Here is a 251193-nt window from a genome sequence, read left to right as displayed (position 1 = left end):
ATTAGAATGATTCAAGTGAAAATCATAGACTAAATTGATCCCGTTAGAGTATTTTAAATTACCATTCAACTGGATAAGATTGCACCAATTCATGGTTTAATCTCAATTTTACCTGACATTCGGTAACGCAAACATAACTTCACTAATTTTATTTGTAAAATATTATCAGTATCTTATTTTTTGAGTTCCACCCTGATCGAACTGAGAAAAGCCCTTCTCAGGCTGTTGACCAGGGTAAGCGATCCAATCCGAAAATTAAAGCACTGGGTAGGAGCATCTTTAATGTCACACGTAGGGTTGAATTTAAATCGGATCTGTTTGAATCGAGTTTAAACTATTGAACCCATTCGAGTTCAAGTTCAAACGAGCCTAAAATGAGCTAGTCCTAATCGAGCTCGGTCAAGTTCAAGCTTGAGTTTGAGTTACTTGTAAGATTTTTTAATTAAAAATTTTGATACAAAATAACGTTATTTTGACTAATATGTATTAAAACAATGTTGTTTTAATAATAAAAAATGAGTCGAATCGAGTTTAAACTTAGCTTTTACGAGTTCGACGAACTCGAATTTGAACTCAAGCTCAGTTATATGTAAATTAAATTGAGTTCAAATTTGATTCGATTTGAATCCAACCTTAGTCACACGTAAAATAAATAACGCATAAAAATATAATATATTTAAAATCTAAGAAGGCCAAACGACTATTTCCCACCCAAGGTTTAGCGTTTTCTCAAAAGTCCCCCCTTTAACTATGGAAACACCAAACATCCACCCATGACCGGTTAGATTTAACCAAAACCTAACGGTGGTAGGGGTAAAATCGTCATTTTTGCTATAATATTAAAAATAAATTAAAATAGAATCTAATTTTACCCCCCTAAACTTTAAAAACTAAAATTTTTCCCCGCCTAAGTTTTAAAAAATCACAGTTTCACCCTAGGGTTTGGTTTTGAAATCTCCGGCGACCTCTCCGGCTCCGTTGCCGACGGCCGCTCCCTCCTGAAGACGAAGAACTTCGTCTTCCCGACGAAGTTTTTCGTCTCCTACGGCGTCTCCGGGCTTCGATCGGACCTCCAAATGGGAGGAAAGAGGTCGTCGGAAGGAGAGGTTGCTTCGGGAGGGAGCGGCCGTCGGCAACGGAGCCGGAGAGGTCGTCGGAGATTTCAAAACCAAACCCTAGGGTGAAACTGCCATTTTTTAAAACTTAGGCCGGGGGAAAATTTCAGTTTTTAAAATTTAGGGGGGCAAAAAGAGATAAAATTTTTAGGCGTTAGGGTTTGGTTAAATCTAACCGGTCATGAGTGGGTATTTGGTGTTTCCATAGTTAAAGGGGGGACTTTTGAGAAAACATCAAACCTTGGGTGGGACATAGTCGTTTGGCCATCTAAGAATCATTTCTCTATTTGTTCTTGTTCGGCTCCATGGCATCACGTGACAAGAAACCTACGACGCCATCTAGTAGCCGTACCGGCGGCATACGAACTCTCTCCGATCTGAACCGGAGGACAGGACCTGATTCAGATTCGGACTTCGATGGTCCTCAAGAATTCTACACTGGTGGTGAAAAGAAGTCCGCTTCCTCAGCCTCTATCTTGTTTTTTGTGTATTTAATGCATATTTGGCTCATATTGACCGTGTTTTAGCCTTCTTTTTTTTTAATCAATATTACTTGTTGTTTATGATATCATATGTAGTATGTTCGGTTGATAATGTTATTGGGAAAAAGAATGATTTTCAGTGTTAAAAATTTTATTGCTTTGAATTAAGCTTTTAAGAACTTCAACATCTGAGTTCGAAAATTTTATGGAAAAAAAAATTAAAAGGAAAAACTTAGCTATGTGACTTGCATAAGTTTATGTTACGAGAAGTATTAGAGCCAACCATATGGTAGCTCTAGCTTTGCTTTTGAAGAAACCATGTTATTAAGTTCAATTCATCATGTGCTTGGAGGACATTAAGTCTGGAAATTCGACGTTATTAGTTGAATAGTTAATAGGTTTTATATTTTCTCAATGGAATTGTCAAGATTCAAACCTCATACTTAACCATGACCTGGTATTAAGTTGGAAGAATTGCTGATTTTTGTTGAGCTGTGGAAGTAAACAATTTGATGTAGTTATTGAGTTTTGTCTAAATTCTAGTGGATGAGAAGGGTTAAGAGTTTGTTTTATAATAATTATGGGTTGTACTTTTCTCCTGGAGTTTTACAAAGGCTTTATTGAGAGAGTTAAAAGTGGAGTTATCCAATTTATGGTTTGTGATTGTGGGCAGATTATACAATAATTGTTTAGGGGTGATTTGATTACATTTCAAATGTTGAAATGATTCAACCATAAACCGGCAGTGCTTCACAACCTGGCACTTGTGTTTTTTCTGTGCAATGGCTGTCTTATCTGACAATTTGCTCATAATTTCATGATATATTAATATGCTACAATGCATGTCGCCAACATGAATTATGGAGCACTGAACACACTTTCCTCTGGATATTCTGTTGAGGCACTATGTTTCAGGATAAAAGAAATTGCTCCAACTGGATGATTCTGGATATCTTTAATTGACCTATTTTCCCCATTAGACTGAATGTATAGATGAAAATCTTTAGCAAATGACAAACATGTATTTCCCTTAATTTTGTGATTGTGACATGCTTTAAGTTAATAATTGGCAAATTTAATACATCTCTATTCTCCATAATTTTCCCCTACAGGTATGCATACAACTGCATGTTGACTGATTTCTTGTACAGCCATTTGTAAGGGCATTGTCTTATAGAATATTCTATTTTCTGTTGCAGCTGACATATTTCCAACTTTTTCCGTGATATGTTGATTAAATTTATACCAAGTTTGATCTGCTATTTTGTTGATCATTTTGTTTATTTGGTTTGGAAGTATAACCATTTGATTCGTGTACTGTAATTTTTAATGGGTGGCTAACATTTGTGATTGTAACTTTTGCAGTGGTATGCTTGTTCAAGATCCTTCAAAGGGTAATCTGAATGATGTTGATGCTATTTTCAATCAAGCTAGAGAACTGGGAGCTGTTGAAGGACCTCTTGAACATCTTCATCCATCTTCATCTCAGGGGAAAGTGTACCATCTGCACCTAAGCAGCCTGAGCCTCTCATTCACAACATTGTTTTCTGGACCAATGGTTTTACTGTAAATGATGGCCCTTTGAGGAGGTTGAATGATCCTGAAAATGCATCTTTCTTAGAGGTAACGGCAATTAAGTTGATTGCTATATAGCAGAAGAGGGGAGGATAGTAATATCGTTTTGTGTGGTGGTTTATTGTTACTATGAAAATATTTATGAGAAGTATTAATTGTTCAATTTTTATTCTTATCTTCCCCATTCTGCACTTGTGTAGATTCTTCTGCTACTCTATAGATTTGTCACTTTGTGTACATTTTCTACTTTCTTTCTCCCCATTGAGTGGATTTGTATCCTTGGCGAATGATATTGGTTCATGAGGTTTTGTGTTTCTTTGTAGAGCATCAGAAAGTCTGAGTGTCCAAAAGAGCTAGAACCCGTGGATAGAAGGTCTTCAGTTCATGTCAATCTGATAAAGAAGGATGAGAAGTGCCCTGTAAGTGTCTAACTTCCATTGCTTTTAACTGAAATTACACATGCTGGGGATGGAAATATGTGGTTTTTGGGTAACATGGTGTCCCGGCCATGATATTCTGTTGAATGGTTATTTCTTCTCCAAAAGTATATCATGTTATATTTCATCTTTTTGAAATGGAAGTTTTTTAATTTCTGGATTTATATTTGAGTCTCTGAATTCGCCATCATTCGATACATTTGTTTTCTGTCAGGAACGGGAGAAGCATCATGTTCCATTTCAGGGCGTGGGAAGAACTTTAGGTAGTACCAGTACTCCAACAGCACCAGAACCAACTGTTGGTTCCACTCCTGACACTGCTCAAGCCCATTCTGCAGGTCTGGTTGTGGATGACAACCTACCATCAACATCAATTCAGATCAGGTTGGGTGATGGAACCCGCATGGTAGCACAATTCAATCTCCACCATACAATCAATGACATTCATGCTCACATTGATGCATCTAGACCTGCAAATGCAAGAAATTATCAGCTGCAGATGACGGGATTCCCCCCTAAAGTACTTACGGACCGTTCTCAGACAATAAAGCAGGCTGGCCTTGCCAATTCTGTGGTTATCCAGAAATTTTAATCAAGCTCCGTGCTCTCCGGTCACTTGTATACATGCACACTGGGATTTGGATATGGTCTTAACCTATTGAAAAAAAACATAACAAAATAATTTATAACATGTTTATAATTTTAATTTATTTATGTAATTAGAAAAATCAATGTGTATTATAGGCAAAAATATTTCCCATTTTTATTATTCAAGAAACTGACTATATAAAAATCATAGCTGAATAATGAAGATTATATACAAAAGGAAAAGAATCTAGCTTAAAATGATATATAGGGTTGGATTGGACTTGTTGACTAATTCAGGTTGAAATTCAATCTCAAATAAAACTAGTTCAATTTGAGTAAATGATTGAGTTTGTTTTAGTAAAATGAGCTAAGTTTGAACCGTTCTGAAAATTTGAGTTATATTTGGCTTGGATTTTAACTTATTTGTTTAGATTCAAATCAATCTTGAATTAACTATTGTTTGAGTTTGACCTAGATCAAATCCAGCACTAATCATGTATAAAAGCATGGTACAACATTCTTTATTGTGGGTGAATTGGAGTTAAAAAGCTAGAGTTAATTTGTGTTATAATAATATGAACTCCATGACTCCATCTAATAGTGATCGACTTATTCTGAAACTCTACTACTGGAAGGATCATGATTTAAATTGGTCATCCTAGTTAAATTGGTCTCTTGATTCGGTTGGTTTTTTAGTGGATGCTTCTTACTTTGTTGCTCTCGTGGTGATTGATCTGTCTGTCGCCTTCCTCTTCTTGCTTGAAGATTTCAAACGCTTGGCTGCAATATTCTGTTGGCTTTTCTGGATGCTTTTTACTTTTGTTGCTGATATGGTGATTGATCTTTCCTTCCCCTTTATCCTAGTGCTTCAAGATTTCATTCTGTTTCTTGTATTCAATATATATTGAGGCTTAGACTATAAATGGTTACAATGTTCATGATACTGACTCATATATTTCATATATCCACCCTAACTTTGTAGGAAACAAAATTGGTTTTTAGGGTTTGGTGGCTATAACCGGAACTTGTACGGATAGATTCCTCCTTAAACCTATTTGCTCGATTCTCAAATTGGAATAGACTTGTTTCAGAAAAATATATGGTTTCAGTTCAAGTATTTTGATCACTCTTATATATTAGTGCTACCATTGAAGGTGCCATGGATAGCACTAAAATAAAGCAGCATGTCGGCCAAATGAAACTAAAATATATATTAGTGCTACAATTTAATTCGCGGGATCGATTGTAATTTGCAATTGCAATTGGTGGGTTTATGAAGGGACCCTCAACCTCAATAATATTGCTAGTGTGCTTGGCAAGCGTCACATGAAAAGGCTTACAATAAATCAATTACAATCCAAGTCATGAAACTAGATAGATAGATAGATAGATAGGTAGATAGATGGGTGGAATTTCATACCCAATTTCGGACTATTTGAAGTACATTTTTATAAAGAAAGATCTTGTCAAGGGAGCATAGCCACTTTTGAAATGCTAGCTAGCTAGCTAGCTATAGCTATTTCCTTTTCTTTATTTAATTTGTAGCAACTTGGTGAATCAAATTTGTGAAACATCAATTATGTGACAGCCACTTGGAGCTAGTGTTTGCCAAATGCCAGCTAATTATTTCCACGGTGGTGACTCGATTGGGAAGCATGGACAGATTTTATTTGAGTTGCTTTATACTCAAATCTAAATTTAATTCCAACGAATTAAATTTAGATCAAAACGTTAATTTTTCTTTAATGATATTTGTATCAATTTAAATAAATTGTTTTAGCTTAATTTAAACCAAATTTATATATTAATCAGGATTTTTAATTATTCAAAGTTCCATCAACATCTCGTTGAGTATTCATTATAAGCCAAACTAGAAGTTGACTCCATGATTTGATCATAATCATCTTTGCATGCGTGGACCTCTACTAATCAATGATACTTTAAACTATATTATTTTTACTGTTTAATCTAATTTAAACTTTAATGCTTTTAACAGCATGGTTTGCCTCCTTGACTTTATCATTGAAAACAAACAAGAAGGGATGTAATCAATTACCTTATTAGGATCATAAAGCCAATCTTAGTTAGTACTAATTATATTAAGCACATTTAGTACATGCATTACCCCAACAAGCATGCCAATTATATATTGAAGCTTTAAGAACTAAGTGTTATGTGAAAGAATCAAATAAAGATAGATAATATTTTTAGTGATATAAATGTGATCAATGTTTTAATTAAGATTGGATTTGATTTGAGTTATTCAAATTTGTATTTGAGTTTATATTGAATGAGGTGAGTTCATTCAAAGTCAATAATTGATCTTATTTTTATAAATGAATCAATCCAAATATTTATATTTGAATTAATTGGATCAAATTCAAATATTAGTATGCTAATTTTAAACCGATTTTAAATTGATTTATTTAATTTCAAATGGATCTCAAATGAAACTTTATTCATACTTGATATGAATCAAATCAAAAGTCATATACAAAGATATAGTTAGCTATGAATGATCTTTGTTGAAAGTGGGATGACATATTATATATATTCTTGTTCCACTCATAATCTTTAAGGGTAGCAAAAATGGATGAGGGAGAGCGCCCACTTTGAAACAAATTAGGTAAGATGATGGGTGGGGTTAGGGCAAGTTTAAATTAAAAAAAAGAGTTAATTTAAGATTAATCAAAATCTAAATATTTCAATTTAAACAGATGATAAATTTTTTAGATAATATAGGAGAAGAAAATGACTCATCAAAGATTTATAAAAAAAATCATTATAAAAGTTAAAAAAATTGTTGAATTAGATGAATTTGTAATCGACCTTTTAATGAATCTCTCAAATGGAGGTGTAGTTATTACAACTTAAATTTTTAGTCTTTCTGATTGAATACCATACCGAGTTCTAGCGGATCCACACTAAAGACTGATTTCAAGTCTTGAATTTATTGCGTGAGACCCATGACACAAAAGCGTGCGTGTATGTATGTGTAGCAGTTGCGGGCTGCAGCTAGCAATTGCAAGCTGTTCTTCTGCTCTTTACCCTCTTCTTTCTTTATGTCTGATCTATCATGCAACTGTTGATGGAAGTGACGTAAAGTGAATCAGAAAAAACAAAAAAAAGGTTAGCTTGAATTGGCCTAGCGAGTCTTCCTAATTTCCCTCCCCACTCGCCACAGCTGCCACTGCCGCTGCCGCTGCCACTGCTACTGACGTTTCTCGATTTACTTTTTTTGCTTCCTTTTCTTTTTATTCTTACGCGATATGTTTTGACGGATTCGCGTACCTGTATTTCATTATACGCCTCCCTCTCTTTCTTTGAAACCCTAACCCTAATGCTAGTGCTACAAGCAACACACTGGCCCCCCAGTTTCTAATCAAACTGTCATCACTCCTCAAAAGATTAAAATATTATTAACCCTACGTTAAACCCTTTTCTTCATTTAATTCTTGTTAATGGTTGTCAAATCCTAAATCTCCTTCTGGACCATAAAAGAATCCGGTTTGAATGTCCTTTGAGTTCGTATTGAATGTGAAGTGATTGACATATGAATTTAATTTGAGGCCCCCCAAAAAATAAATAATATCAGTCATCTGAACAAGAATAAGAAAATGAGTATTTTGACGAAAAATCATTTACGAATCTTAAATTCTGAGTTAAAGTGTCAAATTAAAGTTTCAGGTTAATTTATCTGAATAAATATAAATTTAAATTTAAGTCAAATTTAATTTGAGTCATTTGGGTTTCGACTATATCATATGTGCATGTAATGCTTGTGGAAAATATGTGAACCTAATTGAGTTGTGCCAATTACCCTTTTACTAAAGTTTGGGATTTGTGAAATGAAAGGCTAAAATAGGAAATTAGATTGGCAAACAGTAAACAAATTAATTTGCAAGGTAGATGGAGAGACAAATTGATAGAGTTAAATTTGAAGGTTGAATCATGAATCAAAAGAACGTACTCAAGCTGAGAAACCATAGAAACTAACAATTTATTGGGAAATTGGTGTATAGTTAGCTTGCAGCAAAGGGCATAAAACCATGCACAAGTCAAATCATAATAGAACTAGAAAATTTGAGAATATTGAAATCAGAATGCCGTGGCTTTCTATTGCAGTTAAAAATTCTCACACACACACACACACACACACACACACATATATATATATATATATATATATATATATGATGTGGGATTGTTGTTGATGAAATCAGGCAGGAAGCAAATAAAAAAATACAATCACATATGTGGTATTATACTAGGTATAACACTTTCTAGACCTTTAAATGATAAATAATTCTTTGAATACTGGGCGTTTGATTTGGATAATGTTTTATTACCAAAATAAAAATATTACCTTGAAGATAGATTACTTAGAAGATTACTGAGTATAAATGATTACTATGTTTGATAAAATTTGATAGATATAAATAATTATTGTGTTTGGTTCTAGTAAATTATTTTACTTAAATGTCCTTAAATATAATTATTTTTAAATATTTTTTATATTATTTGTCATATTAATTAAAAATAAATTTATTTTTATCTCAAAAAATTAATAAATAATAATATAATTATAATAAACTAAAAATTACCTCAGTAATCTTTAAATACCTAAGGTAAAAGTGATAATCAGATTACTATCTATATTATCTGTCACATCAGTATTGGTAATAGAATATTACTGTAATATTTTATTATTGACAAACCAAATAAGGGAATAAAAGATAGATTATCAAGATAATCTTAAAAAACTCTAACCAAACACCCCGAGGATAAAACAATTAAATATACAAGAACAAGTGAATAGTAAATCTATAGTAGTATAAATACTGTGAGAAGGAACCGGGTCATGGCCATGGTGATTTTTCGATCCATGAAGCTTTCGACTGATATTGTAAGTGTCAAATTTTGCAGACTTCTTTCTGTTTCTTTAAATCAATCAAAGTCGGGTCCCGCAGGCGTGACAATAGAGAAGTAGGGTGGAATAAATTGAACAATGAAAATTATGCTCTATATATGACATATTTGTTGTTAGAGGATTGGGTATGCAGAGGGACAAAGGAAAAGAGAGAATTTGTTCAGCTAAAGTGGAGCTGTTTTCACTCGTTCTTCACAGAAGAATAAAAGCTTTATCACGAGAAAATAGAAATAAAAAAGATCTGTGTCATTACAGAGTAGAGGTAGAAGAAGAGAGAGAGAGAGAAGAGAGAGTGGCTGTGTGTGAAGAGAAGAGACATTCGGACTGTCCCACTTGCTTTACCAGCTTTTTAATTTTAGCTGAATCTGAAACCCCACTTCTACTTTGGTAAATAATTACTGATTAGATGCTACTATGACTGAGTCTGAGACTAATAATGAGAAAGAGAGAAGAGAGACCGAAGGAAGAACAAAATTCATTCTGTATAAGTGTCTTAGGAAAAGATCTCTGTCAGTGCCATAATAAAAAGTTACTAGATCACCAAATATAATCCAACTACGAAATCTTCACGGCGAGTTTCATTTTCGCAATCTCAGTCTTTCTCCAGCCTATTGCACATGTTCCTACTGTGTCTGTATGCATTTAAAATGCCTCCATTTTACCACAAGGCAAAAGGGTTTTGGCCATTCTATCATATGTATCATATATTGTTAACGCAAAAGAAGTTTACTTCGCTTTTATCTTATTGAAAAGATTAAAATTTTTATTAGGTTTTAAAATTTTTTTTGTTGAAAAGAATAAATTACACTCTTTCCTACCAAATTAATAGCTATAAATAGTATTCAATTTTCATTATTTTTATTAAAAATACTAAAAAATTACTTTAATATTAAAATAAAATAAAATAAACAATCTAACTATATTTGTTTAATAATTAAAAAATATAAAAAATTTGTACTCTTGTATAAGAATACCTATAAGTTTGGTTTATTCAAATTAAAGAAAAATTCGAAAATTCCTTCTCATTAAAAAAAAAGTTTATTGCTTTGATAGTTCAACACCTCCAAACATTGTTTTCACTGTTTACAACGCCTTCATTTTATCACAAGCCAAAAGGGTTTTTGCCATGTTATCGTGTTAGGTACCGTATATCGTTAACACAAAAAGAAATTTATTTTCGTATGGTGTATAAGCAACTGGTAGGGGGCAAGCATGGCGTTTTGTGGCCATGGAAATGAAAGCGGACAAAATAAGTGCGAATATTAAAATGAGTGGACAGATTGCAATCAACGCCAATAGAGTAAAAAGGAGTTTACACATTTGAGAGAGAGAGAGAGAGAGAGAGAGAGAGAGAGAGGAGGAGGAGGAGAAGGAGGAGGAGAGAGGTTTCGTGACAAAAAAAACTTTCCTTCTTCCACCTATCTATCTATCACACCAGTAAGAGTTTTTGGCTCTTCCTCGATTTGATCGTTCATTTCATTTCTCTCTCCTTCGGTAGTTTTGTTCTCTACAAAATTATGCTCCGAAAAATCTTTTTTTAATTTCTCTTCTTTTGCCAGTAATGGCAGTGCATCAGTTCCAGTGCAAGAAATAAAGAGGCAGAGAGTTTTCATTGGGAAGGTAAAGCTTTGCCTCTCAAAGATAAGATTTTTCTCTTTATCTCTCTGTGTCTACCCCGCGTGCGCTCTCTGCTGTATTAACTCTGTCGTTCTCTAAAGAAAGAGAGAGAAGTAGAAGAAGAAGTTGGAGTTAATGTGGTTAATCACCAGAAAGATGAACACCCATTTTCCAAAGGAAACCTGAGCAGGCTTTGACAGAGAAGCCAGGAAAGTAAAACTCACAAAGCTTCATAAATATAACACACAGACTACTACTTCTACTACTATCACTATTTAGGATTTCTGTAAAAAGGCTGATTGTTGTAGCATAAATCTCGGGAGAGACTGGAGATAGAACAATCTTGCGAGCAAAAAAGAAAAAAAGATTGCGTAGGAGAGAGAGAGACAGAGAGAAGGATATGGTTAATGTTATTGGTATATAGCAAAGCCAAAGCCAACTAAAAAAGATAAGATAGTGTGAGTGATACAGAGAGAGAGAGAGAGATAATGGAGGAGGGTGGTTCTAATAGCACTTCTTGTATGATGGCTTTGGGAGACAACAGTAATGGACTATGTCCTATGATGATGATGATGATGCCTCTCATGAATTCTTCTCATCAACAGCATCATCATCATCACCATCACCATCAACCTGATGCAGACTCAAATACCCTATTTCTTCCCTTGCCTTGTACCAACAATCAAACTCAAAACCGCAATACCAGTAGTGGCTCTTCACTGATTCTTGACAATAACAACAGAAACACAGGCTGTTATTTCATGGACACCAACGATGGCACCTCATCTTCGTCTTCTTCCTCAGTCAAGGCTAAGATCATGGCTCATCCTCACTACCACCGTCTTTTGGCTGCCTATGCCAACTGCCAGAAGGTTCAAGGAGAATCGAAACACCCACCACCTCAAAACTTGTTTCTCTTGCACACACATTCACATCAACGACAGATATTTCATGTTTGCTTCAGTTTATAATATAAAAATACGAAGGTCTTCATTCCAGTAGCCCATCGAATTCGTAGTCATATGCTTTGTTGTTACTTTTCTTTATAAGTATCTAAGTTTCGAGACAAAGAGGTCAAAACCTTTTTGTGTATTATGATGGAGACATGAGTCTTAGTCTTTTTTTTAACTTTTTCTTTATCGCGAAGATTATTAATTTCTGATGGTGGAACAAAACATGTAGGTGGGAGCTCCACCTGAAGTGGTGGCAAGACTAGAAGAAGCTTGCGCTTCTGCAGCATCGATTGGCCCCGGTACTGGCACGGCCTCTCTTGGTGAAGATCCAGCACTCGATCAGTTCATGGAGGCCTACTGCGAGATGCTTACAAAGTATGAACAAGAGCTCTCTAAACCTTTCAAAGAAGCCATGCAATTCCTCCAAAGGGTCGAGTGTCAATTCAAAGCCCTAACTGTTTCTTCTTCTTCTTCAAATTCTGGTAAAAACACCATCTCTCTCATTTCTCTTCCATTGTTAGGTATTCCAACAGTCTTAGGTTTGCCTAATTAATTTATCTTTTTTTTTTTCTTATAAAGACAATTATTCATGCATGTGTGTTTCCAAGATCATTTATGTTAGTTCCCAAAGTGCAGTTACCTAGTTTTGCTCTCATTTTAACTCTTCATGTGCTGTGAATCCTTCTTCTTTTGCTTTGTTATAATTTTTTGCTATGTATTTTTACTGGTATGCAACTGTTTTAGATGCCAGGGCACCCATACAGGCGATTGCATTAATTCTTCACTACCAATATGGAGAGTGGAACATATTCCTTCTCTGATTCTTCTCGGTGTTTGTGTGTTTCAAGGGTTAACTTATTATTTTCTTGTGATTCTTTCTTCAGTATTCTTAGATATTGACAAATTTATTGTACACTTTTCAGAATAGAAGAAAAATAGCTTGTCACTAGTACTACTACTATCCCTAGCTAGCTATTTAATGTTAATTCAGGACTGGAAGATGGATTTCAATATTCATTATTAATTTTATTCTCTTCAAAATAGTGTATCTTCAATTCGGAGATACTGAAGAAAAACGTTTCTCAAGGCCAGTAAATGTATGAAAAGGTTTCAGGAGTGGTAAGAAACAAGTCTGGACAACATTCACATATGATTATACTTATAACTTGATTAAAGGATTTTAGGTCTCTAATTAAAGTGCTGTTTCAGGATATTGCTGAACTTGAGTGTTTAAGTTATGGAGCGTGAGCACCAAAAATATATGCAAGTGTGGAGACACATGGATCAATTCTAGAGGAATAGAACTAAGTTGAAATATATTTTAAGATTTGGAAGCAAGAACATCATCTTTTGATCAAGTCATAAGCATATACTTGCTCTTGGTAATGGCGTTACTCTGAGCAGCGGGAAAAATACTAAAACATAGCTCTTTTGATGCTAATATATATAACAATAAAACTATGTACAGTAGCAATTAGTACTAATTTATGTGTTAAACGATTGCCCAACTAAATGGTAATAAGTCATCGACAACACGAATTTATATTTATTGTTAGTGCACATGGTCTTGCTCTATATATAGTTAACCAACACTTGAAATTTCATGCATTATAGCACATTTTTATTAACTTGCATGATGTTAGGGCTTATTAAAAATATTTTTATCTTATTTTAATACAAAATTTGTCAGTAGTTGTGACTAGCCATGTGTATAAATAGTCTCCTGATTCTCACTAACTTCTTAATTCACATCTAAATACAGTTGTTTTAGGTTATAAGGAGTGTGTTAATGGGAACATGTGAAAGTGACTTATAAGTGAAACATTATTATATTTTCCATTGGCATTAAAAAATCAAAGTTTATTATGCTGATGCATTTTTCTATATTATATTAATAAAAACGTTGTGCAGAACAATACCCCATTGTTGCTGCTATACATGTGTCCATCTACAATTTTCAGGAGTTGGGTACCTCCTTCTGGCTATTTCTTGAGAACTTGTCTGCATAAATTTTTTAACTGATCGTGTTCCAACCCTTAAGTTGTCAAAAGAAAGCTTTTATCTTTCTAGCTAGATATCCACAGATTATCTTAGAATGTGTTGCAGTTGTTGAGGCAGCATGTCGCTGTCAAACTAATTATAAGTATATTCGAAGAGGATATATTTGTGTTGAATTAAAATTCTGCCATGTGATGATGCATTTGCTGTTTGTCTCATATATGATTCAATTTTCGTTATCATTCATCTTCCATTCGAGTTGATACTAAATAATTTCTTCTACTACAAAGTGCATGGGATGATTAGAAAATTTTTTTATGTGACAGGAAATCCATTCTAGACGTTGGGCAGTTATGTTATTCATTAGAAAGAAAGATACAGAAGATTAATCAACATTCTTAGAATGTTTTTCTATAATAGAATCAATGTCACTACTTCATCATCGATTGTAAAACTGAGTATGTATGTAGTAAGATCTATTCAAAACAGCCCCATCATATGAACAATATGGTTATGTTTATTGCTTACGGCTTCAATCAGGTCAATTCTTTTTATTAAGCTCTTATATATTTGGGAAGGATCAAGAATTGGATATGCAAATTCCCAACAAATAATGTTCAAATATTTTATATTTAGGTTCTGGAGGATATAGCTGAACCACATTCTCCTTTTGCTGCAATGATAGAGATCAGGATACTTCTTAATATTATTTAGGTTGTGGTGGATTCAAGAAATCTTTTCTTGCATAGGGCTAGGTTGTGATGTAGTGTCATGAGTCTAATTATACATTAGAAGTATACAAGATATTCACTTTTAGTTAACGTTTTCATATCCGAACCGGCCTTAACCTTGTGAAGGGGCCAATCCAAGCCTATTGTTGTTTGCTTGGTGGTCGGACCAGGACATCAACATTGTTGTTATAATTCAAGATCGAAACACAGTGTTCTATTAAATAAAAACTAGAACAATGTATAGCCAAACAAAATTGTGGCTTGGTATGATTCATATACAGTCCAATGTTTAATATCAGTTTAAAAATTAACTCAGACTAGACTGACCATCGGGTTTGGGCAAACTGATTCAACTGGTCAGTCTGGTCTTGGTTTTAAGACACAACTTTTAGTATTTGCAGGAGTATTTCACAATCTTGTGTGAGACTACTGCTGAAAACCATCTGTAGTGATAAATTCTTTTTTTCGTTAGTTTTCATGATAATGTGTGTTTAGTATTCAGATATGTTAGATTTTATATTGTTTCATTTGCATGAGCTGATTTTCTGCTGTTTCATGCTGCTATCAGCTCGAACTGAGGCTTTTGATAGGAATGGTTCATCTGAGGAAGAGTTTGATGTGAATAATGATCACTTCATAGATCCCCAAGCTGAAGACCAAGAATTGAAAGGCCAGCTTCTGCGCAGGTACAGTGGATACTTAGGTAGCCTCAAGCAGGAGTTCATGAAGAAGAGGAAAAAAGGGAAGCTGCCTAAAGAAGCCAGACAACAATTGCTTGATTGGTGGAGCAGACATTACAAATGGCCTTACCCATCGGTATCTATATCTGCCTTGCCTCTTGTTCATCGTGAAAGGCCTTTTTTTACCCCCTTTAAAAGTGCTGAATAGAAGCTAGTGTTAGACTTAAAAATGAAACTAAGGGAGCTCCAGGTTGAATAATTTAAAAAGATTAATGAAGAAATAATGAAATATAGGGAGATCAATATAAACTTTTAAGAGTTATATCGATATTTTACATATGCTATGTGCCTTGCCGCATGCCCTCGGTCAGGAACAATGACTATCCAAGGTGGAGAAATGGCTTTTCCATAATTTTATGTGATAACAAACTGAGCTTTCTACTGTTTCTATCCAGCTACCCCTGAACTCAGCTTGTAATGCAGTGTTTCTTTGAACTTATTTAAACTCCTATAATCATTTTGTATGTACGGTGATTGACCATGTAACAGGAATCTCAGAAGCTGGCCCTTGCAGAGTCAACCGGCCTGGATCAGAAGCAAATAAACAACTGGTTTATTAATCAACGGAAACGACATTGGAAGCCTTCGGAAGATATGCAGTTTGTGGTAATGGATGCTCCTCACTCTCACTATTACATGGATAATGTTATGGGCAACCAGTTTCCGATGGATCTCTCTCCTGCACTGCTTTGAATAAGCTGATAATTTGGAGCTCATCTTATTAATTATATTGTGTTAAAGTAATATTTTAAATATATATAAGCCCAATACTATATATGTATGTTGGCAAACAGCGATGTAATCTTATCATGTGCATGCAGCTGCATGCATGCATTTGGATGCTATTCCATATAAATTGACTGCTAAATTAAATTAGTTTGCTAGCTTGTTCATGATCTTCTCTCCTTTGGGTAATGTAGAGAGCTTAAAACTGGTGTTGAGTTTGATTAATGGTTCAAGGTTTTGCCTCAAATTATCTAAAATTATCCTGTGATAACTTAGTATCAACAATGTGTATTTTTTTTATTATTGAAGTCTCTTTATATATGCTTGAAGCAGATAGTTTTGTTTTGTGATTAGGGTTAGATTCGAATTGAATCCGATGATTTCAAACTTAGTTCAAATCAAGTTCTAAGTATGGGTTAGAGACTTTGCTTGAATAGTGGATGATGATGTATTGATCATTTCCAAAATTTAAATCAAATTATATGATTCACCTATAATATTGTATTAATTTTGATATATTTTAGGATATAAATGGTAAATATTAGATACTAATTATTATATTACTAAATCTAATAATGTATTCAACCATTTGGGGTAATATTTGATTTGGATTGTGTTTGAATAAAGTCTAGAGAATGTCATATTGATAAATTGGGAGTTGAACTTGGTTTGAAATATATTTTTTTTAGGTTCGGTTTGAACTAGTTAAAATTGAATATATAGATCAATCGGAATGTGATTTATTTTATAAAAATAAGTTCAAATCTTTAATTAAAATTTAATTGATTCAAATTTGAGTCTAAAGTAGTTAGGATTGAATTCAACCTTATATTCATTTTTATTCGTAAATAGCTTAATATTAATGAGAATGACCTAATAAAACATTAAAGTAGCCTTTCCGTCTCCAATCATTGTATGGGTTATATTTCAAAAGCTACGGGGAATTGGGTTATTTTTAAATACTAAGAGGGTTTTACTTTTGGGTTAATTTTTAAAAGAGGGGTTTTGGCTCTGGGACCTTGATTGACTTCATTCGCGTATCCTCATTGTCTGCTTGCATCACTGAATCACCTCTCCGGCGGAGATACAAGACAATCAACGCCCAGATTTCGATCACGGCATCAACAACTCTGCCCAACTCCCTTTTTTTCTTTCTTGATTACGTAAGAAACTAATTGAGTGTTCATCGTTACATATCAAATAAAAGCTTGGCAATTTCCATGGCGCTGTCTGTTTCTAGAAGGCTTTTACGTCGTTTTGGCTCTTTTTCTGCGTTTAATCGCTGCAATTTTTCGAGAGTCGCCAATCATTTCTCTCCCACTCCCTGTGGTATATTATTTTTGTTTGTTTATTTATTACTTATCCGGGTTCTGAAATCGTTTCATTTTTGAATTCGTAAATCTTTTTACTTCTACGTTCTTTTCTTACAGATTCTTATGGTGTTTCATCTGGGTGTAAATCATTTACTTCAAAGGTAGCCCTTTTTCAGCTAAAGTTTTTATTTTGGGTCTGTTTATTGAGGTTATTGAAGTTGTTGCTTGTTGTGTAGAGTCTTATTGTGTTGATTCTTATATTTCTCAATGTTTCTCATGGTGTTTTATCTGAGGATAACTCAGTTACTTCAAAGGTAGCCCTTTTTCAGTCAAAGTTTTTATTTTGAGTCTGTTTATTGAGGTTAATGAAGTTGTTGCTTGTTGTAGGGTCTCATTGTGTTCATGCTTGTATTTCTCATGTTTTCTTTATTCTCTGTTTTTTGTTTTTTTTTGGTTTTTTGGTGATTATATTATGAACAAACTCATTATTGTTGTTCTTGAATGTAGGGTGGGTCATTTTTACTTGCTTGCCGAAAGCTCTCAACAACTATTTTGACTCCTGACTCGAGTGATGGTGGTTTTCCCTCCGATTTGCTGTCCAAGAAGACTGTGCTAACACCGGATCGTACCATAGGTATGTCTGCAGTTGGAATGTAGTTGTATGATTTATGTAAATGCGGTAGCCAAAAGCTTGTAAATTTGTGGTCTCTTATTAGCTGTGAATATGAAATGTGACAATAACAAAATTAATTCAATCACTTATATCATTGTGTTATGTATTTTATTTATTTATAAGGAAAAGTGGTAGCATAAGGTCCCATGCATTCAGATTGCATGATTACAATAAGATGCAAGATGTGATTCTAGAGCCCTTTAGGCCAGTCAATTCATCAAATTATCATCAAACTATCATCAAACATTAAATTGTGAGCTGGTTAAGGTTGGCAAAACTTAGTAAGAAGTGAGGACATAAAAATGAAGTCCATTAGCATAGGGAAAGGAGGATCGCTGATGTGGCAAGAATGTTCCAGTTGAAAAGGTATTTATTTATGAATATGATTAGAATACATTTTACACTGACATTCTTCCTTACATAGTGCATAAGACCTTGGAGGAAAATTTTTAAAAAGTTTGTTACATGTATTAATTCTAAGAACACACTTTTTTACCATTTTTCCCTTTTAACTGGGCCACTAGTGCCACACTAGCAGTCCTCCTTCTCCTATGCTATTGGACTTGATGCTTATTCCCTAATTTAGCAATTTCAGTTCTTACTAATTTTTATCCAATCTTACCTTGTTCATAATAGGCCTAGCCTTTTCTTTTTTAAAATCAAAATCAGCTCATACACAAGTTTTTGTGCATTGAAATTGTATGATTACCGTGTCGTGGAAGTTCTATTTCTAGAGACCCTCAGGCCACCCAGTTGAACAAGCCATCATCAACCATTAAAGATTTCTTAATGAATTTTGTTGCATGCACTGAGGTTTATTGAGAAATAGAAAAGTAACTTGGCAGGTGCAGTCTCAAAGTTCTTTAAACATTTTCTTTTTATCATTGACGATACTTCATGAAGTGCATAGCCTAGTGGTTTGGATCTCTATAATTACAACCCTGATTGCATTGGATTGTACAATTCCGAATGAATGAAAATTTGGACTGTTTTCTTTCTCTTGTGATCTCATTTTTTTTTTTTACACTTATTTTATTAGGATGATAAAGTGTGAGCTTGCACTTGGAATGGTAACGAGCACTACCACCAATTCTTTATTCACTATTTCTGTCCAGATTAGATTTGATGGTTATGTTGAGATGCTTGTTCTTGAAAAATCTAATCGTTATGTCTTGAATAATTGAAGTCCTCTGTTTGTTTGGTGGATTCACCTACTGACAATGTTATGCCTTTTTCAGTAACAAATGACTATAGCTATGTTCTTTTGCCAAATTCCAATGAAATTTAATATTTTTTGTATTAGGCTTGCTTGACATGAAGGACATTTTTTTTATTTTATATTTATTGACTTAAAGAGCTATGTTGTGATTCTTTATCTTTTATCTTTCACTCTATCCTTTATGGTGTCATAATCTTTGAATGTGTGAAATAAGCAAATTGTTACTTACCGAAAAAAAAGAAAGGAAGTAAACAAATTGCTGTTCAATGCGTTTAGCGTGCATGTTATGCATGAGTGTTTAATTAATGGAATTTATCATAATGCAGGACTTTGTCAGGATCTGGTAATACCAGTGACAAGCTTCCTTAATGAAGACAAGGGCTTCATGGTCTTGGCTGGTGATGTTTTTGATGTGCCTATCAGGAAGGACATCATTCATCGTGTTGTACGGTGGCAGCTAGCAAAAAGACAACAGGTAGTGCTTAATCGATGTTGAGGTACCCAAAGCATTTAATTAGTGAGTGCTATTTATGGAAAAAAAATCTATGCATCTGGTGATAAGTAAATATAATTTTCTAAGCAATATTGTCAGCTATTTGATATTTTTGCAATTTAATACTCGAAGAATTTTGCATCTTTCTCTTTTCTCCTACATTTTTTCATAACTTTTCTCAGTACAGTATAGTTATTCATCTTCTCAAATTAGTGGAATAGCAAGGGTAAGGGTGTCAGAAATATATACATGCATACTATATAGTCAAATTCAAGTTTAAGTTGTCAGGGATTAATGTAGAATAAATGGACAGCATGATGTACTGATTGGCTGTTTAACAGGGAACACATTCAACAAAAACTATTAGTGAGGTCAGCGGAACTGGGAGAAAGCCTTGGCGGCAAAAGGGTACTGGTCGAGCTAGGCATGGAACATTGCGTGGTCCCCAGGTAATGCATTTTCATGCTTGAGTTTCTTGACTTCAAATTTTCAGTGCTACCGTATTAGTGAGATGTATACCTTTGGACCTTAAGAAATATATGGATGGGTAACAGTTCAGGGGTGGTGCTACCATGCATGGCCCTAAGCCACGAAGCCATGCTTTTAAATTGAACAAAAAGGTGCGGCGTCTAGGATTGAAGATTGCTCTTTCTGCTCGAGCAGCAGAAGGGAAGGCAAGTCTCTGTGTCTTTCAATCGCACACATGGACACACACATCAATGCACAAACACTTTGATAGATTCTGTTTCTAGCTTATTCAAATTTCTATGATTTGGAATGTTTTCTGGAGTATGGTGCTGAAATTAACCACCTCAACTGTTTTAACCGTGTTTTTGCCCATTGATCTTTGTACGGAGGAGTCCTTAGGCTGAGTAAGAGCAAAAATAGCTGGCATTGCAATAGACCCAGAAAATTCAATAATTGTTATATAGACTTGAGTACTCAAACTATGATTATGCCCTATACCGTCCTCTGTATTTTATCATCCCTATTCTTTGGTGTGTGTGTCTCACTGACTGTGTTTTGCTTGTGGTGTTCTGTCATTACTTATTTTTCGGCCATAACTTCTGCTGTTCTCTGCATTTTTTTTACTTTTGCTTGTATTGCTTTTGGTTCTTATTGATTTATGAAACCTAACTAGGAGATGTTGCACTAGTGAACAGCTTATGGTTTTTGACAATTTAGAGGTTCCAACACATAAAACCAAGAATATTGTGAATTATTACAAGCAAATGGAAAATACAAAGAAAGTTTTGCTGGTTGATGGTGGCCCAATCAATGAAAAGCTGAAGTTGGCTACCCAAAATTTACATTATATCAACGTACTTCCATCAATTGTAAGTTACACAATCTGATCCTTATGCTTTGTTTATACATATGCATACATACGGACAATATATATAATTGGTCTGGAAGTGGAGAATTGATATGCTCATACAGGTGGTTTGGCGGCTTATTGGCCCCATATACATGACAAATATCTTGAGGGCCCTCTTTTGTGATATGATAAAATATGGCTCTTTTTCCGTTTCATTGAACTTTTTAAAGTATTCTCTGATTCCCATTGAAAATTATAGTAAAATCAACTTGATTTGCCCCAAAATTAAAACTAATTTGTTTATAAGAATTCACATCATAATATTTTCAATAAACATTTGAAGGCGAAATACGTCCCAAATATGTTTTCTTTATTGATTTTGCATCCAAAGTTTTCCCTGTCACAAAAAGACTTCTTGAATCCGAAATATTTCTTATGCTCTGAAATGTGGTAAATGTGTCCATGGCCTTGCTTGAAAACTTAATGTTCTTGAATATCCCCTAGTTGGTTTCCACTTCAAATCTGAAGCATGTTTCATATCAATGCTTTTGCAGGGATTGAATGTTTACAGCATCCTGCTGCATGACACATTGGTGATGTCCCGTGATGCTGTGAACAGGATTGTCGAGCGGATGCACACTCCCATTAATCGATGAGTCCGAACAGGAATCAGGGAGTGAATGTCTACAGGATTCTGCTGCCTGACACATTGGTAATGCCCTGTGATGCTGTGAACAAGATTGTTGAGCGGATGCACACTCCCATTAATTTTCAAACAGGAACAGAATAATTTGTATCTGGCATTTCGGTTAAAATATCCAGATGCCTCACAAGATAACCGTTTTACTGTGTCAATTTTCTTGTGTTTTTGAGGCTTCACCATAAATTTTGTAGTTAAATTCAGTTTGAATCCCAAACATGAAATGCCATATCATAGACAAGACCAAATCATCATTTTCCTTCATCCGTGTTCTTCAGCATAAAGGATTTGTTGTGGCTTTTAGGATTTTCCTCTTTACTCCCAAGTAACTGAAACATGAGATGTGGCTTGTCTCAGAACTGGTGGCTAATCTTCCTGGTTATCAATTATCTGAAAACTCAGCTTTGGTTGGACTTTGGGAATAACTTCACAATGTTAGTATTCATGACCACTCAATTCTGTCGCTGCAGCTCATATTCCTGGGTTGTTCTTGGCACACCCTGCTGTAAATGGCTCAAAAGCAGATGTGAAATGAAGATATTTTCAATTTCATTTATAAACTGGAGTTTTATCTTCATTCATACACACTTCGGGTGGATTAGAGCTTGTTCGGTTTCAAATTCATGTTTAGTTTGAACAAATTAAATTCAGATTGAACCTTTAGTTTGATAGTTTGGCTTAAGTTTGAAGTCTCTAACTTTGTTGCATTGGAGTTCTATATTGGGTTTTCTTCTTCTTCTTATCCTGTTTCTTTTTCAAGGTGACTTGATCTTGAATTTGAATTGAGTTTGAGTAACACATGAAGGGATAGTTAACAAATAGGGATAATAACATTTGAAATTATAGAATATCTTTCTTGTTTTTTAATTTTTTTCCGAAGAGATCAAATTTTAAATATATTGGGATTAAATAAACATAATTATAATTGTTTTTGCTTTGTTTTAGAATCAAGCTGATTAGTTCCAAACACTCCTAAGACAGATTCATCTATGTTTTTAGTTGTTGTTACTACAACCCACGTTGCAAAACATGATTGGATGAAGGAAGCGATAACCACCCAAACAAATTATAAGCCAAACTGCTTGAAGTATAAATATGATTTCAACGCAATTAACTGTAAGTATAATTAATTAATTTATTAACTTGACATATAAATCGAAGCTGTAAAACTTCTTTCCAGTGTTACACTAACAGTCGTCTCTCTCTGGGTGGTGCTTCTATCAATGAGGGCCTAGGGTTTCTCTTTACGCCCAAATTCAAGGGCTTAAACGATTATTGAAGCGCATTTCAACCATTCGAGGGACTGAAACGTTTCCCATCTTTAAAATCTAAAACAGAAAAGGCCCATCTTTTTGTTTTAGTTAAGCCATGGCCAAAACTAGACCAGGGATCACAACCAAGACCAAACCTGGAAAAAGAGACCTTGAGTCTTACACTGTTAGAGGCACCAACAAGATTGTTAGAGGTATGTGTCGTTCAATTATGCCTGTCTGTATCTGGTTTTTTTTTTTTTTTTGTATGTATTCATTTGAAAATGTTGGTTTGATGTTCAAAATAAAATTTGAGGTAATTTTACTCCTGGGTATTTGTAATGATTATGGAATGAATGTGCGGTATTTATACATTTGGGTATTCTGTCATATGTTAATTTGCTTATATATGGATAGTTATGGAAAGAGTGAGCAATATATATTCCGTTGAATTGTGTGAGCACTCTGTACATCATATGTTTTTGTTAAGAAACGCGGTTGAGGATTTGGTTTTTGGTGGATTTTGCAGTTGGGGACTGTGTGCTGATGCGACCGTCAGACACTGGTAAGCCTCCTTATGTGGCAAGAATAGAGAAGATTGAATCTGATGCTCGAAACAATGTCAAGGTTCATGTTCGGTGGTACTATCGCCCTGAGGAATCACTTGGAGGAAGGAGACAATTCCATGGAGCAAAGGAGCTCTTTTTGTCAGACCACTATGATGTGCAGAGTGCTCACACAATTGAAGGGAAGTGTGTTGTTCACTCTTTCAAGAACTATACTAAGCTTGAGAATGTTGGTGTGGAAGATTACTACTGTAGATTCGAGTATAAGGCTGCTACAGGAGGTTTTACTCCAGACAGAGTTGCTGTGTGAGTTTGTTGTTTTAATGTTATTTGTGACTTGTAATTTTGCATTTTTTATTGCCATTGAGAGGTTTTTTTTTTTTTTTTTTCTAATTTTAAACTGAAGGTATTGCAAATGCGAGATGCCGTATAACCCAGATGATCTCATGGTACAATGCGAGGGGTGCAAGGACTGGTAAAATTGTTCTGTGCACTTTTTCGTTCTTTCTTTGCTTTCTTTTTTAATTTACATTTTGGTATCAGTTATTTGGTGTTTCAGTTTTGATGGTTCATAAACAATATTAGAATTGAAGTATTATATGATAAATGAATGTGGATGAATATTTATATGATCTATTATAGTAAAATAGGTTAGGAATTACAGCACTGATTCTGTCTCAATCATCTGGATATTGAGTGGTAATACTGATATGGGAGAGGGGGAGGGGAGGGTGCCATGATAAGCTCTGGAAAAGGAATGTTAAGGACACCCTCTTTCTCACTCTCTCCTTTCATTTGACATGTGTTCAACATACAAAGGAAGTAACAAGTTGGTAATGTACTCTTGCTTTGTCTTCTTTATGTGTTAAAAAGAGTGCAAGAATAAGACTGAAAAAGTGATTTTAGCATTTCTCAACTATGGAATTTGTTGTGTTCCAACCAGCTGGTTAAAAAGCATCAAATTTCTTAATCTACTGTGGTAAAAATTTCTGCTAATCTACTTGTATTGTTAATGACTCATAAACTGCTTTTGTGCCATTTTCATTGTAGGTATCATCCTGCTTGTGTGGGCATGACTATTGAAGAAGCAAAAAAGCTTGAGCACTTTGTTTGTTCTGAATGTTCATCTGATGATGAGGTAAAAAGATCCCAGAATGGGTTTGCTTCATCACCAACTGCTGATGTCAAGGTGAGACTAGATACCAGTTTCACATAATTAGATCTCATATTTTTCCTCCAATTTTTCCCCATCTGGGGTGCTTTCTTGGACTATATGTTGGCATTTTACTAGAAAGCTAACTCTTCAGATAAGAGACTTTTTTAACAGTAAAGGGAAAATTATAAAGTTCTTGTCCATTTTCTTGTGGAAGTGCTCACTTAATAGTTAATGGCATTTGAAAGAGAGGTAAAAGATCTTAAAGATGTGCAATCTGAATATATTACTTTTGTATAATTTAGGCTTCTTCTTCGTTATGTACTGATATGCTTCCTCTGATGTGTCTTTATGCTGTGAAGCGTTTAATCTTAATGTCTAATAAGTTACATTTACTTGTTTGAGTGCTATGTTCGTAGTTTCTTATGCATCTGATTAGTTGCATTCAACCTGTAAGTTTACTTTCATCTTTGCCCTTTTATCATCAACAACAAAGTTCTTTTCAGCATTACTGAATAACATTATGCAATAGTTTGCTTTATCTTGAATCAGCTACAGTAAATATTACCTGCACACAACCCTGACATTTTTTTTTGGTTTGGTTTTGTGCTTGTAATTTCATGTTTCGTGATATTTGATTTAGATATCTGTCTTCAAGGTATATTTTAGATTGACCGAGTAATATAGACCATCTTGTAGTTGTTACTTTTGATCCCGACCCTATTGTTGTATGTTTACAAGACACCTGAGCTGACGGTTGATAATGATGACAATAAATTGATCTTAACATTTGCAAATTTTTGCTTTATAAAATATTCTGTTTTACTTTTACGCTTTTTTGTGATCACAAGATCCACTTAGGTCTCAATGAGTTGGTAATCAGTTCAACTATACAGTGGCCTTTATGATTTGCTGTTAGATTTGATCTAAATTAGTCCTTTGGACATGAATGAACCATGATATTTGAGCTTTTACTTTGCTCAATAACGACTGTTTGAGCGTTCTAGTTTGTAAACCATTCGGGTTAGTATAAGGCATCAAAGTGTAAAGTTTATAAGTCATTCAAGGCGTTATAATGCTTCTTGTCTACCTAAGGGAGAGCCTGCTGCTATGGCACTCATCTTGGCGGGGAACAATGTTTTTTAATGTTTTATAGCTCTGGGCCTTGACCTGGTCTAGAGCTTGTTCTGGATCTTTCTTGGTCCAACCAGTTGGACTGGCAGTCAGATCACCAATACTGTTTAAAAAATATATATATATATATATATATATCTTTACAACATATCACCAATGAAACTTGTGGTCTAATGGTGCTGCACCGTGCTTCCCAAATGTTGGGACTCGGCTGCATGATATTGAACTACAATAAACCAGTGGTTGAACTGCAAACTTGCACGGTTAACCAGTTTGAACGCTTCAAAATGGTTCAATGGCTTCTTGAAGCATAATATATTTGCATAACAATTAAGGTCTATAAACTCTTATTTATTTATTTATTGAACAGGTGGAGCCCAAGCGGCGGAAGAGATGAGTACAATCTCGTGGCATTGGTATGCATGAAGGTTGCTCGTCTTGCCGTTGTTAACTTGTAGAATGTCCATCGTGTGAGCTGTATAGTCCAGAAAGCTATGTTGTGCTCTGGTCAGACTGGAGCCCGTTAGTAATGATGTTCTTTTCTCGAGCTGTCCTGGAAATCAATCTCAAATGTAGTTTTTTCACAATTAAACATTTAAACCCAGGAATTTGAGCAACTGTATTTCTTTGTGAACCGCCTGCTATCTCATCCAAATTATCTGGTTTATTGGTTATCATTCTTAATTAAGCTAAAGAAGAGGTTGGAAATTTGATTTGTGCTGGAATCACCCCCAGGCCAGTTGAATTTTGACTTTGATAAAACAAACTAGGACTGTTTTATTAAAGAATGGATTTGAACTAAGCTGATTTTGCCTGGATATATATTTAGCTTGAATGAACCTAACTTGAGTTAAAACTCTAACTTGATTTGAGTTCCGGGGGCTTTCGATAATTCTTTATTAGGGCTATTATTCTCTGATAATTTTTTTCTTTTTAATTATTTCAGTGATTTTTTATTTTTATTTGGATTCATTGACCACTATTGAAACCCATTTGACTTGGAACTTGAGCTTATTTTGATTGGGAATTTGAATATGATAATTGAAATTCATACTTTTCAATGTGGGATTTATAACATATCATAATACTAACATATCACTATTTTCTATAGACTTGACGTATACATAAATTGGTTGTGCGGTAGTTCCTTGCCAACTTTATACAATCATTGCAATGCTGACATCATTATTTACATCATATGATTACAACTAAGAAACATAATGATATATACAATACTAAATAATATGAATCTTAAGAGAATTATACCTCATATATCAAAATTACATTGTAAGAATACCATTATCAGTAAGGCCGGTTTCAATATTATAGGTCAAAGAAATAAAACATGAGAAGAATCCGAGGATCAGCGTTGTCTAGTGGTGACAAAAGAAGTTCTTAGAGAGAAAGAAGGCTCTGCATCTTCTCTATATTTGTGAAAAAATTGGCTCTCATTCATGAGAGAGAGCATATGAATGAAAAGGTAAAATTAACGAACAAATGTTACATGTTCCAATTGGCATGTGTTAAGTTGTAGGGCACATACATTCTTTGCACCGAGGATATCTATAAACACTCCTTGCCTTGGGCCTTGTCTGGACGTGTTTAGTTTGTCTAACTGCCTTCCTAATTCTCTGTTCAAAGACTTTCCATTCTATAGTGGAATTCTTCATGAAGATGGCTGCAAGTCTTCGCTTGTTTGGCCGAATAGTTGGCATCTTCCCTCCACCATAGTATATGCGATAACCAGAGACCAATGATGACAACTGACTCCCTGAATCTGTCATGGCAAAGGCATCGGCAGCTGTGCAGCCAATGAAATCCAGTGCTGCTAGCTACATAAGAAGTAAACTCATGTTATATCCAGATTTTCTATTTGGTCAAACTCCATTGAGAGCATGGAGACAAGTTACACAGAACTGAAATTTATTTAAGTTCCCACTATGTTACCTGAGATGAAAAGTTCTTGAATGGTTCAAGTTCAGCCGCTGAAAGCAAGTTTTCTTTAGTAACTAAGTAAGGATACAAGGTGTTCAAAGCAGTCAATCTTTGTGCCCCTCCATATATCTGGGCCCCAGCGACATATATGTGCGTCTTACGGTTGAAACCGAGAGCAGCAAGCATAAGTACTGATTCTTCAGGTGTCAATGGACATAGCCCTTCAGATCTGAGCTCTGCAGGAGAAGGTAGCCTGAAACAAATTAAACAGTTTCTTTAGAAAACAAATTACAGAATTCAAAACATCAATAGCTTTTGTTTGATTATTACAAGGAATAAAACAATATGCCCTCCCTCCATTCTCTTAACCTTTCACCTTTCACCTTTCAACAAAGGGTTAGGGGCACATAAACAATGTTTTCTTATGAATGCGAGCAATTATGTTACAGATAACAATGAAGCTACATATAAAGAAGCTCAGCCATATAGATACAGATGCAAAATGGCAATGGAGCAAAGACATATATACATACTTTGCAGTTTTCTTAAGAAGTGTCAGTGCAGGAAAATGAATTTCACGAAATACTTCCAACTCTCGTCTCTCTTGTTCACCTCCACCAAATTCACAGAGAGAATGAGCTACCATGTCAATTTCAAATCTCAGGTGTAAGGCTAAGTATTTAGAGGCTTTTGCAGACTGAACCCTCTTTTCCTTTATGACTGAATCTTTATGTGGACCAACAAGATAATTATCCAATGGCCCAGGTTTAGCAGCATACTTACGCAACCTTTGAAGGAGCAAAGCACCTGTCTGTTGTATTTTTGGAGCAAACTGTAGTGCATGAAAGTTGCATCTACATCGAAGTCTCTATATAAGTCCCAAATCAGGAAGAGCAAAGTAAGGAAGAAGGCATAACAGTACAAAAATACAAGTAATGATCAAACCAATAAATAATGCTTAAAAATTTAATTTTCCTAGCAATGGACCAGAGAAACAAAGGCTAGAATTTACCTGCAACTGGAAAGGTATTGGGTCAAATGCCAAACGATTCCCAAACCCAAGTAAATGGACAACTCTATTTCGAAGTATAATAGGGAGAATGTTTTTCAGATAAAAACTTGGCTTGGACTCTTTTGGGATGTCTATATCTGTCACCTGGAACAACATTTGAACAATGTTATAAACAAAGACATCACTAATGCTACCACTACATTAATAAGTGCAAAAAATTGAGATAAGGAACTCACAACACTACCAATTGCCTCCAAATCCAATGACAGTAGCTCATTTGGAAGTTCCTTCACTATCCGAATATCAGGGCTTAGGTAGTTAATAAAGTATTCCTCCTGATAGATATCGCTGAATTGACTATCAAATTATACAACTTACTACTGTTAATTTCTATCTAGAGAAATAATTTTGGATTTTCAAATGCAAATCAATCAAAAATGCCATTTGGATAAATGCAATTCAAAATATACACACGCACATGCTGTTCAACCAAACTCGTGCTCATTATTGTACATGATTAATATGAAACTACAAAAAGCCAGCTTATATGCAGGTCCCAAAATGCCAATTCAGACATTAAAGAAGAAACTTCAGGGAAAAGGGGTAGGGGGAGCTTACATGCTTCTTTTACATTATCTTCTGACATCTCATATCATGCCTCATAAACGAAGGCACACTTTCGAAATGTTTAAAGTGTGATCAATGGATTAAACTTCAATTCATTACTAAATATATATTACAAGAAACCTAATTATAAATTAAAGGCACACTTATCAATTTGAAGAAAACAGTATCAGTATGGAAGAAAGAAACAAACAATCAGGAGAAAATTGGTGAATAAAAAGAAAAAAAGGTAAGAACACGTCACCTCACATCTCTCCAGACACTACTGTACATAAATCTCGGAACAACAAGTGTTGTGTTAAGCAATCGTGCTAGGACAACGGCATTGCAAACCTGTTTACCAACAAGACACAATTTTAGGCAATATAATCTGGTAAGAAGAAAAATGTATTATCACTCAGATAACTAAAGCTTATGTATAAAATCAACAAAAATAACTATTGAAGAACAAATAATAATGAAATGAAAAAAGATGGAATTTGTATCATGGGCATTACTTACAGCTACTCTCTGCTGATTCATCCCACCGTTTGCAGTGACCACAAGGTATCCATTATGTCCCCCTATTAATAACACAAAGTGCAATGTCAATACTGGATTGATTTACTAATTTACCTCTAAGATCCTTGTTCTGACAATGCAACTAATATCTTAACATAGCCATACTTATCAATGCAACATGCACATACAGAAAAACTCACCATTAGTTTCCCAATTACGCTGATCAGCACAAGGTCTCCAAGCAGAAGCAGGAATCACTGGCTCTTTCCACAAATCCTTTGGCTCACGTCTATTCTGCCCCTATATGGCATAGCATACACGGCATCACCAAATGAGGGAAACTAAGCGGTCTGTGTAAAAATATAAGGGCTAGTTTGATTTTTAACTTGAAAATATTTTTCAATTACTATGATTCAATTCATTTGATGACAATATTTATTATATCCCATTGAGACAATAGTTTTTAGGATTAGGATTGTGTTCAAGAACCATTTTTTAAAATATTTCAGCTCATCTCAATCAAAGGCGACTCATAAATTCGAAAACAGAAGACTATATCCAATATTTATAATCCCAAAATTCAATTACCTCAGCCAAGGCATGAGCTGCCAGAGCCAGCATCCTTCCATAAACACCAAACTGCGACCTCTTGCCTTTACCAAACTTCTTCAGTTCGTTCTATAATAATCACAAAACATAATCTTCAATAGGCATCAAACAATCAAACTTCTAAGAGAAACTAGCTTTTTTCTTAAAAATTACTAATTTAGGCCATTAAAAATTACCTTAACTGAAATAGATGAATTGACCAGAGACAACTTTTGTTGTTGCCCATGATCTTGTAAACTCGAAAGCATAACCCAATTAACAAGGAGGAAGAACCCAACCAAACCAATCACACCGAAAAAACTTTTCACTCTCTTTCTTTGATACCAAGCTCTCCCACATCCCTTCCTCTTCACTTTCTTCAATTTCAACCCCAAAAGATGGTCATTGCTGTTAGCAAAACGGCTTGAGTGAAGCCTGGGCGAGCCCTTGCGGCTACGTGAGTCATGTTCTTTGTCAGATTCAAGAAGAAGAAGCTGATTTGAAGACATTTGGGTGAGTTTTGCCTTGCTGGGAATGTTATTGTAATAAAAAAGAAAGGAAAAAACTGTTAATTTTTGCAAGGACAAAGAAGCGAAAAAAGTGGGGGATTTGAAAAAGCTAAACTAAAAATTCCGGCAAAGAATTGGGGCGGATGTTTTGAGTCAAATTTGCTTGATGTTAGGCTGTTCGAATAACAATGACGGTTTATGGTTTGACTCTGATTTGCCTCTACTGCTTCGCCTATCAATAAGGAACTTTTTCACCAATTTTTTTTTTTAATCCGAAGAAAGAATGGTATGTATCATAGGTGCTAGAAAATGTTTGGTATCATAATTTAGGTATAAACATTGACACGATATAACATATATTAACAAAACAAAATCGTACTTTATATATATATATATATATATATATATATATTCATAAGTTTAATTTATAATTTATAACCAAGGTTTACTGATAATATAAATAATATTATCAACTAAATAAATAATTTTATTGATAAAATAAATAATATTATTAAAAAGAGATTTGAGCTAAATACATGTAGAATTATCATATTAAAACTCTAATTTAAATAGAATTAAACATTACGTCAAACTATATTACTTCAGTTTAGATTTAATTAAAAAATAATTATAATTTTTAAAATAAAATTATATATTAATTATTAACAAATACAACAAATTACGTAATATTTATTTATTTATTTATTTTTCAAATAAAAAGAGAGGAAAGAGAAGAATGCACATGGAACTAGTTGATTGATAGGACTAGGCCGTTGTTTGGTTGGCTCACATTTTCCATTGTTAAGCACTTCAACATAATTCCATAAATTTTATTATCTTTTCTTTTTGACTTTTATGAGTAATTGATAAATATATAAAATTGTTATACTTTTTTGAACTGAAATAGAAGTTGGTTGTTCCTGTCTATCTTGTGATCTCGTCGAATTCAAACTTAAGCTTAGTATAAATCTAATAGAATGGTTCTCAAATCAATTTTTGCAACTCTCCACAATTAAATAAATATATGGAACACAAGTCCTCACAATAATGATCTTCAAGACTTGAATCAGAGGCAGAATTTATTATGAAGCAGCAAAAACATCTTGAATATGCATCAAGATATCAGAAGAAAATACAAAATACACTGCAGAATTTCCGCTAAAAATATTATTACACACTTTAATTTTCATTAGGGAATAAAATTTATAAAGATGATGAATGTACTGGGAATAATTACATATCTTTTTTTCTCTCCAGTTATGTGTTCTTCGGTGTCTCCACAGCTCGGCATGGTTGTATGTAAAATTGGAAGCAGCCACTTTCAGGTTCAACGCTGTTGGTATGCTTAGAATGACATGTCGATAGCTTCGTGCTTTGGGGTCTTGTAGGCAAATCCTGATTCGTCACTGGATCGCCTATTTACAACACTGGCCCTTTGCACTAGACGCACCAATGCTTGCACAACTTCGGACATCGGAGGCCTAAACTCAGGTTCCGGCTGTGTAGAAGGAAAAAGATGTTAATGAATAATTGTCGACAGAGGAAAAGTAAAATATAGAACTAGACAAACACCAGGGTTTAGAGACAGAAGATCAGAGTCAAACATACTGCAGGTAATACTGCAACTGGAAAGTTACATATAACATGGAAAATAAGAAATTTACCTGAACACAGAGAGCAATGATGTCAGCAAAGCGTGACAGAGACTTCGCTGGATACATGCCGTTCAAGGCAGGATCAACCATTTTTGCCAATGCATCTATATCATGTAGTTGGGGAGTCGCCCACCTCACGAGCGATTGCTCCAATCTTGGCCTTGAACTGAAGAACAGGCAATAAAACAAATGAGAGAATCACGTATACCATTCAAGTTCAGGAACAAATTTTTGACAATAATGTAAAACAAGGTTTACCTGTCGAGGGGCTTCCGACCAGTCAACAGCTCCAACATAACTACCCCAAAGCTGTACACATCACTTTTTACTGTGTATATCCCTGACAAGGCAAATTCAGGGGCACTATATCCGAATGCACCGATCATCTGAGTGGAAACCTGTCGCTCAGTGTTTGGTGTAAGCACAGCTAAACCACAATCTGACAAGTAGGGATTCAGTTCTTCATCGAGTAGAATGTTTGCAGACTTAAAGTTTCTATGTACAACAGAAGGCAAGCACACTTCATGCAAATACCTGACAGACAGAGCAATGTTTAGAAAAGGACACACTTCAACCACCTGAGCCTGCCCCTACAAGAAGAGAGGGGGAGTAGAGAGAAACTTAAAATGTCAAAAACGTCACATACTCTAAAGCCCGAGCAGTTCCTAGTGCTACCCTAACACGTGCATTCCAAGTCAGGTTCTTGCTGCTATCATCAACTAAGTGCAGCATGTCATGCAGACTACCATTTCCTACATACTCATAAACTAGAAGACGCTGACCATACTCTGCACAATATCCAGCTAGTGTAACAATGTTAAGATGCCTCAAGCATAACATATTAGAAACGGCATCAAGAAAATAATCTTCCTCCTGTAATGAGAGTGCCGCATTGTCAATCTTCTTAACAGCCATTATCTAGTTCAAGCCAAACACAAAAAGACTATCATTAAGAGAAAAATTAAGAGTTCTTTGCAACAATGAAGGCTGTATAGATATCAATATAAATAGGATAAGGAAGAGAGGAGAATATAGGACAGCATTAGATTCTTACTGCAGAATTGTTGCAGTAGATAATTCTGCCGAGCCAATATATGCTTATTATATTATTGTACCCTAGTCTAATTGTCATAGACCCCAGTGGAACCACTATATTGTTATTTGTTAAATAATTACAGCACCATCCGGTTACCTTTCCAGTGGGAAACTCTGCTTTGTAAACACGACCAAGGGAACCTTCACCAATAAGAAAGTCTTGACTGAAACTATTTGTAGCTGTTTGGAGAGAAGCGATGGTATATGCAGTAGCAGTGATAGATGACTTCATTTTCTTTAAGGAGCCATTTTTTGACACACTCTCAACCACCAATTTTTCTGCAGGTGGGGGTGTCAGATAAGTAACAGCAGCTGCACTTTTCACTATTGGTTCTTGCATCTCGGCATTTACTGCAAAAAAAAAAAAAAACCAAAGTGGATTGCAACACCAAAACAATTAGGATCATGACAATGAGCTTTGAGATCCAAATTGTTAATGACTGTAGACTTCCAAGCAGGCTGACTAAAGCAGAATTTATTCTTATTGGACAAAAACATTTATGTTTAGGTAGTGTTTGAAATGAAACTACGTGAAATCTATAGAAATGATTTAGATCATAAAAGAATAAACTTATCAGTTATCACTGTATCTTGGTCTTAAGAGATTCACTCTTGAAACTAGAATAGAGATGCGAGAGAATAAAAGAAAATAGAAAAATGAAAACCTACCATTCGTAATGCTGATAGGGAGATTTCCTGCAGAAGTCATTGTACCACTTGCCTTTCTTCTATTCTTTTGAGCAATGTAACAAAGAGTAAGTATTACTAGGGCACCCAGAACCACAGCACCCAGAAGTATGCCTATAATAGATCCAATTGACAATCCTTCATCTGAAACAGATGACTGGCTATCTGGTGGTGCACGTGAGCTTGATCTAGAACGAGTATCATTATTACGAGATCTACCAGGTGGTGGTGAAGTGTATGGAGGCAGCAGTGGAGCAGGACCATTGTCAAAAGAATTGCCATCATATCTATTTTATAATAGTAGCAAAGTCGAGCATATGAAGAAGTCATTAAAAATTGATGGAAAGAATCATCATATAAGAGGCAATCAACAAAAGCTTACATAAAATTTTGGATAGAAATAAGCTCTCGAGGAATCGAACCATTGAAATGATTGTTTGCAACATTTCTGTTGGAAATTTATATGAGATTGGTACAGATGAGAAGATAATATAACAGCAAACTCCAAAACAGAAACAGAAACTTACAGAGTAGTCAAATGCAAACCCGAGAGAACATCAAGTGTACCAGTCAATTGATTGTTCTGCATATAGCTGCAAAAAATTAAGATATCATGTGCACTCTGATAGAACTTCATGAATATTGGCAATTTTTTTCCCTAGGAACTATCAATTTACTCACAGTTCAGAAATATTGGACAACGAACCAAGCGAATTGGGAAGATCTCCAGAAAAGTTGTTGAAAGAGATGTCTCTGCATTAAATGGAATAGTCATTCAATGAACAATACTATTAGAAACAACCAGCAGTTGCAATTTCTCAAAAGTTATAGATGCTCTCCAGTAGGCACTGAGCTGAAGAGGGCCAAAGGCTTAATTTTAAGAATCAAATTTACATAATTCATACACAAACACCATATTGAACAAAAGTAAAATTTCCATAATATAACAGATCATAAATTAAAGTTCTCAGCAAAATAATTATATGGCCCTGAACATTACAGAAATCAAAGCCAATATAACAGCAGCAACAAAGCTGCATTCAAGTAAGATGTCTTACAAGGTTGAGAGGGCAGCAAGACTACCAAAAAAATCTCCCATTGACTGCGTGAGTGAATTTTGACTTACATTCCTAAACAACAAACCACACTCGCTCAGGCAATAAGACATATTCCAAACTGCAAAAGAATTGCATGATAGATTAATCAAATTTCATAGCTTCCAAGACAACCTACTTACAGATAAGTGAGCTTAACCATGGCAGAAATAGAATAAGGAAGATTCCCAGTAAAGTTATTGCTAGCAAGATTTCTGCATCATAAAATGAACAAGAATCAGCACACCAAGCAAGTAATTTAAAACATGAAAACGATAGAACCTTACAAGCTTGTAAGATTTGGTGGTAACTGATATGGGATTGTATCTTGAATGTTGTTGCCACTCAAATCGCTAGCCACAGAAAAAAAAAAAAAAAAGGAAACATAATCAAATAGACAAAAACTATAGATAACTTCATTAAACCCAATAAACGAAACAAAGCAAGGATTTTTCTCACAGTTTCCTTAATGACATAAGGTCTGAAAGCAAGTATCCCAATGTTCCACTGAGTCCTAACCTAGAAATATCACTGTTACAAAACAACAGATTAACCCATAATCAAAATCATACATAACAGTGCTGTTGATAAAGAAAAAATAAAATAAAAGCTACAATTATTGTATCAATTCATACATGGAAACAACAGCTGATCCCTCACAAGATACTCCTTTCCATGCCTCTGCACATGGATCACCTCCATTACCTTTCCAATTAGTAAGCTGTGATGGATTGTTTAGTGAAGTGTACATAGCCTGAAGAGCTTGAACTGCAACCAAGAGATAGCCCAAATTGAGATTTTATTTTTTCAATACCAAAACAGCTTTACAACCAAAAGATTCAAGCTTTTTCAAAGCCCTCTTTTCTGCATATTCTCAACAGCCTCAAACTTTAAACCAAACCGATAAATCCCACACGCCAAAAAAAAAAAAAAACCAAGCTAAAAAACGAAAGTAACTTGATCTTAGCTATTAAACAACAATTACCATCATTAGCATCAGTTGAGCAATGAACGAGAGACAGAGCAGACAAAATGAACACAAACTGAGATACAACAAAAGAAACAGAACAAACAGGTCTTGTTTGCGCAGCCATTGTTTTCGTGGGCGGCTGTTGTCTTCTCTTTCCAGGTCGTTGTGATAAAGGTGACGATCAGAGGTGAGGTTAAGGTGATGTTGAGTGCATGGTACAGCAACGTGGAGACGCAGCCAAGAAAGAAGAAGAGAAGGAGAAGGTGAAAGTGAAAGTGAGGCTGGTGGCAGTTGTTAAGATTAAGAATGTTGAGAGAGCCAACACCATTAAAGAAAGAAAGAAAGAAAGAGAGAGAGGGATTCGAAGCTTGATTGATTGAGACGGCAGTAATGAAGCGAGTGTGAGTTGAGTGTCGGCGAAAAAAATGAAAAATGAAAAATAAAAATTTTATGGAAAATATTAATATTAATTTTAAGTGCAAACAGTGGAAAATTCAAGTAAGGTTTGAAGAGGGCAAGTAACGAATGAATACTTTTCAGGTAGTTCCTTCTCTCTGTTCTTCTTCTCTGTTCTTTTCTATCAAGTACGCCCGTTCTTAATTTTGCATTCCAACACTTTGTTGCTGCTGGTGCATTCTTAGTCAAGCAGAATCGGGCTGGAATTTATGTTTAGTACAAATAAGTTAATCTTAAATTAAAGTTTTTATTTGAATTAAATTCGTAGACTTGCCAATGTGACCAAACTAAAGCTCTTGATCTCAGATGACCATATTTTTGTATAAGGTGAATGTTCTTTTCCTCTCTATTATCAATGTTTACTATTTATGTTAGGTCGATTTCAAATTCATGTTTGACTCTAATGAATGAATCTCAAATTAAAGATCTAATTTAGCTCAAGTTGGAGAGCTCATTTATGTCATTCTACCAAAACTTTCCTTTTTAAGGTGATTTCTTTTTTTATTAACGTTATTGTTTACCATTCTGAAAAAAATATTTTGGATTTGAGAGTCTGAGTGAAATTATGATGCTGGTAGTTAGACCATGAAAGAAAGGACCAAAATCAAGCCTGAGATTGGCAGACAAACTGGGACTAACTTTAGAAGATTTTAGTGAAATGACATAAATGTCCTCTCATGAAAATGACGGATCTCCCACTTTTAACAATTTTTTGACTTTGGATTTTGAAGCATGATAAATTGCTTTGTTAAATTTCTTTCAGGACAACATCTACTCATTCTTAAATTATTTAAAGAATACTATTATGCAGACTGAATTTATATATATAAATAGATAGATATTTATGTGTATTATTATATAATTGAGTATTTATTTATTTTAAAAATCATATAATAATATATATTAAATATATATTTATTTATATATTTAAAATAATTATATAATTTTGTTGTTATTTAAATTATGATTGTGTCGTAAGTTCCATAGATTTAAAAAAAACCTCCATAACATTTGAGAATTATTAAGGTTATCAAATGGTACAATACTTCAATAATGCAATTAAGTTTTAATACACAATCTTTAATAGGATTAGATTCAATCTAAATTGAATCTGTCCAAGACCACCCCTCATTATACCGTCTGAATAAGCCAACTTGCTATGGATCCACCACTCTATAAAGATAATATAACTCAGAAACTGGTAGTATAGAAGACAAGGTTTCAAGTTTCCGCAGGATGGCTCTTATTAGTGAAGAAGGGCGGTGGGTAGGTGGGTGAGGGGCATAACCAGAAAATCAGTAGGCAAAGAATGGGACACTACGATCAGCCATAACCACTGGAATGGAGTTGCAGGTCTCACATCTCGTTTAATTATTGATCACCAACTCTGGGTCCCATGATGCATGGCTGTGTAGTAATCACCGTTAATTATTCACATTTCTCAACTGATGAATCTGATCATATCTTCTTCTTCTTCGTAAGTTAGTCCCATAGCCCCAGCCTCTGACAGCCAACTAGATTCGCTCGCACTCATAATTTTTTAAACATTTTCTCTGGCTTCAATATGTGATGTGACTAAGATTTCAACAAATTTTCTTAACTGTCACTTGTATATATATATATATATATATATTTATATTATTTTGGGTAATCTAAACATTAATATTTAAGTCTATTGATTTGATTATACGTGATAGATTTCTTTGAAATGGATTATTCGGTAGTTTGAAAGACTAACAACTTTTTTAAAGATGAATTATCTAACCAAATTCGAATAATTTTTAGTTTGAATTTAACACAAGATCAAAAGAGTACCAACAATATCTCCACTAAATCAATATTAGTACAAGGAAAGTACAGAGCTCTATTGTTTATGTAACTATATATATATACACACGAATAGGCTAGAACACCGCCTATAGAAGTTCAATTTTAGTGCTTATCAGCTTATGCAATTGCATAGCAACAGAACCCCAACAGCCTCGTCTGCATTGCAAAGCCGACGTGCATGCATGCAGATTCTGATCACTTCTCAGCTTCTACAGGACTGGTTTCCAAGACATAATCTCTCATGAGTCTTGTGTTTGATTCATTCACCATCTGCAGAAATGCCAGGGATTATACAACTATACAGTTTAGAAGAACGAGAGAAACATCCAACGGTGAACGGAAGAAAGGAAAATCATTTACCTTAATGGCCAACCGCTTCAAATTATCCCATTCAAAATCGTTTTTACAGTATGCTGATCGGACCTGTAATGCAGATCCGGATAAGATGAAATCAATGACCCTGTAACAGGTTATTCTGGAAAGAAGAATGAAGAAGATAATAAATAATTTTCTGACCTCCAGGATGCGAAGAGCTGTAAGCCAACGCCGTATGATAGTCCACGTAAATTTAACCATGTCAGTCGTATGATAAGTAATTTATCCAGTGATAAAAAGAACAACATTTAACTGCTAATTCAATTCAGATGGGTTTTCTCTAATTACAGTGAACGTAAGGACGACAGTTTGAAACTTTTAACAGTTTTTGACTGATAAGTTCAGGATGGTGTTTTAAAACCAGTCCAGACTGTTCAGTTGAATTGGTTCGACCAATCTACTGACATCAGCATCATTTTTTAACTTAATAAAACTCTTCTCTGAGGATGAAAGACATACTGGTGTCTCTTGGGCTATCACGCAGAACCTTGGTTTCCGTATTGTGATTGGACACAGGCACCCTTAAATTGTAAACATTTATGTTTAACATTATCCAATAAATTCATTTCAAAGTTTTAATTAGATCATATTCATGTTGGATTGATCGGCCAACGGACTAAATTATTGATTGAGTCAAAGCCCACTATGTAAGATTGGATTTGTTCCCAATTTAGAATTAGGTTAAGCTCGAATTAAAGTTTTGATATTTAATTATGATGTATTGTCCCTATAAACTAATTAACAAAATAAACAATATCGTAAAAAAAATGAATAATATTGTAAAAAAATTAAACAAATCAATATTAAATTGAACTATTGAGTTAAAACTCTAATTTAAAATTGATTCGTTCAAATTGAATTATAAATTTAATCTAAGTCAATTCGGATAAGATCCATCCTAACAATCAGGTTTGAAAACATTGGTTTGCATGGCTCAATCGACAAGGGATGAAAGTTCAAACTAATACTGTATGTTAGGACAATTATTTCAGGTTCAAACAAGAATAGAAATTTATGAAAGAACATAACATACCTAAACCCTTGTGCTGTGAAGATTCGCGCATCAATTCGGAGATGAATTTGTCACCATCATTCAGAGAGTGGCTACCCAGAAACTCCGTTATTTCTTCATATGCCTCACGGTTATAGCTCTGTTCTGGGAAATTATAACTGTTAAATATTATCCACAATTACAGCATTATACCCACCACAACTACATGCATAATTTCAGAATTACACAGTTTTTGTTTTAATTTATAGTAATTCAAAATCACGCGGTAACTCATTATTTTGATACCCAATTGAATAGGTCATATAGTTTTATCGAAGAGATATATAACTCAACATAGCAAGTGTGAAAGAAAGATGGTAAGAACAGATAAGGAGGAAACCTCAAGCTGGGCAGTGACAATCTTAACTGCAATATAATTGAAAAAATTGTTGAGGTTTTTGGCCGCCTTAGCTTCTGGCGATGCTCCTGCAAAACCTGCGTTGCATGCAACGATCTCACTGTCAACAAAACACTGATACAAACGTCTGCAACAGCACAGACTGAGAGGAAATTATAATACCCACCTGGAACATACATTTTTTGGCAAAGCAAGCGAGTGGAATGAGAAATCCTCTGGTTAAAATCGGATGGAGAAGAAGGGAAAGCTTTGTTTCTGTTGAGTTTTGGGGGGAAAAGGAGAGGTTTGAGAGAGGGAGAACAGAGCAGGTTTCCATTAATAATGGAACTGAGAAATTATGGAATTGAAAAGAATTTTTGTGGGGGTCTTTGCTTGTGAATTTGAGTGATTATCCAAACCCAGAAAGCCTTTTAATTTGCATACCAAAATATCGCAAACTTTAACATCTAAAATATCTTGTGTCCACTTGGAAAGTGTAAAGAGTGCATATCTCTTCATGGGTTCCACCACATTGTACCATGATATACAACCCATTAAGCTTCCTAAAATTCAGGAGTGATGCCATCAGCCTCGAAATTTGCAATCCTTTATCATTAAGGTGCGGCCTAGATTTACTGCGAATATAAAAGTGAAGGGGCGTCTTTATCGCGCGTATTATATATTTAAAATAAATATATATAATAATAATAATAATATTTTTTTTTGGATAAATCTTACTTTTGAGTGAGTTCACAAAAAAACAAGAGACAGTCCCCTTAAGCCAATAAGGAGTTGATAAAAAGCAATTTTAAGATTTTTTATTTTAGAATAACAATCAATTTATTGTATCAAAAATAATGAAAAAATATTAAAATAATATAGCTAAGGAGCTTGATTTTAGATAGATTAGGAATGCTTTTTCCTGAGCAGGATTATGTGCTTTGTAAACTTTGTTGATTAAATCCAGAAGTTAAAGCAATATTAAGCTATTTATCTTCATTTCATTTCTAACCACCAAAAAAAAAAAATTGTGCAGCGAACTCTGCTTCTTTGAGACTATCCTGTTGCCTTTGGCCTCCAAGTCTCTGTTGTCCACCAAGAAGACCCAAAAGGCAGCTGGATGTCTTGCTAAAATCACCCCCTGGAGTAAAATTTTGCAGCCCCTTTTATGTTGCTTCTCCTGTCTCTGCAGTTTATAAATCTGACTCTGCAGTTTCTGCCTCTGCTCAAATTGGTCTCTGCAGGCAGCTTCCTGCTTGCTGCCCTATGTTGTTCATTCATCTTTTTGGAAGCATAATGCGCGACTCCTTAAAACAGTATATAAAAGATAGACTTCACAGTTTTTTTATTGTTTCCAGCAACTGTACCATAGTTTTCATTACTTATATGGTTTGGGCCTCAAGGGCAACCCCTTCTGTAATTGTTGTTGTTTGCTCCCTTCTTTTATCTTGAGGCCTATCATTGCAAATATTTTGATAGTAACTTAAGAGAAGTGCTCGTTGGTTGTAGGTGCTTCTGGCCTTTGTTTGCCTTGCTATCCTGCATTCAAGGATGAGTTTAACTTGTTTCTCAGCATTGCAGACTATGTCTTGTATAGTTTTCATTACTTGTATAGTTTAGTATCAGAGATTGAAAACTAAACTCTGAGGCGGGGGAAAATGTCATTTTTAAAATTTCATCTAAGAAAAAACTTTTAGTTTTTAAGGTTTAAGAAGGAAAATAAGATTTAATTTTAACTCATTTTTAATATTACAAATAAAATAATGATTTTATTTTTGAAACTAACAAATTTAACCGAGTAAATATTTAAAATTTTTATAGTTAAAAGGTAGATATCTGAAAAATTAGAATACTTTAGGTGGGAATAAACCCTTTGGCCCTACTAAAAGAATTTAACCTTGAAGGTCTTCTCAGGGAGTCAAGGGGAGGAGTAGCCCTGTAGAAAGTAATGGTTCAATTTCTTTTAAATAAAAATATCTAGTAGTATTAAACTTTTTTTTTTTCCTCAAATAAATATTATTCTAATATTTTTTGAATGACCAAATTTTTAGTATTTTTCAAATAATATATGGAACAAACATATTTAGTATTGTTTGTTTTGTTAGTGTTTGTTTTGTTTTATTTCAAAAATAAAAGAATTAATTTAATTCATCGTATATAGAAGATAATGAAAGTTTAATATCATATAAAATTTCTAATTTTAATGTGGATGACCTGCCTTTCACAAGACTAAAAAGAAAACCTAATCTTAGTACAGAAAAATTAAATCCAAATGTATCTGTAGGCATTATCAATCTAGATAGATTTATATTATCATCAAAAAATTTTTATAAAGTAAGAGGAATAGAGTAATATCCGATCTGATTTATTTAAATTAGAATTCTATTTTAGTTTAAACAAGTGAAAATAAGCAAATAATATGAAACTATTTTAAATTTAAATTGATGTTCTGCTTAGTCTTATTCAAACTCAATTTGGATCAAATTGTGTTAAAAAGAGATGAAACAAATAAGCAAAGATCACTGCCTAATCACATAAATTTGTCTTTTTTTTTTTTTTTTTCTAATATTACCAAATTTTGTTTGGCCTTTTTTAACTAGTTGTATTGTTCGTTGTCAGTGATTTTCATCATCAACGAATAATATTTTATAATGAAAATCCAATAACCAATCATAACCGTCGATCTACCTATCAAAAAGCTGGCCAATTCCCCTTAAAATATTCATCATTCCATATGATTTGGTCTACTTGCTCGGAGCATCTTAATTGTTCCTTTGTTGTATCCAAAGGAGGAATATTCAACTCTTGTCTGTTACCATCAAATTCTAGCTCTGGAGACACTGATAGGTTTGTCTTTTTCTTTTTTTCTTGGCCGGGATTTGTCTGTATTTATTAAAGAAGTAAATCTGAAGACATAATAATTAGGCGTAAATTATTTTGGCAATATAAATACATTATTTTATTAAAATAATATAGTCAGGGAGCTCTATATTAGATAAATTAGGGATGTTTTTTCTCTTGAGCAGGATTATTTGCTTTGTCACTCCTGTTGATTAAACCTACAAAGCTACAGCAATATTAAGCTATTTATCTTCATTTAATTTCTAAAACATCTGAAAGTTTAGGCAAACAACACATGAAGGACAATTGTAGGCTTCAAACTAGACCGGCTTCTGGTTTAGGTTTGAACGCCAATCGAGTTGACCATTTAAATATTCATTGCCTTCGTCATGAATATTATTCATTGTGAATGTGGGTTAGTTCGGAATTAGGCACAAAATAATTTGCGAATCATTCAAAACATAACATGATGACAATAGAAATACCTATTTTAAATTTTAATTTATTTAAATTAATATATAATATTATTAAAAATTTATTAATAAAATAAATAATTTTATTGTATAGTTGAATAATATTATTAATAATATAAATAATAATATAAGGTGAACAAATGAATTGATTTTAAATTAGATTATCGAATTGAAACTCTATTTCAAAATTAATTCATTCGAATTAAATTATAAATTTAATCTAAAATACATTGCTAAATTACAAACACCAAAATCATTTATCACATTCACATCATCTCTCTAACAAGATCCCAAAACTTCACATAACTCTCCCAAAAAATGACAATTTTCTCAAACACAACTAGAATTCCACCACTAGTTTTCTTGACCTTCCATCTTCTTCTTCTTCTTCTTAATCATCTTCTCCAAGTTGAAGCCAAGTGCAAAGCGGGTTGTCATCTTGCTTTAGCTTCATACTACGTATGGGAAGGCTCAAACCTGACGTATATCAGCACTATTTTTGGGAAACAAATCTCCGAAATTCTTCAGTACAATCCTCAGGTTCCAAACCAAGATAGCATTCTTTCTGGTACGAGAATCAACGTGCCCTTTTCATGCGATTGCTTAAACGGTGACTTCTTGGGCCACACTTTCACTTACCAAACTGTGTTTGGTGATACTTATGATAGAGTTGTCAGTTTTTCTTTTGCCAATCTCACCACTGAGGATTGGATGCAAAGGGTCAACACTTTTGAGCCAACTAGAATTCCAGCCGGTGCTCTCATCAATGTCACCGTTAATTGCTCTTGTGGTGATAGAAGCGTATCCAAAGATTACGGGTTGTTCACAACGTACCCTCTTCATCCCGGTGAGAATCTGTCCTCCATTGCAGCAGCAGAGCCTGGTGTACCGATTAAGTTGCTTCAAAGGTACAACCCCGGAGTAGATTTCAATGCTGAGACAGGACTTGTTTTCCTGCCGGCCAGAGGTTAGTATAAATTTTTATTATGTGTCAACTCTGTTATTTTACAACAGTGTAACAAATAGGACTAAATTCCATTCTAACGACTCTTAACAAGTCTACTTCAAATTACATGATAGTATACAAATGAGTTTAAATAAAGTAGAATTGTTTTTAGCTGAGTTTGTGTTTTGACTCAGTGAAGATCTCAAATCAATATCACAATTTCCAAATTCAGTTTATGTTAAATCAAACCCCAGATCCATTGGGCTAGAAAATTAATATTTAACTGTTGCATAAGATCGAATCAGAGCCTAACAGCAAAAGAGGAAATAGATTAGACAAAAAATTAGTTGGCCCTGTCAACACGGTTTTAATTCAAAGGAGTCTTTCAACATCTTTTCCAACCTTTTGGGTTTATATATATTCAAATTAAATTTAAATAAAACGCAATTTAAAATAAGTTTAAATTCAAAAATATTTAATTTGATTTTAAATCCAAGCTTAAATAAATCAGGTTAAATCCATCTTTAATCCTTTTTATTTAATATTTTTAGTATGACCCCATGTAATAATCATCATTACTTAAAAAATATTGCCCAGATTTACATCATTCCATATGATTTGGTGTACTTGCTTGGCGCATCTTAATTGTTCCTTTGTTGTATTCCATGGAGGAATATTTAACTCGTATGTTACAATCAGATTCTAGCTCTGGAGACAGTGATAGGTTTGTATTTTGAGACATCTTCTAGCGAATTAGACAAGAGTGAAAATAATGTTTGAAGTTAGAGGTGGATTTAAGTCAAACCCACTCCAAGTAAAGGTTAACTCTAACTCAGTTTAAATTCAGAATAATTAGTTAAAGATAGAGCTCAACTTATCTGAATCTTTACATAAGAGAAAAATTGTTAGAGAAAAAAAAATCATTCAAATCCAGAAGAATCAGTGAAGAAAAAAAAAAGAATCATAAGAGAAAAAGAATGAACATAGAAGAAGGAAAGATAAAAAAAATTGTCAATGATAAGAGCTCTAATTTGAACAGAGTCAAATAGTGGTTTAAACTCAAATAGTTTGGATCAAATCCACTTTGTTAAAAAAACAATATATAAATTTAAAAGTAGGCCCAATTCACTTTCCAAACAATAGAAGTTTGGGCTGTCATAGGCCCAATTCGGAATAGATCTTCAAGCCCAATATCTTGAAGTCACATAACCCAACAACGAAAGTTCTTTAGGCTGTAATAGAAAACCGAAGATGAAGGTTTAGCTTTTATGGTCAAGGTGGGGCGTTATTCCGTTTACCCAAAAAAAAAAAAAAAGTATTCAACAATTCAAAATTTGGCGGTAGACTGTGCTTCTCAGTCATAGCTCGGTGAGATTTCTCCCTATTTGCAATATGTTTTCTTTTGGTCGTGGTTGTACAATGCAAAAACACTTTCATCGTCTTCATTTGACATAATTTGTTGAGCCATTTAGAGATGCTTGAGTTCTTGAGCTGCAGTTATAATTGATAACTCTTTGAATTTGCAGATCAGAATGGAGTCTATCCGCCACTAAAGATAAGGTAAGAAATGCTGTTGAATGGTAAAATTTTTATTTGGATATTGTTTAAAGAAGTCTAATAGTTATACTTAACTGAACTTTTTCTGTCTGTTTTTGCAGCTCGGGAGGTAGGGTCTTCTTTGATCATGTGTCACTGCTTCTTGTCTCAATTTTCTGTCAAACTTGAGCTTACATTTTCATGGCATTTCTGCGCAGGAATATCGAGCGGAGTTATTGCCGGGATATCTGTTGGAGGAGTTGCCGGGGCTCTGGTTCTGGCACTTTGTGTATATGCTGGAATTTGTAAAAGAAAAAAGGTGGTCGAGCCATCATTTCTCCAAGGAGGACCAGAAGAGCAATATATTCAACATGGACCTGGTAATTCTTTAGGCTTTGATGTTTTTTGTTTTACCAATCCTTTCTTTCTTGTGGTTAACTTTTTTTGCCTTTCCTTTGGATTCAGGTTCCGGGAATCCTTTAGAGAAAACTTCAGAATCATGTGCTCTGGTTTCTTCTCCTGGGCTCACAGGTATTACTGTGGACAAATCAGTGGAGTTCTCATATGAAGAGCTTGCTAAGGCTACCAATGACTTTAGCACGGCTAATAAGATTGGCCAAGGTGGCTTTGGAGCTGTTTATTATGCAGAACTAAGAGGCGAGGTTTGTGGTTCTTCTGTCAAACTTTTATCTGAAAATATCCAACTCGATCACTTCATTATTTAATTGAGTTCACATTATGTTGGTCTTTGAACTTACCTCACTTTTTAAATTTTCTGTGGCAAAAATGTAGCCTGGTATAAGAAAATAGCTGACTTTCAGATCTTACTGTCATTCAGAAAGCTGCAATCAAGAAGATGGATATGCAAGCATCAAATGAATTTCTTGCTGAATTGAAGGTCTTAACACATGTTCATCACTTGAACCTGGTATGTGCTTTCCTCATCAACATTTTCATTATACTCAAAATTTCTGTTCAACCAGTCAGATTATATAGTATCCTCGTTGACAGAAATTTAGATGCCCCAACTTTTAAAGAACAGTTTAGCACTTCACTGTAATGCTGGTCAGGATGCCTTTTCCATTTGTAACTGCCTGGGTGATGATCCTTTAATGACATATTGAATGAATTAGAGAGTGTGTGAGATTTATAAAGCAAACAAATACCCACAAATAGTAATGAGAAATAATGCGCCTGATTTATCTTGCTCACAAAACATGATTACGTCTTAATATTATTTTAATATCTCCTCCCTTTTTTCATTACAATAAATGACTTTGTTAACGAATTGTTATATAACTTATACAAGAAAAAAATATTGTTTTATACTTAGATTATCATCCCCAAGATTAACTATTCATTATTAGATTTTTTTTAAGAAAAATCCTAAAATAGCTTAATGGATTAAGACCAAACCGTTTATTGGGGAGCGGGGCCCCATCAGCCGACCCAACAACAAGACATCATGTGTGTTACGCCTTATAATCAAAGTAGTCATTAATTCCAACATATATGTGAACTCTCTATCTTATTGTGATCTAATTGTTCTTCTATGATATATAAATCGTGAAGGTGCGGTTAATAGGATACTGTGTTGAGAGTTCCTTGTTTTTGGTTTATGAGTTCATTGAGAACGGCAATCTAAGTCAACATTTACGTGGCCCAGGTGAGAAGATTATTCATATAGAACAGTAGACATTTTATATTTTGCTATCTTTAAACTCTTATGGCAATTGCGTACGTGATGTGTTCTCCATTTCAGGAAAAGACCCTCTGTCATGGTCAACCAGGATGCAAATAGCCTTGGATTCAGCTAGAGGACTTGAATATATCCATGAACACGCTGTCCCTGTCTACATACATCGCGATATCAAATCAGCAAATATTTTAATAGACAAAAACTTCCGGGCAAAGGTTGAAATATTGTCCATATTAATGCAGTAATCATCGTCTCAGGTTCTGGTTTAATCCATTTTGGTAACAGGTTGCTGATTTCGGATTAACTAAACTCACTGAATTCGGAAGCAGTTCACTGCACACACGCCTTGTGGGCACATTCGGATACATGCCTCCAGAGTAAGATCTTTTTTGGCATAACAACATTAGGTGGTATGGAAATATCACTTTGCTTTTATAAACAAGGGACTGAACTCTCTATAGAAGGGGCAAAACATTCAGTATCTTATTGAAAGTACCGAACTCATATAATTATAATTGTTTTGTTTTGTTTTAGAAGTAAGACAATTAGTTTAATCCCTTCTCAATTGAAAAATATAAATTCAGTCCTTTTATTACAAAAAAAGGTGATAGTTGAATACCTCATGTTATCCCATTTTTCATCCATAAATGTCCTGATTGATCTTCTACTAATTTTTATTCAACAAAATGGTTAGACTGAGTGCAGCATCAATGATGCAGGTATGCGCAATATGGTGAGGTTTCCTCTAAGATAGATGTGTATGCTTTTGGAGTTGTTCTCTATGAACTTATATCGGCAAAGGAAGCTGTGGTGAAGACAGATCAGTCTGTTTCTGAATCCACAGGGCTTGTAGCTTTGGTTGTTATTCTAGCTCTTCATTACTCAGAATACATATCTGGTAAATTATGTCCTCCAGAGGACTCGAAACTAAGTTGAACGTGTTGGTTTTGTTTCAGTTCGATGATGCTCTGTGTCAGCCTGATCCAAGAGAAGATCTTGGGAAACTCGTTGATCATAGGCTTGGTGATAACTACCCCATTGACTCTGTCCAAAAGGTAACACCTGATCCTTAGGGGCATTGGGTTTGAGTTTTTTAATATTACTTGATAATTTATCTTTTATTCTTTTATTTTGTTTATCAGTAATAAAATATTACAATAATATTTCATTATCAATACTGACATGACAAGTAATATAGGTGGTAATCTGATTACTACTTTTACCTTAGGTATTTAAAGATTACCAAAGTAATCTTGATTTTATTATAATTATATTATTATTTATTAATTTTTTGAGATAAAAATAAATTTATTTTTAATTAATATGACAAATAATATAAAAAATAATTATATTCAAGCACATTTAAGTAAAATAATTCACTAGTAATCTTTTATTGTCTTTAACCAAACATAATAATTATTTATATCTATCAAATTTTATCAAACATAGTAATCATTTATAACCAATAATTTTCTAAGTAATATATCTTCAAAGTAATCTTTCTATTTTGGTAATAAAATATTACCAAAACCAAACACCTTCTTGGAGTTGATACGGTTTATAGCCAAATTGTAACATTATGATTCAATAGTTTGACCCACTATTAAGATATTATTTGTTTGACATAGACTTGTCATGATACTCCTAAGTGACATAGGATATTCATGCGTACTTAATATTTTTCTTATGCTTTATTGATATGAAATTTGTCAGAGAATATTACACTTACTCTCTTATAAGACTTAATGTTATTGTTGAAGTTTGTCTTATCATTGTTTAAGAGGATATGCAAAGTGGTTAGACAAATCTCACTTTGACAAAATATATTAGAAATACCAAGTTTGTATAAACATCCCATGTTACTTATAAATCTTAAAAAAAGATTGACAAATAGCCTATGAACTTTTATATTGTTTATACACATTTTGAGTTGCAAAACTCAAAAACAAAGTCACAATGAATTGTATATCCAAAATAGATAATATCTTAACAATAAACTGGGTTATTGAGCCCGGATGTTATACAAAATACTGTCCACACTAAAAAAACTGGCTGTTGTTTGATCACAGATGGCTCATCTTGCAAAAGCTTGCACACAAGAAAATCCTCAACTAAGGCCAAGCATGAGGGCGATTGTGGTGGCACTTATGACACTTTCATCGACAACTGAGGATTGGGATGTTGGCTCATTCTATGAAAATCAAGCTCTGGCCAATTTGATGTTGGGAAGGTAGCACTTTGGGCAGAACTGCCAGTCAGTTTTGGTCTTAACAAGTGCCACAACAAAGATCAAATCCTGAGTTTTAGCTCAGGATTTGTCTTTGAAATGTGAATAGCTGTAACTAATTACTCTAGGATGATTCTTCTTTGTGTGTTAGTTCAATTCAATTTGTCACATCGTGTGAAGATTTTGCAGCTCAAATTTCCATCATTATCCCACAAAGAAATTGCATAAAGAGAAAATACAAGGAAACAAGAAGCAAGCCCAAGAGAAAGACACCTAAAGAAACCAAACACAGTACAAAAAAGGAAAATTTCAACAAACAAACATTCCACTTTTTGTTGGATTTTTTTCTTCACAGAGCCAGTTGCTTCCATATTACAAGTCTACTTCACTTTCTGGTAAAATATTATTATTGAGGAAGAAACTAGAATGGTGGTGAACTGAAAACATTTTTGTCATAATTTAGATGGAGATGGAGATGGAGCCCATAATAATATTATCTTCTGCTTTTGCCATTAATTGATAATATCTTCCACAGTATTCGATTTTTTTTTTCTTTTTGGTTTTCACAATTTCTTTTTTTAAAATACCTATTATAAGATATATCAACCCAATATAAAAAACTTCAAAAATACTTATCATAAGATATAATCTCAAATGTAAATGTGGGCTATAATTTTGATAAGTGTAGAATATGATTACATTTGAAAGATATATTTATAAAGTTGGTCGACCGTCATTATAGGGATTAAGAGAAATTTTATTTGGTGTGATCTTTTTATATTCAATTAGATTGGAAGGATAATTTTTAACTTAACGAGAAAAAAATGATCTTACTTAATTAAGAGTCCCCTTTAAAATATAATAGTGTCCCTACTATTGTAACACCCAAACAATAATATAAAATTTAATTTATGATGTCTAACCTCATTCAATCTCTCAATGTAAAAGATAATTGGTTTACCTTCTTAGCTAAACACTACTTTAATGTTTATGTAATATAAAGAAACTTCGAAGACCTTCTAGAAATCCAACAAGGACAATATAAGGGTTGTTGAAAAAAAGAAAACAACTTTCTGCTCCTTTGATCTATTCAAACTGATTTTGTTTCAGATAATTGGTGATTGAAGCTAGTTGGCTGCTAAAATTCTTGATGAGACATCTATAGAAAATAGCTAGTCTATGAAAACTTTGAACGTCTGTAAGAGACTTTGGTGTAGGCCGTTCAACTATGATCAATACCTTATCCTTGTCTATCAAAACTCCACCTCTCTTTTCTTTTCTTTTTTTTTTTTGGTTGCATGAATAAAATATTTTGAAAATTGATATATAGTTTATCATATCACAAGACTTTCCGTACACATTATACATGATTTAGTTATTCATTTGGATCCATACTAACAATTAGAATGTCATCAAAATAAATGATAAAAAATTTTGCTCGTTCTTCAAAATCAAGCCAAAGCTCACCCAATTCATCATCCTCATGAAAGCACAGGGGTTGATAGGCCTCGAAAAGTCCTATCCCTTGTCTGAAAGGTGGTTTTCCGTACAACCCCTCCAAATAAAACTTTGAAAACACTTATTATAAGATGTAGTCTCAAATATATAAAAGACATATTCATAAAGATTAGTCATAAGTTATTGTGAGAGACAAGACGAGAATGCCCTTGCGAGGGCTCGAAAGTGAAGCCTCGAACTTAAATATGGTGAGAGATTTATTTGTATATAAATATATAACTCTGGTATTTTACACCAGAATTTATTTGTATATAAAAGACATATTCATAAAGATTAGTCATAACTCTGGCACAATTATTAGATAAGAGTCCTATTAACTGCAGTACTAGGTTGTTGGAGGTTTGACTTTTGAGAGTCAAATTCGTCAACTCGTACTTTGGAAATTGGATCTAATTATTTTACTTTAAAATATTAAATTATTTAATACTAATATACATGGTCACCCTAAATAAATGAAAGGACAAAGTTAACCTCATCCGAATGAAATCCTTATCCCCAAATCCCAATGTGCAATAAAATCCCCTCCCTCCCGACCCAAATCTCTCAGAAATAATTTCGTGTTCACTTGCCGACATCTAAGGCTACACTCACACAATGACACGTCCTCCCTTCATTATTAAAATGATAATAGTTAATAATAATGCAACGGCGAAAACGACAGTTGTAACTTGATTAAAACGCAAACATCATCACCGCCACAACTACGCAGATTGTCCTCTCTCTGTAAGTGTATTTCCCTTCTCCACACTCACTGGCGACCGGTTATTCTTGTATCTGCAGGTGTCTTCACTGCGGAGGCGTTGTTGCTTGTGCTTGTGCTTGTTCTGGAGGATAAACTTCAAGAATGTTCTTAACTTCTGTTGAATTTTCATTTTCAAGCCAGCCAAATGCTCACTAACTCGTCCTCAGATCCAAGAATTTGAAGTTGAGTTGTCTCGTTTTTGGTGCTAGTTTCTTCTTTCGACGGAGCTTTTTCGAGTAGGAACTTCATTTTTTTTTTTTTTTTTTTAATTTATATTTCTTTTTGTTTTTTATTGTTCGAGCTGGAGAAATCTTTCTGACTGAAAGCGTAGAGTGTGAAATGACAGAAAGATCTTAGTTTGATCTAGTGAAAGTTTCTATTTTTAACTTTTTTTTCAGTCTTGAAACCGTTCATAAGCATGTTGCTTGTGCTTTTGCTTATTCTGGAGGATAAACTTCAAGAATGTTCTTAACTTGTGTTGAGTTTTCACTTCAAGCCACCCATACACTCCCTAGCTCGTCTTCAGATTCAAGAATTTGAAGTTGTGTTGTCTCGTTTTCGGCGCTAGTTTGTTCTTTCGAAGAAGCTTTTTTCGAGGAGACAAGTGATAATCCCGCGAAAAAGTAGGAAATCTTTCTGAATTCTTGATGAAAGCTTAGAGAGTGAAATGAATATATAACGGAAAAGTCTCAGTTTAATCTAGTGAAAGTTTATATTTTTAGTGTTTTCTAAGTTTCAAAATTTGAGTTTAGCGCCGGAAAATGATTTGACGGAAAGGTCATGGTTTGATACAGTGAAAGTTTCTCTTTTTAGCACTTTTTCAGTTTTGAATCTTGAATTTAGCGCTGCAAAATGATTTGATCTGATTTGGAAATAGCATTGAGATTGCGTTGTAATTGCTTTTCAGTTCTTTTTGTTTCTAAGATTTCAATTTTTGAACAGGGGAAATCGAAGTTTGTTGGGAGATATAGATGGCGACGATCGGAGATATAGGGGTTTCAGCAGCACTTAATATTCTTAGTGCCTTCATTTTCTTAATAGCATTTGCAATATTAAGAATTCAACCGTTCAATGATAGGGTATACTTTCCCAAATGGTACCTTAAAGGTTTAAGAGAAAGTCCAACCCACGGGGGCGCAATTGTGCGGAAGTTTGTGAATTTGGATATTAGATCATATATAAGGTTCTTGAATTGGATGCCGGATGCATTGAAGATGCCTGAACCTGAGCTCATTGAGCATGCTGGATTGGATTCAGCTGTCTACTTGAGGATTTACTTGGTGGGACTTAAGATATTTGTTCCTATTGCATTGCTTGCTTGGGCTGTTTTGGTGCCAGTCAATTTTACAAACAGCACATTAGATGCAGCAGCTGAGCTATCACATGTGACTGCAAGCGATATTGATAAGCTTTCAATATCAAATATCCCGCAAAAATCACCCAGGTGTGTGTGCTCTACTCTCTCTTAACTTTTCTTTCCTTTCATATTTAGATGTTAATCAGCATATTTATGTCATCTTGATTGAAATATGATACATTGCTTCTCAACAAGAATTATATTTATATCTGAGCTGCAGGTTTTGGGCTCATATTGTGATGGCTTATGTCTTTACCTTTTGGACATGCTATGTGTTGATGAAGGAGTATGAAAAAGTTGCTAACATGCGGTTGCAGTTTCTTGCAGCAGAAAAACGTCGACCCGATCAATTTACAGTAAGATCAATTCATTTCCTCAATAAATTAGTTCAAATATATGATTTTTTTAAACAATTTTGAGAGATTGATGAGATTTTTTTTTTTTTTAGTGAAGAAAAAAATCTTATTATTTATTTTTGAATATGGAAGTGGAGAGCTTTCTACTCTACAAGTTTTGTGTGCTTTACTAGGATATCCTGTCTCAACATTTCTTACCATCTGGTACCGGTATTATAGTTCTATCACTTTTTAAGCATAACTGAAGTTACAAGAAGAAATTACTTAATTTTAGTCATCAAAGCTCATTAGATATGACTAGTGGATCTTCATATGCCATGCTTTTATGCCAAAGTTGTCTTATGGATTCTTGCTTCACAGGTCCTTGTTAGGAATGTTCCCCCAGACCCAGACGAATCTGTTAGTGAGCTTGTGGAGCATTTCTTTTTGGTGAATCACCCAGATCACTACCTAACACATCAGGTTGAGTTTTGCTGATATCTGATTTCATGTAATCTGATTCATTGTCGGAAGCCATGAGTTATGACATGTTTAATATATGATGTATTTCAATTGAGTGATCTTTGTACTCCACAAGTTGAATGAGTGATATTTTTGGTGGACTGATTTTCCATTTTATTCATGCTATATTTTATATAGGTGGTAATCAATGCAAACAAACTTACCAAATTGGTGCAGAAGAAGAAAAGGATGCAGAATTGGCTTGACTACTACCAAAATAAATTTTCTAGAAATAATTCAAAGAGGCCGGTTATGAAGGTAATATTTAATATGAGATTTTATTGTCATTGTAATATGTTAAGTTTGCTAATTTATTTGATCCTTTCAAGTTTTAATTTTTTTGTGATATCAATATTTGTATGTTTTCTTTTACCAGACTGGTTTTCTCAGAATTTGTGGAGAAAAAGTGGATGCAATTGATTATTACTTATCTGAAATTGAAAAATTGACAACTGAAGTGAGTATTATTCCTGTAACGTCCTCTGTATTGCTCTCATGCTTTATATTTATATAATCTACACAGGACAATCGTAGTTGCTATATACTCAAAACTAATCATGTTAGCCTATTTTTAACTTGCTAGATTGCTGTGCTCACCTTTTGAAAATAAAACATACTGCTGTGCCAGTATATCATTTCTTCAAATATATAGCCCTATTGAGCTGCGAAAATGCCTGGGCTTGGACAACATTTAGTTATAAACCGGTCTGCATTACAGTGGTCAATCAAACTCAAACATCTTTCTACCATATTCGAGCCTTAGACTTGGTAAACAGTTGACTGTCTGTTTTCTTTCCCTTTTTGTCCACTATTGTGCTGAGAATGCTGGGGTAAAACTCTGGCCTGTCTCATTGTTACCATGGAAAATGGTTTTTTTCCCTAGTAAGTATGTAATGGATATGGTTTTGTATTTTTCAAAAATTACATGTCTTGTTCTTCATATTTAGGAGAATGAGCAGTTCAAATTAAATTTTAAGCATTGTCATGATGGTTTTTAGGCCTTTCATTCAACTTTAATGTTTAGTTTTATGATGTAATTAAGTTGATACAGTGATTTGCTATTTCATGCTTAGCTCCATATGAATAAGTGAGAGGTTTCTGTATTTTTATTAGGCTTCTTTTGTTATTTTCTCTTTCAACATTATTACTTGAGGACAAGTTTGATTCAAAGACATTATCTATTGGTGTTGATCAGATAGCTGAAGAGAGAAAAAGGGTTGTTAGTGATCCCAAGTGTATAATGCCAGCAGCATTTGTTTCCTTTAAAACTAGATGGGGTGCTGCTGTGTGTGCACAAACTCAACAAACCCGAGATCCAACTATATGGTTGACAGGGTGGGCCTCTGAACCGCGTGATGTCTATTGGGAAAACCTGGCAATTCCATATGTTTCACTCAGTGTTAGAAGGCTGATTAGTGGTGTTGCATTCTTTTTCCTCACCTTCTTTTTCATGATCCCCATTGCATTTGTACAAACTCTTGCAAGCCTTGAGGGAATTGAACAAGCAGCACCATTTCTGAAACCCATAGTTGAAGCGTAATTTTTTGTCATCCTCAAGCTTTTTGAGTTGGTATTCAGATTGCATTACTTCAACTAACTGACACTATCTTATTTCACTATGATGCAGCGGATTTATTAAATCAGTCATCCAAGGTTTTCTTCCTGGTATCGTATTGAAGCTTTTTCTCATCTTTCTGCCAACGATACTGATGATTATGTCTAAATTTGAAGGCTTTGTTTCTCTATCTTCTCTAGAAAGAAGATCAGCTACTAGATATTATCTTTTCAATTTTGTGAATGTTTTCCTTGGGAGCATAATAACCGGATCTGCATTTGAGCAGCTGAATTCTTTTATAAAGCAGTCAGCAAACGAGTATGTTATTCTTAATGACTACTGATTATCTTCTTTTTTTCTCCTATTTTAGAATGCTGTTACATGTCTCTTGCTGTGTGTTGGTGTGGGTTCCAACCCAAGAAATAAATCTGGAGAGAGAGAGAGATGATGATGAAAAAGAAAAAGAAAGTAGTGCATTTGTTGGGATAATACTAGGTGTAGATTTCATTTTGTCTATATACAGACAAGACTTTTCTACTGTATAGATATTTGCATTATTGTTTAGATGCCATGTTTCTTAAATAGAAATTCAGTATTTTATCCATCACTCACACAACTCAAAAGTTTATTCCATTCCTTCTGTAAATTAAGTGTTGGATTACCCTTTACTGATGAATGATTGCATAATCAAGTCAGTGGTATGTTTGAGATGCAATGTCTTCCTGCAAATTTTATCTTTTTTCAGTTTTGTGAAGATGAAGCTTAAATCTTTTCACTTTTGGCAGAATTCCCAAGACAATTGGAGTTGCTATCCCAATGAAAGCAACTTTCTTCATAACTTATATAATGGTTGATGGATGGGCTGGTATAGCTGGCGAGATTTTAATGTTGAAACCACTGATAATCTACCATTTGAAGAATTTCTTCTTGGTGAAGACTGAAAAGGATCGAGAGGAGGCAATGGATCCAGGAAGTCTTGGCTTCAATACTGGAGAACCTCAGATACAGTTTTATTTTCTACTAGGCCTTGTCTATGCCACAGTGACTCCTCTTTTGCTCCCTTTCATAATTGTGTTCTTTGCACTGGCCTATACTGTTTTCCGTCATCAGGTAAGAGGAATAATTTTATTTCGGATGGTTCAGCTTACAAACTTGTTAGTCAAATCGTTTGATCTTAATATTTCATACGATCAATATAGGAGGTGAAGAAGACCAAAAACTTGTTTTTGCTCTAAATACTTTATTCTCTCGTCTTCTCAAAATATCTCTGCAAAATTACTAGGGTGTGCCAATTTCTTGGTGCTTTTCGAATATGCTTGTGTAATTAAGTATTCACGAACCTTCCAGCTGTTTTTATTCGCTAATTTTATGTTAAATTGTAGATCATAAATGTTTACAACCAAGAGTATGAGAGCGGTGCAGCGTTCTGGCCTGATGTCCATAAACGAGTCATAGCTGCATTGGTTATATCACAGTTGCTTCTTCTGGGATTGTTGAGTACAAAGCAAGCTGCTCAATCAGGACCATTTCTCATTGCTCTTCCTGTACTTACGATATGGTTTCATAGGTTCTGCACAGGCCGTTATGAATCTGCATTTGTTAAATTTCCATTACAGGTTTGTTGGTGTTCACATATTGTAAATTTGGTGGTTAATGATTATAAATAGAATCTCAGAATACTGTCTTTTCTGTTCTGGGTTCAGGAAGCAATGATGAAAGACACTTTAGAACGGGCACGGGAACCGAACATTAACTTGAAAGGTTATCTTAAAAATGCATACATCCATCCTGTCTTCAAAACTGACGACGATGATGAAGATGAAAATGATATGCTCTTTTGGAACGGGGAAAAGGAAAACGTGTTAGTCCTTACAAAACGTCTATCTCGAAGAAACACACCAGTGCCCAGCAAAATTAGTGGTGCATCCTCACCATCTTCCTCTTTGCCTGACAGTGTATGTGAAAACTAAGAGCGCTGATTCTGTTTTAGACAACATTGTAATTAGACCAAGAAATGTGAGTATAGTTTCTTGTATAGAGAGAGTGAAAGAAGAGAAGAGTGAAGCTGCCAGTTGAACTCGGGTTTCCACTTTCAAGCAAGAAGATAATTATTAGAAAAAAGTAGCGAATTGTGTACGGAATCTAAATCGCTTAAAATGGAAGCAAAGAAAACAAGAAAGTGAATGACCGTATTCCATTTATTTGGCTGGAGACAGGTTGTGGGACTCCCGAAACCAAATGAAAGCAAAATCAAGTGTGATTGTACAAGTTGTTATCAAAAGGCAAATGCTGTTGAATTCTAGACTTGATGATCCATCTAACAATCTCCAATGCAAACGCAACGAAAACTAACACTGCAAGAATTCCGACATAAGCCAGTCTCCATTTTCCAGCATGACTCTGATGCATAATCCCCTGAAATATTTCTGCTGCACTTAAGCCTATCACTGCATATCCCAGCACATGATGGTAAATCTCCCAGCACCTCCTCCATTCATCTTCTCTCCTTGCTTGCAGCAGTATCGTCGTTGTCAACATCTACAACCCACCAGGCAAATCAATACCCAAACTAGTATTCATCATAAGTATGTATAATTTTATTGATGCAAAAATGTAAAAAATGAGCGAGTGCTTACTTGTACAGTGGCAAATGTAAATACAAGGATACCGAGAATTCGATGGGTTTTGGGGGTGTTGTAATGTTTGGAGGAGTTTCCAAGCCATAAACCAATGCCCCATCCAATGGTGCCAACAATGTAGCCTGAAGTCTGGCATAGTACATGGAGAGGGAGCCATTCATCAGACTTCAATGGAAATTTTCTGAAGTATCTGGAAATTATAACCCCAATGGGCAAAAGAGTTCCCCATCCCATGATGTTCAGAACTCCATGAGCCTGCAGTTACAGTAATTGATTCAATGGCCTCAGTCAAATATTCACACAACTCAAAGTCATATTCATGCTTACATTGCTCATGAAGTGATGCCTCCTATGCAACAGGTTTTGGCCTTTCCCTGGTCTGAAATTTTCTGTCACTCCATTTTCACTGCCGTCATGAACCAGATATGTAGAATCAACTTGGTGCTGATGATAGACAGAAGAAGCTTGAGCATTGCAAATGGAAGAAAGAGGAAAGATCAAACTCAGAATTACAAGAAAGTTGAAAGTCATATTGTTCTTAACATGTCAAAAGTTGAACCCAATGAATAAAACAGTGCCACTATTTTCTTTTTTTATTTCTTTCTTTATAATCACTGAAAGTTGAAATTTCATGCTAAAATTTTCCAGAGGGTAATGAAGTACAACTGGGCCCTGCAGAATATGTGCTTTTCTTATCAGACTTGAGAATCATGTCTGTCCTGTGTCTGGCTTTAATATCTTTAGACATTAGATTTTATTCTATTTTGCAGCTCTTTGGTTCTCTTTCCCAGTTACTTAATTTTGAGAAGAGAAATTGTGGAGGGTGAGGTAAAAAGTGCAAGAAGGGAGAGTATTGTGTCTATGCGATGCGGATTCGATCCAAGCATATCGCTGTTTGGCTTGGCTCGAACCAAATATCACATTGCAAATCATTCTTTTCCAACGATTTTTTTGTAGTCGAACAATTCTACTTTTTCTTTGAAAATTTTTTTAGATTCAAAGATTTTTTTTATTTTTTGGTGATATTTTTAGATTTGAATGATTCTTTTTTTTCTCTAGCGATTCTTTTAAATTCGAAATCTTCTTCTTCTTCCTTTTCGATAATTTTTTTGAATTCGAACAACTCTTCTTATTTTCTAGAGATTCTTCTAGATTTGAAATATTATTCTTCTTCTCAAGGAATTTTTTTAGATTCAAAATATTCTTTTTCTTTTCTGTTGATTTTTTTGGATTTGAACATTTTTTTTTTATCTTCTTCTTCAACTATTATTCTAGATTTGAATGATTCTTTTTTTTTTTTATGATGAGTTTTTTTGTTTCTTTGACAATTTAAATGAGTAAAAACTCAAACTGGGACTTATCTAGATTCGATTTAATTTGAATCCACCCTATTTATAATGATAGAATGTGTAAAACATTGATTAACTTCAAATTACAAACAACGTAATGCTCCTGTTCTACTTATTAATTTGAGTGATTTTGAGTTTATGCCTGCCTGAGTTACTCTTTCCAATTTTATATTTATAAATCCCTTAATCATTGTCTACGTTTACACGAGATAAGGAAAGAATGCAAACTGACAAATCGTTTCCTCCATCCAGAGACCTCTACTCTCAAATGGGTTGCTTCAAAGCATTAGATATAAGTTGAAATTGTCTTGCATTGCTGACCAAATTCCCAACGTGTAAGGTATCTTTTAAAAGTCCACCAATTTGCCAAATTGTCTTTGTCTCGTGTTCAATTTTTCATTTATGGTCAATTCCCATAATCAATCAAAGACGTTAAGTGAATTACTTCACAAATAAAATTTTCAACTTGTAGACAATTTTGGGACCATTCGCTTCAAAATTACAAGGGTCCATTCATTGTAACTCCTTGACAGAATATTAATTGTGTAGAAATTGTTTTCTAAAAATGGATTTCATCTTAATCTAATCCAGTCTGTCATCAATTACGGCACAAATTGAACTTAAAATATCTGATTTAAATTCGAATTCAATTGAATTAGTATAAAATATTACAGACAAGATGAATAATATTATTGAATGGACAAACAAACCAATTAATCCGAATTTTTGAATTAAAATTCTAACTCAATATATTATAGTGACATCACTATATCATCTCCAATTTGATAAATCTATCCAACCGACCAACTTGTGACTAAAACTTTAATTGGTTTAAAATATTGGCTTGGGTTGTAAATTAGAAAGGCCAAATGACTATTTCTCACCCAAGTTTTTGATATAAACTCAATTTCTTACTTGTTAATTATTAAAAATTCAAATATTTATTTATCTGTTAAATTTTATTATTACTATTAGGATAAAATTATCATTTATCAAAATATTTAAAAAATCTACAAATTCATAATATTTTTTTTCTTAGGTTTAAAAATCTAACAAATTTTTTCTCACCCAAAATTTGAAAAGTGATAATTTCTCCCAGGGGTTTTAATGTTTTTTCTTTATTTTTTGGCAAGCTTCACTATTGTTGTTGTCGTAGATCTCTTCTTCCTAGCAGTCTCTCTCCCTCTATCTCCAAACATCGTTAATTTCACCGTCGATGATAAACAACTGCTAACGATGATAGACAACACACAAAGGAAGACGACAGACGACAGACGATGGACAACAAAACATTTTGAAACCACAAAGCAAGATAGTTTGTCTTCATCGGAAACGAAGCAATTTCCTCTTCAATTTCGACGAAAATGGTCGAAGGGTGAAAGGAGAGCGATCGAGAAGGCAGGAGGGAGAGAGTCAACTATCGGTGATGATAATTGGTCGTTGAAGAGAAGAATCTGAAAACCCTAGGGAGAATAGGGGTGAAAATGATGTTTTCTAAAACTTTAGGGGGTGACGTATATAGGACTAATAGAGGGGGGGCCTAGAAATAATGAGGGCAGAGAACAACAATAAAAATTGTAAAGATTGAAAATAATTTTAAAATATAAGTTTAAATAAAATTTTGAAATGATAATTTTACTCATAATTATAATAGTATAATTTAAAAAATATAAGTATTTAATTTTTTTATAATTAACAAATAAGAAATTGGTTTACATCAAACCTTGGGTGGAATATAGTCATTTGGCCAGTTATAAACTTACAATCCAGCGTCTGTCCTAATCCGATAGCTGATGACCACAACCAACCAAACCTTAATTTAGATATAATTTATAATTAATCAGCAATAACGACTCATTACTTAACAAATTAAAACTAGATTAACCCCCAATATCTCACTGAGAAATTCCAAGTTTTCTAAGACGTCACTTAATCAATCAAAACAAGCATGCATGGGGAATCAAAAGCAGGTGGCCGAATGATGGCACCTGTTTCTTTTCATTCTATTAAAAAAACAAAAAAGCCAAAGCAGTATTCATATTTTGAAAATTTTGTCCTCATCTGTTAACACCAAAATTTAGGGTGAAATTTAAATCGCGTTTGGATCTATAATACTAGGTTTAAATTTAAATCTGTTTGATTTGTTATGTATTATTTTTAAAATATTATCAATAAAATAAATAATATTATCATAAATAATATTATTGATAAAGTAAATAATATGATTGAAGGTAGAGTTGAATATTAACTAAATCAAACCCAATTTAAATATATTTTAACTTAAATTTGACTAAAGGTTGTTGAGATAAAGTTATTAGTAATTTAAATTTGACTCAGTTTGTAAGTTTGAAATTTAAACCTTGGCTCAAGTTAACGATTTGAATTTATTATTAATTGATAAAATAATATCGTTTTATCTTATAATAGACAAAACGATATCGTTTTGACATTTGTTTAGTATGAATTGAATTAAGTTGTAAGCCAAATTTGAATCGAATTAAGTTAAATATTTTCTAGTTTGAGTTCAACTTGGTTTTAGAAACAAATCAACTTTCCTAGCTTGAGTTTAACTTAACTTAGATCTAAACGAATTTAAATTGAATCGAATCAAGTCAAATTGATTTTTGAAATTAAATTAATTTGATTTAGGTTCAATATTAATCAAAAGTTTAACAGTATTATTGATAAAATAAATAATATTACTAAAAAGATAAATGAGACAAATTCAGAGTAAATAGCATCATTCAAATCGAATAATAGATTCAAATTGAGTATGTTCAAATCAAATATAGCCCTTGCCCAATTATCGGTCTTTTTAGTGTTTTAATGTTTGAAGTTAAAGAGAAATCAGTTTGAACGATCTTGATTATTTAAATTACATAAAAATAAATATTAATTAGTGAGAGAAGTATCCGCAAATTGGTTGAGGGCTGCAAGGCAAGGCAAGGAATCTGTCGGTCTGTTCAATGGCGTTTAGCGAATTTGGTCTGCAAATCCTGGCTGTCTAACAATGTCAGTCAACTCTGTCTCTGTTTTATATTTATATTGATTTTATTTTTATTTCTCTGCTTGCTTTGAAAAGTTTTCGATTGTTTGGTAAGAGAGGGTGGAATATATATGTTGCAATTGGCTACAACTCCGGGTCACGCTAACCAACGAGTGAGTTGGGCAAGGGTTTTAATTGTGAAATGGTTTATACTTAATTTAAGATCTTATTAAAAGTCAATAGGATTATAACTATTTATTTTAAATATATATATAAAAATATGTTATTATATTATTAAATAATTTTATATTAATGATAAAATAATTTATATATAAAATATTATTGTTTGTTTTATATATACACATTTATGTCCAATACAAAATTATACGGTATATTTCTAAAATTTTGAAATCAAAAGTCACCTAATACTTAACAAAGGGTTAATGCAAATTCATAATTAACACAAATAAATGGGTTGATCTTGATTCCATTTGTTTTCTTCATATTACAATCAAAATTTGAAATATTCTTCATTAGAATATGAAGTTTGACCATATCTAAAATATACTTTCATAAAATTAGTTAGAGTTATTACAAAAGTGTGTTTTATAACTATGACTAAAAGAGGTACAACCCTAAATCTAAATTTTACGAGGGATTTAAATAGAATTATGTTGTCCCAAATTCCTATATAAATACGTAGTTATAGCTTTTGTGTTTTATAACCCTAAAATCAATAAAAAAACTTAGTGCGGTGTTATACATATAAATTATTGATTGAACCATGTGCATCCATTGTCTTTTCGCTGGATTCATTTCCTTACATTCTTGACTAATTTTCCATCCATAAATCGGTGGTCATACTTTGCCAACGAACGTCCAACTTCCATAGTATAATAAAAATTAGTTGAATTTCTTTCTCATTGAAGCCCCTTTCGTGCTACACGTTGTAATCTAGATTAACTTGTGAACAAAACACAACTTTTCTTCAATCGATTGAATTCGACAAAGAATCCAAAACCCTCTTTGACAGCATCTCTTTGCTTTCTCACTTTCGGGCGCCGTAGTTTGAATGGCCTAAGAACAGAATATAAATACTTTTCAGTCTTTTTCTATCAATAAAACGTCAGGATTCCATGCATGCAAAGAAGGAAAATTTAGAGATGACGACCAACCGTAACTTTTCTACAAATGCGATAGAAGATTATTCCAAAGTCTTTCCCCACGAGAGAGAGAGTTTGGCTGAAAGGAGAAACTAAAACAGAAAAAGGAATTGCATAGAAATTGCATTGGGGTACAGTTTGATTTGATCATATCAATTTGTCAACGTTGGCTCAATTTGGCCGACGAATGTGCTAGTAAATTTCTCTTTGGTTCTAAAGTTTGAAAGAATCAGAATTGCGTAGAATCAATAAAGCAAACATATACAAATAGTAAAACAAAAGAATGTGTGTGCAAAATAGGATTACTTGTAATAAGATTAATATTATATCAATATCTTTTTGTGTATTTAATTACAATAGAGATACAAATAATAATACGTAAAAATATTAAAATATTATATTTAAACTATTAAAGGAATAAAACTTTATTTTATTTTATTTTTTCTTATGAATGAATTGAATTTTGAAAATTTTCTATTGGAATGACTAAACTTTTAAATTTTTTTTTGAAATGATTAAACTTTTCGTATTTATTAAACTAATCACTTTATTTTTAAAATAAAATAAAATAAACAATCCTAATTATGTTTGTTTGATATCTTCAATAAAAATATTTAAAGTTTAGTCTCATTTATAAGAAAAATTGAAAGTTCAATTTTTTTGATAAAAAAATTTATAAATTTGATCTCTTTAATAAAAAAAGGTAATACTTAGAATTGTTATCCCATTAATATATATGTTAATTAATTATTGCATCACGTATTTAAGAAAAAAATTTATTTATATACTAGAATTCTTATCCTTACTAAATTATACTAATGGTTCTTATATGTATTGTGTCTTAAAATCAAAAGTGGTTGCCAATAAAAAGAAGTTTGATGTTAGAATTTTGAACATGGTTAATTATATTTAATTATTCTTAATTAGTCAAGATTAATCAAGTGTTAAGCATGTTATTTAGTATATTAATTCAAAAGATTAGGTGACTTTTTGGTTTTTTCAAAACACAGTGATCATGTTTTCAAAGAAACGATAAATGTAAATAAGGAAAGCAGAAAAATTTGTTGAAAAGCTAAATGCCTTGAAAGAATAGAAAGTTGTATATCAATAGAAACATATTTTATACGTAATTATATAATATTAAACTACGGTCTCCGGTCTACACCCTACCCAATCTGCAGTGAATACTTACAACGAAAGAGTCTAAAAAGTCAAAGCAATTGACTCGGTCCCACCAGTAAACGCTCAACAAGGTTCCCGGGCCGAGATCCGAAACTTGGAGGGATTTCTTTCAGCTAAAGTGTGAAAGTAATAGAGCAGAGGGTGGGTCCACAGTGGGACTTGGTTACTGCCCCACCCGGTTACCAGTCCCATCGACAGAGAGAACCGGGCCGTCAAATTCGTTGACTTGGTTCGCCCAACCGAGAGTATAAATTTCATCACGTTGAACTTGCCGCACAACTGGGGCAGGTGGAATGGCTTTTTTTTCTTCAATAATAATCACCTGGAAATTTCCATCTATTACATTTATTTTGTTGGAAAGAAATCGGATTTTATTTCTTTTTATGGAAAAAAATAAATTTTAATATTTTACTATTAAAAAATTTGAATTTTCATTTTTTTATAACAAATATAACACGTTTTATATTAGAAATATTGAACATATATAATTTTCATTTTTATATTAAAATTTTAATTTAATTGAAAAAAATGTTAATTAGATACCTTTAAATATTGTTATAAATGTTTTTATAACTGTTTAATTCATTTTAGTTTAATTGAATTTAAATTTTAATTCATTAATTTTAAGTTAATTCTGAATTAACTTTTTAAAATTTGAACCAATTTCAAATATCTTGTTCGGATTTACTCTAATCAAATTGAGCACTATTTTTTTTTTGTTAAGCGAATCTAATCCTAATTAACTTATATTAATAGTTGTTTGCTGACTCTAGTGGATAATGGGTAACCCAAGTGACGACCCGAATCGAACATTCATCAAGACTCTTCCCCATTTCTCTTCAAGGGGCTTGAAATAGGACCAGAGTGCCACCTTGCAAACTGACGCACCATCTGACGTAAAAAAGGCAATCCAAATTCAGTCTTGGTCCAAACCCTTTTAATAGGCGAGGCCAATGCACATGTAAAAGACTTGACGGAGTTCCCACACAGTCTTCAAGTTCTTCTTTCTTCTCTCTTCTCCTCTGTATATTTTCTTTCTATATTTCTTATTTTTCACCTTGGTTTATGGACAACAAAGGATGGGCTCTTACTCTTGATTCTGATCCTGTCACTAATTTCTTCACTAACATTAACAAGAACAAGAGCTCTTCATCAGTGGCTGGTGGTGGTTCTTTCTCGTCGGTGAGGATGTTTCAGTTAGGTGGTCGCGCTCCTCCGTCCCCGCAGTCTGATAATGATAACCGGGTGGCAATCGATGAGGTTGACTTCTTTAATGAAAATAAGAACCTGGTCGTTGAAGATGATCGTGATGATAATGATAAGGATAATAAACAGGTCGTTTGTGTTGGTGTCAAGAAGGAGAAATCCAACGAGGACGTAGATCGTTTCAGGACTGGTTTCGATGTAAATGTAAGAAAGGAATTTGTGTTTCCATTAATTATTTTCTTGTTTGGGATAAGACCATTCTATTTTGATACCTTCGATCGAAAATGGTGAAAGTAAATTTGTTGTTAATGGTGTTTTATACAGACTGGGTTGCATCTTCTGACTGCTAACACGGGAAGTGATCAATCGACGGTCGATGACGGGGCTTCATCTGATACGGAAGATAAACGATCTAAAACTGAGGTAAGAAGACATTATAAATTGAACTATTGTGCCTTTATCTTTCTTAATATATGGAGATGTTCTTACTAAATTGATCGTTTTGTTTCAGTTGGCACAATTGCAAGGAGAGCTACAGCATATGAATGCAGAAAACCAGAGGCTGAAAGACATGCTTAGTCAAGTTACAAAGGATTACAATGCCCTGCGGATGCATCTTGTTGCACTAATGCAACAACAAAATCAAAGAGCAGCAAACAGTCCAAAACATCAGGCAATTGAAGAAGATAAAAGGCATGAAGTGATGGTTCCGAGGCAGTTTCTGGATCTGGGTCCTTCTGGGACAGCTGAGACAAACGAGCCCTTTTCTAATTCTTCATCAGAAGAAAGGACTCCAAGCAATATCGAGGTGGCATCTAAAACCAATGGAAAAGGTGAGATGGTTTCATTTGATCAAGAACATTCCAAAATAATCGATAGAGAAGAAAGCCCAGAAGCTGAAGCTCAAGGTTGGGGTCCTAACAAAATTCAGAAATTAAACTCTTCATCCTCCACTGAAGCCACCATGAGAAAAGCCCGTGTCTCAGTCCGTGCTCGCTCAGAAGCTCCCATGGTATGCTATAATTTTTCTTTTTATTTCTCAAATTCATAGCTAGCTTTGGAAGTTATCAAGTTTGATTAATCTGGTTGGCTTGTTACAGATCACTGATGGATGCCAATGGCGAAAATACGGACAAAAAATGGCTAAAGGAAACCCATGTCCTCGAGCTTATTATCGTTGCACCATGGCAGTCGGCTGCCCAGTTCGTAAACAAGTATGTAGTTTAATTAGATTTTCTCGTACAGGAGACCAAACTTTCGTTATTTCTATTAAACATGACAATGCATACGAAAATTCTCAGGTGCAACGTTGCGCAGAAGATAGGACGGTCTTGATAACAACTTATGAGGGGAATCATAATCATCCTTTGCCTCCAGCTGCAGTGGCTATGGCATCAACCACAACGGCAGCTGCCGACATGTTACTTTCAGGTTCAATGTCAAGTGCAGATGGGATAATGAATCCTAATTTGTTAGCCAGGGCTATTCTTCCATGTTCATCAAGCATGGCAACGATTTCAGCCTCGGCTCCATTTCCAACAGTGACACTAGACTTGACACACTCGCTAAATCCTGCACAATTCCAAAGACCTCCAGGGCAGTCACAAAGCTTCGGCTCAGTTTCAGCCCCTCAGTTGCCTCAGGTTTTCGGTCAAGGACTTTACAACCAATCAAAATTCTCAGGTCTTCAGTTATCATCTCAAGAATTGGGGCCCCCAACATTGCCCCAACAGTCCTCCTCACAGGCTGACACTGTGACCGCCACAACCGCCGCTATCACAGCCAATCCCAACTTCACGGCAGCTGTTGCAGCCGCGATCACCTCCATAATAGGCCGTGGTCAATATCCATATAGTAATAGTAACAGCAACAGCAACAACCCCAACAATAACAACAATTCCACAAGCAACAGCAATAAAATGGGAAGCTTCTCAGGAAATTAAATTTGGGAGGACAGCCGGGCCTTGCTCATTTTATTTTTTATTTCTTTCCGGATAAGAACGAGATTACATGTTCATACACTTAGTTTTTATTTTCTTTTTATGTGAAGGGGAAAGGGATGTAAAATTTATTTTGTCAAAAGATAATAAAATTGACCATCCAACTACAATCTTTAGATTTATGTATATATTATAAAATATTAAATTAGACTTTTAAATTTTAAAAATATTTGGATCTTTATACAATTTAAAACTAAAAAACCTATTAAAATCACTTAAAATTATTTGTTGAAATCACCTCTCGATATGACTTAGTCATCTACTCCAGAAACCTCTTTAAATGATAATTTTGAATGGGTAAGTTATATTATATTAGGTTTTAGAATAGAAACCTAACCAATTTATAGTAGGTTAATTGATCTCCTATCAAAGTCCTATAAATCTTAAGACTCATACTTATGTTATTCACCCAGATCACAAACTTTAAGTATATTAGACTTATCTTTATTAATTATTTAAACATATTTGTAAATTAATATTAGACTATTCAATCACCCAATTTTATTAAATAAAATTATAATTAATGTTACCTCATATCAAAAAATTTCTAACAAGGGAGATTTACTTCAAATCAGAACACAAATTGTTGGTCATTCTTTCTTATAATTCAATTATGAAAATAATTTTTCCTTTCATTTTTTTCTGCTGCCATTGATTCATGATCAAACTATTTTTCCAAGAAGAGACAAAGTTAAGAAAGGCATCTTCTTATGAGTAGTCAAGAAAATACGGCTATAACCATTTGACACGCAATAAAAAAAGAACCTGAAACTGTAGACTTTATAGAGACAACCAAGCAACTACTTTTGTATAAAATTCAAGGTAAAACCCCCGGATTGAACCCGCGTCAATTGTCGGAATCATGCCGGGTTAATTCGTCATTTAAATTTTTTGATGGAACTCAAACCAAATACTTCTCATTTTTTGCTAGGACACAATACTGATTGGGTGAATATTGATCTAAGGAAACGGAACTAAAATATAGGCAGACTTTTAACTTGTTCAAATTAATTAAATATGTTGTCAAAAAATTACCGATCATATATACAGTATTCATAATGAAATAAATAATAGATAAGTTAAATTTGAATTAAACTATTAAACTAAATTTTTAATTCAAATCCAATTAAATTTGAATCTTAACAGGTAATATATGAATGAATGAACAGGCATTGGTTTTAAGAAGTGAAATTGATTCAATAAAAGTAAGAAGAATCTGCAGTTTTTGATTTGACGTTCGGGTGCAAATTATTTGACATCATGTCAAGAAACCTATCACCTACCAATAAATCAAATTTTGCCATTTTAATAAAATAAAGGAACTGAATCACTGAAGAACATGGTGGAACCCAGTGGGTCGCACCCGTACTCTCTTCTTCATCCAACTTGGAATTCAACATCCCACAAAAGCAATTCAACTTCTCCGTAGGAAAGACTCCGGAAATTGAATGAAGGTAGCTCAGAAATTCTCAACTGTTCCTCCTCCTGGGATGAAACTTGGGTCACAGTGGCATCAAAGAGCCAGAGGTGGCTATACTTAGCCAAAATTGTTTCACAAGTGCTAGTGGGGGAGATTCAATGTGAAATAGCGATAACAGCAAGCATGAAAAAATGCTCACTGATGCCATATAAATGTGTAAATGATAGATTATGCAGACATCTGGCTTTAATGAAGAAGATACTTTGTCTTTCAATTACACATTCACTATTAATCCTCTTCGACTCTTTGTTTTTTTGTAGAACCTTAAAGCTTCCGCAAGAGCCATTTATGGCCTCTTTGTACTTGGCCCTATTCCTCCCAGGAATAGAATAGTTTTTGTGGAGGCAAAAAGGGTAAAGATGGTATGGCAGGCCGCTTTTGTATGGGTGTGCTTTTTTCATATATTTGCAACCCTGAAACCGAGCATGTGCATGCGTGTGCACACACATTTAGTGGAGTTCTATTACACATTTGAGATAGATTCGACTATCAAACTGATAAATTTTGGGAAGATTAATCCAATAACCCATTATTAAGATCTTCCATTTTAACAAGGGAGGTATAAAAAAGTAATAGCGTATATACATAAATCTATTTACAAGGGTGTAGGGTGAACTTGGAGCATTTAACTCTACTTTTGAAATTTCATATTTTAAACTGCTGTTCTGCCTGTGTTGGGTTTAATATATATATTTATTTGACCAAAAGGAAAACTCCACTAATCCTACACTACAATGAATGTAGGAGGATATCTCTGTTCTTTAAAAATGTAAGTGATTGTTGCTTTCTTGTACTAATGTACTTAAAAAAATGGTTCAAGGACGCTAAAAGGGCAAATTTTCCTGATGTCCAATTACAGAGCTCCTGCTTGAGTCACCTTCCTCCTAAATCAACATTTGGCCCACCATATCCAAATGGCTGCACTGCAGCCTGATTTTATGTCCAAATTTATGACATTTTTTATTTCTTTTATTTAGAAAGCCCTATAAAATTCTGACTCTGGGAAATAATGACTTTTACTGATGTAGGTATTCATGAGAGGACAGACAGACCCTATAACTTATGGAAACAAGCTGCAAATGAACTATTCCACTTATCACTTGACATCATTCGTGAAGTCTAAAACATTCATCTGAAAGAAAAATTTCTTGCCAGAGCGAAAACAATCTTATCCTTCCCAAAATGCATGCAGTCCACCATTTATTGGGTTGATAGAAAAATGTTGGGCATACAGAAGTTCTCTGTAAAGAATTGTCTTTTGCATCATCAAAATATAATAATAAGCACAACCCACATAAAAAGCCACCTCTCTTTTAAACTTCTCTTCCTCATTTTTAATTTCTTGGCGCCTAAAAAAGTTGTATGTAAAGTAAATGTATTTTTGCTTGCACCAAGGCATGAATGGCTGAGGTGTGCTGCACTGGCTCAAGTTGAGTACTTGACTGTCGCCAACTAAAACTTGGGGCAGATAGATTTGTACAGTTCCCACTCAAAACTTTAACATATTTTCAAACTTTATTCTCAAAATCTTGGTCTCTATATGCTTAAACATGTTCATATTTATATTCCTGATCTGCAAAAGTTTCACTAATTTTCTTTCTCCAAATTGTCTCATCAACAGAGCAAAAGGGTACCTAAACTATTTTTGGAGCCAACGATTGAAATTAAGAACCAAGCTATTCTCATTGATGAGATATAGTTTCATTTCATACATAAGCTTGTATCACATGCTATTTAGATATTGTACAAACTCTCTTAATCATAACAATGGTTTTCTTAAATTATATAATTGACACGATACTTGAGAGAGATTAGCTGTAACACCTCTAAATAAATTTTACATTAATAAAACATAAAAGAAATGTTAGATACATCTCACATTGCTTAAAGTTTATAAGAGATGAATGGTTAAATAACTTGTAAACTTCTAAGACGTGTTTTGAGTTGTAAAAATAAAAAACAAAATTGTGATGGATGTATGTCTAAAACGGTCAATATTTTAACAATAAGTCAATCGAATCAACCAAGATATTATATATAGTATCAGAATCATTTAACGTGTCATTTGGAACAATAATGAAAAAAACTTTATCAAAGATGTTGAGTCTTGAAAAGGGGCTTAATATAACATTTCTATGCAAATCTTATATTGACAAATCATTGTAGAGATAATGAATATGTATGAATATCCCATATCGCTTGAATATATATGTGCATGAAATGGAATTGACAATAATAATAGTGACAATTTGCATGAAGTGGAATCGACATTAACCTAACTTCCATGCATGGAATCCACAATAACCTAATTTAAAATTAGAAAAGCAATAGAGAATGAAAGGTTTGATCTTGTGAGCCAATCCCACTGATCAGACTGCTACATCAAGAACCATTGCTTTATCTCTTCCATTTTGCTTGGCTAACACCATCCATTTTTTATGTAATTCTTATCTCCGTCCTTCGCTCTTTACCACTCATAAACCTTTTCCAACTATAACCTAGCACTGACCCTTTTTTTATCATATTTTTTTATGATTGACTGTCAAGACAAACATGTGCATGCTTGCAAGACTATCTTGGAAAAACTTTGCCTTTGTTTTTGGTAAATCTAGTGATGAATCAGAACCACTGGAAATTACTAGACTGGTTTATATATGATGTACTCTTTGTTGGCTTTGAAATGAAGCCTTTTGACTTTCCATATCATTTGTACTCAACTCTAAATTGTTGATTGGATTTAATGAAATGATGGTATGATCATGAATACCGCAAATTTATATAAGAATTTGCATTTAGTCATGCTTAGGAGATTGAGATGGAAAAATAAGATTTTTCTTTGTGCTCTTTCTTTCACCTGCAACTGATCTAGAAATAGTTAATTGCTTATGTAAGTTAGATACAAAACTAAACATGGAGTACCAACTGGGTCGTTTAGTTGTATCAGAGGAAGGCACGTAGTACAATGTAAATGCCATTCATAGTTAACTATGGTTGCACGTCAAATCCCCATTTCTGTTCCTATATAAAGCTTCTTTTGAACTTGGACCTTCATAAAATCAATCCTATGATTTTATCCTAATGGCGATTGAGATAGTAATCGACAGTTCCATCACCAGCAGACAAGAAACAAATGCCCAATCACTTGAAATCTCTAACTCAAAGCCATCAAAATCTTCCATTTTAACTAGGCTCCATGCAGGTTATTTCAGAATAACCCTCTCTCTTGCTGCCCAAGCTTTACTATGGAAGATTTTGAGTGAACCCAAGATAAAAAATGATCCATCAAAACATGTCTGCAATGTCTTTTGCTGGCTCCCCTCTACAGCTTTTCTCTTGCTCTGGTGGCTTGCACTTTTAGCTCAATTATCTCTCTCTTTGCTCTATATTCTGAGATGTTTCTTTCACTTTCACTTGGTGAAAGCTGAGTTCTTGAATCATGTAGCTGTCAACTACTTGTATACTCCATGGATATCGCTCCTTCTTTTGCTTCAATCAGCCCCGGACAGTGTTCACCATGCTCTTAAGATCAGTCCCTACGCTATTCTTTGTTGGATATTTGCCATTCCCATTTTGATCCTTGATATAAAGATTTATGGCCAGTGCTTTAACTCAGAGAAGAGGTTTCTATCCATGTTTGCAAATCCAACTAGCCAGATTTCAGTGATAGGTAACTTCGTGGTGGCCAGAGCGGCTGCACATATGCAATGGGAGGAGAGTGCTGTTTGCATGTTCTCTCTGGGCATGGTGCACTATTTAGTACTCTTTATAACGCTTTGCCAGCATCTATCAAATAGGAGTGGTTTCCCTACCATTTTGCCGCCAACTTCCTCTTTGTTCTTCACAGCTCCAAGCATCGGAAGTTTAGCTTGGAACTCCATTACAGGAGCTTTTGATGCCACTTGCAAGACGCTTTTCTTTCTGGCTTTGTTCCTCTTCATTTCTCTGGTAATTTTATGATTAAGCAAACCAGATTAGGGACAAGATTAACAGTTATCTAAGCTCTGTTGTTTCTTTCTTAACAGGCTTGTAGACCTGTTTTTTTCAAAAAAGCTACCAGGAAATTCAATGTAGCATGGTGGGCATACTCGTTCTCAACAACGTTTTTGGCTCTGGCCTCTATTCGATATGCACAGGAAGTGAAAGCTGAAGCAGCAGTTGCATTGAAACTTGTTTTATCGTCTTTATCAGGTCTAGTTTTCCTTGGGTTGATGGTGCTCACTGCAGCCAAACCAATAGGATTTTGCAAGAAGATGATCCCCTGTTGAGTTCTGTTAATAATTCAAAATCAAAGACTTCTGCTTTGCCGAATGTCAAAGAAATGGTAAATTTTCCCAAATAATCATAAACAATCTTAGTTCCTGATCTTCATTTGTATATTAGGCCTAGCTTCATGAATATCACTCACCTGGAATGACATTTCTTGCCACTCCTGTTCTGTTGTCGGATCTTATATGAGATGATGTCTATATTCAGAAATGAAACAAAAATCAGCAGTAAAAGTTATTTGTTATTAAAACCTTATAATGTATTACAATTTATCAGGACAAGATTTAGCCATTCCACTTCAGCACTAAAGCTCTACTTAAAATTTAACACACAAAAAACTTATTCTCATTCTCCCACTCCCTCCTCCACCACCCACAACCCCCCCACCCACCCCACCTTTTTTTCTTCTTCTGCCTGAAAATTTTTCTTCTTACAAGATCACATACATGACAGTATCCAATGGCATTTTGATGGAACTCCAAGTTAAATACCATGAACAATGGAAAAGGAAAGTGGATATATTTGGCAAAGGGTGTCCTTAGGTATTCTTCTTGCTACCTGAATGCGACAATTCTAGGTCCAATGATTGCAACTGACTTCTTAGGCTTTGGTTTTCCTTGAGCAAACGATCGTATTCAAGAAGGAAACCTTCAGATTGTTTCCTTAAAGCAACTGCATTGGTTTCAGCAGCATTTACCTCCTCTGTCTTTGTCTCAAGTTCAGATTCCAGCCGCTCAAATTTGGCCTTCAGAGCTGTCATCTCTTCCTGCAATGCCTTTTTTTCCTCTGAACCAGCAGCTTTCCCATTCTCAAAATCTTGACTTTGTTTCTTTACAGCATCCATGCTTTTCCTTCGAATGCGAAGTTCTCTTATATAGTGGTGTAGTCTGTCTATCATGAAGGCAAGGAACAGAGAAGCTCCTGTAAGTAATTATCCAAAATTAACAAAGGTCCGAGGGCCAGAAGGAACATGATGCACAGACGAATAATTGAGGATATCCATTGAATTAGAAGCACTAGGAAGCCCAAAAGAATATAAAAAGCAACGAGTTTTTCTAACTTTTCATTACTCATAACGAATATAACTTTACGACGGCCAAAGAGAAATCTTCACACCACATCAATCTTCAAGCACTCTCTTACAATTTCAAAGATTACAACTACACTCTTTATATTAGAGAACAAAATCTCTTGGTTCGACATAGACAACAGAAGTACATAATTTAAGATAGAATTGTGTAGCTTGACCAAGTGATGCTTCTATTAAACTTATGAGTCAAGACAATCATTACATTAAATTACAAGAATGTAAAACCAATTCACAAGATAAAAAACCACTGACTATGCAAAACAATACACAGAGATAATTGGCAATGCGCATTGATTTTAAAAACCTTAGATGAACAACACAATGTCACTGCTCCGAATACATACACGAAAGAAACTGACATTTTCTATGCTTGAAACTATCATGCATATTCTAGATCAAATCTCAAATCAGCCACATCATTTGAGATAAAAAGTCGGATACTTCTGGTTACTCTAATTCCTGAAACTTCAGAGACATGGTCTTTCACAATGTGTCGATCCACAGTGTCCACATAACAAAACAAGCTTCAAACTTGTAGTCAACTATTCCAAATCCAAACAACCAATTCAGGAAAAAATAAAAAATCCAAACACAACCCGCTTCCCAAACACCAAATCAAGCACATTCCAATCCACGTTATCAATCAAACCTCATAAAGCTCGCAACTGTACTATGGACAACATAAAACAGAAGGCACAATTCAATAAAACAATATTTACCCATTAGAGTGGCTTCGAGAAGATGCTTGACCATGAGGACCTGGTCCGTTGGGTTGACCGAACCCTCCTCATCGATCCAACGCTTCTGGATCTTCACCATGCTATATACACTCGAAATCAACAACACACAGACCGTTCCCGCCACCGTTTTGATCACCACAGGCCCACGGTCGCGCTTCGCACGATCAAGAATCATGATCACGAGCTTCCTCAAGGGGGTTTTGAATGATAACACCAATATCAATGCCATCTCGGAAAATATCACAGTGAACAAGAGCTGTTGCATCGTTTTCGGGAGACAGAGAGTTCAATTTTTTTCACAAAAAAAAAAAAAAATTGTGTTTTTTATGAGGGTTTCGGATCAAATGAGAAATGGGGAGATTTAAAGTGATAGAATCGAAGATCAGAGACAGCAAGGGAAGAAGAAGAAGACAGGCTAGCACTAGTAGCTTATTTTGGTTCTGGTTTTAAACGTTGTTGGGATCTTCCCTAGGAGTTGCTTTAGATTAGGTTTTTTAATTTTTGAGGTCTTCGAGGGTTTAATGCATAAATAGGTTGGGTTGGATCAGATCCCAATTGAGCCGTCTCTGCTCGATTTAAACTAAATTAAAATTAGAGCTTTGATATGAAAATTTAATTCGAATCTTTTTCAAATAATATTATTCTTTATATTAATAATATTATTCTTCTTATTAATATTATTATTAATTTTGTTAGCGAGTGTACATCTCTAACCAACTTAAACTAATTATTATAAACTCGATTCAAACTCGAATTAATTCATATTTGATTTGAATCCAACTCTAACTATAAGTATTATTCAATGATTGAGAGGGCGATCAAAATGGATTATTTGACCCTTTTTAATTTTAAAAAATTCCTCTTTGTTACATTTTTTTTATAATTTGATTCACCCATATTTCATTGTTATACAAGCATATTTCTATATTTCATTTTTAGTTTCATCCTTGCAATCCATGTTTGTTGTTGCATATAAAAAACCCCAAATTGATATAGCAAAAAAAGAAAAAAAAAATCAAACCCAAAATGATGTATAATCATGAAATATCATCTAAATATTCATCAATATAATAGATATGAATATAAAATTATCAGCCCTTTATTTGTTTTTATTTCTCTTTAACTTCCTATGAATAAATTATATTTGAAAGAAAAAATAATACCAACAAACACAAAGGCACAGACATCACATGAAGCTAATTAGTTCGGCATAAGCATCCATCAAAACTGCAAGATTCCTGAGTTCTTATATTCATTTATAACAATTCTCCATTTTCTCCTCTTAACATCCTACTCTTAAATTCACGTCAAGCGTAAACTGACCCTTATTCATATTCAATTAGATTCAAATCAAGCGCAAACTGACCCTTGGTCAAATTCAATTAGATTCAAGTCAAGTGTGAACTAACTGTGATTCAAATTCAATTAGACTCAAATTCACCTATTATTGAAACTAAAATCTTTTACTAAAGTGATTTGAAAGGACTACCGTAAGTTGTGAAATATAGTATTCCAAATAAGTTACTATAATGGGTTGTCCACAATTGGTACCAGAAGAACGCCTGTCCACAATCCAAAAGACTAATATATTACGTGATAGTAATAATAACTAGCTAGATGCACTGGAGTTATACAGTGTTTGCCAGCACAGGGAGAGGCCCTGATGTCACTTATTATGGTATGTCCACTACCAGGATGGGAAAAGAAATAAGATTGTGAAAAGTTTGAAATAAAAATAACTCAACGGAGAAGCTTCAGAATAAATATAAAAAGAGATTGAGCATAAATCATGCGAGGCATATTGATGCTTTCCTTGTCATTTAGCTTTTGGCAATGCCATTGACCTTGCTCGGAGATTCAGAAATATCCCCCTGTAATAAGCACACAACAAAACCATTTTCCCCTTTGTGTAACTTTTAGGAAGAAATCCTGAAGGAAATCCAAGAAATATTAACAAAGTAAATCGCAAGGGAACAGAACATGTACCAGCACATAGCAACAGCGCTATGGAAAATGACACGGAACTGCAGAGGCACATACTGATGATTTATCCAACCCACGACTGGCCAAAACTGCATTTTCATTCATTGAGGATGTAAAGGTGTTGAGGAGATGCATATTGTCATTTTAGCATAGTCAATAACAATCAATACAGAGAACATAAGCAATACCGTCCATGCTGTATATTGAACTTTTGGGTACTCCTTCCTGACTTTGTTTTTAACAAGTGGCCATGGTCTTCCTGCATATCGTAGGATATGGCTATAAGTACAGTTCAATTCTTAGTGAGTGTATGATTCTTCAGGGCTTTGTTTGAAAGGTTAAGAGCTGTCTAAACCAAACTTTTATAAGAAATGATTGAACTATATGCCAGTATGGATTTGGTGATCGCTTTGCCAGCAAGATTGAGCATTTTCTACATAAAATTTACATGTGCAGGTATTTACTAACCGTCAATAACAACCCCATAGTAAATCATGAAAAGCAGATTGTTCAAAGGAGAAGATGTCAGTTGTTCCAATACAACCTGAAATAAAATAATTCAGAGTTTTAGAATGGCCACTTCTTTCTTTTGGTTCACTTCAACCAGATGAATGACTATTGCAATTTAACAGCTTTTGAAGTTGAAGAAATAGTCGTCTACCTTCTTGGCAACCGTTTTCGTATCTTTCTTCCCTTTGAATATTTTATCCAACACTAGATACAAAAAATGTCCAGATGGTCCAAGATATGCAAATCCAAAAACCTGCATATAGCCATATTAGAATAGCTGGCCGGAGGTTAATATATAAGGACAATACATACATACATATAAATACTATATTTTAGTACTTGATATCTGTACTTAAGTAATAAACTTTAGCCATTTCTTTATTTTCAGCCAATCCCTTTTAACACCACATGATATATGCTGCAACATACATATAGCCATCTAAAATAATACTCAATAAGCCTTAAATTCAAAATAAATTTCTGAAATGATCATGTATTGATTGAAGGTAAATAAAAAAAGATGTTATGATTTGTTCATGACATAACCAGGGCTCCTGTACTATGAGCGAAATTCTTCATGAGAACAAAATTACAACTTTTGTTCTACATCAGGTAACTCAGAAAGTGTAAGGAGATACTATTTTCTCTCATGTGAGACTCAAACCCACTTCCCAATTTCATCCAGCAGTATTTGCTTACAAGCGTTCACTCAAATAATACCATCTCACAAACATCGAATTTATTTAATAAATGCAACCCAAAAGCTAGCATAAGTAGCTGGTTTGACTATAAGTGGTGCATACTCACATTCGAAGTAATAAGAAATGAACTCAGTGGACTAATGCCTTAAGAAAGCAATCGTAGTTAGCAAAGTCTGAGATTCACCAATCAAGATAATTGGAGGACACACCATGGTAATTCGTTAATAATCAGATGAACCAAAGCAATGAAATAATAATATTAGTGCAACTTACTATACATAAATATCATGAATTAATTTGGAAAAAGAAAAATATAAAGAAGATGAGACGAGAAGGATACCGACCACTTTCAGAAGTAGCCTTCTCAATTGAAGTTTCTGTATGCCAGTGAGTTTCTGAGCTATAATGTCACTAATTGCTGACAACACTCCAGCAGTTATTGCCTGAACAAGATTCCCAGAAAATTATGTCAAAATCCATATTTCTAACAAAACAAAAATAAAAATCCAGTCTTTAACTTTTCAACCCTCTTTCCTCAACTTTCCCCGTCAACAAACAGAACGCTTATCCAAAAAACAAGAAACCCATCACAGAAAAGATTTAAAAAAATCAAAACACAAGGAAAAGGAAGGACCTTTGTTCTCAAAGGATGTTGCTGGAGCTGTATCAAGTACTGTCTTAATCCATTCTTTGCAATCGAACCCATTTTCTCACTTTTCCCCTCACGATAATCTGTTCTTCAACTTCTTTCAAATCTGAAAACAAAGAGTGTCCTTAATGATGGGCTTTATAATTTGACTGAGATCATCACCCTCCTCCCGGCCACGTGATTAAATAGCTGTCCGCAGTTAAAATCTCTCTCCTTCAAGCGCTGAACTTTGGCGTACTGTCCAATGATACAGGAAAAGGAAAAGGCCACAGGACTCTTTCCCACCAGGGCTGCTAATTTATCCGAGTTTTCATTAACTTTGAAAATATCATTTATTCACTTATGATTAATTAAAATTAATAAAATTTTAACTCTTACAAGTTTTATCTTTTTTTTTTTAATTTTAAAAACTAACATTTTTTTTCTTAAATCAAATTTAAAAAAATCACATTTCCCCCCTAGGGTTTAGTTTCAAAATTTAATCATCTTTTTCGGTGCTATTATCAATCGTCTCTCCCTCCCAATAGCTCCCCATCCTCCGACAAACTACCTCACCTCCACCCCAACTCCTCCGACATCCAAAAACATCGTCTAGGAAAATGATTGTCTTCTCAAACGAAAACGATATGTCTTCCTAGAGGAAGACGAGTCGTCTCGTCTTTATCTGAGAAGACGATTCTTTTTTCTAGACAACGTTTTTGGACACCGAAGGGGTTAGGATAGAGGTGAGGCAACACGTCGGAGGATGGGGAGCTGTCGAGATGGAGAGACGGTTGACGATGACATCGAAGAAGGTGATCGAATTTTGAAACTAAACCCTAGGGGGGAAATGTGATTTTTTTCAAACTTGGTTTAAAAAAGAAAAGTTAGTTTTTAAATTTTTAGAGAGAAAAATAAAATCATATTTAAGTTTATTTTTAATATTAAATATAAAATAACAATTTTATCCTTAAAATTAACATATTTAAATGGTCGTGGGTAGGTAAATGATATTTTCAAAGTTAACGAGAAAAACTTTAGAAAATCCGCATACCTTGGGTGGGAAATAGTCCTTTGGCCAAAGGAAAATGAATAATTAGTATTAATTGATTCTGATTGGTGATTCTTCTTTAGGTCTTAATCCGATTTGATTTTGCTTGAACTCTATTAGCTATTTGTTTTGTTCAAACCGAGCTGTCTTGCTGTCGTCTCTATTACAGAGTTCTTTTTTTTTTCTCTTTTGACTATTTTATTCTTCTTTATTACATTATTTTTAACCCTTGTGATTTCATTTGCAATATAAATTAAGTTGGTGTGTTTACTTCCACGTTGTAACCTTTGCTCAGCTGCTCCTTTGGTGCGCATGCCAACTACTTCCATGTTAGACCGATGCTTACATTTATCCTTTGGTACACATGCCAACGACTTCCATGTCAGGCCGATGCCTATATTTGTCCTTTGTACACATGCCAACTACTTCCATGCATGACCAATGCTTATTATTATTACTATGGGTGAGAGTAGAGACGGAAGTAGGTTAGACCGACACTAGTACGTTCTATCAGGCTTGTGGCTTGGGTCAAGTTTAAGGTGTGCATATTAATAGGTCTTTTATGGGTTAGGGTTGACATGATAAAAGTATGAGACCCATCATTCAACCTTATATACATAAAATCGAATTGGGTCTTATAATAATGAGACCAACTCATAAATTTTTTTAAAATATTTTTTATTAATTTTTTTAAAAATTATATAATTTTTTAAATCATCAATAATAATAAAATTATTATCTAAGTTCGTGCCCAAGTCACTATAGTAATAGATTGAACCCTTTTGTTGGGTTTTTTTTTTCTTGGGTTTCAGATTAAACCATAGGCTGACTCGGCACAACCTCAATTGATGTTTCTAGACGAGAGTTTGAGTTGGTGTAATGTTTCAATATTATAATAATTATGATAATTATCATAATAATTCTCAGACATGTAAATAGGTCGAGTCAACTCTAGTGCGACCCATCGGGCTCATTGGTCGGATAAGCTCCTAGACTCGCACAATAATGGGCCTTCAAGTGGGTCTGATCCATGAATTTTTGAAGGGCTGGGTTGGGCCTTAAACAATTTTTTTAAATCTTAATTAAAAATTTTAAATATAACTTATTTTTTAATTATTAAAATCGAGAACAGTACCCTAAACATTTTATTTATGTCTCTCACTTGTGACGAAAGAATACCGTGATTACATGATCAAAAATATTATAAGTTTATAACATAATATAAATTAATTAATTTACATACTATATAATTATAAACATAAATAAAATATATATATCATACCATTTATTTATTCATCTTTAACATCCAAAATTTTGGATTTATTTGACATTGGATTTATTTGACATTGAATTCATTTATAATATTTTGTAATGATAAAACTAAAATGAAAATAAAATTATAAAACACAAAAAATTATTATTTGTAAATTCAGACAGTTTTCAAAAGAGAATTAATAAGAGAAAATGAGATTAAAAATATAATAAAAGAATGAAGATTGAAAAATTTATAAATAAAATTGAAAATACGAAAATTTGGATTGATTTATATAGAAAAATTTAAAAAATTAAAGGCCCTAGGAGAAGCTAAGCAAAAAAACTTCTGCCCCCTTTTTTAATAAAAATTTGTAAAGAGTATTGGTTCGGCCGAATCACCCCATGGTCTAATATTAAAGCCCGTAATCTGATCTAAAAGGTCCATGGGCCTATAATATCCGACCAGACTTGAATTCTGAGCTTCAGACTGGGCCTTTATATGACCCAGCCCAATTCACATATCTACCAAGGTACATTAAAAGATCAACTTATTTAATTTATAACAGAAAAAGCTTTTGTATTAAATTAAGGTAACAAGTAGCTCTAAATTCTCAGCATGATTATTATGTCTTTATTTTATGCTCACACCATTACCAACAAAAATTGAACCACCCATAATACCACCATCCACCAACCACCACCCACAAGACGACGTGTTAACGTCACCACCACCCATTGTGCCACCTCTAACGTACTTGTCCTTGAAATCTATCTCGTCTGATATGTCATATCTGATAATCCGCAATACTTTGTCTATTCAGAGTGTTAGATCAAAAGGTTGTAGAGGTTTTGATTTTAGGGAGTTTGGGTAGGGAAATAGCAGCATTTTCCCTAGTTGAAGAAGAAGAGAACAGGAGACTTGAAGCTTGTAACTGTGGAAGGAAAGAATCATAAGATTGAAAAGAGGCAATCTGTGATGACTTGGTTAATCCTTGGGCTGACTCTTTCTTTATTCGTAATTTTTATCAAATCAGTTCAAGTCAAGATCAATTTCCTCCCATGATTTCTCAGCTCGATAGATGTGTAAAAACTTTCTAAACAAATTATAATCTATTAACCATGCTTTAATGGTTAATGAAATTCCCTGTAAGTATCAGGAACAAAGGTTCATGTTCTGCAGTGAAGAATCATAAGAATATGAATAACTATAAGAACATGCAAGATGAAAGATGAAACAAGTAGAGATTCAGGCGCCCAAGCAGCAATCATGAACTACTAAGATGGGTTGTAATATTTTGTGGGTACAAATGGCATTTTTGTGATGTTTCCATCATAGGTCTTTCCTCGCACCTCAATCTTAACCTTGGTGCCAGCCTTGTGGACTCCTGATTTCACATACCCCATGGCTATGTTCTTCTTCAGGCACGGGCTGAATCCTCCACTAGTGATTTCGCCAACGGGATTCCCTTTCTCATCGTGAACTTTACTGTGGGATCTAGCAGGTGGACCTGAAGAGAAGAATCCAACTTGTTTGAGTATTTTCTCAGCACCTAGAAAGCCACCTTCTGCCCTCCTCTTTCTCCGGCTTCTACAGGTGTCACATGTTGTTCCATATCATTACCATATAAACATAGGCCAGCTTCAAGGCGGAGACTGTCTAGAGCACCAAGCCCTGTCAATTGGACCTTCCCTTCAGATTTTTCCAGAATTGCTTTAGCAAGATCCACTGCATTCTCTGAAGGAACTGAGATTTCAAATCCATCTTCACCAGTGTACCTGCAAATCTCAGGAGAAAAAATTAAAAAGATAAAGTAGTCTGTTAAATATAATCTGATTAGTGCACATTACAACAATGGAAGGTGAAGAATGAAGGAAAAAAAAAAAAAAAAAATCATACCCAGTCCCAGTGAGAAAGCAAGTTGTCCCATTGATATCCAAAATTTGGAACAACCCAAAGTATAACTTGCACAAATCCTCTTTTGTCAAGAGTTGAAGAACAGGGGCAGCCAGTGGCCCCTGAAGAGAGAAATGAATAATTTAATATATTTCACTAGAATGAAGTCTTATGACTTAAAGTACAGAATCATCAACCATATGTAACTCTTAAGTCTGCTTCATTCAGTTAGCGACCTGCTTAAACAACCTAATCCTCACACAAAATAATCAACAGAACACAAACAATTGGAATATAAAACAGAAAGTTTATATATTTCAGAATTCCCCTACACACCAATTCAACAAGCAAACCAAACAGAAATGTAAATTGTCAGTAATGAAAAGAAAATATATTCTGGCAAAAATGGGTAACAGTACTCTCATGGCCAAAGGCCTCCTAATGTTTCCCTGAAATTTTCCTTTACTTTTCCTTTCCTTCCTTCTCTTTTATATTTCTTCCTCATTTTAAGTTTCCACTTTTCTCCATCCTCTTTGATTTCTATGTTTCCGTTTCTTTGTTCTGCTGTGACTAAATCAGCCACTTTACTCTATTATAACCCATCTGTAACTGAAGCATCCTTAAACGTCCTCCATTACTAAGGCAGCCCAGCCTGCAGTTCTCTGATAATCTGTCGTGTTTCCGTCTGTAGATCTGCACGATCTTATTCAACAGATCTTATTCCAAGATTCACTAGGACATTCCATAGTGTATGTTACAAAAATTCCTAATTTTGTGCAGTTCAAAATGAAAAGAACAAACAATAACAAAAAACTGGGCAAGGAGAATAAGGCACTTCAAAATGCCATAGTGATACTCCTGCAACAGAGAATCTGTTGGACATATTTGAGCAATCAATCATCTCAAAATAATTCATGAAGACGTCTAACAGAAATAACAGTTTAAAGATAAGGAAACAAATGCTAGCAGCGATGAATAATTCAGAAGTACACTCAAATACCACATCCAAATCATGGTTCATTAACTCAGAAAATTTGAAGCAATTTAAACTTAATTTTTAGCAAAAAGCTGCAAGGAAATCATGCAAAAATATACAGTGTTATGACAAACCTGCAGAGCAAGAAGAGACCTCTCATCATGGATGTGCCATGAGATATCCCCACCTTTGCCTGTGAAACTCTTCATGTGTCCCTCAGTGTGAACCAGATCCCTATCTCTACATCCAGCATTCACAACAATGTAAATATGATCATCCTTCACTTTTGTGATGACAGAATCATCAATTGCCCCTCCATTCTTGTTAGTAAAGACTGTGAGAGTCCCACTTCCAGGCTCAATCCACACATATGGGAGACATCAAAGAGGCTACCGTTCTCCCTACAATTCAGAGTTGATTCCATCATCGAGTCCTTGTACTGAATGGGCATGCTCCATGCAGCAAATGGAACCATCTTTCCTCCATTAGCAACATGGAAGTCATGAAGAACAGTTTTCTTGAGGTTACCAGCTTCTGAGGCAAAATATCTACCAGCAACACCCTTCTTATCAGCCAGAGCCAGACGGCGGGTGATTGATTGCCCAAGTTGCTAGAGACCCCCTCTCATTTTCCTATATAAACGTAACTGTTTAAAAAATAAACAGATCGATCATAATGAACTTCAGATAGGACATTTAAACACCCAACAAACAGAAACCTTATTAACAAAACATAAAATCTTGACATTCTTCAGATGCATAAATAACAAAACATAAAACGAGACTGCAAATTTGTAATTGTTTAGAGAATAAAGCGAATAATTCTCAGTGAGTGTATAGACAATGAGAACCCAGAAGCCAACCGCCGGGATCTAACGAAACAAATTCACCATATAAATTCACCTGTACTTAATCACCGAGACCCTTAAAGGTTACTCTTTTACAAGAAGAGAGTATATTTAGAGAAAAGGGCAATATCAAAAGACACTAAAAACTCAGAGGACTTAAACAAAAAGGATTTTTTTGTTAAACAGAAATATACGAAACAGAAACTTAAACAGGCAATGGAAATATACGAAAAACATATTAAATCAGTTATGCAGCGAAAATGAATTTATTAATAGAGCACTTACAGAGATGGGTTGTCTTTCTTCTGAAAAAACAAATCTGAGAGCTCAAACGAGCATCTCAACCCAGCACCAACAGTGGACAGTAGATAGGAAAAAAAAATATGGACTTTATATATGTGGCATAATAATTTGATATTTATTTTCTCACCAATGTTGCCCTACAAACATTTTTCTAGGCTTAGGTGGCATACATGTATACGTCTAGAATCAAATTATATTTTAAAAAAAAAAAACTAACTTTGTTTGAACAAAATATAATTTAAATAGAAAGGTTAGAAAACTTTCCAAAGACATCCAGCAGAAGACAACAACAAAACCCAATATCCTCGGTGAGTGGTTGCACTTCTAGTAACCCAATCAGCTTGTTTCTATTTTTTGTTCACATTTTGCTTAGTCCCACACTATTGGCTTAAAGTACCCTAAATATCTAAGGTTTGATATCTAATGTTTGATAATGTATATGTCCCTGCTGGAACGACTTAGATGGGGTTTACGATTAACTGTCATGGAATTGTGCGCATGAGATCTTAGTGGATAGTGGATGACAAGCTACCCCAGTTGGTAAGTAATTCTTTTTAGTGTATGTGATTCAAATAATCTTCTATTATAAAATATGATAGGTTATATAAATTATTATTATATTGAGTAGAAGGCAAGTCATAAGAATTGTACAAATTTGATAATTGGGAATGGTAAGTTAACCCATAGCAAAACCTTACACGACCCTGTAAAAAAATTGACAATTTTGTGTGCAAAGACGAAGGAAACTCGGTTGGGTGGTAGAACGATGTAGTTTTTTGAACAAGACACGAACAAAATAGTGTTGTGTGTGTGTGTGTGAGGCAAGGCAGTCGAGTCCAGTTATCCAACCTGAAGCCATATAATTCCGAGTCCCCACGTCTTGTTTCTCTTATTGTCATACCAGCCGGAAAAATATAAAAAATATGGAATCTTGGTAACCATTCAGAACATTGGTGGCTTCCGTTAAACCCTTTCAGATTCCTACTTTAAATTCGCTTCTTCACTTCATCTCGTCATAGATATTAGATATATTCACATCACCGTTCTGTTTCAAACTCAGCCTCTTCGTTTTGTTGTTGTTCCATCAAGAACCCATCTAGAAACTAAACGGTAAGTCCAATTTTTTATCATCTGTTGCTCTATTTCTTTATCATTTGAATTGTATTTGTGATCTTATGATCAAGAGATGAACAGGATCATATATCTGTTTGTTTTATTGTCTTCTGTAAATGATCTCCTGCCCAGTTCTTTCAGTAATTTGAAAGGAGTTGGGGGTTGGGATTAATTAGTATGAGCTGACGAATTGTCTATGTTTGTTTTGATTATAATACACTATTGTTCTCTGCTTACTTGCCTCAGAAAAACTGAGTCCTCTTTAGAGAGAATGAATTTGAAGTTTTTACATTTTTTTTTTGTTTGATTCCCAAGAAAAAACAAATGCAAACTTACCCTGCCTTTTGTCCCAACTTCTTGGGTATAACATAATCCGACTTACCGTATAGATAATTACAGTTTCGTTACGCTTTTTATGTATCCAATATTATATCTTATATTATAATCATCAAACTATGTAAAATGATTTGTCTAATGATGTTACATTCACCCCTAAACATATAATTTATTATATTTTTGATTTTATTTGTTAGAAATATTATATTTACCTTTTGACACATAGTTCATTACGAATATAAAATGATTTATCTAAAAATGTTATATTGACCATTGGAGACAATCTCTCATTTTATAAATTATTTAATCAATCTTATTTTATTATCTCAAACAATGAACACACAAGTCATGCAAGATGAGCACACATTTAACATGGTGTCTTCTGTGATTCTCTCCAGTAAAGAATACTTACATATGTTATTGATGTTTTTGTTCAGTTTCTGCAGAGGTTTTTTTTCACCTTACGGAATGATCTTTCTCTTGAATTTATAGGCAATCTATATGATGGTCCTACGATGTTAACAGTGTATGCTCCGGAAGCTATCAGCATGAACCTGGCATGTCTGGACTGTAACACACTGAATGATGCTTCTTTTATACAAGATTACTCATGTTAATCCCTTGACTTGCATTGCAGTTTCTCCTAGCCCTTCACAGGGTCCTTGCAATAATGTTGTTCATGGTTTCCCCTTTAATTCTTGGAAAGGGCAAAATCAACTTGACATCAATCATTTGTCACACTGAGTGCCTACTAAGAAATGGCTGGTAAGCAATAAACTGTTAAGATATATTTTAATTTGTAAAACTCAAAAACAAAATCGTGATAAGTTGTGTGTCCAAAACAGATAATATTTTAACAATGAATCAAAGTATTAAATCAATATATTACAATTGATATCAGAATCATTTTATGTGTTTTCTTTAACAATAATAGAGTAAACCTTAACGAGATCAATAAGTAACACAAAATCTCATAAGAGGATGAATATAACATCCTTAAATAAATCTCATATCGATAAAATAAAAAAAAAAATATTTGGTATATATGAATATTTCACATGATTTGGGGATACTAAAACCTGTGAACTCTTAAACTATCAATATATCGATCTCAAATTTGATTTTAAATTGAACCTTATTCGAACTGAGTTTGAATCTAATCCAGGTATACTTATTGATACATAAAACATATAATATCGACTTCATAGTCTTATTGATGCAATGGAATTATATATTATCAAGTGCAGGAGCTGCTTACTTGGAAGCAAAATTCATAAACAAAGTTAAAATTTAAGCAGCCTATATACGGATGGAAACACGTTTTGGGTTCAAGGTGATCCACCTCCGAAACCTCCACCGGCACCACCACCTCCACCCAAGAGACTGCCAGCGCCTCCTCCACCAAACCCACCACCACCACCAAGCCCTCCTACTCCAGATCCAAACCCACCTCCGGCTCCTCCTCCAAAACCAGTACCACCACCTAAGCCACCCCCTCCACCACCTCCAAAACCTCCTCCTCCGCCATAGCTTCCAATTCCTGATGCACCACCTAAAGCACCTCCTCCGCCTCCAAACCAATAACCAGGCATGTTGAAGAACGTTTTCTGCTCATTAACACCACCCACTTTGCTCGCAGCTAGCTTCCTAGCATCAATGCTGCAAACAACTCCACCAAGAAGCAGCAAAACAAGAACTCTATTCACTGCGGTCATTATTAAGATAATGCTTGAGAGAAATAATGTGTACCACAAAAGCCTAGTTTAGCAAGAGAATTTATAGGTGCAGCTGAGAACTGAACCAAGGACGGAAAAGTTTACAAGCTCTTTGATGTTTCAGTTTAAACCTGTCATCGGCAATCCGTGCATGCACAGGCACAAAATTAATACATTCATCTGCCAAAAAGATAAAAAACTGGATTTGTTGGAATCACCGGCCATTAAAGTTGATAAGAAATTAACAACAAAGCGGTAAGCATTAAGGTTGTTGCAAGGGAAGAACAGAACACAGCCATGCATGTGACAGACATAATTAAATATTACTCGATCAAATCCATTATGGTCATGAATATAAACAAGAGATCAAGAGAGACTCCCTTACTTGAGCTGGACTGATTCAGTCGGGTCGAAATCGATTGTACTAAACAGTTGAACTCAAGGTCTAATGATTGACTTTATACTCATTATACTAGATAAATCAATAATTTAATCTTTGTATACTCTTTGTCAAATTTTGAACCCATGCCCTCCCTCTTCCCGTTAAAAGTAATTTGTACATGCATGAAGAGAGAATCTGATTGTTGGGAATGACAGCTTTTCAGCAGGTCCTTATAAAAAAGGTATGAATTTGGTCTATTCTCGTCATTCCTCTACTTGAAATTACTTTCTCGGTGATAATGCTTTATTCATAAGCATTTTGTTTTACTAGTTATTCAAGATTTGTAGTAGAGATTGAATTAGAAGCAGCAAATACACGTTTTTTTTTTTTTTCTCATTGGAATTTCAGCATTAGAAATGGGATGCATGCAGAGTTGTATTGCACCAATGAAAGACCCATCTGTGAGTTACAGAAACAAGCAGAATGGAAAATTTGACTCAGAGCTCAAGTTGAGCTCTCTTGTAAGAAACAATTTGCCTGCAATCAATTCAGTTGTTACTTTGATAACCAGTTAAATATGTCACCCTCTCGTGACACATTCTGCAGCCAGCTAGCTAAGTTCAGCGAGGCCTCGTGTGACGGCCTCTTGTCTGGCCGCAGAGAAGAGCATTCTTTGGAATTGGAAGTTCATCTCTCCATGAATTTGCAGGCGAGTAAACCCTGAGGTAGAATTGCTGTCCCAAGTACTGCCTAGGCCAGTTCTCAGATCTTATGTTCCACATTCCCACATTGTCTAGAGCCATGTATATTGCAGTCCATGACTTGGGATAAACCTGCATTTAATCAAACAACCTTCCTGACTTCAGGTTCGGATTTTAAAAAATCAGGGCGTTTGACATCCGGAGGAATCCAATTTTTCATACCTGAGTGGTGCATCGAGCAACTGTGTCTCTCAAGTTGTAGCTTGCTCTACTTGCTGATGTCCACTGCCCACCATCCATCCTGATAATTTGCAGAAATTGTCAACATTTTGAGGCAAGTTAGAGCAAAAATAAGCATTATCATGGCATCAATTAATGATTTTAAATGAGCTCACCCAACAACAAAGAAGGAATAACCATCAATGTGATAAGACTGCACAGTGTCCTCCCAGTTTTGGAAGACTATCTCAACGAATTCCCGGAAGTTGGCAGGCATGACTGCAGTCTGAAGATATGCATTTCCCCAAGAGGGACTGGTGGGCATGCTTCCAAGGTTAAAGACTTCAGGAATCTTGAAGTAGTCTGCTAGTTTTAATGGTGTGTCTGGTGAAATATAAGAGACACCATTGATAGCATACCGCTGCTTGCCATTAATAACAGGTGCAGAGTTTGCAAGTGTGATTGTGCGGCTAATTTTGATCATTCCATAGTGGTAAGAGCCTTGAGGATTAGGCCTCGGTCCACTTGCAGTCAAGTTCCATCTGGTATAGGACACAAAGGAAAGAAATGACATTAGAAAAATTTAAGAGCATAGAAAATAGATTCATTCTAAAACTACTTCTATATAAATGTACAACTAATTACCGGATTGATCTAGCCTGGTTTAGGGACCAATCGATCTGAGTAGTAGGACCTCCAGGTATAGGACCAGAGACACCTATGTGTGAATTGCTGTAGTGAAGAATGGAAGTAGTTGTGAGCATGGGAGTGGTGAAGCGCGATGAAACAACAATGTAGTAGTCCTTTGCAGGTTGATCAGCAGTGACCAAGACTGAATAGGATTGCCCCAGATGAATGTCAAGTGCAGAATATGTGCTCTGGAGCGTATGAGAACCCTCTACTTCTATTAATTTCATCTTGTGTCCCTGTATCCTGAAGTTAATTGAAGTTGCAATCCCCACATTGGATATCCTTAACCTATATGTTCTGCCTGCAAACATAATTCAATGATGTTAGTGCCTGATGAACAATTGAAGTCTCATTTCTTAAAACCTTATTAATACATACCTGGATCAACTGTGAATGTGTTTCCGTTCCAACCTCGACCATTAATGAGAAGTCCATCAGGGTTGGGAAGCTGTCTACCAGCATCTAAATACTTCCTCAAAATCTATAAAATTGAAGCAAAACCATTGTTAAACACTGCATGCTAAGTTTCAAGTCAGTCAATCTACATATGTGGCATAATTATAAAATGAAATGAAAGAAGCCTCACATAATGGTTTGTCTTGTACCAGTCTCCAGCAAGTACAATGAAATCATTAGCAGGAGGAGGGAAAGGCACAGGAATCTTCGGATGGCTCCAGATTCTAATGCTACCAAATGCACCAGCAGCCTTGTGCAACCCAAGTGATGGGAAGTAAAAATAGCTACCAATCTGGTCTTTGGCTTGGAGCACCTATGTGAAGTTTTTTCCTGGTGGGATTGGACAGGTGGTTCCATAAACTCCATCCTGCCACGAATTCCTTCTTTGCTGCAGCCCATTCTTGAAAAAAAAAAAAAAAAAAACCAAGTAAATTTTAACCAAAAGGCGTCAATTAATTCAATCAGATCATTGAACTTTTTGAGTGCATAGCTGGAATCTAGCAGGTCCAAATAAATTGCAGATAGATTGAGTTTATCTACATTAAATGCATAACTTAGATGTCAATGATTCTCATGAGCAACCGACCAGCACTGTGTCCTAAATGCTCATTGAATGACACAGAAACAATCATAAAGAACCCGGACCCAAAAACAGGCTAATATAAAAACAAATCAAGTTGAGAAAAATGTAAATGTTTATTAGCTAGTGCTAAATTTATAATGAAGATTCAAACATCTAGCATGTGGATATTGAAGTTCACAAAAATCTCAACACGAGGCCAGCTACACGAGTACAATATTTTAGTACTGCTATAGGATCATTAGTTAATGAACCATTAGGATACATTTTTCAACTGAATTTCATTGAAATCTCAACCAAAATAACACTAATAACACACATCCAGCTTGGTTTGAATGATGAACAATGACATTTGAAAAGACAACAAATCGTTGAAGAAAGAGAAGAAGAAGAATTGCAGAAAAAGAAGAGTTTCGGTGAAGAATCACCGACGAACCCTCGAACTTGGCCGAGCTGTTGAGTTAGAGTCACCTTATTTGAGCCGAACATGGATTCAAGCCTGAGCCAACTCAGCTCAAATCCACCCCAACTTGAGACAGACCATGTGGCTAAGAAGGCTAAGATTCAGTCCTATCTCCAATATGTATTTAACTTTTGTGCTTCTTTATTGAAGATATAAAGGGCAATAAATATGGATATTACATTATTTGAGGACATATTTGACATTTAAAAAAAAAAGAAGAAGAAACATGCTAACATTTCTACCAATGGGAAGTTTTTTCATACAAAGATCTGCTAGCCAATCTATTCCCATATTTTTTTCGGTTAAATCTTTTGATTCCTTAACATGAACTTTGGAGTAACTCTTGTCTGGTGGCTGAGAAAATGGCACATGGTACATTTGAGAACCCAATGGTGCTTTCATTTTTCTACATTTTCTTGGGAAAACCAGAAGAAAAGAAAAAAAAAAACAAAACAAAACAAAGCTCATAACACACTTACCAAGAGATGAGAAACGGTTCTCTTAGATAATTGTATACACTTATAATCAAGTTATCGTTTGTAATTGCATCGATGTGAGGCCCTGGAAACAGCCCATTAATCAAGATTCCCTGCCACATTTTTCCCACATTCAAGTTTCAGAACTTTCTTTGCTTTCAAAAATGAAACTTTTTGCTTTCAAAACAGAAAAGATAAAAAAGTGGAGTCTGGTCTGGTTTACCTGTTGCTTAACACCAAGAGGGTAGATGTCACCGTACGTAATTTTCCAGGTGATGAACCTGTATGGATTGTCACCATTGACTCCATGAAGAACAAGAAACAAAACTAGAGCACGGAGAGAACAGAGGAATCTGTTTTCTTTCATTTTCTTGAAGAATTTTCTTTTCCTTTTCTTTTTCTTCTTCTCGAATGCTCTCAAGATCTCAAATACATGAACTTATAGAGATCCAAAGAAGAGTGAAGAAAGAGTATGGGTCATGGGGTCTTAAAGACTTAATATATTCTCTCTTCAAATATCTCTTTTTCCTTCTTTCAAGTTTAATTTCTGAGCAGAGTGCCTCTGCTTTGTTTTGTTATGAAATCCAATAAAAACAAACAGAAAGTAATTACATTAACCATCTATAACCAAGAAAGAAAACTTCAAAATTCTGAGAAAAAAATATTTAAGAAGTGCATTCGTTGTTTGCATTTCACATTAATAATTGGAAAACGTCTTAACCGCCACATTTATTTAAATGAATTCGAAAGGTTTAATACCGTGGGTAATTGTTTTGTTTTGTAAGCATTTGTAAGTAAGATAATAGCAGAGAGCAGGCAAAAGATGGCATGTGAGCTGTCAATAATTCTCCCCATTCAATGCGCAGACTCAGTGGATTGCACAGTCTAGTCTCATCACAGACCTTTTATTCCAACTTGGTCCAAGATCAAGACATGAAGCCACTCCCTTCAACCGTAGCAGGGTTAGGCATGAATTTATGTTTCCATAAAACGAATGGAATTTGAATTGAAATTTCAATTAAACAACTTGACTTGCATTTGAGGAATGTCGGTGATTTTCCATCAAAGCTCCTCTCTTCTCCAAATTTAAGTCAAACTCCATTTAACCATTATTCGAACTAGGCTAACTCAAATCCACTCAGCCTTTGTCCTCAGCTCAGTCCAACATTGAAGTAAAGGAGGAAACCCCAAAATCAAAGAGGACCCAGATTCCAGGGTGCATACCCTCCATTAAAATGAGAGCAGAATGACTGACAGAGATGGAGTGGCTTATTGCTCGAGAGAGTTATTCATTGGGGATTATTTATCGATTGCATACATGATATGAAAAGCATGAAACACGATTTATAGCATATTATGGACAAATTGCTGGTAGCATAATGAGCATAAACTGATTGTGCAATTGAAGATCTGGAAAATTCTGAAGTTTCTTTTAACCAAACATATACTCGATACTAACAATCTATGGCGTAGTTTGATATGTAAAAATGGAGATATTCAAGCAATAAGGGGAAGAAACCATGAGTTCAAAATCTATAGGTATTATATCAAAATCAAACTATTAAGGTATGTGGTGTCGATCGTTGTATCTGGAATTTTACCTATATAGTGTCGATCATTGAACTGGAATTTTATCTACTTGGAAAGACCCTCTCACTTCCCAGAAGGTCCCTCTCACGAAGTCTACGACCCATCATCTCCTCAAGAGACAAAGCCATATTGCATCTCAACTCCTCCATGCGAGCTCTTCTTCTCTCTAGTTCCTCCAACTCAAGTCCCTCTATATCCTCCTCCCACCAATACTCCTCCTCCTCCTCCTCCTCCTCCTCCTCTTCTTCTCCGCCCTCTTCCACCTCTTCTAGTTGTCGTTCTTCATCTTCCTCACTCTGAAACTTGTTAACCACTCCTTCAACAGACGGGTAGCCATTACTGTAAACTCTCCCTTTTGGTGAAAGCACAATTATCGCAATCATGGCATCACATAAACGGCAAAGTTCAATACCCTTTTTGAATAAGCCTTTGCGTCGCTTGGAGAATGCAACTTTTCTGCTTGAATTCTTCTCTATTTTCTTCATCTCAATCTTCTTTCTCCCTGTACCATTAGGTTTCTTTTTTACTCTAATCTGCCCTAATTCTTGCTCCGCTGAAGACGACGGCATTGTAACCCTACAACAAAACTGTTACAAAGAAAAGTAAGCATAGAAATTTGTTTGCAGTGAGAATCATTAATGCATCATGCATGCATACAGAGTAAAAGGTGCACCTTTTGCCTTGGAAGGCGGAGATACTCTGAATGTAGTTTTGTATATAAACTGTGAGCCTTTTATGGGAACTGGTTTTCTGCAAGAATAGGAAAGTTCGAGATTAACATTAACATATGGAAACAACTCAAGAAAATATTTTCTGTTTTATTCTTTACCTGTTGAGTGCCAGTTACAAAGGAACTCTCTTCAGAAGTCAATTTACCTATGCATGTCTCCTCATATACAAACAAAAAGTATGTCTATATCTAATTACATAATTGAATATATTAAATCTTAGTAGAATAATAAATCTAGACTTTTATTCCAATTACAACTCCTGTGATAATAAATGGTTATTATCCTAAAATAGGAATAATCCCATAAATATAGGAAACTGAATTTGTCAGATCAGGGATATCCTAAGAAGGGTGAAGCTTGTCAAGCCCCAGTCCCCCTACTGTCTTCGGATGGGAGTTTTTCCATTAGTATCCACTAGAAGTTTCTCTGGTGCAGTTTCTATACATTTTCTTAAGCAAGAAAACGACCACGCAACACTAATTTATAATAATAATTTTTTTAATTGAACAATGTATCCGACTATAATACAATGACTGTTGAATCGAAAGACATGAATATTAAATCCCGCATTGGTAGACATTAACAAGAAAAAGCCTCTAGAATTTTTATAAAACTACATAACAATTTATTGATTCTCTTAGTAGTCATCGACCATGGATGATATATCAAGGAAGAAATTAAAAGAAGCCAGAAAACCCTGTTCCTGAAATGGCAAAGAAGCCGGTGAAGTTGATCAATGAAGCATCCTCTGTTAGTGTTTGGCTTCAGAAACCTGTCTTCCTCTTCTTTTATTTCATGTCATCTCACTTGATCTTCGTCCTGCAGGTCATTCTGGACAATGGTTTGGTTCGGCTTACAGTGTCGAAACCCCAAGGGTATGTCACCAGCATCAAGTATGGTGGACTGGACAATCTGTTAGACCGGGAATTGAGTGAATCTGGTAGAGGGTAATTTTCAAAATGCCATCAAAACTTGGATCCTATTTGAATATTTGTATGAAATTTGGCATTTACAGTGCCGTTTGTACATGTTTTTTAGATATTGGGACATCAACTGGAATCTGCCAGGGGGCCAGGACAGATATAAATTGTATTGTATTGTTTCTGATAACTTTAATCTGATGAATTTGCTATAAATTGAAAGGCTAATTTTCTTGCATAATTCACACAGGCTTAGTGGAGCAGAATACGGTGTCATTCGTACGAACAATGACTGTGTAGAGGTTTCATTCAAGAGTTCTTACAATCCATCAACTCCAGGAGGCAACAAATTCCCACTGACTGTTGACATAAGGTCACAGATTCATATTCTACTTAGCTTTTGAGTATGGGTGGATTTATGAGATGAACAAACATGTCTATCTTTATTCAAACTATCAAGCTAGAGCTCCAACTGACGAAAGAACTTCAATAGAATCCGCCCCTAATCCAAAGTCCCTCATATATTTTATTAAATTGTTTTTGCTCTTTATATAGGTATGTTTTAAGGATTGGAGTTTCAGGGTTCCACTGCTATTCAATATATGAGCGTCCTCCAGGATGGCCTGCCTTTGACCTTGCTCAAACAAGGATGGTGTTTAAGTTGCGGCGAGACTGGTTAGATTTTATCAGTCCAATGAAAATTCAGCTGTGTTTGTTATTGTTTACAGAAAGGGAGTAAAATTTTGAGTTTCAAAACATTGTGTCAGGTTCCACTACATGGCAATCACAGATGAAAAACAAAGAGTGATGCCAATGCCAGAAGATTTACTTCCTGGTAGAGGCAAACAGCTGATTGTTCCTGAATCAGTTTTGTTAGTAAATCCCATCAATCCTGATCTCAAAGGCGAGGTGAATATTAATGCAAAACTTTGTGTCTTTTTTTAAACAATAAAACTATGTATATCCATTTTCGATACACAATTTGTGTATACAGATAAAATGTTATCATGTGATTGGATATTTCTTTATCATATAATGACACATGTTTTAAAATTACCTAATTATATAATGACACATCACTGTATACATAAATTATGTATAAAAAATGGATACACATAGTATTGCTCTTTTTTAAATACCATAAAGAAACTGTTGATTGTTGGAACTGGAGACTACTTCGCCTATGAGGAGTGAAGTTGACACATACACACGTCATGATGTCTTGTCAGTAGGTGTGGATTCTGCTCCTCGGTGAGCAGACAAGGGTGCAAGGGCAATGCCCTCAACCCTTAAGCGGTATTTAACTACTCAATTTTCACTCCTTTTCATGTAGCAGTCATTTAAGGTTTTCTCTTAAGATTTGGTTCATAGAGGGAAAATGACTATTTCCCACTTAATTTTTAGGCCATTCTCAAACTTATATCCACGAAAGATAAAAAATTATTTTTCTCACCCATGACCAAACTGCTGTCTAAATTTTTAGTTAAGGATAGGGGTAAAATCATTATTTTACTTATAAATTTTAAAACTTTAAAATTTCACCATTTTCCCTCTCCAGATTTTAAAAACTAACAACTTAACCCATCCTCAAAGTGTGAAAAGTTTAGATTTCACCCATAGAGTTTGTTTCTTCTTTGGCCACCACCGACGGCTGACGCATTCCACCGATCTCCGATCTCCAACTACAAAGGACGATGAAGGATGACCCTTCGTTGCCCAAATCTAGACAACAAAACGTCATCTAGATCTGAAAGAACAAATGAAGGACAACGCTTTGTCGTCCTTCGTCATTGCATCTGGATAACGCAAAGAGCAACGAAGGACGACAAAGCATCGTCCTTCGTCATCTGGGTGGAGCGACAAAGAGATCTCTGTCTCTTTGTCGCATCGTGCGATGAAGAGATCTCCGTCTCTTCGTCACACCGTGCGACGAGAAGATGAAGATTTTTTCATCACACCATCGTCATTGCACCAGGAGAAGGAGGAGGCCTGAGACGACATCGGAAAATGCAGTTGAAGAATAGGGATAAAACTGCTATTTTTGAAAGATATAGAGGGCGACTGAGTTTTAAAAAATTTGGAAACCCTAGATTTGGGGGTGAAAATATTACTTTTCAAAGTTTAAAAACTTTAAGTAAAGGTGAAATGTTAGTTTCTAAAACTTGGGGCGCGGAGAGTAATAAATTTTATAATTTTTTAATATAAACAATAAAATAACTATTTTACCCCTCTCTTTAAGAGAAAAAATTAATAGAAGTTTGTCTATAGGTAGAAAAAGAGGTTTTTCATCTCTTATGCATATAAGTTTGAGAATGGCCTAAAAATTTGGGTGGGAAATAGTCTTTTTCCCGTTCATAGATGATGATAATCTTAATATATATATATATATATTCTTGTACAAGTGTTGGAGTAATTCTATAAAAAATACATTCATTGTAACTTGATTTTGAGTGAATTAGTGTGTGAGTATTCTTTCTCTTTACTATGTGACTATTTGTTTTATTGATCTCGTCAACAATCTGAGACCCAATTTCTGCATTTACCTCATCTATCTATATGCATTTTGGGTATGTTGTGGGTGATTGAATTGAATCGCACAGGTTGATGACAAGTATCAGTACTCAATGGACAACAAGGATGGAGGAGTCCATGGATGGATAAGCTCTAGGCGCCCCATGGTTGGATTCTGGGTAATCTTTCCAAGCCAGGAGTTTCGAAATGGAGGCCCTACTAAACAAAATCTCACTGTTCATACTGGTCCAGCATGTTTAGCAGTAAGTCACTATCTAATCAAATTCTAATATGACAAGTGCCAGTACAAAGTTTCTGTGTAGAGAAAACCAAGCAGAAATTTCATGCATCTGAACATTCTAATTAAACCTTCTGTAAATGTTGATTTCCATAACCAAATAGCCAAGGAAAAACAGATGACATTGGTAAGAGAAATCTATTCACTAAATGCTTGGAGTTTTTTCTGCAACAGATGTTTCATGGAACACATTATATTGGTGATGACATCTTAGCTCATTTTCAAGAAGGAGAGACATGGAGAAAGGTGTTTGGCCCTATTTTTGTGTACCTCAACTCAACACCTGATGTATCAAATGCACACAACTTATGGATAGACGCAAAAAAACAGGTACAGTTTGATTTTTATTTAAACATTTATTTATTTTACCTATAATTGTAACTATAACTATAACTATGTAAGTTTTTACAACACTTTTAAATTAATCTCACATTTATAAAGCACAGAAGAGATAATGGGTAATATATATGGGGATTAAAAGCAGTGATCCGATCTATTAGACAAAAATGTAACAATTTCACTAGCAAATTAAACCAAGATTTCCTCTTTTTTCACTATAACCAAAACATACGGATAATGCAATTTTATTTCCTTTTCATGTTTTGCTCATCCCAGAGGTTGCTTGAAGAGGCAGCTTGGCCATATGATTTTGTTTCGTCACCCTATTACGTAACTGCCAAAGAACGCGGTTCAGCTACGGGGAGATTATTTGTGCAGGACAGGTAAATGGCTCACCCTCCAGTAATGATTTTTTCTGGCTGCTCAATGTGGGTTCTAAAGTGCTTCAACAATTTCTGGTATCTAATCCACTTTATCATATTATTCAAAACTAGATTTGTTTCCAGTAATTTGATCCCAGCTAAAAATGCATACATTGGCCTATCGTCTGCAAGAACTGAAGGAGCATGGCAAACTGAAAGCAAGGTAGGGAAAAATCAAATCAAGTAATTTGCCATCATTTGGACTGGAAACTTGAGCGCTTGTTTTTTCGTTTAAATGCAGGATTATCAGTTCTGGGTGCAAACAGACTCTAATGGAAATTTCACCATCAAGAATGTTGTCCCTGGAGTGTATGGACTCCATGGTTGGGTTTCAGGTTTCATTGGGGATTATCTTTACAATGAACTTGTCACCATCTCTGCAGGTACTTTAATTTAATTCTTTAGGAACCAGAAAAAAAGGATGTGTTTGTTATGATTTCATATGATGAGCCACTGTCTTGAGCTGATTGAATCAACTGAAGCTCTCAGAATAATCTTGGTACAAATATTGCTCAGGGTCACAAACAGAACTTGGAAATTTAACCTATGTTCCCCTGAGAGATGGTCAAACTCTTTGGGAGATTGGATTCCCTGATCGTACTGCCACTGGTTTCTTTGTTCCTGATGTGAATCTGATGTATGTCAACAAACTATTTGTTAACAGCCCCGAGATGTAAGCGACTTCACCCCACTCTTTATATTGAATCAGCATAGGCTTCATTTTCAGAATGTCAAAATCAAGGTGATGGTTATTACTGACTGATCTGAACTTGTTTAAACTCTTCTATCATAATAGGTACAGACAATATGGATTGTGGGACAGATATACCGATGTTCATCCTCAATCCGATCAAGTTTTCACTATAGGTATCAATGATCCCAAAAAAGACTGGTTCTTTGCCCACATAGACAGGTCTGATTTCGTTCTCTCCAAAATTCTGTGAAAAGTTGGCAGCCGAAGTTGAAAATTTTTTCTTCAATTTCTCTTGTTCAAAGAAAAATGTGTACCCTGACCTGACAGTTATTTTGAACTTCTCCAGGAGAGGACCAAAAAAAAAGCATCTCCCATCAACATGGACAATCAAGTTTTATCTTGCTTCAGTAATCAGTGGAATTTACAAAGTAAGACTGTCTATTGCATCAGCGACCCGTTCTGATCTTAAGGTAAAGATGACCAAGATTCCTAGATTTCGACATTATGTAGATACCTATCGTCACAAACAGACATACACATAACCTTTATTTGAATGAACTTTCACCAGACCCCTACTTTTTCTTTTTTGAAATTGCAGGTGTATATTAACTACATAGACAATGGGCACCTAGCTTTTGAAGAGATGAATCTAGGGATGGATAACACAGTTTGTCGACATGGAATTCATGGACTGTACCGGCTCTTCAGCTTTGATGTTTCATCAGTATTGTTGATCAAGGGAGATAATTCAATGTTTCTTACACAGGCTAGGGGCGGAGATCCACTCTGTGGAGTGCTTTATGACTATATAAGACTAGAAGCTCCTGCATCCTCAGTTAATCAAAGTGGCTAGTAGAAAAATGACAGTTGTTCCCATGGTAAAAAAAGCATGACAATTTTGAATATAATTTCATCATCTGTTCTTCAAATGCCTGCTAACCAAATTATGCAGCATCTTCAGTGCAAGTTAACAGAAATTTATGTCTATGCACTCCATTATTTTCTAAAAGAATTCTGGAAACTAAGAATTATTCTGGAAAATCCATGTAGTTGATCCTCTGGATAACAAGTCTAAATACTCTTGTTATGTCAGGAGTTAGCACCAATATCCAAAATCATTGCTGTCATCCACAGAGCTCGTTGAAATATATGAAAAATAAAACGCTGCATAGTCTGTAACATACTTCGTTTTTAATCTTTACACAATTGCAGATCATATGTGCATACAAGAAATGCCCAGAAAAGAATCATCAGTTCTATTCAACCTATCACTTTATCATATAACCATCATCCAACATCACTCACTACTGATTGTTAAAAGCAAGAGGGGTATTGCCTCTAATATCCCAATCATGTCAATTCTACTAATCTTGAAATCACGCAAATTGCAAATAAATCGGTCTTGCCTCTGCTGCACTATGTCATTCACAGACAACTCATGCATCCACCCATTTTCTCCTGGCCTTAACTCTTTCCAGGCATCAACCCATCCCTCGGGTAAAGGAAACTGACCATCCAGTTTGTCATCCCAGTTCAAATCACCACAAAGGATCACATTTTGATTCCTTTCCAGATGGTTGATAGCCTCCCTTGCCTGATCCACTCGTTCCCTTCTAAGCATCTGGTTCTGTGTAGAACGGTGCAGGCAGGGTCTCTCAAGATGGTTAGTGGCAACAACCAAAAGCTTGCCCTCCTCATCTTTAAACTCAGCAATGCAAAGTTTTCTCCTCGTTGTTGAATTTCTGAAGTTTTTGCAGTTGAAGGATTTCACTTGCAATTTGCTTAACTACATGTCATTTAGTAACCAGTTGAGTATCAAAAGAAAGATCTCACCCGATCAAATTTCTTCCAAATTAGCAAATCCTTATTGTGAATTCAATATAAGTTTTATCAGATCAGAAATACTAGAGGCTAAGATCATATGAAATGATATTGTGCATGTCTGCTGGCAAAACAGTTCATGGGCAAGCATCAGTATGCACAATGTAGTTAATATCTTCAATATGCAAGTAAACTTTACCTCAATGCAAAAGAATTGCCTTGAATCTACCTTTTCTCCTGAAATTGCGCAGCGATATACTTTCCACCAGCTGGATTTTCGAAGCATGTTGTATGCATCATTAGTAACCTCCTATATAGCAAGTGTCCACTGGTAAGATGTTCTACCATAAATGGTTTTCATCTAAAAATAATAGGAAGATCTAATTCCAAGAACCTGAAAACAAATTAGATCTGGAGAATGCTGTTGAATTAGGCCACCAATTGCTTCTATCTTCTTCTGCATCGTCACGTCTTCTCGGAACCCAACATTATAGCTCAAAATCTTCAATGACCTCTTAACTGCTCCTGAATCAGTGTCCTCTATGCTGATCCCTGAATTAGTGTCCTCTATGCTGATCCCTGAATTAGTGTCCTCTGCCACTAATGTAAAGTGCTCGTGACATGTATGGTAACTAATAACAAACCATGACTGACATGTTGGAAACTAGAAACTACAATTTCATATATCCAAAGAGATATCTCATTATGCACTTATAAACGCATAGCCTGTGACAATGTTTTCAACAACCAATTGCAGCATGACGTTTCAATATAGCAAGGTTCATCTTCATCTTGTTCATAATTGAAAATGATGAACGACATAGAAAACATTTGTTCAGAAATAACAAATTTGCAATATTGAAATTGTATCTACATCAAGGACAAAAACATGAATTACCCAATACAAGAGCAAGAACCCACTAATAAAAGCAATCGATAATTCTACTCCAACAATCAGAACTCACTCTTATTAAATTTGAATGCCTTAACACGTGAAACCCCATTAGAAGAACCACAATCTTGATTCTGATCTTGGTCCCCATTCTTCATCTCATTACTACAAGGCTTCCACTTTGAGGGTAAGAAAGAAAACGAAGCGGAAGAATCCAAGTTAGAATCAACTTCAGCAACGTTTCTGCTCTGTTGTTGATTGTTTGTGTTGCTGCAGAGGTATAAAGAAGACGAGGAAGAAATTAAAGATGGATTCAATAAAGGTGAAGATGGAGCGAGGCAGATTTGACAAGACGGTTTTCGAGATGTGAAGTTGAGGGAGCTGCATTGCCTGCATCTCCATAAAGACATTGTTGAGAAAGATGGTGTCTTTGAAGGAAATGAAGAGGTATGAAATTGTTGAAGTGTTTGATGTGAAAGGAGTTAATTTTGTGAAGCAAAGTACAATGTCCTTCGAAACTAGGCATGGGGGATGACAGTCAACAAGACTTCAGCCACCCTGGTTAATTGTCAACTGTGGTCAAGATTCTGTTTTTTAGAAAATACCCGCCAAAATTAGAAGGCGTTAATGGAATCTTGTCTCTGAAGCAACTGTTTTTATACATAGACCATAATATCCTTGACCTGAGATTGGCTTAAAAACAATGAAGGATCATCAGGTTTTTTCACGTGACATAGAATCCCATTTGACGGAACTCAACCACCGAGCCAATAAGCTCTAAAGAAACTGATACGTACCTAACAGAAACTAACCCAGCAATCTACCATTAGTGCCATCCATTTCAATAAAATTATATCACAAAAGTTTTAGTGTGTGCGCTAAAGTTTATTTACACTATTGTGGAGTCAAACCTGAATCATGAAACTTTACACTTGAGATTTCATGTCTTAATCAATTGTTCAAATTTTATCCCAAGAAGACTGGTTCTTAATAGAAAGTTCTGATTTCTTTCTCTTGAAAGTTATGCCAGTAAGTTAGGCAAACAAAGTTAAAATGTTTGATCTTACAAAAGCCGGGGCTGGTGGAGATCCACTTTGTGAAGTACTCTACAGCCATGAGGCTAGAAGCTCCTGCATCCTCTCTCAAATCCAAGTGGTAGAACATCGTGGGAAGAGCATGAGAGTTGTTAATAATGGCAGATGAAACCAGATGAATTTGAGAAGAAATTTCATCATTTGGAAGTAATATCTAAGCATTGCCTTCATCAACAAAACTTCACCAAAATATGAAATATAACATGCCATCATTTCATTGAAGGATAATACGCAACAAAAACGGTGTTACATCATTTCGTTTTCACCTATACAAAATTGCGTATCGTAAGTGCATACAAACAACACCCCAAAAAAGAACATCATCAATTTTTCATTCAACCATTATCATAGCCAACATTACTGACTACTGATTGTTAAAAGCAAGCCATAATGATCACTAGGCAAAACAGGAAGCTCCAACTTCTTTATCTCTTTCTTCACTTTCTTCTCTTTGAAATATGATAGACCTGGTATTGCCTCCATCCCAATCATGTCAATTCTACTAATCTTAAAATCACACAAATTGCAAATAAATCGGTCTAGCCGCTTCTGCAATGTGCGATTACCAGACAACATTTGATTGGACTTGGTATCATACGTCCACCCATTCTCTCCTGGCCTTAACTCTGTCCAGGCATCAACCCATCCCTCAGGGAAAGGAAATTGGCCATCCAGCTTGTCATCCCAGTTCATATCACCACAAAAGATCACATTTTGATTCTTCTCCAGAAGGTTGATAGCTTCCCTTGCCTGCTCCACACGTTCTTTACTAAACATCTGATCCCATGTAGGAGGGCCCGGGCAGGGACTCTCAAGATGGCTAGTGGCAACAACCAAGGACTTCTCATCTTGAACTTTAACCTCGGCAATGCAAAGTTCCCTCCCCATAATTGAATTCCTGAAGGGTTTACAGCTGAAAGCTTTCACTGGCAATTTGCTTAACTGCATGTCATATAGTGAGAGTATCAAGAAAGATAATATTTCTTCCAACTCAGTAAAGCCGTCATTCAAATTATAGAAACAGAAAAAAACATGTAATAATTCTTATCAGAAGTACTTAAAGCTATAGCATATAAAAAGTATAATGTGCATGCCAGTTACCAAAACAGATCATGCACATGAATGATATGCAGGCAGACATCATACAGTTAATGTTGTTAAAAAATGAGTTGTTCATTTCCTATTTATGTCTAATTGAGGACCTTATGTACAATAACAAGAGAATGAACAAAACCTTACCTGCATGCAAAAGTATGGCCTTGACTCTACCATCTCATTGGAAACCGAGCATTGATAAACCGTCCACCAGCTGGATTGGCGAATTATGTCATATATATTAGGAGTAACCTCCTAAAGGCCATCATTACCACTTGTGAGAAGCTAAACAGTAGATTACATTCATCAACAAATAAAGGAGATATAATACCAATAACCTGGAAACAAATTAGTTCTGGAGAATGCAGTTGAATTAGATCACCAATTGCTTTCATCCTCTTATACATCTCCAGGTCTTCTCGGAACCAAACATTATAACTCAAAATCTTCAATGACCGCACAACTGCCCCTGTGTCATTGTCCTCTGACACAAATGCAAATAACTTTTTACACACATATAATAACAAACCATAAGAGTTTCAGATTGATATGCCATTACATCAGAACCATGATATGAAGAAAATGAGCACATTTGGAATCAAAATTGCTAAAAACCACTAATAAATATCTTTAAAACGCTTTCTCAGACCCCACATGGAAAAACTTAACTTCCTGCAATTCTTGCAATTGCCAGTTCCAGCTTGCTGTTTTAGTAAAGTAATGTTCATCTTACCCTTAACTGAAACAGACAGGGTGATCAGGGTGATAATCGATTCTGATTCTTTTCAAAAACAGGATGGACAGCACACAAGATCACATTGTTTAGTCAAACTCCATTGAAACACAAAAAATGAAATGTCGAACTCCTATATTTACTTGCCAAATTCTCCTATAAAAATGAACCAATACTATCAACAATTCAATAGCTAACAATCAAAACTCACCCTTCACGTTCACCTCCTTATTCAAAGCCTTAACACGTGAAAACCCATCAAATGAACCACAATCTGAATCCTGATTCTGGTCCCTAGTCTTCCTCTTATTACCACAAGGCTTTAACTTTAAGGGCAAGAAAACGGACCCAACGGAGGAGTCCACGTCAGCATCAACATCAATAACATTCAAGTCATCAAAACTTGAAATGGGAGCCCTAGAGTTACAAAGTTGACAGTTTGTGTTATTGTAGGGATTCAGAAAAGTGCAGGCTTTACATGCCCATGTGGGAATTGAAGAAGAAGAAGAAGGAGAAAAAGATGGAATCTTTGAAGGCGAAGATGGGGTGTGGCACATTTGACAAGTTGGTTTTTGTGATGGAGAGTTGAGGAAAGTGCATTTCTTGCATGACCATGAAGACATTGTTCTGAAAGATGTTGTCTCTGAAGGAGATGAAAAGATTTGCGATTGTTTAGGGTTTATTTTGAAACAAGCTGATGAAGCTACAGTTGGGAAGCATAAGCACATTGACATTTGAAACTTTGGGGAACTCTTAAGCATTTCGCTAGCCGCTTGTGGCCTCCAATGTTGTACTATTTGGTAGTGTAAAGTGTCGAGACTTTAAAAGTTATGGCCCACTAAGAATTTACACGTAGGCCTAATGTAATGGGGTTCTGTTTGGGCAGGGCTTTGTTTCAAGGTCATTTGTGTGGAGGCCTAAAAGGACTGTTTCCTTATAAAGTTTTAACCCTGAGATAAACACATATTTACAAAATTTAAAAAATCTAATTTTATCAATAAGTTAATTTTTATTAAAATTTTATATTAGAAATAAAAATAAAATTATTATTTTATCAATAATATTAAAAAAATATAAATTTTATTAAGTTTTTTCTTAAATTTTAAAAATTAACAATTTCACTCCTTCCTAAAGTTTTTTAATTTTAAAAAATAATATTTTTTCCCTTAAAACATAAGATTTATTTTCTTACCTTCTTTAGCCATTATTTTAGGCCATTGGCGATGATTATTAAACCCATACACTAACCACTATCTCTCCGATGCGAAAAAGAGTCATCTAAAATCGACAAAACGACGAGGTTTTATCAATTCATTTGAATCAACGTGTCTTTATCAATTCGTTTGGAATCAACGTCAAAAAAGGTGAGGAATGGTGGTCGATATGTTCTCAAGCAAAGCATCATCGCTAATGCCCAGAAAAGGTAAGAAAATAAACCTTAGGTTTTAAGGGAGAGTGAATATTACTTTTTAAAGTTAAAAAATTTTAGACAATGGTGAATTTGTTAGTAAAATGATAATTTTACCCCCATCTCAAACAAAAAATTTTAACCCCAGTTGAATCATGAATAAAACTTTAAGTTTTTTAAATTTTATAAGTGTGACTTTGAGAATGTATCAAAACTAAAGTAAGAAATAGTCTTTTGGCCTTGTTTTGATATTTAGATAATTCTATTTTCCACTTAAAGCTTTACACTTATATAACACGTTAACGATATAACATTATATAATTAAGTATTTTTAATTTTTAATTTTTAAATCAAAATTAATTAATTATATGATGATATATTATATTATATATAATTTTATTGTATCAAAATATGTTAATATATTCTTTCATTTACCATAGTGTAGAAACAAGCCTGGGTAATTTTAAATTAGCTTGAGATTTTACACTTACTTTTCAAACGGTAGATAATCAATGTCTTCTTATCACGGAGAGAAAACAAAAAATGCAATGAAAATGGTACAAGAAACTTATTCCAAGAATCAAGAGTTGGCTTCTCCAAAACATTGTGTTTGCATCTAAGTTTATTGTGTTTGCAAGATTGATACACCTCTACATTATAAAAGGAGTAAAAATTAACCAAATGAATACTTTATAAAATTTGCTAGCAGAATATTTTAGGAATCATTGCCATACTTAAGATCTTCAAAAGTGAAACACTGATCCTGCAATGTTTCAGAGTGTGTCATGGGCATAGAATATAGAAGAATATGCCACAGGAAATGCTATTCTGCTCATCAAAATTATATTAATTACAACAATCAACATTCGGCTAGCCCTTCGAGAATAATTATCAGAAGTAACTCTCACATGAAGCATCCATAAAATACTCACTCCCTCCTAGCAGCTTAGATCATCAAAGAACCCAAAACAAAATAATTGATACATCTGAAATAAAGAATTACTTTACAAAGTTACACCCATGCTGCACTACTCATAAAAGAAACTAATAACAATATAGAGAAAGCTACTGCATTTCCACTTATTTGGTTCTTTCTGAGGGAGATGAATCTTAATCTATCTGCTACACCACTTATTTGGGTTGAGTTTACAACTGCTTTCGCCTTATTGGCTACCTTCTTACTGAAAATCAAAATAAAATGAACTTTGTTAGGCATGTTGTTTTGATTAATATATAAATTGTAAAGGAAATTTGGCAAGTTGTTTTTTGATGCCATGTTCCATCTAATATACAAATGGAAATATGGAGTACCAAGAAAGCCAGTAATTCTCACCTTCCCGGAAATATACAGCTCCCATGACCTGGAAATATACCCCACAATGAGAAGACATATATCAGAAATGAATGGCTATGGTTGGATGCTACAATAAAAATAAGAACAAAATGCCAGACCCCATTTTGGCTCCAGGCCTATTTCCGGAGCACACAGGTCAAAATGAAATAGTGGAAAGTTGCTTGAAAGAATATATTCTGCATGCAAGAGAACAATTTGTATTGTAGGGTAAAATCTTAGGTGGCTATAGTTTCACTGACACTGTAATGCACAAGGGGAGCTTACACGAGCCAGGGTCCAGATGTAAATGGCGGTTCCCTACTTCAACCAAACAGTTCATTTAAGACGCATTTCAACCTACAATCAGCTGAACAACCCATGTGCCTCTGTCAGGAGGGAATTACATACTGGTCCTGTTTGGGAGTCACTTTGCCCCCACAAGTATCTCCTGAAGATTGTGACTGGAATGTGCTTCCATAGTGCTTTACTTTTCTGGGCTGCTTGGTGCTTAAGACACTTACTAGTTGTAAAGGAGGAATAATTAAGCTAACAAAACTAGCACTTTTTACTTACAGCCTCTACTCCTTTCTGAGCTTAGGCATACCAGGCACTGAATTAGAATCATATTTCCAATTTTTTCAGCCAAAAGCTACACATTATCAGAACTTAGCAGAAACAACTAACTAAAAAATCTAGGTAGAAAAACCAGTATAATCATGTCTTTTAATTGTTTCAAAATCCAATGCACAATTAATACTCAATATCTTTGTGGAGATGAAAACATCATATAATAGGGTAGGAGTGCTTACTTGGGTCAGTTGTGGTGATCATGGCCACACCCTTGAAGTCACAAGACCCGGGAGACTTCCCTTCATTATGGTAATAGCTATCAAAGGCATATGAAGCATGGTTCTTCACATTATTCGGCTGATAACAACTCTCCCCTGGTTGAATCTCACTACAGTTAGCCTTCCCAGGACCACATGCCCAATCCAATGCCGCCTGCAATGTCTTTGGATCAACATCATCCATTACAATACAATATGTCTGATTTGTTGTATCATTAGCCAAAAAAGTCCCACTTCCTGATACATGAAGCAAATAAATTGGTGTTGAATTTGCATAAAAAAGTCCCCAATTGGCTTCTGATATTGGTGGTGACCTTAAGTCTTCATTGAACAACTCATAGATATACACATTCGAAGTAATTTCTGGGTGAAAAGGCGTTCCACTACGATCTAAAACATGCTTAATCAAATTTGAATTATAGGTATCCGCATTGTCGATAGTAGCATAAGGCTCCTTTGAATCCCCCTTCGAAGGCCACCCACTTTCAGTGACAAGAACCTCAACATCCGTAATGTTTAAGTTCTTCATTGAAAAATAGGCAGCATCTATCATTGCATCAAGCACATTTGTATAATGCAGCAAAGTATTAGGATCAACCATCTCTTTAGAAGGTGTCAATGGCTTAAACAACGAGTTATCAAGAGGCACAACACCTTTATTTTGCATGAACACATAATAAGGATAAAGATTCATCATTAATGGAGACTGAGTTCTTGACAAAAACTGAAGCAAAGGCAACATTACTGAACTCAAACTCTGGTTAAAAAAGGCCTGTGAAGGTGGAAATGGATCAAGAATTATAGATGCTGCATGAGGAGTCGAAATTTTAATCGTGGTATGCAAATTTGCAGCCACTAAAGCACTATAAAGACTCTCAATTGCTGGAAGTAAAATTGGAGCTGAAGAGGGTACAGTTGTTAAGACCTCATCACCAACTGCAATGGCTGTAATAAGTGTTTCAGGGTAATAAGCCACGACATTTCTTCCAACCCACGACGCTGCAGTAGTATTTGAGGTCCCAATCGCAAGAAGCTGATTGTTTGGTACACTAATAATAACCTGGATCTTGGTTTTCGCCAGAGCTTTGAGAATGTCAGGGTCTGCATCATAGAGCCTTATGTGCGTAATCTTCTGCACTTGTAAAAACGAAACCAAGTCAGCTGGTGAGAGTAGATTCGAGACATCTGTGCCAATATTAACACCAACAAACGGCTCACTATCTGGGTTTGCTGCTTTAGCTGCAAAAAAAAAATGAAGAAACGCATGAGGACGAAGTAAAATTCACATTCTTAACACATGAAAAAAAGTAAAGGTCACATTTTACCTGTGTATATCACGCTAAAGTAGAAGAAGATCAAAAGGGTAATCTTAGAATTAGCCATTGAAGCCAAGGATGAGCTGCAGTTCTCTATCTTCAACCTCTGTTTCAGCAGTAGATCCTTGCATTATCACCAAAAAATTACCCTTTTGAGAGAATTTAGTAATGAATTTTTTGGTGGGTTTGGTTGGTCTGTGTTTGGGTGTACTATTGACCTAAAGAGACGACTGATTGAACAAAAGAAATCGTGTTCTTGGGGCTAACTGGATTCTTGCTTCTCAAAAGATACGTTGCAACTACATTTCAGTTTATCTGCTCAAGCGTTCTTTGATCGTTGCAAGGTTGGTGACTTGTAAAAGATCGTACTTTCAAGGAATCAATATATAAAATTACAAGTGGTAACTTAAAAGAATACCAAAAACAGACCATGACAAGTTCTGGACTTTTTGATGATGAGTAAAGATGGCTCTTGAATTCCAGGCTGGCGTTTTCAGATTGCAGTGCAGAGACAGACGTTAAGCCAGCAGGAGCTCACACGTTTATGTCGCTTTAAATGACAATAATAAGAGTAAATTACTGTAAAAACCTTTTTTTTTTTTTTTCTATATTACATGAATAACACTTTACCCTAAAAAAAATATTACATAATTATTTTATTTATTAAAATTATAGTATTATAAACCAAAAAGTTTTAAAAAACATAAATATCTAAATTTAATAAAAATATTCTTATTTTTCCTCACTCTCACTGCCTATCCTTTTTTTATACTAACAAATCCTATCTATTATTTTTATTTCCAATAAATATCCCTGATATTAATTCGATTTTCAAACTCATTTTAATTCCTTTAATAATTTTATTGATTCTTTTGATAAAACTTCTGATTAATTTAAATTGAAAATAAATAACAATCCCTATTTGTGACATAATTTTTTTCTAGTCTCAATCATAATTAATTATTCTTTTTTGACAACTTTGGTATCATAACTCGATTGTTAACTATGATCCAATAATAGGTACAGTTTTAGGGGTACAAAAACAAACTTTCGGACATGTTAAAAGGTTAAAATATCCTATTTAACACCTATAGGTTGATTTAAAAAGGGTTCATTATTCAATATTTTAAAAAATTTTATGGGTGATGTGAGCATTTGTGACTTAGGGGTCGGGAAGATTCGTATAAAAAGAGTGCATAGTGAAGTGAAATGAGACTGCCGGTCGAATGAAGCAATAACAGAGTAGCAATGGCGTGTATAATCAAACAAAAAGACAGAGTGGGGAAGGGTAGAGAGCGCAGCCCTGGCACCTTAAGCAGCAGCTGCAGTGAGTCACGAGCACTGAGAAAACAAACACTATTGCTTCACATGTGGCGCACCATTTGTCTTGCGGTGAAACTTATTTTCGAAGAATGCGAGACAGGTGTATCTTAAAGGTGACTGGCTGTACAATCAGCGTATAGTGATTAGATACATTATCTACATGTAAAATCCTGGATTAGAAACCCAACCATCTAGAACACAACAAAAAGAGGCTGGTGATTTTAATAAGAGCTGTTCCCACCAAAGGTTTGATGTAATTTTATAGTGTTGTTTGTCAATTTTTTAAAATCTTTTAACACCTATATATAAATTAATTTTTATTAAAATAAAATTATTATTTAATAAAAAATTTTAAAAATTAAAAATTTATTATTTTTTTAAATTTAAAATTTTATCATTTTTCTCCTCTGTTAAGGTTTGTAGTTTTTTCTCATTATTATTTTCTAACAATCTATTCCAGAAAATAATAAATCATCACATAAATTTATTTTTTTTGATAAATTTATATGTCAATCAATACATATATCGATCAAAAAAAGAAATTGTTTCTTCTTACATCATCATAAGATCTATTTCTTCTTAAACCTCTATCATCAAGATATAACACAATTATCTTGTATTTATTAAAGATAATATAATCGATTAACTATCTTAAATTTATTGATTTAATGTGTTAAATATATCTAATTATATAATTATGTAATTATCTCTTCCTTGAATACCATAATTACAGGATTACATCGAATTATGGACCAATCGCTTAGTCAATTTAAGGCTGTTATGTTAACTTCAAAAATTGCAATTGATTAGACTATGATACACTAGGGAATATACACCATACAATCATACCATAACATTGTTTAGTTATAAGATAATACTTAGATATTGTGAAATATGCACCCGACTACAATTTTATTTTATTAAAGACAAACTTAGAATATAGATTAGACATACTCGAACTTGAAAGAATAATTCTGCCAACAAAATAGATGCTTTGGAAAACAGCTTCCAACAAAAACGTTAGCCCTTTTTAGGCCCTTATTTTGAACGACATGAGTGGCTTTAAGCTTTGTGAAAGTATGGTCATAATGAGATTGAAGGTCCATCTCTAGAGAAAAAGGAGAAAAAAAAAAGAACATATTGGAGAGGAATAATTTTTATTTAAACCTCCGCCAACAAAACAATATTAAAATAAAGGCAGTTTGGTGGGGTGGAGGGCTGAGATGAGTTTGCACATTAAGAATCTAACTATAATAGTGTTCAACAACCATTGGGTTGCTCAACCCTTCTAGGCTACTATACAACCCCAAGATGTTGAGTTCAATTAATTAATGAATAGATAAACAATGACTTTAGGTTTGGGTGGGGCATTAATATGGTTAAACGGTTGGTTCTTGGTCTCATGGGTTCAATGGGTCGGCGGACTAATAAAATTAGTATGAAATAATTAAAACTTAAAATAAGTTTTAACTCTATTAACATAAAAATGATGATTGGTGCAATTAGTCAAGTAAATTAATTTTTAACCCAATTAAAAGATTGATCTACAAATCTATTATTTCAATATATAAATCGGTGATGTCAATACGATATCAATATAAAATTATTAAAATTTTAATATAGTTTTAATTATATTAATATTAACATAATGGTCGAATAAGTCTAACCTAATGATTGAATTATATGTCAATACAATTTATATAGTTTAACTATAGGGTTATAATAGTTAAAACAAGTTTTTGGTTTTGGTTATAATTCAAATCTGATCTAAATTTTGAAAAACCGTAAATAAATTTAAAAAAAAAAACTTTTCCTAAACGTATTACTTACTATTTGCTTTTTGTTTTGTGGTTGTTTATCGAATGGTATTGATAAAGCCACAAGATTTTATTTTTTCGGTTGTTTTTGGGTCGTGGGAAGGCGTACTTATTTGATTATGAAAAGGGTAACAGAATTCCTAGAAATTGAAAACGGGAATCCTAGGAGATTTTATTCCTTCAATTCTGGGAACATTGAATGCTCACTATTCTAAGCTTTTAACCAAATCTTATTCCGGAATGAAGATGCTCACAGACATCTGCATAGGAATAAGCAGATCAGGCCCAAATGGTAAAGCTTAGTGGCGCAATCTCTGTCCAATAGGTTAAACATACCCGTTCTCATTCTCATTGCTTTTTCCGCTCGCATTCTCATCCCCATTTTCAATTCTCATTTTCATTCCCTTTACCTTTCACATTCCAACTCTCATTCTCATTCATTTCCCATTCCTATTGTCATCCCTATTCCCATTCTCTTTCTATTATCGTATCCCTTTCTCATTTACTTTCCTCTATTCCCATTCTCTTTCTATTTTCTTATCCCTTTCTCATTTACTTTCCCTTTTCCTTACGATGCCGTCGAAAGTTGTGGAATCTCACTTCTTTCTTCTGCATTGTCACTATGCCACACGTGCAACTTCGGCATCCATTCTTGTTAGCCTTGGCACAAGTCGATTTTTATTTGAAAGGACTATTGATTCAGATAATTTTTCATTTATTATATCATAATTTATCATTTATTATTGATATTAAAATAAAATGTAAGTAAAATAATATTCGTACAATAATTATTTACAGAAATTAATTTTACCCAAATATTCTCGAAACCAAACACTCCCAAAGAAACTACAAATAAATAATTCACACGTTACCATTTCTTAGTCAAACTACTGTTTTCCTTATGAAAGTAAAAAGAGAGGTCATTTGTATGCTTCCTTCTTCAAACACAAATTTTGCATTTCTACAAAAATGGTGAAGTTCAGAGTTACCAGGACACTACATTTTCGGACCAGCTGAAAGAAAGTATAAAATGAATGAGAACCGTGGACTTCTTTGCTGATAAAGCTGAATACTGATTTGCAAATGCTATATGGTTTTCATCATCTAAGGGCATTGACAAACGCCATCAGTGAATCAACGTCCCTCTTTTCTGATGTGTATTTAATAGGCTTTGAAGCATGCTTGGGGAAAAATAGAATTGTTGGGAAGCTTCCCAGCTGCAATTCTTGCTTTGCATATTCCTTCTGATCACCATCTGCTCTGAACTTTCCAACTTTCACACCGCTTCCTGCCAACTTGTCAGCCAACTCAACATATGACCCTTCCATTGCCTGTTCAAAGCAACACAAAATTCAGTTAGAGATGAACACCAAATCAACATTGTTATCTGAATGAATTCACAACAGTCTGAAACAGGAATTACTTGGCAGAATTGGCACCATGGGGCATAGAGCACAACAATCCATGGCTCTTGTCTGTTACTCATTCTTGCTAAATTTTCCACACCAATTCTAGTCAAATTCACCAAATTCTGGGAATTGAAAATGTCACCAACCGCTGAAGCTCCATTTCCATTAACTTGTGCTGCACTATCCTCCTTCAGATTCCCCTTGTGGAGGCCACACTCCTTAGCCTTGGCATCCTCCCACCACCACCTTCCTTCCCTTTCATGTTGCCCTGGAAGGACAGGCCTAGTGCAAGGTTCGCACCCAATTGAGATGTACCCTTGTGAGTGCAATGAATTCACAGGCACCTCCATTGCATGGAGGAAGTTCCAAACGTCATTACCCTTAACATTAGCCATAGGGTTCCACTTCACTAAGCTGCCAACACCACCCTCCAGCCCCTCAAAAACTGGATCCACCTGGACAACAGGAATCTCAGACCGAGTGCCAGGGGACTGATCTTTCCTTTGTCCAGTGATCCAGGCACGCAAACCCTTAAGAGCCCTCCTAAGGGGCCTCACCTTCCTCACACGGCAGCATTCTTGGTGCCCATCCTCATAAAAAGAAAAGAGCCCCTTGCTCCTGACTAATCCCTGAACTTCAACAGCATCTGGAAACATGTACTCGATCCGGATGCCATAATGTTTCTCTACGGTGTCAAAGAATTTATATGTTTCTGGGTTTAACCTCCCAGTATCAAGACTAAACACCCTGAATGGCCTACCAGTTAAACGTGCATACTCAATCAAAGCAACATCTTCAGCACCACTACAGCATAAGAAAAGTAAAATTATCATTAATACAATTGAAAATTAAGACTTCTAAAGTTGTTCGTAATTGCTAGCTAATGAAATCCCCATCGATAATTTAATCATGTTATTGAACCGTAACTACATACTTTTCATTTCCAAAGACTTACAAATTAATAATATAAACAAAATTTTCAGAAAAAAAAAATACCTGAAAGCAATAGCTATGTCATTTCCAAATTTCTCTAAAGCTTTATCCATTATTTCAAGAGGCGAAGCATCTTGAAGCTCCTTAGCCAATCCTTCAAAGTCCTCCTCCACTGCCGCAACTTTCTCTTCAACTTCTACAGATTCAACACAATCAACTCAGTCATTCACATAATTTTCCAAATTCACCCACAAATAAAAAAAAATTTCACTCACCAGGAGCCGCCACGGTCGCTACAAGCGGCACAATTGAACCATTCCGTTTCGGCTCTGCATTCACCGGCTTCACCGAACTCCTCCGTCGAGGCAGAGTCGTGGAAGCCATATGTGGCCGGTCAAGTAGCCGGAACGAAGCGATTTGTGAAACTTGACAAACATACACAGAAGAAAAAGAACAATCAATTTCTGTTTCCAAAAAACATTATGAACACAGAATAAAACAAAACCAAAAAGGAACATAAATTCTACCTTTCATTTCGCTTGAGGAACTTGAGAGAGGAAAGCCTGATGCTCCTGAGATAACTTTAAAAGAAGAAGAAGAAGAAGTAGCAGCCAAAGCCATGTTAAAAAATTAATGTTTCTGTTTTGCGTTTTTGCTTAAAGAATTTGAGATTGCAATTGAAATTGTCCAAGACTCCAAGACTTTGTGATCCTGAGAGAAGGAAGATGATCAGGATTCAGGACCTAAATAATGGCGGAAGAAGAGTCAGGTCAGGTTCATTGAACCTGGACGTGATTATGGCCAGTTGCTAAGACGCTGCGTTTTAATGACATGGAATTCGTCACAGGTTGCGTCAAGAGAAAAGAAAGGAAAAACCGAAGAAGCCGAGGTTAATTATTATTATATTAATGTAGACTTTATATTAAATACTAAGTTGCAATGTGTCATTTGGGTGATTTATTATTTTAATTTAATTTAAAATTATTTATTCATATAATTATATATCAGAAATATCAAAATATTTTATAATAAATTTAAATAACAATACTAGTACTTAGGGGTGAGTAATTTTGAATATCTTGTTAAAAAACTGGGAATCAAAATCAGAATCAAACCCTCTTACAATAAGTTTTTACTTGAAATTGAGATGATCGATTCCAGATAGGGTTTGGTTTTTATCTAGGACTAACAATTTTAAATTTTTTAGATATATATATTTTTTTATAAACTTTCTGAAAGATTAAAATTTGGTGCAAATTCATTTTGATATTAAATCAACAGCAAGAGATGAATTTGGCCATTGAAAAATAAGAGAATTAAGAGAAGCAGCAGCAAAGGACTCGTTCTCTCAGTAATTGAAAGCAGAAGAAGAAGTTTCAAACTTTCAATTTGGAAGGAAGTAACAAATTTGAGTTCTTGGCATGGTCATTTAATGCTATTCTTCTCCCAACAAGATAAATCCTGGCATGGCTGCTTCTTTTTGTCTTCACCTGCTTGTAAGTTTTTGATTTTTTGGTTTTCCAAGGACACCGACTAGGATTGAAGATGAAGGGAAGCTTGCCGTACATTAGTTTCGGTTCTTACCTCTGGAACGTCAATTTTCATATACATATTTTCGCTCTTTCAAATTGTAATAAAAAATTCTAATAACATAGCCGTAACGAACCACCATTTTTGTCCACCCCTATTTCCTTGGCAAGACGTCAATCGGGTATGTTTAGGAGAAATGTCAGATTAGTTGGTCTTAATTTTGTGACATGAAGTTTCCTAATTGCGTAAAGCTTATTTTATAAAATGAAGAAGGTGAGGTCATGGATAACGAATATGAAAATTGAAAATGTTGGGAAATCTTGACTTGTTTGGGCTTGATTCTTCTGGTCCATTTAATTATCATCCATGTACGTGACTCTAAATTATTATTACTGCTTGTGGCTGTCATTCATAAATTAACATATGGTAGATGGATACAAACAGAACAGCACTGGTCCCAGCTTAAATTAAAAACGATTAGTTGAGATTAAATTTAATTCATTCAATTATTAATGAATTTGCTGGGAAAAGATGAATAAGTTGACAATTTCATTTATTCGAGCTAACTTGACTTGATCTTAAACTATGACTATCTTTAGTTAAATTTAGATTGTTTGATCCGAATGATGATCGGTGTTCAAGTCAAATCAAATTGCATCAAAGTTTTATCAAACATGAAGGTTTAGTCTATTGGTGAGCAATAGTTAACTTGTAAGTTCAAGGTTTGTTATTTTTCACCAAATTTGCCACTATTTCATTAGAAATCATTTTGTACTGACGTAACATATGATATGACAAAAACCCTTATAATAGAAAATTATAAGAAGAGATTATGGTTATATTTGATTCGAATTACTCAAACTCGAATTTGAATTTGAATCAATGGAGTTAAGTTTGAGTCTAATGATTGAACACGTTTTTATAAATGAGTCAAGTTATTGTTGATTTGAACACTCTAATTAAAACCGTTTAGAAGAAATTTCAAAATAAATTGTATTTTAATCAGATTCAAATTGTAATTTGCCAATCTCAAATCAGCTCTTTTGATTTTGAGTCAATTTAACATTATTCGGTAAGAACATTACAAAATAAATAAAGGATATTTTCATTATTTGAGCAATTATAATATATTAATTAACAAAATTGTATAATAGATAACAAATATTGTTTAAAAACTTGAAACATAAAATATTGTTGATAAAACAATCTTTAAACTGAAAAATATATATTATTAAATAATTAAATAATATTTAATTATATAATAATATACTTGGATTAATATCGATTTGACGGTGGGTGGGCAATTAACCCAAAGAAATTGACAATTTGATTACGGACTTTGGGCCACTTTTCTAGGGACCTTCAACCATTCTATGAACGATGCAGTCAGTTGTGTCCATATTCAACTAAGATGTTGCCATTTAAGACCAACAAAGCAACTTCTTTTCAAGCTCATTATTTTATGGTCGCCGTCCACCTTCATTTTCATTATAATTTTTTTATTTTCTTTTTGCTCTTTTTTGGTTAAATAAATAGGGAAAATTTTCCATCCAAATTTTAGCCCAATCTCAAACTTATTCCAACAGAAGATGAAAAACTCAAACTTTCACCCATAACCAAACTACCATCTAAATTTTCAGTTAGAGACAGGGATAAAAATGTTATTTTATCTATAAACTTTAAAATTTGTATCATTTCACTCTTTCTAGGTTTTAAAAACTAATACTTCAACACATTCTTAAAGTTTAAAAAGTTTAAATTTCACCCCTAAGATTTGCTTACTTCTCTAACCATCACTAACGACCGATGTTTTTCATCAATCTCCTATCTCTGGTTACAAAGAACGATGAAAGACGACCCTTCGTCATTTAGATATGGATGATGAAATATTGTCCAGATTTGAAAAACAGAAGAAGGATGATAAAGCGTTGTCCTTTGTCTTCTGGGTAGTGCGACAAAGAGATCTCCATCTCTTTATCGCACTACCACTGTCACACCAAGAGAAGAGCGAGACCAAAGATAATTGAGTTTTTGAAAATTATGAGGGGCGGCTGAGTTTGAAAAATATGAAAACCTTAGATTTGGGGGTGAAATGTTAGTTTCTAAAACCTGGGGGAAGTAATAAGCTTTATAACTTTTTAATATAAACAGTAAAATAACTATTTTACCCATCCCTTTAATAGAAAAAATTAATAAAAGTTTGTCCATAAGTGAGAGTTTAGGTTTGTCATCTCCCGTGATTGTAAGTTTGAGATTGAGCTAAAATTTATGTGAGAAATAGTAATTTTCCCTTAATAAATATATTCGGTAATTGTACTAAAACAATGCCGCACTCTTCAAAGTTCAAAATGGTTTTCTCAAGGTCGATTCAAGATGGAACTTGGTTTATTAAGAACATATTCATCCACAAAATTTTCAAATTAGTTAAATTCTATTCAGATTGAACCTAAATAAGATTTATTATAAATTTGAAATAATCATTTTACAATCAATTCGAAATGAATAAGTTGAAACTCAAACTCGATTTAAACACGATTTAATTTTGAATTTAATATAAATTAATTTAAATTCTTAGACTCAAACCAAATTTATTCAATTCAAGTTTGAACAAGTTAATTGAATTCAACCCCACTTTATTATAATTTTTGGGTCATTGGATCATGATTTAGGATTGACTCTTTTATGGATTGTGGTCCATAGACCTTCAATTTTGTGTTTGGGTTTAATCCAATCCATTTAATTTTGAATGATTTTACGTATACTTATAATAAATAAAAGATTAAGCAATTATCAACTAAACAATAGTGTTATGATATGATTTTAAATTATTTTATTTTTAATTTAAAATTATAAATCACATGTGTGCACATATTTACTTAGACAAAACACAAAGGAGTCTTAACTATCTTGGACTGAGGAATCTTGCAGGGGAAACATGTTGAATAGGTCTTTGCCTTTAATAAAGTTGAAAGCAACGTTTCATTCCAGCACTACCTCATTTGATCACACATTTAGACACTAACGAAAGTTCTAAACCATCTAGTCATCACACCAAAATTTATATGATAGATGATTTTCTATCTCTATAACTCTTCTTATTTAATGGCAATTTTTTTTCAGTAACATTACTATTTATTAATTGATTGAGATGAATTTGATATTAAATTGGTTGTTTTAGTCACGAGATAAATTGAAACTAATTATTGTATAAACTCGACTCAATTCAAATTCATTTCTTTCTATATTTCATTTTTGTTCAACTTATGTCTTTAATTATATTTTATTATTGTCCTATTGTGGTCCCCTAAGCTTCATCCCTCTTTGGAATTCATCCCAAATAACGAATCTTTGTGGCAATGTTGGCATATTTTATTCAATTATCATATTATATGTTAAAAAATTAATTAATAAGGTGTACCGAGTTATTTTTGTTATACGAATAATTTTCATAACAACTTACAAAAAAAAAAAATCATGATAAGATATTATAAAGTTTTATCATTGTGTAAAATACGTCAGATTAAACACGTGGCTAAATATACTAATGCCATGGTTATTTTATCGAATGTTAGTAGGCTGACTCACGGACACGTCAGCAGCCTCCCTATCACCAGCCGTTCGGAAACTCAAGGAAAAATATAAACCGTCAATCTCCCTTCAATCATTTAAATATTAGTTACAGACGGTCACTTTAAACAAACTCCCCCAGCGAGATAATATAAATTTACACTATCGTCACCGGTCGTTCACGAGCATTTCATCACAACTCTTCTTCACTGAACTTGGAAATCTCTCTCTCTCTGGTAAGCTCTTTAGCGTCTCTTTTGATCTTTACTGTTCTTGCTACGATCGTTTGGCTGTGCACTGTACGTACCAAATCACAGTGTCGTTTTATGTTTTTTTGCGTTCGTCGTTTAAGTTATGTTAACTTGCGCTTGCTCGAGGTGATATTGTGAGAAATGGTGTGTCTCTAGACTTGCTTTAACATTACTATGTTAATATGTTTAGGTTGATCATCCGCCTTGTGAATTTAAAGTTATTGTCGTTATTTTGAAAATTTATACATGTTTTATTTGATTTTGTTCTAGTTTCATGTCTTGATGGATCGCAAATCATTTGTTCATAATACTTTTTTTAGTATTATGTATGAAATGTTAACATTTGCGTTTAATTTGCTGAGTTTTCGGCAGCTGAAACTCGGTCGAGTTGAAGTTATGAGAAATGTTGTTTATAATCACTGTGTTGCTCTGTTTAGGTTAATTATTTTCCTCGTGAATTGAAGTTACTTTCATTATGTTTGAAATTCCTTGTTTGATTTTATTCTGTTCGGACTTTATATGTTGGTGGATCGAAATTCAGAAAACATCTGTTTATATAGTAGATTTGTTTGGTTACTGTTAAACAGAAACTTTTTCTGAATAAAAAAATTTACAGTTTCAAGTTTTGGCTTAAAGAAAATATTTATTGCTTTCAAAAGCAGAATTTCTAGAAAAAAGAAAAAACTTGACAATTTTAGTTTTTGGAAAGTAATAATAAGGAAATTTCATAGCTCTATGCATAATGGCAAAAAAGATGCCAATTCTTGGAAAGTGAGTGCTTCACAATTTAGTTCTTTTGTATAGTAGAGATGAGTCATTTTGTTGGGTATTCTAGATTTTTGTTTTATATGTATGTTTCTGATTTTAAGTTTTAGAGTTGTTTTATCCTTTGCTATTCATCAGAAATGAGTGCTTTTGTATTAACTATATATTCAAGTGCAGAAAATAATTTCATTTGAAAATGGCTGAGGCTGCTACCCCTAATGCTGACCTGTTGGAGTGGCCAAAGAAAGATAAGCGACGTATGCTTCATGTGGTGTATCGTGTTGGTGATCTTGAACGCACCATTAAGTATGCCGTTGAAACATTTATAGGATTGATATTTGGGTCTGATCAATAATTTTGGATGCTATGATGTTCTCATGTTCTGTTTTTCTTTTTATTATCAGGTTCTATACTGAATGCTTAGGGATGAAATTGTTGAGGCAAAGAGATATCCCAGAAGAGAAATACTCCAATGCCTTTCTTGGGTTTGGCCCAGAAGAGTCTAACTTTGTTGTGGAGTTAACTTACAGTACGGTGGTCATACTGTTCTTTGTATAGTTCAGTAGTTATGAGTTCTCTGTTGCAAGTGCATTGAAATATTACTTCTAAGACATGATAATGATTTTTGTTTGTAATTTTGTTTATTTATACACATTGGTAATTATTTACTTTGTTATCGATCTGCAGATTATGGTGTATCATCATATGATATCGGAACTGGTTTTGGGCATTTTGGAATTGCAACTCAAGATGTATGTGCCATTCATCTTTTTAGATATTTTGAGCACATGATTTTGTTTCATTTGTGAAGTTCAACTATATATGTGCATCTTTAGGTCTACAAAATGGTTGAAGACATTCGTGCCAAGGGTGGCAATATCACTAGAGAGCCTGGTCCAGTCAAGGGTGGAACGACTCACATTGCCTTCATAAAGGATCCTGATGGCTATATTTTTGAACTCATCCAAAGAGGTCCAACTCCTGAACCATTATGCCAAGTAATGCTTCGTGTTGGTGATCTAGACCGCTCCATTAAGTTCTATGAAAGGGTAATGTAATGCATGGTTTATCTTTTGCTTGAATTTTTTATGTCTGCAGGTTGTATTCCATTTTCTGTCTAAACCTGCTGCATGTTTTGAGTGTGTGTATTATATGATTTATTATTTGACATAAAATGAAATTTGTGCAAAAGGTTTTATACATATCTTTCTTTTGAAGAAAGTTTCCTTATGGAGACTTTAACTCTTCCATGTCTTAGTGGCACCTATCATGAAAGAAGAAAAAGGGCTTGCCATTTAATTTTCTTTCTGTGCTTGGTTTGTGGCTGTGTAGGCTTTGGGGATGAAGCTGTTAAGGAAGGTTGATAAGCCTGACTATAAGGTAAATTGACTCTTCTTTGAAGATTTTCTGCTGTCTATCTCAAAGTCTTGTAGTTGTCTTGGGTAATGGAGAAAGCTTATAGGGTTTACTTCCTTTTGTGGCTGCATTTCTATTCCAGTACACCCTAGCTATGATAGGATATGCAGATGAGTATGAGACAACTGTTCTGGAATTAACTTACAATTATGGTGTGACTGAATATACCAAGGGAAACGCATATGCTCAGGTAATTTTAGTTTGTCCAGTGGAAGCTTTAATGACTTTTTCTTTAATTTGAGTACATCTTTTTGATGATTGTGGTGGTATCCATTGTAGATCGCCATTGGTACAGATGATGTATACAAAAGTGCTGAGGTTGTCAACCTGGTCACACAAGAGCTCGGAGGAAAGATAACCCGACAACCAGGACCAGTTCCTGGAATCAACACCAAAATTACCTCTTTCCTCGATCCGGATGGCTGGAAGACTGTAAGTTTTTTATGGTGCTTCTAATTTAGCATCATTTCGGGTTCATTGAAAATCTTATGTTTATGCTTTAATCATATGCGTAGGTCCTGGTCGACAATGAAGATTTTCTGAAGGAACTTAAGTAAAGGATGAAGGATTTCAGGAAGCATCAAGTAGGTAACTTCTTACTTGTATGAATAAGTTATGTCCAGTGTTGAAAGCGACCAACATGCATGTTTGGATATGGTATGCTTCCTTAAACTTCGGACACTTGTTTGTTTGTATCAATTTAAGGCTGATGCTATCTATTTAGTATACCTTTGATCGTGCATCATCATCGTTATTTAGTATGCTATGATCCAGGACCAAAACAGCTGGTTCAACTGGGATCCAGTGGCCAATATGGTCAAGGGTAAGTTTTAAAATCATTTAAACCATTGGATTGCTTTGAACTGCAATTGAACCGGTTGAACTGTGTCGAGTCATGGTTCAATTGTTAGTCCAAGTTTTCTCATACACAAACTAAAATGCGAGAATTCTTTTCAAATGAAAGAAGATTAAATTTGATGAATAAAAGTATTGATATTACAGTCTGAGGAAGTGACCATTATTCACCGGTAGAAAGTATAACACTTGATAGTCCAAAAACATTCACGTACCTGAGAAATGGCTACCTACCTCACCTCTCCAAATCTCTTCATCATCTTTTCTCATTTTATTTTGGGTTTAGTCTCTGGCGGGAAAAAATTTGACAAGTGAATATTTCCAACTTTTACTATTGAGCTTCCGACCTCTGGCTTGAGTTGGGTTAGAAAAAAATATACGGTACAGCAATGGACGTTAATTTGTTATCATCTATGAAATTGTATCCATTGGATAGCAACCAAGAACCCGAAGAAATCCAGCAAATTCCTGTTACAGAAAAATAGACAAAACATTACGTTTTATGGTAGGATGAAAGTTTGTCAACAGCTAGTCAAATTGAAACGAAAAATCAGTCAACCGAATGCAACCTACTTTAACAAACATCAGACTAGGCCTTGGCCCTAGGTTAAATTCAGACTAAATTGAATTAAGCCTAGTTCAAATTTGCCTAAGTTCAAGTTCACCGAACTCTCATCAATGTTGTTTGAGTTTAATTCGCTTGAAAGGTGCCAAATTGTTCTAAGTAAATTGAGTTTTGATTTTGGCTCGATACAATAATTGAATAAAAAATAACTAAAATAATATCATTTAATCAATTTGAATATAATCTTTTTACATTCATGAAATTGGTGAACCAAATGTTTCTCAAGTTCAAGTTTGAAATTATTTTTGAACTTAAACTTAAGTTTATTTGAACAAAACTTATTTTAAAACTTAAACAAACTCAATTTCGATCTAACCTACTTGATCTGCTCTAAGGGTTGGTTAAGGGGTTGATCCATCCAACTAGTTGGGTGAGTTGCTAATATTAGTGCAATATAATTATAATTTTAAAACGGGTTTTACTCATGATTGATTTGACTAATGATTGAATTGCGTGGTACAATCCAACTGGTTCAATCTTAATCAATCCAATCCTATGGTTAAATTGTGTTTTAACCATGATGTAGATCAGATTTGATACCAAATCCCAGATAAACCAGTCGGCGTTTTAAAACACTGACAATTAGTTTCCTGCAAGACTCATGGCATATCATAATCTCCTATCATTTACATACTTGCAGATAACATCTATAGCTTTCCAACATACTATTGCTTACACATGGTGGATGGCTCACTAGAAAAGTTGATTCTCCTAACTTACTGATTCTTAAAAAAAAAAAAAGAATACTCATAAAATTAGATATTGCCATTGTTCCTATGATTTCGTTCAAAGCAAAATGACTAGAGTGATCCAGTACGTAGAGTGTGTATAGGATTGCCAAATAGATCAGAGTTTATAAAGGAAGCTCCTTCAATATAAAAGTAAGATCTCCAGTGTTGTAGTGTTGTATTATTAAGTCTTTTAGAACAAATAATACAACAATGACAAACTTGTTTATACAAATTGATGTGTTAATGTGATTAAATTATATAATTATTTATTTTTATTTTTAATTTAAAATTATACAAATAAAGTTGTTAGTGGCAAGAATGAAAGATAAAATCCGTAGATTTATAAATCATCAACTCAAAATGAAAAATATTTGAGAAAAAAAAAAGAGGATAGCAGGTCAAAGAATAAGAGGCTGTAGTACTTTTCACATGTCATGAAGTATAAGAAAAACAGACCTGCAAATGTCCCAAAGCATGTTGGGCTCGCCCTTCAGCCATAGATGCTTCAAAGTCAATGTAGAAAAGGTAGTCAAAATACCTGCACCAGAATCCAATTATTTATTTCTTATGGAAATCCCAAAGCAGAACTAGTATTTCCAAGTGGCCAAAACACTTACTCTCCTCCACGTTTTAGTAAAATCTTAAACTTCTATCTGTCAATTTTTTAAAACTTAAATTTTCATCTATCATCTAACTTTTGTTAAAATTTTTTTGTTAAAATAAAAAATAAAATCGTCATTTCACCAAAAATATTAAAAAAGTATAACTTTATCTCATTTCGCCTCCTAAACGTTTGAAAAGTAACGATTTCACCCCAATTTAAAACTTTTCCAGTTTTAAAAAATAACTTTTCCAGTTTTAACGATTTTCCATCTTTGGCCACCATATCCGATGCCGGGAACAATCGAACAAAAGAGGAAGACACAACAACCATCTCCAAGCAGAGGAGATTCGCTGTCAACTTTCCAAGTTTTAGAAATGCAATACATCATACAAGAATAAGACTAGTGTAACATCCAGGTTTAATAATCAAACTTACTATCAAGATATTATCCCCCCAAAAACATCTTGACAGTTTAAAAGTTTATAAGCTATTTAACAAATTTTTCTTTAATATCCCCGAATAATATAGGATATATACATTCCTCAACATCTCTCATGTACTTTATCAATGTGAAATTTGTCTAAGGTGTTATAACTACATAACCATTCACATAATTACTGAAATTAATTAGTGTAATTTTCCTCTTCCTTTGGTTTCCAAGAAACCCAAAAACTAGTGTGTGTGTGTGTGTGTATAGAGCCCCTAGACCATAAACATATCTAACTCCACAGTTCAATTGCTGGATTCAATACACTAAATCACTCACTTTGCACTCCCCTTGTTAGAATCGTCAACAACCCTTAAGGGACGTTTTCTCTGTGGGCGGCTCTCTATCTGAAAAATGGTCCAAAGAATCGCAATAATTAGAACCCTTTGACACAATTAGTAAGTACTGGGACTACACTCTGACATTTGAGTACCTTAGTTAAATTAATGTCCCTCAAAGCAAACACTGCCAAGGCTTTGAACAGCATGCCAGGGCCTTCTTCTAGGGTGAAAACAATACTCGTCTGGGGAAAATGAAATCGGTAATTGTTAGATTAGGACTAAACAAATATATAAATGACTAACAAAGAATAGTACCTTGTAGGGCCTGTCAGTTCCTGCAATTATAGGCTCTCTAGCTAGTATCAGAAAACGAGTAATATTATCATCATCATCCTGATCAGGGCAATGAGAAACAATTTTCATTGAATTGTGACCATTCATATTCACAGCACGTAGACACATAAGATTAAAAAAAAAAGGAAATTCCTTACCTGGATCTTTTCAGCAAGAATGTCAAGACCATAGATTTTAGCAGCTTCAGCACTTGCAACTGCTCCAGTGTCTCTTTCACCACTTGCAGATACAAGCTGTACCACAGGCTTTACTATCAGAATATAAAAAGCATTTGGAAAGAAGATATAAAGGCTCTCAAAATATTACCTGAGCAGCACCTGCAGTATCATCGGCATTTACTCTCGCAATACCTAACATGCTTAGTGTCATCTCACATTGAGCAAGTGCCTGAAGGTAATCATTTTATTCAGAAGACTAGACATTTATGAGATCTGAATCTTCAATCATTGGAAAGTAACTTATGCAACACAGACAAACAGATTCCAAATTTAAAAAACCTGACGATCCAATAGTCAGGGAGCTAAACTAGTCCACAAAACACCTTTTTGACAACAGCTACTGCTACTATATAAACCAGAGCCAGAAATAGTCATAATTGTAAATTACATTATTTCTCTTCACTCTATTCGACATAAAAATGAATGCTTTGTCTAGTATACGAGTAGAGACCCAATATGATATTAATAAAACTATATACACTAAAAATAAGTACTATTTTGTGAACTAACGATGACATGTCACTGTGATTCGATGATTTTGAATAAAAAATAAAATAACATCTAATTACATAATGATATGTCACTGTTAGCATAAAAATGGTACTCACTGTTAGTACACATAGTCTTATTCATAACGTATTTGTCCACTATATAATCAAAAAAACGATTGATAAATTGGATCTAGTTCAGATGTTTTGGCTATGGCCTGATATTTTTTACTGCAAAATGATTAGTACCCACATCTTGCATATACCTCCATCTAACTAACTACCAAATGTTCTCTTGGACTAACAAGACAATTATATACTGTATAAGATAAGAATATGACCAACCTGTGGATGGCTCAAGACACGTTTGAGCTCCTCCTTTCTTACACCAGGCAATCCGAGAAGACAATGGTTTACTACCAGCTGTACCTCCCCTACTATATGCAACCTATGCCGAAGTAGCAAGTCATAATTGCGGTTGATGCTACCACCAACAGAATTTTCGATGGGAAGAACAGCTTTCTCCACTAACCACAATTCAACAGCCTGTTAAATGGAATTAACAGAACAATGGTGATAATCTATATTATTATGATTTAATAACAGTAAATTATGTAGGAAGAATAATTTGAACCTTGAATGCAGCTTCAAACTGCTCACATGGGACAGTCTCACATTTTGGGTATGCTTTCCGTGCGGCAGACTCACTATATGCACCAGGTATACCCTGCAATGCAATACAACCAATTTAATTACAGAAAGAAATAGTATTTAGCAAAACAAAGAATAACAAACTAATATACCTGATAAGCAACCCGCACTTTTGAGCCATCACAAGAAGATGAAGAAAGTTCAGTTGAAGACAAGGGTTCTGCAACTTGTTAATACAGTCTAGTTATAAAGTTGCAACCGAAAAAAGAAAGGGGGGATGAGGGAAAGTAAGTGCACTGACTGAAAATGAGATGTGTGTGTATAATGGAACATCAGTTCAAACAAGGGCATAAAATTACAATTCAGAAAAACTGAGAGTAGAACAGTAACAATTAACGAACTTCAATAGTTAGCTTGTCCTCAAGACAATACACACATATTATACCCAACTATTATAAATGGAATCTTTACCGCCATTTGTAATATTTAACTCCATTTCTCATCATAAAAGATGAGATTCAGGTACTATCAACAAGAAATCAATCTGACCTACAGTCATCTATCAACATAATCCCTTCATGAAACTCCATACAAATATTCTCAATTCCAAGCTGTAAGTGGCTGAAGAACCAGGACCTTGGCAACCTAAGAAAGCTTTGGTCCAACAAAAACAATTTTCACAACACATCAAACCCAGAAACCTCAACCAGGATTCACTGTACATACAGACTTTTCTGGAGACATATCATTCATAATAAAATCGTAGTAAGTATTTATTCAGCCTTCCTACAGCTAGAAGAACGCAAATTAAGGCAGCCTAAAATCTATCTTCATTGCTGAACAGCTCATCACAATTTTGCATTAATATCATCCCTCTACATAGCTACAATACAATTAGAATAAGAGTAATAACAGTCGAACAATACTTAAGTGGCAAACAAAACAATATTCAATAACAAACTTATACAATAACCAAAAGAAACCTCACAGACCCAAAGAAAAAATGACAGTAATCATTATTTCAAAGAGCTATGGTGGAATTGGCTTACTAGGAAGAAGATTCATATCCTTATGAAAACCAGTTGACTCCATGTCAAAAGGGCGCTGAATAGCCCCAGACGACTCCATATCATGACTAGGCTTCTCATCCTCAACAGGAGTGATAGCTCTCTGTGGAGTTTGAGCTAAAACACCAACACAAGAACATTCCCATTTGTTTAAACCCCTGAAATCCAAAGCAAACCCACAAGGCCTAGGCCCCAAATCTGGCAAACCCACATGAAAATGTGGAGTTTTAGCATAACCCCAGATGGGATTGGCCTTCAAAGCCATAAAAGTTGCAAACTTTGCAAACAAGTGCACAATGCGAAAGCAAAATTTATAGCCTTTACGATGCTAAGGGGTCGGTGAAGGTAAAGGTAAAGAGTTTTGGTGAAATCAGAATGACATTGTCAAGAGACAACGGCTTTGGTGGGAGCGACGGACCACACGTGCAGAATTTTACGGTGTGCAATACAGTAGAAGTAAAATTTTGAGAAACAAGGGCCTGGCCACCTGGCTTAAGAATCAGATATAGAATAAATTATTATGAAAAAAAAAACCCCAGTAGGTGCACAGCATGTTGTTGGCCACACGTTTCTCAGATTCCAGAGGTACAGTTGAGTCTGAGAGTTGTGTCTCGTAAGAATGAGTGAGACGGCCAAGCGGAGACGAAGTGCTAAATGGGTAAACAACATTTGAATATTTATAGGGGAGTAAATTATATTCCCACGCAATATTTGGTCTAAAAACATTTTTCCACAGCTAGATATCATAAGTAACATTTTTCACCCAAAATCTAATCTATCAAAGAGGTAAATATGGAAGAGCTTATAAACTCTTTATAAGGTTTTGAAAAACCTTTTGTAAAATATATTTTTACCTGTTGAAAATATGTTTAACCGTCACACCTTGGATGGAAAAAGCAAATAACTTTTTGTAAGGTGTCATTTGATTGGATGACCAAATCAGTAACTTGGCATGTGTACAAGCACACCCAAAATGGGCAGAGGCACATCTACATGGGCCACTTTTCAAATTTTTCTCATTCAAAGACGGCCTAAGATAATTTTCCATCGTAACTTTAAGACAAATTTGTAAAGTCTATTTTCCTATGTCTTTCCTTGGTTTCACTTCAAATTACAGGTCTTTCAGTAATATTTAATTTACCAATATATCTTTTAATTATTATAAATATATTATTTTAAAAAACCTTTTTTAAAAATATTTCTTCTTCCCTCCCATTTCTCTTCAATACACCAATTTTTCTATCTTAAACCCAATCAAATCCAAATCAAATACATTCAAATTCAAATTGCGATTTTAATTCAATTAGAATCATATAAAAATTAGATATGACGTGCTATTACAATATTAAGTTCGATGTAGTAAGTAAAAGAGGTTGATTGTATGAGACAATACATGGGTTGAGAGACGAGATGAAATTTTATGATTTATGTGCGACTTGGTTGGAGTGGTGCAATTTGACAAAATCGTACGAAGATGTGAGATTTCGGCTAAATTGCATTATCTCAAATATGATTTGTCCAAAAAAATGACAAAATCGCACCAATATGCTTCCTCAAAATTGTAGTTAGAAAGGAAAATTATTCAGGCAAAAAAGAAAACACAAAATAAATGAAGCAAATAAATTTATTTTTAATGTAAAAAGGGATTTAAATTTAAGCTTTCATTAAATATGTCATCTTATCTCACTAAAATTTACTATTTAATCTCATAAAACTAATCAGTTTCAAATATTAAGAACATGAGAAGATGAAACCACGTTTTTCTCATTCACTTGTTTATATTTTAGAAATTATTTTAAATTTTTTATTTTTTTTTACAAAATAACAAAAATACTTTTTAACTACTAAAAACTAAGATATAACTTTGATATATGGGTTAGAAAATGATTTATTTAAAGTTAAAGGATGACTTTAAATAATCCATGTAACCGTGTTTTAATTTGACAGACCCATGAATTCAAGGGTTTATTAAGACTTTTGCAAGACCAATTTGGAGGTTGGCTTTTTATTATATTTTATTATAACACCACCACATACCACAATCAACAATCATCAGAGGTTAAAATCAATCTCAATATTATTTTATTATATTAATTAAATATAATAATTATTTATATATATTAATTTAATCTATATTAATATAAATCTTTTATTTATGGTAATAATTAATTATCTCAGCCAATACGAGATAAATACCTTTCTTTAAAGTTGTCATTCTTTTATTGTTATTTTATTTTTCTCTAATATATTTCTCCATATTTATTTCTTTTTTTTTTTTATCAAATGAGCTGTCTGATAACATTGATATGACTGAATTAATGTTCTCATTTGGAGATTGGTGGATTAAATTAGAGAGGTGGGTGAGACAATTATTAGTGGAAAATAACATATCACAATTATTTGAGATTGATTTGGAGCTAATATGATAAATGACCTCTGTTTGTTATGGGGTTAAAATTCTTGCAACCCCCTGGGAGATAAGAAACTATCAAGCACCCCCTTAAACATCAAGTGTGAAAGGTATATATCCCACTTATGTATTTTAACTTGTGATACAAGGTGGAGGAAAAATGCAAATAAGAGAGAGAGATTCGTTAGTGGACAATCACATATAACTATAACCCAAAATTTCTATAAGATTGAAATTAATATTTTGTATCAAATATTTGATGTCCCAATTATATATAGTTGTTATCTATCTATTCATCTATCTACTACCATTTAGAAGTTGTCGAAACATGTGACAATCCTATAACATCAACCAATCTTACTTACCAAATACATTGCATGATCTTATATCCAATAATAAAATCTGCCCATCCTTTTCCAATCCTGAAAATAGATGACCTAATGACATGTACCTTCTAGTGAATGGATTCCATAAAGTAATATTATGAGTAAAACTGGAAAGACGAACCATCTCATGGCAAATACCTACTATTTCTTTACACAAGCTATGGGAGTTTAGAGTGATCAGAATAGTTTGCTGATATAAGGGTTGAGCCAAACAATCTCGAATCAAATGAACTGAGTTCAAAAAAAGAATTGAACTTATTTTTATAAAATGAGTTGAATTCAAAATTTATCTCATAGATCTTAAACCGATTATTTTATAATATTTCAAGTCTCTCTATTACCTTTTACTTACTTTTTGAAATATTCTAAACACCCATATATATTCAGAATGTCCTAAAATCTTTTGAAACTTTCCAAAACATCATGTTCAATCTATTGATTATTAGAAACTACTTACGAGAATGGATGAATGGAACATACTTTGAGACCGGACAAAACACTAGTTATAAATTCTACCTAAGGCCTGATTTTCCTAAGATATGCCTATGGACAGAACACTAGATATAAATTCCACCTAATGCCTGATATTCCTAAGATATGCCTAGGGAAGTTATATTTAATTGGTAAAAAATTTCTTAGAACAAGCTATAACACTCGAGTACAGTTATTACTACCTTATAAAAATTACACAACTCCCAAATTGTTTGGAAAGCCCTTATAAGCTATTCCAGCTACCTTTCATAACGAAATCTATGAAATTCTATGCAAAACTGGTACAGAAGTTTGTTACTGGCTGGAGAAAGCATTGGAATATCATTAATCAATTAATTGATTTATTGTTTGAGCAAGACAAGAAACATACAAACATTCACTAAATATGACTTCTGAGAGAAAAAAAAAAAAACTCTTAGAATATTATTAAGAAAACTGACAGAGTCTGACAAAGTGAAAAATAAATATATTGTTTCAATGTTTTGTACCAGTTTTACTTAGAATTTCATAGATTTCGTAGACTGGTATATGAGCTACAAGCCTATGTATGAGCGTCAATGCAGAGGAGAGTAATATGTAGTAATTCTTAAACATGTCTCATAAGTGAGAAAATCTAAGTCCAATGGGGAAGTAAGACACCAGAATTGGAGGGCTTTTTTTAGACTTGTTCTTGCTTAATTTGATTCCTGTGTGTGTTGTTGTTATTAACTACCTTATCACTGGTTACAACCCTGCTAGATTAAAAAAAGCAACAAAGGATTCTAGATTAAAAAAGCCATGATATGCAGAAATTTAAGCAATCTCAAAATCTTCAAGGTTGAGTTATATGTTATTCTTTAGCAGGCACTTGTATTGCACACTTCTGTTTTGATCTTACAAATAATTTCCCGCTCTTTCCCTTTATATATAGAAAAGGAAGAAGGGAAGAACAATGTATGGTATCTCCTGATTCTGTACCCCTGCTTAATGTGATATGTGGGGATTTTAGGTAGCTTCAAGAGAATTAATGAAGGTGGCATTGGTATATATTCAAGCAGTTCTGGCAACAATTCATTTGGAGGGCATGAAATATTCAATGAATACCTCAATATATGTTGAACTTTTCAAACATGCATAAATGGAGCACCTAATAGTTTAAGACATCAAGATCACGTGGTTCAATATTGTGGCTCAACTTGTGGTTAAATTCCCAGAAACGAGAGGCAATCAAAATGGTCATATATATAAACACATCTATCTACTTAAGGGAACCCAAAACTTAAAATCTTGTCTAGATTCTCCTTCTCTAATCATGTGAGATGTGGCACTCCCAAAAGAAAATTCTTCTTAGTGCTTCTGATATCCCAATCATTGACATAAAACAAATTAAACCTGCCCAAAATCGTGACCATATTCAGAATAAACCTTCCTTCACAGCTTCTTGGAAGTTGTTTGTATAAAAGGATTTGCTGAATGTTTAATGTAATATACCGAGTATGGACCATGGTAGATTTTCATCCATCACTTCTTAATTTAATTGCATTTGTTTTTGATACCCACGTTTGCAGTCTTACCAACAACACAGCACCAATCACGTAGTCCTCACTCACCTAATACGTACAGTGACTTGTCTTCCTTCAGCACCACAAGTTAAGGCTTGTTTCTCCCTATCAAATGTGAGAGACTTGGGACTCAACAAGAGGTTCCAGATCCTATGAATAATGAAGTATAGGGTTACATGATTCAAGATTTCTACAATTCCTTTTAAAACTAGCATAAAAACCCTAGAGTTGGGGTGAATTTAATCTGAGTTAATGTGATTCAGATTTATCTCGAATAAACCAATATTAGACCGAAACTCTAACTTGACAACTCAGATTGATATTGTTTTGTTATTTATTCGATAATATTTTTTATCTTATCATCAATACTATTCATCTTTTGACCATACTAATCATTCAATAATAGTCTTATTGAGACATTACATCATCTTGATTGAACTTGAGCTTGAGTTTAAATATTATAACTTTGATCCAAGTTTAAACTGACCTAGACTTAGAGGTCAAATGCATCACTGCCTATTAGGAATTAAATGCAGGAGATGAATCATCATCAACTAGTATTATATCCTATCTAGACTCTTTACTTCGCAGATTGCTTCAAGCAACGCAAAACATGATCTATCTTCATCCCAAAACACAAACAAAATGGTTGACATGTATAAGTTAAAATAAGGTGAATCTGTGATTAGGAATGTGAAAGAAACAAGAGAAGAGAGGAAGAACGGGCATGGTAAAGAGTCAATTTCGTTTGGGTTCGGCCTGGGCTAAGGCAGACATTTTCCAGTGTTCTTGGTTTCCGTAGCAGCAACAGTTGCATATCATATATGATACCGACAACACTGAGTCAAACTCTACCATTTTTATTATTTTATTTATTCTTTTCTCGTTTTCATGTCCCACTGATAATACCCCGTAATTACACATACTCAAATTTAAAATATAATATAATTAGATCAAATTTGAAGTTTATTTGAATTAATAAATAGTAATATCCGAAGAAAAAAAAAATGTTAAAAATTATAGAAAATGAAGAAGATCATAAAAAAAATCCCTCAAAAAAAGAAGTTTTTAACACCAATATTGATCTTGAGCAGACTCATTTCATAGACTGTTCCTTGGTTTGATAAAGGCTCAAATCCACACTTATAAATAACGGTATTAATCAAATGGGGAAAGGACTATTTCCCCCCCATTTTTTAGTTCCATCTTAAAAGTATACCCACACCAGATGAAAAATCTAAAAATCTACTAAAAATTTAATCTGTTTGCATCCACCCACAACTGCCTTTAAATTTTTCGTTAAATAGAGGGGTAAAACCGTCATTTTACTGTTTGCATTCCACTGATTTAATTCTATCGCATTTTTCCCCTCCGATTTTAAAAGTTACACTTTACCCCCATCCCTAAACTTTAAAAAGTGACTTTCACCCCCTCAAATCCCTAATTTTTTTTCATTTTCCCTCTGGCCACCGGCGACGACTTGGCTGGAGAGAGAGTGACGAGGGCTCGTCCATTCTTTGGACGACGCTCGTCCTTGGAATGGACGACGACCGTCCATTCTCTGGACGACTCTTCGTCGTCCAGTCTGGACGACTCTTCGTCGTCCAGTCTGGACGATGGTCGTCCTTCTTGGACGACGATTGTCTTCCAGAGGTGGTCGACCTCTGGACGAAAACTTCTCCATCGTCGTCAGAAAAAGTGGTTGCATTTCAGTGGAGAAAAGTGAATTTTTTAAAACTTAATTTAGGAGACAAATGTTAGTTTTTCAAATTAATGGGGGAAAATGAAATAAAATTTTAATTATTTAATATTATTGGTAAAATGACTAAATTACCCCTTCATTTAACAGAAAATATGTGGGTGGAGCAAACAGATTAAACTTTAGATGTGTATTTGAGTTTTTTATCTGGTATGGGTATGCGTATGAGAAGGGGCAAAAAAATGGGTGGGAAATAGTCCTTTTCCCTAATCAATCAAATTTCTACAGCCCAATGCAAAATTCACATATTCAAAAGAAAATAATTAAAAATAGAATCACTCATAGCAGAATTAAAACTGTAAAAAAATAAAAATAAAAATGACAATATTAATAATTATCATTAAATTATTATAAAAAAAAAAAGTAATGCTATGTATACGTATTTTAAATATATAAATATATATACATTCATATATATTATTATATGATTGATTATTATTTTATTTTTAATTTAAAATTATTTAATTATATGATGATATATATAAATATGTATATATTTATATATCTAAAATAGATACATATAGTTTTATTGATAAAAAAGAAACACGACAGACAAAAGCAACCAATATAAAAGGGGAAGTCATAACCAATAGTAGTACTATTGTACAGAGTTGGAAAGAAAATCGCCGCGGCTGCCGTGCCAGATTTCCTTTCTTTTATTCTCTCAGCTTACACAGTCTTCAATAAAAACAAATCACGACCTGTAATTACAAAACTACCCCTTTCACCCTCACATAAACATCAACCTCACTTCAGCGCCAGTAAAAAAACACGAGAGGAAAGGACCCGTTTGAAAATTGATTGACTTTGATTTCATGGCCAAATGCACAACAGCCTCGTCCACTACGACGCCGTTTACGGCTCTTAAGCCTGAAGATTACTCCCATAGTCCTGTTCACTACGCCGTCGTTTTGGGTGATCACATTACTCTTGCCCGGATAATCTCCACCCTCCCTAAACTCCCCGATCCTTCTAAAATTCACACCGAATCTGACTCTCTGAGTCAAGAACGAGTGGCTGACCAAATATCCTCTGTTCTCGACCGCCGCGACGTTCCCTTCCGGGAAACTCCGCTCCATCTAGCCGTTAGACTAAATGACGCATTCGCTGTACGTTCTCTTGCTGCAGCCGGTGCTGACGTGTCTCTCCAGAATGCTGCCGGTTGGAACCCTCTACAAGAGGCTGTTTGTCGTCGTAGTTCTGACATTTCGTTGATTTTACTCAAGCTGCACCACCGCTCCGCCTGGTCCAAGTGGCGCCGACGCTTGCCACGTGCCATTTCTGTCCTACGCAGAATGCGTGATTTCTATATGGAAATCTCCTTCCACTTCGAAAGCTCCGTCATTCCGTTCGTAGGGAAAATCGCTCCGTCTGACACGTACAAGATCTGGAAACGCGATGGTAATCTCCGGGCTGACACGTCACTCGCTGGCTTCGACGGCTTGAAAATACAACGCGCCGATCAAAGCTTTCTGTTCCTTGGAGACGGTGACCAAACTCACAACGTTCCTCCTGGTTCCTTGCTCGTTCTCAACCGCGACGACCGCAAAATTTTAGACGCTTTTGAAAACGCCGGAGGACCTATGTCCGAGTCCGAAATTGCCGGATTTTGCGCACAAACTACCGTGTATCGGCCCGGAATGGACGTCACTAAGGCCGAACTTGTCGGCCGGACCAATTGGAGACGACAAGAGAAGACAGAGTCTGTTGGTGAATGGAAAGCCAAAGTATATGAACTGCAGAACGTCGTTTTCAGTTTTAGGTCACGTAAAGTTCCCGAAAACGACGTCGCTGGCAGCGAACAAGTACTACCACTCGAACTTGACGAAGACGACGACGGTTTTTTCGTTGCCGAGAATCCAAGTCTCAATTTCAACGTTGAGAGACGAAGACATAGTAGTTTTGTGAGGGAGGAGAGAGATTGGGTGACGGTTGGGAGAAAGAGCGTTGACATCATTCCTTCTTCTGCGATGTCTTCGCGACCGATAATGACCGAGCCGAGGAAGTCGACTTCGGCTGCGGTTACGTTGGCCCCTTCGCCGCCGACGAAGGAAAAAGAGTTTGTGAGAAGTTTACGGCCGTCAGTTTGGTTAACGGAACAGTTTCCGTTAAAGACGGAGGAGTTGCTTCCGTTACTTGATATTTTAGCTAATAAAGTTAAAGCTGTGCGAAGATTGAGAGAATTGTTGACGACAAAGCTCCCGCCGGGAACATTCCCCGTTAAGGTAAGAACATTTTTGGAAATTAAAATTTTAGTTCAAATGTGTGGGGTCATGTGGGGCCCAGCTTCTATCTTTGCTTTAGTTCTGGTCTTTAGATGCTTTCCTTGATCTAAATCTTCTCTGATTAGAGGAGAAGCTTTTGGTGGGGTCAACTGTTGTTTTGTGATGCGACGTGGAAGTCTATGGACGGTGTCATGGGTGTGTGGGACCGAGATGATCCGAGATTTCTTTTCTTTTGGCTTTGGATGAGCGGGTTTAGGTCAAGTTGGAAGTTCACTCAAATCAAACTGAATCTTTAGTGTAGATTTGACTGGTTCAAACCGAGCATACCGGAGGATGGTTCCATTTTGGCGAAATAGAGTAGCCCTTAGCTTTTATTTTGGTTGACTTATCTTTGAATTTAAACGGATGTTGTTGGAAATGATTTTTTCTGGGAAAAGTTTTCTTTAAAGAGTAATTGGTTGATGTTATCGACTGTTTGTTTGTGTGGGACAGGTGGCGATCCCGGTGGTCCCGACGGTGAAGGTAGTGGTGACATTCACTAAATTCGTCGAGCTACAATCAACAGAACAATTCTTCACTCCGCTCTCAAGCCCTAGCTATTTCCCTAGAGGCTCATCCGAGGATGATAAAAAATCATCTTCATCTTCATGGCTAAGGAGGAATGGCAGCCAATCGGCGAACAAGCAGCGGCAGAGTTCATTGTCGTCGTCGTCATCATCAGCAACAACAATGGCACCACACTGGGGGACAGACCCTTTTGCCATACCAAGTGGGTATACATGGACGAGCATTGATGATGATAAGTCCAGCAACAAAATGAAAAGGTCGAAATCTACCAGGAAGTCCAAGTAAAATTTCGACTAATTTATTGCTCAATTGTCGTTGCTTTTTCTTGACTTGGAAATTTTTATAGAAGATAATTTACTTATCCCAAGCTTGTTGTTGGCAACAATTAGGAAAGAAAATTGCAGTTACCGTCCATTGACTGGAAATGTTACAATATAGTTTTGGTCAATGTTGTTAAAATTGGATCAAATGAAGTAACCAGACAGGTAGGTCATTTAACTTAGTGTGTTGTCAGGTTAAATCAATTTTTGAATAATTATATAATATTATTTTGAATATTTATTTAAACAATTTATTAATTTAATTGATTATCGACAACTCTTGTTCTTGTTATGTGTGAAGTCTTTAATATGTTCATCCTCTTCTATTTGAATTGTCTTTGGAACAATTGTATAGCCTGCCAAGTTGATGATTAAAAGAGCATCATTCTTATCTTGCAACATTCAGGCATTTTTACACCAGTATATGCTAACATGGATGGATCCCTTTTACTGGCTTCTCTTTTTGGTCTAAGATAAGGATCCATTCAAAAGCTGAAAAGCACATGCAATCGCATCTATAGCTCCACATACTTAAAATAATACTTTCTCTATCCTTGATTTGGGGCTGGATTTCAATCACACCAACCCCAAATAAGACTTAAGATCAAAATCGACGAACTGAGATTAATTTCAACTAGGGAGTTTTCAAATTCAATAAACCCATTTTACTTGAGATGAATAAATTGGTTTGAAAATAATTTGATTCTAGATTTGATTTATATTAACTCATATTCAAATATTCGGATTGATTTGAATTCTCTTATCCATGGAATTCACCAACTTTTTTATATTCGAATGTTCTTGTATCTTCTATTTGTTACTTCATGTCTAGGTTAATATAAATATTAATACTGTTTGTGAGGGCTATAAATAATTGGGCATGCCTACTTCCCATTGCTGCTACTTTACTACTTCGGGCCCCTTTTTCTGTGGGCAACAACACCACGTGAGTGGTAGCATGAGTGGCAACAACACCACCTAACTTTTAAGGCCCGATGAGGATTTGTATGCGGGACAAAAGTGTATGAGTTCAAAACTTAGTTGGAAATTATTTTAAAACATGGGATTGATTATTGGGTTTTGAGTTTTCTTCTATTTGATGTGATCAATTCAAACTTAATTAAGAGATGGTTCAACTCAAACAAAGATTTCTTATTACCAAAGAAAAGAAAACAAACAACATTGCGATTTCATATCTTTACCTATTCCCGTTATGTTTGCAAATCCAACAGTTTTCCAAGACTCAAAGAAAGCTGGATAAGTCACACAATTAGAATAATAATAATATATCCAATTTGGTTGAATGATAATTTGTATTCACCTATATTATATCTAAAGGGCAGTTTACTAATATAAAATGATTGACAGATACCAAACAAAGTTTGCTTCAGAAGATGGTAACAACAAATGAGTTGGCAATTCCTTTAAAAAAAGTGAATGTGTTTTGTAATATGGTGGGTTTGAGACAGCCCATCTGCAATGGTCTTTATCTTCTTTATTAAAGCTTTATCAAACTTATTATAGGTCATTGAGAGCTCCATCATTGTTCCTCAAGCTTCTCTATCATACTTCTCAAGTTTAGCTCTAGTACTCATAACACTGGTAGATTTCTTCTTCTTCTTTTCCTTCTTCTTCTTCTCCTCCTCCTCCTCTCAATTGATCAGCCTGCAGTGTTTCGCATGCTAAGAGATCTTGATGCCTTTTATGTTTTTACTATTTAGATCTTTTGGTTAACCTAACATCTTTTCTAATGTTATCACACGTAATATTTGATTCATACAGAGTTGGATTTTTGATATCTACTCAGCACCTGGTTTGTTTTGGTTATGAGTTGTAGGTAGAAGGCAGGATGGCTACTGAAGCACCCAGCTGGGCAGATCAATGGGGAGCTGGCGGCATCGGTGCTCTGGAAGAAGATGACACTACAGCCCAGAAAGAGAGCAACAACAAGAAGGCTAATGCAAAAGGAGGATTGAGCAAAGTCAAAGCAACGTTCTCCAGTGGCATCAAATGGGTAAAGCATAGATGCCAGAAAAAAGGCTTTGCCAAAGGAAAATGACCAGGATCTGTATTTTATTGTATTCATGAACAACATTTTTAGATCACTTGTATGCATCCTTATTTTATAGAGAGTTTGCAAGCTCAATTTCCTTCTCAGATGACCACCTTATTCAACATTATGGCACTTAGAAAGTCCATCCTAAAGACTTCCATTGTGAAGCATTCAATTTTTGAGTGCTTCATGTCAAACTTTCACTCCCAACATAATAACAGCACAACATTTTCAAGGGGATGCAAAATAAATGCAAGTTATCAACTTGCTGACACCACCACAGATGGAGGTTTCATTTGTCTGAACAAGGTAAAATGCTGTCTGCCGCATGTGATGGGAAAAGACTCAAAGTTGATCAGATCACTCCACAAATTATGAAAAGCTCAACAAGAAGAATGATCATTGGAGAAAAACTAATAATTATGAAACGATCCGTTTAATGTCAATCTGAACGTGACTACTGAAAAGAGACACTACAAATATAATATAATGTGCATAAAATTCAAATAAGAGTAACGGAAATCATCTTTGACATGAAGATCAGAGTTTTGACTTAAATGGGATTAGCTGAGAATATACAGCTCTTAACTTGTAATTACATGGCTTGCTGCCATTGATTTTAGTCAGAGCAACCAAAGGTGTTTTCTCCACTGTATGTCATGTAAAGAAAGCCATCTTCATCCTTGTTCTCCTCATAAATTGCAGACATCAAAGCAGCTGTAGCAGCCGAAGAAACATCAGTAAAATAAACAGTAATATCTATACAAAATAAACTTAAAAAGACCATCACTCACCAGTAGGAGGAAGTGTGTTGTTCACAAAGACAAATATAGCCTTTTCTGCACTGAGCTTGATAATTTTCCGAACAACATAAACAAATTGTCCAACAGACAAATCAGCTGGGACAAGGTATCTGCATTCATGAAAAAGATGGTAATTAGAATTGCGAGATTATTAAAAATAATAATAATAATTTTTTTTTTCAAGTGGACTTCAAATAGATTTCATCAAAGTAAAATATATGAAGTTGGTGAAGGAAACATCAAATATGGACTAACTTTTTCTTATCAATATCAGGAACATCACTCCTTTCCGCCTTCTCCACAATCACCTATACAAAATACTTTTTAGAACAGAGGCACATCTATAAATCCATGGAAGGGATCATAAATTGTTAACAGAAGTTCTCACAGGAATCCTATCAGGATACTTCTCCCTTATGCGAGCAGATTCAGCTAATCTCCTCTCTGAGAGATATGTGAAAACAAAATTAGAAAAAATAAAAATCAATAAACATAAATAAATTGATAATTCAGCCCTGGAAACACGTATTTTGAAAAAAAATTAAGGCATTCATGATTAGGCCACATTAAATTATAACCCAAATATAAAATTGATACTACAAATCTTTATTTCTTATTAGTACAAGAAGTAATGGAGTCAGTGAGATTAATGACATGCTCTGCGAGGATGAAAACATGACCACACAGCCTCGACGAGATGTAGGCAAAGCTTCAGCCTAAGGGAAGATGACTTCCCATCAAATATCTTTTCAGACACAATAACTTCCTATTTAAGAGTCAGCAACGTTATTTTGAGCTCATACCATGCAACATAAAATTAGCTCAGGCAAGGATGATCTAATTTTTCATTGTAAAATCCGAAATGGAGATCAAAATTGATCTGGTGCAAACAATGATCATAATTGGTTAAACCAGGCAGCTTAGCCCAGAGGATCGTTCACATATCAATACCACTACTAAATCATATAGACCCATAACACCAACTCAATAATTCACAAACATAACCAAAACATCCAAATTCAATACAAGAAATAACTTTCCCAGTCCAAAACCCCAGTAAAAAAACTCCATCATATAATCAAATTAATCATAAAACCATTCCAAGTTTCAAATAATTCAGTATACAAAATATAAAACTCCAAAGATATCTTAAAAATTCAATTCAAATCGACCCAGATAAATATTTCCAATATTAGTTTCCGTTTGAAGAAAAATTAAAGAACGAACCCACGGGATGCTCAAGCTTGAACAAACTTTTGGCCATGGCTGGTCCTGCGAATTTAAGACATCTAAACATCACAAAGAAGAAAAACCAAGAACCAAAAAACCATCTTTATTCAAGATTATTAATAATCGAATGAAAAAAAAGAAAAATACAGGGTTCTCATGAAAACAACAAACAAACAATACCCAACACGACAGGAGAAGTGAATCGGAGACGACAATTAGGGTTCCAAGGAATTTGATTGATTGATCGTAAAGGGTGTCAAAATCAGAGGGAATTGTTGAGATTTTATAAACAGGTATTAGGGACTTATTTAACTACTTCTTAGGGTTTCTTCTTCGTCGCCAACACGAAACCGAACAATCCAAAATTGGATTTTGATTGCAACTCCTACAAGAAATCTCGCTGAATTCGTGTCGCGGTTTGTTACGTTACGATGTCGTTTCATCAAATTGGGCTAGGTTTGGTTCAGTTTGGACTTCGGCGTCTTAAAGCCCAAGAGTTTATTTATATATGCCAGGGATTGATTTAATCTCAAACAACGAATTTCAATTTGAATGGAATAAATTGAGTTAGAGGTAAGAATTAAATTTTTTTTATAAATAAACTAATTTTTAGGCAATTCAAATATTTAAGTATAAACCAATTTAAATTGAATCCAAAATTAAATTGATTTTTAACTTAACTCATCAATCTTAAACTAATTTTTTTAGATTCGAACTAATCTTAAACTTAGTTTTGTTTGGATTTGGATTATATTAAATCTAACCCTCTATAGAGTAGAGTTATCGACGTTTTACTGATAGACTAATAAAGTTTTCACTATATGGAGTAGAACTATTCGACGAATAGTCTTCATTCTTTACTCGACTTCATTTTATTGATTAATTTTTCTTGCTCACTAACTTTCATCGATATATCATTTTTGAAAACTCTTTGAGATTTCACTATAATAATATTCTTTAAATCAAGGTCAATTCTATAATACTAAACCCAATTGAGTCAAACTCAAACTCTTTACGTTAAAAGTTTGTTAAGTTTGAGCTATACTATAGCAATATCAAGCCAAAACTTGAATAAGTACAAGTTCGACCTTAACTAGCCTTGAATCCAAGTCTAGTTATATAGTCATTTAAAGTAGTCTTTTTATATTCAGACCAAATATTGAATCCGTGTAAGAGTTAATTTAATCAATGATAACAACATAACATAATTAAAAATTTAAAATAAATTTTAATCATTTGATATCATCATGACACTAACGAGATGCCAACATGACAATTGAATTGGTTTAACTTAACGTTGAATAATGATTTAATACTAATTATTCAATTAGTCATTAATTTGAATCAAATTTGATAACTAATCAGATTAATAGGTCTATTCTAAGTTTTAAAATAGTAATGTAAAGACTAATGCAACTATTTCACCTGTTATAAATTTTAATATGTATCAATTACTCATATATACTTTGATTTGTCCGATTAAATGTTTTTAGGTAAAGTTTCGGTAAGTTGGTACATTATTTATGTCAAGTAAGGGAAAGAATATTTATGTTCTGGTAATGTGCAGCCACCCCATGTTCCTCTTGAAATGAAATAGCAATTACTGGTAAAAGAATACAGAAACAGGACATGAGTATGATGATGAAACAGTTTATATTTCTTGCTGATCATCTGGTCCACAAGAGAGGAGACAATTACCAGTCTCTAGACCACCACCACTGCCACCACCGCTAAGGACCACCATTACCTTACTCCATTAATCACCACCCCACCTTCTCTCTTCCCTCTTCTTCTACTTCTTACACCTCTTCATTCACATTAATTTACAAACACTCTTTCCTCTCTCTCTCTCTCTTTCTCTCTCTTTAATTTTATTAATTGCATTCACAAGTGTTATGAAACCCAAAGAAAACAAACATAAAATGCAAAAATATTCAACATAGTAACACAAGTATTTACATTGAAAATCTAATATGAGAAAATCACGAATTGATGACAGAGAAAATTTTTATTATGAATGAAGAAGATTACAAGATAAAGAAAAAATTATTTCGTTTTATCCACCGTTGGTATATCTGTTCACTCTACCTTTTTATACTCTACAACTTATATACATACACATATATATACTTTAATTAGTTGATAGTGGTTACACATATGCAATAGGTCTCTCTTCCCTCTTTTTACTCCTCTTCACTCACATTTACAACACCCATATCTCTCACTTTAATTGCACTCACAATTGTTATATGAAACTTAAAGTTAAAAAAAATAAAATTAAATGCATAAATACTTAATGTGGAAATACAAATATTTATATTGGAAACGATAAAGAAAATTTCATTAATAATGAAAAAAATTATAATATAAAAAAGATATTATTTTGTTCTATGTTTTTCGCACACTCATTCACTTTATCTTTTCTTATACTTTAATACAACTTTTATATACATATCTTAGTTGATATGTATACTCGCAAGTCACATGTATATCAGTAATAGGTCACATATGTATCGTATCTATTAAGTCATATAATTCATATCTTATCTTCTGCTACCACCACATACATGGACTTTCTAAATTTGAATAACCCCTTTCAAAGTTTGAATCATTACTATACAACATCAACAACAATAAAAACATACCATTGTTACTCATCCGAGATTAAGGAGTTGTATTATTGTTGTTATTTTGGCATGCAAGAAAGAGAAATAGTAATACGTAGAAGCAGCTTGGTGCAAATTTTTGAGAGGGTGGCCAGGCCAGGCCATCAGGTCGTGTAAACATGAATGTAATAACTGCATGTCCTAAAAATATATAAACATTTTACACGCAAAGATAAGGAATCATAATAAATAAAGAAATAGCTATAGAAAGCCATCGATATTAATATTGTTCATGCCCAAATGATGATGATAGGGTTAGCCCACCTATCTGCTTCTTGTACGTAAAAGCTTCTTTAAAGCCATTAACTTTCTTGACAAAGTTAGGTTTCACGCATGTTCTAATAAAAACACTACCCCACTTACCTCAACTACCAAGTCACCTATCTAGGGTTTTGAAGCAGATGAACATATATAGCAGGGTTTTCACTACATGAAAACGTGACAGTCATGAAAAAGTGCTGGTTTTTGGCTGTAAATTGCGAGGGATATGGAGAAGGCGAATAAAAGGGATACAAGACATTAATTGACAAGAGCTTCTAGAGAGATTCGACTTGCAGTTATTGATATGATTTTGAAAACTGTTGGATAGGGGTAAACAGAATTCTGTAAAAGATTATTCAAACTCAGGAAAAACTAATTTGAAAGGCTAACTTTTAAAGAGATCTATTGTGACAACAGAGGAATAAGCTGATACAACTCCTAATAATACACTTTAGTACTCTATTTGCTTAGTAGTCTAGTCGAACATAACTAGTGTGACTTGTTGACAGGCATGACCTACTATAGGGCAAATATAATTTAGTGTAAAAATGTAATCAATGAGTAAAAGAGTTGCTATGTCAACTAAGACTTGATATATAAGTTATATTAAAGTGTATATAAATTGTGTGCATGGGTGCCAAGAAGTAGAGTGAGCTCAGATTAAGAGCACGGATAGAGAAAACATTAATATTTTCTTCATTCATAACAAAATCTTCTTCTCATATTGATTTTTTCATGTAAATACTAGTGTCTTGATTGAGTATTTATGCATTTTACTGATTGTTTCTTCAGGTTCACAACGAAAACAATTCCAGGAATTTCTCCAACTCACAAGTCTCATCCAAGTACCCTACAATCCTTTAGAAAAAAGAAAGTCCTTGTTTTTAATGTAAAAGACTTGCTACTTTTGAATAAGTAATAGAAACCAATACTCAAATACGCACTGTCTCAAGAAGAGTATAAAACTGGAACTCTAAACAGTAGACCTATAACCATCCATGGTTAAAAGAAGAGGAGGGTTATAAACCTAACCACTCCGCTAACTGTTTGTGAGTTATTACTTATCAATTTGAATTCCAAGACATTGATTTCATCTGCAATAAATTAAACACCATTTAAACACTCTCGATAGGCATGCACTACTGCAAAATACCAATTTGTCAAACAAGAGGCGAGGCAGTCATGCATGAGCCAGTGCGTAGAGCTGAAACGAAAGTGTGTGTTTAAATTAAATGGGGTTGAAGACTAGACTACAAGTTCAATTAATACATTTTGATATACAGAGCTGTAGCGAGATGCTACAACTTTGATTAAATAGGGCCGCGAACATGCTTCAAACATTAAATCTGAGAAGAACGTGGGATTCTGACAGTCTTAAACAGGAAACGACTGTGCATCTAATGGGGGAATACTGGCCAGGCCTGGCCACCCTTGCAATATATTGTGTTGTAGGCCATGCATATTTATTTTCATTATAGAATTCTTAGGCCCCCATTAATTCTTCTGATCGTCTTCCCACGCTACCAAAATTTGTTTTCAATGCTATGCTGCTATCCTGGACCATCTCCTTCAGATATATCATCTGTAATTGAGCATGTACTGTTGCACATTCACCGTCATTTTGTGATAAAATCAAACATTTTTAAGGTTAAGATTCGATGTAAATATCAAATCTGTTTAAGCTTTGTACTTTCTCCAGTTAAAAAGTACAGAGCTTAAGCAGATTTAGGCTCTTAATCTAGGAAATTAGCTCGTAATTTACGCTCTTAATTGGTTTGGTTGATGGAAGGATGAGGCTGAACTAAGCCCTCAGTGTGACGGGACAAGATAATTAGAATATACATACGATTCAACCCGATCCATAAAAGAGATATAGTTGAACATGAAGATCTATTATGATATTAATAATTGGAATTAATTGTGTAATTAGGAAGGTCATCAACTTTAATTTATGAAGCAGTGAACGACTTTACAAACAAAAATTTTGGCCCAAAAGAAAAAAAAAATTGATACAACATGCAGTTCGATATATGAGTGAATTCGAGCTAAATTAAATTAGAAGAAAGGTTAATTTGAACTGTGTTCAAATTCAAAATAGCCAACGAATTTAAATTTGACTTGTTCAAATTGGTGAAACAGTAATTTCAAAGAAGGAAAAAAGTCAATTGACAAGAAACAAAAGTAATCGGAGAAAAAGAAAAAAGAGTTGCCACCAAGATGAGCTTTATTTCCAATGTCAATCTTGAGTTTGGTGAATTAAACCTTCTTTAGTTCAAGCCCAATTTGTTTGAATTGAATACCGAACCAAGCCTAAGTTGGTTGAGCTTGAATCTACCCTAGTCTCATATAGATTTGGGATTAGTTGGGTAGGATATAAATGTAGTTATCGTAGAAATTAAACTAGACAGAAACCTAAAATTAAGTGCACCAACCGACGAAGACATGCATCTTTTTGTAAAGCTTCCTTGAAATTCAAATTCTGATGGTGGCATGGCATCATACCAACATTAACATTATTATTATCTTCTTCAACCCAACATCATAAATAACAAATTGAAAGCTCAGGGGGGTTGCCTTGCCTATGTGAGCTTTTTCCATTGTCTCCAACTTTATATTTAATATGTCCACCTCCTTTTTGTTGTTGGGTTGGTGGCTAATTCAATGCCTGCAGCCAGCATCTTCATCTCCGAGGCCACAACCCACTTGATGCCATGCCTTCCCTCATTAAAATCTCAGAATCTCACAGGACAACAACCCACTTATTCTTTTCTCCCTTCTTCTACCACCTCTCTCCCTTCCTCTTCTTCATTCCTTGAAGCCCTCTCTCTTTTAAAAAGGTATCATTCTTTCTTCATTACTCTCTCGTCTGTGTTTCATTTATATACATCTTTTACAAATAAAAATGTTCGAGATATTGGTGCGGTTCAATCTGAGAGCACTGTTCACAAGTCTTGAACATTGTTATTTGATTGAGCCGTGCCAATATCACGCACAATAGTTTTAAGATTATCACTCAACTTTGAGTAGGGATGGATCGCCTTGGTAACACCTCCTTTCAAAGGTAAGAATGTTAATTACAAATATAATTTTGTTTCTCTATTATAAAATAAATATATTCTATTGCAAGTAGGGTTTCCAAAACCATCAGAGTGATCCTCAGTTACATGCAGGAAAGAAATTTATTTTAATTATTGTTGTTGTTGTTGCTATTTAGAATGCACAAATGTTGTTGCCATCAACCTAGCCAATAGGGGATGTTCTCATGCAGCAAGATTCAAATAGGGTTTTCCATATATATATGTATGTATGTTTGCATGTATGTATGTGTAATGCTAATCTTTCCAGATGATCTTAATCATCATTCACAAATAGGGTTTTTCTGATATGTAAACTTAAAGCCATCTTCTATATTAACTTTGATTGTAAATAACCCCTATGTAACCAAATATTGCTTTTTCATTTCAACCATGCAATTTGGGATAATTTAATCAATTACGAAAGTTCACAATGATTTTGGCAATACTTCTCTTTTTGTTACATGATCAACTCTATTATTACTGTGTATGTAGCAACTGGTTCACTGTTTCATACATAGCTTTTGCTCCCTAGGAGGCAAAAAAATGTTAGCTAGAGTATTGTCCAGACTTAAGGGCATGTCAAAATAATAAAATTATATGTACAAACATATTCACCCTAACTAGCGTGATAATATAACATTAAGTGATGTGATTTTTTACTTTTTCTCACTCAAAAAACAACTAATCATATGTTATGTCAGTTAATATTTAATAGTCAAAATAACTGCTATGCGCTTAGGACACAAACTTTATCCAACTCTGCGAGTTCAATAAAACTGAACCAATATTTTAATCTTTTAGGTCTTGTCAGAGAGAATAAAACTATGGTTAAAAAATTTTATCTGGCAGAAAGACAGAATATCAATATATTTCACAATAATTACACTGCTGCTCACCAATGGTATCAGAAGTTAAGCTCTTATACTCAAACCTCGAACATGTTCAAATGCAACCAGAACCTCTTGGTTTCAGTCTCTAATTCAAGAACAGGATAAATAAGCTAGCCAGTCTGTAAGCAAAGTTGGATTTCAAAACTTACTGGTTTACAAATATGTACAAAAGCCAAATCTCTTGCCAAATGTCCGGTAGCATGACAAGTATTTATTTCCCATCTCGCCAAATTTCTCTGGTTCATAGTATTAAGAAACAAAATTTTAGACAAATATTCAATATTCAGCCAAGGAAAGAAATGCAGAAAATATTTTTTACTTTCTAGCAAGGACAAGACCAGACTTGATGCAACCATTATAAAGACGAGGTTTTATATGATGATGAGCTAAGGTTGTTCCTGAATGTTGCTGGGGTAAATTAAGAGGTAAACAAACTCAATGAGATCAAGAGGCATAACAGATACAGCTATTAGTTGATCAAAGAAATTATAATTTCTGTGAGTATACCTTGCCAAGGGCAACATCAAATTCAAAAGAAGCACGGAGAAAATTCTGCATCCTGTGTGGCAATAGCAGTGGAGAAATAGGTCTTAGGTTTGGCTGAAATTCCAGGTAGCTCTTGAAATGGTCCTGCTTGAATAATAAGAACATACACAAGGCATAGCCGGTAAAAAATTTCTTCTGGTCTTCATTAAGATTACCTGGACTGTAAATGTAGACACAGTTAATAGCATTAAAGGAACAAGAGAGAAAATCACCAGCTGAAGAAGTCTCCATGCATCATTTCCTCTGTTTCAATATCAAGAATACCACCAGAAGTTACACTACAAAAAAAATACCCTATTGATTAATGAACAAATTTTTATGCAATAGCCAAAGTATAAAGACCAACAAGAGATTCAGCATCTTAGAAACTGTTGATAATATAAAGAGGATTCTAACCGGAATTCAAGGACTGGTTCATGGTTAGCAAGCTAGAGCAAAACATAATTTGGGTAACATGAACTTGTACTATTTTTCCCAGTTTGTGTGAAATTTTTGCATCACAGAATTGATTTGACCTATACACAAGTTCTAACCAGATTTGTGATATTCTTCAAAGCAAAGGGAAGAAAATTAACCAAAAGGCTGTACTTATTCCAATCACCATAAAGTATTCTCTTTTCAAAGGTGATTTCACATTTTCTTTTACTAGAGGGCTTTGCAACATAGACTTGAGCTCAGGTCCAGTAAGACCAGAAAGCAAAATTTTCAAAAGAAAATTACATTCCACCTGTTAGAAGTATTACAAAGTATAATGAGACTTATGATCTGTAATGGAGAAATACCTATTCCACAGGCCACCAAAAGTCATCCTTCCACAAAGTCAGACTTTACATGTAACATAAGTATTTATTCAAACTACACAATCACATCTTTAAAGCTTTTCTGTAGATCCTGAATCGAGATTTGAAGTGCCACAGTTTTACTCACAAGATTAGCATTATTGGACTTTATCCCTCCATCCTCAAGTTCAGATTTGCATGCAATGCTTTTAACTTCAGTCATAATCTGAACCCTGACACTATTTCTTGATTTATATGCAGGGATATAGTAAAAAACTAGCCATTTTGACAAGTAGCTTGGAAAATTTTGCAAACATAACAATCAACAGGCAAAGAAAAATGAAACCAAAAAATGTAACTAAAATGTAGCTCAAAAGAATAATGGAAGAATCCAAAATACAAATGCTGGTAACCTAATATGAATCTTTTTCATTAGCTATTTTATTGTTCTGGAAATGAAAACAAACACCTCCACTTAACTTAGCCAACTCAAAACTGGGACTTAGTTCAGCTGCATTTTCAAACATTCAGCAAGAAACCAGAAAACATAACACCAGAGAACATAACAATTTAGAAGTTTATTCCTCACCAAAGTTTCCCAGCCACAACAATCCGAGGGAAATAGAAACATATATAGCAACAATTACAAGTGTGGCTTAACTTCAAGCAATTGAGCACACTAATTGGAAAAAAGTGACAGAATAATTAAGCTAATAACATAGGCAGAAGGAAGGGCAATGGACTAGCATAAACTAGCTATAAAAGCAATGTGATTTCACAATAACCACATTCAGAACATCAAAAACAATAATGAATCACCATATATGACAACAAAATAGCAAGTCAAAATAGCAGTTTACAATCAAAACACATTAAAAACAACAAACCACGTGATCCAAATTATCTGTTTGCACCATCCAAGTACACAACACAACCATAGTTTGCCCAAAATTCAACAAAATCATCCGGAGAAAATCACAAATTCACAACCACAAACTCCTAAGACCAGCTACAAAAGGTAATTTCTTCAGATTCCTTCTCATTAAACTCATCTAATTCCAAAAATATCCAGATGCCCACTCGGCAAAATCCAAGCTTTGGTCATAGAAATCACAAAAATAACCAACAAAGTATAAATTCAAAGCAAACAACAAAACCCAAGAGCAAATCTTTACCTGTTAGTGAAAAACATCCCTGCACAGAAGCAACAAACACAGACAAAAAAAGCCAAGTTCCTTACGGAACATTCTTTGAAGCAAACTCTCCTCTACTCTTCAAAGACATTATTTTTCTTGTCATTTGTCAAATGGACACAAAATGAGAAGCAAAATTTTAACATTTCAGTGTCTTTTGTTTGAAACTCCCAGTGTTCTTCCTCAAAATAGAGACGAGCTTAAAGAGGTGCATAGTGAAAAGACCAACTAACTGCCCACCAAGTAACTCTACTTTTGGTAATACACTAACATTAGTTTCTATATGAGGATTTGACTTGGGTAATATTTTATTATCAAAATAAAAAAATTATTAAAAGATTATTAAGTATAAATAATTATTATGTTTGATAAAATTTGATAGGTATAAATAATTATTATGTTTAATTAAAAGTAATAAAAGAATATTAATAAATTATTTTATTTAAAAGTTGTTAATATAATTATTTTTAAATATTTTTTATATAATCTGTTATATTAATTAAAAATAAATTTATTTTATTTTAAAAAATAAATAAATAATAATATAATTGTAATAAAGTTAAAATTACTTTGATAATATTTTAATAACTAAGATAAATGTGATAATCAGATTATTATCTATATTATCTGTCATATCAGTATTGATAATAGAAGAATACCGTAATTTTTTATTATTGATAAACTATACAAAGTAATATAAATAATAAAAAATATATTTTAAAATAATTTTTAAATTTTTGAAACCAAACAATCCTTAAATATCATAAATCTATATGCCTGAACACTAAGAGTATATAGTAATTATCTTTGTTTAGAACTAACCTGTAACTTTGTTGGGTCAAGTCAAACCATATTTAACTTTTGGTTCAGTTGGGGTTTGTCAAATTTGTTTATAGAAATATAACCAAATTTATTCTTCTTGATAAGCATAAGAGCAACGATGCATTTAAGTTCTCATTCTGACTTAGATTTCTAGTCAACTGGTCATAACAATCTAGCATTGGAGGGTCACTTTTAGCTCGAAGACTCTCTTAAGGAGACAAACCTATAGGCTTGTTGGCTAATCACTGGCTCTAAGAAGAGGCTAAGTGAGTAAATAGATGAGAAAGCAGTCATTTTCAAATATTAGCTTTATCCAAAGCATGCCTCTTTTGTGAACGACACATTGCATAATCTTGGGTAAAAATGGAAAAATATTTCAAGGTCAGCTGATGCTTATTTTCAATTCCGATATTTCTGCTTGATAATGGAAGTAAAAATCCATTTGTATAGCAGCAACCAGAAAACAAACCACTTCCGATATTCCAAGCAAGCATATGCTGCACTCACTATTATATACTGCTAATGGGTAAAGCACAGGATAATACTGGAAATACATATATAAATAAATCCATCAACAAAGTTGAATGAAATAAATTATTGTTTTAGAAGTAGATTACCCACCTTAATGTAGGACCACTTGTTGTGTTTGATGGCACAAGGGACCTTCGGGTGGTCCACTGGTCCTTGAACACTCTGTTGATGCTTAATATGGTGAAATTTGCGGTTACAATGAAAGCATAGGAATATTTTTCCTGAGAAAAATACCATGATTGTTCTTGTCGGCAAAAGGGGATATAGCCAACCATATAGTGGATTCTTGACCTTGTGTTTATAGATATAGAATTACAGATGTTACAATGTAAATAATAAGAATCTGTCCAAGGACAAGGATCCACATTAGGCTTAAAGCAAGACTATTCTCTTACTAAACTTTAAAGCATTAGTGGTGGCCCTTATCCATGCGGAAAAAGAGTTTTGGATGGATATATACAAAACTCCCTTAGGATAAAGAAACTTCTTAACCACATTTGGCTTTAAGCAAAACAAAACACTCCATTATAAACAAATATTGTTTACTTTAAATACATATCATTAAGGTTTTATTTTTAGATTTTACAGCTTAAAATACACATTTATAATTTAAAAAGATGTCTATATTTATTATCTTTGTTGTACTTTACCAAGATGAGATTTGTTGCATTACATTTTAGTTTCTAGAGGGTAGGATGAGATGGTGAAGAGATGAGCAAAACAAACTCAAAGGTGCCTGTATGAGACAACTGAAGTATATCTACATAGAAATGTAAAGGAATGAATACTAATAATAGAAGGAGCAGAAGCAGCCAAAAGCAGATAGATTAAGCAGGCGTAAAGGTTAAAACTAATAATTCTACTTCTACAGACTCTGGCTACAGCCTGCAGTTGCATCCCATTTACCCAAAACACGAAATCCTACCACAGTAACAGACAAAACCTCAGAGATTGCCCATTTGTTTTTGTTTTTTCCTCCCTTCTTGGAAAAACCACCAAAAAGGCAGCTCTGACTTCTTTTAGGGACTCTCTATTTCTCAGTTTTCACCCCCATACAGTAATAGTAACAATAATGACTAAAATAAAAAAATAAAAAAAGGGATCTGTGGCATGATTGATGAACTTGATGATTTAATTGTGGTGATGACATTACTCTAAGAAACCAGTTTTGGTCAAAATAGCATTTCTCACTTTGCTAAGATCTCTACCTTTCAGTGTCCTTCCAATCCCTTCAAATACTGAGAAAGAAGAAATTTTGTTCCTAGCAAGCTTCCTAGCTAACCATTCATGTGGAGGTACCATATCCTCATTATCAGAATCTTCATTATCAACATCATTACCACCATCGTTGTAACTAATACTATTATGATCCCATGAGCCATTTCTTGATGAGCCCAAGTTTGCATTTTTCCCATAAATCTTCGACCAATCAGGGATGTTCATAGGAGCTGATGATTGTTGAACCACCTTGTTGGCTTCATGGGCTGTATTTGGCATATTATTAGACCTTGGAATCATTCTTGGAGCAGTGGTGAAACGCCATGCAGAAGAAGAAGAAGAACCAGAAGAGTACTTATTAGAGTTAGTTTCAAAAGTTGAATCTTCTTCACTTCCTTTCACAAAAGACCACACATCTTCTTCAAAATCTTCATTTCTCATTGATCTTCTACCTCCACCTTCACTGTTCTTGCTCATAATACCATATTGCCAACCTTCCATGACTACTTTGTCAAAGTAAAACCCAAACAAAAAGACTCAAAATCAATTTCTGAGCCAATATCAGGAGACTGAAAAACCAAAACTAGACCAAGCATAGAAAGAGAAGAGTTTGAGCAAGTACAGAGCAACTTTGATTGGTATAAATAGGAGCAAAAAGTAAAGTTTTTTATTTTATATTTTATTTTTCCTTCTAAGTTGCAAATGAGTTATTTTCTTGGGAATAAAAATTGAGGAAGCGGTGTAAGAGAATAATATCAGGAATCTACCTTGCCTTTGTTTTCAATATCCTCCAAAAGAATCAGAGCGTTTCAAGGATAAAACTCAAATTGAATACTTTGTAAAAAAAAAAATACCATAAAAACTAATCAGGACAAAACAAGAGAAGCTGTGATTCTGTGAAAACCTTTTCATGAAAGTGTCCAGAATACTTCCAAATAAAATCACAGGTTTTCAAGTGCCTCAAAATGGTAGTACCCTGCAACAACAGAAGAAAAAAGAGACAACAAAACCAGACTGTATACTGTCTTGATGAATCACAGGTTTTCACTTTGCTTTCAAATTTATGGCTTCTCAAAATCAAAACTTTAAACGGAAAACAGAACAAGAAAAGGAAACAAAATCATGGATTCTAATAGAATCTCAGTTGTCACAAAATCTATAATACCCTATTTGAAATATCAAAACTTTTTAAAAATTAGAAACCTATGGAGTGAGTTGTAGAGGATTTTTTTGACACGGGGTTACGTAGTTGTATATTCATTCTTGAAGCACTGAAAAGGCTGGGTTTTGATTGGGAATGGTGGCCTGACCGACTTCACTGATTTCCGCAATAACCTTATCCCCACGACCCCAATACACAACAGCAGTCCAGCACCAACAACAACTACAACTCAGCTCCTGATTCGGCTATAGCAGTGAAAAAGCTTAGCCACTACAGAAAGCTGTCTCTCTAACATGTGTCAAAGTGCAATTGTAATAAAAGCACTCAATTGGTTTTGTTGGATTACCCTCTGCTCAACTGTAAAAATTAAATCTTAACAAATATGTATACGATAAAAATAATTTAAAAAATACACAAAATAAATAATTTAATGTTCAGTTAATCAAATTTTATAATAATCTTACATCTTTAATAATAAAAATTATTTGAACCAAATACACTCATTACTGTTTTAGCTCTTATGACTGGGACTCACCTTCAGTTATACCCATTACAACTACTATATTCTTCATTCTTCAATGCTCCTCCTGGTTTATGTGGTCCATAACATCAAACCAATCAAATATTACTCCAAAAGACTAAGGATTAAAATGGACAAAGAATATATGAATATTGTGAGTTAAAAGGTGAATAGTTGTAATTCAATGTGATGACATTATTATGTGTGACAATGGGTGGGCAGTGGTTGGGTTGGATGAGGGGTCATTTCATGTCTTCTTCTGGACTAAAATCAGTGGAATGGTCTGTACTGTAACCCTTTTTGGAAAATGACTCAAGCAAAACAGTGCGGGTCACTTTGAAAGTCTCTATGTATGTTCGGTTATCAAATCAATTATAATAAAATATTTTTTTATCTAAAACTGACAATATATTCAAAATAAGTCAGTCATTCTATTGAACATCTTATATCAGATGGAGATAACAACAATAAAATCGTGATTAAATAATATTAGACATCCTACCATCAGAAGAGAGGTGTTTTGTTTTGAAAATCTCACAAAATCCAACGGCAAAAGCCAAAATCCAAAGCAAAAACCAAAAACCCGTGATCCATAGCACACGAAGGCAATTAAAATTGAAGGAATCAACAAACCTTCCAATTGGATTTACGAAAAACTGACGGCTTCATTTCGCAGCTAGCCATGCGTGAAGCCAATGCAATGTGTAAAACGAAAGGCTTAAGCCTACTTAGTTTAGCAAATTGTTCTCTAACAATTGGTCTTACACCTAGAAACAATCTGGCAATTAGAGCAAGAAAAGTCGTGTGGGTGTGTTAGCACACTGAAACCTGCTGAGTTCCCAAAAGCCCACTTAATTTATGTAATTAAGATTAATTAGTTTAAATAACAGTATTAATTAGCTGTTACTCTCGGATTTTAAGTGAATTTAAATCAAATCAAATTTTAAAAGAAAAAAAATTAATTCGAATTCAATTCAAATTAAGAACAACAAACTCAAACTTGAGTTAACTCAAAAAAAAATCATCATTATAAAAAAATTTTGATAAATAATCGATAACAAATATTCAAACTTGACTCAAATATGCATTTAAACCTAATCCAAGTCGATTCAAATCCGTGTACAAGACAAAGGAGTTGAATTCTGCAAATAAATTCATGTCAGACGAAATATGCAAAAATTGTGGCTGCTGGGATTCGAGCCCAGGTCTCCACGGCCACAACGTGGAATTCTTACCACTAAACTACAGCCACTTTTTACCCTTTGTTTCTCTAAGACACATTATTAATTTATAATATTTAAAGTTAATAACTTTTATCCCCTGCAAAATTTTTTTAAATATAAATTTATGTTTTTTTGTAGAGGATTTTATTATACTTTCAATAAGGTTATTAGTAATTTCATTATTTCAATAAGGTGTTTAATATTTTTCTAAAATTGGTAATGTATATGCAACTTTTCTCCGAGTGACAAAAGAAATTAACCTTATGATAAATTCAAGAGTTTAGCCATAAAATAAAATTGACATAAGATTGACCCTGATGAATTATACCAAGTTGCAGTTCAATTATCAAATTGGTTCAATTTTTATGCTAATATTAGCATGATTAAAACTCAATTTTAAATTTTAATTAGATCATATTAATATTATCAATTCACATAGTCGATCAACTAATGAATTAACTCTTTGATTAAGTCTAAAAACATTATATGTAATAAAGACTATAGAGAGTCCTATTCAGCAGAAAAGAATTTAACTTGATTTTCAACTTGAATGATTCAAATAATAATAAGAAGCTAGAACAAGGGCTTCAATTGTTTTCAATATTTTCATGCTCCTGCATTCTGCTTCAAAGGGTTTAGTGGGCTCAAGATGATAAGGCAATTTTGGTGGTTATTACTTTGGCCAAGAAAGACCACCAAAATCCAGTCATTGATCATCATTACGTTTCCTGGTGGAGAAAATCTTCTATAATGAGTAGGCTACACTAGGAAATCTTGTCAAAGATCAGATTTTGGCGTTGAAAGACTGGATATTTTTAGTTTTCAAAGTTATTTTAATGTGCAAGGAGCATTCTCATAACATGCTCTCCACCAAAATGTGAATTTATAGCAACAAAAACATCTCACATTGTATGTAAATGATAGTAGAAGATTGATTAAATAACATATAAGTTTTTAAGACATGTTTTAGATTGTAAATTCAAAATCAAAACAGTGTACCCAAAATGAATAATATTTTGATAGTGAGTTAGAGTGTTAGACCAGAAAGTTACATTATATTATATGACATAAGAGCAATGCATTCACAAAGTTTCATGTAATTTGTTCAACAGAATCTGCAGATGACAGCAGAATCCAACATACTGTAACAGCAAGCCATAGTGGGCAAAAGTTACCTTTCAACTAAATATAATTATGCCCTCCTTGTTATGATGCAATTAGCAGTGCTTTAATTGGTGTTAAAAGTTTTGAAGATGATTATCAATATCATGACCATTAAGCCTGCGGAAGCATTTTCTAGCAGTTCATGTATTATTTTGGCAATATTGTATAATCAATAGAACTTTGATACCAAGCTCCGAAAAAAGTGATAGCAGAAATTTTCTTGAAAAATTAAGCTGTCTACAAAATTTCTGGAACTCCAACATGATCCCCAAATCTTCGGGTTTTCAACTTTCCATTTTTTTTATTCTTGATACAATGTTTTCATTATTCTGAGACATGAGGTAACAATGATCAGAAAAACACAAGAAACTGACCTATCATTATGTACTGGTAAAATTATTCAGGTCACCTTGAAAAATTCTGACCACTGTGAACTATATGCATATAATTAAGCTGTTAATGAGGAAAATGAAAACAAGTGCCTCTGAATCTGTACAAGCTGTGATGGCAATTATCTGCAGCACTCTCTCCTTGCATAATAATCAATTTTTCCGAGCCGAATGGTAAAGCTCCATGTAATCAAGAGCAGGCCGGTTCCAAGACCAGTCTTGCTGCATCACTTTCTTGCGCAACGAGTTAAACCAATCGCGACCATCATACCAAGCAGATATTGCCCTGAAGAATCAACTGCTAATAAGAACTACATAAAGTAATATAGTACATCCACATAAACTAATATGCAATTGTATGTGGGTTCGACTCGACTCAAATCCACCCCTAACTAAAAATTATTTCACCATGGCATAGAGCAGCAGTAGCTGATAAACTACTAACAAATGGGGCCATTTTAGTAGCCCACACCCAGGGCCCTGACACAGCATAAATGATTTCCTCACCAAGATTGCACTAAAAAATAAAGAAACAAGGACTGTAACTAACTAGAATTCTGCCACAAGTAAGAGAAATATACTTAACAATTTTGTTGAAAAAGAAATAAATTTACTCACCTGTTGAGAGCATAATCAACTCCGGCAGTATCCGCTCCATCAAAATTAAATCCATTTGGTTCAAGACCTTGAGCTTCTGCACTCTCTTTATCATGATCAACATCAAACACAGTGTCATAAAGTCCTACAGAAGAAATAAATTGAAAATGTGCAGTCAAATACACACTATTTTTGCCAACATACTAACAACGGTCAATAAACATGGTAGCAGTCTGACAAACTATAAAAAGATTGGTTGGGTGCAAATTTCTGAATTTGGATAATTTAAAAGAATAAAGAAATTGGTGTAAAGGAAAACCATGAATCAGCATGAATGATGGCGAACAACGATAAACAGACCTGTCAAATAACGCAGGCATTACTTTAACAATGCATCAGTAACTAATTGGCAAACTAATGATCTATCCATTCTAAGCCATATGTTCATGTTTTTAATAAAGGGGAAAAAGGTAACATTAAGGACCACTTTAGAAATTCCAGTAGTTACGTTACACATCTCATTTTAGATTTTAGATCAAGAGCAATTTGAGAAGTATCTTTTTTTTTTCTTTCTAAATTACAGATCTGAGAAATCAGAAACTTGATACCACATATTCATGGAAAGGATGATTTTCTAGGTACAAACCTCCAGTTTTCCGAACAACAGGTATTGAACCATATCTCATGGCAGTGAGTTGTGTCAGTCCACAGGGCTCAAAAATAGAGGGAACTAGAATGAAATCTGCTCCAGCATATATCTGTTATGAAGTCCAAATATAAAATTTAGAATTATATGGTATGTACAATGAAAAGAAGGAAAAAGACTGATGATTTGAAGTTCCATGAGAGCATACCAAGTGTGAAAGTGGCTCATCATAGTTCAAACAAAGACGAGCGTGGTCCCCATGACCAGAATGCAACTGATTGGCCAAATTCACAAAATCATTCTGGATACGAGGATCTGGAGCAGAACCAAGCAATACAACCTGGCATCACATGCTCTGTCAGTATAAACATGAAATTGCTGACAATTACCCTTCTCACAGTCAATGGCGTCATACGTATTAATATATGGCAAGAGAAACAAAATGTAAGGGAAAGACGAATGAAAGGAAAAACCTGTCCATTACGCTCTATGGTGTGCCAAATAGCATGTTTGATGAGATGGATACCTTTCTGATGTGTTAAACGAGAAATAATTCCTACTAAAGGCAGATCAGCTTTTTTCAAACCAACCCTTTGCTGCAAGGCTTCCTTGGCAGCTCTTTTGCCTTCATCAACATTTTCTGAAGTATATGACACCTACAATGACATGCTTCATATATTAGCTGAAACTTTACTCGCTGAAATAGTTATCCAAAGCTACAAATAGTAAACAAATCAAAGCTCGTTCTACCAACACATAGAAATGACAACATAGGCATTTTGTGGCAGTGTTTATCTATAACAGAAATTAAACTCATTGACATATAATCCGTCCTCAAGTGAGATGTAAGCTCTCACTGCAATAAGGTTAGCCTCATTAACTATGTAGTCAGCTAAACATTCAAAGTCATCATTAAAGGGCTTTATCTCAGGTGCTTAATTCACAATGAAAGAATAATAGTTAACTTGGTACTTTTGAGAACATCAAGCTCCAGGAAAAGAATGATAAATACTGGACAATAACTTCAAAAAGTTTGCTATTAAGAAATGCAAGTGTAAGAAGGATTGCAAACAAGAATTTCCTAAAGGTTTTAACTTTTGTTCCCGTCCATTATTCTATTTCCACTTTGCTCAAACATAACTTTCACATTCCTTTCTTACTGTCTTCCTACCATATTAGTTAGTTACCCTTTGTTTAGTACATTATTCAATAAATTAATTTCCCCTTTTCACCTGCCAAGTGGATCAAGAAACTCAACAATTGGATTACTTCACCACTCTACACCCTACATAATCGAAATACATGCTTTCCCACCAGGAGATATAATGTTTACTTACAGGAATGAAATTGTCATTAAATGGGTCCCATATATCCTGGTCTATTCCATTTATTATGCCATGGAATTTGTAGAGATGAGGAGCAATTGCAGGATGTCCAGCAACCTCTTTTGAGTAAGTGGGAGACACCTGCAGATATCAATGTGAATAAGATGGAAACCACAGAAAGGATAAAACAGAAGAGGTTGCAGAAGAATGTTCTTGTTCAGCACTTGCCATAATCATTTAAGAAATTGATAAAAAAGAAAAGCACAAAAAAATTAATTCCACTAGATTTAGTGAAGAACAAAAGGTCATCACTGTTACATGCTAAGATATTGGATTCCTTAATCAAATTATGATCAATGGTGGTCCAGTAAACTAAGTAATAACTTTGCTTCAATAATCATACACAACATTTTTCTTTTCTGAATTTTATAATGTTTGGTTTCCTTAAGAATGAACAACTGGTTGAAGCAAATCAAAAACAAAGAAACCACAAGTTCACTAATTAGAGAAGAATAAGTAAACCACATAAAGGAAAAGGAATTATAATCTGCATTTAAGGCCAAGGAAATCAAATGATATAGGAATTGCAAATACTCACTGTGGTAGCCTTGTGCGAGTGTGCCATAGCTTTCCCAATCAATTCTGCCCCAAATTCAAGATTGTGTATTGTGAAAACAACACGAGTTTTACCAAGACCATAATGCATATAGTAGTCCTTAAACAACCAGGAAACAGGAGCACTTGACCAATCATGGCAATGAAGAATATCCTGCTCATATTGAAGCATCAGTCAAATATATTTGGATATCTGAGGCTGCTTGAGACTGCAAGTATTCAGCAAGATAAAAATACACCATATCTCTAACTCAAAGAGCTTCTAGGATTAAATTTTAGATTCAGGACTGTTTTAGCAAGGAAAAAGAGAAAGAAACGAGCACCCACCAATAACAGAAACAATAAAACCTTAATTAATATCTTAAAAAAATGTGCTTTCGTCATAATGGGGTTTTTCTACTTATAGAATGTATGTCTAGGTTCAAACAAAGATAACTAATTAGCAAGAAGAAAGCATAAAAGTTTGTACCTATGAGAAAGAACATTCACTTACTGGATGAAATCCACCTTGAAGTAGAAATTCAAGTGCTGCATGACAAAAGAGACCAAACCTCTGCCCATCATTCTTGCAGCCATATATGCATCCTGTCCGAAAAAATCTACAAGAAACAAGAACATCGAAAAGTTCTATCAAACATATTCTGTTGTATGAAGAAATTGATATTTGTGGAAAAGGCACCAAAAAGCATTGACAAAACACAAAGATTTCAGAAAAACATAGTTCCAAGCTACAGGAATGAATAGAAATCTTGAGAATCACATGTTACACAAACATAAGAAATCATGAAAAGAGTTACACTGAATACAGAGAATGATAACATAATGGGGCATCTTGTGAGAAGGATTACCCATTTTGAGGCTCCAAAAAGTAGACTACAAGACCTTCCACCTTTCCAGTCCAAACTTTTATCTCTGTCCCACCCCAGTGATAGCTTCTCTGATACTCAAAGTCCTTCACCTATTCAGAACAAATTCATTCAAATAAGTACATTTCAAAATAAAACTGAAGCCAAATACTATAAATAACCAATAGCAATCTGGGAATAGCAAAATGTGTAACTAAGATTATAATTTCGCATCCATAGTGGTTGTCATACTTGTGTTCTAAAAGTGTCAAGGTACCAATTAGTAAATGTGTGACAGTACGAAATTATTTAACCCCATTAGAAAAATGACATCAGTGTTGCAATCTTTGAAGCACATCTTCCAACTAAATGTTTAGGAGAACTCATAATTCAATCAGTCCCATGAAAGAGACTACCAAAAAACAAATCACTATACTACCAAGAATTTACCCAACTTACTAAGAATAATAACCAGAAACACCCAAAATTTAAGGAATTGAAAATAAATCGCCAGCACAAAGATGTGAAAATAAATCGCCAGCACAAAGATGTAAAATGTAAATATGGACAAGCAAAATCAATGAAGCTTACATTGCCATGTTTCAAACAGTCATACTTTGGGAGAATGATGTCCACATTGTGATTTAAATCTTGAACAGCTCGAGATAAACTAGTGACGACGTCACCAAGACCTCCAACCTGCAAGAGATGTAAGAGAGCACACAGTAAAAGCAAAAAACAGAAGTAATGATTAGCAGGGATTATATGCAAAATAACAACAGAATGACGAACAGTTATTATTATTATTTTTTTCTCTTTGTTTTCACCACTGGTTAAATCACCTCTCAAGTTTAACAATATCAAACCTCATTCCAGGTCCAAAACAATTTTAACAGATTTATATTATTTTGCTTCTCTTCTTGTGGAAAATTACTTGGTAATATTCCTGAACTGCAGATCACATAATGGATTACAAAATCCTCAACAGTCAAAACAAAAGCCCTTATTTTAAATTTGCAAATAAAACTTCAACAAACAAAATAGACACCTAAGTCTTAATGTTGCAAGAATATCAGTCACAAGCAAGTAAAAGAACGTAAAAAAGTCTGTTGAAAAATGAGTATACTCTGAACACCGTCTAGAAAGTCTTTTATACAATCATGAATTAACTTAATGGCCTAAAGTTACCTTTGCAATGGGAGCCATTTCAACAGCAATATGCACAATGTGCATTGGTGGCTCCTTTGCAACACTTCCAGAGACAGGGATATGGTAATCCATGCTGTTTTTGTTGTCAAATATTCCCCCATCTTCCCTCTCAGAGAATACAAAATCCATCATGTATGCGTCCAATGGAACCTTGACTGCAAAGACGTAAAACCACAGTTGAGTCCGAAAGAAATAAATAAATAGATGCATTAATTACCTGTGTCATTCTACCAGGAGGAGGTAATCTGCCACTGTAATATGAGTTGGGAACTGAAATTACACTAGAAAAGGAGCCATAAAATCTCTTTCTATGATGGTCTGAACATTATTCAACCAATCTAGGTTGTAATGAGTTTATTATATGATATCCAGTAAATTTGATCTATGTCTCCGCATCCTTTCTTTTAACCCATGTGATGAGGCAAGAAAATAATGACACTAATACTTAGAGTTCAGGTATGTTAAGAACCATACAACATATGTTCAATGCACTTTGTGACCATCCTAAATGCAGATCAAACTCTAAATCGCTATCCGGGTGTAAGAACAATGCCATCTCATTATGGCAGTCCAGCACTCAAATTGTGCAGGGGAAAATAAATCGTTAGTGGTAAAAAAAGGCCACAGAGATGCCCAAGATAGCTTCACCACTTTTTATATTGTCAATTACTTCAGATTGACTATTCACACCCAATTTTTCCATGAACTAGATTACACAAGGTCAGAAGTGCTCCATTTTGTTAGCAAAATTATGAGCTTAGTGTAAAAATATCCCAAAAATCTCACACCATTTTTCAATTTGTATTTTGTGAACTGATAACTCACCAGTGGTTTTGACATGAGAACTATTCTCCACATGCAACATCTTCTGAGGTGGCAAAGGACCCATATGGTGAGTCCAGCGATTAAATGAGTATCTGAACCAAACTTCAGATTTTCCAGATAGAACTGTGTTGGCTGGATTATAGAAAACCATTACCGTGCTTCCTGCTTTAACATCAAGCGGATCTGTATGTACTATATGTTTTTGTGACAACAGAAACTTTCTCAAAGTTCTTTCCTTTGTTTCAGCTTTCATATGAGCAGTTTTTTCAGCCTGCCACAAGAAAAAAAAAAGAAATACGAAATCAGAAACAAGAAAACTGAAATAAATGTAAGCTAAATCTACAGTTTAGTTAAATTTAAGCTAAAGTGACTCTAGCTACACATGCAGATATAGTAACCTCTTATAAAAATTGCAAAAATTGTCCACAAATCTCACACTTGTCAACACAAGACTAAGCACTGGAAGGGACCTCCATAAAACTTTTGAAATGTGAGAATGTGTCCTATGCATTCTATTAAAGTAACTAATCAATATCCTACTATTTCTCACACAGTTATTGAATGTATTTTTTCTGAATAATAAGTAACAATCAAGATGGTTTCCTATAGACATTAAATACAAAAATTTTTCATCTTAACTATGCTTTCTTAGCAGAGTTTATCAAATTGACCTTGGCACGAACAGCCTCCTCTCTTATTCTCCTCTGTTCTTGGAGTTTTCTGTATGTCTGGTGTTCTTCCTCAATCCAATACAGTTCTTCAGGAACGGTTTTTGGAACAATAGCATGGAAATCTTGATGACCATTGTTATCATACACAACTGCTTTCTGGGGTGGTCCATCAGCGAAGACCCAATCCAACACAAGGGCTCCATCAGGTACAGTAACTACAGAAATTTTAGTGGAAAAACAAAAAAATCATGTGGCATAACAAGCAAAGCAATTGATGGTCTTTATTACACAACTGGTATGATATTAAGCTCTATTCACACAAGAAAACAAACGGGACCTTCTCCTTACAATGAGATTAAGAAAAGAAAAAATAATAAAACAAAAAGATGCATTTCTCTTGTTCAAGGATTCCCAATCCACGCCAAAGGATTTGATATTTCAACTCACTGAACTTGTCATGAAACTAAATGGCTTTATAAACCCTTCAAGGGGTTAAAAGAAGCCACAAACTGCAACTGGTTATGTTAAACCTAGACAAACTTTTCCATGTGAAAATGATCTTCCATAGCCTATTATTTCTTGTATTTGTGGAAGAAAATTAAGACTCTGAAACCAATATAGACTGCATCAAATCCTAGCTTAATTGCTGGCACTAGTATATTCACTTCACTTCTTTGCAATCCATTCCAGAGAACATGTAGACATCTTCAGTAATAAACAAAAAAATAAGCAACATCTTGAATAATAGAGAAGATATATTGCATGTACCTTCAGCATACCACCAATCACCACCTGTTTTCTCTGAGCTGACAAGCCTACTGGCAATGGACAATCCATCTTTCCAATTATTATGCCCTCCATGTAGCCAGAGCTCCTCAGCGTGAGCAAGAGGACCAGAGCTTTTATTATAATATAGCCTCACAAAGTCCTCTCCTTTAAAATCGCTGGGCTCTATGTACCACACATTATCAACTGACCTTGCAGGCCTTTTCGTCAACTGGTGCAACATTTCTCTTTTCCTTTCAGTCTCCTTCTTAGCCTGCTCTTTATCAGCTTCATCAGCTGCCTTCTCTGCTTCTATCCGCCTCTGCTCTTCCTCTTGTCTTTCCCTTTTCGCTTTCTCCTCAGCAAGTTTCTCTTGTTCTCTACGTTTCTCCTCAAGCAAGAAATCTTCAAATGCCAAAACATCCATTCCCCCTTCTACAGTTATGTAGAAATCTTTCTGATCATTATTATCATATTTGCTTTGCCCATTGAAGAATACAAAGTCCATCTTATAGGATTCCTTTGGAACATGAAGCTGACAGGACCACCAATCTCCTTGGAATTGGGTTTTGTTCAATCTGGCAGTAAAAGACCTCCATCGCCAATCATTAAAGGACCCCATGATCAGAACATTTGGCTCATCACTTAGAGTGGAGAGACTCCTATTAAGAAACACCTCTATATCTTGATCAGGTTTCACCACCTGCGGATAAACAAACATTTTAGTTCCTTTCAGGAAGTTCTCCTGAGCAAGTTTCTCAATTTCCTGTTTACAAATTTTTGCTTCCATCTCCGACCTTAATTTAGCTTCCATCTCCATCTTTATTTTGGTCTCCATCTCCATTCTTAGTTTGGCTTCCATCTCCATCTTTAATTTGGCTTCCCACTCCATCTTTGATTTTAGAGAAGCATCTTCAGACACTTTCATATCTCCTTCAATAACTTCATCATTTACAGAGTCACTGCTCTTATCAGGAGCCAAATACTTTGATTTTTGATAAGCATCTTCAGATATATCACTCTCAACACTTCCAACTCTACCAAGACTACCATTTCCTGCCAATTGACTGCTATTACTGACTCTGAAATTTTTACTCGTACCTGGTATTTCTTTGATTTGCTTTGCAGTTTCATCAACAATTCCTTTCTCAATTTGACTATTCTTAGGAAGACCAATCACTGGCTCTTTCTTAATAGCAACTTTCCTTTCAGGTGTTTTCTTGGTGGAGCCTGCATATTCACTTGACACTAGCATGCTTGAACCTTTTTTGTCATCATTATTCTTATGATCCCTCTGGGTGCTCATTCCCACTGGTACCTTTGGCATAAACCCCTCTGGTGCAGAACCTTTAGGCCTTGGAGAGAATCTTCTTCCTCTCTTTCTGGAAAAATCTATTTTTATGAAAACATATATCAAATAGTGCATTAATAAATAATGTACTAATCAGATTTGAATAAAATTAGCTCAACTAGAACTACGCAAGTAACCAACCTGAACTAGCAGAAATTTCATGAGAAACTCCTCCAGTGGAACACTCAGTGCGCCATGAAATAAACTGAAAGCAAAAGCATAAATACTTGAAATCCAATATAATAACAGTCTATTTATTACAATTCTAGCTAAACTTACATGTCCCATATGAAGAAAAGGAAAGCTTATATTTTTCTTTATAATAATAAAGATAAATGCTATCTTCAGTGTAGCAAGTCCTAAATTATACACAAACTTATCAAAAGTACATTATAACGAAAGTTATCATCAAATTACAATATATGCATATATGGTTTGTAAAATCATAATAACTTGCTCAGCACAATAAATCCTTTCCAATGGAGATTCAAACAATGGAGACAAAAATCCTACCATTCAAAATCAACAAATCATTGAATAGGAGCACTAAACAATAAATGAAACAAGCAACAACTTACTTGTATAGATTGTGCTGTATTGAAAGAAGCCAAGGAGCCCAGGACATGCTTGAACTTAAAGAGCCCTCTCTCATGAAATCTGCAACTCATCGGTCTCTGTAACTGTAAACCCACTTCCATGGTTACTACTAATACACTGTGAAGACGGAAATATTTGCTATTTAAAGTTTTGTGCTTTAAACGCTTGACAAACTATCTAGTCTCTGATTTCATTCATTAACAAAATCCCATCTCTCTCTATAACTGTGGATTCCTCAAAACAATGAAAAATCAGAATTTTTTTAAAACACAACATACTGAAGTGCCATAGAATCTCAGCCATGAAAGTTCAACACTTTACCACGTAATAAACCACACATACATATTGATATGTGTTACAGGATAACAACCATTTGGCTTTGTGTTATGGAAGATCAAACAGTGGAAGGGACTTTGGATCAGGTGATGCTTGAGGATGAGCAAGTGGGAGATTCTGGTGTTTCAAGTTTTAATTTTGGCCAAAGGACTATTTCCCACCAAAGGTATGTTGCAATCTCAAGTTTTCACCCTTTAACTATAGAAATATCAAACACCCACCCATGGTCTGTTAAATTTAACAGAACTCTAACGCCTGAAAATTTTATCTCTTTTTGCCCTTCTAAACTTTAAAAATTAAAATTTCTCCCAACTTAAATTTAAAAAAATGGCAGTTTCATCTTAGGATTTTGTTTTGAAATCTCTGACGACATCTCAGGCTCCATTGTTGACGACCTCTCCCTCCCGAATCATCCTCTCCTTTCGGCGATCTCTTTCCTCCCAAGATTTCTTCGATGCCGATTGGACGTCCAAATGGGAGGAAGACGAAGTTCTTCGTCTCCCAAGATTTCTTCGAAGCCGATCGGACGTCCAAATAGGAGAAAAGAGATCGCCGAAAGGAGAGGATGATTCGAAAGGGAGAGGTCGTAGGCAATAGAGCTGGAGATGTCGTCGAAGATTTCAAAATGAAACCCTAGGGTGAAACTATCATTTTTTTAAATTTAAGCTGGGGAAAATTTTAGTTTTTAAAGTTTAGAGGGGTAAAAATAGATTATATTTTATTTTATTTTTTAATATTATAGAGAAAATGATGATTTTATCCTTATTATTGGTAATTTTAATTGTTTATTGGTAGGTGTTTAATATTTCTATAGTTAAAGGGTAGAAACTTAAAATTGAAGCATACCTTGGGTGGACAATAGTCTTTTCGCCTTTAATTTTTTTTTGTTGTTTTTGCATGTGGCCAGGCTTCTAAGATGCTACTATTGAGTGACAGACATGGATGGGTGAAGAACAAGAAGAGGCATTGGCAGATTAAATGAGAAGGTGCCACATCATTGCTATTTTGGAAAACTATTTGACATTGAGAGAAGTATGCATTTAACTTGTGGCTATTTCTCAGAGAAACATGAGATAAACTATTTGACTGGTTGGTACTTGGTAAGTGAGTTGTCAATAACAACCCAACGAATCAGGGATTTGCTAACTGAGAGGGGGTAATCTAATCGTTGACACCCATTTGACTATACTAATTTTGAAAAATTAGAGATAATTTAAAGAATTAAATCTGTTTGTCAGTCCCTCATTTTAATATCTATCAATACCTTTTATAAACTTTGAAGCGTTGCACAAGTCCAGGGCTTGTTTGGATGTTTACAAAAGTAGTTCATCAAATTGAAAGTAAAGGGGCAAGTACAGGGCATGAAGAAAACGGTGAAAAAATTAGCGGACAACTTTCCATAGTGTAGCCAAAAAACTATTCTTTTTGTCGCCTTCTGCCATTTTTAAACAGTTCTACAGTAATTTTAACTCTAGTTGATGCATTTAAAGTGACTTTACGTTCCTAGTTTCCATTGATCTTTGCGGAGAGTTACATGTCTATTACTCACCGATTCCTGGATCATGTTCCAGTTTTATAGGTGGGGGTTGATATGATTGAAAGTGCTCAAGCTCATGTAGTTGTTCGGTTCAAATAAATTAAATTTGAGTTAAATTTTTTTTTTATTTGAATTTGAACTCAATTTGACTTGAGCTTTCCATTTGTATTGAAGTTTACCTCCACAATGGTTCTTATTTTTTTTTTTTTAGGGTAATGTTTTTTCTTAGATAATTTAAAATAAACTTAAATTGGCCCTCACTTCAATTTGACTGCTCAAATCCACCTTATATTTTAAGTGTAACAATGGCCCTATAAACTAGTAGATCAAATGGAACTTGAAATCTCTGAATTACAAGAAACCTTTCAATGGAGACAATGTCGCAAGCCAAATGTGCATTCCATGTTTTGCTTTGAGAATCAGCAGAGGCCCTCACTGTCTCCTAATATTACACCTGTGCTTTCAGAGATTTATTGGCCCTTTTATACTGTTCATGTTTGTTGGTGTGAACATATTTATCAATGAAAAGTACATTGAATCCAAATAAACTATAGTGTAAGAATATGAGAAAAAACAGTAAAGGAAATGGAAAGTTGGTTTTTAACATAGTTCAGCCAGAAATCCAAGAGCTTATGTCCGTGGAATTCAAATCTAGATAAAAGTCATCTTTATTTTATGTTGCCCTATGTTTTCCTATCTTTTTTTGAATAATTGGTTTACTGCTCTTAATTTATGCAACCATGAAATTACTTTTTAAGGACAAGCAAAGGCCTGGTTAAGGTTTTGCTGAATTAATAGAAGAGGTTAGGCTCAGATAATATATGAAGCTTTAAGAAATTTTTTCATGTGAGTGTTTGTAACCACGGGCTTCTGCTATACTCATGAGAAATAGGAGGCTTAAGAAGATAAATTTGAACAGAAAAGAAGTGAATCACATAGGGAAATTGCATTTCTTGTTGGGTCCCTAAAATTTGCAGGAGTGCAGTTCAGTGAATATGATTTCAATATCAGTAAAAAGTCCATGTTGAACAAACAATTTCATGGCAAAAGAGGATTCAAGCACTAATGAAATTTTAGGTCTATAACCAGGTATAGATTAAATGGTGACACAAATCATAGTACACTTTAGCTCTGGAAGTGTTGACCATTTTGTCTATAAGGGCGACGCATATGGGGCTGTAAATGGTTTGAATTATACACATGAAAAGTTATTTTAAGATTTTTCTTAAGAATAAAAATTTTAGTATAGTTTTTCGTAGGAATAAGAATTATAGTTTACAATCACATTATTATTTTGTATGAATAATATAACAATTCATTAGTAAATGCATTCATTGTAACAAGAGAAGTGAGAAAAGACAGATTTTTGTGATTATCAAATCAAGATGGAAAGCTTTTTCGACACGAAGAACAATTCAAAATCTTTTTCATGTTTCATGGATATCAAAATCATAGCAAACTTGTTTACATTCTCACTTTTACTTGAAAAAAAATTAAATCATTAAAGCTTCATGAACCTTGTGAATAAGTCAAGTTTGATTGAAACAAAAATTAATTTAAGAGCTCACAAATTATTCAACCAATCTTTTGTGTATCATCTCTAAGTTTTGTAAATCTCTCTCCCTCCCTCTCTATATATATATATATATCCAACAACTCTCTCATACTTATTTATATGGGATTTGACTAAGAATGTTATTACTTTTTCTCTCTGTAAATTGTTGAAATTGTACACAAACGTATAACTGAACAGGAACTAAAGAAGTTAACCCTGTAGTGATATCTCCAAATTATGCAAGTGGTATAAAACCAGGATGAAAGTAGAAAGCTCTTCTGTTCCAAGATATATTGCAAGTTCTCATGGTGTACAAAGTTTTCACAGTTGAGAATTGCAATGAAAAATTGTAAAGTCTGCATAAATTTTCTTAAACAAGCACATATTTGAATGAATAAGGAAACCACAATTAAATTACCTACAAAGAACCACCACAAGTGTTGGAGGTGAAGAAACTGCACATTATAATTCACTAGACTAAAGCTTCTGCACCAGCAACAATCTCCAATATTTCTTCTGTAATCTTAGCTTGGCGCTGCCTATTGTACACAATTGATAAGTTCCTCTTCAACTCCACTGCATTATCAGTTGCATTGCTCATGGCACTCATTCTTGCAGCAAGTTCACTGGCTAATGACTCCTGCAAAGCCCTCAAAATCTGACTGTTTAAGTGTAAAGGCAACGAAGCATCAAGGATCTGCACAGGGTCCTGCTCAAACTCCAAAATAGGAGAGAAAGACAGAGTCTCAGTCCTCACAGCATCTCTCTCAACAGTCAGTTTCCCTTCCTTTGTTGTCAATCTAAAGAACTTATCCTCAGCAGCATCAACACATTGTCCATTAACATCACAAATCTCTCCCTTAGGTGATAGTGGAAGCAAAGTTGTGAATCACAGGATCAGACTTAACCAAAGACACAAACTTTGTGTATAAAAGCTCAACTTTATCCACTTCTTCACTAACAAAGAGTGAGAACACATCATCTGCAATAGCTTGAGCTTCTTTTGCAGTAGGTAATGAACCTCCTTCAAGAAATTTATCAACAGGAATGTAAGGTCTACGTAGAAAATATGAATTACCCTTCTTGCCAACACTGATAACTGTGTACGCATGGCCAAGATCCTTCAATTCAGCAATTCTTGATTCAGCTTTCTTGATAATTGTATTGTTGAAGCCACCACAAAGGCCACGATCGCCAGTGACAACAACCAAGGCAACCTTTTTAACAGGCCTAATCTTGATAAGAGGAACATCTATGTCTTCAGTTTGGGGCTGTTCGTTGATGTTATAAAGAACCTCAATAAGAGTTTCAGAAAAGGGTCTACCATTAACAACAGCTTCTTGAGCTCTTCTGACTTTAGCAGCCGCAACAAGCTTCATGGCCTCAGTGATCTTCTGAGTGTTCTTTACAGAATCAATACGGTCTCTGAGCTCCCGGAGCCCACAGTGAACTGGGGCCAAAGTTGAGGATCTTGAGGGGCTGTTGAGGGTTGAATTGTGCTGTGAAGGAAGCCTAAATGGATTGAGAACTGAGCCAAAAGAGAGTGAAGAAGTAGTGTCAGGAAGAGATGGTTTTGAGGACACCCACATTGTTAAATTTGAGCTAGCCAAAATGCAAATGTTGTCTTGAAACTCAACAAGACTCAAGAACTCAAGGCAAAGAGAAGATTTGGTATGTGGGAATGGCTTGTTTTAGGTGTTTTTTGTTGCAAAATCTCATCTTTTCATGCATGTTTCGTTGTGAAGGAGGTACATAGAGGGAATGAGTGGAGAGAAAAGGAGGCACTCGATATGACATTGAGATAAGGATTTTGACTGTTGGAGATTGCTTGGGACATGAGTGCTGAATAAAGTGATTTTGTGGTACCGAGCTATATAACTGTGGATACGAATAGTGACGTCACTGGTATGCGTTAGATTCAGATAGAAAAGTTGTTTGTTATAATATATTTTAGTTTAGAATGAATTTGATTTATATTCATAATTTAAATATATAATTTGAATTTATTATTTAAACACATAATTTAAATTTGTAATTCAAATTTATAATTAAAATATACGCTTAATTAAAAAAATAATATTATTTTGTTGATAAATTTAAACTTAATCTATAAATTAAAATCATAAATTTAAGTCAAATTCAAACCAAATAGAATCAAACTCTTTAATTTAGTTTAAAAAGCAAGTTGACATTTGCTATTTCAACTCAACTTAAATTTTAAAATTTTTCAGAGTAATCTCTATCATAGTATCATATATATAATAAATAAAAATAAATTAATTCTTATAATACATGTTTTATTGAAATTTTCCGCAAAAAAGAAAAAAAAAACAGTAAAAGGAAAACTGTTAATTTCCCCGGAAAACCAAAATAGAAATTTTTCATAACACACCCAAAGTTGGAAAATTTTAAAAAAACCCGGTATACTGAAATTTAAAAAAAAAAAAGAAACTACCCGATAAGACAAAGTGTTAAGAGTTTCGGTTAAGCTATTGAACAAACAAATTTTGGAAACATTAAACAATGCTTAAGATTCTTGCTTTTGATATTTACCATAATTTGGAGGAAGGATGTTTTGGTTATGCTTGATTGTAATAGTCTAGACTAGTTTTACGATTGTCTGCCTGGAGATCTTTGATGTGCTGTCATGTGTTTGCCAATCTGGAAATATGATAAGGATTATGTATTTTACTTTAGATGTGGGTGCTTGGTTTTCTCTACGAAGTTCAATTTTCTGCTGTAATAGTCTAGTCTAGTTTTACCTTTGTCTGCCTGGAGATCTTCGATGTGCTGTCATGTGTTTGCCAGTCTGGAAATATGATGAGGATTATGTATTTTACTTGAGATGTGAGTGCTTAGTTTTCTCTGAAAAGTTCAATTTTCTGCTCTGGGCTGTGTGTGGAAACTGATATGCATCTGATTGCAAGACACTTTTCTATTTAATATGACAGCGAGTCTTTGAATCATTGGTAGGGCTAGTCGGAGATTCTAGTTGTAGTCCATCTGCAACTCAGATAATGGTTTCTGGCTAATCTGTAGAGAAGTTATAACTTTGTGGTCATTCAGCTTGCACACTGCTTGATCCATTACGAGGAACATTAAAAGTTATTCGGGCTGAGGGCTCTCCATCTCCACGCTTGGATCACACATCTTCTTTGGTTGGAGATCACATGTTTCTTATTGGAGGCCGGGGTGATTCCTTGAACATCCTCTGTGATGTATGGGTTTTCAATAGAAAGAATAATGAATGGGCATTGTTAGAATGTGCTGGTTGTACTTTGTCCTCCCAGGTTATTTTTCCAACGCATTTATGCCACTAATTTTTAATTTCAGCATTATGATGTATGCAATATGTATTATATTTTAAGAGATTACCTTTCTTTCATTAGCTCTGCCATTCATATTTCTTCTTACTTGAGCTTTATAATATTTCTCCTCTCTCCATCGTTCTTATATCTATTAGAGATCTCTTAATTTTAATACTTCAGTGATTTTTACTTAAAAACACAGGAGTTTATCTCTTTTTAGTTCTTGATATATATGTAAATTGTGTCTTATACAGGCATCGGCATGCTGCAGCAGTTGTAGGCTCAAACATATATGTGTTAGGCGGTCTTAACAATGATACAATCTTTTCATCTTTGCATGTTCTTGACGCAGATAATCTCCAATGGAAAGAATTATTGGCCTTGTGCCTGACATTTTCATTCAATGGTGGCATCTGGACAACAATGCCAAGATTTGGCATTACTTGATCTGCAGCGCCGCAGTTGGAAACATGTGAAACTCAACTCCATGAGTAAAGAGTTGTTTGTCTGGTCTACTGCCAATGTAGTTGGCGATGATCTTATAATGATTGATGGTGGTGCCACTTGCTTTGTTTTTGGAGCAAAAATTAGTGAACCAAGGAAAATTAACTTGTTCCTAGTCCCTATAGTGTCCTTTGATGAGTACCGCACGCCTGCAGAGATAGAATTCACCAGTGTGAAGGGGTAACAGAAGAAAAGAACATTGATGTTCAAGGTACAAAACTTGAGGATTTACAGATTTCAACTCAAAATTCTGACTTAAATTTTGAGGCTGAATCACATTCTGTAAATGGTGGACATCAGATGGTTGCTTCATACTGGGTTGTGCAATTTGATAGAAAGTATGCCAAGTTAGGGAAATTGAAGAAGTTCGGATAGTTAGACCTCAGGAGAATGGAATACATATAGGATGCATAGTACAATTTGTGGAATTCACTCTCTAAAGTTCTACTAAGCTAATATTTGGTCTATACTGAGCCAATGTACAATTTAATTCATTTATGAATTTAGTGAATATGTTCCAAAGTCAATATATCAAATTGCTGCATCCAAAGGTACTTTTTCCTTGATTTGTGCAGAACTTCTGACACATGTGGAGAGAGTTAAAGTGTTTTCAGGTCATAGTTGGGAAGTTACAGTTGAACATACGGAGAGAGTTAAATGGTATTCACCCCACATTCGTTATCTCCTTGCAGATGTGAGATGCAGAAAGATGCTGAGATAACATTCAGTGTGTTGTTGGTAACAAATTATGCTTGTTTCTGTGAAGCACAAGGCTCTGAGAGAAAATGGGTTCTGTGACATTGAAAGCCAACAATTCCCCACATGCAGTAGGCCATAGTAAGTTGGCTTACGGGAAGATATATGTTGTTCTGAATGAAAAAATTTGACAATTTAAAAGAAAAGACCTAATTTATGATATAAATTCACCAGGGAGAGTCAGAAAATGCTGTTAGTGACTGAACTTTGTTGTCAATTCAGCACTGGCTTCCATAGTAAAACACACGTTTTGTTTGCTTGCTTGTTTCATCATGGGCTCCACATGATCAAGACTAGGTTGGATTAGAATCGAGTAGTCCAAACTGAATTTAAATAAAAGTTTTAGTTTTGTTCGATTTTAATTTGAATCTCTCTCTATTATTGACACCATGAGTCAGATTCAAACTGTAATTTCGATTTAACTCAAATTTTTTGGATTTTTTCATGAAAATATTATTTATTTTACAATTGACATTAATCATCGTATTGATAAAATTATTTATTTTGTTGATAATTTTTAACTACATTTCCAATCAATTAAAATGAGTTCAAATTAATCATTATAGATTTAAATCAAGCTAGGGTCAGCTCATATTTGAATTCAGCCCAATTTAAATCCAACTCTAATAAAGATCATGAATGAGCGTTGGATAATTTTTTCATCATCCTGCCAGAAACCCTAAAGAAATTATCATTTATAATGTCTATCTTAAAGATATTTCCTAGTGCGAAGATATATTAGAAACAAAACAAAACACCCTTTGGCAGAACGTGTACGTTTCTTCCAAATTTATTCATAAAGTTTTTTTTCTCACCGCCTTGTAGTCAAATTGAAACTGCAGCGTACCCCATTGAATCTTTTTGTGGATCTCTAGGCAATACTTGCTTTCAGGAATGTACTAATTACTTAACAAATAAGGTGCTCATGAAGAACCCCATGTAAACAATTAAGAGATCTTGACTTTCTCTGTAAAAAAACGTATTTCGGGGTAACCCAGAATCCCATTATCCAAAAGTAGTGAAAATGAAAATGCGGTCGATGGAAAAAATTCTAAAACACTTTAATCTAGTGATGGTTAACCGGAAATTTGTGAATATATCTAAGGCTGCAACCAGCGAATGTAGCTTGATTTTAATAAATTGTTGAAAAGTTATGGAAAGATTCATTTTTCCCTACGGTTATTCATTGACAGTGGCAATATATAAATTTTCTTTGACAACTACTCCTCTTCTTTATCTGTGACGATCCTCGTTCTCTCTCTGAAACTCATCTAGATTTTTTGATTTGGATTGAATTTGAGCCAACCTTTTTTTTAATTGAATCTATCCTTGAATGTGTTTGTGAATTTGTGTTGTGAGGGTGAAGACTCTTTTAACACTTTATTTCTCGATGGTGAAGTGTCGGTGGCCATGCTGGTCAAATGGTGCAGCCATTTTTGTTGTCTTAACCCACTCAACTCCAAGAATTTTTAATTTGAAATATAACTGTGTTCTTTTTTATTTTCTTGGTGGATCACTTTAATTAATTTTTCTTTCCTTTTTTCCATAAAATTCTAACAATCTCATCCCAAAATATGAGAATTTCTTTTATTTTTATACCAAAGTTAAGGTGTTGTTGAACATTTCTTATCCCAAAAGCTAATTCAATGGATGGTGTGTTCCCTCACATTTATACTAAACACCAAACCTATTTTCCAACCCATATGGGAAAATTTGAGAGACACTCAACTCATCACCATTGTCATTTATTTTTTGTTTCTTTTAAACCCATCATGTATATTTATTTTACATATATAATTATATATACACTTTTTCATATTATTATTAATTAAATATTATTTTATATTTAATCTAAAATTACTAAAAAATAAAAGAGGTTTTCTAGCCTCCTAAAATTGTATTGTAATTAGGCAAAGAGATAAGAGTGGATATTTGGACCCATCCTTACGCTCTTGCTTGTAAACTTTAATCTAATCTTAAATTTCACATCAATCAATTCCTAAATTGGATTGTTGGCCTCTAAAGAAAATGACCATTCTTGCTTTTGCTTCATTTCATCTTCTTCTTTATGTGTGGCTTCCATCTTCTAATTAATGCATTAAGACAACTACTTCCGATCTACCATCTAGTAGTCTATATTAGGCCAAAAGACCAAATTCCCACCCACCAATTTTCAAAAACCCAAACACCCACCCATAGTCAAATTTCTTTTAAAAATTTCAATTAACGTTAGGGGTAAAATTGTTATTTAACAAAAAATTAAAGTTTTATCATATTTATCTCCCCCATATTTAAAAACTTATATTTTCCCCCAACCCAAGATTTGAAAAGTGATAAAAACCCCCCTAGGGTTTGTTCCTCTTCGTCCAGTGCCGATTTCTCCTTCCCTGGCCATTGGTCGTCCTCTCTTCCCCTCTTATCTCTCCTCCAATCTCTCTCTATAGCCTCTCCGACCGTCTTTGACCTCAGATGAAGATGAAATCGCTTCGTTTCAGAAGAAGACGATCAGTCTTCGTTTGAAACGAATATGCATCGTCTTCGTTTGTCTGAAATGAAGATACGTCATCTTCGTCCCAACGAAAATGATTTTGTCTTCGTCTCCAGTCGAAGACTATCGAAGAGGCTATAGAGAGAGACCGGAGGAGAGATAAGAGAGGAAGGGAGGACGGCCGACGGTCGGGGAAGGAGAAATAGGCGTCGAAGGAAGAGGAACAAACCTTAGGGGGGTTTTTGTCACTTTTCAAACCTTGGGTTAGGGGAAAATGTAAGTTTTAAAATATGGGGGAGATAAACGTGATAAAACTTTAATTTTTTGCTAAATAATGATTTTACCCCTAACGTTAATTGGAATTTTTAACGAAAATTTGATTGCAGGTGGGTGTTTGGGTTTTTGAAAGTTGGTGGGTGGGAATATGAATTCACTATACCTTGGGTGGGAATAAGTCTTTTGGCCTCTATATTAATTTGGCAGATTAACTATTTTCCCCGTGAGCTTTGGTGAAATAATAATATTTAATTTTTTAAATTTAAAAAAGTTTATATCTCACTCATTTATTAAAATTAGACATTAGTTTAAAGAGGAAATTATATTTTTTTCATTTTGAAAAGTATATTTTCCTACTCATCCATCAAAATAGACATTAGTTTTAATAATTAAGTTATATTTTTATCACATTATACAATATCTAATATGATTATTTACACCTTTAATAATACAAACAAAATACATATTTTATTTTAATATAAATAAAGGGTATTTTTGTTTTTTATAAATATTATAAATAATTTTAACTACATTTTATTAACAAATCTAATTGACAGTGGAAAATTGATTTTTCAAACTTCAAAAGTTAGGGTGGAAAATAGTCAGATATTCAACCTATTTTTACAGCAATTCAATGAGGCACCACCTTGGCGGTCGATAGAAGCCTTTACAATTAAATTCCCCTTTTGAGTTACTGAGTTATTTCCCAAGAAACTTGTAGCTTCATGAGGTTTTTTTTTTAATCTTCAAATTTTATTTGTATGAGATCAATGGCTTGTTGCCACTTCCACCTTTTGTTTCAATCCATTATCTTCACTTGATAGAATAAAAAAACTTCAACCCCCCAAAAAAAAAGTGCAATAGTTTAAAAAATGTAATAGTTCTTTAACTGGCAAGAGAACCAAGGTGTTTTTGCTTGCAAACCCAAATGCAAAATCCTGTCAGCAGTTTCTGTAACGCACAACAAGACTTCTCAACTTTCAACACAGATGAAGTTAAAAGTTCTGTATATCAGTAAATGATGGATGAGTATCAAGATTCCCAGCGTTAAAAAAGGTCAAAAGCAGCTGAGAATTGCCTCAAAATTATTGTCAACTAGCTCTTATTATTTTATCCTAAGTGGGTTCTCTTTCCTTTATTTAAGAGGTATCCAAGAGAGGTCCATACCGACACGAAGATCAGTGGCCGTCAGTGAGTGAAAGTGTAGCCAGAGAAACAAAAACAATGGGCTCCAAAGCTCTCTTCTTCTTTGCTCTGTTATCCTTCTCAGCTTTAGCTTATTCTGAAAATGAAGATCAAGAACCTGGTCTTGTTATGAACTTCTACAAGGACACTTGCCCTCAAGCTGAGGAAATTATCACAGAACAAGTTAAACTTCTCTACAAGCGCCACAAGAACACTGCATTTTCTTGGCTTAGAAACATCTTCCATGACTGTGCTGTCCAGGTAAATTACACTACTCTCTGTTTGTTTATTTTGTTTAAAGATCTGTTCGTATTTTAATATTCATGCATGTTTGTTTTTCTTGTGTGAGGACAGTCATGCGATGCTTCATTGTTGCTGGACTCAACGAGAAGGAGCCTGTCTGAGAAGGAGATGGACAGGAGCTTTGGAATGAGGAATTTCAGGTACATTGAGGACATCAAGGAAGCTGTTGAGAGGGAGTGCCCTGGAGTTGTTTCCTGTGCTGATATTCTTGTGTTGTCTGCTAGAGATGCCATTGTTTCGGTACTTCAATAATTTGCTTTAGATCTCTGAGTTTGAGATTTTCTTGATAACTCATCTTTTTGGTGCCCTACAAATTCTGAAAATTGAATTTTCAGCTAGGAGGGCCTTTCATTCCTCTCAAAACAGGAAGAAGAGATGGTAGAAAGAGTAGAGCAGAAATCCTAGAACAATACCTCCCAGATCACAATGAGAGCATTACTGTTGTCCTTGACAGATTTGCAGCCATGGGTATTGACACCCCTGGAGTTGTTGCTCTTCTAGGTACACCTTTTTTTATTTCATTATATCCATCTAACTCATGTATGCATGCTTGTGTGATTTGATGTGAAACACCCAATCCAAATCTCATATTTGTAAAACATGGGAGAGATATCGAATTCGAATGAAAATCTCTTGTCATTTGGGATGTTAAAAGATGAAACTCGTTGAATAGTACTCTTATAACGTGTTTTGCCTATTTAGACAGCGGATCAGACTTTTTGAACAAAAATGTTAGATGATGTACATATGACATATCAAAGAGGCTTAAAGCTTTATATAACTTTTGCTTTATTGTATATTTTAGGAGCTCACAGTGTCGGCAGAACCCACTGTGTGAAGCTGGTGCACCGTTTGTACCCAGAGGTTGCACCTGAGCTGAACCCTGACCATGTTCCACACATTCTGCATAAGTGTCCAGACCCAATCCCAGACCCTAAGGCTGTGCAGTATGTGAGAAATGACCGTGGCACACCCATGATTCTAGACAACAACTACTACAGGAACATTTTGGACAACAAGGGCTTGCTAATTGTGGATCATCAACTAGCCACTGACAAGAGGACTAAACCTTATGTGAAGAAAATGGCCAAGAGCCAAGCCTACTTCTTCAAGGAATTTTCAAGAGCAATTACTGTACTTTCTGAAAACAACCCTCTCACTGGCACCAAGGGTGAGATCCGAAAGCAGTGCAATGTTGCCAACAAGCTGCACTAGAAGCTGTGTGTACATTTGTTCTAGCTACTCTAGCTATTAAATTCTCTTTCTTGTGATGGAGAACAGTATGCAAATAGCTAGTGAAATAAGATGGCTTTTTTTTTTTTAAAATCATGTTCGTTTCATTCAAGTTTGTTTTCTTTTCCTTCTCTGTTTCTTGTGAGAGCTTGAAGATGTTAGTAATGGGTATGGTGGCTGTGGGATGGATGAATATGGATGGATGGATGGATGGTGGGGATGGTGTATGTATGCTATGTTGCATGGATTACAATAATGTCGTATAATGGATGATTCATGCTTTAAAAGCTTTTCTATTATGATGTAAGGATGATGCATGCATACTTGAATGGAATTGAATAAAGAAGAGGCGTGCCCAACATGAAAAAGGAACCCAGTATTAAACAATTATGTGTGTCCCCCAGAATGAAACAAGTGACAAAAGAAAAAAATAAGTTAAAGGTGTGAGCATGGCATATTCAGCCACGTAGAATTCAAATAAAAGATACTGTGCGTATTGTTCAGTAATTTATCATATATATTTTGGTAGGTAGAGGGACATATAAAATCTTGCACAGTCACAGAAAAAGTGTTTCAGAAAAGTGTTAAAAAGGAAATACAAAGAAAGTTAAAGAGAGTCGGTGTGCAAGACAACTTACTTCGCAAAAGATTTTTTAAACACCCTAAACAAATTTTATATTAACAAAACACAAAAGGGGTATTGAATATGTAAAAGTATCACATATTATTTTGAAATGATAAAACAAAACTAGTTAATAGTTTATGAGTTCATAAACATTCAAGATATGTTTTAGTTTGTAAAAGGCCAAAGGACTATTTCCCACCCAAGGTATGTTGCAATCTTAATTTCTCTCCTTTAACTTTGATAATATCAAATACCCACCCATGAGCAGTTAAAATTAACGGTAGTAAAGGTAAAATCGTTATTTTCTCTATAATATTAAAAATAAACTAAAATATAATCTCTTTTTGCCCCCCTAAGCTTTAAAAACTAAAAGTTTCCCCTAGCCTAAGTTTTAAAAAATAGCAATTTCACCCTAGGGTTTCGTTTTGAAATCTCCAACATCATCTCCAACTCCATTGTCGGCAGCCTCTCCCTCCCAAAGCATCCTCTCCCTCCAGCGGTCTCTCTCCTCCCATTTGGAAGTCCAATCGACATCGAAGAAATAGTGAAAGACAAAGAGCTTCGTCGGGAAAGACAAAGAGGGGAAGACGAAGCTCTTCGTCTTCCCAAACAAAGATGAAGCTATCGTCTTCATCTGGGAAGGCAATCGTCTTCCCAGACGAAAACGACAGCTTCTTCTTCGTCTTCCACCGCTTTTTCGACGTCGATCGGGCATCCAAATGGGAGGAGAGAGACCGCCTGAGGGAGAGAATGTTTCGTGAGGGAGAGGTCATCGGCAATGGAGCCGGAGATGATGTCGGAGATTTCAAAATGAAACTCTAGGGTGAAACTGCCATTTTTTTAAACTTAGGTTAAGGAAAACTTTTAGTTTTTAAAGTTTAGGGGGGCAAAAAGATATAAAATTTTAAAGGGTTAGAATTTCGTTAATTTTAACTGCTCATGGGTGGATATTTGGTATTATCAAAGTTAAAAAGGGGAAACTTAAGAATGCAGCATATCTTGAGTGGGAAATAGTCCTTTGGCCTTTGTAAAATCCAAAAATATAAAACCGTATTTTAAAGTGGACAATGTCTTGATAGCCTAAGGGTGTTACATATTGAAAGTTTTTGTATTATTGTATGTTAACGCTAAGATGCATTACCCTTTATAATATTGATTTAAAGAATGGTAGTCATTGAATTTGATTACAAGAAGTAAAACAATTTACATGATGAAATACTTAAATCAGAGCCTAAGTTTGCAGTACCATTTCACAGGGCTTCCAGAATCTGTCTATGTACTGTCATCCTGAAGTCTTAGGAAACTTATATTTACCGTAAGTTCTCTAATGTTGCACTTTTAGTTTCAAATGTAATTGTAGAAAACAGATTTAAGAACAGTGTTCATGCAGAAGTAAAGATCAATTAGCTGTCTAGTTCTCACAGAAACAATAATGTGCAGTAACCTTGCATTGAGACAGTCATAAATCCATTGAATGGAAACAATTTTTCTAAGTAATTTATAAACACAAAACTTCATATTGATTCTGATATGTATCTACAAGAAAAGGAAGATGTTTCGAGTGGATGGCACAGAGAACTTGGGGCGGGAAGTCTTTTTTTTTTTTTCCTTTTATAATAACATGCACAAAGCATGCAGATGAACTTGTATGTTACATAAACATGCATTATATTGCATCTCTTTTGCTAAGATCTCTTTTCTAGGGAGGTTCATTTACAAAATTTCACCATATTCAGCTGGCGCATTAATTGAAGCTTGCTAATGACTCTTTTGGTTCTGTACTGCTTGAAGAGCTATCTGAGTTACCATCAGGTTCCTCCAGAGCCACGTTATCTTAAGGGAAAAAAGGACTGCAGAAGGGATGATTATATAAGGCTGGATAGATTGAGATGTAAATTGCAGTTGATGGAAAAGATTGGTAACCATATGTAGTTGGGAAGGGGCTAGGAGGGAATGCACTTGGTGGAGGCTAATACATCATTGGCAGGAAGTATTTGCAGGCAGTGGTGGAATATACGATAGGGGGATTGATCGCAGTATGACACATTTAGCAGAGTTAGGAAATACTTGGTTTGACATTAGAGGGGCATCGGCATGAGTCTGCGATAGCGTAGATTGAAATGGGGCCATTGCATGAGTTTGAATGGAGGCATACCCCATCAGTCCAAATTGCATGGAAGGCCCAGCATTTAGAAGTGCAGATTGTTGCACGGAGGATCTTGGCACACTTCCCTAGTGCATTTTGATTATTTCCTGGCCTTTGATTTTGTTGTTATTGTTGTCTTCCCAGTCAACTGCTGAGAGCCAGGGCTGGGCTGCTGAAGAGTAAGAAAGTTGCAAATTGGGTCACTGATTTTAATAGACTTCCTAACATGGATGAAGTCCAGAATTTGAGTTGATACATTGCACCATGTCTACACAGGGAAGATTCAAACATGGATGAAGTGGGAATGAGAATCCATTTATTTGATGTTATGACACAAATCTGTACACAGCCTCCATCATACAGAAATACATAACTCTTTCCTATGAACATTATAATATTAAATAAAAATAATCAAAAAGGATCAGGTCAAAGCCAAAAAATAACGTAAAACAAGTGAATTATTCAGAAACAGATATGCACAAGCGCAACTGCAACTCCTCGTAACTGATACCCACTTCAATTAACTCTAACAATGGTCCTAGGGAGATTATCCAATTTCCGGTCAGATCATCAACTCAAAACATCTTGCTTGCCTGAGAAACTGGACATTTAGCTCCCACCTATGGAACTAAAAGAATTTTGCAGGCTGTGGCGTCCCACTTCTCGTCATTGTGCAGAACTCTTCATAGTTGACTCTTCCATCCTACAATTTTAATTGGTATTAGCACCAATAATGTGTAAAAAGATGGTTTGAAATTTTCAAATCAGAAATTAACTTACATTATCTGTTTCCACCTCAGAAATTACTTCCCGGATGTTGGCTTCGTCACCAATTCCATATTCCTTCATTGTTGTTTCTAGTTCATCCCTTGTAATATATCTGTCGAAAAGTTACAATGATACAGCTATTTAGTCAAGTCATACATGACAAATTCACAATCAACAGTAAAAAGAATAGTTTTTCCCAATTTCTAACCCAGTTAATCAACCAAGCAGGCCTTAGATGTCAAACTGAATTTGTAGGAGAGAATTTAAAAATAAAAAACATGAAACATGCATCAACCAAAAGATAGAAAAGCAAAAAGATGAAAATTAAACATTAAACTCTCACTATGCTTCTTCAGTGACATGAAAGTTGGGACATGTTTTTTTATTGATATGGTCACCAGTAAATAAATAAATAAGACAGTATAAGCTCTGTAGAAATAACAAGCTGGTAGCTAGGAAGTCAAGTATAGTGTTACCATATGTATATGTAGTATAAAATCAGATTATTCTTATTTTAGGATAATATCACAGTATATGTAGCTTCCTTTTTGCTTGTGATTTTATACTATCATATTGTATCAGCCTACATAAATACATACCATTGTCTATTGTAAACATGTCTTGGAATACAATATATCACATATATCAGATGAGGCTTCATCCTAGCAGACTCTGATGAAAGTAATATGTCTAGAATAAAAAACATAAAATAATTGCAAACTCACCCACTGCTATCTTTATCAAAATACTGAAATGCTCTAAACAGGTGCTCATCTCTTTCTAGTCGGTATCTATGCATTGTAGCTGACATAAATTCAATATAGTCAATTATGCCATTTCCATCGACATCAGCCTGAAATTCATTACACAGTCATAACAACACCAGCGAGTATGAGATGCGAGACATGTGAAACAGCCAACAAAACGAGATGTGGTAGAGAAAATGAGTACTTGCAGCTTCCATTAGTTGTTTGACTTCAGCTTCAGACAATTTTGACCCAAGTCGAGCCAAACCTGACTTCAGTTCTTCATAAGTGATTGTGCCACTCTTATCAGTATCCATGTTTGTGAACATTACTTTAAGACCTTTAATTTCCTCTTCAGATACAGTTTCGGCAATAACCTGGATGAATTTTGAATTACAAAACTTAGATGGATAGCAACAACCAAAAGGTGCAAGAAGTGCAGCAGTGGTGGTAACATGATCTGTTGAGAAGTGACAGCAATGTTGTTGGCTTGGCAGCAAAGGTGGTGATCAGAAGGTGCTACTGGTGGCTTTAGTGACAGTGCATGGGGGCAAATGGTGGTAATTTGAAACAAAATGGCCATTTCACCATATATTGAAAGGTACACACCTCTCAAATGCAAACCTTCAAGTTCTTTGCTAAACTAAAAAGCAGAATAAGCATAGGAATCATGATTCTTCACACCTGAATTCAAATGTGCCAAAACATGGCCCAAAAAGAAACATTCTAGTTTCTGTTTATGAAAGGAATCGCGATAGAGCTTCAAATCATATGTGTAGAAAAAGACTGGCATTTCTTAAACAATTTAAGGGCAAGCTACAAGAATTTTTTTATTTAAGGAAAAAACGAAAATTAAATGAAAGTAGACAATGAGCAATACAGTTTGACAATTCACCTTTAGTGCTAGCTTTTTGAGTTTATTCATTGCCTGAATTGCTTCATTCTAGAGAGGACTGCACCATCTTTTGGCTTATCTGATGCTCCACCTTCTTTGATCCATGGATGCTCTAATTATAAAGATTATAGTCATTAGCCAAAAGCACATAAAACCTTACAAGAATATAATACCAGAAAATAGAGAAAAAAAAATCTGGATTCATTGACTATCAAAGTTTCACACAATCATTTGCTATTGCTTTGATAAATTCAATGAGGGTTTGCAGTGGCTTTTAACAATTCACTAGAATTTGATATGATGTTTCTGTTTTGTAAAAGCAATGGGATTTTGTGGCACACAACTGAGCCAAGCAGTAAAAAGAAAAGAAAGTTCCAACACATAAAATTAAAATGCCAGGAAAAAAATAGTTTCTCTTATGTTTCAACAGGTATGTGAACATAATTTATGGGAATGACACACCAAAAAACAAATGAGAAACAAATTCTAGAGGAAAACTGACCAAGTTACAGAATTTGCACTAGGGCTCAATAAATGATTTATGACTTGCTCACAATTTTCTGTAAAGCTAAGCATGATAATAGGGTTCATTACCAAGCACTTGGGCAGAAGTGATTCGTTTTCTAGGGTCTTGTGTCAGCATTTTCCTGACAAGGTCTTCAGCACTATCTGATATCAATGGCCATGGTTCGCTTTCAAAGTCAATCTCTCCTTCCAAAATGGCATCAAATATTCCTTTTTCAGTTTCTGCAACAAAAATGAACAAAATATGTCACTAAACATGAGAAATAAAACATATAGCAGAATAAACAACACTATAGCAAAAACATATCAACTATATTTTTTTACCAGCCCAAAATGGAGGTACACCACTTAGTAGAATATACAGTATAACTCCGGCACTCCAAATGTCTATTTCCCTTCCATAACTACGTTGTAGTACTTCAGGAGCAACATCGTAAGCACTGCCTACTATATCACCATATACTTTCCCTGAGATAAATTTCCAGAAAGATTATATTTAGCTCATAACCAGATGACAAATAATAGCATAAAATTCCAAATGAGTTGAAACAATCAAAATATCAAGATTTGAAGAAGCTGCATGAACAAAAAAGAAGTTGATGAAGCAAAATGATCAAAACAAGAATTTTACTAGTTCAATTAGTGAGAGTGAAAAGAAGCCATACATATGGTCATCATGAGCTATAAATATTTGTACAGAATAATTTTCTGCTTCAAAAGTCAGCTAATGAGTAGCGATATTGTCTGTTCTTAAACAGATTTAAGCTTTCACATCATTAAAGTTAAAAGTCAAGGTACTCCAGCACTCAAAACATTCAGTAAATTTCTGGCTAGGTCTTCGATGCTGAGAGGAAACTTAATCTTTTCAGTTATCAATCAACCTCCAAAATAGCTTGCACTCCAGCTAATATCTTTCATTGCTAAGAGCATCACAAATTACTTGAAATATAGGTTTATATTTACACAGATGAACTAAAGGTCCAACACCTGATCAGCATCTATGAATGCGGTAACTGGCAAACTATAGAAGTAAACTAACGCCATGAATTGCATTTTCCTAAACTCAAGCATGTCCACATACTAGATCTAACTTCTTACTCGTGGTGTGAATGCTTATTATAATATGAATACTACTTTGCTGTCTCAAAATTCAAGCCACAAATTGTGAAATGAATAAACTTGAGGAGTACAGAACCTACCCATTAGCACACATGTTCGACCAGTCCTTAGAATTTTATAGCTAATTGTCAATTTTCTCACAAAACACAGAGAAATATCAAAGTTAACTGGGCACAACTCAAAACTTAAAACAGAAAATTTAATAGGGGATTAAAGGTATCACCTTCCTCAATGAATACAGACAGTCCGAAATCAGTTGCCTTCAACATAGCACCCTCACCCTAGCTGGACAACAAGAAATTTTCAGGCTTAAGGTCACGATGCATCACACCCATAAAATGGCATATATGCACCACATTCACTATAGCCCTACAAATAGCAGCTGCTGCTCTTTCGGTATAATGACCTTGAGCAATAATCTTCTCAAAAAGCTCACCACCAGAGCACAACTCCATAACAAGATGAACCGATTGCCTGTCCTCATAAGCACCCCTAAATTCAACTATGTTTTGTTGGCCAGACAAATGTTGCATTATAAGTGTTTCCCTCTTCATGTCCTCCCTATCTTGTTTACTCTTAAGCTTTCTCTTTAGTATTGACTTGCAGACATAAGTGTGGCCAGTTGACTTCTCAGTGCACAAGTACGTGATCCCAAACTGGCCTCTACCTAGTTCTTTGCTTAAAGTATAGAACTGTTTAATGTCATCAAAAGGCTTACCTAATATTGTTTCTGGCTCTTGAACTTCCCTTGTGTTTGTTGCTACAGTTTTCGCTGGTTGCGGCTGCGGCGTTGTTTGTGGAATGGTGTGAGCTTGAGGGACTGACACTTTTGGAGGCTGAACAACATGATTTTGTTGTTGCTGTTGTTGATAAGTTTGCTGGGTTAGTGTAGTAGGAGCTGTTTGGTGACTTGAATAACCAGCGCCTGATTCATCGCCATTAATATCTGGTTGTGGAACTCTTTCTTTGCTATCACAACAACCCATTTTTTAAGATCAAGATAAAGAATTGAACTTGGAAATTAAATTGGGTTTTCTTCAAGAGCTCCTGTAAATGTGAATCTGTTGAAGAGGTTGAGGCTTTCATACAAAAGCCACAGATGGGAAGATGGGAAAAATGAGTGGGAACAAAAAAGAATTTGTCTCTGTGGATTTTAAGCAAAACCCAGATCAAAGTTTTTGTCATTCAGATGAAGTTAGAATTTTTGGGCAAAATTCACATTATTTTGGGTAGGAATTGAATTTGAAAGTTTAAAAAGCAAAGAAGAATGATTTGGGAAGAACTATTTATCTAGCGGAAAAGTGCCACTAATTTAAAAATAATGTTCTGTTGAAAAAGAAAGTTATGACGCTAATAATAGAATTTTTTTTTATTCGTTAGAAAAAATATATATATATTTCTTGAGTTGGTCGTTTGGTGACCTAATATAAGAACAATAGCAGGAAAAAAATGAATCGCCATGCAAGAAAAAGAACAATCCCCAACATGTGAGATATAGAAAACTAATATAAACGAGATATTTAATGTTATTGGCTTTTTGTATGATAATCAAATCACCTATAATATATATTTATAATTTGGTATTGAATATTATATTATATTATTAGATTTTTTTAAAAATAAAATGATAAAAAAATTTAGTGTCATATTATTATCTTGAAAAATATTACAAATATTATTTTGAAGGGAAAATAACTATTTCTCACCCAACTTTTAGACTATTCTCAAACTTACACTCACGAGAAATGAAAAACCCCTATTCCAACTCATAGACAAATTTCTGTTAATTTTTTCTGTTAAATGGAGGGATAAAATACTCATTTTACTATTTATATTAAAAAAGTTATAAAATATATTATTTTTCACCCCCTTAGGTTTTAGAAACTAAATTTCATATTTACCTAAAGTTTTTAAACTTTGAAAAGTAGTATTTTCACCTCCAAACCTAGGGTTTCTATATTTTTCAAAACACAGCTGCCCCCCATAACTTTCAAAAATAGCAATTTCACCTCTATTCTTCAATTTCATCTTTCGACGTTATCTCCGACCTCCTTCTCCTGGTGCAATGACAGTGGTGCGATGAAGAGATTTCCATCTCCTAGTCGCACAATGCAACGAAGAGACAGAGATCTCTTTGTCGCACCACCGTGTGATGAAGAGATCCTCTTCGCTCCACCCAGACGACGAAGGACAACGCTTCGTAGTCCTTCGTTACATCGTCTAGACGCGACAACGAAGGACGACAAAGTGTTATCCTTTGTCTATTCTTCCAAATTTGAGCAACGAAAGGTCATCCTTTGTAGTCAGAGATGTGAGATCAGTGGAATGCGTCGACCGTCGGTAGTGGCCAGAGAAGAAAACAAACCCTAAGAGTAAAATCTAAACTTTTCAAACTTTGAGAATGGGTTAAGATGTTAGTTTTTAAAACCTGAAAGGGGAAATGGTGAAATTTTAAAGTTTTAAAGTTAAAATAACGATTTTACCCTTATCTTTAACTAAAAATTTGGACGGCAGTTTGATCATGGGTGGGAATAGAGATTTTTCATCTCCTGTAAGTATAAGTTTCAGAATGACCTAAAAATTCGGTGGGAAATAGTCTTTTATCCTATTTTGAAAATTTAAAATTTCTTATATATATTCGTATTATATTATTATTTTTAAAAAAATTTAAATTAATTTGTATTAATTATACATATCATATCATATTAATTTAATATATCATAAAATATATATTATTTTTTATATGTATTATATTGTGTTTCATATTGTAAAATTCTAGTACCATGCGCCATTATGATTGTTAAACTCAACCAAAAATGGGCCAAATTTGTCCCTCTCTTTTGATAATTAGATGAATACCTTTAGGATTCACTTGTGTTGCATGCGTTATGCTTGCCAAATTGCCTTACAATAATCATTTTTTATCATTATGAGCTTGGAACATAAGAGGCTTATGATTAGGGATGGCATGAATCATGAATGAAGACAAAATTCTACGATCCTTATGGGTAGATTCAATCCAAGTTTAGAACTTGTCTGAATTTAGATAGAATACATAAACTAGTTAAGCGATGATTCATGTTAAAGTTGATTTGTTTAAATTAAATTATGAACTAAAACTAAGTGAATTCAGGTCTAATCCACCATTAGTGAGCTTAAAATAAAAATATGACTCTATTTTCTTGAAAATAGGAAAGTTATCATTATGCATTTAGTTTCATCTTTCACTACAGAAAGTTTTAAAAATGGTAAAATTATGATAACATGTTTGTTTCATATTTTATTATACAAAGTATTGTGAGATCAAAGAGGGTCAATTGACAAAAAAAATTTACATAAGTAAATATACTAACTGATTTGAACAAAGCATAGTTGGAGACCAACTTAAACTTAAGAGTTTTAGTTTGAGATAGACAAATTAAGATTTGAATTCAACTCTAAAATAATTTATATTTGTATTTAATCTGAATTGATTTAAATTTGAATATTTAAATTAATTTAATCAATTTATTTTATAAAAATAAATTTAATACTTAATACTAACTTAATTTATTTAATTTAAATTTAAATTCAAACTAAATTCAATTAAAATTCACCTGCAAACATTTTTCTTTTGATTGATGACTAAACAAATCCCAATTGTGGCGGGCAAAGTGACATGTGAATCAGTGATGGGCATATTGGACGGTTAAGAATAGACTTTGGTGGGGCCAAACTACACATCATCACAAATTTTCACTTAAAAATTGTACACTCTTTTCCATTTCTGTTTGCTTGTGTGTTTGTCTTTTGGGCCCCTTTTTCCCTTCATGACTTCTTTGTCTTGTTTTTCTGGTCACTTAGATTGATATTACTGTTAATGACAAATCATGGTGGCGTTATGGCGGACAATGACTAGCCCAACCAAGTTAGGGTTGGGTCCCAGATGGGCCTGTGACCTTACCCCGTGTCGGAAGCGAATTTCGTTGCTTACGCATGCTTTCTCTAAATTATTTTTCAATTGAAAAGGAAAGAAAGATGCTCCTGTAGCGAAGGAAAGAGACCTTGGAAGACATAATTAGGCTTCTCAGATTATTTAAAGTAGAGGTGTAAATAAATCTCTAAAGCAGAGCTCAATATGAGCTACTTTGAGATCAATTTTTTAATTAAATGCGAATTTGATGTTGGTCCGTGATCGGTAATAGATGTATAAGTTATAAAATTTAAATATAATGTTTTAAAATTTTAAAAGGTTTAAGAATATTTCTCTACACAAACTCGAATTGTGCTTAAACCATCCATTTTCTTCTTCAACCGAGATACTACCAATTCAATAAGCTTGAACTCTCCAATAAAATAATTGAGCCGAATTTAAGCCATATATCGCTTAGGCTGGCTTAACTAGATTACACAGGTAGGTATTAACACATTAAAATAAAAAACAAAATGTGATAAAAACAGTAAATTTAAATTGACACCTAATTAAAACTTCCACAACCTTGAAACAAAACGACATTTACCCGCCTCCCCTCCCTTCGCCACCACATAAAGGGTTGAGCTCAGTCTTTGCTGAGTTGACTTCCAAATCCAACTCAACCGAATCATTGCTCAATAAAAAATATAAGGTATTTTAACAACAATAATTATTATTATTAATAATGACAATTAATCAATTACTTAACCATCAAATCCAGTTTGGCTCCACACAGCATCTCTCACGCGACTTAAGTCGCGTCCCTTTAGAGTCCGACCCACGCCTTCGAAAACCGAAGCGCCGCTCGTTCTACGGCTTCGGGCCAAGTACTCATGCGGAGGGATCATCTCCGAGTCACGGTCGTCCAATCCGTCGTCAGAATCATGCAACGACTCGACCGAGTCGACCCGGTAAATCTTACTCCAGTCGGGAACGTTCACCGGTGCTGATGTGGCCATTTGATGTCCACGTGGGGATCCAGCCACGGTGTCACTCCCACCTCTGAACTGGTGTACAATTCTCGGTGAGGACACCGTTTCGAAGGCAAAGGACAACCCTCCCACGTGACGGTCGTCCTGTCGTATCCGACGGTGCCGATAACTCCCGTTGTTCTCCACGGACGCGCGTGGACTCCAGTCGTTCTGCGAATTGTTGTAATTAGCAACGACGACTGGATCATTTCTCTCTGAAACATCGTCGACCGTCGACCATACATCCTCCTCTCCGAGCTCCGTAACGCCGTTCACGTTCGCCCCTTGGCCGTTACTGTAGCCGTAATTCCCCAAATACCGCTCGCTTCTGCTCGTCGTCAACCTCCGACCTTTCGCCATAGCATTCAAAGACTAAACAGAACAAAAATTGAAATTCAACGCGTTATGATCAGAAGAAGAAAAAAGCTAAGTGGAGACTTTTACGATTCCATTACTGTGTTTCAAACCTTGTTATCTCTCTTGGCCACAGCAACAGGCTAGCGAGATATAGTTTGAATAACTGTCACCCTTCTCAGACTTCATTTTAAAAGCATTTCCAACATGAAAAGGTATATATTTTGATTCCGGGTCACAGAGAAAAAGAGATTCTGAGCTGAAGAAGGAAGAAAGAAACTGGAAAGATGAAGTTGGAAATGGAGTATTCTGTTCCTAAACTAGAAGGAATCAATAATTGACTCCTTATAGCAGCATAGGTTGTGTTTTGGAGAAGAAGGCATGTATATATAGCAGTTTGAAACTGAAGTTCATTTCATTTCATGTGAATTTGGACTTCATTTTGTCTGAATTTCATTGATGGATGCTGAGGAGATTTGAGAGATGATGGAGGAAGACGCTAAGGTGGAACGAAACTGTAAAAAATTAAATAAACAACAATAGGGCTAGAGTTGTCACACGTGTGCAACACTCACCAGTAAGAGGGAGTGAACTCAGCTGTCCGGCAAAAACGTACTTCCCAATTCTTGGACTCTCTTTGTTTATCATATAAAGATTAAAAAATATATTTTTTAAATCATTTTTTTTTTAGTATTAAGCATATAATTTTTATGTATAATTTTATTTATAAATAATAATATATTTTTATATAATTAAAAATAAAATAATACATAATTAAAAATTAAAAATAAAATAATATCTAATTATATAATTATATATTATTATTTATATATAAAATTATACACATAATTTTATTAAATATTTTTGAGTATATAGCAATGTTTTAGATTACTTGACCAAAAGATTAGTCTGAGTCTTTATTAGTTAATTCAAACAGACTCAAGCGTGAGTCTCATAACATTATTGGGACTTGATAAACCTATTCGATCTGGCAATTTATAGATATTAATGAAAATACTCACTTTTTTTCTGTCTTTTATGCATATATATCCATATTTTTTTTATTATACAAATATAATCACTTTTTAATTTGATTTTATCTTTAAAAAAAAAAAAGTTCTAAGATTTGCAATTGGCTGGATGGGTTGGTCGGTCAGGCAAGCATTCAACCAACTAATTTTTAAAAATAAATTAGTTGATTGGATATTTGATCTACTAACCAATCAATTTTTTAAAAATAAATTGATTGGTTAGATGTTTGATTGGTCGACCAATCTTTCCATCGTCAAAATTACTGAAAAAATTCATATTTTCACCTCATAGCTCAATTTTGGTTTGATGAATGAGTATGTTTTATGTTTTAACTCGATGAACTTATGCTTAATTAAGTGAATATAAAATTTAAAAATATTTTAGATATTTTATATTTTAGATTATATATAATAGAAAAAAAAAAAGTGAGTGTGTGTATATATATAAATATGTATGTATGTATAAAAAAGAAAAAAATAGTTCATCCAATCCACATATTAAAACATTAGTATATAATTTATCTTTAAAAAAATTATATACACTAATAATATCTATTAATTTATATATTAAAGATGAAAATTATCATATATATTTAATTATATGAAGCTAATAATACTTTACAATTATTTTAATATATAAATTAAGAGTTTAATTTGATAAATAACATAGTTATTATTATTATACTATATATTATATGTATTTTATAATATGATATAATATAAATAAAAAATAATATATATCATAACATATATTATATTTAATATGATATAATAGACATATCATACGATATGATACATATTATTAATATAGATCGATATACCTTTTAAAAAATAATAATAATATTTTAAGGGTTTATATAAAAAATTTTAAGTTTTTATATGTATTCATGATATTTTTTAAAATGATAATATATTAATTATATTTTATTTTTTTATTTTTTTAAATTATATAATATAATATAATACTCAATATATAATATATAAAATTAATTTTTAATATACAATATCATATACAGTTTAACTAGCGATATAAATAGTGAACTCCTATTTACATATTATTAATTTCTACAGTGGATTCCATCTTGTTTGACTTGGGTCCCATGATCGACGCGGGCATACATCTTAAACATTAATCTGACTTGTCCTTTTGCAAGCCAACACGTGTATGTTTCCAATAAACTGTGGGACCTACTATCCCGGTCTCTTTCCATTGCATGTCCTAACTATGACTTACTAAATATAGGGCGAAGGACTATTTCCTACCCAAGTCTTAACCAAAATTTAAAAATATATTTATGGCAAATAAAAAGCTTAAATATTTATTTGTGAACTAATTTCTGTTAAAATTTTGAATAAAAAAATTAAAATCATCATTTTATCTTTAAATCATAAAATTTTAAAAATTTATAAAATTTCTTCTCTTTAGTTTGAAAACTAGTAATTTTTTTCTAAAATTAAATTTTAAGGGTTTATATAAAAAATTAAATTTTAAACTAGTAATATTTTAAGGGATTATATAAAAAATTTTAAATTTTTATAGGTATTCATGATATTTTTTAAAATAATAATATATTAATTATATTTTATTATTTTATTTTTTAAAAATTATATAATATAATATAATACTCAATATATAATATATAAAATTAATTTTTAATATACAATATCATATACAGTTCAACTAGCGATATAAATACTGAACTCCTATTTACATATTATCAATTTTCACAGTGGATTCCATCTTGTTTGACTCGGGTCCCATGATCCACGCGGGCATACATCTTAAACATTAATCTGGCTTGTCTTTTTGCAAGCCAACACGTGTATGTTTCCAATAAAGTGTGGGACCTACTATCCCGGTCTCATTCTATTGCATGTCCTATCTGTGACTTATTAAATATAGGGTGGAGGACTATTTCCTACCCAAGTCTTAACCAAAATTTAAAAATATATTTATAATTGATAAAAAGCTCAAACATTTATTTATGAACTAATTTTATTAAAATTTTGAATTAGAGAAAAAAATAAAATTGTCATTTTATTTTTAAATTATAAAACCCTAAAAATTTATAAAATTTCTCCCTTTTAGTTTGAAAACTAGTAATTTTTTTCTAAAATTAAATTTTAGAAAATTCACTTTTTCCTCTAGGGTTTCGAGTTTTCCAACCAAACTTCTTCCTTTTCGGCAATTGACATTGTTCGGTCATCCCTCTCCCTTCTTTCAAACCACCATTTTTCATCCAATGCTTGGAGGCATGGATCTCTATCAACGTCTCCCTATCTTTTACGTGAATCATCTCCCCTTCTTTTGCTCGATTCATCTCCTTGATGTCGTTCGAGCGTCTGTCGTCGTTGTCCCAATATCTCTCATAGTCATCTAACATCATCTCATCATCATCGCTGCTGAATCGAGTATCGTGACTGAGATTGACGAATAACATAACGTCACCCGAGGGTCGTTCAAATGTTATAAATGGGTGGTCGTCCGAGTGTTGAACGAAAGATGGGTGGTTGCCCTTCCTTCTTCTTTGGTTGTTGACGAAAGATGGGTGGGGAAAGCTGACTCTGATCGCAGGAGAAAAAACCTTAAAAATTCCAAACCCTATGAGGGAAATGGTGACTTTTCAAAGTTGATGTATAGGGAAAATCAATTTTCAAAACTTTAGAGGGGAAAATGAGATAAAATTATATATTTTTTAATAATATTATTAAAATGATAGTTTTATATCTGTCTCTAATAGAAATTAATTTATAAGTAGATATTTAAACTTTTTATCTGTCATTAAGTGTATTTTTGAATTTTCGCCCTTAAATATATCAAAAGTTTTGGTTGTAACTTTGGCATTATTTATTATTTTTTTATTTTTTAACATATATCTAAAAAAATTTTTAGTTCATCTAAAATAAATATTAGGGATATTAATTAAAATCGGCAAAATTTTTTCCACGTAAACGTTTTTAGGCAAACATACAGTAGTTTTACTTTTATAAGCAATTTTTTTTGTAACTCCAAAAATACCCTCTGGCTTATTACGTCATTTTCAACCATTCCGCGTGTGGAATGTCAAGGGTCATACAAGGTGCGTGGGTGCGTGCGGGTGCATACAAAGTGTGTGGGTGCGCACATGGTGCATGCGGGGTGTGTGAGTGCATGTGGGGTGCTTGAGTGCGTGTGGGGTGCATGAGTGCGCGAGTGTGTGCAAGGTGCATACGCCCCCTCATATATATATATATATATATTAATATTATTAAATAATATAATATTTAAAAAATATAATAAATATATAATAATATAATATATATTTAAAAATTATTATTATTATTTTTATATATTATATTAAATATTATAGACATATTATATATTATATTAAATAATGATGCCTATAATTTTACTCCGCATGCACCATGCGCATTCCACACGCACTCAAATATTCTTTCCCGTGCCTACGCACCCTGTATGACACCTACAAGATCGCGAAGGTATTTTTGAAATTATAAATAAATTTACTTATAAAAATAAAATGATTGTACGTTTACCTAAAAAAGTTTAAACGGACAAAATTTTATCTATTTTAATTAATATTTTTAAATATTTGAGTAAATTTTTTATCAACAACATTATGTATATAAAGTTGAAATTTCAATTTTACATTTTATCTAATGAATAAAAAAAAACCCTAAAATGAAGGCGGTCAACCATTGGGTCTTGTGATATCATGTTGGCGTTAATATTTTCAGTTTTGAATTAGGTTTGATCTGATCAAGAGGTTGATTTCAATCATTTCATTATCTGACACATGATCAGGTTCTTAAAAAACAGTGTACAAGATTAGTTTTGTGGTAATGTAAAAGGTGAGTAATTGCTCCGAGTAAAGCCACATGCAACATTGAAAAGGGAGTTCGTCATCTCTACGCTAATCAGTTAAAAGCTTAAGCTTCTCTCCTACCAAGTCCAAGGTAAAAGAAAACAATGACCTTAAACCATAAAGAATGTACACAAAACTAATCCTCAAAGATGGGTGTACTCGAAATGTCCCGTGTTAAGTGGGATGGTAGTGACAGTCCAGGCAATCGTAAAAATTTCATGAAATAGGTGAAGCCATAACTAAGTGTTTCATCTTTTACTACAATTCGAAATAATACAATCCCTTCAATTTAGTCCCGGGTTTGTCAACTTGTGCCCTTGTGGCCCCATCAATGACCTTCCATTAAAAGCATTTGGTTCAATTTTTTATTTTTTGTGCGTCTCCCCTGAAATTCGGTTCCCTACAACAATTATTGTCCATTTCATGCATATTTAATTTCATTTATTCCTTTCAATTTTACCAAACCCTTTTCATTTTGTACTATCAATTTGATCCTCTCAACCGTCGTTCACATCACCCACATCACTCTTCAATTTCACTTCAAATCCTTCTTTGTTTTCAGCTTCCATAGTGTTTGCCACTAAAAAAAAAAAAAAAATGGAACATTTGGATGTAAATTATCACCCTTTCAAAAGAGGTACTTAAATAAAAAAAGAAGAAGGGATAGTTTTCCCTTGTTGTTACAAAGGAGAATGGAAAGATTTTTTCGAGAGATTCTAAACATATTCATAGTTAAGTGGATGTCTTTTTGTTATTACTGTATGAATGGTCTTTATGTATTATTTAATGAGGATAGAGAATGTTCTCTGATTAATAGTTTTTAGTGAATTATTTGTTAATCACAATTAATTATTCAGATAAATTTTCTCAAATTGATATTTCTATAGTGACATTGTGCGATTGAAAAAATCTTGTACAATAATAATATTATTAGATCAATAACATAATAATCACCTGTCTTCAATTTAGTATTTATATATATTTACCATTTTGCACTTGCCCATATCACCCAAAACAATAAGATGTACACATTATTTCCAAGGAAAACGATACTTTTGTGTAATTTAATCATAGAATCTTGTATGCTTCATCTAAAACATGTCTATTAAATTATGAGGAACCAAACCTTATAAAAATAATACGGAATTAACGTAATTAATTTGATTAATGATTAAACTAATTCCACTTATGGGTAAAGAAGTGTGCTGTGATGGGCACATTGAACGGTTGAGAATGGAATTTGGTAGGGTCCAAGGAGTTTCCTACCATCATTTGGAGTAAGTGAAACAAATCATGTTTCATAATCAATGAAAAAAGTTTCGTTAATAATAAAATTTATCTTTCTCATTTTATTGATATTATTTTAGTAAAATCATATATTAACTCAGGTTCGTCATCGATTTGATTAAATTTAAATTTATTTTTATAAATAATTTATTAATTTGTTCAAGTTATATTAAGTATTCACATGTGGTACAAACACAAATTATATTGATATATATATAAGAAATTATTATTTTATTATTAATTTAAAATTACTTAACAATATATGAATCTTTGTAATTATTTTTAATGTTTGAAATATATTGTATTTATTTGTAAAATTGATAATTTGACATTCTTTGTGCTCATATTAAGCTTTTTTTCTTTTTTTTGACTTGATTTTATTGTAAATCATAAACAATAAAATTATGTATATAATTTTATATATATTATGACATATATTTTTAATTATATAATAATATATTATTATTTATATATAAAATTATATATAAAACATTGTTTGGTGGGTGACATTTAGTGGAACCACAGCTAGCATAGCCAAGCCACCCACAGTCACCTTTTTTGTTCAAGTGGAGTGTACTGTAGCCAGGAAGGTTGGGACCCAGATGGTCAGTGAGGGGACCCGGGTCCACACCCAATTTCATTGGTTGGGTCCGGTTGGTGTGGCCCCTTCTAAGTAACCCACTATGCCGTAATTATTATGCTCATTGATTGATCGTACTTACATAATATAAATTATAATTAATCAAATAAAGATGCTTGTCTATTTATTGTGCAATTCATGTTGGGCTCGTGGTTGAAGATGATGAAAAAGATAGAACTTGTTAATTTGAAGCCAACCACAATAAAGTAGGACGTTTTTAAGGTGGTTTAATATATTATTTAAAATCTTTTGTAGTCGGTGATGTTATTGATATGATTTAACAAGAAAAATATCTTATTGTAAAGCCTCTTTCACTTCTGTTTTATAATTTATTTGTATAAAGATGTCGTATTATCATATTTTATATTTAAAAAACTGAATTTTTTATTTTTTATTAAAGAAATAAAAGTTCAAAATTTTTTAATTAAAAAACTAACCTTTTAAAATTTTTAATTGAAAAAGACATCAAACTAATTAACTTAATCCAAAAAATAAAACAAAATAAATAATATTAATTATGTTTGTTTGATATAATCAAGAGAAATACTAAAAATTTGGTTTATTTATAAAGAAAATTGAACAATACTATATTTGTATATAATTTAAATATATAAATGATGCGTCATTATTAATTAAATATTATTTTATTTTTAATTTAAAATCATCAATATCATAATAATACATTATTTGTATACCTAAATTGTATATTAAAAATATGTAAATATAGTTTTATTGATAAAAAAATTTAAAATTTTAATTTCTTTAATAAGAAAAAATGAGAATTCAATCTCTTCGATAGAAAAAAAAAAGTTAGGTCACCTAAATAGGAACAAGTGATGCAATTGGTTTCAAATTTACGAAGTTTCACTTTTCTTGCTTCGTTTGAGTGAAATTCTTCAACCTTAATGTTAGTGATGCAATTGATCGATAACCATATAATTTATCACCTATTTTTGTTGAGTTGTAAGAGAAGTTTGACAATAGATCAGTCACTTAAAATACAATGAAAATGAAAAGGGTTAATAAAAAATTGACATACAATCAGGATGAAATGGAATCACGTGCAACCAAAGTACCAAACTTGGAGCAAAGGCTAAGATTCATTGGCGGCTATTTAAATTTATATTGATGAAAAATGCCAATAAAAAATACATGACAGGTAAGAAAATTACCAAAAACCAGATGCAAGTTGTGGCAGACAGAGTTCCTTGGCTTTGGGTGCTAGAAGACAAGATCTGATGTGACATCTTTTCCTTCTTAAATTATTTACAAGAGTCAGAATCTCACCAGCTATTTTAGCCACCGCACCGCCCAAACCCACCACCGCCAAACCAAAATCACCCCAAGTGTTCTCCATGTGCTTCCTTTGGCTCCAAACTCTAGATGACTGACAATCCAAGCAGGGGTGATTCAATTTCACCTTTATTTGAATAAGTCTATTTTAATTAAAAGTTTAATTTGATAATTTAATTCAAGATTAATTGATATTATTATTTATTTTATTAATAATACTTTTTTTTCTTATAATGTTTACATAGTCAAAAACCTTATAATAATACTATAAATCGATTCGTAATTGAGTCCAAAAAAAGTGTTATAACTTCAATTCAAACTTAGATCATTTGTGGTTTGGCTTAAGAGATCTTATATTATATTCTATCCAACTATTAAAGCAGCCAAAAGTCCTGAAACAAAACCTAGTGATTTCCATGTGCTCCCGTTGGCTTCAAAGTCTACACAAATGAGAATCCAACAATCATTATATTGTGCAGTATTATCATATTATACTTATATAATTATATTACATCATATTATATTTTAAACATGGAGATTCTAACAGATTTAGCCACGAAATCTATCCGACTTGAGATTCGTTGTTAAAATTTTGATGTCTACATGGATTGTAATTAAATAATTGTAATATCTTACCATCTCAAGAGCAAAGAATACGTATAAATGAGAATATGAATTTATGGTGTAAGTTTGATATGCTTTTAAATTTTCTAATTAACAAGAAGTTTTTGAAACATAGTTTTGTTTTGCTAATATTCAAATTATTCAATATTAAATTTATCATCATATCTTTTAGTTACAATTGTGTTAATGCTATGTGATGACATTGATATTGTAGTATTAACCCACTATTATGTTTCTCTAGTTATAATTGCATAATGTAAGTGGTGATGTTAATATTGTGGTGTTCAACGCTATTAGGAATTTAGTGCATAGCCAAGTCAATGATATTTGAATCTCACATTAAAAAGTGTAAGTTTTTGGTGTAAGATTTTTATGGCTTTGGATGATTATAGTGTTTGCCTATTATTATGTTTCTCAATTATAATCGTGTGACGTAAGTTATGATACCAACACTGTAATGTTTTTCTTATAGTAGTGGAAAGTTAGTGCACAATTATGCTATGCAAGTGATGACTTTGACATTATAGTATTTGTTCGGAGTAGCATAAAGTTAATGCACAACCAATCTGTGTGTCAAAAGGTATGGTGGGAGTGTAAGGTATAAAATCTATTGTTATTGAAGAATTTTAAGAATACCTAATTATGTTATGTTTTTCAAATTCATGAAATTCCCAAAATTTTACCTAAATGCAATGACCCATTTTCATTTTTTTAAACATTTTTTAATGACAATTTTTAATAAATAAAGTTGTTGTATAAAGGTTCAGAGACGAGAACTAAAAATTATTAAACGCTAAATCATAACCCGTAAAAGGTATTAAAATGATTAGATTAAATCTATTCATAAACTTTATTGAATTATTGAATGATTTAATTTTATTACATTAAATTTTTAGCAATATTTCTGCATAAGAAAAAAATTTCTAATATTATATATCTTAATCACATTTAAAAGCAATAAGCAAATTTCAATCACATCTATCCACATCGCCCATGACAAAAATATCATATATCGATTAAGAGCCTTATTTACAATTACAGCTCGCACTTCGAATCTTCAATTGACATTTTTGGTTTACAATTGAAAGTGGACGCAACTTGAAGAGCAAATGGATGGAATTGTCCAAGCTTTTAAAGCTATATAACATTTTTTGTGTTTTCTATCATTTTTATTTTTTTTTGTAGATCTAAAAGAAGATATGGTCCACAGTAGAATTTAGGAACATAACAAAATATATCAGCGTAGGATTAAATTCGAATCGAATAAAACATTAAGAAAAATTGATTTAAATTTGATTTGAATTTAAAATAATTAATTCAAACTCGTTTAATTTGATAAATAGTATTATTAAAGAGATAAATAATATGATAAAAAATAAATAAATTATAATATTAAACCCTCGTACTTGAATCACACTGAATTTTAATTCAAATTGGATTTGTTTTATCTGAATATGAATTCTTACCCAAGATATAGTATGCCCAATCCACCCTTAGTAAGTTGAGGATCGATGACCCTTTTCATCTTTTTACTGCTATTGATGATGTATCACTATCAATCTCTATTTGGAAGGAACTGTGACTTTCCGGTTGGGCCACTCTCGCCTTTGTGTCTTGTGCCTGTCTTATCATCTGGCAAGCTTCCATGCCAATGCAGAGAGATTTTCTACCTTGAATAACCCGATTTCATGTCTCATAATAGATGATACATTTTACAATTATTTCTGCACACAACCCAGCTGTTTCAACAGAAATAGTATTCAGTGAGGCATGTGAACATGCAAGTTGTTTTTGGGATGGCGGGATTAGGTTTTTTTTAGGGTTTTTGGTGCATCAAAAAACAAATCTCATATCAATAAAACATAAAAAATATTGAGTATATATGAATTTTTTAAATCGTTTAAAGATGATAAAAGAATATTAGTTAAAATGTGAACTTCTAAACTATAAAGACACTTTGAATTACAAACAAAACTAAAAACAAATTGTATTTTTCAATATTGCTTCAAGTTGGTGTTTAGCACAACTTTATTTGTGGGATTTAGAACTCATCCATTTGAGAGCCCTAATTTATCATATTTGGAAAAGAAAGGGGAGCACTAAACCCCACTAACTAATAACAACGGATCCAACCATAACTAATTCACATTGAATTTATAGTTTAGTTCGAATAAGTTGATTTTAATTAAAATTCTAACTAACTTGACAATTTAGTTTAAGATTGATTTATTTGTCTAATTGGTGACATTATTCTTTTCATCAACAATATTGTTTATCCCTCCAATGATATTATTTACTCTATCAATAATCTTCTGATGATACTCTGGATAAACTTGAATAATCTCTGGCCCAATATGAGTTTTATAGCTTTGATTCAACTAGAATCAGCTTCAAACCTGGCCAGGATCAAATACAAGCAAGAAACCTTACAAATCTTCACTTGTGCGATAGGAAAAACCAGAAAATATTATTATTGCGAAAATTGGTGATTAGAATGGTGTATGATGAGATGTTATAGCGACCGTTAACAGAAAGCTAGAATGTTCATCTTTACAATGATGAAACAAAGAAAAGAGCTCTTACCCACTTGCACATTATGAGATGCCTGAACTTTAGGTTCTAGTACGTGGTGGTAGCAAGTCCATTTCTTTTATAAGCTGTGGGGCTCGGTTTGATCTTGGTGAGAGTGTGGCAGTAGAAGCTAGCTGGATATAGCTGTAGCTTTCTGGTTTTGTGTGTGTTAGTTATCAACCTCGGTAGGGAAAGTGGCTAGATTAGATATTAGCTTTTTTAAGTGTGAGGGAAAGCCTTTCCCATGAGAATCTAGCTAGAGCTCTACCCAAGAGTTCATACGAGTGACTAATTGATATAAAGATTTTGCTAGTAATTTTTAACTTTTAAGTATTGAACCAAAAGCTTGATGTGTAAGAGAAGATTGCCCTAGAAAAGAGGTTAAATGTTAGTATAAATGTGAAAAAAAGTCTATCAAATGGAGTTAATTTTTTGAGTAAAAGAGACCTAATAACAACTAAACGGTCTAGTTATTGGGGGTGAGAAAAGGTCCAGTAAGATACAGTCTTTGATGTGATATGTGAGATAAGGTTGTTGAATGATCTAATTCTACGTAAAAGGGGCTATCTCGTAATATACAAATGTGAGAAAAATTCTTACCTGTTAAACTAGCTTCTAACAGGAGGAGACCCGACAGGATAAAGATCAACTTTGGTCTGAAAACTTGCAAGCTTATCTGAAAGTTGAGATTTATTATAACTTGTCAAAGATGTATCAAAACTCAACTATGTGATAGGTAGTTATGTCTGCCATTAATGTCTCTCAAATCCAACCACTTGGTCTTGCTTTATTTTTGATTTGAGTTGGAGGGTACTTGGAAGGATTATGCATGAATTGGATAGACGCCTTGATTATGCTTGATGTGAAATCTCTCTTTCAATAAATGCTTTCCACTTTCCTTCTTTCGTTCTTTCGTCATCATTCTTGTAGTAAAAAGATTGAATGATTATTTATGCATGTTATTGTTTGTTCTTGTAGTAGAAAGATTGAATGAATATTTATGCATGTCATTGTTTGTTCTAGTGTTGTCTCTTCCAAATCCTCCAGAGTGTAAATTTCTGATTAAGATCTATTCTATCCAATTAAACTTCATAAAATTGGATTAAATCTTGAATTTATTGAAAGTGATATACAGTGTTATTATAAAATTATTAATAAAATAAATAATATGATAGAATAAATTAATTAATTAATTACTCTTTTGAGAATTGGTGTATGTTGAGTGAAGCTTCTTGATGTTTTTGCCTGGATGTTTACTTATTTTGAGTTAATATTTTATTATAATGTGGTGTGGTAAATTGAATGCCAAGCTTGTTCGAACTCAATTATTCTGCATTATTGACATCAATTTTTTCACTTTTATTGTTGGGATTTAGGGCTAGATATCTTAGTTAAGTTGTGAATTAGTTTTGTGTAATGTTGTACTTGATCAAATTCTACTCTTTTTCCTAAAATAAAGAAGTAAAAGAAGTTAAGTTGGCTGAATATGGGAGATTAATCTATGTAAACTACCTCTTAAAGCTTTTCAACTGCATAAATGTCACTTGCTTCCCATTACATTTATAGACCTCATGCAGCAAGCTTTTTTTTTTTTTAAATTTAAATTTAAATATAGTAGTTGTTGAGATCCAAAATGTTGTTTATTTGTCATTGTTTGTACCAAAGGATTGCCATTATTACCACTTTTATTGCTCTACCTAAATAGCTGCTGAGTCATGCTTATAGTTTTTGAAGTGAATTAATGAGAAATGGATGTTCTTCGTTTTGATTGGGGTATATATTAGTGATTGGTTGTTTGATAACAAATTTCTGTGGATGGGGAAAGGGGTTTTCTGTTTAGTATACAAGTTAAAGCAAAACAGTCACATCGTACAATTACAAGAACTACCTCAGTTTGTATAATTTGTTTATACGTATAGTTTTATTTAACAATTTTATTATTGACATTTCCATCAGCCTATTGCTAACTTTAGCTCCAGAACTGGAATCCAACTTGTTGGTATTTCTACAAGTGGATTGTGCAATTATCTTAGTAACGCTTATGTTGTTGCAGGTTGGCATGAATCTTGTTACAGTCAACTATATAATGTTAAAGATCCTGTATTGATAAACAAACAAGGAGATGCCCTTTTGCCTGAGATTTCTTCTAGTGGGTCTCCTCAGCCTTATCTTCCTATTCTTGCCCCCTCACCATTAGCATCTTTCACTAATAGTACTGCCCCAAAAGGCAAAACTATCAGGTTTGTCTTATGAGGCCTAATAATTCTGGTACCCAAAGCCACGGGTTGAAATCTATACTTAAACATTTTCTTTCTGATCCTATTTCTTCTTGCAGGACAGTGTGTGTTAAACTTCAGTGCCTCCGAAAGCTTGATGACCATGATTTCAATTGATTGCTGGGCCTTTTTTGCCCCATTGTTGGCTCATGTAATGTGTTGCCCACAGCTAGATGCCACTCTTGTGATTCTTATTGGTCAATCCAGTAAAGGAAATGATGTCTTGCTTTAAATGAGACCCTTTCTGAGCATTGCCTCTCTGATACTGAGCAACTTTTGGTGGCCCAGGGTGCTTCTGACAATCTTAAGCAGATATGCTCTCTTCATCCATCAAAGGTGCTGATGAGTTTGAGAGTGCTGTGGATTCCTCTAAACTTCTTGCTGCCTCTGAAAAGATTGATCCTGTGAAAGAATGTTGTGAGCAGGTTTGTCAGAATACCATATTAGACGCTGCTTCAAGAATTGCCTTAAAAGCTTCCAATCTCTTGAACATGGGTGGGCCCAATGTTCTAACTCAACACTCAACTAGAATAGATGATTGTTAAAGAGTATTGTTCTTCGGTGGCTAGCCAGTAAACTTGGTCATACTCGTGCAAAGAAAGTTCTCAGAGTATTGTCTAATTGCAATGTTAACACAGGTAAATTTGCAGTCAAGCATGAGATGTAAAAGTATAATTTTTATCAGAAAGTACCGATTCATGAAACTGCAGATAATCATGGAGAATCCTTAAATGATGTTCTATTTTTTTTGGCTCTCATAGGGGTTTTCCACATTATTTTCCAGAAGTTTAAACATTAAAAGATCATGTTCCAATACTTGTGAGTGTTTAGATGAATACAAAGATGTGATTGGGTGTGCAGACAATTCTTGCCTTTTTTATATTCTTTTTGTCTCTGTATCTATATCCAACCATATCCCTGATAGTTTTCATCTCCTGTGATTGATGAGTTATTCATGGCCACGAGTAGCTTTAGGTTATAGTTACTTTTATCTGAGATTTATTTATGAAGGATTAAAGCTTTTCATTTTTCCCTTTCATGTTCTGAAGAATTTCATGTGTTTGAACTAGGTAGTAGTTCATGTCTGTTCTTATTTTCTGTATTACTGTATTCAGTGATGCCAATCTGTTCACTTGATTGAACTGAGTTTGTATTTCAGGGTAATTTTTTTAATTTCTACTTCAGTTTGCCCCTTGGCATTCCCCAACACGAAGCATGTTGCAAAGAGCTGTGGAAACATTTTCAGTAACACTACAGTTTGCTGTAATGCAATGGAGAGCTATGTATCACACTTACAAAAGCAGATCCTCGTTATCAACTTGCAAGCTTTAGAGTGTGCTACACTTTTAGGAGTGAAGTTGCAAAAGTTGAATACAACAACAGATATTTATAAACTCTGCCATCTAAGTCTCAAGGATCTCTCTTTACAAGGTCAGTCCTCATATCTGTTTCGTAATGTCCCTTGACAGCCAAATTAAAGAATTTTTTTGCAGATGCATAAAGCTGCTACTAATGCAGAACACTTGTCATTTTGCTGTTTTGATGGTGACCCTGGGATTGGCAATATTATTGCAGCTGCTGGAAGTCAAGGTGACATGCATACTTCATGTTTTATAATTTCACATAACAAAGTTGTATGGTTCCTGTTAGGCCGGCATAGCTATTTTGAATTAGAATTTTAACCTTGTTGATGTTTTATTATTGCATTGTTGAATCAAGCTTGAACCTGCACACCTGATGGTGTAATGCTGATGCCAGTGATAACAGTCGCAATTTGTACCCTGGCCATAATCAATCCCACCTATGTGAAAAAACATTGATACTAAACCTCCTAGCACCTTTAGGGTAGTTTCTTAGTTTTGCAATATAAATCTATATAAGTAGGAAGATTAGAAAATAACCTTTTATTGCACCTTTTTTTTGACCTACTGACTTTTTATATAGCCCGCATTTTTTTCATCCTTTTTTAACAACAGAGTCTGGCTGCCTCCTGCCAAGCTTGCCTTCAGATGCAACATTGGACAAGTCTGGGATCAGCTTTATTTGTGATCTCAATGACAACATTCCAGCCCTCTGGCCATCTTCAACTCAATTACCAGCTCCACCGTGTAATAAAAGTATGTTACAGTGATAACAAATTAGTCAGTGAATTGGATAGCTAATATTCGGAATCCAATTGATTTTCTTTAATGATTGCCTGATTACCAACTTGGAGGTATTATTCACTTTGCAAATTAGTTATATATTTTGACTTGTGGTATGCAGCTATAAGGACTCTGGCCCTTCCAGCAGCTACATCCGCACAAAGTGGTAATTATATACTTACTTTCTTGCTCTTATGCCTTTTTTTTAAATATTAAATTGCCTATTACTTGAGTTACACCACTTATTAGAGTAAGAAAAGAACCTTTTGCTCCTATCATGTATGCTTTAATTCAAAGTTACCATCAAATCAAGTCAGGCTATTACTATGTATAAAGTTAAGAAATCGAGAAATTACAAGAAGAGATCACTTTATCATATGTAAGAAGAAAGGAAAACTCATGAACTGTAAGATGAGATATCATGTGTCTTTGAATTACAGCACTCATCATGTGGTTGTTTGGGGAAAAAATAGAGAACTTTGACTAAAATGTGTATAATGATTTCAGTTGGGATTTGGGAAATTCAATCCCTGGTGACGAATCTGGTCTAGGCTTTTTGCAAAGCATCCAAGTGGTGTGAAACCTCGCAATACATTTGAATCAAAACATTTATCTTGTGGCACAATGTATTTTTTTTTTTAAATTACGGCAGAGATGTTGTTCTGCATTCTAGGAATGAAAATTTCATGAAATGTTGCATGTACACCAACGCATTTCAGTTCAATGACCATTTATAACTATGCTCTCGCAAACCTGAAAAGTAAATAAAGACAGATGGATGATAGCTATGCCTTTGCGACCTGAACAGTTTCTTAAGATGATAGCTTCAACATATAAAGTCTAGGCCTCCTGATTCAACACATTTCTTCTCTCTCATCTATGTATTCCTGTCATACATTTGAATAATCTATATCTTCATAGCCAAAGAGCAAGCATGGTCTATATGTTATATATACTTAAAGAGTGTCAAATTTTCACTGGATTCTGATTCTTTCTGATGGTTGTCTCTGCTTTACATTATTTTTTTCTTGTGGAATAGGCTTTTATAATGAAGATTTGAAAATTTATCAACTCTTCGCTTCCTTGTTGATTTTCTTGATACTTGTATAGCTTTGATGTATGTCATTCCTGCCTATTGTCGACGTTAGAATCTTTGCCAATTCAAGTCTCTCAGTCCTTACAACAGAAGGATGGGCCAATTTGATACAAAATGATTTACCTCTTTGGGAGAAATCATAACTTCTTTGGGAGAAATCATAACTTGGCAATAGATGTAGATTCGAGCCAAGTTAATCTTGAACATGAGTTAACTCAAGTTTAGTTTAAATATGTTTGGTTTGAATTGATTAGAGCTATCGATGAAAAATTGTCGGTAAAATAAATAATATAATTAATGGAATAAATAGTATCTCAAACCATGAAGCTCAAAAAATATATGTAAAATCACATGTGATAGTTGTAGATGGATTGATTAAGATTTAAAATGATTTGTCTCTCGAATAAAATTTTTCAAAAAAGACAGTGAGATCTTGTTAGATGCCAAGAATAAATGATATGTTCCATTATGGATAGGGATGGACAGGAGCGGATTTAATCTTAACCGAGCCAAGGGCAGTTTGGGTTCAAATTTATTTGATTTGACAAATAATATTATCAAAAAGTTATTGATGAGATAAATAATATAATTATATGGTTAAACAATTGCATGAGAGATATATGAGTAGAACAACAGATTCCAATCAAATCGGCTTCATTTGAAATCACCTCTGCCGATGGATTTGTTTTGATCTAAGTTTGAGCAAATTTTAAATTTAAAAATTGGTTTGAATCTAAATAGATCAATTTGAGATCCACTCAAATTGGTGAATTATATCTTAAAATAAATATAAAAATAAGTTAATTTTAGATATAACTTAAACTTTTATTAATTTGCAACCCTTATGTAACCTTAAATGCCTAGTACTTTATAGAAAGTTTTGTGACTATCACTAATTAATCAAGATATTTAAAGGAGGAAAAAAAAAAAATACAAACCCACTGCAGTAGTTTCCTCTGATCGTGATTCATGATGAACGCACAAGAAAAACGATAAATGTACACGGCCTGTTAATGATTTCTCATCTTCAGTATAATTAAAATTTATAACTAATTATCAGTTTCATCATTGTCCGTATGGAAATGTTGCTGCAGCTCTGTGCTTTCTCTTCTGCAGGAAACGTTGAAGAGATCTCTTCATGGAAAGACCAGAAGTTGAAGGCGGGCTGTATAACTGAGAAGGTAGAGACGGCGACGCCGGTTCTGATCCCGTCGGCGTTTTTACTCTCTCTTCCATTTCTCGACTCGCCAGCAATAGAATGTTTCTCGCCTGCACATAATTTATTCGCACAAACTTCATTATTTATCAAAAAAAAAATGCCAAAAATTTAACATCAACAGGAGGAGACCCGACAGCTCCTGTCTTAGGATCGAGACAACATTAACAATGATCCGTAGGAACGATGTCAAGTGCTCTTACTAAATCTCTCGATCAAATAGTTTTAGGTAAATATAAACCTAAGGCATTGAAGACACCTTTTAAGGGCAAAATTGTGCTGCCAACGAACGGTCAAAGTAGATAAAACCTTACGGTTTTAAGTGGTTTATTAAGTAAAAATCAAATAAAACATCTAAGGTGTTCTTGTTGTGGAAACATACTCACAAACGAAAACGTAAAAGATGTTCTTAAAAACCTAACACTTCTTTTATTAGCAATTAATTACCTGAAATTCTGTAACGTCGCAAACGCAAACCCTTCCATTGTAGAAAATGGTTAACTGTTGCGGCCGCTGATTAATGTAATGTGGGCTTGAACTCGACTCTTGATCCATTCTTCATTAATGAACACAAGAAGGAAGAATATTAATTGACATGTATAAAAATATACGTGATTAATTAGAAAGAGAGAGATGACCAAGCTTACATGTTTTGGTGGTGGTGGCGGTGGCGGCGGCCGCTGTACTCCTCCTCTAAGGCGGCGGTAGTGGAAGAAGGAGGAAGAAGGCAAAGCTCCAAGTTGCAGTTCCGCTTCATGTTTAACGAGATTTGAAGGGAAAATTGGAGCGAGAAAGGTATAAATAATAAATGAACACGAAACGCAGGAAAAACGGACACATACTCTTTCTTTGTTTCCAGCACGTGGAACATGTTTTTTTAATTTTAGGTAACCCAAAAACCCCCCCACTATGAATTTATTGGGTGTTCGTGTTTTCTTTGAATTTTCTGGCACGTGCATGCTTTGGTCTACGTGTGTTTTGGTTTCACCTTATTCCTAGCTCAATTTAAACCTTATTAAATTATTGTTAAGATAATATTATTTTATTTATTATTAAATTAAATAATATTATTTTGTTAATAAATAATATACTCAAACTATGATTCCGAATCATAATTTAGAGTCAAGTTTTAAACTTCAAACTTAGAAAATGAACCGAATATAAATTACTATTAATTTTGATTTATAAGCTCAAATCGTTTTAATTTCATTTAAATCAAACTCAAACCAATATGTGTTTAGGTTTGGCTCTATTGACATTCAAGCCTAATTAAAAGGTGTTTCATTAATTGTGAATAAAAATATTATGCATGAGGGAAAAAAAATTAAGCTTTAATTCGAGGTTGTCCTAAATTCAATAAATCAAAATTTGAACTTAGTTTTAAATTTTAAATTTTAAATTTGATCTTAAATGACTTAAATATTCAAATTAATTTAATTTATAAAAATGAATTTAACCTATAACCCAAGTTTAACACATTTAGTCTAAGCTCGAAAACTCTGTATCTAATCCAAGCTTTGAATAAAATAATAATTGGCCAACGCCAGTCTTCTTAATATTCAAAAAGTGGAATGGAACCCGAAATTGCGGTGAATAAAATCACAAGGCCAGCGCATGTGTTTTGCGTCCAATTGACAATGAGAAGCAAGCCTTGAACAGTTGGTGAGAAGACCAGTTGAATCAATCAATTTGATGGGGTCTGTTACAAAATGTAAGAGAATTAATTACTTTTTTAATGAATATCTATCATTTAGGGCATGTGAGTAAATTTTATTTCGTGCACGTGTTTATTTGGGGCAGGAAATAGCCAGAATTAGAGACCACGGTAGGGCATGTGATTCCGGCTTGTCTTAAAAGTCATAACTCCGAAGGTGGCTCTTTCTTTCCACGCAAGTCTTGCGACTGGCAGCAAATTTAGAAGATTTGTATGAAAATTGTGGAAAATTAATTTCTTTTGAAAATTTCAAGTTAGATCAGCAATTTCCTATTCAACTAAGATAATCCTAAAAGGGGAATTTTGGGATTTCGTGAAAAATAATAATTTAATATTCATGTTTTTTTTATGAAGGTTAATGTTTGTTTGGATAATATTGAATATTAATATCTTTATTAAATTAAAAATATTATGAATGATTTAAATTATTATATCTAAAATATTAATATATAAAAAATTATATATATTATTTATATATATATAATATCACCCATTATAATATGATTTAAAATCATTTTTCCTCCTTTATTGATATTTTCATTGCACGTTAACATGGTATTTCTCAATCCTAATTAATTAATATTTTCAAACAATTTTTTTAACAAAATGGTTAAACAAAATAAAAATAATAATTTTTTATATCCATAAATAATCCTTCAAGCATCATTAATAAAAAATAAAACAATAATGAAATACTATTAGACTGGCTTGATATGATAAAGGAATTGTGATTTAATACTATTTATCTTATTCAACCTCATATATGATTAGATTCAAATCAAATTAAAAATAAATATTAACTAATTGAGTTAAAATTCATTTCAATTAATTAAAAAATTATTATTATGATAAATAATATTATTGATAGATGAATAATATTATTAAAATAATTCAAACAAAATTAAATTTAATTTAATTCGAATCAAATTTAATATCGTGTCAAACCAAGTTAATTTTGCATAAATCTAACGCTAATCTCAATTTAATTTACCATAGTTAGTTTGAATTGGATTTAAGACCAAATTTTGATTGAATTGACCATAGATTAGAAAAGAGCAAGCAACTTATCTACCAAGCAATCTAGAAAACCCACATTGGGCGCTGAGCAAACACCTAATCAACTACGGTAATAACAAAAGAAATCGCATTAAAAACGTGAGAATATTTGTTGGATGTAGTGCTCCCACATGTTGTTGTAGGCCGTGACGGCGACTAACTAACCACCAAAATATTAATTAAAAAGTCCTACAATTCTCGTCACCAGTTTTCTAATTTTTCTATCTAAATATGAAGATTATTAGAGCATTTGGTTTAATGGATCTATTTAGAAATTGAAGAAATTTGTTTAATTGACCCACTAATTTACCACCAATCAATTTGTAATATTTTAAAACCCAGATCAAATAGGTCTAACATGCTTATGTCAATTACAATTATAGATACTCTATTCTATTCTATTTTATAATTAAGGGTGTAATAAAAAATTTAAAACGATTTAAATAGTATTAAATTTAAATTTAATTCGATTAACTTTAAAATAAAGCTCAAGAAAGGTTTGACTAAGATTTTTAGAATATAAATATAAGATCTTTAAACTTTTAAAAACTTATTAATTTTTAATTAAATCGAGTTGTCAGTTTATGAATTTATCAAATCAGCTATTCTTGAACTCAAGTTTAGCTTAATATTAGTCAAACTGAGCCAAGTTACATGCAAGCAACTTGGTTTGACTTACACTCTCATCCACAATTATGTATTTTGTATTTTCTGAAACTTGAATCAAATTCATTGAATATACATTGTATTATTAAACTATAATTTTGTTTGTTTGAATATTATTTTAATATTTATTTAAGTTATTACAAATCTAATCAAATTGGTCAAAACCCAAATTGGCCGTTGTTTAGGATAATATCTAATTCTAATATAAAAAATTTGGTAGTAACTACTATTGGTTTTCCTATCATTTTCATGAAACTACATATGTTGTGAAATTGGATAAAGACAATAATGGTTTAAAGTGAAAAACATGGGGAGGTGGGTGATGGAGATACCTAGAAAATATGATGTGCAACTTACAACAAAATGATTTATAATGGCCTATAAAAGAAATATGTTCTTATTGCAACAATCCTGCTTTCTAGAGAGTGTTGTTACTTCCTCAATATGTTAAATATTATGAATGTGTAAAATAGACTAATTTCAAACCAATTACTCTTTCATTTTAGCAAATTGCAGCACCTATAGGGCAACAACAGTGGCAATTCGTTACATCATGATTTTTATATTCGAACTAGATGTTAACCCAATAAAAGAGTTGGTTCAAATTAACTAGTTATCAGATCGATTGATTGGTCATCGAATAGATAAACTAATTAAAGATGGTATTGTGTATTTTGTTTTGCTAAAGAGTTAAACATATATATTTATGAGTGATTTTGTCATTTTAATTTTGTATAGAAAAATTCCATCGAATGTATAAAAACCAAGTGAGAGATTAAAACTCTATTCACACATCGGTCTCTTTTGGTTTTTCTCTTTGCCAACAACTATTTTCGATGAAGAAATTATCATTTTATTCAAATGTTGGTATCGATCTCATTATTTTTGGTATAGATTTAATCATTTGATTAATTTTCAATGTTGATGTTATCATTTTTGGCAATTTAATCCCATCTTAAACTTGTAATTCACCTATGAACCAGTTGTAGATTTCCTGGTTAAACGAAGGTTCAATATAATCAAAGCCTAGAACCATCATCACTAACAGGTTTTGGGCAAAGCAATTAAACTGACTGGTCCAATCCAAGGTCTAAACCAATGTATTACACAATTAAAGTGGATATACAAATTATAAATTGCTTGAAAACACTTTATTACGGTTTTTAAAAGAAAATGTTTTAAGGGTTTTCTTTATTTTAATCTTTAAAATTATTGCTTTCTGTTTCAATGGACAAATTCTTCACACTTACGTCAACATCATACGGCTGAATATGAATGGAAATTACCTGAATTAGTCAAAAGAGTTTAATAGTCGATTGACCTGTGAAAAAGCAAAAGCAGTTGCCTCATTCTAAACGTGACAAACTCAATGCCAATCAATTCCACATATAAATCACAGGGCTGCTTCGACAACGACAAAGACAAAGACAAACTGGGAAAACAGATTTCAGCCTACTTGACTTAAATGAAACGCAGTTTTGATGTGAAAGAAAAACCATCTTGTATGTTTGGAAATTAGGCACAAAAGTTGTCCTGGATGCATATGCCATCACATTACATGCATGAAAAGAATGAATCTTTCATACCACAGAACTAAAGTATGCACATCGTGGATTGAATTGCAACATGAAATGTTTCAAGTAGATGTCAACATAAATAGAACATAGCATCTTGTAACTCATGGGGTTGGTCCAATCAGAATGGAAATTTACCTAACGGGAGAAATGCAGCCCATTGAACTTAGATCTATCAGTGACTTGCTTTGCGAGGAAACTTGCTAAATGCCAAAACCACCGATTTAGAAGCATACTTGACACTTCAAAGAATGTGCCCTTTTCTCTAATGTGTAGAGTTGGGCTGTTATGGTTTCATATGCGTAGGTTCTTTACCTTGATCAAGCTTAGTTAAGAACAGAATTTGAGAAAAACAATAATAAATGATGAATGGTGGGGAGCTTTACCTTGATCAAGTTCTCTTCAATATTTGAACTACCTTTTCAGCAAGAGCATCAATTCTATTAAATTTCAAAAATTCATTATTAGAGCTTATGCCCAGAAAATAATTTTCCGATTGCCTGACTAGTAACACAACAAACTCCATTGTTAAAATGTCACTTGAATTATTTGGACTTAAACATGCCACATAAAGGAGCAATTCAATATTAACTCATTGAAACAATTGCTAAGCTCTTGGAGTTGTAAATCTATCATAACATAAAAGAATTCCACCCCGATAATGATTTGAAATTATTAATTTAGCTCAATTAAGATAAAAAATAAAAATTAATAGAAAATTTATGTATTTTAAATTTTTGGCTCCGCCCCTGATGGCTACATGGATTGGAGAAGCAGGTCTGCTAAGGACATATCCTATCAATATATACATATATTTATGCAAATAACCATAATCACATCAAAATTCAGCAGCATAGATACAAACATGGTGCCTAAAAAATCACATGAACATGTGATAACCAAGTAATTTTCAGTATTTAGCCCAAACATGCTAGATTTGAGCTTAAATTTATGTAACAAATGTGATTTCCACAGTGAGCACCAAATATTAGGTTTGAATTTGATGGTAAGTTATGCATTCACCATCACAGCAATGACAGAATGACTTAAAATGGTGTATACCAACCCAATCTGCAAAATCCTACCTTGTTTAACCAGCTTCAGCAATATATGATGGAACTCACCACCAATATTAACTCTTAAATCTGAACAAATAAGGAATTCAGATAGTTCAATTTCACTGCTCCAACAAATCCTGAAAATTGAAAAGACATTAGCACAGTTTTACAGGTAAGGTCTAGTCAGAAGTTAGCCTCCCAATGCTGCATCCTTCAAGTTAAAATTTGACAGTCTTTTATGAGCTTACACTAACAGGAGCAAGCCTCAAAACGTAAGAAAACTATCATCACAACTGTCAGCTACGGGAAGTTTTTTATGATCTGAAAATCTATACTAGCTAATCCAATGGCTTAATCATCTACGGTCTCTCAGCAAAGGCAGTTTTCGTTTTTGTTTAAGATTGTCCACACCCAATCAGTGATAGAGCATTAAACTTAACGTCAATATCTGGTTCTACAGAAATTAAAAGACCCCAGCAGTTATAATAACATAGGAAAATTGCAAAAATTCAAGCTTCCAATCACATTTCTACCTTTTAATTTTTTGAGAATATTTGTTAGATTTTCATTTTACCCGTTACTCTAATCATTTATGTTTAACAGATATGAAGTTGTAGAAGTAGTTAAACTACAGAAGTATATTTAAAGGCTTAAACTCATATAGACCTTGTTATTTTTAACATTTATAGACTGGAACAAATTCCCTGCACTTTCATGCAAATACTACTTGAATCAAAGCAGAACCATCCTCAAAATCATGTTTTCCCAGCTAAACATATGAAAGTCGGTATGCAGTACACCAAATAAATTAAAAGAAGTAAAAATAAAAAGTACATAAGCTCAAGATGAAGAAGAAGAAAGAGGGGAAAAAAGTGAAACAGTTTGCCTATACCAGCTAGATTCGTGCTTCACAGGATGACACTGTTTGATATGTAGCCATTACTTCAATCAAGTCTATAAATACATCAAAGAAAAAAACAAATAAAAAAATTGAGATAGGAACCAATAAATTCTCTCGTTACGATGGATTCTTAGAGCATTTACTTGCTTTATTAAAGAAAAAGGGAGCTCAGTAACTTCCCTTAAATGGGATATATACCATTTGGTCATGAAATATTTAATTGCATACCCATGAGTGAGGTAAACAAACACATATTGGTAACAAACTATACATGGGAAGTATTTAAAAAGAAAGCACCTCCTACTACTGATTCAGACATACAAGCTTACCAATGCTATTCAAGACCAAGGCCACATAGCATCTCTCCATGCAAACCAACAATCCCCCCTATTCCTGTCAGCCTGATATCTCAGATCACTTTGTTCAGCTTGCAAATAATTATCAGTATTGCCTCCAACAGCGGCACAGCATCGAGGTTTCTGATCACGTATCAAAGCTTGCTTCCTATACTCTGGGTTACTATACCTTGGATGTTGGATAAATGAAACATTTTTCCACCATAGCTTAAACGCCTAAAAAAACATGTAAAAAAAAAAGAGTAATTGATTCAATCTGAAGCAAATGGAAATTTGTTCAATTTATGTGTTCATTAAACAATAGGTACAATATGTAATAGCAAGAAAATAATAAATTTTCCTGAAAACTTATGTTGTGATGGAGTATGTTGATTTTTAAAAAAAAAAAAAAACCAGTAAGTGCATTACAGGTTCCAAACTTGTCCAAATTCAGACTCAAGTTGCCCATTCTGCAGCTCATCCTGCAGTGAACTTGACTCAGAAATGCCAAAAACTCCAATTAAGCACTCAGATCAGGCTTGTCTCTTAACTCTTCAGGCACCACAATAAAGCTAGGCTACATCGAAGTCACCTTGTGCCAGGTGCACATCTTTTGATTGCACGGAAAATATTTATTGATACAAGGAGCACCAAAGGTGAGTCTCGCATTAGAGTAATGATCAAAAGTTTTGGGCATCAGATTTTGCTATTTCTTATAGGTAACAAGAAGTCAAAATTATCATTAATGTGACCGTCCTACAAGATCATGAAAACAGTACTCTTGAAACTTCATTAATTAATGAATGTCCAACTAGCTTTTGATTTTACCTAAAAATATATGGCACTCTAATCTGCTCATTTAAAACTTTGTTCACAATTTATGTTAATTTTGCATAAGATGTAGACTGTATAGAGCAGAAATCGGTTTCCTTTTTCTTTTCTGTTTGTTAATAGTATAGTTGTGTATTCAACAGCTCTTGATTATGTTATGAGTTATTATCTTTTGAAATCTCAGGTGATCATATTCTCTCACAGTTCAGATGTTTCTATATAAAATATAGCACATTCTTTAACAGTCTTTGAATGGGACTTACATTCCAGTATATCCATAGCGAAACTTTATGAGGCATTAACCAGAAGAACATGACATGATCAGACACCAGTACTGAGGCAACCCTTTTTGCTCTCAAGGTAGCCACAAAAAAGTCACCACGCTGAGGATGCTGAACTGAAATTTATACATTTAAATTCTCTCCAGGAGATTTAGCCCTGATGTTCCAATTCCCAAGCATATCCTGAAATTTGTGGAAATTATTGCTCAGTGTCTGTTTTGTATAAGAAAGAAGAACATAACTATGTTACGTTGTGCATGATATGATACTCCCAGGCATACTATCAACAAAGCATGCCTCTTCAATAGGCATAGTTCTTGAACTATTCATACTATTTCAAAAATAGGATATTACTATATTTCAATTGACTAACAGTTGCAATCAGTGCACTTGTATCTTTTCTCTTGATTACAAAATAGAAAATGACTATATTTCAATTGACTAATATAAATCTGGACAAAGAAAAATAGTCTCTCTTAGGACCCATGTTTACGTTTCCCGCAAGATGAAACACCAATGCAAGGCACTCTAGGCAGGACAAGTGGCAGAAAAAATGGAGTTGACAGATGGCAAGCTCAAGGAGAGAAAGGCTGGGCCACCAAAAAGTGCGTTGGAATGTAGCAAGCAATGAGTGGTGTGACGGCTATGGGATGAAGAAGAAAAGCCAGAGCTGAACCAAAGGGAATCAAGAAGAAAGAATTGAAAAGTAGAGTGCTAAGGGGAGAGAGCTGGCCTCTCGAATGCCATGCACTTTGTGTTATTTCCATTCACTTTTTCGTTGTAATTGGAACAATCAGATGATTGTAACTTTGTTCTGAATCAATACAATCAGCTGAGTTTGTTTTGCAAATGTTGTTGCCCTGTTCCATGTGTGTTTGTGGACTGGTTGAATGCAGGAAAGTTGGCGGGGAGAAATCACTAGTGTTGATTAATTGCTAGAAGAAGAACCCAGGTACCTATCAGTATCACTCATTACTAGATGTCCACCATCAGCCCTACTGATTCCATTAACTGTTCAGTTTAACCACATAAAATACCTAATGATGCTATATATTTTACTTAATGCTAATCTATCACTAGAGAATAAGACTTGAAGTTCAATATAATTCTTTTTCATTTTGTTGCTGCACCATGTCAATGATTAGATATTCTGCTGCCACATTTAAACCCCTTCATCAAACAAAAAACTCAGACCTATTGCTACCAATTTACTGGAAGAACAGTGACAAGCCTGGCTTGTTACATCTGCATTGCAACTCAAACAAACTCCTCCTTCATCCCATCAAAACCCTACTTTTCACAAATTTACTGGTTCTGTTAACTGGCTCATCAAAAGCATCAGTAAAATCTTTGATTTACTTGAACCATTCCACTTGATGTCCAAAACCACCAGATTCTGCCTTTTAAGCAACCACTGCCACTAAATCACCACCTCCCCAAGTCAGTCTGGTTCTTGCTGCTGCACCAGGGGCTGTTCTGCCAAGTGCTAAAGCGTAGGTGTTTTGTAGCTGCCATAAATCAGAAAATAAGAATTCTCTCAAAGTTGTAATTCATCAAGGATATCACAACAAAATCCCCGTTTGTCCCTAAGATTGGACACAGGACAACTAACACTTCCAGTTCATGCAAAAATTTCTGGTGATATAATTAAGACAGGCAAACACATTTTTACCTTTCTTTCCTTCAATCAAACCCAAAGCTTGGCAAGGACACTTATAACTCTTTCTTTCAGAAAACTTCAAAAAAACCAGTTAAATTTAATGGTATGACTTATAGCATACAAGAGTGAATACAAATATATAGTGAAGCCATGTGTACGTCACAGAACAAAGTAAACATAAAAGAATGTAGAAAAACAATTAGATCAACTTAATTCCAAAAGTCGTACAAAATATTTATCAATAAAGTATCTACAACATGGATGCAGTTGCGAAATTAAAAAGGAAAAAGTAAAAGAGCAAAAGAAATGCAAAACCTACCATGAAAGGACTGACATGTAATGATTTAGCCACCAAATCAGAAATGGGATTAAAAACAAATGATACTCTCTCGCCCCATGGTGTATTAGTCACCTAGAAGATAAGAAACCACCAATACCATCAGCAAAAAGCTTCCAGCTTGAATTATCATTTAGATTGAAAATTAGTATAAAATCAATATAAAGAAGATGCTGTGGCATAATATACTTGATCAATTAAACGGATGGCCAATGACTTAAAGAAAACCATGCTCCATGCACATTTCAAATTAACAAAGTGCATAATTTACATACCTCAGCAATGCATTTCTTCAAATGCTGACTAGAGCCTTCCTTTTCATAGCAGTAGTACAGGCTCCAAGGATTCTGTTCATATCCCAGACTACGAGGTATTGTTAAGAGTAAACTGCACAATGCATGCACAATATCGAATTGTTTGAAACACTTGTATGGTTGAGAAATGATTTCAAGAAGTAATAGACAATCCAAAATCTCTGTTGCATAGTACCCAAAAAACTGTTTCCAGAGTTTAATTTAAAATCAGAGCACTATTCAATTTTTTTTTTTAATTTCTGATTTCACACTAGCCATTAGTATCACATCCTAAAAAAATGCTCCTTTTCTTAAAATTTTTTGTTTGATTTTTCAAAAACACAGAATCTGTGCTTTAATTCTCAAACGCTGCTTGAATTTCGTTGAAAATCAATGAAGATTAATAATTTTTCATGAAAACCGTTAATTCTGGTAATGTAGCAGAGTAATTCACGGGCTAAATACAAAAGAGTAGTAATTGAAATGTAAACTGGTCATTAGTCTCAGCGACTCGGCGAGCTTCTCCAGCAGAGAGATGGTCAGGCGGCGCTTGGCGCGCATGGTCAAGGTCGAAGAGCGCGTAGCGCACAGGATACTTTAAAGTGTGACGGACAGGGCGACGGCGCTCGTGCCATACGGTGCCTTCGTATAGAGAAACTGAGTCTGAGGCATCAGAGGACGATGAAGGAGAAACGCGTGGCGGATAGCGGCCGCGGAAGGGCGTGTGGAAGACAAGTATGAGGGAGAGAGTGAGGGAAGTAAAAAATGTGGTGAGGATTGGAAACAAGAGATCCAGTAATTCCATTAGTTTGTCGTTTTTGCTTGACTGTTTGATCGTTTTGGACTGGCCGATGAGGCCAAGACAATTTTCTACAGGTAAAACAAAATTTTATCCCAGGACCAAGGGTCTTGGGTGCATCCAATTCAGTCCTGTAATCCAAGGCTCCGTTCAATATTTTGAGTTTAAATTTGAGTTTGAATTTAAATTCTAATTTAGTTTGAGATTAATTAATTTATTATACATTATTTATCTTATTAATAATATTATTTATTTTGATGATATTGTATACTTAGTCCATTCCCGGATGCAACTATAATTGGCATTTAATGTTTTATAAACAAAAAATTGCTAATTTATCTCAAATGTATTTTGTTTGAAATAAAAATACAGGGATAAATAAATCCTATTAATTTATACAATCAAATCATAATGGGGTTGGTCCCGGTGGGTCACCATCCATCCGTAATCCATAACCCGAAAAAGCAACGGAGCTTACGTGTCTTTTCTAGTTAGGGTAATTTCGTAATTTTGATATCACAAAGTGCTCACTGTAATTGGCAATAATCTGACGTGGCTACTTCCAATTTGACAACATTTAATAAGACAGACGGCGATGGTAACGATGTTTGCAGCTGGTTCTTCAATAAAATAGCCGAATAAACGCTACCAGAGCAACGTGAAAGAAATCACAAACAGAGACTCGCCTCAATTTCTCCGCCCATTTTTCTTTCGTTTTTTCAATACAAATTTAAACCATTTTCATTCTTTGTTCCTTGCACTCTGAAACAAGCAGCTCTCTCTATATTCTGTGAATCCAATGGCTGCGATTTTCCAGGGAATAGCAGCTGCCACTGCTTTATCACCGTCCAATTGCTTCGATTCCAAGAAGCTTCCGCTTCCTTCTCGCAGATCTCTCTCAGGTTCCCTGCCGACTTTTACTTAATTGCATTCTTTTTTTGAACAAATTAATTAAGATTTTGAGTGTGATTTTCTTAGGAAGAAAAGCGAGCTTCGTCGTTGGCAGATCTGATGGAAGCGCAAATTTTGGTTCGAGTTCGATATCTCAGAAGGCTCAAAAGCTGATTACTAATGCAGTTGCAGTAAGCAACTATTAATTTTGAATTTTTGCTTCCCTTTTATTCTGATACTCTTTGTTGCTGAATTGCTTTATTCTTCTGAAATTTTAGACTAAACATGATTCTGCGGCTTCTACTTCTGCCTCGAAGTCTGGGTACTTTTCTTGCTCTTTAGCTCAATTTTTTTAGCTTTAGTTGCTTGGATTGGCTTAAAGTCTATACACACACACACACACACACACACACACATATATATATGTATGTATGTATGTATGTATGTATGTATGTATGTATGTATGTGTGTGTGTGTGATTCTAATTCCTTATCAGCAATGATGATGTAACAACAAAATTAAAATACCTATAGTCTTATAAACCAGCAGATATCAAATTTTGTATCAAAACATGCAGACTTTAATATTATGAGACAATACTAGTACTTGGAATTTATGGGAATTTATGTGGCATGTTTGACATGCATGACAGAATTGGATAATTGTATGAGCACAAGTTTTGTCCCTGAACTGATGCAATCTAATTAATATCAAAGTTGATTTATATTTAATTTTTTTTTCAAATAATTTTAAATATTTTATATTATTAGCCGAAAATATTTTAAGAAAATTCCATCGTTGAATATTTATGAATTGTTTATTTAAAACAACTAATTAGTTATATAATTACATTAAAAAATTGAAAATTTAAATTAGAACTCAACAATGAAGATTATATGGCTGAATTCAAGGTTCCCAATGTGTTTAGTTATACCTTGTAAGTGAGATTAATTGGTGGAGTAAGGATTACTGATCTTGTCTCTTTTAGAGATCCAGACATGGAACTCTCTTATACCAAATGCATCTTTATGGTATTCCTTGAAAGTGATTTTCTCAGATATCATCTAATGTATTTTCACATGCCATTGTTAAAATATTCTCCATCCTCTTTGTTTGAAGCTGATTTATACAGTGGCCGAAAATTATCCTTAAATAGAATTTGATTAACTAGATAAAATGTAAAGCTGATATATATTGAAGCGCCTGCAATGTCTCTGGAGTTATTTTTATATTTGAGTCATAGATAGGCAACAGCTAAATTGATTTTCATCTGTTTTAAGTTGGCCAAATGAATTTAGCTCGATATTATTTATTATAGCTGTTATATCAGAGTAATTTCTGCCAGTGAAATGGTTTCAGTGTTAGTAATCGATGATATAGTTCAATAACTCTATATTTTTTTTCTCAGGCATGAGCTCTTACTTTTTGAAGCTTTGCGAGAAGGCTTGGAAGAGGAAATGGACAGAGATCCTAATGTATGTGTCATGGGTGAAGATGTGGGTCACTATGGAGGCTCGTACAAAGTGACAAAGGGCCTGGCTGACAAGTATGGGGATCTTAGGGTTCTTGACACTCCTATTGCTGAGAATTCCTTCACTGGTATGGGCATTGGAGCTGCCATGACTGGCCTGAGGCCAATCATTGAGGGAATGAACATGGGATTTCTCCTTTTGGCATTTAACCAGATCTCCAACAATTGTGGAATGCTTCACTATACTTCTGGTGGCCAATTTAAAATACCAGTTGTTATTCGTGGACCCGGTGGAGTTGGTCGACAACTTGGTGCTGAGCATTCTCAACGCCTGGAGTCATATTTTCAATCAATCCCGGGAATTCAAATGGTAGCATGTTCAACCCCATATAATGCCAAGGGCCTGATGAAAGCTGCTATCCGGAGTGATAACCCAGTGATACTTTTTGAGCATGTTTTGCTTTATAATCTCAAAGAGAGGATCCCAGATGAAGAATACATTTGTAATCTTGAGGAAGCTGAAATGGTTAGGCCTGGGGAGCATGTCACTATTCTTACCTATTCCCGAATGAGGTATCACGTGATGCAGGCTGCCAAAACCTTAGTTAACAAGGGGTATGATCCCGAAGTTATTGATATTAGGTCACTGAAACCATTTGATCTTTACACCATTGGCAATTCAATTAAAAAGACACATCGTGTGCTGATCGTGGAGGAGTGCATGCGGACTGGTGGAATTGGTGCTAGCTTAACTGCTGCTATTACCGAGAATTTCCATGATTACTTGGATGCTCCTATTGTGTGCCTATCTTCTCAAGATGTGCCAACTCCATATGCTGGTACATTGGAGGAATGGACTGTTGTTCAACCTGCCCAGATTGTGACAGCAGTTGAACAATTATGCCAATAGTCTCAATAGCAGCTGTAGTTATGGCTTAGTTGGCATTGTGGTAACCCTGTCTTCTCTGTATGCAGATTTCACCCTTGCTTTTTGTTCCGGTATCTATATTTAATCAAAATTTGTTAGCAATTTTTGTTGTTAAAGCATGCAAATGTGCATTAAGTCTGGTGGTCTTGTTTTTTATTCAATGTAACTGGACTAATATGTTAGTTTTGGAAGAAGTTGGATGCTCAACGGTATTTTCTAATTATAGTTATTTATGCTTTATGAGCCAATACAAACATTTGTAGAATTATAGTATTTATTATGTCATGTCTTTTGAATGATTGCTGTTGATAAAAGATTTATGTCCTGGTAACTTTCCAGGTTAAGACTTGTTGGATGCTGCAGCAAGGACAGCAGCGTTACATTCCAATTTTCTGGATCAACTGTTACTTCCCCAAAATCCAGAAACTAGTATGTTATTGTTTCTTCATTTTTGCTTTTGTTTGTACAAGATTTGTCTGGAATTATCGAAACCATCTAGTCTTGAGAATAACTATGGCTTATTACCTTTTGTATTGAGGAAATTTAGAGAATAGTTTTTACCATGTTGTACTAGGAAATGTTCTCTCCTCCAGTCAACTTACAATATTTAGAAGTATGCTTCAAATTTTATCAAGTAACACAAGTTGTTTGTTGATTTGTCCGATGATATATGCATGGAACATTGGCTGAATGACAAATTTTTATTCAAAGTCAAAACATAATCTAAGCATCTAGTGATATTTGAGAGATTATTTTTTTGTGCAAAATAATATTCTCTTAAGCAACATTTTTACACCTGAAACTTGTAACTTTGGTAATCTATTGATAGTTTTTTTGTGTAACATATTTACTCCTGATTTGTATGGATTTTGTGCAAAATAACTTACAAGATCTTGAAATACCTCTTGAGTTTTTTCGCTCTTTAATATTTTCTTTCTATAGATTTTTCCTCTATTGATGTTTGATAGAGAAAATCTTTTTCTATCTAAGATTTTCTTCCATTATTGGACTTGTGAAGACTGTGCTGTTGAACAAGAGAGTGCCATTGTTAGATAACGAGAATAAACATGAAAATAAGTTTTCATTTTAAAACCAAGCTTCAAGAGCTCAAATAAGGCGCCCCCTAATAGTGATCCTGTACTGGACCTCTTGCAGCTGGATCGCTTATTGAGCGTTGCCCATACATTCTGCATATTGCTAGTGAATTAGAAACTTTTGATCTAAAACTTGCATTTTGTGAGATGCAAGTTTGAGATCAACGAGTTAAGATTTGATTTTAACTCATAAAAAATTTAACTTTGAATTTGATTTAAATTTAAATGTTAAAATCGGTTTAAACTTAGATAATTTAGATCAAATTTAACTGTAATATCAAAAAATTTTGAATTAAAGGCCACCAAAAGAATATTTCAATTCAAACTATTTTTAATCCAAAACAAAAAAACAAATACCCATTAATTTTGGGTCTTTAAATGTATTGAAGTCTATTTAACAATTGTTTTCCCTTGGGTGATTTTTTTAGATTAAAACAAATTTTTTCTTCTTACAGATATTTTTCTTTTGTTTAACATTTTGAACCAGTCAAATTTAGTCACAAACCAACTATTTTGGAGGTAGAGTTAGCTTTGTTCACATTTGCCTAAGTTTGAATCCATCCCAATGACTGTACTTGGCCACATGACTTGTTCCTAACAAGTTGCACCAACTTCACAACTAGCTGCAGCTGCGACTGATGTGGACAGGGAAGGAATCAGATCAGAGCGTGCCCCAAACTTATTACTCAAGTTAATTAATAAGATTAATCGCATAATATATAGTTTATGTTTTAGCAATTTTCCAGTTCTAGAGTACAAATCTTTAAAGATATGATTTGTCTTTTGCGTTGTCTAGTTGATCTGTACCGCCCAATTTAATGTCTCGAAAATTCATCTCGTCTCTCTGCGCTACTGGGAGCCTATAAACAACTCTCTCTTTTATTCAGTTGAAGGCCACAATCGAGTAGAGTATTATTTCTCTTAAAATCAATTTGAAAAATTACTATTAAATTTCATAATCTAAATATACAGACATGATCTATAAAAAGGGATTATGAGTTTTTTAACATTTTCCTACTTAATATATATATATATATAAAATATAAATTATTAAAAAATAAAAAAACTTTCAAAAATCTTTAATTTAAAACTAATTTATTCAAATTCAATCAGTTTAGATTAAATTCACTTTAGACATAAGAATATAAAAAAATATAATTGAGTTTATAAATAATTTAATTTGTCATCTTGTAAATGTACATAGTTTCTTTCTAAGTTTATGGGGTTATTGGTGATGTTATAATTATTAATATTTTATAATATATTTTATGATATAATATAAATAAAAAATTATATTTATGTTAAGATATGTTAAAATAATATAATATAATAATACAATTGTATGTTAAAAAGTTCATATTTTTAATAACGTTTGTGAATTTTCAGTGGAAGTTTTACGTCGCTTTCTTCATCATGGTCCGCAGATTTCTTATTATATTCTGAAAAGGACAGATCGACAATCCAATCTTTCTTGAGTTTCCCAATTACATTTGATGGGAAGATAGTTCGGCCTTTGTCAGGAGTCAGGACCAACTAACGCCTGCCTGCCAGAGCAATGACGGCCATCACGCTACCATTTGCAAATTGTATCTGCGTCTAGGCAGACGTGCAAGAAAAGTTATACTTTCTAAGAGAAAAAAAAAATCAAAACACTAAATTAATTATATAAAAGCTTGAATCTGCGCAATTTCATACACTGAAAATTATATTTCCAAGGAAACAAAGTTACAGATTAACATTGATTCTGGACATGCTTCCCACTCAAGCAAATTTTGATGAGTAGGGAATTTCAGAACAAGATAAAAGTTTCAATAAAAGATTTTGATGAGGCGCCGTGTGGCTGGCTTGCCACTGCCACTCAGGCATCGGAATTATGGATTTTCAATTGAGTTTCTTACTGCATAATTTGTGAACGACACAAGTTCTGACTTCTGACAGTACTAAAAGTATCTTTCAGGTTGCAGAGAGTGGTCAATTCATAAGTTTCAACTGCTTGTGATGAAGTGACAACTGCAGCTTCCTCTTAACTAACAAATAACTGGACCAGCAAAAACAACGCTCAATTATTGCTTCCTGAATTTTAATTAATTTCTTCATGCACCCACGTGCATGGTGTCTCAATTGGGGCTGCATCCGTCCAAGCCGCCCCTTGCTTTCCGTTCAATGTTGGACTGAAAACTAATTTAACTTTAGATGAAACCATTCTAATTCAAATTTGAATTAAATTAGTATGAATCTCTCAATAACATTTTTTTTTTTGTTTTATCATGTAATGCATTATTGATTCGGATAAATTTATGAAATTAATATATTATAGTTACTATATATATATATGATACAAGTGTTTGTGCTTTGAGTGTTTGGAACTTCCAAATCCAATAATTAAAAAAGAAACAAAATACATGTATGATACGAATGGTTGGTGGAAATTTGTCTATACGGTGACCGATTCTAAAGATAATAACATGTCTTATAAATATGAATACTTTGTATAAATTCGAACACTTTATAAAAATAATAATATAATTTGTATTAATCTATGTTCCAATAATAATATGTCATTATCTGATTAAATAATTATGAATTATGAATAAAGTTGTCCACATAATGACATAGATATTGATCACATGTTGGACAGTTAGGTTTCTTCGAAGAAAATATGTGAAGGTTTTGGAAGTATATTTCTGCATGCACATGGCTAATTCTATTGTGTTTGCATGGATTTTATCGAGAAAATTCACAGGTCGGTGGAAAATTCCAGTCTAAATCTAAGAAAAGAAATGATTATAATTCAATGTTTTCCAACGCAAAAGAAAAGTAGGGTTTTGTTATTTATTAGTCATTTTCCCAGTGATCTTTTGCAGACATTTTGAGCAATCTGCGATAAAGCTTTGTGGGACATTTTTGCTAAAGTTATGGTTAAAATTGATTCTGCGGCAAAATGGGAATGTCAAATGCTTTCTCGTAAATATTATATAGAAAATATCAATTTCAGTATCAATATGTGGCCATACATTTCAAGAATTAAAATTGAAGAAAATGCCTTTCTTAATTATAATTGTCATGTGATTCATATTTCCTTGTCGTTTCCATATTATTTAAACCCTATTATAGGAAAATCCACATGCAAACAATAGATAAAATTTTTCTTATGAATTATTTGTTCTCTCCATTTAATGACACACACTCTCCTCTCTCGTTATTTACATGTTATACAACTTTTATATATAAACTCTAACAGATAAATATTTGACAAATGTACTCATAAGTTATAGAGTAATGTTATATATATATATATATACTTTTAATACATAATTTATGTTCATATGTAATATATCATTATGTGATTGAGTGTTATTTTATTTTTAATTCAAAATTATCTAATGACATAATAATACATCATTTGTATATAAAAAATGTGTATACATAATTTTATTATAAGTCACATGTTTATTATAAATCTTGAAATAAGCTTGAACCGAAGGGTAATTTGTACTATCGAGCTTGAGTTTGGAGTGTTCAATTCACCAAACTCATGCGACTGAAAGAGCCCAATTCAAATTAGTCAAAGTGGCATCCTTTTGTACTATTGAGCTCAAGTTTATGGGTGTTTGACTCACAACTATAACAAAACTTAAATTAATTAACCCGAGCTCAGCTCCCTCAAACCAAGCTAAGAGATTGTCTCTTTCAAACCAATTGAATTCAAGCTAACCTGTGTTTGAGCGATTTAAATCATCCCAACTTTTACAGATTGTGTTGTTGTTTACTCAGTAACCCTTGGTGGGTATTCCCGGTTTGGTGCTTTCTTTTTCTTTTTAAGTGTCGCTTTTGGTTAGCATGTCTCAATCAGCCTGGCCAAATTGTATAGTTATTTCGGTTTTCTCTTTTTGATGAAGTTATTCATTGTATTATTTCATAAACGTGTATATATTAATCTTTTTTAGCCTAAGAATCCCAGGCGAATAATAAGATTGATAGAACATTGAATCGCTGGTTCCGTACGTCTTAGAAATCAATAAAATGTTGCCACAAATTACTCTAGAATATTTTAAGTGACAAGGAGTAAAGTTTCAAAAACATAAGAGTAAAAGATTAAATCATTTTTTACAATATTTTAAAATTAACCCTAAAGGAGAGGTGGCGACACAGTATAAGTCCCCTTGAATCTGAAGGAAATATAATCTTAATTAGTAGAGTTGGAAAAAATATCTCCTGGACGTAGCTCTGGTTTGAATAAATTCGTTCATATTGGTTATTTATACTGTGATTATAATGGAAGACGACAACATATATCCAGAAAACTGTTGAGATAGAAAATGGCAAATTTATGAAACTGCTGCTGATAATGCATGTGACATATTTAATTATTTTTCTACTTATCAGTACTTTCTCCACACGTGAAATATGTTCTTCTGCATTTACTTCTCCACAAATTCAAGCTGAAGAGATTTAAACAGTTAATTTTCGACCAACTTTCAAGAAATCAATTATTTTCTAAGCTACGTGCATTAAAATGTAAAAACTGGATGATACAGAAGAAATAAGAGGGCAAATCAGCCATGCACATAATAATTTATAAGAGAAGAAGTTCAACATTCAATGAGAGAAGTTTAAATGAAAAAATAAAAAAGGGAAAACAGCTGAGCTCGAGTTCGACCTAAAATGCCTCAAGCAACAAGCTGGATCCTTTAAAACTATAATAATCATAATAATAATAAACCTTACAGGGTTTTATTCCAGGAGAATCCGGGGACCTGTTCGATCCCACTGGTAAAATCTCCGAATAATTTCTGAAAAAAAATAAAAACCATCTTTCTTCTTCTTCTTCTTCTTCTATGCCTGGTTCATCAAATCCTTTGACTGCACAAACGTTCCATGAAAACCGTACGGTACTCTTGAAGGCAATTTAACTGAAGCTTCAAGGTGTAAATTCTTTGCGTTCACAATCTGTAGCTCTGATTTCCATGTCTTCTCGTTGTGAACAAAAGCAAGAATGTAACCGTCATCTTCATTTGCAGAATTATCAGCATCTGTTGGTAGAAAAAATGGCTCACCGCCGTATATTCTATCACCATAAATGTATTTTTTAACCTCACCAGTAGAAAGATCCACTTTGGCAAAACCTGATACTTTTGGCCAGGGCTCAGCAATGGCGAGATAAGCAAAGCGGGTTTTTTGCCCGAGTCGGTTTCGGTTCACCATCCCAGCCTCTAAGTTCACTTGCTCAGACTGACAAAGTATAGGGCGGCGTGTGGACTCACGGGTCTTTAAATTCAGTCGAAATTCGGATAACATGCTCTTGAAACTCTCGTCACATTCGTTGAAAATTGAGTCAGCCGGTGTCATACATGATCCTATAACAACAACTTCATCAGACTCCTGTTCCTCCCAAGCGTTCCACAAATGGAAACAAAACGTATCAGCTGATTCAATCCAGATTATATCTTTAGCATCAGTTGCATTTTTCGCTAGAATCCCAAACCTTGACTTCTTCTTCTTGTCATACATCACCGGTGACCCTCCCGTTATCATTTCTTGAAGCTTGAACACGACTTGTTGATCTGGGATCACCACAAAATTCTCAGTAATAGCAAAATCATGCATCATGGTTGGCATTTCAAGAGGAATTTCAACGTCCGGTGTCTTCGTTCCATTCGGAGAAAACCTAAAGTACTTAAGATATGGCTTTTGAACTACATCATAGCTCAAAGCAAACAATTCTTTAGAAACTGGATCTACTTTAGGGTGAGCTATCATAGATGAAGTTAATTGTTCATCAAAATTGTATCTTCCAACGGTTTCAAGATCTCCTGAAGGAGAAATACGTACTTGGTAAGGAAGATCGTCTTCCGACATGGCGAGCAACCGGTTATTGAAATAAACTAAGCCGGCGTTAGCCACTCCAGTGCCTTGTCTATGATCAACAAGACCGAAAAGTCCTCTTGCGTAGAACAGCAAGAGACGGGCTATGCCACAGTGACCGTGCAATTCGCCTATGGTTTTCGGAAACATTGGGCGACCGAGCTCTTTCTCTTGTACCAACCTTTGTGTTTCGGTGAAACGACACGCGTAGCTTGCGTTTCCGTTGTCAATGCTAACGGCGTGAACCATGCCGTCACCGTCGAAGAAGTGGTGACCAGCAACCGGCTCGAATAAAGGGTTGGCACCATTACGAAGATAAACGCCGTTAATGCATTTGGGGATGGAACCGGTGACTGGGAGAGAGTGTCGGACGGGCTGTTCCGGTACCGGAGCGAAGTTTCCTCCGATTTGTACAAGTGGGTCAGCTGTTTTCGGGAGTGGGTATTGGCGTTCGCGTGCAATCAACGCGCTTTCAGCCATGTCAAAGGCCACGGCTGCAGCTCTTTGAAGAAGGTTCCATTGAAGAAGGTGGGTTTTTGTGGGTTTTACGGAAGGGTTTTCATGGTTTTGGTGAATTTTTTTTTCGAAATGGTGGAATGAAGGAGAGTGTAAATCAGAGTGTACTCTACTATCAGCCTTCTTCTTCTTCAAGGTGATAGACTTTGATGAAAAACCCAGAACTACTGAAAAAGATGAAGAAGAAGAAGAAGAAGAAGGAGAAGGATGAAGAAGTTGAGAATTAGCCCAACTAATACAGTTGGCTGTTAGTGCAGAAGAAGCCATGGCTTTTAGCTTTTAGCTTTCGTTCGTTGTGTGAGGATGAAGGCAAACAGAGAGCTTGTTTTATTTTGTTCTCGTAGAGAAAGTGAACGAGTTTTGGGGAAATCTGGAGAGAATAAATGGCTATATATAGAGTTTGAATGGTGGTGAAACGGAGAGGTCCACCCAAGACACATAGGACACCACCACCACGTGGTGGATCCGTGAAAATGCACTCAAGGGAACTGACGACAAATGTACATACATGGTATTCGAATAGTCCTACCGTATGCGGTATAAAAAAATCTAATGTTTTTGTAATATATTATTCATCTTATCATAAAAATGAGTACAAAAATTTCAAAAAACAATGAAAAAAATTATAATTTTTATATTATTTTAAAAATATATTTTTCATGTATATTTCTATATTATCATTATTAAAAAATATATATATTAATTTATATCAATAAAATTATTATAAATATATAAGACCAATAAAAATTGAAAGTATCATAAATATAAAAGTATGGTCTAACTGTGAACTAAATAATAAAGTAAATAATCATATAGCATAGAAAAAAAATACATGTGATTTATCTTGATTTACTTAAAATCAGATTATATTTGTCATATTCAATATTTATAATAAATTTATTTGCTTATAATATATTTATTTATACTAAGATTATCAATATTAAACTAAATTCTATCATGATTCCTATTTTTAAACTAAATTCCTTTATTTTTGTGAAAAACTCTTAAAACAGTTTTTAGTAAAATAAACTCAATTAATGATAAATAATAAATAATTAAATACCATATACAAGGTTAGAGACTTAGTATTTAAGGTTATTTATTCAAATATCATCTTATAATAAACAAATGGTCGCCATTTTTTTAGAATGAACCAATGTAATTGGTGCTTTAGATTATAGTATTAATTATATTTGTATGTTTGTTTGTTTGTTGGAATCCTAATATTATTTGTTTGTTTTGCCGCCTTCTTCTTATTCTTCACAAAGGGGCTCAACTTCAATCGACCCCCACCCATGTGGCCATGTTTTCCACTCTTTTTCAACCACAAATCTTAGTCATAGCCATGACTTAGGCCCACAAGCAAACAACATGAACGATCGCACCAAGTCCCAACAATGAGCTAAAGAGAACAGAGGTCTCTCTATCAACATCCCCGACCCCATTAGCGTATGGTCACCACAATCCTACAAAACTAACTATTATCTCTCTCTACTTCTTCTCTTTTCTCTGCCTAATTTCTCATTCATTTACTTTTAAATTCGATTGTGACAATCATTTTAACCAAAAAAATCAATATAAAATTTTTAAATCGATTAATGTATGCCACTCAAATATTACAAATAATTAATAATATTGAGAAATATAGATTGTGATCAATTTATCAAATATCTAATGCACCTTGATACGTATGGTATTAAATAGAGTATGGAATGCTTGCTACGGCATTAAATATGACAATAACATTTTGGTATTTCTAAAAAATAATACGGTGTAGCATTAAATTTAGAGGTCCTGCAATGGGTTCATCTCAGCAAAAAACCATTTCAATTTTAAAATAGATAATTTAATATCATATTTTTTTAATAAAGAGATCCAACTTTATTTTTTTATATTAAATGACTAACTCATATTTTCTTTGGAAAGAATCAAGCTTTCAAATTTTCCTAAAAAAGTAATCAAACTTTCAATATTTCTTACTGAACATATTGAACAAATATAATTAGAATTAATTGTTTTTTGTTTTGTTTTAAAAACGAGATTATTAGTTTAGTATTTTAAATAAAAAAAATTTAATTATTTCAATAAAAAAATATGAAAGTTATTTCTTTAATAAGAAAATTTAAAAATTTAATCTCTTTAATTAAAAAAAAACCTCAGTCGTTTTAATTAAAAAAATGATAATTACCTTAAGATATTATTATCTACTTTCATAATATATAACAATATTCAAGACAAAAGATGCAATTAATGTTGGGGATGGCTAATGGTGTTATCATTTTGGCTTGTGGTTGATTTTCTGGTTGCGGTCCTCACCGGAACAATCAGAGGGATTGTCGAGGGCCACCAGACAAAGAAGGATGAAAACAATAGCTGACCTTGATGGATACCTATCCCATCTCTTTTTAACCTCTTTGTTTAATATGAACCAAAAGTTGTGTATGTTAAGGAAAACTTGTAGTTCTAATGGCTTGGCTTGTCCATTTTTTGGAATTTTTAGCATCATGCGACCTCTTTCTCTTTCTTTTGCTTTTATTCTTCTTGCTAATGTGACAAGCCCACCATGGCATGGCAAATTAATTTTTTTTTTTTTTAAAAAAGCTTAGTTTAAACTGAAATAATCGAAGAGAGTGATAGTTGGATTAGGTTTATGAATTAATCTAGCTAGCCTGACTGATTCGTCCAAGTTTAAGGTTAATGTATCTTAGAATCGAAAACACATATATCTCTCTGTATTATATCTCTGAGTCTAACATGGTCATGAGGCACTTGAAATTAAGCAAATCAATGTATAGCTCATTGTTATACAAATCGATCAGTCTTCCCAAGCCGGCCATATATATTATATATATAATTTTTTTATGAAGTTTTTCAACACTCAAGTCTTTGATCGGGGAAATTATGTATGGGAATTAGGATGCAAATCATGTGGTTCTCCTCTGTATAAAAATAATATATAATACCCCATACATGTTGATATAAAAATTGAGAGATTCCCGACTAACCAGAAATGAACTACGAACTGCAACTCTCCACCCAACAATGGCAACCAATATAACCCCTAATGCCATAAGAGTGACCTTATTTTAAGTTTCGCCAAAGATTGATTTTAAAACATATAGAATTGTTCTCTTCTATTTTTTTCTTTAAAGTAATATTATATGTGTAAACAATGGTTATTAGTACAGGTATAAACAAATTGATTTGCCATCATATGATTAGCTAAAAAGTTGAATAAAATAGATGTATCAATGATCAAAGAAATTCATTAGATATAAATCAGTGTTTGAATGGGAGAAAACTAAGGAAAAAAATAATTAGCGAATACTTGGAGCTTGGTCAAAATGTGACAAAGACAAAGGTAGGCTCCCTAATTATAAAGAGATAGACATGGAGAGATTCAATGGGATTTTGTTTTGGGGGAATGTGCAATGTTTGAATATATTTTTTTTTATAAAAAAAAGAAGTAGGGCATATTATTTGGGAAAATTAGAAATATTCTATCAAGGTTTTATCCATCAAAATATAACTTTGATTGATTTGTTTGCCACTAATTATAGGGATGGATCTCATTTAACATAAAATCAATTTATTTATTTTTTTAATGATACTATATATTTTGTTGATGATATTGTTTATAATATCGATGATTCTTTGGTGATATTATAATAAAAAAATTACTAAATTAATATGGATAGTTTATGAATAATAAGTGTGTTTGAGAGAATCACGAATTCTAATAAAGAGTTTTGCACGTTATTTCCTGACAAAAAACTGTTATTTTTCCACATATATTCATCATGCCTCTCCCTCAGTTCCTCCTTATCTGGCTAAACTTTTGTTGTCGATGCATGAACCAGACCATTAATTGGATCTCTCACTACATATTCTTCTTTATAAAAGCAATGATGATGGATCATGCTCCAATTTCAAGGTACGTAAGTCGTAAAGTGGAAGAACTAAATTGTCAAGGTTAGGTGCTTTATTTACTTCTAACTGTTATAATTTCATTTCTTCTGCAAATCATGCAGCAATATCAATTATTTCAGGCCGATAAATTCTAATAACTTGCTAGAATTTTTGTGTATATTGAAAAGGTCAAAGGGTTTAAAACCTTAGTGATCCTGCTGGCCCTTATTGACTTCAAGACAGATGATCCGAATCAAGAAGAAATATATTTAATGGAATTAAAAGAAACTCTCTTTTAGTTATCTTATCAATCTTCTTCATTAAGATAAATATGATTTTATCTTTTTTTTTATAAAAAACCTTGTTTATCGAACCCAATCATTAAGTTAATAAATCTCAAAAGGCTAACCTAATATTCAAATTTATTTACAAAAATATAGAGTCAAACTTAAATTTATGAGTCTAAAATTATTTCACATTATACCCAATTGTTTTAACCCTAGTTGATAACTATTTATTCTCACCCATCTATGATTTGCTTGCATTTTTTAAGGAATAAGCTGCAAAACAAAGTAGGCGATGAATCATGTCGAAAATTTGGTACGTAAGAGTGTGAATTCAATTGGATGCAAGCTTTCTGGTACAAGCAAGTTTTTTAAGTTGGAAAGTGTGTGCGTCAACTGGGGCTTTCATAATAGGTCAATCGTATAATTTTGTCCGCCATTAAGCACAGTCACTCACAGACCGGCAGCAAGTAGACCATTCAAATTGAAATTAGCATGAATATAATATATATTTATATGTATGTGCTGCTGTCTCTGTCGCCACCCAAAATTATCAGATAACACTGTCTCCACTTGATATATTGATTAGTCCTTTCCATGTTTCCAACTTGCAACCGGATGTTGTCAGAGTCTTTGTCATTCATTTTCGACTTAATCCTCACCACGTATCAAACCCTAGCCCTGTGTCCTTATCATGATTTAAGTTGAATTTGTGGATTTCAAAAACAATTCTCCTTGAAGTGATCATTTGACACTGACCTTGGGGGAATAATACAATGTTAAATGTTAGCTTAGTATTATAAATATCACATTAGACAGTTCATATTTTATATTAAGAATCATAACATATTATCATACGGTAGCTTCCTCCTAAGGCTGAGAGAACACAACATTAATGTTAGTGCAAATAAGATATTCATATTTTATACTTAAAATCATAATATACTATTGTGTGCTAGCTTCTTATTATGGCCAGGAAAACACAACAATTACCATTAACATTGCAATGCAAACGATGTCATTTGTGTCACACGATTATAAGGAGATATGATTGTAGTTCTGATATTAAATTATACAAACCCTGAGAGAACCACATTAAAAAAAACTAACTGTTACAATTGAAGAACTCAAAACAATATAAACTTTATACTGTGTTTTTCGATGTAAGATTTAAATCTCATTCTTTGCAATTGGGATTGTTAAGTCATCATTAGTGGTGTATGAATATCCTCAAACTTACAAAACTTTTTATGTTGATTAACCTTAATTATAATTTGATATAATAAAATTGAGTAATTGAACAGTTCAATAACAATTAATTTATATGTGAATTTAATATGATCAATAAAAATATTCATACAAATTACAACCCATGTGAATGATTCAGTATAGGCTTTGTGTGTTAATTTCAAATTAATTTTCATGCAACACTGAGGAAAGATTTTGTTTTTTTTTTAATAATTAAGGATTTCGTCTGTATTGATTGAACAGATAAACTCAAAATATAATGATCAAAAAACTATGAACAATAAAAACATATGGTACATTAATGGTGTCTAAAAAGGTCTTGTCATAAATGAAATTACAAATACGCAAATGTGTTCATTGTTGAATTCTATAACTTGAAATTCGGAATACAGATTATCAAATAACCCTAGTTTGGAGCAACATCACTTACAAACTACAATGATTCGTGTTAAGATAAAATTTGAATCTTTTTTATGCCTTCACGCAAACGATTGCCCAAAGACCAAAAATTCTGCAAGTCAATATATATTAACAGTATCACAAAAATTTTCGGTAACATCATATATGTATATATCAATAATTCTCCGTACATAAAAGGAATATACTAATGAATATAATAATTCATTATTATATAGTTGGATGTTATTAAATTAATGATAAATTAAATAATTATTCAATCATATGATAGCATTTCAGTTTGTTTATACTAATTAATATTTATTATTTATATATGAAATAGTACTCGAGGAAGTATGTGAATCAATAAAACTATTATACTTTTGAAACACAAATAATATGTATTTATATTATTAGATAATTTTAAATTATTTTATATTAACATCCAATTATAAAATGATATTATATATATATATATATATATATATATATATATATATATATATATATATATTCAAATTATGTATTAAAAATATATATGTAAAATATTACTTTATATAAGTGTGTGTATGTGTGTGTTTGTGCGCCACATGCACCGAGCCAATCAAAATTCAATCAAAGGGGCAAAACAAAATGTTGGGCTTGCTTTGAGAGCCCAATACTCCAAACTCCAAAGTTAGTATGGGCTGTCTTTTTTATCAATTTTGGGGCTTCTGCTCTTGCCTCAAAACCCATTATTAAAATAGCTGAAAAATAGTTTTAAGAGAAACAACTTTTTATTTTTTAATTAAAAAATAAAAATTTTAATTTTTTAATGAAAATAAATTTTTTTTATTTTTATTAAAAATTCTTTAATTTCACTGTTACCTATTAAAAACATTAAATTAATATTCAGCTTTTTAAAATAAAATAAAATAAATAATTATATTTATATTTATTTGATATTTTTAATATAAAATATTAAAAATTTTAAATTTCAATTTTTAAAATAAAAAATTTTAATAATTTATTTTTTGATAAAAAATTTTATTTAATATATTTAAATGTTATTATCCAAATAATAATATTAATTTATATAATAATAACAATTATAAATAGCTTTTTAGTTTTTTATTTAAAAATAAAAAATTTTAATTTCAATTTTTTTAAAAAAATTTTAATAATTCAATATTTTATTAAAAAAATTATTTAATTTATTTAAACATTATTACCGTATTAATAATATTAATTTATATAATAATAATAAAGATGTTCATTTGTGTAGAAAATTTTATTAAATATAAGTATTTATAAATAAAGATATATTTAAAAATATTAATTAAAATGGTTTTTTCTCCATATATATGAATAGTCATTTTTTCCTATTTTTTATATATATATAGTATAAAATATAAAATATCTAAAATACTTTTAGATTTTATACATATCTAGTTAAAACTCATTTAGTTACGCATAAATTTAGCAAATTAAAATATAAAACTCACTTATTCACCTTGTCAAAACTACAATATAAGATAAAAATATGAAATTTTATAATAACTTTAACGGTACCTATCAAATACTTAGTCAACTAATAAAATTTGTTGCTCGGATAGTTGATTAACTGACCAAACATCCAACCAATTAATTTATTTTAAAAAATTGGTTGGTCAATTAACTCATTCAATCAATCTCAAATCTAAAATTTTTTCCTATCTAAAAGTAAAATCAAATTAAAAATGACTATATATATAATAAAAAAAGTAATTATATATGTATAAAAAATAAAAAGGTTTCTATTTTAATTAATATTTCATATTTATGTTTGAGAAAGATGTTCAATTTAAGTTCAACAATTTGACTGAAACCCTCACATCGTGTTGCATCAAATAACCACTTCACCGATACTTCATCTTTTTAGAGGTAGATCTCAAGCTACTTATTGTGAATTTAATTTGAATTCAAATTAATTTTTATTCATATTTGATTGGACTTGAATGCCTGTAAGGATTCAATTATACTAAATAACAGTTACTTCCCCCTAACTTGTGTTAAAAAATTTAGACCCCGCAGGTATAACAACAGAACAAACAACCATAAGTGCAACTAGTTTTCAAGGTACGAAGCGGTGAATCAGTGCCGTCCGGCGATGTTTATGGTGGCAACGACTATTAATATTACCGCCGGCGACTCCGGCTCAGAATCTGGTGAAATACCGAGAAGGCAGAACGAAATAGAGCCACTTTCTTGGTAAAGCACTTTTGAAAGTTGTTTAGTTTCGCTGTTCAATATTTTGAGTTCAGAAGATCTATGAATTTAAGTATGAAAATGTAAACTCGGCCCTAACCTTTATTAATATTTGCATGCACTTCGAGATTTGGATCTGTGCTGGCTCTTTAGTAATTATTTGATTTTTTTTGTTAACTATTACCACAAATTTTGTATGGCATTATTGAATTCGCTATTGATGGGAGAAGAATGAGGAAATCACTGCAGTGATTGCTTGGAGTAATGATCTATTGGACTTACTAAAACAATCTGGACCTGTATGCCGTAAAAATATGGGATTTTGCCTCTTAATATTGAGGTAGCCCTGGCATTTTGGTGCATAGGAATACCGTTTATGTTGGTTTTTATTCTGCTAAGTTACTGATCATTAGTGTTATTGGAATTCAATGTAGTGGTTAAAAGCTGAAAAAACAGTTAACTGGTACTTGTGTTAACTATTAAATTTGTGTTACAAATTTGGTGCTTTTTCTTGTTTAGAATTAAGTTTTTGTCTCTTGATCGTGGAGTTGGAACTAGTACGGATTTTCTTTGTAATTTCAAATTGTGTACTGTCACCCATGGTGGCTTTCTTCAATAAGTTCCCTGGTGTAATAAGAAGAGCATTTTGGTGAAGCTGCTGGTAGATAATCTTCTGTTATGTGATAACCACGGGAATCTTAGGTTTGTTTTCTGCCTGCTAGAGGCAAGTTTTAGAGAATGTGTGAAACTATATAGGATAGTGTTCATAATCTAGTATATGGTCATTGAATACCAGAGTGTTCAGAACAAAAATTTATCAGGATCCACTGTGACATTTATATTTTTTAATGCCATAAGTAGCATCTTTTTGTATGTTGGATACATATTATTATTGAAATTGGGCAATTAATTCTTTAATATGTATTTCTGTTTGGATTAAGTAATTCAATTACACCAAATACTTATTTGCTCTTTCCAGATGATGCAATCACTCATTTGTTTGACTCATTAGGTGGGGCTTCATGTGTCTACCTTCATACCAGCTAGTTATTCCTTTTTGGGATTAAAGTGATAAATCAATTTCAACATGTAGTGAGAAGAATGAGCATATAAGATATTGCCTATAGAAATAACACCAGTTCTGTGTGTCTCTTTACATATTCTCTGCTACCTTTTGAGAATGGCAGCTGGAGGGTCAAAAACCTATGGCTTAATATACTGTACTTGAGATTAAACTTTACTACAAACACCACTTCTATTGGACTTAATATGGATTGGAAAAAGGAAAATTCTCAATATTGTGAGATTGTTTTCTTGTCAAAATTCTTGTGGCTCCCACCCTTAGGAGTCAAGCTGTATTACATGGTTCATTGCTTTTCTTGTATATTTTGCTATTATTATTGTGACCCTTCGTTTTCTACTGAAACTTTCTACTGAGAAAAATATAATAGAAGTTTAATTTTTAGATTCAAGTTGTCTGGTCTGACTTTCAGCTTTCCTATCTGCAATTTTGTTTGTTTAAGTTCCCTTTCATACTTGAAGTAGTTTCAATCTAACCATATTTGTTAAGTCCAAATTTAAGCCATGTCACAGTTTTTCATTAAATTATTTACTTTTATTATTAGTCAAAAATTTGAAAATGCAATCTCAAACACACTCAACTTGTGGTCAGAGTTGTTATTTTATGTTAGTCATTTCAGCAAAACTATCTCTCCCTACTTTTGTTTGCAACAATTTAGGAAGTCAACTAACTTAGATTTTCCTTTATACATATGCTTATAGTCAATAGAACTTGTCTTTAAAGTCTCATATCGGCAATTTACTTCATTCATTTCTTCTCCTTTCTCTGGACTTGAGACTGAGTTTTAATATTAAAACCTAGACATGGTTACAGGCAGTTCATTTTAATTTCTATATTTCCTAAGATTACACTGTCAAAATGTAGGTTTCATAATACTAGCAGATAGGTTTATGCAATTCTGATAGTCCGTTATTATGTAAATTATGATAGTGACAAGCTGTTCAGACTGTAAACCATCCACCCACATGATATGTCCTACTATACAACTTGTGTTGATAATGGCTTGGATGGGGTGGGTTTGAAGGTAAAAGATTCTTGTAGCCGGCTCCCATCAGGCTGAGATTGAAGTTTAGTTGAATTGAGTTGGATTAAATACACAAAGTTTTAGTTCCAATACAAATAGTCAATTTTTTTATAAGCCAGTTCTTAAATTTTAATTATTGTCTCATTGACATTATATGATATGGACGTCAACCTATCAAGCCTTTTTTTAATCTTAAATAGAACTTTATATCTAGATGGATGCTATTGAAATTGTTGCTTTTGTGTTTAGTGCTTGTGGACTTGACCATTTTTAAGGCAGTTTGGAGACTTAATGATTGTCATATTTAAATCTTGTTTGAAGAATCAAATGAATGAAGACTAACACTCTCTAACTGTTATCTCTTCCGCTTATAGCCATTAGTCAGTACTTAGGACGGTTACTAGTTTGTGCTCATTAGACTGCAAGTTATGAAGCTATTGCTTTTATTTAAAATCATCACTTCCTAGCCATTATGATCTTGGGAATAGGGCCTCTTATGGCATACTTTCATTTTATGCACTTCTTTCAATTAGGTGATGTTCTGTTTCAGGTCATTGTAATAGCTGGACTACCTTTTTTACTTGGTTCTGACATTTGTTTTGCTAGGCCGTGATTCTTTCTTTAAGCATCTATGGTTTTTCTAAATGTAGATTATTATGAGTGAAGCTGTTTTAAGCTGCTAACGCATAGAACTCTTCTCTGGATATTTTTCCTATTTGTGCCTTATTTTCTTAAATGATCTTTATTAGATTTGTCGTTTTACATTAATTATTCTGACCAATATGACCTATTTCTTTCCCCAAACTGGATATAAAAAGGTAAGAATTGAGGCATTCTTCCGCATCATATGGTTTTCCTATCATTTGCTCTTCCCCCTTCTCTTCTTGTTGATAGCGGCCCTGCCAAGGTTCTCTGTTCTTACTCGAATAATGAATTCAATTTCAGCTTTTACCAGAGAAAATTCAGAGAAGCATACAAGTCCCTATTCCTGCCTCTATTGCAAAAGGGAGTTCTCTAGCTACCAGGCTCTAGGGGGCCATCTTAAGACACATAGTTCTGAGATTAGGTCTAGGTGGAGGAGGCAACCACCCGGTCGTTCTGGCATTATTGTTGCTCTTCCTGGCACCAACACTAATCTCCTTTCCAACAACCAGTCGAAAAATTCTTCTGGAGGTGCTGGGGACAATCATTCCCGCTCAGACAAAGTCTTCTCAATGCATGCAAGTAAGTTCTCTGAATCCGGTCTTAAATCAATCAAAACTCTATTTATTTTTTCTCGTAATATTTCATCTGGTTGTGGCATTAATGAAATTCACCTGTTGAACCATTTTTCATCAATAGCATTTGTGCCATCTGGTAGCACCGCAGCGACTGGTGTCCCTTTGGACCCTTCAACATGTTTGGGCATGCCTACAGTCTCCCAAGTTCATACTGGGGGTGATCGAACTCACCCGGATGGTCTGACCTTCTTTTTTGGAGATGCCTTGCAGAACTTTGAGCACAACCTTAGCAAGCCTTCATCTTCTGCCTCCACTGTTGCTAAGTCGCGCTTATATTTTGATTTAAATCAGTCACCTGGTGTCAATGAAACTAGTGCTGCCAGCTCCTTCTTTATGGACCCTTATCAATGTTTGGGCCGGGATGAAGGTTGTCATAACAAGATTGAAGAGGTTAAGAGGCAGCACTCACTTGATTCCCTTGGAACTGCTGACCTGATAAAAGCATCAAAAAGGCCTAAGTTCGTCTCCAACTTGCCTGCGGAAATAGAGAAGTTTCAGAACAAAGAACCGCGCCTGTTTAAGGATGTGGAGAAGCCATTTACTGGCCGGGGGATTTCCATTGATGCTGAGCAGGAAGTTCCAGCAGAGTTAGATCTGTCCCTCCATCTGTAGCTTGTAACCTTTTATTTTTATAATAAATAAATAAAAGCGCCATGGATAATTATGCTAATAATGAATACTGTTTCTTCGGTCATTAGATTTAGATTAATCAGGTTGGTTATATTCATTAGCAGCATAATTATCCATGGTGCTTTCCTTTTTATACTGACAGGAAGGTCATTGATGGTGCTTCAGTGTGAATGTCATGTTCTCTATCATTTTTATGCTTTGTTGGTTTTTGAGACTTTGCATGACACTTTCATGTATTATTTGGTTGCCTTAAACATAGGGGTCGATTTGAGCTCAAATCCATGTTCGGCTCAGTTCGAACTCTCTCTCTCTCTCTATGCCGGCATCGCTGCATTGGAAAACTAGTTTGCCGATGATTCTTCTTCCAATTTAGTAATGGATTTGAGCTAAATTCGAGCTGGCCTTTGTTTGGGATTAGTTCAAAGTCAGCTTTCGTGCAATGAGACTAAGTTCTCTTTTTAATTCAAAGAAAGTTATGCTATGGCCATTTAAACTAGGGAATTCATTAAAAAAAAAAAATTTTATGACCTAGCTGAATCAAACTTGGGATCTGAGTTATAAGTTGACACTTGCTTAAATTTAGTAATTTATATACTTATCAATTACTTTCATATTTAAAGTAAATAAGTAAGATTTTATGAATATAAATGCAAGATTTTAAAATTTTAGAGTTTTACTGATATTATATTTGAGTTGAACTGTAAGTTCATTAAGTTAAACAATAGTGATTTCAACTCCACCAATGAGATTAAATCCAACAACACTTTTGAATACATCAACATTGACATTGAAAATTTCAATAAAATCTTCACCAACAAGTCCATTTATGATTTTTTTTGCTAATTAACGAGCCGTATTAACTTTGAGAAGAAACGACAAGTTGATGAAATCTTCAAATTCAGTGTGCTACCATGATGAAATCTCCAAGTCAATGACTCTGAGAACATCTTGACCAATGCCAAGAAGCTAGACATGATAAAACAATGTTGAGCACATGAACATTAGGGTTTCTAAAGATTTACAATAATTTAAATTGCAAGTTTCTGAACCTATGAAATGGCTACAATGTCATGTTTAAAACATTAAAGCAAAATTTGTCAAAGAGTTAGTTATTCTTTTCAATTTTTTTTTTTTCGAAATATTCGATGATGAAATTATTAATTTGCCCTTGTTTCGTTAGTTTTTTTTTTTTAAATTGAGTGAGGTTGGGTGGAAATATGTGATTTATGCATTCAAGAGATGATAAAAGTCTTTAGGCCAAACTTTAGGTGGGAAAATGATAATCACCGATTTTTTGGTTTTGGGCACCATTTACATACCAAATTAAGCATACAAAGTGATATGGCATATTAATGAATTTTTAAGTCTATTTTCCCATATTAGGAATTAATTAATTACATTAATAAAGTAACTGACTATGAATAGTTAACTAGATATTTTTTTAAAGATTTTCAAACTACAAAATCCCATTTTATTTAGTAATAAATTCATGCTCATTAAAATTTTTGTTTCCATTTATAGTGAGATGCATTTTCAAACTAGGTCTTTTTTTATTTTACACTTGGAAAAATCCTTCTAGAACAAATTTACTAAGAACAACTTAAATACATATTCTTTAATGTTAAACATATTTGGTGTACAAACCGACTTAATTTTTAACTTAAAACAAATTTAAATTTAAGTCAACTTAAGTCCAACAAATCATAAAAAAAAAACTAATAAATTAAAATTAAATATATGTACATATAATTTTATTAAAAATATAATATATAATTGATCTTGAATTGAATTTTGAAATTATGATAAGGGTTATTTCACTAATAAGCAAGTGCTGACTTATAAATTAGGTCTAAGATTCAATTTTCTTGAAACTTTTGTCAGAATAATTTTCATAGTGAATGAGCTCTGTTTTCCTGGACCAGATCAACCAAAAAAAAATCAAAATCAAAATTAAAAACATTCAAATTTACTTGCCAATCATCGTTGATGCATCGCCCTGATACCAATCTCCTCTTATTTTCCTCTTAATTATCAACATAATCGAACGAAAATACTTTAAACAACATTGTTTGGTACTAAAATTCAAGCTTAATCCTCTTTCTTAACCAGCCACATAATTACAATTAATCTTATCACTATTAAAGGAAGGATGTAATTTGAATTTACTCAAGTCAATTCTATAGTTTGATTTGATCGATGTTATATTGAAACTCTAATTTAATAGTTTGATTTAAGATATAAAGATGGATACAAACTTCATGCACAATCAATAGATATACAATAAAATTATATATACCCACTTTAGATACACAAATATATACTAATTTATATGCATCATCACATGATTAGATGATTTTAAAATTAAGATAAAATAATATTTAATCACATAATGATATAAATAAGTGCATACACATTTGTGTACCCAAAATAGGTATGTACAGTATTACCCATAGGTATAAACCTATATACAAAATTCATGCACTAACAATAGGTATAACAATAAAATTTCATATACCTAATTTTGAGTATCTAATTGGGTATTCATATAATTTGACATAATGTGTTTTGA

General features: G+C 33.7%; 34 protein-coding genes, 3 long non-coding RNA genes, 1 other non-coding gene and 6 pseudogenes across 67 annotated transcripts; 18 read left to right on the top strand and 26 right to left on the bottom strand.

The window, feature by feature from the left end:
* Window positions 1-1371: 1371 nt before the first annotated feature.
* LOC123192530 (plant UBX domain-containing protein 3-like) lies at window positions 1372-4319 on the top strand. Its single transcript, XM_044605114.1, is given in 5 exon segments — window positions 1372-1569; window positions 2963-3075; window positions 3078-3220; window positions 3496-3591; window positions 3824-4319. Coding segments are annotated over 5 exon segments (879 nt in total). The 5' UTR covers window positions 1372-1420; the 3' UTR covers window positions 4202-4319.
* A 6129-nt stretch (window positions 4320-10448) lies between these two features.
* Window positions 10449-16059, top strand: LOC123193453 (homeobox protein SBH1-like). Its single transcript, XM_044606455.1, has 4 exons — window positions 10449-11616; window positions 11927-12179; window positions 14995-15242; window positions 15656-16059. Exons 1-4 carry the CDS (start codon window positions 11233-11235, stop codon window positions 15857-15859), a joined length of 1089 nt encoding a protein of 362 aa, XP_044462390.1. The 5' UTR covers window positions 10449-11232; the 3' UTR covers window positions 15860-16059.
* An 853-nt stretch (window positions 16060-16912) lies between these two features.
* LOC123193061 (50S ribosomal protein L4-like) lies at window positions 16913-21872 on the top strand. Of its 2 annotated transcripts, XM_044605845.1 has the most exons (8): window positions 16913-17221; window positions 17323-17366; window positions 17713-17839; window positions 19424-19572; window positions 19932-20039; window positions 20145-20264; window positions 20754-20927; window positions 21463-21872. In XM_044605845.1, exons 1-8 carry the CDS (start codon window positions 17113-17115, stop codon window positions 21562-21564), a joined length of 933 nt encoding a protein of 310 aa, XP_044461780.1. In that variant the 5' UTR covers window positions 16913-17112; the 3' UTR covers window positions 21565-21872. The 2 variants fall into 2 exon arrangements, with proteins under 2 accessions (XP_044461780.1, XP_044461781.1); XM_044605846.1 differs by lacking the exon at window positions 20754-20927.
* An 873-nt stretch (window positions 21873-22745) lies between these two features.
* LOC123193062 (chromatin remodeling protein EBS-like) lies at window positions 22746-26388 on the top strand. The gene is made up of 5 exons (XM_044605847.1): window positions 22746-23073; window positions 23388-23730; window positions 23831-23899; window positions 24475-24613; window positions 26082-26388. Exons 1-5 carry the CDS (start codon window positions 22977-22979, stop codon window positions 26106-26108), a joined length of 675 nt encoding a protein of 224 aa, XP_044461782.1. The 5' UTR covers window positions 22746-22976; the 3' UTR covers window positions 26109-26388.
* A 563-nt stretch (window positions 26389-26951) lies between these two features.
* LOC123230268 (O-fucosyltransferase 15-like) lies at window positions 26952-31196 on the bottom strand. Of its 3 annotated transcripts, none has more exons than XM_044656408.1 (10): window positions 30569-31196; window positions 30372-30461; window positions 29984-30083; window positions 29784-29845; window positions 29527-29615; window positions 28895-29006; window positions 28659-28802; window positions 28180-28514; window positions 27659-27899; window positions 26952-27543 (listed from the first exon to the last, which is right to left on the bottom strand). In XM_044656408.1, exons 1-10 carry the CDS (start codon window positions 30878-30880, stop codon window positions 27235-27237), a joined length of 1794 nt encoding a protein of 597 aa, XP_044512343.1. In that variant the 5' UTR covers window positions 30881-31196; the 3' UTR covers window positions 26952-27234. The 3 variants fall into 3 exon arrangements, with proteins under 3 accessions (XP_044512343.1, XP_044512342.1, XP_044512341.1); XM_044656407.1 differs by having other exon boundaries at window positions 28895-29015; window positions 29984-30077; XM_044656406.1 differs by having other exon boundaries at window positions 28895-29015; window positions 30569-31195.
* Window positions 31197-31933: 737 nt separating this feature from the next.
* Window positions 31934-36799, bottom strand: LOC123192422 (protein STRUBBELIG-RECEPTOR FAMILY 8-like). 2 transcript variants are annotated; one of them, XM_044604965.1, is made up of 15 exons: window positions 36397-36798; window positions 36047-36179; window positions 35871-35942; window positions 35699-35764; window positions 35555-35626; window positions 35376-35447; window positions 34999-35070; window positions 34845-34910; window positions 34700-34765; window positions 34300-34604; window positions 33728-33981; window positions 33182-33453; window positions 32794-33069; window positions 32545-32701; window positions 31934-32378 (listed from the first exon to the last, which is right to left on the bottom strand). In XM_044604965.1, the coding sequence occupies exons 1-15, from the start codon at window positions 36503-36505 to the stop codon at window positions 32226-32228; spliced, it is 2145 nt and encodes a 714-aa protein (XP_044460900.1). In that variant the 5' UTR covers window positions 36506-36798; the 3' UTR covers window positions 31934-32225. The 2 variants fall into 2 exon arrangements, with proteins under 2 accessions (XP_044460900.1, XP_044460902.1); XM_044604967.1 differs by lacking the exon at window positions 34700-34765 and having other exon boundaries at window positions 36397-36799.
* Window positions 36800-38645: 1846 nt separating this feature from the next.
* LOC123193544 (chaperonin-like RBCX protein 1, chloroplastic) lies at window positions 38646-40858 on the bottom strand. 2 transcript variants are annotated; one of them, XM_044606579.1, is made up of 6 exons: window positions 40618-40858; window positions 40461-40528; window positions 40076-40193; window positions 39184-39200; window positions 39028-39090; window positions 38646-38937 (listed from the first exon to the last, which is right to left on the bottom strand). In XM_044606579.1, exons 1-6 carry the CDS (start codon window positions 40628-40630, stop codon window positions 38863-38865), a joined length of 354 nt encoding a protein of 117 aa, XP_044462514.1. In that variant the 5' UTR covers window positions 40631-40858; the 3' UTR covers window positions 38646-38862. The 2 variants fall into 2 exon arrangements, with proteins under 2 accessions (XP_044462514.1, XP_044462513.1); XM_044606578.1 differs by having other exon boundaries at window positions 40434-40528; window positions 40618-40855.
* Window positions 40859-44041: 3183 nt separating this feature from the next.
* LOC123193609 (chitin elicitor receptor kinase 1-like) lies at window positions 44042-50340 on the top strand. The gene is made up of 12 exons (XM_044606659.1): window positions 44042-44711; window positions 46217-46250; window positions 46349-46356; window positions 46445-46606; window positions 46692-46888; window positions 47065-47154; window positions 47799-47892; window positions 47989-48140; window positions 48211-48302; window positions 48645-48783; window positions 48882-48980; window positions 49995-50340. Exons 1-12 carry the CDS (start codon window positions 44063-44065, stop codon window positions 50157-50159), a joined length of 1881 nt encoding a protein of 626 aa, XP_044462594.1. The 5' UTR covers window positions 44042-44062; the 3' UTR covers window positions 50160-50340.
* Window positions 50341-52308: 1968 nt separating this feature from the next.
* LOC123192967 (calcium permeable stress-gated cation channel 1-like) lies at window positions 52309-58485 on the top strand. 3 transcript variants are annotated; one of them, XM_044605695.1, is made up of 12 exons: window positions 52332-52648; window positions 52811-53035; window positions 53355-53856; window positions 53990-54125; window positions 54486-54587; window positions 54765-54884; window positions 55003-55083; window positions 55822-56162; window positions 56254-56499; window positions 56967-57291; window positions 57564-57797; window positions 57885-58485. In XM_044605695.1, exons 3-12 carry the CDS (start codon window positions 53384-53386, stop codon window positions 58149-58151), a joined length of 2325 nt encoding a protein of 774 aa, XP_044461630.1. In that variant the 5' UTR covers window positions 52332-52648; window positions 52811-53035; window positions 53355-53383; the 3' UTR covers window positions 58152-58485. The 3 variants fall into 3 exon arrangements, with proteins under 3 accessions (XP_044461631.1, XP_044461629.1, XP_044461630.1); XM_044605696.1 differs by lacking the exon at window positions 52811-53035 and having other exon boundaries at window positions 52309-52594; XM_044605694.1 differs by lacking the exon at window positions 52811-53035 and having other exon boundaries at window positions 52328-52648.
* LOC123192968 (cytochrome b561 and DOMON domain-containing protein At3g25290-like) lies at window positions 58354-59377 on the bottom strand. Its single transcript, XM_044605697.1, has 2 exons — window positions 58818-59377; window positions 58354-58719 (listed from the first exon to the last, which is right to left on the bottom strand). The coding sequence occupies exons 1-2, from the start codon at window positions 59052-59054 to the stop codon at window positions 58432-58434; spliced, it is 525 nt and encodes a 174-aa protein (XP_044461632.1). The 5' UTR covers window positions 59055-59377; the 3' UTR covers window positions 58354-58431.
* A 7103-nt stretch (window positions 59378-66480) lies between these two features.
* On the top strand, window positions 66481-68828 carry LOC123192687 (probable WRKY transcription factor 31). The gene is made up of 5 exons (XM_044605328.1): window positions 66481-66910; window positions 67031-67129; window positions 67218-67718; window positions 67807-67920; window positions 68008-68828. Exons 1-5 carry the CDS (start codon window positions 66566-66568, stop codon window positions 68647-68649), a joined length of 1701 nt encoding a protein of 566 aa, XP_044461263.1. The 5' UTR covers window positions 66481-66565; the 3' UTR covers window positions 68650-68828.
* Window positions 68829-73264: 4436 nt separating this feature from the next.
* LOC123192139 lies at window positions 73265-74740 on the top strand (annotated as a pseudogene).
* Window positions 74674-76863, bottom strand: LOC123193242 (B-cell receptor-associated protein 31-like). Its single transcript, XM_044606095.1, has 2 exons — window positions 76262-76863; window positions 74674-75373 (listed from the first exon to the last, which is right to left on the bottom strand). The coding sequence occupies exons 1-2, from the start codon at window positions 76545-76547 to the stop codon at window positions 74991-74993; spliced, it is 669 nt and encodes a 222-aa protein (XP_044462030.1). The 5' UTR covers window positions 76548-76863; the 3' UTR covers window positions 74674-74990.
* A 982-nt stretch (window positions 76864-77845) lies between these two features.
* On the bottom strand, window positions 77846-80397 carry LOC123193243 (peroxisomal membrane protein PMP22-like). Its single transcript, XM_044606096.1, has 7 exons — window positions 80111-80397; window positions 79821-79919; window positions 78927-79028; window positions 78734-78809; window positions 78454-78524; window positions 78269-78354; window positions 77846-78153 (listed from the first exon to the last, which is right to left on the bottom strand). Exons 1-7 carry the CDS (start codon window positions 80180-80182, stop codon window positions 78099-78101), a joined length of 561 nt encoding a protein of 186 aa, XP_044462031.1. The 5' UTR covers window positions 80183-80397; the 3' UTR covers window positions 77846-78098.
* Window positions 80398-83491: 3094 nt separating this feature from the next.
* On the bottom strand, window positions 83492-85907 carry LOC123192302 (annotated as a pseudogene).
* A 1227-nt stretch (window positions 85908-87134) lies between these two features.
* LOC123193642 lies at window positions 87135-88683 on the top strand. The gene is made up of 2 exons (XR_006497115.1): window positions 87135-87539; window positions 88371-88683. It is a non-coding gene; the product is annotated as an uncharacterized LOC123193642 (long non-coding RNA).
* Window positions 88684-89071: 388 nt separating this feature from the next.
* Window positions 89072-89977, bottom strand: LOC123230303 (glycine-rich protein 23-like). Its single transcript, XM_044656472.1, has one exon. The coding sequence runs from the start codon at window positions 89591-89593 to the stop codon at window positions 89207-89209; it is 387 nt and encodes a 128-aa protein (XP_044512407.1). The 5' UTR covers window positions 89594-89977; the 3' UTR covers window positions 89072-89206.
* A 408-nt stretch (window positions 89978-90385) lies between these two features.
* On the bottom strand, window positions 90386-94138 carry LOC123192756 (annotated as a pseudogene).
* Window positions 94139-94995: 857 nt separating this feature from the next.
* LOC123193768 (agamous-like MADS-box protein AGL61) lies at window positions 94996-95908 on the bottom strand. The gene is made up of 2 exons (XM_044606856.1): window positions 95824-95908; window positions 94996-95737 (listed from the first exon to the last, which is right to left on the bottom strand). The coding sequence occupies exon 2, from the start codon at window positions 95717-95719 to the stop codon at window positions 95192-95194; it is 528 nt and encodes a 175-aa protein (XP_044462791.1). The 5' UTR covers window positions 95720-95737; window positions 95824-95908; the 3' UTR covers window positions 94996-95191.
* Window positions 95909-96589: 681 nt separating this feature from the next.
* LOC123192138 (probable rhamnogalacturonate lyase B) lies at window positions 96590-102266 on the top strand. The gene is made up of 14 exons (XM_044604587.1): window positions 96590-96828; window positions 96920-96970; window positions 97052-97174; window positions 97357-97476; window positions 97569-97710; window positions 99402-99575; window positions 99785-99940; window positions 100226-100332; window positions 100444-100534; window positions 100613-100754; window positions 100888-101044; window positions 101168-101284; window positions 101412-101535; window positions 101664-102266. The coding sequence occupies exons 1-14, from the start codon at window positions 96590-96592 to the stop codon at window positions 101916-101918; spliced, it is 1998 nt and encodes a 665-aa protein (XP_044460522.1). The 3' UTR covers window positions 101919-102266.
* A 96-nt stretch (window positions 102267-102362) lies between these two features.
* Window positions 102363-104188, bottom strand: LOC123192137. Its single transcript, XM_044604585.1, has 5 exons — window positions 103871-104188; window positions 103635-103756; window positions 103281-103518; window positions 103086-103196; window positions 102363-102851 (listed from the first exon to the last, which is right to left on the bottom strand). Exons 1-5 carry the CDS (start codon window positions 104186-104188, stop codon window positions 102363-102365), a joined length of 1278 nt encoding a protein of 425 aa, XP_044460520.1.
* Window positions 104189-105064: 876 nt separating this feature from the next.
* LOC123192249 lies at window positions 105065-107486 on the bottom strand. Its single transcript, XM_044604729.1, has 4 exons — window positions 106912-107486; window positions 106306-106451; window positions 106112-106222; window positions 105065-105814 (listed from the first exon to the last, which is right to left on the bottom strand). Exons 1-4 carry the CDS (start codon window positions 107459-107461, stop codon window positions 105230-105232), a joined length of 1392 nt encoding a protein of 463 aa, XP_044460664.1. The 5' UTR covers window positions 107462-107486; the 3' UTR covers window positions 105065-105229.
* A 1431-nt stretch (window positions 107487-108917) lies between these two features.
* LOC123192769 (glucan endo-1,3-beta-glucosidase 1-like) lies at window positions 108918-112129 on the bottom strand. Its single transcript, XM_044605418.1, has 4 exons — window positions 111615-112129; window positions 110251-111528; window positions 109442-109469; window positions 108918-109289 (listed from the first exon to the last, which is right to left on the bottom strand). Exons 1-4 carry the CDS (start codon window positions 111670-111672, stop codon window positions 109121-109123), a joined length of 1533 nt encoding a protein of 510 aa, XP_044461353.1. The 5' UTR covers window positions 111673-112129; the 3' UTR covers window positions 108918-109120.
* A 3555-nt stretch (window positions 112130-115684) lies between these two features.
* Window positions 115685-117866, bottom strand: LOC123192770 (5'-adenylylsulfate reductase 1, chloroplastic-like). 2 transcript variants are annotated; one of them, XM_044605420.1, is made up of 5 exons: window positions 117615-117866; window positions 117363-117512; window positions 117151-117280; window positions 116169-116958; window positions 115685-116076 (listed from the first exon to the last, which is right to left on the bottom strand). In XM_044605420.1, exons 1-5 carry the CDS (start codon window positions 117706-117708, stop codon window positions 115846-115848), a joined length of 1395 nt encoding a protein of 464 aa, XP_044461355.1. In that variant the 5' UTR covers window positions 117709-117866; the 3' UTR covers window positions 115685-115845. The 2 variants fall into 2 exon arrangements, with proteins under 2 accessions (XP_044461355.1, XP_044461354.1); XM_044605419.1 differs by having other exon boundaries at window positions 117151-117283; window positions 117615-117860.
* Window positions 117867-122267: 4401 nt separating this feature from the next.
* On the top strand, window positions 122268-125358 carry LOC123193217 (lactoylglutathione lyase GLX1-like). Its single transcript, XM_044606053.1, has 9 exons — window positions 122268-122420; window positions 123378-123506; window positions 123605-123729; window positions 123888-123952; window positions 124037-124249; window positions 124533-124580; window positions 124699-124806; window positions 124896-125048; window positions 125132-125358. The coding sequence occupies exons 2-9, from the start codon at window positions 123397-123399 to the stop codon at window positions 125171-125173; spliced, it is 864 nt and encodes a 287-aa protein (XP_044461988.1). The 5' UTR covers window positions 122268-122420; window positions 123378-123396; the 3' UTR covers window positions 125174-125358.
* A 205-nt stretch (window positions 125359-125563) lies between these two features.
* On the bottom strand, window positions 125564-131613 carry LOC123193215 (arogenate dehydratase/prephenate dehydratase 1, chloroplastic-like). Of its 2 annotated transcripts, none has more exons than XM_044606051.1 (11): window positions 130960-131613; window positions 130063-130136; window positions 129894-129986; window positions 129605-129805; window positions 128860-128940; window positions 128691-128786; window positions 128515-128592; window positions 128352-128441; window positions 128198-128265; window positions 127284-127365; window positions 125564-125939 (listed from the first exon to the last, which is right to left on the bottom strand). In XM_044606051.1, the coding sequence occupies exons 1-11, from the start codon at window positions 131240-131242 to the stop codon at window positions 125883-125885; spliced, it is 1203 nt and encodes a 400-aa protein (XP_044461986.1). In that variant the 5' UTR covers window positions 131243-131613; the 3' UTR covers window positions 125564-125882. The 2 variants fall into 2 exon arrangements, with proteins under 2 accessions (XP_044461986.1, XP_044461987.1); XM_044606052.1 differs by having other exon boundaries at window positions 130063-130130.
* Window positions 131614-138157: 6544 nt separating this feature from the next.
* On the top strand, window positions 138158-140859 carry LOC123192931 (ankyrin repeat domain-containing protein 13C-like). Of its 2 annotated transcripts, none has more exons than XM_044605644.1 (2): window positions 138158-139790; window positions 139916-140579. In XM_044605644.1, exons 1-2 carry the CDS (start codon window positions 138381-138383, stop codon window positions 140084-140086), a joined length of 1581 nt encoding a protein of 526 aa, XP_044461579.1. In that variant the 5' UTR covers window positions 138158-138380; the 3' UTR covers window positions 140087-140579. The 2 variants fall into 2 exon arrangements, with proteins under 2 accessions (XP_044461579.1, XP_044461577.1); XM_044605642.1 differs by having other exon boundaries at window positions 138161-139790; window positions 140283-140859.
* Window positions 140860-142123: 1264 nt separating this feature from the next.
* LOC123192933 lies at window positions 142124-142834 on the top strand. The gene is made up of 2 exons (XR_006496978.1): window positions 142124-142279; window positions 142515-142834. It is a non-coding gene; the product is annotated as an uncharacterized LOC123192933 (long non-coding RNA).
* Window positions 142835-143132: 298 nt separating this feature from the next.
* On the bottom strand, window positions 143133-145147 carry LOC123192932 (autophagy-related protein 8C-like). 4 transcript variants are annotated; one of them, XM_044605648.1, is made up of 6 exons: window positions 144911-145147; window positions 144761-144805; window positions 143922-143977; window positions 143789-143841; window positions 143525-143643; window positions 143133-143447 (listed from the first exon to the last, which is right to left on the bottom strand). In XM_044605648.1, exons 2-6 carry the CDS (start codon window positions 144795-144797, stop codon window positions 143350-143352), a joined length of 363 nt encoding a protein of 120 aa, XP_044461583.1. In that variant the 5' UTR covers window positions 144798-144805; window positions 144911-145147; the 3' UTR covers window positions 143133-143349. The 4 variants fall into 4 exon arrangements, with proteins under 4 accessions (XP_044461583.1, XP_044461582.1, XP_044461581.1 ...); XM_044605647.1 differs by having other exon boundaries at window positions 144761-144822; window positions 144944-145147; XM_044605646.1 differs by having other exon boundaries at window positions 144944-145145.
* Window positions 145148-151533: 6386 nt separating this feature from the next.
* On the bottom strand, window positions 151534-154411 carry LOC123192450 (probable beta-1,3-galactosyltransferase 2). Of its 13 annotated transcripts, XM_044605008.1 has the most exons (5): window positions 152986-153124; window positions 152416-152446; window positions 152165-152287; window positions 151977-152065; window positions 151534-151893 (listed from the first exon to the last, which is right to left on the bottom strand). In XM_044605008.1, exons 1-5 carry the CDS (start codon window positions 153009-153011, stop codon window positions 151869-151871), a joined length of 294 nt encoding a protein of 97 aa, XP_044460943.1. In that variant the 5' UTR covers window positions 153012-153124; the 3' UTR covers window positions 151534-151868. The 13 variants fall into 13 exon arrangements, 8 of the variants coding, with proteins under 8 accessions (XP_044460943.1, XP_044460936.1, XP_044460940.1 ...); XM_044605001.1 differs by lacking the exon at window positions 152986-153124 and adding an exon at window positions 154158-154411 and having other exon boundaries at window positions 151591-151893; window positions 152165-152481; XM_044605005.1 differs by lacking the exons at window positions 151977-152065; window positions 152986-153124 and adding an exon at window positions 154158-154411 and having other exon boundaries at window positions 151591-151893; window positions 152165-152290.
* A 1890-nt stretch (window positions 154412-156301) lies between these two features.
* Window positions 156302-158278, bottom strand: LOC123192783. The gene has a single exon (XM_044605442.1). It carries the CDS (start codon window positions 157245-157247, stop codon window positions 156678-156680), a length of 570 nt encoding a protein of 189 aa, XP_044461377.1. The 5' UTR covers window positions 157248-158278; the 3' UTR covers window positions 156302-156677.
* A 1330-nt stretch (window positions 158279-159608) lies between these two features.
* On the bottom strand, window positions 159609-159680 carry TRNAH-GUG. Its single transcript has one exon. It is a non-coding gene; the product is annotated as a tRNA-His (tRNA).
* A 1397-nt stretch (window positions 159681-161077) lies between these two features.
* On the bottom strand, window positions 161078-171132 carry LOC123192971 (starch synthase 3, chloroplastic/amyloplastic-like). Of its 2 annotated transcripts, XM_044605704.1 has the most exons (17): window positions 170632-171132; window positions 170195-170258; window positions 169771-170094; window positions 168706-169731; window positions 167938-168152; window positions 167267-167537; window positions 166421-166596; window positions 165824-165931; window positions 165236-165345; window positions 164881-164986; window positions 164371-164541; window positions 163785-163913; window positions 162921-163103; window positions 162656-162787; window positions 162448-162559; window positions 161823-161946; window positions 161078-161490 (listed from the first exon to the last, which is right to left on the bottom strand). In XM_044605704.1, exons 1-17 carry the CDS (start codon window positions 170749-170751, stop codon window positions 161358-161360), a joined length of 3504 nt encoding a protein of 1167 aa, XP_044461639.1. In that variant the 5' UTR covers window positions 170752-171132; the 3' UTR covers window positions 161078-161357. The 2 variants fall into 2 exon arrangements, with proteins under 2 accessions (XP_044461639.1, XP_044461638.1); XM_044605703.1 differs by having other exon boundaries at window positions 168706-170094; window positions 170632-171131.
* Window positions 171133-174338: 3206 nt separating this feature from the next.
* LOC123192746 (ATP synthase gamma chain, chloroplastic-like) lies at window positions 174339-175906 on the bottom strand. Its single transcript, XM_044605391.1, is given in 2 exon segments — window positions 174339-174961; window positions 174963-175906. Coding segments are annotated over 2 exon segments (1116 nt in total). The 5' UTR covers window positions 175668-175906; the 3' UTR covers window positions 174339-174550.
* Window positions 175907-176561: 655 nt separating this feature from the next.
* On the top strand, window positions 176562-178902 carry LOC123193536. The gene is made up of 2 exons (XR_006497100.1): window positions 176562-177368; window positions 177641-178902. It is a non-coding gene; the product is annotated as an uncharacterized LOC123193536 (long non-coding RNA).
* A 3547-nt stretch (window positions 178903-182449) lies between these two features.
* LOC123193664 (peroxidase 42-like) lies at window positions 182450-184430 on the top strand. The gene is made up of 4 exons (XM_044606727.1): window positions 182450-182856; window positions 182950-183138; window positions 183234-183399; window positions 183704-184430. The coding sequence occupies exons 1-4, from the start codon at window positions 182635-182637 to the stop codon at window positions 184111-184113; spliced, it is 987 nt and encodes a 328-aa protein (XP_044462662.1). The 5' UTR covers window positions 182450-182634; the 3' UTR covers window positions 184114-184430.
* Window positions 184431-187192: 2762 nt separating this feature from the next.
* On the bottom strand, window positions 187193-192206 carry LOC123193759 (annotated as a pseudogene).
* Window positions 192207-195263: 3057 nt separating this feature from the next.
* LOC123193760 lies at window positions 195264-196734 on the bottom strand. The gene is made up of 2 exons (XM_044606847.1): window positions 196346-196734; window positions 195264-196250 (listed from the first exon to the last, which is right to left on the bottom strand). The coding sequence occupies exon 2, from the start codon at window positions 196236-196238 to the stop codon at window positions 195612-195614; it is 627 nt and encodes a 208-aa protein (XP_044462782.1). The 5' UTR covers window positions 196239-196250; window positions 196346-196734; the 3' UTR covers window positions 195264-195611.
* Window positions 196735-209292: 12558 nt separating this feature from the next.
* On the top strand, window positions 209293-212887 carry LOC123192136 (annotated as a pseudogene).
* A 1020-nt stretch (window positions 212888-213907) lies between these two features.
* Window positions 213908-215093, bottom strand: LOC123192394 (protein TIFY 5A-like). The gene is made up of 3 exons (XM_044604931.1): window positions 214924-215093; window positions 214724-214832; window positions 213908-214329 (listed from the first exon to the last, which is right to left on the bottom strand). The coding sequence occupies exons 1-3, from the start codon at window positions 215031-215033 to the stop codon at window positions 214126-214128; spliced, it is 423 nt and encodes a 140-aa protein (XP_044460866.1). The 5' UTR covers window positions 215034-215093; the 3' UTR covers window positions 213908-214125.
* A 6266-nt stretch (window positions 215094-221359) lies between these two features.
* LOC123192135 lies at window positions 221360-225787 on the bottom strand (annotated as a pseudogene).
* A 612-nt stretch (window positions 225788-226399) lies between these two features.
* LOC123193360 (pyruvate dehydrogenase E1 component subunit beta-3, chloroplastic) lies at window positions 226400-229762 on the top strand. Of its 4 annotated transcripts, none has more exons than XM_044606297.1 (5): window positions 226400-226683; window positions 226760-226863; window positions 226951-226994; window positions 228081-229093; window positions 229411-229762. In XM_044606297.1, the coding sequence occupies exons 1-4, from the start codon at window positions 226581-226583 to the stop codon at window positions 229051-229053; spliced, it is 1224 nt and encodes a 407-aa protein (XP_044462232.1). In that variant the 5' UTR covers window positions 226400-226580; the 3' UTR covers window positions 229054-229093; window positions 229411-229762. The 4 variants fall into 4 exon arrangements, 2 of the variants coding, with proteins under 2 accessions (XP_044462232.1, XP_044462231.1); XR_006497064.1 differs by having other exon boundaries at window positions 228081-229110; XR_006497063.1 differs by having other exon boundaries at window positions 228081-229142.
* A 4947-nt stretch (window positions 229763-234709) lies between these two features.
* Window positions 234710-236897, bottom strand: LOC123192534 (9-cis-epoxycarotenoid dioxygenase NCED2, chloroplastic-like). Its single transcript, XM_044605116.1, has one exon. It carries the CDS (start codon window positions 236811-236813, stop codon window positions 235002-235004), a length of 1812 nt encoding a protein of 603 aa, XP_044461051.1. The 5' UTR covers window positions 236814-236897; the 3' UTR covers window positions 234710-235001.
* Window positions 236898-244194: 7297 nt separating this feature from the next.
* On the top strand, window positions 244195-248818 carry LOC123192401. Its single transcript, XM_044604938.1, has 4 exons — window positions 244195-244285; window positions 244427-244612; window positions 247660-247938; window positions 248056-248818. The coding sequence occupies exons 3-4, from the start codon at window positions 247929-247931 to the stop codon at window positions 248604-248606; spliced, it is 561 nt and encodes a 186-aa protein (XP_044460873.1). The 5' UTR covers window positions 244195-244285; window positions 244427-244612; window positions 247660-247928; the 3' UTR covers window positions 248607-248818.
* The last annotated feature ends 2375 nt before the right edge of the window (window positions 248819-251193 follow it).

This window comes from Mangifera indica, chromosome 12 (genome assembly GCF_011075055.1).
Source record: "Mangifera indica cultivar Alphonso chromosome 12, CATAS_Mindica_2.1, whole genome shotgun sequence".
Lineage (NCBI taxonomy): Eukaryota > Viridiplantae > Streptophyta > Magnoliopsida > Sapindales > Anacardiaceae > Mangifera > Mangifera indica.
Note: the sequence above shows the minus strand (reverse complement) of the source record. Positions and strands in the feature narration are given on the sequence as shown.

What these genes read in the sequence shown, in the direction of transcription:
- LOC123193061 (XM_044605845.1), top strand. Translation starts at nt 17,113, where the DNA reads ATGGCGCTGTCTGTTTCTAGAAGGCTTTTACGTCGTTTTGGCTCTTTT. An exon ending in GAACATTGCGTGGTCCCCAG is followed by an intron (nt 20,040 to 20,144) that starts GTAATGCATTTT and finishes GATGGGTAACAG; the next exon opens with TTCAGGGGTGGTGCTACCAT. An exon ending in TCAACGTACTTCCATCAATT is followed by an intron (nt 20,928 to 21,462) that starts GTAAGTTACACA and finishes ATGCTTTTGCAG; the next exon opens with GGATTGAATGTTTACAGCAT.
- LOC123193768 (XM_044606856.1), bottom strand. Translation starts at nt 95,719, where the DNA reads ATGCCGTCGTCTTCAGCGGAGCAAGAATTAGGGCAGATTAGAGTAAAA.
- LOC123192931 (XM_044605642.1), top strand. Translation starts at nt 138,381, where the DNA reads ATGGCCAAATGCACAACAGCCTCGTCCACTACGACGCCGTTTACGGCT. An exon ending in CGGGAACATTCCCCGTTAAG is followed by an intron (nt 139,791 to 140,282) that starts GTAAGAACATTT and finishes TGTGTGGGACAG; the next exon opens with GTGGCGATCCCGGTGGTCCC.
- LOC123193242 (XM_044606095.1), bottom strand. Translation starts at nt 76,547, where the DNA reads ATGCAACAGCTCTTGTTCACTGTGATATTTTCCGAGATGGCATTGATA. An exon ending in TCTCGAAGCCACTCTAATGG is followed by an intron (nt 75,374 to 76,261) that starts GTAAATATTGTT and finishes AATTACTTACAG; the next exon opens with GAGCTTCTCTGTTCCTTGCC.
- LOC123193453 (XM_044606455.1), top strand. Translation starts at nt 11,233, where the DNA reads ATGGAGGAGGGTGGTTCTAATAGCACTTCTTGTATGATGGCTTTGGGA. An exon ending in TTCTTCTTCTTCAAATTCTG is followed by an intron (nt 12,180 to 14,994) that starts GTAAAAACACCA and finishes TGCTGCTATCAG; the next exon opens with CTCGAACTGAGGCTTTTGAT. An exon ending in ACAAATGGCCTTACCCATCG is followed by an intron (nt 15,243 to 15,655) that starts GTATCTATATCT and finishes ACCATGTAACAG; the next exon opens with GAATCTCAGAAGCTGGCCCT.
- LOC123230303 (XM_044656472.1), bottom strand. Translation starts at nt 89,593, where the DNA reads ATGACCGCAGTGAATAGAGTTCTTGTTTTGCTGCTTCTTGGTGGAGTT.
- LOC123193664 (XM_044606727.1), top strand. Translation starts at nt 182,635, where the DNA reads ATGGGCTCCAAAGCTCTCTTCTTCTTTGCTCTGTTATCCTTCTCAGCT. An exon ending in TCCATGACTGTGCTGTCCAG is followed by an intron (nt 182,857 to 182,949) that starts GTAAATTACACT and finishes GTGTGAGGACAG; the next exon opens with TCATGCGATGCTTCATTGTT. An exon ending in TGGAGTTGTTGCTCTTCTAG is followed by an intron (nt 183,400 to 183,703) that starts GTACACCTTTTT and finishes TGTATATTTTAG; the next exon opens with GAGCTCACAGTGTCGGCAGA.
- LOC123193760 (XM_044606847.1), bottom strand. Translation starts at nt 196,238, where the DNA reads ATGGCGAAAGGTCGGAGGTTGACGACGAGCAGAAGCGAGCGGTATTTG.
- LOC123193609 (XM_044606659.1), top strand. Translation starts at nt 44,063, where the DNA reads ATGACAATTTTCTCAAACACAACTAGAATTCCACCACTAGTTTTCTTG. An exon ending in ATATATTCAACATGGACCTG is followed by an intron (nt 46,607 to 46,691) that starts GTAATTCTTTAG and finishes CTTTGGATTCAG; the next exon opens with GTTCCGGGAATCCTTTAGAG. An exon ending in ATGTTCATCACTTGAACCTG is followed by an intron (nt 47,155 to 47,798) that starts GTATGTGCTTTC and finishes TAAATCGTGAAG; the next exon opens with GTGCGGTTAATAGGATACTG.
- LOC123192687 (XM_044605328.1), top strand. Translation starts at nt 66,566, where the DNA reads ATGGACAACAAAGGATGGGCTCTTACTCTTGATTCTGATCCTGTCACT. An exon ending in ATAAACGATCTAAAACTGAG is followed by an intron (nt 67,130 to 67,217) that starts GTAAGAAGACAT and finishes GTTTTGTTTCAG; the next exon opens with TTGGCACAATTGCAAGGAGA. An exon ending in GCTGCCCAGTTCGTAAACAA is followed by an intron (nt 67,921 to 68,007) that starts GTATGTAGTTTA and finishes GAAAATTCTCAG; the next exon opens with GTGCAACGTTGCGCAGAAGA.
- LOC123192138 (XM_044604587.1), top strand. Translation starts at nt 96,590, where the DNA reads ATGGCAAAGAAGCCGGTGAAGTTGATCAATGAAGCATCCTCTGTTAGT. An exon ending in CCACTGACTGTTGACATAAG is followed by an intron (nt 97,175 to 97,356) that starts GTCACAGATTCA and finishes CTCTTTATATAG; the next exon opens with GTATGTTTTAAGGATTGGAG. An exon ending in ATCCTGATCTCAAAGGCGAG is followed by an intron (nt 97,711 to 99,401) that starts GTGAATATTAAT and finishes TGAATCGCACAG; the next exon opens with GTTGATGACAAGTATCAGTA.
- LOC123192249 (XM_044604729.1), bottom strand. Translation starts at nt 107,461, where the DNA reads ATGCTTAAGAGTTCCCCAAAGTTTCAAATGTCAATGTGCTTATGCTTC. An exon ending in CAGAACTAATTTGTTTCCAG is followed by an intron (nt 106,223 to 106,305) that starts GTTATTGGTATT and finishes GATGGCCTTTAG; the next exon opens with GAGGTTACTCCTAATATATA. An exon ending in GGCCATACTTTTGCATGCAG is followed by an intron (nt 105,815 to 106,111) that starts GTAAGGTTTTGT and finishes TATGACATGCAG; the next exon opens with TTAAGCAAATTGCCAGTGAA.
- LOC123193360 (XM_044606297.1), top strand. Translation starts at nt 226,581, where the DNA reads ATGGCTGCGATTTTCCAGGGAATAGCAGCTGCCACTGCTTTATCACCG. An exon ending in TTCTCGCAGATCTCTCTCAG is followed by an intron (nt 226,684 to 226,759) that starts GTTCCCTGCCGA and finishes TGATTTTCTTAG; the next exon opens with GAAGAAAAGCGAGCTTCGTC. An exon ending in ACTTCTGCCTCGAAGTCTGG is followed by an intron (nt 226,995 to 228,080) that starts GTACTTTTCTTG and finishes TTTTTTTCTCAG; the next exon opens with GCATGAGCTCTTACTTTTTG.
- LOC123192534 (XM_044605116.1), bottom strand. Translation starts at nt 236,813, where the DNA reads ATGGCTTCTTCTGCACTAACAGCCAACTGTATTAGTTGGGCTAATTCT.
- LOC123230268 (XM_044656406.1), bottom strand. Translation starts at nt 30,880, where the DNA reads ATGTCTTCAAATCAGCTTCTTCTTCTTGAATCTGACAAAGAACATGAC. An exon ending in CAGCTCATGCCTTGGCTGAG is followed by an intron (nt 30,084 to 30,371) that starts GTAATTGAATTT and finishes TATGCCATATAG; the next exon opens with GGGCAGAATAGACGTGAGCC. An exon ending in TGGAGGCAATTGGTAGTGTT is followed by an intron (nt 28,803 to 28,894) that starts GTGAGTTCCTTA and finishes ATGTTGTTCCAG; the next exon opens with GTGACAGATATAGACATCCC.
- LOC123192450 (XM_044605001.1), bottom strand. Translation starts at nt 152,434, where the DNA reads ATGGAGACTTCTTCAGCTGGTGATTTTCTCTCTTGTTCCTTTAATGCT. An exon ending in TTGATGTTGCCCTTGGCAAG is followed by an intron (nt 152,066 to 152,164) that starts GTATACTCACAG and finishes AATTTACCCCAG; the next exon opens with CAACATTCAGGAACAACCTT. An exon ending in GGTCTTGTCCTTGCTAGAAA is followed by an intron (nt 151,894 to 151,976) that starts GTAAAAAATATT and finishes ACTATGAACCAG; the next exon opens with AGAAATTTGGCGAGATGGGA.
- LOC123192422 (XM_044604965.1), bottom strand. Translation starts at nt 36,505, where the DNA reads ATGGCTGCGCAAACAAGACCTGTTTGTTCTGTTTCTTTTGTTGTATCT. An exon ending in CTCAACTGATGCTAATGATG is followed by an intron (nt 36,180 to 36,396) that starts GTAATTGTTGTT and finishes TCTTGGTTGCAG; the next exon opens with TTCAAGCTCTTCAGGCTATG. An exon ending in CAGAGTTTCCCACTGGAAAG is followed by an intron (nt 33,454 to 33,727) that starts GTAACCGGATGG and finishes GGCTTGAACTAG; the next exon opens with ATAATGGCTGTTAAGAAGAT.
- LOC123192967 (XM_044605696.1), top strand. Translation starts at nt 53,384, where the DNA reads ATGGCGACGATCGGAGATATAGGGGTTTCAGCAGCACTTAATATTCTT. An exon ending in ATCACTACCTAACACATCAG is followed by an intron (nt 54,588 to 54,764) that starts GTTGAGTTTTGC and finishes TATTTTATATAG; the next exon opens with GTGGTAATCAATGCAAACAA. An exon ending in CAAAGAGGCCGGTTATGAAG is followed by an intron (nt 54,885 to 55,002) that starts GTAATATTTAAT and finishes TTCTTTTACCAG; the next exon opens with ACTGGTTTTCTCAGAATTTG.
- LOC123192971 (XM_044605703.1), bottom strand. Translation starts at nt 170,751, where the DNA reads ATGGAAGTGGGTTTACAGTTACAGAGACCGATGAGTTGCAGATTTCAT. An exon ending in TGATTGGTGGTATGCTGAAG is followed by an intron (nt 168,153 to 168,705) that starts GTACATGCAATA and finishes AAATTTCTGTAG; the next exon opens with TTACTGTACCTGATGGAGCC. An exon ending in ACTGTTTGAAACATGGCAAT is followed by an intron (nt 165,346 to 165,823) that starts GTAAGCTTCATT and finishes TGTTCTGAATAG; the next exon opens with GTGAAGGACTTTGAGTATCA.
- LOC123193215 (XM_044606051.1), bottom strand. Translation starts at nt 131,242, where the DNA reads ATGGCTTTGAAGGCCAATCCCATCTGGGGTTATGCTAAAACTCCACAT. An exon ending in GTGTCTTGAGCCATCCACAG is followed by an intron (nt 128,941 to 129,604) that starts GTTGGTCATATT and finishes GATTACCTTCAG; the next exon opens with GCACTTGCTCAATGTGAGAT. An exon ending in TCTAACAAGGGGAGTGCAAA is followed by an intron (nt 127,366 to 128,197) that starts GTGAGTGATTTA and finishes ATTCTGGTGCAG; the next exon opens with GTATTTTGACTACCTTTTCT.
- LOC123193243 (XM_044606096.1), bottom strand. Translation starts at nt 80,182, where the DNA reads ATGGGTTCGATTGCAAAGAATGGATTAAGACAGTACTTGATACAGCTC. An exon ending in CTATGGGGTTGTTATTGACG is followed by an intron (nt 78,525 to 78,733) that starts GTTAGTAAATAC and finishes TACGATATGCAG; the next exon opens with GAAGACCATGGCCACTTGTT. An exon ending in AGCGCTGTTGCTATGTGCTG is followed by an intron (nt 78,154 to 78,268) that starts GTACATGTTCTG and finishes TGCTTATTACAG; the next exon opens with GGGGATATTTCTGAATCTCC.
- LOC123193062 (XM_044605847.1), top strand. Translation starts at nt 22,977, where the DNA reads ATGGCCAAAACTAGACCAGGGATCACAACCAAGACCAAACCTGGAAAA. An exon ending in ACTCCAGACAGAGTTGCTGT is followed by an intron (nt 23,731 to 23,830) that starts GTGAGTTTGTTG and finishes TTTAAACTGAAG; the next exon opens with GTATTGCAAATGCGAGATGC. An exon ending in CACCAACTGCTGATGTCAAG is followed by an intron (nt 24,614 to 26,081) that starts GTGAGACTAGAT and finishes TTTATTGAACAG; the next exon opens with GTGGAGCCCAAGCGGCGGAA.
- LOC123192394 (XM_044604931.1), bottom strand. Translation starts at nt 215,033, where the DNA reads ATGAAGCGGAACTGCAACTTGGAGCTTTGCCTTCTTCCTCCTTCTTCC. An exon ending in CGCCACCACCACCAAAACAT is followed by an intron (nt 214,833 to 214,923) that starts GTAAGCTTGGTC and finishes TCATTAATGAAG; the next exon opens with AATGGATCAAGAGTCGAGTT. An exon ending in GCGACGTTACAGAATTTCAG is followed by an intron (nt 214,330 to 214,723) that starts GTAATTAATTGC and finishes AATTATGTGCAG; the next exon opens with GCGAGAAACATTCTATTGCT.
- LOC123192932 (XM_044605645.1), bottom strand. Translation starts at nt 144,830, where the DNA reads ATGTTTAGATGTCTTAAATTCGCAGGACCAGCCATGGCCAAAAGTTTG. An exon ending in AGTATCCTGATAGGATTCCT is followed by an intron (nt 143,842 to 143,921) that starts GTGAGAACTTCT and finishes TATTTTGTATAG; the next exon opens with GTGATTGTGGAGAAGGCGGA. An exon ending in CAACACACTTCCTCCTACTG is followed by an intron (nt 143,448 to 143,524) that starts GTGAGTGATGGT and finishes CGGCTGCTACAG; the next exon opens with CTGCTTTGATGTCTGCAATT.
- LOC123193217 (XM_044606053.1), top strand. Translation starts at nt 123,397, where the DNA reads ATGGCTGAGGCTGCTACCCCTAATGCTGACCTGTTGGAGTGGCCAAAG. An exon ending in TTGATAAGCCTGACTATAAG is followed by an intron (nt 124,581 to 124,698) that starts GTAAATTGACTC and finishes TTTCTATTCCAG; the next exon opens with TACACCCTAGCTATGATAGG. An exon ending in AGGGAAACGCATATGCTCAG is followed by an intron (nt 124,807 to 124,895) that starts GTAATTTTAGTT and finishes TATCCATTGTAG; the next exon opens with ATCGCCATTGGTACAGATGA.
- LOC123192769 (XM_044605418.1), bottom strand. Translation starts at nt 111,672, where the DNA reads ATGGCTAATTCTAAGATTACCCTTTTGATCTTCTTCTACTTTAGCGTG. An exon ending in CTTTAGCGTGATATACACAG is followed by an intron (nt 111,529 to 111,614) that starts GTAAAATGTGAC and finishes TTTTTTTTGCAG; the next exon opens with CTAAAGCAGCAAACCCAGAT. An exon ending in GATCACCACAACTGACCCAA is followed by an intron (nt 109,470 to 110,250) that starts GTAAGCACTCCT and finishes GTATATTTCCAG; the next exon opens with GTCATGGGAGCTGTATATTT.
- LOC123192968 (XM_044605697.1), bottom strand. Translation starts at nt 59,054, where the DNA reads ATGGGATGGGGAACTCTTTTGCCCATTGGGGTTATAATTTCCAGATAC. An exon ending in TTACATTTGCCACTGTACAA is followed by an intron (nt 58,720 to 58,817) that starts GTAAGCACTCGC and finishes GGTGGGTTGTAG; the next exon opens with ATGTTGACAACGACGATACT.
- LOC123192783 (XM_044605442.1), bottom strand. Translation starts at nt 157,247, where the DNA reads ATGGAAGGTTGGCAATATGGTATTATGAGCAAGAACAGTGAAGGTGGA.
- LOC123193544 (XM_044606578.1), bottom strand. An exon ending in TTGTCACTGCCCAGCTTGAG is followed by an intron (nt 40,194 to 40,433) that starts GTTTCCTCCTTA and finishes TTCCCAGAACAG; the next exon opens with AGCTATAACCGTGAGGCATA. An exon ending in TGAAGCGGTTGGCCATTAAG is followed by an intron (nt 38,938 to 39,027) that starts GTAAATGATTTT and finishes GCATTTCTGCAG; the next exon opens with ATGGTGAATGAATCAAACAC.
- LOC123192770 (XM_044605419.1), bottom strand. Translation starts at nt 117,708, where the DNA reads ATGGCTTTGGCTGCTACTTCTTCTTCTTCTTCTTTTAAAGTTATCTCA. An exon ending in TTCCTCAAGCGAAATGAAAG is followed by an intron (nt 117,513 to 117,614) that starts GTAGAATTTATG and finishes ATGTTTGTCAAG; the next exon opens with TTTCACAAATCGCTTCGTTC. An exon ending in AGCGACCGTGGCGGCTCCTG is followed by an intron (nt 117,284 to 117,362) that starts GTGAGTGAAATT and finishes TTGAATCTGTAG; the next exon opens with AAGTTGAAGAGAAAGTTGCG.
- LOC123192137 (XM_044604585.1), bottom strand. Translation starts at nt 104,188, where the DNA reads ATGTCTTTATGGAGATGCAGGCAATGCAGCTCCCTCAACTTCACATCT. An exon ending in ATGGGGTTTCACGTGTTAAG is followed by an intron (nt 103,757 to 103,870) that starts GCATTCAAATTT and finishes TCCTTGATGTAG; the next exon opens with ATACAATTTCAATATTGCAA. An exon ending in GAAACGTCATGCTGCAATTG is followed by an intron (nt 103,519 to 103,634) that starts GTTGTTGAAAAC and finishes GTTTGTTATTAG; the next exon opens with TTACCATACATGTCACGAGC.